At 40.2% G+C, this 288,358-nt stretch overlaps 4 protein-coding genes across 10 annotated transcripts; 3 read left to right on the top strand and 1 right to left on the bottom strand.

The window, feature by feature from the left end:
- Positions 1–2,190: 2,190 nt before the first annotated feature.
- POPDC3 (popeye domain cAMP effector 3) lies at positions 2,191–20,686 on the top strand. 2 transcript variants are annotated; one of them, XM_082302926.1, is made up of 4 exons: positions 2,191–2,286; positions 11,049–11,786; positions 13,546–13,654; positions 14,494–20,686. In XM_082302926.1, the coding sequence occupies exons 2-4, from the start codon at positions 11,296–11,298 to the stop codon at positions 14,821–14,823; spliced, it is 930 nt and encodes a 309-aa protein (XP_082159052.1). In that variant the 5' UTR covers positions 2,191–2,286; positions 11,049–11,295; the 3' UTR covers positions 14,824–20,686. The 2 variants fall into 2 exon arrangements, with proteins under 2 accessions (XP_082159052.1, XP_082159053.1); XM_082302927.1 differs by having other exon boundaries at positions 2,214–2,286; positions 11,054–11,786.
- A 5,304-nt stretch (positions 20,687–25,990) lies between these two features.
- On the top strand, positions 25,991–52,355 carry POPDC1 (popeye domain cAMP effector 1). The gene is made up of 8 exons (XM_082300539.1): positions 25,991–26,120; positions 30,746–30,979; positions 32,920–33,044; positions 38,749–38,936; positions 39,860–39,968; positions 41,962–42,129; positions 44,205–44,346; positions 52,042–52,355. Exons 2-8 carry the CDS (start codon positions 30,757–30,759, stop codon positions 52,164–52,166), a joined length of 1,080 nt encoding a protein of 359 aa, XP_082156665.1. The 5' UTR covers positions 25,991–26,120; positions 30,746–30,756; the 3' UTR covers positions 52,167–52,355.
- Positions 52,356–70,242: 17,887 nt separating this feature from the next.
- On the bottom strand, positions 70,243–157,735 carry LIN28B (lin-28 homolog B; the record flags this gene model as incomplete). Of its 3 annotated transcripts, none has more annotated exons than XM_082300590.1 (4): positions 70,243–70,612; positions 108,768–108,952; positions 150,918–151,102; positions 157,702–157,735. In XM_082300590.1, the coding sequence occupies 4 exons, from the start codon at positions 157,733–157,735 to the stop codon at positions 70,243–70,245; spliced, it is 774 nt and encodes a 257-aa protein (XP_082156716.1). The 3 variants fall into 3 exon arrangements, with proteins under 3 accessions (XP_082156716.1, XP_082156714.1, XP_082156715.1); XM_082300588.1 differs by having other exon boundaries at positions 150,918–151,105; XM_082300589.1 differs by lacking the exon at positions 157,702–157,735 and adding an exon at positions 151,510–151,540 and having other exon boundaries at positions 150,918–151,105.
- Positions 157,736–204,853: 47,118 nt separating this feature from the next.
- On the top strand, positions 204,854–255,169 carry HACE1 (HECT domain and ankyrin repeat containing E3 ubiquitin protein ligase 1; the record flags this gene model as incomplete). Of its 4 annotated transcripts, none has more annotated exons than XM_082302997.1 (24): positions 204,854–204,929; positions 209,355–209,409; positions 210,473–210,562; positions 212,352–212,456; positions 213,756–213,831; positions 214,132–214,263; positions 215,415–215,497; positions 217,789–217,885; positions 220,525–220,626; positions 222,238–222,344; positions 226,181–226,427; positions 231,374–231,711; positions 232,803–232,871; positions 233,513–233,600; positions 235,489–235,600; positions 235,683–235,780; positions 235,965–236,052; positions 237,150–237,299; positions 242,134–242,330; positions 247,050–247,181; positions 247,896–247,994; positions 248,299–248,369; positions 253,900–254,013; positions 254,464–255,169. In XM_082302997.1, the coding sequence occupies 24 exons, from the start codon at positions 204,854–204,856 to the stop codon at positions 254,564–254,566; spliced, it is 2,829 nt and encodes a 942-aa protein (XP_082159123.1). In that variant the 3' UTR covers positions 254,567–255,169. The 4 variants fall into 4 exon arrangements, with proteins under 4 accessions (XP_082159123.1, XP_082159124.1, XP_082159125.1 ...); XM_082302998.1 differs by having other exon boundaries at positions 253,906–254,013; XM_082302999.1 differs by having other exon boundaries at positions 226,181–226,331.
- Positions 255,170–288,358: the final 33,189 nt, after the last annotated feature.

The raw sequence follows: 288,358 nt of genomic DNA on the forward strand, positions 1-288,358 counted from the left end.
CTTGAGTCAGATATTGGATTTCTGAGTCTTACCACAGGCTCCCTTGTAAGTCTACCTTTAAGTATGACCTTTATATCTTGCCATACCGTTGCAAAAAATAGTATTGGTTATAATTTGGCTTTACATTTACTAGATTATCTGACCTTTTAGAAATGGACTTTTTATGTAAGTACAATGAGCAATTTAAAAAATATCAGAGTAATCTGATGACTCAAGTGGTTGGTTCAAAGCACACTGGGCAGAGCTAGTCTGTTTGTACCACACGGTGGCTTTGCCATCTTATTATTGCCTCCCTTGGATCTCTCATCCAGGTTTTATTTCCAAGGCTAGATTGAGAAGGTCAGTTATAGTCTCAGTCTTAGAGCACTAGATAATATTGATGTGGATTTAAAATCAATAATATAGTAGTGGTTCTGTTCCTTGGTTCTATATATATGTGGAGGATTATGACGGACATTGCTTCCAACCAAGTACAACTCAAAAAGTTGAGATATCTTACAGATATGCCACCAATATTTTCTTTCTTCTTTTATGATGATTAGGAGGAACAGTGGTTTATTGGAATAATGTAATCTCAGTAGATTTAGCACTCTTCTTTTATTATGTATTTCCTCATCCCTTTGTTATCATTCCAGTGAGGAGTAAATATAATGGGCAAATTTATGCCTGATGCAACTGGGGATAGATCTGAATAAGTGCTTTCAACTCCACCCACGTATAAAGAACAAAAAGGGAAAAAACATGAATCAGTACTGCCTCAGTTTTGCCCATATAGAAGTCTCTCAAATTATACGGCTAAAATTAAACCAGTTGTGAAATAGCATGAACTAGTTGTGAAAAAGCATGCCTGAAAGGTAAGTATTGGAGTTACACTGCAAACCCCTTTAAATGTTTCATTAACTACAAGAACCTTAATACATACTCTAGTAGATATATAAAACTACTTTTTCCCCTCAAAAATAATAAATATTAAAATAAGTGCTGTAATCAGATAACAAAGATTTGAGTATATGTAACTCAGGGTAGCTTAAAGTGCTCTGGCTCATCATTTTCTCGAGTTTTAAGAGAATCAATTATTCCAAAAAATTATGCATCTTCTTCCCTCGCAAACATAGAGCTAAAAAGTCTTTGAAAATAAAGAACCCCCTCGGGAAAGCAAGTTCACAGAAGTGTTGATCCTTTTACCTAGAGCAGGACAGGTTGCTTTGTCCTTCAACTTCCGGAGAAGTTTCTGTCAGTGCCCTGCCCTTCATCACCCTGCTGCACGACGAGCGTGCCAGCCTGCCATGGGACCTCAGAGCTGGCCACCCGCACACACACAAGTTTCTCCACACTTAAAACATATTATTGCTTATGCTCCAGTTACCGACAAATAGCTTCTGTAGTAACAGGAGTTGCACATTTAAAATACTGTGATTTGTTCTATCTTAACAACTTGTAGATCTGCCTCCTCCGCCGCCGTCAGTAAACTCTCTCTCCCCGCGACACAAAGTGGTGACCAGAACAAGTGCGTGGCTAGTACACTGAAAGGGTCATGCACGGACCCCTCTGTGCCCTTGGGGAGGCGTTTGCTTCTTCCGAAACGAAGTAGCTGAAAACCGGGCATGAATGGCATGCCAGCCTTGTGATGAAGGCGACCCTGAAGGCGTGCATCTCTCCTCTGAGGAAACACCTTGCTGGGGTGAGTAAGTGAAAGAGAGGAGAATTTCATTTATTCCAAACCAGCAGCTGCCGACAGTTTAACCCCAGACAGCCGTGCCAGGAGCGGCAGGTTTTGCGTGCCCGTCCAGCCCGGCACCTGCGCTGCACCCGCAGCGGGCTTTAGGGTGCCCAAGTTTAGGGCTCTGCCGTCCCCGAGGGCTCCCCGCCGCCGGCGGCACCGCCTCCCCCGTCCCTCCCCGACGCCTTCGGCGCCCACCGGCGGTGCGGGAGCCCCGGGGGAGCGCGGCCGGGCCGGGGGAGCGCGGCCGGGCCGGGGGAGCGCGGCCGCCGCCGCGGGAGGGGCTCTGCGGGACGGGGGGCAGCCCCCGCCGCCTCGGCTGCCCCGGCCCGGCCCCGCTCCCCCGGGGCTGCCCCGCGCCCGCAGCCCCGGGGCCGGCGGAGGCGCCTGCGCGCTGCGGCCGCTCGGTGCCGGCCCCGCTGGCGCCGCCCGCAGCTCCCGCGGCTCCTCTGCCTATTTTAGTCACAGCCGCGGCTCCGTGCCCGCCGCGGGACGCGGGGCCGGCGGCGACGAGCGGCAGCCCCGGGCCGTCCCGTCCGGACGGCCAGGAAACTTTCCCGGGGCAGGTAAGGGGCGCGGGCAGGGCGGGGGCCGAGCCGAACCGAGCCGGGGCGGGCAGAAGCCCGGGCGCTGCCTCCGCCCGCCCCCCGCCGGCGCTGTCCAGCCAGGCACCGCTCGGAGCGCTGCGCGCTCGGGCCGGGGGGAGCGCGGCCGGGGACGCCTCCAGCACCGCCGCGCTCCGGGACACCCGCACCGGGGCAGGGGCAGCGGCAGTCCAGGGAGGGCTGCCCGCCCTGAGGACTCGGCGGCGTCCTGAGCGGGGGTGACAGGTCACTGCCCCGGGAGGGAAGCCCTCCCTCCCTGCGTGCCCGGCGGGGGTAACCGGAGCTCCAGAGTCAGCCCTGCCTGGAAGTTGGAGAGCTCTGCTGTGTCCCCTTTAGAGAGGAGCGTGACACGCTGCCCAGCGCTTCCTCTCGCCAGGGCGCTGTTTGAAGTGGGACTCTTCGTTGTGTGTCTCGGGTTAGGATTTGTCCCTTAGGACAGCGGGGCTTCTGGTTCTGCCCGGGTGCAGCTGCTGCTGCTCACTGACAGAAGAGCTGGCTCGGGAATATCTCTACTGTCACAAAACCTCCTCGGGATCCGGGGATTTCTTCCTCCGGCTGGGGGTTTGCTTCGTAGGCTGGCGTTATTTGATTCTTCTCTCTCTCCATCAATTAATGGTAAGAGCAGATGAACCCTGAAATTGCATTTGCAGTTGCTCCTTTCCGAAGATAGAACGAGCGACACAAAGCACTGCTCTTCCCCAAACTATAATCTTTTTTGCCAAACACCTTCTTCCAAACTGTAATATTTTACCACATTTTCTTCATCTGTTCTGGAAAACTCTGTGTGCATTTAGACTGTCAATCATTTTATGGGCAAACATTTTATATAGCAGATATCTTGTAATATTGAATCACAGACCACCTGATCGTGTTACAGAGATGTCCCTGATGAAACCTGGGTTCCAGAACTAGGGCTTCTTGCTACTTTGTTGCTTAATGGGAATGTGATTGTATATGTACCACAGCAAAACAAGAAATGGTTTCCACTTCTGCAGAACTGGTCCTGTTCAGGCTTTCCACAAAGTTCTGTGTGGTGCCAAATAATAAAGTAGCTTAAAATGTCAAGTTTTAAAGAAATGCCTTGCCTGCAAAATAGTAAGTACCCTGCAAGTCCTCTAATGAGGAGATTAGATACTGAAACAGAAGAAAGTGGTAACTGTGGTCAGTTGTGGTCCCTGACACAAACTTTGCCTTCACAGATAACTGTGAAGGCAAAGTTTGTGTCAGGTAAAGCTTTTATGATGAAACTTGAGAGCAGACAGTTTATTAAGGATTCAAGAAAAGGGTTGTTAGCTGAAGCTACATGTGATCTTCTTACTAAGTGTGTGGGTTCTTCAGAGAGGAGAAGTTATCATTTTAGTGTGTTCCCCTGCTTTGCAAAGAAGAGCTCTGGTCAGTGTCTCCAGATAATGATAGGCAATCTGTGTTTATGTGTTTGGACACATGGCTCATGGTGCAATTCTGTAAGCCAGTTGTATGTGCAGGTATGGTGTTGTGAACCAAGCCTCTTTTTTGGGAAATTAAGTTCGTGTCAGGTCATTGGTTTCATGGGAGTGCATTCCCATTGAAAGGCATTACTGCACCATACAAACTCATTTAAGCAGAATTCTGCAGAGTTCAGCTGTAGTTCATTAAACCACTTTTAAAGCACTTGTGAAATGTGCATTGTGGCTGCTTTCTCCACTATTAATTTAAAAGTTGAACTGGAAAGAAGCTTGAAATTGTACTTCCTTTCAAGTTTTATTCTCAAACCCAATAAAACATACACCCTAAATTGTTTTTTGGCTAATGTTGTTCTATATATGAGAGCCTTGCTCAAATTTATCCAAGAGCTGGCAATCTATTGTTAGTTTAAAAAACGTCTGACTGCCATTCCATATTCATGTTTCTTAGAAGCAAAATACCTTAAAAAAAGGAGAAAGGGAATTATACTTCTCAGTTTGGCAGGAATACCACGTGTACTTATGGTTCATTAATTCTGATTCAAATTGAAAGAAATCTGTAAGTTTTATTTCTTTTCAGACACTGTCTAGATGATAAAATAGCGTCTTCAACATTGGCTTTGCAACCACAGAGGGTTGCATTGTGTATTTTACAATGATAAATGGGAATTGTTGAAGTACTGTAAATTGTGTATAGTTAGCTGGTCTTTAAAGACTAAATAACACCAGCTTCACTGTATGCAGTGCTCCTAATGAACCTTGTACTGTTCTTTCTGTATTACTGTGGGGTTTCTTTTTCTCTCAAGGCCTCCCCCATCCAGCTTTTTTCCACTTCTTAAAAAGATTAGTGGGAATTTAAGCAAATTGTAGGCAGAATCAGACTTTCCCAGCTGCACCCAAACAAGCTCAATGAGGGGAAAGTCCCATGAAACGTCTCCCGTTCAAGAGCTGTGCTTTGGAGACAGCAGCTCTGCATCTGCTGCACCAGGAAGATGGGAGACAGGCCCAGCTTGGCAAGGAGGACAACCAGTCACTGGTCTCGTGCCATTTGGTGGGTCATGTGGACCATTGACCTCAGTGTAGAGGTGGCATTGGGCTGTCTACAGGACTGGGCAGCAGCTGACTGAAGGGGCTGCTTGGTTGAACAACCTTAAGCATGGTAGCCTAAATTCTGCCTGACCAGAGCAGGGCTTTGGCCCTGGACAGTCCTGCTTGGCTGGTTCTTGTTTCTCAGAGCTGCCCTGAAGGCAGTGAAGCACCACTGATGGCTGGACAGGCCCCAGCTGCCTGTTTTGCAGCTCCGAGCATTACCAGAAGGATTGCTGTCTGGGAAGGTATCACATCAAATGGATGATCTCAGTGTCGTGGGTCCAGTTTGGGAATTAAAGACCAGGGGTACTGGAAGGACTAGGCAGAGACTTCTGAGAGACTTTACTTTCCATGTGACAGCCTCTGCTCAGAGCACTGATCCAGTGGGTGAGACAGTGATGAGACATGAATGGACACGAGATGCCTGCCTCAACCCGAGGGAGTGCTAATCCATCTTCTCTCCTCCCATGACCGTGCTCCCAGTGATTCATTTTGACTCGTGTGGGTGGGTCACTTGCTGCCCTTCTCATTGAAGCTGTGATGTTGTGCAGAAGGGACGCAGAACCGCACTGCAGTCCCTCTTCATTCTGCGATGATGCTCACCCAGGGACTGGGATCCTGAGGCTTGGTTGCTTGGGTTGCAGACAGGCTCCATGGCAAAGCATTCACATCCCTTTCTTTGAAAACCATTCTCAGGAAGGGATGCTGGCTCCACACAGATGAAGCTTTCATCTATAATGTCTATGGGAGGAGTAATTTCAGAGATATACCTGTCTTCAGTGTTTTCTGTTGCCTAAAGTAGCTCTTAGTTGGTATCTGAGATAGGCTTCTGGATTTCTCTGGGAAGACCAGCTCCAAAACTTTCTAGGTATATACAACTTCTTTATATCAAGTAACTTAAACAGAAGTCCAGGAGACATTGTTGAGATCATGTAATGTGATTTCATGTAGCACAGAAAATAGTATCATAGTAAATAATTTTTAAATTTATTTATACAAATATATAAATGTATAAATCTGGGTATACATATATAAATATATTTATATATGTATATCCAGATTTATTTTAGGGTCCAGACAGCATCTTAACTTCTTTAATTCCCAGCAAAGGAAGTCTTTAAAGACATCCTACTAATTAATTACCTTTGCTATGTATCCTTGTGTGTCTTTGAAATCTGAATAGACGTAGTTTTATAGTGACTGATTATCTTGACAGCGTTGCCTTTTAGATTGGGTAGTTCTTTTCTTCCTCATCTTCCTTCCACCTTTGTTCAGGCTGCATTTTGTTGGGGAAACCTTGTGTTTTCCAGTATTATAATTGCAGCTTTCTCTAGGATATAGTCTCAAGAAGTTTAAGGTACTGTAGCTTGTGTTGTTAGTTACTGTCCTAGTGGCTGCATGCATTTTCAGCCAGAAGTGGGTCCAGGGACAGTATGTCACTGAAAACAGCTTGTTTACCTGCCCATAGCTGCCTATAGGCACGCAGCCACAGCTCTCTGTAGGTGCACAGCTCTCCTATGTGCTGTGAGTTAGACACTGCATTCAATAAGGAGTTTGGTTCTATTGGTCCCTGTGGGTATCTCGCCCCACTGTGGAAGGAAAGTAGCTTGGGGAAAGTATTGGGAGCGGTAGGTGTCAGTAGGGGCCACAGAGGGGATTCCAGAGATGTAGGGACAATGGAAAGAAGGGGTATCTTAATTGATGTATGCATCTACATTGCATGTGAAACTACTTGAAGAAATTAAGGAGCAGTTGCTTTCTGTAATCTAAGTGATTGCTAGACCAGATGTAATTTGTGAGCCTAGAGGGGGTGCTTGGAACTCACCCCTCTGGAATGGGGGGGGGGGGGGGGGGGGTTGTCAAGGCCAGGAGGACCCCCCCCTGGCTGGAGGGACTGCCTTGCTCCTGGTGGAGTTGCTGGACTGTTGAGCCAGGCTATGACCCCTAGCTCATGTATAAACATACACAGTGTGGTGGCTAAAACCAGTGAGACAAATCCTACTAAATCCAGCATAATCTCATTTTGTGCGAAAAAGTGTATATGCTGTAAAGGAAAACGTTTCCTTTTGCTTCCAAACCTGTAGCAAACAATTCACCCAGGCTGGTTACACGATTAGCACGTGCAGCTCTATAGCCTGTCAACATGTACAGTGTGAAAGTGCTGGGGGCTTTCTTTCGGAGTACTTGGGATAAGGCAACTAAAGAATGGACTATTCAAACTCTGAATAGCTTTACTTTTGACTTAATTAAAAAGACCAAAGAAAGAACTGCTGGTGGCCTCAGGGCTCTTAGGGTTTCTTTTTTGCAGGAATTATTCTGATCCAGACACAGTAACTAACACTCAGAGCTTCTCAGAGTTGAATTTGAGCCATCAGTGACAAAAATGGGGTGAAGTACATAGTTCTCAAGCAAATTAAAAATATACATAATGGGTAATTCTTTATGTGAATACTGCAATGTGTGGGGGAAACACCCATTTGAGGAGGGGAAGGTTGTAATGTGCATTTATACAATACAAATTCATTCTGTTTTGACTGCTTTAGTGTACTGCTTATATGAAATTTTATGTTGCCAGCAGATATTTATTTGGTAGAGTGTTAGTGAAATACTCCATTTTCTGCTTTGAAACTCCAGCAAACTCAGTGATTTTACCACTTTCTGATAACAGCTTACCTTTCAGCACTGTTGTATGTTTTAAAGAAGTCCATGCCACTGTATATTGCTCACATCTCTTGCCTGGGCTGATTTTTCGCATCCCTTCGTCTGCTCCTGCTGGAGAAGGTGGGATGTGTGGTGGGGCAAGACACTCTGAAGCATGTCAGTAATTCAGCCTGTGCTGGCAGGGCACATCTCCTGAGCTGGGAGGACTCATCTTGCATGAAACTCGGGTTTTGGCAGCCTACAGATGTCAATGTGTGCCATTCTGATTATGGCAGTCCCATGGCAGGGAGCGTGCTGTGCATGGTGCTCCTTCTCCATAGGCAGGGATGAAGTAGAAAGTACTCAATGTTTGCTTGGAAAGACACAGTTCTTCAGCTTTATAAGCCAAGACACCTGCTTTAAATGCCGTTTCCTGCTTGCTGGATCATCACCATCAGATGAACCTGTAGCAATAACTGTTCGCCGCAGCCAGGGCAATCGAAGCAGGTCATCAAACAAAGCAGAAGACCAAAGCACCTCAGTGAGAGGATGATGTCCCCTCCAGGTGCTTACAAATGGTCATGTTGTGCTACTGTGAAGGATGGCTCAGTTGGTATCAGAGCTGCTTGGTTTTTTGGTTTGGGGGATTTTTCTCCCCCCCAGCCTCACTTGCAGTAGATGAATGGCTTAATTAGAATTACTGTTCTGAAATCCTCAAGAGTTTAAATTTTGGACTTGTAGAAACTATACAGAAAAATGTGAAAGGCCTTATCTAGCACTAAATACCATTCAAAACTGGAAATTTTACTGTTCTTAGGCCCATACCGATTATTATCTCTGCTCTGTTTACAATTACCAACAATTTTTAGCTCCCAAATATTAGCATAATTTTTTGACTGAGAAGAGCTGCATCTTCTCTTTCTGCCTGCAGTTCACTGGCAGCAAGCATACCTACTCTTCACCATAGCCCTGAGAAATCAGGCCCATTTAGGAGTAGCTTTTTTCAGTATTTCCAGACAGTTTGGTTTTGCCTGCACACCTTGTGTAGCTCAGGAGAGTGTTGTGTTGGTAAGGCTGTGCTTTGGGCTAGCACTGACCTCCCTCCTTTGCCTTTCCTCTTGCCCAGAAGGAGAAAGGTCCTCTCCAGTCTGGGAGATGCCACAGCACAGTAGAAGTTCTCATTGTGTAGAAATAGTGGAATAAATGGGAATTTTCCACACAGTGGTTTTGGAAGACAGGTCCCATTCTGAAAATGAACACTTAAAAATGCAGGACAGTTTCCTCAGGGCTTTGGTTTTGTGTATGATGACCGTGTATCTGTGTCCTAGTGACACACTGTTCTTTTCATATTATCTTGGCCCATCTTGTCATGAATAGATGCTTTACAGAAACACTGTGAGCTATAGTGTGGGCAGACTGAGAATGCAATAAGTGAATTAAAAATTGAACATATGTTTTGTGAAATTACTATAATGTCATGTGAAATTATTGCAATGTGTGACCTTACATGATGACAAGATGTTGGTCATGTAAAGTTTATTACTGATCCACTATGGTTTTGTTTGTGGCATGCATACAGTTTCCAGTGTAACTCCTCAGTCATGGTTCCCTTCAAAACACAGATTTTTATTATTTTCTTTTAGAAATTAGGGTCCTCAGTAAAACTGCTTAGAGCAAAATGTTGGCAGGAGAGTACAAGTATTAACAATAATCCAAAATCACTGTTATCAGTGATTCTGTTTTAAACAAACAGTCAAACAAAATACTTCTGCTACTGATTTTTGACCGTGTATTGGAAATGCTGAGTGGATTCAGAATACAAGGTCTGGGAACTGCATGTTCCAGTTTTATTTTCTTTTGATTCAGAAATCTTACCCCTTGATCACAGAAGTACCACCTTAATTTCCTCATGATCTTACCATACCTAGGTAACTTCCTCATAGCTGATGCAGTTTCCCAGTCTCCAAGGGATAAATCCTACATGTGCAGGAAATCCTGTACCAGAGGAGAGTATTTGGATAAAGAAACAAACTGAAAAGGTTATAGTTGCAAACTACCTTATTCTTGTAATGCTGGTTTTTACACTGTAGGAGGATATTGAACATTGTAATTTGGAGAGGTTCTGTGCTCTTTAGCTGTGGTATTTTTATGGGCCAGTGACTTTTCCTATCACCATTCCCAGAGAGGGAGAGTGTCCTCCTAACTTGTTCTTCTGAGCTCTGCTGCTCAGTTGTTTAGGATTTTATGTCTTTATTTAGCACTAGTGTTATTCAATCACATAATTAATGTTGGGGTTTGAATAAACTTTAAAGAAGTAATGCTGTGATGGCTAGGAAATATTATATAAATTTTCTTTATTAATTTCTTAGACCTGTCATTGTAAAAGAAGCACAACTGAAAGCCCTGATGAATGATGCTGGATCTTTCACTGCAACAGCAGTGCTTTTAAAGTATTGATTTCTGTGGCTCTTGTGAGGGGAAAAAAAACAAACTACTTTGATATTCTAGAGAATCTGATAATTTTGATAGCAAGATAGTTCTTAGTTTCCTTGCTGTTCTACCAGGAAAAGAACCAGACAGTAAGGCTTTGGAGGTTTCAGTCTGGATTACACCACTAATATATTCTGATTTTGCAGTTCTTACCATGTGTAATCTCACATTGAAGTATGTATTTTTATTTTAAAAGACAGGTATGGAAAGCTGGTTTTGACTTTTAAAAAAAAATTATTTTGGGGTTTCTTTATGCATGCTGTCTCTGTGTTCTCCTTTTAAAACTCTTAGAAATACATCACCATATGAAAACAAATAGCATGTTTCATATTTGAGAGTGTTGAGCAATAAAATTATGAGGTCCATGGTGTGAAATTTTATGATATAGAACTTTGAATGTTATAAAATTGCTTCGTAAATGTCCCTTGAGTAGTATTTTGCAGGACTACTTATTTCATGTTCTAATAGCATAATCTGTATCAAGATGCCTTTAAGCTTTGTAGTCTTCCTTATATATGACAGGTTTTTGCCTGTTATCCTTGGAGTAGAAAGGACCATCCCCTGGGACACTTGGGTTTCCCTTGTGGTGTTTGGGGATGGAGTTTGTTGTCTCCGGGAACAGAGAGCAGCTTTGCTCAACCATTAATGAGAATGATTTGACCAAAATCCAGAGTGAAATGGAGGAGGCGAACAAGGAGGAAGAGTTCACTGTCTCTTCTTCTTAAAGAGCTGGGTAGGAGATTAAAAAAGGCTCTCAGGGAGCAGGGTCTGGACCAACAAATCCAACTACCTTCTCAGCAGTGGGGCTGTGCAAAGGCTTGTCACAGGATGTTGCGAATGGAGCATACATGGATTCAGTGACAGTTCAGTGGTTGCTACAGGGACCACAGATATGGAATACATGATCTTCACTTGAATGAATATTGAAGTTTGATCCTGGAATCACAGAGCTGCAAGGGTAATTGGAAGATTGTAATGCAGTCTGTGGTTTTAGGCAATAAAACTTTGATAAAATTTAATTGATAATTTTATAAGTAATTCATCTTTTGTTCACTTGTCCAGATCAGAAGAAGCTACAGATGACATGACCAAAGTCAAAATAATGCATGAACTGATGAGAAACAGCACTGAGAATGTTAGCTGCCTAGTTTCTGGAAATCCTAAGTGTGACTTCACTACCAAAAGAGACCATGAAGTTATGTGATCATTGAGCAGAGTTTGCAAGAATGGAAAACAAAAGGACCTCACTAGCTGCATCTCATAAATAAAAATTTCCAAGATTCAGCTGAATCAAAAAATTATTCCAGCCATGGGAGAAAATGCAAGTTTTTGGGAAAGTTTGATATATGCACATCCTACGTGTACCACCTGGAAGCAAGAGGCAGAGGGATCTATCTACCACCTAGCCAGTATTCTCTTTGTTGTGGGCTTCATGGGTGGAAGTGGATTCTTTGGGCTCCTCTATGTCTTCAGCTTGCTTGGACTGGGCTTTCTCTGCTCTTCTGTTTGGGCTTGGCTGGATGTCTGTGCTGCTGATATATTCTCCTGGAATTTTGCGCTGTTCACTATATGCTTCGTCCAGTTCATTTACGTTACCTACCAAGTTCGGAGTGTTGCCTTTGACAGAGAATTCCAGGAACTCTACAGTGCTCTCTTCCAGCCTCTGGGAATTTCCTTGACTGTGTACAGGAAGATCGTCTTGTGCTGCGATGCAGAAGTGATTACCCTGGAGAAGGAACATTGTTATGCCATGCAGGGCAAAACACCTATTGACAAACTGTCCTTGCTTGTGTCAGGCAGGTTTGTATTGCCTTGTTCAGGTTTACTGCAAATATCTTTATTTTCCCCTCCCTATTGAAAATGAAAGAGGAAAAAAAAAAAGCCTGATTTGTGTATTGTTTGTTTATTTGCCAGTGCAATAGATTAACTATTAATGCAAGTAATATAAATATTAATAGGTTAAATACACTTGTCTAGGATAGCACTAGCACGAAAACACTAAGCACAGAATTTGTAATAACATGAAGAAAAGAATTTGAAGTAATTCTTTTCCAGGCTGCTGTATCATAGCATTTAACAGGTTAGGCAGATAAAGGGAATAAATTTTCAGTCTTTCAGCTGTTTTTCAGTCTTCAGGTCATGGCTTGCTATCTATCTACTGCCTAGCTGATGAGCACAGCATCTGTCCTATTTTTCTTTACTAGTATCATCTGAAATGGTACAAAAAGTTAGTTACAAAACTGAATATACTGAGATAAACTCTGCTTAATGGAGATCTTGACTTTGATACAGATTGCATTTGGTTGCTTTCAAGGCAGTGGGAGAAGAGTATTGGTAAGGAAGAGCAAAAGACTTGAAAGCGCCCTTTCATTACAAGGGAACATAGTTGAGCCTTGTCAAGCCTTGCAGAGCTGGGTCTACAGTTACTGTATACTGTGGCCCTGTATTAGACCCTGAGGCAGTAAATCTACCTGCTTGTGCTCCCTGCTTCCAGGAGAGCCTTCTGGCAGCTTTGCTGCTGCTTTCCTGGAGGGAAATACTAGCTTCTGTACTGTATGCAAAGCAGAGTGTGGTACCAGACCGCCACGAGAGTAGGTGGGACACCCAGAGGTGATGGACATGGACTGTCCTTGATGGGACACTTTGTGGGTGCTTTTTGATAGCTTGCTCCATGGATGGATGGAACTTGTAGGCAGCTTGACACTCAGCTGATTTAGGACTGCTTGCAATGAACAATATGGATTGTAGGCAGTTTTCCTTTGTGACACCCTGGTTCAGAGCATTCTTGGGAGCTGTCTAGGAAGTACTTAATGGAGATTGCTTTTGGTCTTACCAAAGGAGAGGTGTCCATCCTTCTACATGCCCAGCCAGTTAGTGATCACCCAGAGCTCCTGCTGCCCTTCATCCTGTGGTACAGGGCTGCTTGTGTGCCTTCAAACTCATATGTTATTTAAAAAGTAGAAAGGAAAGGAGACTTCTCTTTGGCATCTTCAGAAGGCCACAGCACTCACACAGAGATCCCATACCTCCAGGCTGTTCATCTGGCTCCAGACATAGTCCTGTGGCCATGTAATTCCTGTTAAACATGGAGAGAGACCTGCCTAGCACATGCCGTGGGGCACTCCTGCTTCCCACTCCCAGTTTTTGTCACTTTGTTCCCTTTAAAATGCTTATTTGCCAAAACTGGAAGTAAATCCCATGGTTTTCAGGGGAAGCAGGTAAATGCTGTTATGGGCTTTGGTCTTTCACCTCTCCAGTGTATGCTGGCCTTTTAATGGCAAAGCTTGTGCATCACTGCACAGACCTACCACAGAGAGAATAATGTGGTTTGAAAAAGGCCTGGAAAGATTTCCATTTCAGTTGCATGATTGTCTTGTATTCTCTTTCAACTGGCCTGAGCAAGCTGGGTTCAAAAATATAATTAGGATACTGTTGGCTGTTTTTTCATGTTTTCAAAGCTATATTTAAATTCCTCAGATAGTAGAAACAGCACATTCTTGTTGTAGTCATTGCTGGTGTACTGATAGTGCTAACAAATTAACATGTCTTATCTTGGTAGGATCAGAGTGACAGTTGATGGGGAGTTTCTGCATTATATTTTTCCTCTTCAGTTTCTGGACTCTCCTGAATGGGATTCACTGAGGCCCACAGAAGAGGGAATTTTCCAGGTAAAAGTTAAAGGGTTTCTTTTCTTTTGTTTTCAGTACTACAGGAAACTGTTCAAGTACTGTTTGATTTCAAAATAAATTTATTCAGTTGTGGGTTTCGTTTGTGATACTGTACTAACCAGTGGCATCCCATTAGTTTGGGGAGGGAAGTCCTCTTTATCCGTTGGACTGGTTTTGCTGTTTGTATCTTGTTACAACAAACAGGGGTTTTCTTAAAGCTAATCTGGGAGGTAGGCTCTGTTTGCATTCTTTGGCTGCACTGCTGTTCAGCCCTGAGAAGCCAGGTTTCCTCGGGGTGAGTAGAAGCTGGTGCTGAAGAAGTTTCCCAGTGGGAGATGAGCCAGGGGGAGACGTGCCTGTGACACAGCTTGGCACGGGTCACAGCATGAGACATGGTGTCAGCCAGGGCTGCCCCTGAGCTCTGTGAGCCCTCCCACTGCTGTCACTTGACTGACACGCTGGCTTCTGTCTGTGTTGGATCTGATGTCTGCTGTCACGAGGACAAATGGCATTTGTCGAGAGCTTTCTTTAGACCTGCCTTTCCAGCTGAGGCTGCCAGGATTGGAGCAGGGAGTGCGGGGCTGAGCCAGGGCATCCTGACCATGTGGGCGCAGGCATATTGTCATTGAGGCGGACTAGATGTGTTCATTTAGTCCATATCCAGTCACCGTTCTCACTTGTCTTTTGCATACAGTAACCTCCCAGAGCTCTCTGGCTCAATTAAAAGGCTCTAATTGCAGTAGACAGGTTCTGGTGGGAGAGGGGGGTGCCTTCTGAGCAAGGGCAGCAGCAGCAACACCGCTGCCTTGTCACTGGCTCTTCACTTCTCTCTTGTGTAGGTAACGCTTACAGCAGAGACAGATTGTCGGTACGTGGCCTGGAGGAGAAAGAAGCTCTACCTGCTGTTCGCTAAACACCGCTTCATCTCCCGCCTGTTCTCAATTCTAATTGGGAGCGACATTGCTGAAAAACTGTATGCCCTGAATGACAGGGTGCACGTGGGGCAGGGCTTTAGGTACGACATTCGCTTACCCAACTTCTACCACGTTGCACTGCCAGAGACCCCTCCCGTGCAGCCCTCCCACCACTCCCACCACCTCCAGAGAGGGTCCCCCTGCCGCAAGCCCACGGGGGTTACAAACTGCAGCTCCTTCCTCACACCCTCCTAGGAAGGAAAGTTCTGCTGCAGCCATTCCTCAAAGCGACGAGGGGAGATGGAAGGTGGCAGAGCAGAAGAGCAGAGAAGCAAAAGCAGATGAAGCCAAATTTGACTGATAAGTGCCATTTATGTTAATTGGAGTAGATTGAATTCTCTGTTTCAAGCCAACAGGTTGGCTTCTGCATTTTGACTGTCTGTGGAATATGTTTACTTTCTGTTGATTCTCCTGTTATCTTCATCTCTTTCCTTTTGGAAGAGAACAAATCATAACAGTCTGAGGTCTTATTGCAATTGTGATGGCCTCTGTGGTGGTGTGTTGTTTTGTTAGTTTTTTTTTTTTTTTTAAAGCAAGCCCATGGTATTTGTAATTATATTTTCCTCAAAAAATTTTGTCATAATGAAGTAAAGTCAGAATAGTCAATGAGAACAAGTAAGTTGTCTTCAAAATATAGCAACTTGCTTATCATGTTCATTTTTATGCCATGTGAACATTCTCTCAATTTACATGAATAATGTTGCAGAAAAAAGACTGAGGACCGATTGCATTGGGTTAATTTCTTAAAGAAATGAAAGATTTTGAAATGCACATCAAGATTGTTAAAAATCCAAACAAATCAACACAACAAATTCTGTCCCACTGAGTGATTGGTTTCTCTCTGACTGTCCTAGAGAGGTAGTATGTGAAAACAAACATAAATGTCGTTGCTGGCATTAGAAAAATAAAACAGCTGTAACTGCTGCAAATACAGCTTAGGGAAAAGGTTGTTCGGCATTTCTGATAGGATGTGATGCTGTAGCACCTGGGCTTCTGCAGTGTCAGTGCCATTTGTGACATGTATAATAAATAATGTTAATCAATCTACTGCCAAACCATTGGAGTTTGTTGTACAATGTTCTTTTTAGCTGTGTTTGTCAGGAAGAGACTCAAACAGCTGCAGCAATAAATACAATTTTTAACTGATACATTCTTGTTTAGCTTCTAGAGTCACTTTCCTGTGCCTATGAAATTCTTGATTTAAAAGATATTCTCTCCCTAATTCTGTGGTGTTTTAATGACATAAGGGAGCCTCAGATCACATTTAGCAGGAGAGAGCTGTTTTCGACCCTTGGGGTCACTGTGCCTTTGAAGAGAAGTGTCTGAATGTCTTTGCTAGCTCACCTTCCTGCTGCTCTGCCTGATGCCTGCCAGTAATCAAAAAATAAGAAGCATTACAATTTTATGAGAATGGATTGCTGCTTGATATGTCTGGAAGTAGATAATATTTTTAGTATTTTAAAATTGCTGGCCTGTTTGGTAGGATGGCCCTTGTGTGCTTCTCCATGTGTGGGTATACATATGAGTTTAGATGTTGTGAGTGGTTTCTGGAGGAGTTAAAATGATACAATGTTATGCTTGAGAGATAATCATGCAGTATGTATAAAAAAGCTATTAGAAGGGATGTGAAACACTACCTGTTTGAAGGACAATTAGTGTAGAACAGATAAGATTGTACAAGTTTTGCTTTTAGCTTTCTTTCTCAGAGAGGGAAACCTGCCAAACATAAATACCTCAGCATGCAATATGATAAACCCCAAATCATTCTCATAACCCTTCCATGCAATGTGTTCTGTATGTACTGCTTAATGCATGAAGTCCCTGTGTTACAGAGCTGCTTTGTTCTGGTCAAAAGAGAATTGGAAAAAATGCAAACCGTGCACTGATACCTTTTAAAGACCTGTACAGATGCTAACTAAGGCACAAAGTGCCAGAGGCTGGCAGCATGTATTAGGGATGTACATCTGTGTGTCCCCTCTTCCTATAACCTTTTCCTGGTTAAGGGACAGGACAGCAGACTACCTGACCCCTTGGTGTGGCTCAGCACAGGTGTTCCCATGTAACTTCAGTGCTGTGGTTGGTGTCATGTCCTGTTTGTCAGCAGTGTCTGAGGTGGGAAAAGTGCATCATCTCTCATGGATGTCACTTGGGCTGTGCCTCATCATCCCTCTCTGTGTCAGCCAGCTGAGCTGCTCTAAAAACCTTGTGCTGTTTTTGATGACCCCTTTAAAAATAGCCCCCCACCTCATTCTGATAACAAGAATTTCTAAGTTTGTCATGCTATGTGTGTTGAACCAACATGAAGTTTATACTTAACGTTTTATGTTTTAACAATCTGCAAACATAAAAATATTTTAAATGCATAAAAGAGATGTTATTTTAGACTTAGGTGTACTAATGTTCTCCTTGGTTTTCTTGAATACTTGGGTTTGGCCTACTGATTCAAGAAAGCTTGTCTTTACTAAATTCTGACTCTACTAAAGTCAATTCATTTGACTGCCTTCACCTTAAAATAAGACCAAGGCGTCTTACCCAATTTCTATATCAAGCTTATATGTTCTATTTAAACTATAGCATACTGCTTAGGAAGATACTGGGGAATGATGGGTGCTTCATATCACACTTGGATAATTTTTTCTTTTTTGTGACTGTGGTATGCCTTGGCTTCTGTCACACACTTTCCAAACACAAGCCTCTGTGATGCTTTTCTCTGCTGGAATTGGTTACTGTCAGAAATCTCTACCAGGACACATCTGAGTCAATATCTGAACATACTCTTAGCTAATCTTGTTTAGCTGTTGCTACTGTGCTTTTTGGGCTTTGAGTCATTTTTTAAAAATCATTTCTAGTTTTCCAGCATCTGTTTGAGACATGACTAGCAGAACATTTCAGCTGTAAAATTCAGCTGTAAAATATATATCTACAATAATATAAGTACACACAAAAGGACTGGAAGCATGACAGAAGTTCTCTCTACCTCTGTTTTTTTTTTTCATCTGGACAGTACTTCTAAAACTTACAGTGAAATATGGTCTGGCATGTGACTCATAAACCAGTATTTTGGGAGAGCTGTATAATCTACCTAAGTGAAGACCTACTCAGACTTATATCAGCGAAATTAGACAAGTTTTGTGAGATTACAAAACATTTTTCTTTTTTACCAGTTTCATAACCTTCTGTGGAGTTATGTCTACATTTGTAATGTGTGTATGCTACTATAGGTAAGAGTGGCAGAATCTGTTCACGTGATGATGTGGTCATTCATCAGTTATTTTCCTAAGTTTTTATAATTATATGGACATCATGTTGGAATTGCCCTCACAGCCTGCAGAAGGGTGCAAATTTGCTGCATAAGGTAAGAAACCGTATGGCCTAGGAGAGTCCAAAACAGAGGGGGAGGAGGAGAGAAAGACAGAACTAAGTTCATACAGATTTTATCCAAGAGAGGTTTATTTTAAATTGGACTTGTGGCAAATTAATTTGTTGGATGCAGCAATATGTAGTTAGAGGTTCAAAAGCAAGTTTTGCCTACTTAGGAGCATGGGTCTGACCCTGCAATTCTTTCATTATGTAGGGTTTTTTTTAACCACTACTAGTGCAAGTACATGTACCAGGTTCCATCAGGTAACTCCACTCGAAACTACAGAAACTATGGAATAACCAGAGAGGATGCATCCCAACATGCTGTTGTAGCTAATACGCTATGCAAGGCAAATTTTAAGCACTTAAAGAAAAAGGTTGTTTTATTCAGTTGCCTGTGATAGCAGAGGCTGAGCTTTGCAATTGAGGAAGGCCAGCCAGGGTCTATGTTTTCAAGAACTGTTTCCCTTGCAACAAAGCAAATTAGACATATAGAGATATGACCTCCCCTAGGATAAAACTGGGAAAGCTGAATACATGCTTGGATGATATTGCACCGATGTGCCATACCACAAAAAAGGCATATGCTTGTGGTAATTAAACAATATGTTGATACTACATTTTCAGGAAAGAAGTGCTCTACAGATTTTGCTTATTGTGAATGATAAATATAAGACATATTTGGTCTCAATGTACATGAAAATTTAAACCACAATATTGTGTTGCTCATATGAACAGATATTGCAAACCGTGTGTTAAAACTGAAACAAATCTGCAGTTATTTATATAGAAGAAAACTATTTAAGTAGGAAAGGAAAAATTAATATTGATTTGTTGAATTCAGACATGACAAGATTAATATTTTTCTTTCTATTCCTGTAATAATTGAATGCATATTTTTCCTCCCTAGTGTGTTATTGTATAACAGATTTTTTTACTATACAACAAAATAAATACCATATAAAACCGATTTGTTAATCCCTCTTGAAAATACTGGATTTCTTTACATTAATATGCATTAAAATATAATAGGTTCAGGGCTCCCAAGGAAAAACACCTTTTCTTTCTGTTTATCTAATTCACATTAACTTTCCTTTCTTGTAGATTTTCTTATCCCTTCAGTTTCTACTTGCTGTAATTCTGCTGCTGTGGGAATCAAAAGATGTATTGAACTTGACATGTAAATCAAGCCACCTCATGGTGATGAATCAAACCATGTAGGTGGAGCTTCATCAGCAGGAGTGTGTAGGAGAAAGGCAGCACAACCATGTCATCACTGAGCTCTAGATTTGGGGTTGTGTCCCAAACCATGGCTAGCAATGCCCTCCTAGAGAGTCACTTGGCAGAGGGTTCCACCAGCAGAGGGTTTAGACCCACATAATCTTTCTGCAAGCTATAAATGTTGTTAAACCTTGCTCTGGAGTGGGAAAAAAAAAAAAAGATGGGACATTCCCAAAAGCTTGTGAGAGCAGAAGGATTTTGTAGCAGTTATTCTTCTGCTGTGGATTCACAGGAAATATTTTTAAGTTGTCATTTGAACTGCAGCTCCTAATTTGAGGGATCAGTGGTATATTGGGACAGGACTATTTTGCTACCTGAGCCGGATTTTGAAGACAAATGATGATAAAAGATAGATGACCAAGAACTAAGATGTCATATAAATAAAAACTGCAATAAAATAATGGTCGTAAATAACTATTTCAGCAGTGAATCCCATAGTTTTTATTGTATCCACTAGTAACTCTCCACCTAAACTTGTGCAAATCTGGGGGTTATAATAATTTTCTGGGAGTAAGGGACATTAGGCCAAGAGAGACACTGAAGCCAAAAAGCCCATCTAATGGATGAGTGCTCTAACCATGTAATTGCATAGAAGTGGGCAGCAGTGTCCCCTTCTGTAGAAACTGCACATCATAGGCAAGCATTAAAGCATCTCATCTGTGAAAGGAGGTGAGCTGGTCCCTGTCCCCAGGCAGGGATTCTGGTGGGATGATCCCAAGCAGCCTGCAGGAGTCTTGGCTTGGTGAGGATGAAGCACACATACCTCTTTAATATTTCCCATGTGTGGGTTTTAGGAAGAGTGCAGGACAATCTAGATACCCAATGCTGGGCTTGCACTTCCATGTAGGACATGACTCAAGGGTGGGATACTGGCAGGTAAGATTTGGGATGAGTTTAAAACTCATTAGGTATGACCCTCTATCTTCCCATATGTGTTCTCTTACACTGGGTAAATGAAAAATAACTTGATCCATAACAAAAGTGAGGCAAGCCAGTTAACATCTGCTAGGATACCCAAGGATGGGTATCAGCAGTTCCTATAAAAAAAGCAGTTTGGATCTATGAAATGTTTGGAACAGCAGTTCCAAGTTGTTGTGCTGGAATTCCTTGCTGTGCTTTGTTCATCTAACTCTCTCACATTAAAATTTTTAAAGCTTTTATGGAACCCAGCTGTAGTAGCTATTCTGTTTTACTAAGAGATAAAATATTCTGAATACTTTTTTTGAATATGAAGCAAAACTGTCCTGTTTTCATTTACAGAAAAGCTGAGTCCTCTCAAATGATACTTTCAAGCAGATCTCCCCTAGTGAGGGGAATGAAGTGCTTCTCAAAAAGTCAGATATCCAGCACTATGCTCTGTTTATCACTAGGTCTTCATTTTATTGTTCAGTTACAGCTTTTCAAAAATATAATGTTCATGCTGGAAATATGTTCATTAAAGAAATAATGAGTAAGTATTAGTAGAAAAAAAAAGACAAGACATACTGATACATAAAGCATTTTTACATGGATTTTGATTTTACCAACTATTAGTATCTTTTTGTTAACTATAGTGGTTGCCATTTTAGTTCTGAAAGTGTTTTTTACAGTGGTATATGTACTTAAGCTACATGCAAAAGCAATAATCACATATATATGTATGTTTATTGCAGGCTGTATCCCTGTTTTTCACTCTATATAATAGGGGTTTGTTTGTTGCTCTTTTCTTTACAGAACAAAGAAGCATAATAAACATTACTTAGAAGACTGGTCTTATTTATTAATTGAAAAGAGAAGAAAATGTGTTTTTTTTAAATTCTGTATTTACTTTTACTCTTAAAAATCAAGGTAGCAAGAAGCAGTTGTGGCATGCTCTAACTCAGCACATGTTGACAGTCCTTTACAATATACACAGTTTATTAAATTTGAAAAAGTTATCTCTTTCCAGTTCAAAGTTTTTTCTGAGGTAATCTATTTACCTTTTCTTTCCCTTCATGGTGGACTATTATCACTATCAAATAATGTATGCTATCTTTGTCACTTGTTTAAATAATTTCTTAGACTTACCTTCAGCCTCCCCCTACTTCTTCTTTTGTCCTTGTTCCTCAAGTTTTTTAGTTAGGTTTTTTGATTTTTTTTTCAGTTCTGTCTGTCTGTCTGTAGCTGTTAAACTCTTGTTATTTATTGTGTTTTCATATCTTTGCATAAAATTCTAAATCTTTATCAATAATTTTTTTAATTCGTAGAAAATGGTTGATAATGGTGCACATACGCAACATCCTCAAGGCTCAGTCCCAGCCTTTGCTTCTCAAAAATAGCCACTGGTAAATATTAAAATGCACAGCTAAAAAAGACTAACACTGCAGCAAAACATTAATTGTCACTGTAGCAACACCCAAAAGCATGCATGCATTTGTACTCTGACAGTATCTGCAATTCCCTTTGGTTTATACGGACAGTCACACAGACTCACAGAAATCCGTGGGGATCTCTGCAGAGAGAACATTGAGAGCTGCTGCTGAAATGCGTTTACCCCAGGATTAGCGCAGACATCTGTCCATGAGCGTTTTGAACTTTATTTGTGCGTGGAAGTTGTCCAAAAAGGGGACAGAAAAATCACAGCCAGTTCACCCAGTGCTGCCAAATCTGCTGTAGTGGGGACCCCTAAAAATGGGCTGTCACCCAGTGAGGGGAGAGATGCAGCGCAAAAGCATGGCTCTATTACTTGTCTTCCAATTTTGTGTGAAGTAAGAGCTGCCTCACGTTAAACAAGAGCAATGTGTCGATAGCTATTTGAGTTCCAGGCAAGCAGTGCAGTCAAACTCCATATCTGGTATTCCTCTATTTGTAGAAAGAAGCAAAGCCCCTGGGACAGGTTCCCGTTATTCCCAAATGCCGTAAGAAAGCTGCCCTGGCAGGGCAGTGACAAGTGTGCCATGGCTCTGCTTTAGGAAATCCAACACATTTTATATCAGCTCTCCTGTTTTTTTGAGGGAGTCATGTGATTTAGGTAGAGCTAGAACAAGCATAGCAGGCCCTTCCATCAAGTCCCAGAAAAATCACTTGCAAGCAGTTCATAGAAACTGTTCACTGAGCAATTTCAAATAATGAACATACAAAATAAAGTGTCAGCAGGGAACTGCTCATGCATAATTTGGGAGCAGGGATAATTGTTCAGTGTGATTGAATAAATTGTTTACTGCACACAGTTTAGATAACTTTAATAGCAAACAATTTTACTCTGTCCTCATACCTCAGGATCATGTACCCTTTGGATAAACATCTACATCAACCATCTGTTAAACTCTGAATACCTTGACTGATTAGTTTAGAAGAAAGTTGGCTCCTGGCTCTAAGCTGGCAACAATCAGTTACTATACTATTAGTCAGATACCTGGAAGCCCTGGGATGTAGTGTTTTATATCTTGGTTTCAAACAAAAAGATAGCCCTTCTTGTATTAACAGGAGACACCATCCCTGCAGGTGTTGCATTGGAAGAATTGCCTGACTATACATCAGAAAGTGTCTGTCAGAGGGCCTGAGGTAAACATGCACTGGAATGCACATATTCCTGTTAAAAAAACTCCAGAATACTGAAGAGCTGAGAGAGTATTTGTCATTCACAATCTCTTCCATGCAAACTTCCTTCTAGTAAAACATAATTCTTGAGGATGCTTTCAGGCAAAACCCATATAAATAAATTTTCTGCAGAAAATGTGTGTGATTTTTCAGTTATACGGCCCATAATTTCAGCAAGTGGGATGGGATTTGCTAGTGTATTTCATCCCACTCCAGACAGTTGTCAAATACACACAGAATGAATTGCTTTCTAAAGCAGCCCACTTATAGTGCCTATGGAGGGAATTTAAAAGATTAGTTTAGAGTAGATGCTGAGTACACTTCCTGAAACTATAAATGGAAACATTTCATAGATCTTGCCATTGTCTGAAAATAGCCCTGTCAGCCTGGCACATCTGGGATCCTGAATACAAAGCATTTGTTCTCTTTAGTGAAAACTTTGCCTAAAAAAGGCTATGGCACTGGACTCTCATTTGGAAGAGGCAGAGCACTTGCAGTTTCATGAAAAGTTTCTTTCTCATCTGCATAATAAGGTCTTCCAATGCCTGGCTAGGCTAAACTGAGAGACAGGAGAAGGAGCTTCAGGTCTCAGCTGTGCTTTTGAACTCCTACCTGTCCTCTTCTGAGGTCCAACACCTCCCTGCATCATCAGCAGGATGATATTTTCCCTGGAATCCAGAAGAACAGGCAGGCACCAAGAGGTTAAGGTGTACTGTTGAGGATCACAAAGCTGTTTGCTGGAAATAAGGAACAAGACTGAGCAATTTGCCACATCCATGTGACAGTTTCTACTGTGGACTATTACTGTGGAAAATAACTGTATAATTGGAGAAAGTACTTAAGCTATCAAGATCTTAATAGCAGAAGAAAGAGACACAACAGAGAAGAAACCTGCATCAATGAACAGCTGAAACACCATTAGACCTGTCTCTGCTGACAAAATGCATCAATTCAACACAAATCTCCAAAAACTGATCTGTCTGTCCAAAGCCAATCCTCATTCTGTGTAAATGCAAACAGTTTTTATTTCTTGCTTCATTACAGATTAATTTACATTAGCAGACTTCAGAGAACATGTAGCTTATTGACAAAGATAGGAGGTTAAACCAGTCTTTAGAGTGATTTAACAGCAGGACAATAATTTAATTAAACCAGCCCATTCTCCTACAGTACATGAGACCTTGTTTTAAGAGGATAAATTCTACTTAGTACTTCTTACTTAGGGAATGTTTGTTATCTGTGTAAGTATAGTTAATGTTACCTAATATTATCTGTAAAACTAAAGGCCATTAGTATCTGCCTTGGACTATGTGCCATCATCTTATATAAAATTAATGCCAGTGATTCTATCAGAGAAAATTTTTCTTCTGTGCACAGGTGCACACCACAGCACAACACCAGAGTCCATCAGAGCCATGTCTACGTGTTCCACCTGTTTATAGCCCTCCTGGAGAGACAGGACAGAGGCACATCTCTCAGACCCTCTCTCACTTCCCTCTTTCTGCTGACAGCTGTACTGGCAGATACAACCATCTCCATTACCCACGTAGTCTTGGTTCTTACTGCCCTGCTGCAGACGGGAAATAGTGTTTAATCATGAATATACTGAAATATGAAGATCCCAAGAGACTAACTGCAATCAGGACAAACTTCTACACTGTTACATGGCTGCAAATATTATTAGTTTGTTGCCGAGCTTTCCTAACTAACATTTTTTTTTGCACTGGGCTAAGAACATGCTGTTTACCACCAAGGCTTCCCTCAAAACTAGAAGAGACCTGGAGGGTAATGACAGATACAAAGGCTTTACAGAAGACACAACCAGTACAACAAACTGCGCTTCTCCAGTGTTCGGTAATGTGCTAGAAAATGCTTACATGTCAGTTTGGACTGGGATAGGAACTCTCTGACGGGCTGCTTTGTGCAGCTTTTGGAAGCTACTTGGCTTTGCTCCAGCAAGCATAGCTGAATACTATCATTCTCAAACACATGCTAGATGCTATCACTCATGACCATTCCTGTAGTTATGTTATCCTGACTCGTTCTTCCTACCCTTTTTCCAGCTCACTTACTCTGCATGTCTCAGGAAAGAGAAGGTACATCCATAAAAACGGCTGGCCAGAGGAAACATAGTCCCAAGTCCTTCATAATTATTTCATAATATATTTTTGAAAATCAGATCTTACACGGGGCAGCAGGATTCATAAACCTCCTGTTCACATGGCACATGTTCCTGGAATGATCCTGATCTCTTCTCCAAGATGCAAAGCCAAGAACAACCATAACAAAGGCATGGCCTCCTGGGACATATGTTGATATGTACAGGTGTAAATTGTTACTTCAAAAATGACTTGGGATTCTGTATGCTTTCCAAAAATATTTAAGAATAATGCTGATCATATGCTCTCGGCTGCTGAAAAAACAACCCCACTTTGTAGCTAGTTCATCAGAATGTGTTGAAAGCGTTTTTCTGCCTTTTCAGTCCTCATTTATCACCAACAGTCAAGTTTTGAGATGGGCTGGAATGTCTTTCATTACTGGATGCTACTCGTCAGCCTCCTGGGGATGAAGGCAGGCTCGGTGACTACTTCGCCTGTCCTGCAAGACTGGTGGTGCCGGCGGGGGCTGGACAGGACACGGGCAGAACCGATGCCGACTTGCGGGGACACAAGCGTCCCGCTTTGGAAGCACGCCGTTTCTGCGAGCTGTCAAACTGCCGCACGAGCAAACTTGGTGGCATTTCTTAAACATCATGCTCGTGACAAAGCAACCACAGCAGGTGCCGAGTTGCGAAGAGCGGTTTTATAAAGGCTGTTGAGGCTCCTTGACACACCATGTAGGGGCAATACTGCTTGCGACTCGTTTAGGGGAGAATTCAGCCCTTCTAATTTTAACCACCCAACAGCTGGGCTGGCTGCCCGGGCGCGGGGCTCCGGCCGCACCTCTGCGCGGTGGCTCTCCCCACCTGTTTTAGGCGCCTCGATTGGGCACTGCCCACAGGCAGTGCCGACCCGGGTGCGGGTGCCCGGGTTGATGCTCGCAGGGGTCACAGGGGGCGCGGGGCCGGGGCCGCCCCCGCCCCTCCCGGCCCGCCCGCAGCCCCGGGGCCGGCGGAGGCGCCTGCGCGCTGCGGCCGCTCGGTGCCGGCCCCGCTGGCGCCGCCCGCAGCTCCCGCGGCTCCTCTGCCTATTTTAGTCACAGCCGCGGCTCCGTGCCCGCCGCGGGACGCGGGGCCGGCGGCGACGAGCGGCAGCCCCGGGCCGTCGGGAAACTTTTCCGCGGGCGCGGGGCAGGTGAGGGGCGGTCCTCCCGTGCGCCGGCGGCACCGCGGATGGGGGGACGGCGGCGGGCGCCAGCATCCTCGGGTCCTGCAGCCCCCGGGGTCTCGCTCCACCGGCGGCGGCAGGAGGGGTGGGCGCCAGGCTCCGCCGTGGAGCTGCCCGGCCAGCGGGGAGAACGCGCGGTCCCGTCCCTGGTCTCGATCCCCTCGGTCGCTCTCCGTGTCAGGCTGCGGGCGCAGCAGGGACCGGGGTCGCCGCCTGTGCCCTGCCTGCGGGGAGGATGGACGGGTTACAGCTTTGAAAGTGGCCCTTTGGGGGAAAAGGGACCAGTTGCTCGATTATTTTCAAATTTTTAAAAATATTTTCACGATTATTTTGCATAAATGGTGGGTTTGGTGTTCGCCCGTTGTGGGCTCAAAGGAAGCTTCGGAGCGCAGAGCGGGGCTGCGGGCGGGGGTTGCGGTTGTGCCCCCGGGCTCGGGCGCTCGGCGCATCTGTGAGCGCTGTAGGCAGAGGGGAGGGCGAGCGCCGAGGCACTCACACCCTCGGGGCCGCTCAGCTCGGGAGAAGCGGGGCTGCTGCGCTGCGGCGGCGCAAGTTTTTATCACGGTGTGGATACTTTGTTGACTATGCGGAATGAACGTGTTGTTCAATTTTCTCTAGATTAAAGTGGCTAAAGATAGTAATGAATTTCTGTAGTTACTGTCGCGTTTAATTGAATTGGACTTGCTGCAAGAGCGTATTGAAATACATCTTTTCTCACAGCACTTTCCTATTAATTCCTACTTCATTGTAAAAGAGGAAATTGTAACTTAAACTGTAATTAACTCAGCTATACTACCTCTAGTAGTTTGTCTTTAGCTTGCAAAAGAATTATTGCCTAAATCCTCTATGCAGCTTCTGTGCTATAAGACCATAGAAAAGCTGTTAAAAGTTCTGCAGGTATAATTTAAAAAAAAGTTGAGGGTTTGTTTTTTTTTTTTTAATTGCATTGACTGTAAAGTTGTAGAAACATACTCAAGCAGAGACTTAATAAGCTCACTTGAATAATGTTGACCAGTAAAGCTGTGGGATGTGAATAATCTCAATAGGTAATGCCTCGAGTGGGACATTCAGCACTGTCCCGTATCAGCTTGGCTGACCGGTTCTCATGCTTTACCATTTCTTGCTATGTCTGTCTTCTGTGAATGTTCTGTAGGTATCCATAAAATTCCCACATTTTTCAAAGTCATCTTTGTGACTGAATATTTGTGGACTAAACCTTTTGGAAATGCCTTTCAGAAGTTTGGTCTCTTGTACACAGCTGTTGTTGACTATAGCAAAATCCTAGAGTAAGCTCATCTCATTTTTATTCCAAGAATTTGTATTTTCTGACCTAAGACCACCATGTATTACCTTAACTTTCTATCAAGTTCATGCACAGAAAAAAAAAAAAAAATTAATAGGCTTTGTTGTTCACCATACTAATTTCTGTTAGGTTCATTAATAAAGAGTCAGTGAGTTTTCCTTTTTTTTTAATATCCTCTTTTTCCCCTCCCGTTTGAGTAACAAATCGGCTTGAGTTCTCAATCATCTGAATCTTCACATTCTTGGTTTGGCAAATCTAAATCCATATGATGGATATATACTGGATATTAAAAAATGCTCTTTTAATGATTTGTCTTATGCTCCATAAAGCTTTCATTTCAGTGGATGCTATTTTACCCCACCTTCCCAAAATTATTTGACGGTGTTGGTTGATTTTTTAACTCCTTATATTAATACATGTCTTTGCATTGAAGACTTAAGTGTATGACTAAATAGTCATGTGCTATATTAATCCTTAGTAGACATAATTAAAGTTTTAAAGGCCTGAATCGGTACTTAAAAAACTAATTTTTGACTTTCAGAGGTCACAGGAGGTAAAAAATTATAATTGCTTGTTCATTTGTGGAACTGCAGCCTTTTTCCTCATTCTTCAATATTATTTACTGCAACAGTAGATGCTAGGACTAAAGAACTGATCCAAAAATTACAGGTTTTTGACATTTTGGTTATTTGTCTTTCTGGTGTTACCTGTAGACAGACACTTTAGGTCACAGCTTGTAGCTCTGCCTGTCTGCCTTTTCTGTTGATCCTCAAGCGGTCTCCCTAGTTGAAATTCAGAGCCCATGTCAAAGTCTGTCCTTATGTCATTTTGCAGAGAGCATCAATCTATTTCTGTCAGCTTTTAAATACCATCATGATGGAGAAGTTCTGGTTTCTGCTGTTTCCAGTATGATAGGGGAGCTGTAATTATTGTTTGTGAGTAGTAAGTGAAGTATTCATATAAAGAGGTATTAATATAAAGACTTTGAGGTAGTAAAGACAAAGCTTGTAAAATCTGGAGGTGGGTAGATTTCGGTTCCTGGGTTCTAATTTAGGCAATCTAGTATGTAAGCCTGACCTTCAAAAGTATTGAACATCCTCTTACATCTGTGGACGCATTAAATAGCTTGATCATCACTTGTTGGAGAAACTCTTTCCCGTTATTTTTCAGTTTATGGCTAGTGATTTGTTGCATCAGTGTCTGTGGAGAGGAAGGGGAGACTAGGCTGTGAGGAGAACGAGATTGTCAGGTGCTGTATATTTAATTTGGTTCATTGGTTTTTCAGTCTTCTAATATACGATGCTTTAGAGCTGAGTCTTAAGAGTAAGGTAGCTTCTATTCCCACAGAGGAGCAATACAAAATTTTGCTATTAAAATTCAAGCATTTGGAAGGCTGATTTGATTTATGATCAGATGCAGCTGAAATTACTTCTTGAAGCCTGTTTTGATGTTGAGTTGAAGGACTTAGGGTTGGTTCTATATCTGTATGTGAGTTTGATTGTCTTTACTTGTTTTGTTGTCATTTTAAGTGGTGCTTTTACTGGCACATGACTGGGCAGTGAAAGGCTGAATATAGGTAATGATGATTTTTTGGAAAAATATCTAGAGATCCTGCTGCTCCAGTATAGGGAGTTTATATTGTTTGAAAACAACAGGAGCACCATGATGAGATGTGTGTAAGATGAGCACAGACATAGTTATCCAGTTAGCAATTCCCTTCTGTTCATGAGTGTGTTAAAATTCCAGTCCTGCAGCCTCACACAGGGGCCAGGCTTTGGCTCCCTGTGTGAGTGGCTTTGTCAGGACAGTGAAGCTGCTCTAATGACTCTCATGATAAACTCATGAAAGAGCTGAAAGAAAGTAGGAGTGTATTTGGATAGACCTGATGTTTTGTAACAGTTAAGCGTAGAGTTTATGACACCCCCCCACATTTAGATTAATCTTTGGGAATAATTAATATAGGAATGAAAAGAGGAAAGTGATCTTTTAAGGAATAGGTGAATTGTATATTTTGGTAAAGGATTAGATAATTTTTTTTCCTTGAGAATTGTTTCAATCCAGATATGGATGCGCTATGTCTGTGCTAGTGTTTGATCCTGTAGGATGCCTCTGCACATTCTGTGGCATACCTTAGCTGTGTCAGGCTCTGTCCATTGGAGACAAACTGTAAGGGAGGGTTGAGGATTTGTTTCTTCCCACTGCTGTAAGAAGGGATCTAAAACACTGATTAATTTTGAAAACTGTCCAGTTTGCTTACACCCTGTACACAGGTTGATTGGGAGAAAATAATAAAAGGAAGGGATGAAGCAACTGAAATTTACTTCACAGCCCAAGAAGCACTCTCAATTAACAGAGATGCTTCAGAGTATATTCAAGTCTGCAGGAAATAGAGTGCATTAACTGTGACTCAAAATTTTCTCATGAGCAGATGAATTACGTGGCAGTTAGCAATGACACACATCAGGGATGTGCACCGTCTCTACAGAATTTAATTGAATGCAAATCCCACCACATTGTATGTTATGGAGCTTGCTTGCTCACTGATGATGTGCATATATTTCATTAACGACACTCAAGCCCACCTCCCTGTAATTTCTACTCCTGTGGCAGTGAGAAACCATACATGCCTTGCTGGAAGCAGGGTTCTACTGTGTTTGACAGCAGACATATCTAGGACCAGTTGTGTTCCTTCAGCTGGAATCTGCTCTGGGTTGAGAGATCTTCTGGAGAGCTTGTAACACTAACTGCATTTCTCAGAGAGACTAGCTTTTAATATTCCAAAGATAGTGTCTTGTAATCTTCCAGTTTCTCCCTGTAGATTGTTTTTAATAGTAATTTTTTATTTTGCATTGGGATTTGCCCACAGATATTTTTTTTCCATTTAATTGATGCAAAAGGTATATATATTATATTTATTACTACAACAAAAAAATCCCATGTGTTAAGATTAGATTAGAAATAATATTTAACTGTCTCATTTTCTCCAGCAGTTCCACACACAGGCAACAGTCTTGCAAGCTTGTTCAAACTGTGTGTAGATCAAGTGATTTCCCTAAAAGACTGGCAGCAGACTTAGCAGCCTCTTTGGTTTGGTAGCTATGATTTAGGTGAAAGCGATAGCAAAGCATTGCTGAACTATAGATCTAGTTTACCCTTTTAAAGCATTTTTTTCCCCATTAATAATAATGGGAAGTATATATTGGGAAGAGAGAAAATAGGTATAAAATCCATGTGTATGTCTACTATGTTTCGGTTTAATGCATAGTAAACTTTTTTCCTCTCCTTGCAGGAGTCTCCAAGATGAATACTACAGCAATGAGCCCACTCACTGTTACTCCACTAGGTTTTGCTCCAGACTTAAAAAATGCCACCCTTGATCCTCTCAATGAGACTGCATGTGAAAACTGGAAAGAGATTCATCATCTTGTTTTCCACGTGGCAAACATTTGTTTTGCAGTCGGACTCGTAATTCCAACTACTTTGAATCTTCATATGATTCTTCTGCGAGGCCTGCTCACCATAGGTAGGAGGATTATTCTGTAGAAAGAAATATGACAGAAATGTCTGGGTTTGACCATTGTGGAGCTGGTCCCTGCACCTTATGGCAAAATTACCACCTCTATTGATGGCCGTTGTGCTCTGATGAAGCTGGTGTTGGTCTAAGACAGGATTTGTTTTGACCCTGACACACCTTTTCTAGAAAGATTATATAACCCTCTAGGCTCTTAAAACTTCCCAGAACTGTAACTTGCAATTTCAAACCTATGAAGATGTCAGCTTGAAAACAAGAGGACATAATTTACGTCAGGTGTAACTGGATGTTTGAAATTCACTTACCTCAAACCAGTTATGTCTGATCATTAAGACCTTTATTTTATATATCAAGTAAGTACTGGGAGTGTGTATTGGTGGGTGCTCTGCCTTAGTGTGTCTGAGGTAGGTGAGGTCTTCCTTGAGAAGCTTGCTGTGAGCCCATGTGTTCTTTTAGTGTGGGTTCAAACATGTGCACCAGCATTATTTTTGTTGCTGATTTGAAAGTGCAGCCTTTCGATAGGGAGTGTGTTCTGATATCAGTCATATTTCTCCTACCACTGTAGGAATCTTGTGACACCAGAATCTGACTTGAGAGGAAAACCTAAATTTGGCATGCCTGGGACTGAGCAAATGTGGTTCAATTTGTAACATTGCAGTCCCACAGCTATTTCAAAGCCTCTGTACCTTGTGTGGGACAAGATCCTTGTGATTGAAGAAGGAATAGTGAGTCATTGCAGTTTAAGAAAGATAAATCCAATCCAACAAGAGCATGCTTAAGTATTTTTAAGTGAGTGCTTATTGGCATAACAGGATGGGTCAGTTTTATGATAGAAGTGTTTTGAATTTACAATGATCTTGCATTTTCTATTTTATTATTATTATAGGGTAACATCTTAAAACAGACTGCACTGGTGACCAAGGGTCTGAACATTGCAGGACCTTTTATCTTGGCTTTAAAAGCAAAAGGAGCGCTGCACTTGCTGACCCTGCCACTTTGGTCTGTAGATCTTGTAGTATTTAGAGCAGATATGGAATCAGAGTTTGCAAGCTGAGGTGGAAGCAGGTTTACTGGTAGGTAGAATGAGTAATGAGGCCTGGTTCCTAGGGACCTGTTCCCTTTGCTTTGACTCTGCCCCACCTCAGTGCTGCTCTGCAATATTGCTGCTCTTCAGTATTTCCAGACATCCTATCCTCCTGTGCCTTGCAGTCTAATTAATAAGCAGATCAAGAGTCACTATATTTTGATTCTTCTGATTCCATATGTAAGTGCTGCCTTATCAGTTAGAAACCCAGACAGACTGGATAGTACTGAGTTCAGTGTCATCTTCAGGGAGAAAGAGGGTAAGAACACTCATTTAGAACTGTCTCCTTTTTGTCTTTGCATGAAACTTAAGGGAAAATAAGTCTGTGACCTCTCCAGCCACCTCTGTTGGATGGTAGGCTCACAGTTATCTGGGAGAGACTCACTGATGCATAATCCATCACTTGATAAATATTGTCTTTGTAGGCTGAAAATGGAATCCCTAATCATACAGGATGTCTTATCTTTTAAAACAAGTGTCATTATTCAAAGTAAGGCAACTAAAAAAAGAGTAAGCATTTGGAAATTTTGTCTTTGACGTTACACAGGAGAATTCAGGTTCCCGATGTGACCCTGTTGCATCAGCAATTACAGTTTCTTTTAATTTTCAAAAACATCTGCATATGACTTTAGGAAGTTTTTATGCAACTCTTCTTTGCTAATTCATTGTGAACGTTCATTTCTAGGCCTTTTAAAATTTAATTTTAATTGATGCAACACAAGAAATTCATAGAATATATTGTTTTTCAGTGTAATTATACTCAGTGGACATATTCTTGATGGTTTTCTAGGGATGTTTATTGGTTGGTGAAATTTAACTTCCTTTTTTTTTTTTTTTTTTTTTACAGGATGCGCATTGTTCATCATTTGGGCTACACTCTATCGTTGTGCCTTGGACATAATGATCTGGAATTCTGTGTTTTTAGTTGTCAACCTTTTACATTTCATATACCTAGTGTATAAAAGAAGACCGGTACGTATAACAGCTAAATTTCACAAGCAGCCTAGTAAGATGCAAGAAAAGGAAGTTTTGCCCATGTTTGCTGGGCAAACCAATGGATTAGTACTTGTTTTCAGCAGGATACTTTTATGTTTGGCCCAAAATCACACTCTGGACACACTCTGGAAGTGTGCAGAAACTGGTACCAAAAACAAAAGAGAAAACAAAACCTAGCTGGAAATAAGCTCTTCACCGAGTCAACACAGCCTGCGCAAGAAAGCAGCTAAGAAATTAGATATGTCTTCCTTTCCTGGTGAGGCAGCATGAAGCTTGACTTCTGTCTTGCCTAGGAAGTAGCTTAAAACTAACTAGACTGATCTGTTACTAGACAATTGTAGATGTGTAGTAAATATTTCCAGTTCAAATTGCTCTTGAAGAGTCATCGTACTACTTAAAGGGTAACTTCCTCTCTAGTTATTATTACTAATGCTATTTTTTCAGTCTATTCGATCCATTTATGTCACCATCAAGATGCAGCCTATGATGAAACTGCTTTGTGTTTCTGCTAGTGAGCCATGGCCATGCTGTCCAGCACACACACAAAGTAGCAGTTGTGATAACAGAGAGCCAGTGAGGCCAGATTCTACCTACTCTGTAGGCACCCACAATTAAATACCCATGCAAGTACTATGGTCTCTAATAGGGGACGAACTCGTGTTGCAGTCTTTTTGCTCAACCAATGTTCTGCTTTCCTTCAACCCACCTACCAATTAAGCCTTTTAATAAATCTTGAGGTTTCTGATCTTCTGTCAGATGGGACAGGAAGCGGCCAACGAAGTCAGAAATTATTGCAAAATGCAGGAGTGCACAGCTGATAGAAACCTATTTCCCTAGGAAACCAAGCCTTAAAACTTATTTGTATTTTAAAAATGAGTTGTGGCATCCTTAAACATAGGTAATGGTCCTTGGGCTTGTACCCATCCAACCCTTTCCAAAAATCTAAATAAAAGGTTACTGGAGAGTGAAAAAGCATCCTGGGAGGATGATGTGCTGGTTTGGGCTTGAGTAAAAAGACCAACCAAACAAAAAAACAAACAAAAAAATCACCTTGCAATGTGTAAATCAATACTGAATGAAGAAAGAAAAATATTCTTTTGTAATTGCAGTTGTCTACTAAAAGGTATGTTGTCATAGGTTGGGGTATTTTGTGCATTATGGAATAGGTTTCATCCTATTGAAGAGCCAGCTATTTTCACAAAATCCTCTAGTAAATTTGTTAGAATTATTTGTAGGAGTTAGGTTAAGTGGTAGAAGTGATTGAAGTACTCTGTAGGTGGATATAAAAAGAAGGAATTGTATAAGAACATGAAACTCAACTGATAAACTCAGTCACCAAAGTTGGTAAAAAATTGCTTCTAAGAGAGGAAGGCCTGGAGCGCCTACTTTAACTTTGCTTTCTCTTTCTGTAGCCCTTTCCCACTGGCAGTGTAACCACAGCAGAACTGAGGTGCTTGGCACTCCCATAAACTCTGCACTGCTCACACTCTGGCAGGCAACAACAGCATATAAAAAGAGGCTAAAGGTTAAATGGCATCTGTCTACAACAAGTTGATAAATTGAGTACATGTGTTAAAAAAGGAAGAGGCTCTACCTACAGCAGAGTTCCTCCAATATGGAGCACAGATTCACCCAAAGGTTACCATCAACAGGGCTATGTGACCTGTGCAACTTAAAAAGCTTAGCCAAAAATTAGATCTGCTAGACTAGCCAGGTAGTGCTGTTTCTTTGTATATTAAGATTTAATTTCAGTAGTCTTCTTTCCATTAAGAAATTACAGTATTTATGAACATTGCATGGAAAATGTTATGCTATTTAATTGCTGTAATACATAATAATTTCAGTAATTATTAAAAAATATATGAATCTTTGTTACAAACTAAGATCAACAAGCATACTCAAAGTGATGCCTGATAGTCATGTCTTTTTAGCTGTCTAACATGTTTATTATGAACCCAAAGGCTGTTTTAACTGTTTTTCCTAAAGGAAGATAAAGAAGAGGGGAAAAGAATTAAAACTCTTAGGAACTAATTTTGAATGATATTTTCTCTCTGCAGCTATTGTATTGCCCATCTCAATCAGTTTTGGTCATCTCACAAAAGATCTTTCCAAGGAAAGAAAGGAATGGCAGAATAATTACAAGTTAGTCGTATTACAAAATGAATAATTGATATGTTCAGTTGCTAAATATTTATTTTATTAAATGGAGGATGCAAAATCACAGTGAGTTTCTTTTCTGACCAGAAGATTATTTCTGTGGTTTTGATTCCTTGGAGCTTTACAAATTTTGCTTTTTTAGTCTGAGTGGAAGCTGAGCCTAATCAGTGTCTGATTCGGAGTTCTGGCAGCATCCCAGAATATTTCAACCCCTGCTGAACAAAACATTACACCTACCCATATGGCTTGTTTGGAATATGACCCACAAGCATGACTGGAGGAGCAGTCAGCTGTGCTTGGGAAGGAGGAATAGTCTGTTACAAGGGAGCCCATCTAAAACAGAGCTCCAGTCTGCAATCTGATCGGTCTTTGAGAAAGTGGCTACACCTGCTTTCTCCTCACAGTATTACACACAAGAGGAAGATCATGAAACATGAACCATGTGCTGGTTAAGGGATTGGATTAACACTCCAGGGCCAAAACTTGCCCTTGTGTCTGTGTGCATGGTTTTGGGCTCAGAAGTCTTGGGAGCCACTTAAATTCCTTTTTCAGATGAAAATGTATTTCTTTAAGTTGCAGTGGTGATGTATTGAAAGAGGTACAAATTAAATTGGTACAGCTGTTAAAAATGAAAGAGTTCCTGGAGAACATGTTCGTAAAACAAATAGTCATCTAGCTTTGTGGGTATATGGAATATGTTTTGAAATCAAACAGCTCAGGACAATCCTTAGCATAATACAATTTCTCTTGCAGGTTTGTTTTTAATCCTTGTTTTGTCTGTGTAGATGTCCTCTGAGGTATTAAAGATTGTGGCATAAGGAACATACAGGAAATTCTAAACCTGGATTCCATATGAATGTAGTTGCTGGTGGAATATATAACTAGTAATTGATTGTGTGAAACCAGTGTAACTTTAGGTCAGGTGATGCACTGGACACACTCAGTCCACGAGCCCTGATGTCACACACATTTCTGATATATCACATTTCTGATAGTCTTGGAATAATGTTGGTGACCGAGAGAAGTGCATGAGGAATGGAGGAAGCAAATGCCACTCCTTTCCTCAAAAAGGGCAAGAAGGAAAACCCAGGGACCTGCAGCCTGGTCAGTTTCAACTTAATCTCTGAAAAGAAGGAATAGATAGTCCTGGAAACCACTTCTATGCACATGAAGCACAAGAAGGTAAACGGGAGTGATCAGCAAGGATTTACCAGGGGGAAGTCATGCTTAGCCAGCCTGATAATAGATGGATAAGAAACTGATTGAATGGTTGCATCCAGAGGGTAATGGTCAAAGGTTCAGAGTCCTGATGGACATCAGTGACAAGTGATGTCCCTTTCAGGTCTGTATTGGAGCCAGTGCTACTTACTATCTTCATTAATGACATAGACAAAGGGATTGAGTACACCGTCAACAAGTTTACAGGTGACACCAAACTGAGTTGTTTGACACACCTGAAGGCTGGGATACCATCCAGAGGGATCGGGACAGGCTTAAGAAGTGGGCCAATGGAAATCTCATGAAATGTGACATGACCAAGTGCAAGGTGCTGCATCTGGGTTAGGGCAACCCCCAGTATCAACACAGGCTGAGGGATGGACACATTGAGAGCAGCCCTGCTGAGGAGAACTTGGGGGTGGATGAGAGGCTGGGCTTGACCCAGAAATGTGCACTCACAGCCACAGAAATCCAGTTGTATTCTGGGCTACATCCAAAGCAGTGTGTCCAGCAGGGTGAGGGAGGTGACTGCTCTGATGAGATCCCACTGGAGTGCTCTGGGATCCCAAGCACAGAGATAGAGCTGTGGGGAAAGGCTGGGAGAATTGTGGCCTTCCAGTACTTGAAGGGAGCCTACAAGAAGGATGGAGAGGGACATTTTACAAGGACATATAGTGACAGGACAAGGAGGAATGGCTTCAAACTGAGAGTAGGTTTAGATGAGATATTAGGAATAAATTCTTTACTGTGAGGGTGATGAGGCACTGGAACAGGTTGCCCAGAGAAGCCGTAGATGCACAATCCCTAGAAGTGTTCAAGGTCAGGTTGAAGCTCTGATGCTTGTGGAAGGTGTCCCTGCCCAGGGCAGAGGGGCTGGAACCAGGTGATCTTTAAGGTCCTTTCTAACCCAAGCCATTCTGTGATAACCTGCTATGATGAAATGACTGACCCAATAGCTGAGAATGGTGACTGTCCTCTACCTTGATTTCAGTAGGGTTTTCAACACTGTCTCATGTAAAATCCTGATAGAGAGTCTGTTAAAGTGTGGCCTGGATAAGGACACGGTGAGATGGATTGAAATCTGGCTGAATGGCTGGGCTGAGTGTAGTAATCAGAGGTAAGAAGTCCAGCTGGAGGTATGTACTACACAGACGCTAGTGTGTGGTGTGTAACCTCAGGGCCAGTGCTAGTCCCAGTGCTGTTTGACGTCTTCATTCATGATCTGAGTGGTGGGGAAGATGTGTACCCTGATGACACAAAACTGTGAGGAGTGGATGATAGGCCAGAAGGTTGGAAACCATCTGGAGGGGCCTCAGCAGGTTGGAGAAATGGGCCAACAGGAACCTCATGGAGTTCAACAGAAAGTGTGGAGTACTACACCAGGGGAGGAATAATCCTGTGCATCAGCACATGCCACAGACTGACCAGCTGGAAACCAGCTTTGTAGAAAAGGACCTGCAGGTCCTGGAGGAAGAGTTGAACATGAGTCAGAAACTTGCCTCTCTCTCTTACTTTCTGTCATTTTTTCTTTGCTGCTTTTCCTTATTCTCTGTTCTGTGTTTTATTTTATTTTATTCATTATCTGAAACTTATTGTTCTAATTTGTCTTCCTCATGGCAAATATGCAGGCTTTATTCAAGCTGCCTCTGCTTTCAGGAAGGCTGTAATATTGTCTCGTCCCCTGCTTCCTTCATTCAGGGAAGATTTCCAGGCTTGGGATTTCAGCCAACATCCTTTCTCTCATTGCTGCTGCCTGCATTTGGGTGGGCTCTTAGATGTGGGATGTTCAGCTGGCAATGTTTTTGGGTTTTTTTTCCCTCCCTCATCACATGTGGTTTCAATATATTTGGTTTGTTTTTCAGGACTTGCTTTTCTGCTGCAAGTAAGCCAAGAAGCTCAGGGATGAGAGAGGCTCCCAGGAGAGCCTGAGAGATAGCCAGAGTGACATGTGCATGCAGTGTGAAAGACAACCTCATTTTTTTTCTCTGTATAATTCTTGCCCAAGTTCTATTCACTATTGCATCAACAGAAATCTCAGAAGGCTCCTTGTGTGTGATTTAATGTGCCACTTGGATGGAACAGCATTCTAAAGCACCAGTATGCCAGCCTGGCTAATTTTAGATAAGGTTTTGGTCACCCTGTCATAGGCAGTGTTTGTGGATAGACATCACACATTTACCACTTCTTTCCTTACTTAAGCATAATGAAGCCAAAGATGTTCCTCAAGCTAAAGCATGTGTGCAGTCTTACCTGTTTTTAACTAATTCATCTGTGTTTATTGATGTCTCTTGTTTTCCCAATCTAGATCAAGATAGAGAAGGAGCTTAGCAGCCTCTACAAGAGGATGTTTGAACCTCTCCATGTGCCCCCAGAGCTCTTCCAAAGACTAACTGGACAATTCTGCAACATTCAGACTTTAAAGACAGGTCAAGCCTATGCAGCAGAAGATAAAACATCAGTTGATGAGAGGCTAAGCATCCTGCTGAAGGGGAAGTAGGTTCTATAAAAGCTTGGGGACAGTCTTACGCTTTGTGTGATAGTTGAATAAATTAGAAAATCATTGGGGTTGTAATTGTTTGTAGCATGTTATGGTCTATAGTCAAATAGTCTATACTTACAGACTCTTTTGTGACACCATTTTCAGATGATGGTGATATCTCTTATTGGGAGCACATTGTGTATCCACTTGCGTGTGCAGCTGCATGGATTTTAGTGGGAATTATACTTGTGTAATACCAAAGTCAGTGTCTTGCAAAAAAAGCAAGAGGTTTGTTTGGATCTTAGATATCTCAGTCATCTTCTCAGTCCATTCTCAGGTTTTAAGGTTAAAAGATGTGGTGCATGAGGGAAGGAAAAGTATCCCTCCGGTGGGCTTTAAAACAGCAGGCCTTTGGAATTGATTCATTGCACCTGTACATGCAAGTAGAGCGGGGCAGGTGCACTGCCCAGAGGCAGACAGAACCTGGGTGAGAATGGGTAAAATACATGCCCATGGCCAAGCTGTAATCTTGAAACTCATACTAAATTCTGGCCAAAATTTTAACCAGTTTCTGTTGGCAGCAACAGTGATGTCAAGCTTAACTGTTTTTTTACTCATTACCACAAAGCTACTTATCTAAGGGAAGCCTGACTCTGGTCTGGCTGTATAACACAACCTTTCTCATATTGAATAACAATGTTTTGTGGGTACATGCCATGTTTGTTAATTCTCTATTTATCTGGCAGCCTGTTCTGCTTGGAATCAGTGGAGGTTTAGGCAGAAAACAGGGTAGCTCTGGGAGTGATATTCCAGAAGATGAACATATTTTTTCCTGTTACCGGCTGCTTTGTCATTGTCAATAGTCCTACCCAAATTTAGATTAAATTAATCAGCCTCCATGATTTTAAAATGTTGTTTCATACATCTTTATTTCCAGAATGAAGGTGTCTTATCGAGGGCATTTTCTACACAATATTTACCCCTGTGCCTTTATAGATTCTCCTGAATTTCGATCAACACAGATGAACCGGGGTGAGAAATTCCAGGTACATTTTGTTTTAAATGTCACTGCATATGGGCTGGTGAGACCACAAAAAAAAAAAAAGAGGATAAATTTGATTAACAGTGAACTATTAGACTTGCATAGTTTTGCTAACCTTCTTGTACAGGTGTTTGAAAATGGACCATATCAAGAATAACTTTTAAAATTAAATGCTGTGAAGCAGTATTATGATGGTGTGTACCAAGCAGTCTGGCTTTTGCTATTCTGTTCTCTTTCACTGTTTCCAAGTTTATTTTGTGTTAAGAAATTGTTCAGGACAAATAATGGAATAGGTAGTTTTGCTGGAAAATGTGATGATATGAACAGGTCTCATCGCCAGTTAAAAAAAAAAAAGTGAGGAAAATCATTATTGTAATAATGAAAGTCTAGAAGTTCAGGCACTAGTAATTAGAAATTGGTATTTATAAAGGTGTATTAATACCTCTGTCATTTTGCAATTTGTTAAAGAAACATAAGCTGAACATTATCTCAGTATTTTGAATAAAAATATTCATATGGGGAACAATAAGGGTATATGTCTCTGGCAGTGTAATTATGCTGGTATATTAAATATATTTTATTATAGTTTGGGGGGATGGAATACTGTTAGAGACGGCTTTTTTCCCCATAGAAATGGCTATTTTGCTACCTCTTATGTGATGTTCTTTAGCTAGGTATGTGTAATGACCAGACTGACTGACTGATGCATCCACACTGATACCGTGGCAGAAGGGGAGGGAGGCAGAGCAGTGCAGAATCTAAAATCAGTGATTGATGTCATATGTTCCAGTCAAACATTAGGCTTAGTGCCAGGGGGAGAGACTTGTCCAGATGCATTCATTTTGCAGCAGTGAGGCCTCCCACAGCCTGGCTGCCCCCTTGGCACAGCCCCTTTCTCTTGGAAGCAACTGGATACGTATCAGTCCCTCTCAAGGGAAAAGGGTCATGCCTCATCTTCTGCCTGCCTTAGAAGTGACTGTAATCTGGAGCAGTGTACATCCTTTACTCGTGGGTTCTGCTTGTTGCTGCCATGTAAATACCAACAGCCTTGCTGTTTCAAGAGCACACCGATTCAGTCTTAAGGACCCCATCTGCTGGCAGTGCTGGCGAATTCTTCCTCAGACTGTGGGCTTATATTACAGTCTTTGGAGTTAAAAATCCATGGATATATGACAGTTTTCCGTTATTTCTAGGACCCAATAGGTTTTTAATTTTTTTTTCAGGATATAATGTTATCTTGTAAAAGCAGAGAGCACCTGATTTTGATTTATTCATAGATGCCTGACTTCCCCTTGCAAAACATGCCCCTGGGTATAACCAGTGTGGGTTTTGGTGTGTCATTGCCCTCTGCTGGCACAGGGGGATGAACCTGGCAGGTCCGGCCTCCCATGAGAGAGGGGGCAAGCTCCCCTGTAAATACCCATAACTGGGTTATCAATAACTGAGCAAACAAAGCCTTGGCTCAACTGCTACAAGGTAGTACTTGTGGGATCAGCAGGGCTGATGGTTATGAGAGGAAGATGGAAATTTTTTTTTTTTAATCACTAAAAACTTTTTGATTGAGACCCTTGGGTGACACCAGTTGTTCCTGTTTGGTGACAGTGATGTAAAATAAAACCAAGCTACATATAGGGCTATTGCAAGTACTGTTATCACTATAGGACTGCCTTCATATATAAATTTCCTCTTACATAAATGCCTTTATGCTTTGGGAACTCATGAGAGATTTTTCCCGTGTTATTGTCCCCTAGGTTTTCTGAAAAACAGACTGGCTACACATATTAGTTAAAAACACAATGATAAAAAATAGCTGAGAATTTTTACATTTGTAAATATCACATTCATAACAAAGGGATACCAAAAAGCTTGATGGCTTTAAAAGTTATTTTAATTGGAGGCAAAAATAAAATGGTATCACTTATTTAAAAGCATGTTTAAATGTGCTCATCTTAAAACATTTTTAAATGTGCTAATTCTGAGCATGTAATTTTTTTCAGGTCACTATTATTGCAGATGATAACTGCAAGTTCCTGTGCTGGTCCAGGGAAAGGCTGACTTACTTTCTGGAGTCTGAGCCATTTCTTTATGAGATCTTTAAGTACCTTATTGGCAAAGATATTACAAATAAACTTTATTCATTGAATGACCCAACCTTAAATGACAAGGTAAGCAGCTTAAGTTTTGTTTGGGAATTTTCCTCCCACACACAAATGTGGTTTTACTTCAATTTTAAATGCTCTTAAAGCACCTTATTTTAACCTGCTGCCACCAGCTGCTGAATGCACACTCATGGCCTTTGAGTGCCAAGGTGTGAGTCAGTGCCACATTTCTGCCAGAGCAATATTGGTTAAAGTTAACACAGTAATGTACAAGAAAGCTGAGTAACTGAGATTCAGAAGGGATCAGCTTGTGGAAATATTTCTAGCTAGCTATTAGACATGATGGACAGTAGCTAAAAAGATGCTTCTCCCTGGGTATCCTTTCTCACTAACAAATGAGTGCCTTTGTAAAAAGAAGCTTCAGAGTTTTTTTCTTAAAAATTTTTCTTACCAGGGGCAAACAATTATGTCATACTGATTACTAGTAAGAATAATTTCAACATGTTTTTGAGGGTTGCAAATGCAAGAAAAAAAGTAATCATTATGTTGATATGATGCAGTTAGTGGAAGGAATCATGAAATACGTGTAATTTTATTTATTTGTATTTTATATGTAAACCATTAAGTGGTCTAACTTGTTCTTTGCCTGTAGAGGGAGTGTGTTTTAGGTGTCCTGGTTAAGTGGTTTGGTGTACTCATGGATATATGAACCATCTTGGTTTACTTTCATTTTGTCTCCTTACTTATTCCTTATCATAATTTTGAAGAATTAAAAAATCCAACAAATTTTGCCCCTCCTTTGACTTAACATCTGCACACTTTAGCTTCACTGAGTCTTTGTTTTTAGTTGCAATAGTCACATAAATTTAAGATTATTGTAGCTGGTTGATTATAGTAAGTTTTGAAAATGTATGTTGTAAAAATTGAGTGAGCATTTGGGAAATTTGTAGTATCTTTTTATTCTTCCTAAAATAAAAATCCTGTTGCACGAGCTCTTCCTACATAACTTAGGATGAGAACTGTCAAAGAAATTCTTAATTTTCCCATTGCCAGCACTCTATGTTCATGTCACCTCTCACAAGCTTCACTGTCAAATATAAATATTATTGGTGTCTTTAATGCCTTTTAACTGGTGTCAATCTCATCATAAAATGTCGTGGTTGACTTCTGTACATAGAGGACAATGGAAATAAACTGAGTATTGATTATGCATATTTGAGATGGTAGTAAGAAGGTAAAACTATCAAATAATTATTTGTTGGAAAACAGAAAAGTATTAATTTATTTTGTAAGAAAGCTTGTGATTTTTCTCCTACCTAAGGAGACTTTCACTAGTGTTGAGCAAATAGTCATTCCTTTCGGCATGAAATAGGATTCTAGTTCCTGACTTTTAAAATTCAGTAAAGTGGAGTTATCCATTCTAGTCTTGTCATTGATTGCCACCTTTCACATATATCTAAAATAGCATTCTGACTTGCAGTAATACCTAACGAGGTACAATGTATGGCTTTGTATAAATGTTATAGTACAAAGGCTTCTCAGGAAGGCTACTCAAAGCAAAATGGAAGCTCCTCAGACCATTTGACAGGCAGAGGATAATGTTCACCTGATGCATTTAGTCTGCAGTAGAACCAAGAGCCAAATGGTCATCTACTGGGAAGGAATGACATTCACCACTTTTCTAATATGATGAAATAAAAAGCCAGGAAAATGAACATGTTTCTGTTAAGGTATAAATTGCCTCTATATATAGCATGCTGTTTTGTTTAGCAAGGAGGACCACGTTCATCATAAAGACTACATGTAATTGCAGAGCATCGTACTTAAATAATGAATTACCAGATAATAAACCCCAAGCTTTCTGTAAGAAAATGCATGAAAATTTCAGTATGAAAGCAAATTGAAATTGAATAATTAATGTGCAGTTTCATACTTGTCAATGTTCCAATTCCAGTATATTACTGGCATTTTCTATTGTCATTTAAATTGATTTACACTGCATAGAATCTTCTCCTATAACAATTTTCTTGTATAATTGCAGCTGAGACCAGAGCATCTATTACAAGGGAAATAGTAACTTTCCATTTTTATTTTAATTTGCTTGATATCTTTTTAAAAACAATAATTGTTTTCTTTGTTAGGCTTCAAAGAAGATTGATCGACAGCCCAGCCTTTGCTCTCAGCTCTCTGTGATGCAGATGAGGAACAGTATGGCCAGTACCAGTGACAGCGAGGATGGCTTGCAGATGTTCCTTCGTGGGACTTCCTCTGCATCCTCCCTACGTGAGTGCTCAGAATAGTTGGTGCCAGTTTTGAACACGGCTTGGGTTGACCATTAGAGACTACTGCAGAGCTCCTGTTGCCCTCTGTGGGCTCCCTCCTCTCTGGGAGCAGACTGTAGCTTTTTGGGTGCTGCTGTACATCAGCTAAATGAAGGGGCCTTACCACAGGGCAGTCATTAGCTGCATGAAGCTTTGTGTGCTAAATGAAGATACCTCATATACATATTGGAAAAAGAACCCAACATGTGTGGAAATAATCTTTGGCATAATATTTATGTTTAGACATAATATGGAATGTTTATAGTAATGGGGCAAAACTGAATGTACAGAGCCGGTCACAGTAGTATGTCCTTTGGTCTATGACTGGTGCTTATAGAAATTAAAAACCCAAACAAAACATTTCCCCTCAGCAACTTGGTGTTCTATTTTCCTCCTGAGACAGTTTGTATTAGCAGGGTCTGGAGAAATGTGGTATACATCAAATATTTTGATGTCACCTGGAAAATCTCCAAATATCCTCACAGGCTCTCCTCTCCAGTGCTTTGTATGACAGAAGTAGTAGAGAAGAGATGAAGTGAGAGAAGAAACCACATCTGACCATTTTGCTTCTATTCCTGTAATTTATTACTTTATGGAAACATTCTAAATTATTCTTTCTAGGCTTTTGCTGTCAGCTGTTTTTATTTCACCTGAATCTAAATGTCAACATTAGCCTGAATTCTGAAAGCAGCCTTTGAATAAAAAAGCCACAGACTATGCTAATTTTTTTCATTTGGCACAAGCTGTTAGTTTAACAGCATTTAAAAGGATCATACAGGATTATTTATTTTGATTTTGGCAATGTTACTTTTTAGTGATTAGAAGTCAAATATATGAGGAAAAAATCACTACCAGTTATTTGTTATGGTGAAAATCTCTGCTAAGAAGAGGAAATGTTTTCAAATATTTGCATTTTTCTGTTTAATTATCTGTTTTCCTTTGTGTTCCTCATAGTTCTCATCCAGGAACACCTTCAGACTTGGAGGGCCTATCTGGTCTTACTCCTTAACATTGGTGTAGTCTGCACGCCCAGATAGACAGAAGCAAAGGCCCTGCTAGTGCCTCACCCTACTAGAACATCAAGGGTGACACCTGGGATATAGTTTGATGAAAAATCCAGTATTGTTTTCTTTTTCTCCTCCATTCTCTGCAAGGACATTCAGAATCACAGTACAGTTGAGGCAGTAAAGGACCTCTGGAGATCATCAGGTCCAAGCTCATGTCCAAAGCAAGATCAGCTACAGCAGGGCTATGTCCAGTCAAGCTTTGAATATTTCCAAGCTGGAAGATTTCACAGCCTCCCTGGGCAACGTGCTCCAGGGACTTACCACCCTCACGGCGAAAAAATTTCCCTTATTGTAACACATGCTTGCTTTCCTTCTTTCTTTAGTGCGTGCCTCTGAGAAGAGTCTGGCTCTCTCTTCTGTGTTGCCTTCCATTAGGTAGCAAAAGACAAGAGTCACATCCCCTGGGAGTCTTCTGTTCCTGAGACTGAACACACCCAGCTCTTGCAGCCTTTCCCTCACTGCTCCAGCCTCTGCCCATCTTGGTTGCACTCCTCTGCTCTCACTCCAGTATGTCCATGTCTTTCTTGTACAGGGAGGCACAAAACTGGACACAGCACTCCAGATCCTGCCTCACAAATGCCAGATGGAGGGGGTTAATCCCTTTCATTGACCTGCTGGCTATGCTCTTGCTTATATGGCTCAATATATGCTGCTAATGTGGCCCAGTGTATGAATGGCATTCTTCACTGCAGGGGCAGTCTGCTGACTCACATTCCATCTGTGTCCACCAGGACTCCCAGGTCTGTTTCTGCAGCGCTGCTTTCCAAGCAGCGGGGGCCTAGGCTGTAATGCTGTGTAGGTGTGTCATGTCCCAGGTGCAGGGATTTGCCTTTCATGAACTTCTCCTTTCTGTCAGTTCTTTTCTCTTGTTTCCAATGGCCTGTCCAGACTCACTGCCCTACCCTGTCAGCAGTTTCCCTCACTACCTGGCTCTTGTCTGTGAACTTGGCTGGACTGCATTCCATCCCATCAATCAGGTCATTCATATCTTGAATATTATAGGCCTTGGCATTGGCCCTTGAGGACACTGCTGGTAACAAACCACCTGACAGCTGGATTTTGTACTGCTGTTCACCACCCTGCGAACTTGGCAGTACAGCAAATTTTCCACCTAAGCTGTAGTCCATCTATCCAGTCTGGTTTTTACCCATTTTTCCGGAAGGATTCAGTGGCAGCCTGGAGGGCTGTGCTACCGTCCTGGTAAACAACATCCACTGTACTCCATTCATCCACAGAGCCCATGATCTCACCACCAAAGGTTAGATGCAATCAGCATCCGTGATGGCTTTCCCAGCCACCCTCCCATCCCCCATGTGCTTGGACATGGCTTCCAGGAAGACCGGCTCCATAATCTTTCTGGGAAATGAATTTAGACTGATGGGTCAGTAGTTCCCTGGGTGTTCCATCTTGCCCTTCATTAAAATGGCTGTCATGTTGGCATTTTCATTTATCTCCCCTGACTGCAGTCATCTTTCCAAGCTGATAGAGAGGGGCCTTGTGATTTTATCAGCCCATGCTTGGCACCCTTGGATGCAACCCATGTGGTTCCACAATCTTGTGTTCATCCTGTCAACTTAGTTGTTCCTAACTCAGTCCAGTTTTCCTGTCAGTCAAGCATCACTCAGTCTCTAGCAGTGGATGCAGAGCCCTAGCAGGCCTCAGGACAGACCTCTAAAGCAAAAAAAAACCCCAAACCAAAAAAGTTATATAATATCTCAGACTTTTTCATGTCCCTGTGTCCTGTGCTGTGTCCTGAGCTGTGGTCTTGCAGTTTCCCTGGTCTTTCTTTTGTTGCTGATTTATTTGTAGATGCCTTTCTTGTTGCCTTTCACTAGATCCAGGTCTAGCTGAGCTTTGGCTTCCCTCATTTCATCATCGCATGCTTGGGCCATGGTTCTGTATTTCTTCCAGGGAGCTCATCCCCACTTACACTGTGTGTGTGTGTGTTTGAGATCTCTCAGAACTTTCCTGTTCATCTATGCCAGCCTTTTGCTGTGCTTGCTCAACTTTCTGTACACTGGAATGGACTGTCCTTGTGTTTTGAGGAAGGTGCCCTCGAAGATCAACCATCTGTCCTTGGGTCCCTTTGCAGCCCACGTCCTATAGGTTCCTGCCAAGTAAAACCCTGAGTAAGCCACAGTCCCCTGTCCTGTAAGGTTGTAATTCCCCTATTTGTCTTGCACACTGGTCAGTATCTTAAACTCCACCAGTTCCTGGATGCTGCAGCCAAGATTACCAGCAGCCTTCAGCTCCCTGATGAGTTCTTCCTTGTTCATCAGTGACAGGTCCAGCAGAGCGCCTTCCCTAGTTGACTCATCGATCACTTGTGTGAAGAAATGGTCTGCTACGTTCCAGAAATCTCCTGGACTGCCTGCTCCCAGCCCTGTTGCCTTTCCACCAAATACTGGGGTGGTTAAAATTCCCCACGACTACCAAGGCCTGTGATCCAGTTGTTGAAAGAAGGCTTCCTTCTACTTGGTCTTCTTGAATCTGCTCTTCCTGTAGCAGATTCCTGCCATGAAGTCTCCTGTGTTGGTCTGTTCTCTGATCTTTACCTTTAAACTCTCAAGTGGCTTTTTACCTGTTCCATGCACAACAAAGTTCCATGAAATTGAAGCCACTCCTTTGCATAGAGAGCCTTTGGCTGAATTTGCACGCTCAGATAGAAATTGTAAAACAAATGTGTTTGTGTGATTAGTTAGAATCAAAATGTCTCTTCCAGGCTTAACAGCAAAACTCTTACACCGGTATTTCAGCTTTGGGAGAAAGTAATTGAAGCACATGACAAGTTCAGTTGTAATTATGTAAATTCCCAAGATGCATTTGTGCTTAGCACATTATTGATAAATACACTTTGCTCTGTTGTACTTTTCCTTGGTTTGTGTACCCTTTTTTGGCATACAGGGTGTGCTTTCCCCAAGAGAGGAGTTTGTGTCTTTTATGTTCTGAAATTCCTTGGCCCAGCTGAGGCAGCAGCCTCCCAGGTCCAATACTTTCCCTTTTGGGGAGACAGAGGGATTGCCCCTACACCAGTGCAACATACACTTTGGGAAATATTTTTATTTATTTCTTCTTTGCATTTTGATTGTGAAATTTCTGACTTCTGTAAAAGGTTTATCTCCTTGAACTGTAATCCTTCATTCTTTGTTTTTGCCAAGATAGCTTGTTAGTTATTCCTGGGTACTGTCATTGTCAATGATGGGTTGCTACCAAGGTGAGCTCTGCTTAAAGATTTGTATTCAGTGTGGATCGTGGCCATGTATGCACTTCTTTTCAGAGCACAGGGAAAACTGAACAAAAAATCTGCCATTTACATTGCCACTGCTGTGTTTTCAAAAATCTCCTGGGTGCTCTCAGTACAACGGTTGGGGTATTTTTTTGTCTGTTTTTTTAAGATTTAGTATAAGGCACATGCTGAGGCTTACAGTCCCAGTGCTATTCCCTGGACCCTCCTTCTACAATCATACATTTGTTTATTTAGAACAAGCAAACACAATCCAAAATCCTCAGAAGATTTTATGAGAAACATATAGAAATGAAAAACTTACTTTTTTTTTGTTTAGTTAGAATAAAAAATGAGTGAAAGGAACTTATCTGTACAGGAACTCTATGGGAATACTGTCTTGCCAGTGCTAGGCTATTGCTGTGTGGACAGAAGCCTCCTGTTACAAATGTAATATTTGACTACTACAATATAAATAAGTTTTCTTCTATTTTCCACGTTTTTTGAAAAAATGATCATTTGTATTTTTGTATAATCACAGCTTTTGAAATTATGCTTTTATCAGTGCTATAAACAATAAGCTTTGGCTCTTTTTCTCAAGAAATTAATACTAAGCCTTTTTCAAAGTGTTTAGTAATAAAAGAGTTACAATTACTAATTAGTAGATCCCAAACTACAATTACTAACAAAAGTATGTTTTGAATTTAATTAACTACGAAACCCAACTAACTGTTTGCTTTTATATTAAGGAAATAACCAACAAGAGTTCTATAATGCTTACGGAGTGAGTCGTTTGCAGCATGATGTTTTCTGTTGATAACATCACATTAACTCAGCAAGCATCCTCAAAAAGGTACTAAAGTGGGGTTTGTTTATCATGTGACACTTGTGCTTGACATCCATGGTCCATCTATATGTAATTCATGAGTAAGTGAAATAGATGTATCTCTTTTTCCAAAATTTGAAATAAGTAAAAGTAGTTCAAGCCTAGTTTCACCTGACTTTCAGTCCTTTAAATAGTATTTTGGTATTAGTTTCTATTCTGTGATTCTATTGCTTGACAGCCATTTACATATTTACTAGAGATACAGTCTCTTTTTCTGTGGTGCTTGTTTAAGATAGCTCAGACTTTCTGGTCTATGTATCTGTATTTGTTAACTTCTAAGCTGAGCAGGAGTGTAGAAAGGTTTTGGTTTGGTAATGCTTTGAGTGGTATAATCAAGTTATGTTCTCCCAGTTTGTGGCTCATAAAAGCAGGATTTGGTTTCACAGGAATTTTAATATGTATTTTGGTTTAGGCCCTCAAGAAAGGGCAACAAAACGTAGAGAAAGGAAGGTCTGACTCAGTCACCTGAACATCCGTCCAGCATTGGATAGTGGCATCAGTAGACAAAATTTGTATTTGGGGCAAATAAGAGCGTGTCTTTGAAACAAGCAGGCTGAGAGAATTAGACCTTATATTGGATCCTGTTGTACAAATTCATGGCTGCTTACTTCTGTTTTCTGGAGAGAGTTAAGTACTTTTAAATAGAAGAAAACCATTTTAAAAATAGCAATAAATTACACTGAAACACAAACCCCTTAAAAAAATAAGCTGGAACTGTAACTCAGCATTTTCAGGCACCCTTTCACCTTTGGTCTCCCAGCAAAGTCAATTTTATATCCAAATGTACCCACAGACTTTGGATGGGGCATGTTAGCCAGTTAATTGATTTAGTTATCCTTTGTTCAGGCCATAAAACACACCTGTGGGAAAGAAATGTTTAACAATTTTGGTATCTAAAAATGTGTTTGAGTAACCCTGTATCATGGCAGTTTAAGTTGGTTTTGAATGTCAGAAGAAAATACTAATACATTTTTAACATAAAAAGTTCTAAAATACCAATTCCAAACTGTCTTTGTGAATGTGACTTAAAAATGCAGTATTATCATAAGTTGCTGGTGTTGCTGCAACTGTATTTTGTTCTGTGTGTAACACATACAGTGCAAATGAGTCTTTCCTCATAAGTGGGCTTCCTTAACACAGCATTTTACTGTATATCTGATAAACCTTTGTAAAAATAGGAGTGTGTTATGGCTATCAGTATTTTTTTCAAGAATACTTAGATTTTTAGCTTGTATGCAAACAGTCTGTTAGCAAGACCTTTATCTCTTGCTGTTTTCTTCTCAAATGCCTGCTGTTTTCTTCTCAGAATCTTTCATAATCTTTTTGGTCATCATGTATTAGCTGAGGTTTACAACCTCATACTGTTGTGGTGGTCTAACTCTAGAAGAGGGTACTGAGAGAAAAACACCTCCACATGGAGATGCAATTTCAGACTGAACAATGGAAAATCGAACTGTTCAACTGATGTCAAAGGAGTTCTCTGGTCTGGCCCTCATGCTGAACATTTAACTGCAATAGAGGTAGTTTGCAGTGGTAACTTGTACAAAAACTCCATTTAATGTCTTGCCAGTAATAGCTGTGGCGTGAGCTCTGCTCTGGCAGACAAGTTGCTGCTTTTCTAGAAGGCAGTTTTGTTGCAGTGAAATCACTGTAAGTCGAAAGTTATGTGGCTTTTGCCTGTAAATCTTGTTTTCTCAGTGGTTGTTTATCTTGTATAAGTTTTACATTATCATACTGTGTAAAACTTACGAAGATGTGTCAGAGAAGGTTTAGGTTGGATATTGGGATAAGGCTCTTTACCCAGAGGGTGGCTGGGCACTGGCACAGGCTCCCCAGGGAAGTGGTCACAGCACCAAGCCTGGCAGAGTTCAAGAGTGTTGTGTCTAAGCATTTGGACAATGCTCTCAGGCACATGGTGTGACTCTCAGCGTGTCCTGTGCAGGGCCAGTAGCTGGACTTGATCCTGATGAGTCCCTTCCAACTCAGCATATTCTATGCCTTTATGCTTTAAAGGCAGTTGTGGCTTTGATCATGTGCCCACCTGAGGTTTGCTCAGTGCACTGAGGAACTTTCCCCACAGCCAGGCAAGTGTGCAGATGTACACACCTTCATACTTGGGGCAGCCATTCATGTTGCTGTAATTGAATGGAGATGCATCTGTGGGTGAGTGTAATGGTGAGAAAATGACCTCCAGGGAACAAGCAGTGGGCACCTTGTACAGTCAGGGTTTGCACTGAACTTAGGGAGAATGCTGTGTCTGTGGTTAGCAACAGGCACTGCTGGTTCATAGCAGCTTGGCTGTCCCGTGTCTAGAATTTCCTGGTGCCTGTGGCCAGATAACAAATAAACCTTCACTTAGAAAATCCTCTCATGAAGAAACTAGGGCAGGATCATCAGATTGTGTCCACTTTGTCACAAACAGGTGTATGTAGAAGGTGTATGCTGTTAAATTAACTGGTAGTTTCTTTGTAACTGTGACAGGCCCAGGCCGGACATCTCCGTACCTGAGGACTTCGGCAAAGATGAAGCCGATAGAAGAAAGCGTTGAAGATGATGTCTTTGAAGCACTGTCTGCTGATAAGCTTGAACTCCAGCGGCTGCCTTAAACAGTTGTGTCCTCAGGTGTATCAGAGTTTGCACAAAGCTCCAGAGCAAAAGGAAGGAGTTGAATTTGGGAGCAATCCGAAAGCTAAACCCACCTCTCCATGTTTGAATTTACTGCAGCATATGCCAGTGGCTTCTAGATGGAAATGTCATGTTTTATTTTACTTCTAAATAAAATAAATAAAAACTTGTGTGGGTTTTTTGTTGCTTTTTTTGGTTGCTTTATTTCTACTTTGCCTTTTGCCATTATAAATTTAGTATTATGTTGCTGACTAGCCTGAAATTTCTAGACTTACTTGGCAGAGAATATCTCCAGTTTAATTTACCTACGTTTCTTTGAAGTTTGTATCTTAGTGTTTTCAGTGGAAGATTTTGCAAGTCTGTTTCCAAAGCCATGTTGCTGTTACCGACCATCATTGTTGTGACAGTCTCATGTGAAAAACACACACAATCTTCTGCCTCTAATTTTTTTTTTTTTTTAGGTATTTGCCTCTAGTGTTTCCCAATCTCACCACTTGACTCTACAGTTGTAATAATGAATTCAATTTTAGTTTTTCCTGGCCAAAGATTTTAAATTTAATGTGGCCTTTTCAACCTTAAATTTTTCTTCTATGGGCAACTGTATTATACTGAACTCCATGATTTTCCTTAGCCTTATTTATGGACTGACTGAGCTGTTCTGAATTAACCTTCCCCCAAAGTAACACACAAATGACACTTGATGTAGGAAATTCTGTTCAAACCCCAAAACTGGGTAGCTGCAAGTTTAGTAAAGCACAGTCTCATAAAGGAGACATTGGGAAGCTTTATAAGAGGCACTTGTATCAGTCCTGTTTGTGATATGTGGTGACGTACTTAGCTTTGACAACTCTTGAAAATTGTGGAACAAATAGTATATTTTAACTAAATATAACAGAAAATAGCTACTTTTCCATTAATTGAATTGCACAAAATTGATACATAGAATAACAGAAGTTTGGTCAATTCTCAAGCAAAATAATGATAAATAACTATGTTAGTTTACCAAAAATGATACATTTTACTACCTGAAACTGCATACCTGAAAATTTTTATAGAATCGATAGGAAATAAGATTACTTGATAAACACAGAAAATCAGCTGTAGCCCAGTGCTCAGGTGTCAGATGTGCAGTGGCAGAGCTGGTGAACCCCTAGACCTCAATTAATGTAAAGAAACATGCTAGCCATGATCCACATGATGTTTCTACAGGCTGAAAAACAGCTCCCTGGTTCTAGTCCGTGATGGACATTTCAGTAAATGGCAAGTGTAGAAAAGGTTAATTCAACAACCAAAACTCTTTCAATAATATGAATGTATTTTAGATAACCCTTGTTTTGAAATAGTCATTTTGCAAACAAGCCCAATGTATTTAAATTCAAAAAATATAATTGTTGAACTGGTATGCAAATACTAAATGCCTTCTTTTTTTTTTTCCTATACTATTTCCCTTCAAGAAATGAGGACAATTGAATTATAATCTCCTTATGGAAAATAGGCTACTTTACTTGATATATGCATTAGTAAGCAAAACAAAGATCTAACAAAAGAAGTGATTTAGTAAAAAAAAAAAAAGCAATACTGATACAATAAAAAGGCAAGGGCTTGGTTCTTCAGTAAATTTTTGGCATCTAGGTAGAGCCTAATTGCAAAAGTACAGGCTTGGAAGGTATCTTTGAAGCAATTTCTAGAGCAACATTGTGCATGACAGGCTATCACATATACATTCACAAATCGTTTGGATGGAGTTTCGGGAAGTCAAATTGTAAAGACACAATTTAACCTTATTACTGGAATTACAACAGTTACTCCAATTATTCTCTCAGAAATGTTGTAGCAAGTGCTTCTGAATAAACTGCTGGCTTTGCATCTCTGATCCCATGTTGGTCACAGCTGCTCCTGCTTAAAGGGGAATGGGTTTTCAGTACTTAGGGGATTAATAAGGGAAGACAAACCATCCTAGTTAATTAGCCCTGACATGTAAACTTCCTGAGAGCATGCCAATGATAATATGAAAGTCATTAGAGAGTGCAGAGATGAAATACAGAGCAAAAGTTGTGGGATCACTTGGTATTGATTGCAATATAGTCTCTGTACTCTTTTTTTCAGTAAGGAGAGCAATGTGGAGTGGCTCAACAACACTGCAAAAGTTGATGAACTCTTTTTGGGCCCTTTAACAGAACAAAGTACTTTTCAGTTGATAAAGTTATTATGACTACAGGTAGAACAAAGTATTTTCAGTGAGCTTAAATGTTAGCTGGATTTTAATTCACAAGAATATTTACTTAGCATTTAATGCACATAAAATAATTTACAAATCTAAGTTACAGCTGTGCCATGCCATGCCTGTGTGTTGGTTAAATACCTTTTTAAAGCCTTGAGAAATTTATTTTCCAGAAAACTCTTTAAGACCCCTAAGTCAAAGACGAAGTAGATATTAGGGCTTTGCATAGGGATGAGTGTAAGTATTGTTACAACCTCCAGTATTACACCTACTGTAGCTGACTACTGCTCAGTCACTGCAATTTACCATGCTTGAATTAATCCTTAGCTTTCCCCTGGGGGATTAATATCTGTTACAGCCACATCCTGATTTCCTGTGCAAAGTGCTTTTGGGATAACAGCTCCCTGTCATCCTTCATAGCAAAGAACAGATCAAAGGCAGTGCCTCTTGACATGCATCCACTTGTACGCTACTCCATCAACACTCTTGTGTTCGCTGTCACTCAGTGCTCCATCCTGTTCCAGAAAACTAAGGAATGTAATAATAGTATAGACATTGTCTGCCAAAATACTGTGAAGAAATATGAATCTTCTAAGATTTTAAATGTCTGTTCTCCTGCAGTTTTTTCCAAAATAATTACCCTGATCACACCACCTTCTGGAGTTTCACTTTGCACTTTTTTTTTACCTTTCCGTGTACTTGGGCTTCTCTCCAAATCTTTATGAAAATCTTTTTCTATAAAACCTTTTTGTGGCCAAAAATTTCCAGGGTTTCATCACTCATGTCTACAAGTACTTTGTCAGGCTTTCAAGGGACACTTCATGATGACTACAACTCACTTAGAAAACCAAACAGGGATCTATGTTTTTCTCGGCATTTCCTCGTTTAATTTTTCAAAAGCTGACATAGGTCCACAAAGAGACACGAGAGGAGGGAATCCATTTCAAAAAGCTGCAAATTTTATCTTCCAGTCAAGTCCATAACCTGGTTCCTTCGGCTACTTCTCTGTGCAGGTGTACTTAGGAAAGCTGGCAGTGACACAGTTCTTTGGCTGGGTTGCTGGCTTAAGCCTTACAGAGGGCAGCTAACACAGCTGCTCCAGCTAAACTGGACTTGGCCTGATCTCTAAGTGCTTTGGGATGAGTGTGGAGGCATGAGGCATGCAGTCACTCCCAGGAGAGACAAAAACCTGCTCAGAGGCAGGACTTCAAAGGCATCTTTTTAAACAGCATTACTGTTTTGTGGGCATTTTCCCATCACACCTCCACCATTTCCCTTTCCTGGAGCACATCGCCACTGACCTGTGCCCAAGCACAGTCAGGACTGAGCTCTGAGCTGGGCTGGGGAAAGCAGCTTTCTAGATCACCACTGGGAATGTACTAGGACCAGTAGCAACAGGGGAAACCCAGGCGAAGACAGCTGGTTCATTTGCCTGTGTGTGAGGAAAGAGGAGCGAGAGTCAGCAGGATAAAATCAGCATACAGGTGTGTAAGAGATGATTCCCACCAACCCCCCCCACCCCCCGGGATGATCCCCGGCAGCCACCTCACCACTCCTCCGGAGAAGAAAGAGAGCTTCCCGCGGTCTTTCCTTTCTTAAACAGGTAATCACAGAGAGCTTACAAAATTGTCTAATTGGGCTAGTAACCTGCCCATCGTCAGAGACCTCAGCGATTGGCTCTGTGCCAGACATAGACGCTTCGAGCAGCTTTTCTCCAGCCCACTAAAACCAGGCTGTGCTAAACCAGCACAATTAGCAACAGGCAAAAAGACTTGTACTGGCATAAATTATCGTTCTATTTGGAGGAATAAGTGCCTAACAGATTACTGCGTCTTTGACTTAGAGTGTATTAGATAGAAAATGTTTCTTTTGTGCACAGGGTATGTTGTAAAACATTCACAGAATGTGAAAGTTTAAATACAAATCCATACTTAAGTGTCAAAGGGGAAATTATATTACTTATACAGAAAAAGGGGAAAAAAAAGTAGAGTTTGTTAAAAAGCTGCGGGTTTGTTTTGTGGGAAAAAAGGCTCCTCTCCTGGTGTGTGTCTTGGACATCCTTTAATTGCTTAAACCTATTACTGTGATCTCTATTTGAAGAGTAAAAGACCAAGAAAATACACTTTTAATATGTGATTCCTGGAGAACTTGAGATTCTTAGCACTGCAGCAAATGTCTACTCCCTCTGCTTCCTTTTCCTAGCAAAGGGGATCTGAATTTTTGCAGGTGAAAAACCAACAGACAAATAAAGGCCCCTAAAATAGCAAATCTGTAACAAGATCAGTGGGATTTGTTTTCATGTTTTGTTTTAGTGGGCTGAGAACCCTGGTTTTCTTTGCAGAACATTTTGGGTTCAGCATATTTAGTTTGTACCCTAAATGTCACATGAACACACAGGTGGTATCTATCCGTGGGTTATTACCACAGAATTTTTCTGTGATATTCATTTAAATCAGACAGTTGGAGCTAATTACAGTTTGTCCACAAGTTGGTTTCGTTGCATTCAGCTCAAACCAGCTTCTTTTTACATTGACTATCTTAATGGATGGAGCCTGCTTTTAAATTGTATCTCCACTCATCGCAAACCTCTCAGAAAACTAATTGCTTTCTGAATGTTGCCTTAAAAGTGGAAGCAGCAAAGAGAACTGAATTGGTACCTTTTCTCTGTGGCAGGTACCTTGCCAGGGTCAGGGAAGGTGAAGTTGGGAGACTGTATTGTGGCCGAGCCTGTCCCTAAACTGATTCTAGAGTGCACTCAGCCAGCACAAGTGTTTCTTCCAGGGCAGCCCAATGGCATGAACGCAAATGAGCTCAGATTGTCTGTCGGTCACTGCAACAGAAATGAGTTGTGTGCAAGAGCACCCTGGAATTTGTGCTGTTTTGCTCATCAGAGGACAAATCTTAAAAATTGCTCTTGTTGGAAGACAAGAATGCAGACAAACAGCAGCCTCTGCTGGGGAGAAACTTCCCATGCTTTTTGCAATGCTGTCAAAATCAGTGGGGAAGCCAAAAGAAAAAAAACCGAACAATTGGAAAGATTTGGCATGGATTTGGCAGAGGCTGTGGTAGTGTGTGCAAGCTTCGGGCTTGGGGATGAGCCAGATGAGCGTAGAATATGTCTTCTGGTGCCAAAGTAAGCAGTGGAGGCAACATTGCTCTAGGCTGGGGTGCTTAAGTATGGTTGTGATCACAGACTTTTGGGGGAAACTACTGAAGTGAACAGAATTGTGCTGATACGTGGCACATCTGTAACTGCCCCTGCACAACTTTCCCAGACAGATGTTCCCATTAAAAAAACACAGAGACACAACAGTGCACCACAGGTAACAGTGCCACTTAAACCTCACATCTCTCGTCCTGATTCTTGTCTTCCTCTTGGAGATGCTGTCTCTGCCTCTCTGAGATAGGTGCAGTAGAGCCTACTGAGGAAAGACAAGGAGAAAAAAAATCAACTGTGCAGTAAACTAATCATGTCATGGAAAGAATGATTGCTCAGCTGTTTGTGTCTTAAAGCAGCTGATCTGAGTTCTGCTCTTGTCCAGCATCATATTTATCATGCTATACAGTACATTTAGAAGCACTAAAAAGTGCTGACTGCTGAAATGAATGGAAATCCCCAATAGAGCCAATCTGAATAAAAGGAGATGCTGCCTATAAATATCATGAGAAATATTTTAATGGCTCCTGCAGTGAGGAAAAAATTATTCTTCTTTTCCAAAGGGGGAATGTGTCACCTCTGATATTTGTGGACCATTTGGTAGCCTGGTTTTGATGCATCCAAACTTGTGGGCTACTGGCAATAGTTTATTACAAATACTTTCTATGGGTAATCTGATTTTCCTAGTTCTTCATAGCAGGTATCTAAACCCAGAGGTGGTGACTCAGTGCAGGAATAATAAATCACGTTCCTGTTGGCTGTGTGAGTGTAGTTTTGCTTTCTGGTGCAGGTACTGCTATGTGGGAACTCTAGACCACTTTTATAATTGTGGAAGTTAGTGGTTTCAGGAAATAGTTTTTGTGTAAAAAACTTAGAAGAACTCATATCATAAGAAGTTAAAGGGGCTGTTAGACATATCTGTACATGTCAAGTACTAGCTCTAATATGAAATGTACAGGTAAGATCTTCTCCCAGGACAAGAGAAAAAGTGCAATTGCCCTATGACTATTAATAACAACAACAGCAAAATTGTACATTGAATTAAAATTAAAGATACAAACAAGGCAGCTGAGTAGCTCTGAAAATTCACAAGGGAAGTACCTTGCTATATAATCTGGAGAAATAAAGCAGTGCACTATAAAGAAACTTGGGGTATATGAACTGTTTTCCTGAGACCCTGAGCAAACCAAGTGACAACCAGAGAACGAAGTGCAGGAGCAGAGATTTCCAGACCTGTGGTCTCCTTGCTGTGTCACTGCAGGTGTGGTTCACCAAGCCCACTTTTTCAGAAGGGATTGGCACGTTCTGGAAGTTGCTGAAGCTGCACTTAAGACATTTCAATCCTTTTCAGGGAAGCAGGGGCTTGTCCTCCATGCTGACCTGTGACCTGGCTGCAGGGGCCTTGCTGAGAGCCAGTGAATAGCAGACAGGGATGAGACGGAGTAATTACGGTGGGTGAATGGGGAAAATAAAGATGGACTCCTTTCTTCTTTTACCTCAAATAGAGGAGCTAATTTAGGGAACCTTTCTAACAAAAACTCACAGTGACCCAAATCCTTTCCCCTTTGACTCAGTGGGGACAAAGCCAGGCTCAGAAGCAATAGGTTAGATGGACACTTAAGAGGCATCGGGTGATGCATGCGGGTGGACCCTGGCAGTGCTGGCACGGGCCTGGGAAGCTCTACTGGGGGCTCTGGGTGACCCCAGGAGCCCTGTGGCTCTTGGGACCTGCCAGAGTCTCTCTGCAGCAAGAGGAAACCAATTGAAAGAGACTCTTGACCTTCTTTATTCTTCTACCAGCCCTTTCTTCTTGTATCCTGTCACTTCACTTAGGCTTTGTGCTGGTAGTGTTCCAGGAAATGGATGATTTTGTTTTGATTTTGAGTGAGTATAGCATGTCCCTGTGTGACTCATGAGGGTGACAAGGTTTTTCTGGTAACTGCTTGTAGCTCTTAGCTGCAAGCTAATAAATACCTTGTGCTACTTAGGGACTCAAGGTCTGTGCTGATTGGTGCATTTTCTTCCACTACCTTCCCTGCTCCTGCTGTGTCTATGTCTCACTGTAGTGCTTCAAATCCATGTAAAAAGAGGCAGGTAGGCTATTTTCTCTGAAAAAATTAATCTGTAAATTGGTCCTAATTCCTGCTGTGGAAAACACTGTTGATGCTGTTGATTTGAAAAATTTCTTGTTTGTAGAGAAAAATACCTGTTTAAAACCTCACAGATAGGTCAGCATATTGTCATTCCCAGTCCCAAAAACCTACGAGTTGCCAGAGTGCTCAGAAAATGTTCATCTTGCAGAAGAATTGTGAAGAACCCTAGGCCTACCTTTGCTGCTTTGTCAAGCTGAACAGCAAGAAATCAGGTGCAGACAAAATAGGGAGGCTTTACACCACTACCTGTAGAGACGCTGCTGTCTGGTCAAACAGCTGGAACAACAGCCCCTCCCTTGTTGTTTCTGGGAATCTGTGGGAGGTTTCTAGGAACAAGTTTTTACCTTCCTCTTTGCAATTCATGGCCCTCATGCAGCAGGACTGTGGTGACTCCCATGCAAAGTGCAGCACCCAAAGGAAGGGTGTTCTGCAGAGGTGGCTGTTTCTCAGCAGTACTGGCTCAAGATGAAATATCCTCAGCCGCTCGTGACTTAGGGCAGTGGGGTGTGTTGACCCAGCTAGACACCAGGTACCCACCAAAGCTGCTCTATTACTCCCTCTTCAGCTGGACAGGGGAGAGGAAATGTAATGAAAGACTCATAGGTTGAGATAAGGACAGGGAGAGATCAATCTCCAGTCACTGTCATGGGCAAAACAGATTCAACTTGGGGAAATTACCATAATTTATTACCAATCAAATCAGAGTAGGATAATGAGAAATGAAATCTAAAACCAACTCCCCTACAATCTGCCCCCCGTCCCCTCCTTCTTCTTCTGGGCTTAATTTCATTCCTGAAATCTTTGTCTTTCCTGCCAGCAGTGCAGGGGAACGGGGAATGGGCATTGTGGCTTGTGGTAGGTTCATCACAGGTTGTCTCTGCTCATCCTTTCTCCTCAGGGAGAGGACTCCTCACACTCTTCCCTTGCTCCAGGGTGGCGTCCCTCCCATGGAAGACAGTCCTTTATAAACTTCTCCAGTGAAGTGAGTCCTTCCCACAGGCTGCAGTTGTTCATGAACTGCTCCAATGTGGGTCCTTTCCACATGGTGCAGGCCTTCAGGAACAGAATGCTCCAGTGTGGGTCCTCCATGGGGTCCCAAGTCCTGCCAGCAAACCTGCTCCAGCATGGGCTTCTCTCTCTACAGGGCCACAGGTCCTGCCAGAAGCCTGCTCCAGTGTGGGGTTCTCATGGGGCCACAGCCCCCTCTCGGCATCCACCTGCTCCCCCATGGACTTCCATGGGCTGGAGGGGCACAGCTGCTTCGCCATGGTCTTCACCAAGGGCTGCAGGAGAATCTCTGCCCCAGGCCTGGAGAACCTCCCCCTCCTTCTTCACTGACACTGGTGTCTGCAGAGCTCTTTCTCTCACACGTTCTCACTCCTTTGTCCAACTGCAGCTGTGAACAGTACTTTTCCCCTTCTTAAATCTGTTATCCCAGAGGTACCACCATCACTGGGCTCAGCCTTGGCCAGCAGCAGTTCTGCCCTGGAGCTGGCTGGCATTGGCTCTGTCAGACATGGGGGAACCTTACAGCAGTTCCTCACAGAAGACACCCCTGTAACCCCCCTGCACCCCAGACCTTGCCAGCACACCCAATATGGGCAGGGGAACAAGGCTGTAGCTTTTAGTATTCAGGTCAATTCAGGACTATCACTTCTTCATGAGCCATCAGGAGAAACAACCCCAATCCCTGATCTGAAAATGGAGCATTACTGAAACAGATGGAAGGACACCTGAGCCTATTGCTGCTCTTTGAAGCCCCCTGATAGGCTGTCCCCAAACTCCAGGAGCTGCCACTAATCCTATTTTTTCCAGATTCTTTGGTCAGAGGGGCTAGCAAACCTTGCTCTTTTTCTCTTTTTCTTTTTCTCTTTTTTTTTCTTTTTCTTTTTCTTTTTCTTTTTCTTTTTCTTTTTCTTTTTCTTTTTCTTTTTCTTTTTCTTTTTCTTTTTCTTTTTCTTTTTCTTTTTCTTTTTCTTTTTCTTTTTCTTTTTCTTTTTCTTTCTTTTTCTTTTTCTTCTCTTTTCTCTCTTTTCTCTTTTCTCTTTTCTTTAATCACCTGATGCTGATGCTGAAACCCTGTGTCTGTTCCTGCAGTTCTTTTGCTTTAATTCCCCTTGGCTTTTGCTGACAGAAAAACAGATCCTAGGGCTCAGGGACTGCTGGTGTGGTGCTTGTGCCTGTCCCCTTCGCCCTCCCACACTGCTGCAGCCGAGCAGAGGGTCTCTGTGGGGGCAGCCTCTGCTCCTCTCTGCTCAGCTTTGTGCAAGACAGCTGCTTTTCAGAAACTCTCAGGCTTGAAACTCCAGAGAAGTTACGGTTCAGCAGGCTTGACTGTGACTTTTTGTCACAGCTGTCAGTGTAGGTCAAGGAGAGATGAAAGAAACAGGGGCTGAATGGAAAGGAACTTGCTGCGCTTCAAGCCCCCACCCTTCCTGTGCTGCCTTGGGGGAGAAACAGCATTGCTGCTTTCTTTCATAGGCAGCTCCCAAAATACTTCGAAATTCAACTTATTATACATTATTCTAGTAACTTTCAGCCAGTATTTCCCAAAATGTCTGATTAGTCTGATTACCTCAAATATTTTGGATGCTCCAACCGAAGTGGGTTTGGTTGTTTGTTATTTTTTTTATTATTTTGTTTGATTTGGTTTTGGTGGGGCATTTTTAGCTAATTGCTTTGAAGAACCCAGTGCATGATAATCCAGCACATTTCTAAAAGGGAAAGAAGACAAAAGAACTAGTTTTCTAGGACACTGAAGGCCAACACTGGCAGCTCAACAAAGCTGATTTTAAAGCCAGAGCTGATATGCTATCCCAGCATAGAAGTTAAAGGATTCTGAATGAGGCAAGTAGCAAGTTTCTCAACATGATGATAAAGGAGGAGGCAATTCTACATTAAAAAAAGAAAAGAAAAGAAAAAATATATTGGATCTTGTCCATAATTTTAAAAACTAAAAAAAAAAAAAGAGGGTTGAATTTCCTTATTGGTGCACATAGGACCTTTTACTATAGTGGACAAAGAGCTGGAAGTTGAAACCAGTGGAACTGGCAATGAGGCACTACTTGTTAGCAGCAGGTGATTAAAACAAGCTGTCATGGACCAGAGCATCTCTTTTTTTTTTTTTTTCTCAAAAGCATTCAGGCCTGATCTGAAGCCCAATTAGAAAATATGCTTAAAGCACCCAAGCAAACATGGCTCCAGTTAAAGCTGAGTGCTAAAATTCAGTGCCGTAGTAACTGCCCTGAATTTAATAGCCTGTGCCATCCAGCAGGTCAAACTAGATAAACAGCTGGTACTTCCTCGCTTGGAATCCTGGATTATTTGGAAGTAAATGGGTTGTAAGCATCTAAGCACGGATGGACACCTAAGCTCAGTGCTAATCATTCTTTCTGCCTTCTCCTGGCTGGCCCAACCTTAGTAACACCACCAGTCCATCTTTGTTGGTCTATGAACTGTTTGGCTGCTCCAGCCCTGAATATCTAGGCTAAGAGCTGCACAGCAAGTAACGCCTGGGGCCAAGTATTGAACAGCCAGCAAACAAAAATCGACCAGCTGCATGTTAACTGAGCATCAGCAGCCTGAAAAGGTGCCCGGGGCTCAATGGCAGCTACTCTGCAATCATGCTGTGGCCAATGACTGCAAAAAATAATAACTGGTGCAGAGTAACCTGCTCTTGAGGGGACTGGTCATCCTAGAGGTCAACAGCATTGCAGGCAGCAGATGACACTGGAAACAGCAGGGTGCTTTGCCAAAATGGTGTTTACGTTAATTAATCAGGACATCACCTAAATTATAATATCAGGAGGAGCACATCCACAGAATGAATTCCCTCCTGTCCACCACAGTGTGTCTTCCTGTGCAAATATACAGGAAGTGCGAGGGCTAATTATGTAAAAAACTTGAAAGTACGTGAAATTATTTGCATCTGGGATATTTTTGTTACCGGGGAAAAGTTGTGTGGTGTTGAGGGAAGGAGATAGGCTCAGCATAGCTATCATAAATTATGAGTGATTTTGAAATTAATAGCTTGTGTAAACAGCTCCTGGTCCCAACAGATTGCAAGAAAAATGCAATTCTTTCAAGAATGGCTACATTTGTTTTGGCACTTAGGGTTCCAGAAAGGCTGGAGATAGCTGGGAAGCATGTGTCCCAGGACCCACAGAACAAGGAATAAAATAAGCATGCTACTTTTATTGTTATTTCAAAAGGCTTCTGTGATTTTGATGTTACTCTATTGACTAATTTAGAAGTTTCAACCCAAGGATTTCTTCTTTGTTGGCACAGAGCAATGTTGCTGTTAATGCTGTGTGACCACTTCTCTGCAATGTTAGGAAAGGGGGTCTTGGCTTGCAGCAGTGGATTTAGGTACCACTGATGATCTGCCTTTGCCTAATGTACAAGACAAGGCTTCCTGTCTGTAACATGAAGCCAATAGTTCTAAACTGTCCTGGGGCAGCTGCTGAAAGGATAAAAATGCTGACTTTTAGTGGCTCTGGGAAGGAGGGCTGCACATTAGGGAGGCAAGGTGGGAATAAGGTGTTGTTCTTCCAGGTGCTTTGGTTTCATCCAACATTAGACACTGTTGGAGAGAAGGTTATCTCCATTTCACTTGTTCCAAGGGCTTCCTACATTTGTGCATGGCCAGAGCTGCTCACAGCTCCCCAAGGTGGCTTCCTCCTGCCTGTGTCACCTTGAAGGGTGTTCAGGAGTCAGATGGTGGCATGCCCAAGGTGTCTCCTCTCATTCCCTGAAACACTGGGGTCAGGCTGGCCAGGAGCACATGTAAGCCCCTGGTGTGAACCATGTTCTTCACAGAGCACTCGTCAGATGTTCGTAAGAAAGCCTCACTCCTCATGACTGGCACAAGAAGTGGGACACATGGGGGATCTTAGCCAAGAAGATGGAGAGTCACCTCTTCCACATTCCAGGAAATGAAACCATTTGGCTACAGGCTGGGAGTGAGGTGGGGACATGACTGGATGTGACTGGACATGTGATTGTGACACATCTTCATAGCTCACTCTTTTTTGAGGACATGTATTAGAGGTAAGGTGAGGCGAAGCAAATGGAAGTTTTCTGTGACTAGAAGAGTAGTAGATAGTAACCCTTTCATGCAGGTGTTTGCACAAATAGAAAAAAAAGTGTTTCCCCCCTTGTATTAGCAGAGATTGTTAAATTTTGCTATTAATCACCTGCATGTAGAGCCCTCTGTTGAAACAGAGGCACTGGAAGTGGCATATACAAGTCCTCAAATATTTTAATACAGAATGATGAGCTAATGCTATCCAAGTCGCTAACAATGCTTTATGTAATCTAGAGAAGGAATTTCCAGGTAATGAAAAATGACAGCACTTCCCTTTCTAGAGAGAAACCCCTCTTCAATTCAGCTTAAACTAGCATGAAATAGATATATACAAGCTTACAGATTATGGAAGAAGTAATAAAGATGGGATGAGGCTTAAAACACCAAAAGCTTTTCAGCCCAGAGAATAACCTACATGTCTAAATGTCTGGAAGTTTTAATGTCCAGTGTATTCTCACAGAGAGTAAGTACCAAAAGCTATAATACTGCAATTTAATTTCAATAGGTGAATAGGTTTTGGGGTACAATTTCTACAGCACTGCAAGTATGATCTAGCTATGAATTAATCATTTATTCGTCCCTCCCTCCCTCTCTCCTCCCAACAACAGCTTATATAACTAAAATAATTTTTTCTGAAGGTAATATCCCAAAACTAAGTGAGCATAGGTACAAAAGAAAACTCTCCAGTGATATGCAGTGTTTTTACCATGCAAATAAAGCAAATCTCAATGGCTCACTGTAAATGCCAACGTTATATGTTTTATTTTTAATCAAGTAATTATTTTAAACCTCACAATATCCATGACTGACAGGAAAAAAAAAGACATTAGGCATGAAATGAGAATATAAAATACATGATATGCAGAAAGGCAATCAGTGCTTTAGTCCCTCAAGACAGTAAACAGGTGAAATGACCTTCAAAACTTCAACTCACGGCTTTTTTCTTACAACATAAAATTCAAGTGATTTTTCATTTATTTCACCTTGTAAACAACATACAAGTCAAAATGGACAATGAGGTAATCTATACTACAGAAGATAATTTAAAAACACTAGATAAGACACAGTATTAAAGACATATAGAAATCAGTGTTCACTTTGGTCTCTAGTATGGTTATTGTTATTATTATCACAGGCAACACATACTAGTTTAAGCCAGTCTGGTGATGTTTGTCAGACAGTTGTTGCTTAACTTAGTAATCCAAGAGGTAGTCAAAACCATTGTCCTTTGTAAAGATGGTTGCTCATACATTTGGTTCAATGACAATGGTAGCAAATACCTTGCTACTTTTCAACATTCTCAGAAAAATGCTGCCACAGCTGCTGATACACAGCTCTGGTTTACATAAAAAAAAAGAAGCGTGTGTTCATAGATCAACCTCTTGTTATCAGTCAACAATTGTAACAGGGGTAACACAACCACTGGATCTTAAAGAGGCTGTTGATAAACTAAGCAAAATAAGATTGATGCATTTAACAAGGCTCTGCTTGTTTCTAAAACAACTCAAATCTCATTAAGACTTCTAGGAAATTAAAATCAGTGCATCTGCACATGTACATATCTTCCCAATTACTTTTATATCTAGCACAGGGGAATACATATATATTTTTTATGATAAACATTTCTTACAGATAAATTAATTAAATTAAATTTAAGACTCAATGTGATTTCCCATGTTCTTTTGTAATTCTTCTTACAAAGAATGGAACAAGATCTATAAGCACTTTTTCATGGGGTTCTATTAACAAAACTAAGTATGACCAAGCAGGAACTCCAGGATAACACTGGTGCAGAATAAAATGGCTGAAAAAGGTGGCCTGCAATGGGAAGAGGCAGGATCCAAATGTGGTGTTTGGCACTCCCTGAAAGCTGGCTAAAGGCAAAATATTGCAAATGGTATTACAATGCCAGATTTACCATTAACTGCAGCAAAAAGTTATTTGGCTCTTCCTCCAAATACAAGTCTTCCTCATGGAGTAGCTTTTGTAGCGTGTAATTAAATACCGCGACCTCTCCTTGGGAAGAGTAAAAAATATCTCACAATGTCCCTTACAATTAAATCACATTGAGTATTTTGGGGTGGGGGAAGGCGAGGGAGAGATTCTTGCTCCAGTTTAACCTTATCTCCACTATTGTTAGAAGAAAAATACATCTGTCTGAGCAGGTATTTGAACTATTTCTACTCAAACAAGTTTTATTGTGGAGCGCTCTGGCAAGGACAGGCTGGTGAATAGGGGGAAATCTAGCCTGAGTGGATGCTGCCGAATATTAATTTTGTCCTTAGACATGAAGGAAGAATCCCAAACTCTGTGCCTCCTCCTTTAAAAGGTTCTTTGCTTATTTGGAGCAGCCTATTGAAGTAGTATAACTAGATTTTTTTCCTACTGCAGCCCAGTGCTAAGTAGTTCCCTGCTGCAGCTTATGCTGCTATATGTTTATCCTAGGCATGTACATTTTTGTCTCTTCTGGAGCTGTATTTATTTCCGTGAACAGTGCCCATAATCCTTTGGACAGAAAAACAAAAACTTTCAAAGAAATGTTTGGAAAGGTCTCATAATTTCAAATGGATGCTTCATCTTAAACAATTATTTACCATAATGTCTGCAGTGGTGAACTAACAGTTACATATTTAGTACAGATAAAAGGTATGTACCATAGATCAACAGCCACCTTTAAGGCCAGAGCAGCACAAAGGTGTGTTCATGCAGTAGATATGAGGTAGCCTTTTGCTGTAAACAGAATAATAATTTTATTGTCACCTATGTAAACAAAGTGGGCTTGATGCTTTTGTGTTTTTATTCTTCCCCCTCCACCCCCCATCCCCCATCCCTCCCCTCCCAGAAAAGCTAAGCACCAGTAACTCCAACTGGAAGTCAGTGGGAGCTGTGGTAGCCCAGCATCTCTGAAAACTCAGACCCTGTGAATGTAAAGACACAAACGCTCACATAAGCAACCAGTACAGAATACCACTTCATCATTTCACAGGAACTTATGATACAAAACGCTGAGAGCTGATTATCAGAAACGTAGGTCTATGTCAACTCAGAGGTAGTTACTAATATCAGTACATAATACTTATATAGAGATAAAAAGGTCTAAGACTATTTGGTTTGTTCTGAGTAAGCAAGTCTGTAGACTATTCTGTAAAGAAAAAAAAACATTACATGGTATATTCCCTGAGCAAAGTTCTTTGTCCTGAGTATGTTATGTAACAGTGATAACATTCTAATATATAAAAATAAAACCTTAAGCTTTCAACAATAAGGGTTTGGTATGTGCTCTTAGCAGTTCAGTCTGACTTCGGTGCACACAGTGATTTCAAACAGCACCAATAAAAATCCGCATGTTGAAAGTATTTCCTTATCTCAGCTCTGAACTTCTTACATATAAACAGGGAATGACCAGTTTTCAAATCGACAATTGCCTATTTCTATAAGGAACTTTGGTTTAAATTTTCAAAGTGACCTAAGTTTTGCATCTTTGCTGTTTAACCTGGTTTTTACACCGACTAGAAGGTTAAGCAATGCCACTTTGATTTGTCTACATAATTTAAATAAGTTTACTATCCTTACATAAGGCAAGGAAGTTCTCTATAGATATATCACATTCAATATCGTCAAAGGTAAGCTTTGCATTAGCATACTGAGAACTTCAGTATAAACCTCGAGATTCTTGCAAACACTGGCAAGGAATTCACACAAAATAATTCTCTTGAAATTGTGCCCTTCACTGAGGAGTTTGATTACTACCTGTTCACTGAAGCAGCAGCAGCAGCACCAGTAAAAGTCTCATCTGGCAGGACAAGTGGGAAGGGGAAGGCCACGCAATGAGCCAGCTGCATACCTGTTGTAACTATTGGCTGCAGAGGAGCTACCATGGTAAGACTTTGGCTCGCTGCAGCCTTTCACACAGGCTGTTCCTTTAGTTTGATTATCCGAGCTTAAACCTACCCGACACTTTCAAGCTTTAACAGCCTGTGTTTATTGCCAATGTTAAGGATTATACAGGTTTCTCTAATTAACTTACATCCACAATGGGATTTGTCAGAGTACGTTATCTTACGTATGACTTGGTAATTCAAAAGTTACAAATGGAAAGCGACTCGAAGTTTTGATAGGCTCCAACTCTATTAACCCCGAGCAAGGCCTGCAGCCCAGGGAGCCTCACTCTGAGGCCACCAATCTTTCTCCTCTTTCACACAGAAGTGTGTGGTCCTAGGGAACTCTGGACCAAGGCTGATCAGCAGCAGCCCCCAGTTCACAAGAAGCAGATGATGTCCAGGGCTTCTGGCAAATTTGCAGGTCCCTTCACCCAAGCTGGTCTGCACACATGCTGTATCATCAGCGAGGGAGGCTAGCTGAGCAACCCCAAGTACCCATCAACCTTTATTCTTAAGAAACACTTTAGCCCAGGATCTCATTAGCTTTGCATTTTGTTTTCTTCAAAACCCAAACAAACAACAACAATAAAAATCCTTAGGGAGTTCTCTCCATGTATTTCAAGAGAAAATAAGGGGGAAGACCCTTCAAACTGAGGGACACTACTTGGGACCAAGAGAAATTGCTGCTGCTGTGGCTACTACTGCCACCAAGGTACCCTAAATGTTCACAGAATACAAATGACTAACCAGGATGGTATCCTGACACCACTCAAAAGGGTCTGTTTGGTAACAACTTATACATTCTCCCCTACACAACAGACATCTAAATTACAGTTACAATCATATTAATTTAACAAGATGTTTTGAGAAACCATCACAGAAACTACACATTCATTGTCTCTTCTGGAGCTCTAAACTCCTCACCAACAAAGGGTAATGGCAATGAGAGTCGTCTTGAGTCATGACACTGCCCTGCACCGGTGTGGGGAGGGGAGGGGTTTTGATACTTTGGGAAGATGAAAAAAGGAAGTAATTAAAATTGATGGTACGGGGGATGTCTTAGTATCTTTAGTACCATATGGCAGCTTTAAAATATGAAAGTATCCTTTGGTTCACAAGAGAAGTAACAGTCTTGATCTCAGTTCTGTGTGTGGTTTATCAGGTTTGGTTTGTTTCTGAGTGAAAGTTCTTGGGTTTTATTGTTTGCTTTTTGAACACATTTGGAAACAGGTTCTAGGAATGAGTTCAGGAACATTGGGTACTGTGACTATTGCTTCACAGTAATGTCTGGTGGGATCTGGAGAATGGTCTGATGGAAAAATATATATTTATAGATATGTACACATACACACACTCACATGCACACTCATACACACACGGAAGGTAAAACGTAATGCACCCTGCTCAAATGTATTTTGTTTGGAGTGATTTGTCTATTAAAGAAAGAACAAAAAAACATTCACAGTTCCTCAACAGTGATAATGAAATTATTTCCCCTGTACTTGCATGAGGTAGACATCCCAAGAGGGTAAAAAAAACGGAACATTATGACAAATGCATTAAGTTTTTTTCCTTTTCTGAACAGAAGGCCCCTTTCTGTTCGGTTCTTCAGGCGACGCAGACAACTTACTCGACGAAGCTTCCTGTGGTGACCTGCCCGAGCGCTCCGAGACCTCCGGCCTGCCTTCCTGAGAGTACGATGGAGACGAGAAGCCGTGTGTTCCTCCCCCTTCTCTCAGGAAGGCAGAAGTGGAAGGCTGCGGTTCGGCTTCGTGTCTTCCCTGAGAACTAGCGGGCTGCTGCGAGACAGTTTTATGGGGGCAGTTAGCCACCATGTGCATGATGCTCTGACAGTAATGGCACTTCTTTGGCTGCGGAGGTAGACTACATTCTTTAGCGTGGTGGTCGAGGCCGCCACAGTTGTAGCATCTAAAACCAAACAGAGACAGACATGGAGTTATGCAATGCAGCGTCAAACGGGAAGGTTTCCGGCGGGCCCGGGCGCCGGCCCCACTAGAGGGCACCAGATCTCCAGCCATCGCCCCGCGGTGTCCCTGCTCGCCCCGGGACTCGCGCGTCCCGCTGCTCCAGCGCCTGCCGCCGCCGCGGCTCGGCCGCTCCCGGAGCCAGGGCCCGCGGGACACGGTGCTTGCAGCCAGGGAAACCCAGGCCCGAGGAGGACGCGGTGCCCCGCACCAGCGGGCTCGGTCCCAGCGCCCGGCACCTCGGCTCCTCTGGCTCGGCCCAGGCACGGCGGGCCGAGGCGCTGGGCCAAACCTTTACGGTGGGGTCACAGGGTCTGGAATGGCATTTACGGGTTCGACTCACAATAAACTCAATAGAGCCCCGGCAAGAGTCATGAATCCGGGTTTGTTTGCTCTCAAAACTCCCAGCCCACGTGCACGGGGTTGTGCCCGGGGTGCCAGTTCCCATGGGATGCGCTGCCGGGAGCCGAGGGGGGCAGAGAGCCTCCTCCAGCCGCACGGACAAGGCTTCTCCCACACTTCTCGGAAATGGCTGAAGCCCAGAAACTCTTCTATTTAACCTTGTTAGCCAGGGGAGTCCTGAAGAACTCTCCAGCAATTCCTTACTGAATCCTTTGTAACACACACCAGGAACACCAGTTATTGGATTACATTATTCTAACACAGGATACAAAGAAATAATTACACGCCTTTGGCATGGTGACCTTATGTGCACCACTGAGTTTTCTATGTCGGCTGGTTTTGTATGGTTTCTGTTTCTTTGTCTTATAAAACTTGCACTGAATGCATAGACATTTCATTTATAATAATCTAACATGTTACTGGAAAGAACTAAACCAATATTTTTTTTCCCCCTTAACCACCAATTAAAAAAAATTATTTCACAAATACTTAGGTTTGTGGAGTCAACTGAAGGATTAAAAAAATGACTAACCATAACTATGAACAAAATACTGCAACGTGCTCTGGATCAAAGCCCACATAAAGATAATGTGTATTTTCAGATTCCTGGAAAGTAACAAGGCACCGTTTGACTATTTCACCTAGTATTTAGTAGTCACTACTAGTTTATTCAATATCAAGAACTTTAGTCTGTGCAAAGCTCTATGTACAGCTGCAGTCTCATCTCCCGAATTTGCTTTACCCTGCAAAGAAATGTTATTGATAAAACCTGAGTAATTTTAAAAAAGATTGCAAACACCAACATTTGTAAATCCACTCCATGAGACAATCCCTGGCACCTCCCACTTTACATCTTCATCAATAGTAGCAAGATACCAACCATATCTTCATTTCCACAGACAAAACAGCACAAGCTGCTCATGGCATGCTGCATGCCACCATGTCCTACAAGACTGACCTATAATTTAAAGAAGTTAAATAATGAACAGAACTTCATTATCCTTTCAGAAATTATTGGAATTTATTGTTGTATCTTCCTTTAAGATCGGTAAAAAGAAACCAAGCCCAGTACAATTAACTCTGCACTTCTAAAACAACTGCAGTAACATATTTTAGGGGAACTGCTTCCATTTTGATGTCACCACTGCACTGAAGTTTGATGTGATTTTTCAGTGGAATTTGAAGACTATGCTTACAACTACTCTGTCTGCATATACTACAGACTAACCAATGAAGAGACACAAAGTCTAACAAAGCTTCCCTTGAATCACAGAGAAAATAACATGTACAAGCCCCATTATCACTTAGTATTGATTTCCCTAGCACAGGAAGGGAAATGACATACTAAGTACATTGTTAAATCCAAACATCCTGATATAAGACCAAAACATCAAGCTTTTTTCTCCTATACTTAAAAAAAATCATTTGCAAGTTATTAAACAGTATCCCTCTGACTACTTTTCCCCACATCATTGCAGGTATTTTCAAACTAGTGACCCCCACTTAACAGTATCTTCAGCATTCAGTCTTCCTAACTGGCATTCAGCCGTGTTTCCACCACAAGATTTCTAAATACCTTCTGGAAAAAACAGTAAGGAAATAAGCCTTGCAATTAGAGAAACAAAACACCAGCAACAAATAAAAATCTTTAAGTGTTTTACTTTCTCCCCTTCCAATAAATACATCTAAGAATTCACAAATGTGGTATTGATTGTAATTTAGGTTATATTAGAGAATGGTATTTATTACTACCTTTGTCATCAGTTTCTAGCAGTGTACTTGTTCCTGGGATAAGTGCATTATAATACAGTATTGCATAGGAGTGTGCAGACATTCTGGAAACTGTGTGTTTTATCTTAATTCAGAATATGGAATTTTATAGCTGTGAATGCATCAGCACATTTCTTTTCTCCCTTAATATCACATCTGTTTAGAATGGTTGAAAAAAAGAAAAAGTTTGAAAATAGGGTAAAGGGCCTTAGTAGCAGGGTAGGCAGTAGTCACGGACAAATCACTTTAATCAGTCACTACGGTATGCACTGTGTTATCCAATTCAGTGGACCATTTCACGTCACCAATTGGCAAAGAACCTGCTCAAGGCCCCTGCTTCCACTCAAGCAGCCTCCATCACCCTTTGCATGTATACTTATCAATACATCCTATTTGCAAAAATATTGTAATACTTTGCATTTATTTCAATTGCCACTGAAATGTCACTGTAAAAGTAAAACTCTATCAGAAGCAGTTGTGATTAAACTCTGATTTGGCTTTTTGGGGATGTTTTTCATTACAAATCACCTCAAGCATCTGGGTGAAGTGTCACATTACAATATACATGTGCCAGCCTGGGTGTGCCTGGACTTACACAGGAGGGTGGTATTTATTCAGCTCTTTTAACTATTTATTCATTCTTTCTCAATCAACAAAGATCACACCTTGCTCTGAAATGCCTTCTCTTTCCAAGGGAACTGGTCAGCCACCTCAGAGCTCACAAATGATGCATGGCATCATCCCCAGGCATTAAGGTACGACATTAACCCTTTCGCCCTGAGCACTTCAGCCCTTTGCTCCTCTCTGCTGCGTGCACTTCTGTTACAACATCATGAAAGCTGATAGCACGATGTGCACATGGGAGCTTTCACATTCACATCTCTGTGTACATACATATACAGAACAGTACACAAGCTGACTCCTGCCATGAAAACTGACCAGTTCTCATTCGACTCTGTTCTCAGAAACTCTAGGTTAGTGCAACCACTAAGTGAGTATCTCTTCACTTCAGAAGCACCACGGAAATAATGTATGTTAGCTTAAATACAAGATACAAGTTTATATGTAAATTACATCATGAGATGAATAAAACTCAAATGTGTAATTATAATAGAATCAGCACTTACAAAGAACAAAAGTAAGAAGGATTTGTTAAAATGTGATTGTCTTTCTCACAGTAGGCTTCCATGATTTGCTAGGTAGCACCAGGCTCAAAAACATAAAGAGATGGCAATTATGCTAACGGGAAATCCTTTCTTCACTACATCACTGACAGGAAGGTGAATCAGGGCGATTTTTTTATATAAAGAAGATGAACATCTTAATAGAGGAACACCTTGAGGAACTTGTCTAGCATGATATTTCAATACTCTCAAAAGAACTGTAACATTAACACCTACTAATGAAGAAAGAAGAGAGCATACAGCAAGGTTAAAAAAACCTCCTAAATTCTCCTTCATTGTGGATTTGCGACTGCACAGAACTATACATATTAAAGGAAAAATGAAGAAGCAGAAGTGTACAGATTCCAACATAAACAATGCTATATTAATTGCAAGAAGCTGATGACTGAAATAGATTAGAAGTACTCAATTTCACAAACAAATAATACTATCTAGTCTTCAGCTTTTTTTTCCTTGTTCCAGCAATCAGGGACTCCTACTTAGGAAGCACACCCCAGCCCTAAACTTTTTAAAACAACAATACCCCTGCATTGCAAATACATTTTACACAGTTAACAGCTTAGATGGGTTAAGCAGCACTAAGCCATGTAAACACTACTGCTTGCTTCTTTGAGCTGTTTTATAATTTAGATGACAAAACCAATACATACAGATGATAAACCAAGACATATGACAAGTAGAGAATAGTAAGTTTAGCTCCAGACTGTTATCTGTTGAGAGAAGAAGCTGTAAAATTACCCATGTGACTGACTTGGGGGAGGGGGAGCAGGGAATAAGGGGTTAATGTCTAACAGGGATAGGAAAGGGAGGAAAAGGGGTACAGTTAGAGGAAGACTAAAATAATTCACCAGGATATACCCCACACCAATTCCTCTTTTGTTCTTCCTTTCTGAATGCTATCAGACAACAACAAAAAAAAAGATTCTTGGCTAACAATAGTCCATCTTTCAATGTTAATGCCTTGGAAAATGGCATAGAATTCTAACAGCATGTGCACATGAGATACTGTTACAACACACTGAATGCAACTGTGCAGTTAAAGCATAAAGGAAATGTTTAAAATCATACCTAAATGTGCTGTCCTTTTCAGCCATTTCTTTCACAACATACCTAAAGAAAGGCAGATGGAAAATGCAGTAGATCACTTCAACAACTCTATTTTGTAAATGGCTGTAAAGGGAGGTTAAACTATCCATGATCTAACACAAAAATGGCTCTTAGACATAACTAAGATTTTCACTGTTTAAGGCTTCAGTGACTTGTCTTGAAAATAAGGCCTCGAAACACTGCAAAGGGATGCTTCTCACCACCTGGATGTGACACTTAGAAAAGCTCAGGGCAGAGTGTGCTTGCTCAGGCACCACCTGGGATGAGTGAGAAAGACCTCCAACACCTCAGCAGGCCGAAAATATCTTCTGGACTATCGAGGATCTGCTAATTTCAAGTTGTGTTTGTTACAGCTTGAAAGGCCAGGTTGGATGGGGCTCTGAGCAACCTGGTCTACTGGAAGGTGTCCCTGCCCATGGTGGGGGAAGATGGAACTAGATGGTCTTTAAGGTTCCTCCCAACCCAAACCATTCTGTGATTATATGATAAACACAAGTATATTTTAATGGATTACTTAGATATTCCAGTAACCATATCTTGGATATCAAATTTGTCACAACAGTATCCAAAGGCTGACAGGAACACAACTGATTACTGCTAAACTGGCACTTCTTGTACATTACAGTATTATAAAAAGACTAAGCACTTTTACTTAATAATACCTAGTAATATGAAAATCCTCCTTGCTGAGAAGCCTGCACTTAGAAGTAAAAAATCTCAAAGCAGTTTGAAATTTTTTTCTAAAAAGGCCATTACCCTTCTGCCTTAACACCGTGCACACAGACATCATCCTTTTGGAGCAAGAAATGCTGAAACTAAGTATGAGGCTGCAGTCTCTGCAACCTAAAAACAGGCAACAACTGTCCCTGGAAAACAAAAGAGGTGCCAGGGCAGTAAGCTGCAGGAGAAGCAGGAATCCATGGCACGGGAAGAATAGGGGAGATGTTGGGACCCTTGCACTGGACACTGCTGGCAGTTCACTCCTTCATCTGCAACTTTTACTGGGAAATTCCCTTGCAGGCATTGTTTTGGAAGATTCACAAACACCCCCCTCCCCCCACCACCCCACCCCCATAACCCACTTTTAAGCAGCATTAAACCTCAGGAAATACAAAGTCAGCCTGTCATTTTTTAAAAATCATGGGGCACAGAAAGGAGCCTCGCTGCTGTGCAGGGCAGTGCTCTCTCACTGCCAAGCTGTGCCCTACAGCTGGACCGCTCTCTGCACCCAACAGGGAATTCACATGCAGAGAAGTGGCCCAGCTGTTTTGTTTTTAAAGGATGAAAACCACTGGTGAGCTAACAAGACATACAGAAGATGAGTGGAATGCACACACTCTGCTCGTGCCCTCTGAGAGGGAAATGGATGGAATGTTTCTGCTCACATGCACATTGCTGGGGTTTACACCATTCTGGTTATCGACCTTTAATTCTTAAGCTGTAGCTGAATGCAGGAGAGAATACAGGTAACTTTGAAAACACTCTAATAATAATATTAGAATTCAAAATAGTGAATACTAAAATACTTCTGAAATAATAATTTAAGGTCAAGTGAAATTATCTTGTTAAATAAACTAGAGTAAGGAATATTTACCCTCTTCATCAAAGCATTTATGGTTTGTCCATCAAGAAGGCTTACAATGAGGCAGAAAACCTCACTAGCACCCTCATTTACCAATCCATGGGAAAAAAAATCAGTTTAATTTTAAAACTGTAAGTATTTTTAATCAAAAATGTTGTAAAACAGCATACTAGCAATTCAGAAAATGGCACACTGGTGCCACATTTTGGTTTGTGTTGGTCCTGTGAGTATTTGCTACCATGAACTCCTCGTTCATGCAAACACTGTGCAGAGGCGACATGCTGGGACAGTTAATTGCAGGCTGGCATTCTTCAGTGAAATTCAGTTAGAAAATTTCCTGTGCTTTACTAGCTTTTTGAGATATGTAACAGAAATATAATTAAAAAAAAAAAGATAACCTCTTAAAGAAAAAAAAGATGAAATACAATAAACATGCTCACCTATCTATTTGTCCTGTGAATCGTACAACTCATGATAATGTACCAGATATCCAAGACACTCAATTTTGTGAGAAAAACAAGGTCCCTCCATTTTTTTAAGCTCGCCTTCTTTCATTTTACAGATAGCCCCAGCATGCTGACACAAACCCACACTGTCTGCAAGGCTTCCAATAACACAGGGTGGAATATTGATGATGTTTACTCTTGTTACAAATAAATAAATAAAAATGCTCTGTTGTAAACTCATCAGATCGACTAGTTTTCTGTGGTTAGTTCTAAATCAATCTATTTTCCCCAGTGTATCACAGAAGTAATATCAATAGGTTACGGTCTTTTGTTGCTCGGGTTTCCCCTCCCCCTTACCCCCAACAAAGAAGCTGACAAACAACGTGGGGTATTTGCCTGATAAATCCGGCCTGTCAGGATACAATTTAGCTTCAGTTCATGAGGAAATAAAATTGTTTAAAATCTGCTAATACAATTTTACTGGAAGGTGATGGGGCTTTTTTTGTTTTGTTTTGTTTTGTTTACAACCAAGAACAACAATGAAACAGAAAGGTGGTTCAAAATGCAGCCTTTTTTCCACAAAAATGGAAGGGACTACAGAGACAGCAGATCTTAAAAAATAACTTAATAACTTCAACAATGTGGTTTCCATTCTTCCTTTCCACGAAACCTTATCTCTACTATCCACTCAGCTCTCTTTACAGGCATGGAAGAAAATTACTTGTCACATAATCACACAAAAAACCTTTGGAAATTCATCCTCATGGAGGAATGATTTGGATGTATCTTCATTTATTACAACAAAAGGGTTTTCTTTATATTAAGAGTTAAAAGCTCCTGAAATAACAATTTTAAAAGTGAATTCTTTTTTCTAAATAACATGGAAGATGGTTTTGCTCCAATAGTATTAATATAGCATGGAAAGAATGTGTATATTTTAATGGCTTTAATCCATCCAGATGAAGCAGATACGAAATCAGCAATGGTTTAAGGAAGTTATGTTTTAAACAGTCATATATCACACATTTCAAACATGAAATGTTATACCATGATTTCAAGTAAGTCTACTACTGTTAATCTTTTTGCACTATGAAACCATGCACACAAATATTCTCAACCACAGATTTCCATTGTAAACTTTAATTTCTGTGGGAATAATAAAAGAAACCAGTTTATCAATGAAAACAGCTCTGCATGCAGTAATTTTTTAAGAAGTAAGTATGTTCCACAACTCATGTTGGTGGAAAGGCTGCCAGGGCTCTGCTCCGGGCATTACTGCTGCACGTACCCACATCTGCAGCCCTCTGCCAGAGCCAGCTGGGGTGCGGCGCTGGGCGGGCGTGGGGGTGGCCAGAGCTAAGCAGACCTCGGCTGCCTGTGTCTGAAAGCACTGCTCCGTGCCCCTGTTTACAGAAGCCTAGCTCGGTAACACTAGAAGCCTTTCACAGAGGTGGCTTGAGCCTCCTGGCCATGTGGATAAGGATGCACGCTGCATAAAACCGGCTCAACTCTTTCTGGGTCAGTGAGGTGCTGTTCATGAGCTAAGAGGCATGCCTGACCTTATCTGCCTCTCAGCAGAGCTGGTTCCAGGGTTTCTGCATCCACTGATCAGTTAATCCACAGAAGAGATAAAAAGGAGTAGGTAACTGGGAATCAGTTGTTAAAAATTGCCTTTTCCATTTTGTTCCTTATTTCATCACTAATATTAGCAGCAAATACAACAAATACAGCAAATACAAGTGACACCAACCCACAACAGCAGGAAACAGCAAATGGCATCCTGGCAGTAGGCTGGAGCTCTGAAGCAAGCAGTGGTAGAGAAAGAGGAGGAAGAAAGTTGCTCTGGAAGTTCATAACCTATTCTTCCTCCCCAAATACCAGTTTAGAGTGGTAGGACTTTAGGTATCTCATATAAATCAGTATCATGCACAAAGTTTCAGAAATATCTGCTGACAGGAGTATGGGCTGACTTAGAGCCTAGCCTTGAAATGGATTCTCCTATTACATACACCAAATTAGATGACTTGTACGAATAGAGGCTTCACGAGTGTTAAGGATTGCAGGATTTGACCAGCAGCTCACATTTTCACTTGTTTCTTCAGAAACAAACTGATAGTTACTGTCTGACACACTCTCTATGAGACCGTGCCATAGCTATCTCTATAGGGGTTCTTTCCAGAGCTCATGCCATTGATAAAGTCATGTCACATGAATCCCATGGAGAGCTTTCTATCCCAAATGTGGAACAAAAGGGCATCAAACATGGTGGTTTTCCTTGAAATAGAACCTGTAAGTTCACACGTTCAATACCCACAAGAACAATTAAATAATTCAGATGCTCTATAGCCACACTTTAATGGTAAGGAAAATCTGCATCACTCTGATTGCACTGACTGAGAACGGAAGCAGTCACCTTACTCACTTTTCTGAACTTGCACCTTAAGATGTTGACATATATTGACATTATTACTACATGGCTGGGCTGAGCATTTTCTGTAACACAGTTTTAAGAGGCTTTCAGTATCCTAAAGAAAAAACATTATTTTGAAACTTTTCACATCAAAATGCGGAAGCAACAGTAAAGCGTGAAAAGAGGATTTTGGCTGCAACAGGATTAAGCCTTATATGTTAAAGCTTTTAATTCCCACCTGAGGCAGGTATTCTTGTTGTCCCACACTGCCTGATCCTGGAGAATTAAAAGAGAAATAATACCATTTTCCACTATTCTGTCCTGTATCACCGCCAGATTGATCCTCATCGTTAATTCTCACTATAATTGTGTACATAAGAATAAAAAACACATTTATGAATACAAAAAATTATTGTTAATTCAGAATTCAGTGTTTCCATTTTCCTTGTTTGGCCTCAGGATGGTAAATCTCATGCACGTTTAATACTCATTTCTCTGAATTTTGTTAATTCTGTGTACAGTTAAAACCAATGGAATATAAATAGTTTCCCTATACGTGGTTAATTGGATCACTTTATCCCTCTTGGTTGGGATTATGCAGATTAAGTGATACCACTCCAGTAGAATTATAACAATGAAGTTAATAAAAATTTTCTTAAATATTGCTAGTTCCCACAAACAGAGCATCTTAATGGTCTTAGTTCTGATCTCAGTCACAAGGGTGTAGATCCAGAGCAATTTTTATGACTTCACTGATCTTATTTTCTGTTATCTTTAATAGCGTAACAGACAAAAGAATTTCCCACTGTGTATGAATTCTGAAAAGTCACACTGCAGTAGCCAAGGCTGGTTGCAGAGGTCAGGCTGATACAAGCTGTGAGGCCACAGAGCAATGTAGGCTGAAGCTCCTTCGTTCCACCTGTACATCTGTGTTTGCTGATTGATGTAACATTTGAAAGAAGAACACAGCATAAATCACAAACTTTAAAAAAGAAAACCAAAGAATTATGGCAAGAGTAGAGGAATGATGTGTCTTCTGCCCATTTTTGCTCATCCTTTCAGCCTAAGAAAGAATGAATGATTTCAAAATTAAGGATGTTTACAGGCCAAGGATCAATTTTTCTGGCAGGACTGATGAACTCTGAATTAGGAGATCTGATAAAACAGGAACGCTACACTTAAATAAAATGTTTGAAAGCAAAGAACAATTCACATAGGAGCACCCCAGTTGTGACAGAGGCAGAGGAAGAACAGACTACAAGCTGCACATCGAGTAAACCGGCCACAGGAAAACACAATGGATAGCTCACTGAACATAGCACAACCAACTTCCTGTAGTTTTGATCAGAAATTCATACCCAAGCCACAACTTCAATTATGGAAGCCTTGAATCTACAATTTTGAAAGCAGTCACAAACCAGAGGAGTGATTAATGCCAGCATCATGCTTGTGTCTTAACAATTCATCTGTACTCTGAACCAAATAGCCCTCCAGTTATCCAGTAGCACTCACTGTGCAAGGCAGGAACACTGTACATTAAGAGTGGAAGTGCATGGAGACAGACAGGGTGACTTATTTTTATGCAAGTCCACAAGTTGCTAGTGATAAATCAGACCACCGGTTGGCGTGGAAGAAGGCATATGTTTCTCTGCAGTCACTCAGTGAAGTGTGCACAGGCCAGCAAGGGGAATGGCTACAAGTTCTTCCAATTTGGAAGGAAAATCCTGACTTCCAGTAAAATAAAAGGATTGCTCAGTTATGCTGGTAGTCTGTCTGCTCTCCTCAGATCCCAGACTCTGGGGCGTGCTAGAAGACACAGAAAGGTGACTGAGACATACTGCAGGGGCTAGGAATGGAACATATAACATGTCAAATCCATAGGACTTCATTAGCCCTGACTGAAACTCAGTTCCTTCCTGCTTTAATGATTATTTACCATACTGCTACAAGGTTATAGAGACAATTCTTACTAGTCATTGAGCAGTTAATTATTCTAGCGACAGATCTTCTGCAGGAAAAATCAAGAGTATCCTTCTGCCACAAGACCTTAAAATACCACAGCTGAAACAGCTGGGGCAGTGGATTTGAACTCACAGCTAGACAGAGAACTGAATGTATTCTTTTTTTTTCATTCTGGATAAAAGCTCAATGCTAGAGGGAGGAGGGAGTTCACTGGCTTTGTGAGGGAGCATGGCTTCTCAGCATCAGGCTGGAGCAGGGCCCCTCCCATCCAGTCAGTGTTCTCCACAGACAGGAACCCTTTCCCACAGCTGCTCCTGAGGGGTGGCACATGGGTGTCACAATCCTCAGTGTGTGCAATAACAAACTCTACTGGGTGCCAGTGCTGGATATCTGTATTGCTGCACCATTGTAAAAACCAAACCACCAATGTAGGAGTGGCTTTGTAGCTGAACTCTTCACCCTCTCCACCTGATGGAGGCCCAGAGCCTCCTCATTGCCTGTCCTTGTCAGGTACAGTGTCCCCCATATCTGGTGCTGCTTCCATCATTGGGTGTAATCCTCTTGTAACTAGTCACTGACTCCAGTTCCCCAGACAGTGAAGCTGAGAAACCCAGGTGTCTTACCTACAATCTCCTAATCCTCCTTCAAAAGGCTGAACAACCACCTGAAGATTACAGCAACCTCCTGATGGAGGGAAGATTTGCATCCAAACTTGTCTTTCACACTGAGTGAGGTATGTGGTGAACTCAGGGCCCTTTTGAGTAGGTTAAAAGTGTGCTCGCTGGCTTGGGACATACACGGGGAGAACTCAGAAGCCAACCTGGTAATTCTTGAGGGGCTCAGCTGTAAAAGCTAGAGCACAGAGTTGCTGCTGTCCAGTAAAAATCCCAATCGACACAAGAAACAGACAGCAAGTAAAATTTGGCATTTGAGGTTCTTGGCAGCACCTAAACATCAAATCTAGGAACCAAATGCCTTTTGTAAGGTTGGAAATTGCCACACCTGAATAGTTTTAGCCATAGAAGAGAAGGGACCAGACCTTTAGAAGTCTGTTACTACCTTCAATATTCCTGGAAAAAATCAATTGTTCATTAAACTAACCTGACTCTTGAAAACCTAAAAAGACAGAAAGCTTTGCTCATAAATCAAGATCCCTTTGGCTCTCCTCCTTACAAACCTTCTATTCAAAATATCCAAAATTCCTGGAAATACACAATTCCACATAACCACAAAGTGAAGGGAGACTGTGTCCACTACCCAGGACTCTGGATTTCAAGCATAGCCCACAAACTTTCCTCATGAAAAGTCTTATCCTTCCCAGGCTCAGAAGCTGGTGATAGAACCTTCCTTCTCTGACACAGGTAGCCTGTGTGACACTGTTAGGTAAAATGAAACATTTGCAGGTATTTAAATGCCTAAGTCCCACTAACTTCAAAGATAAGCAAGGTCCTCATATAGCTTTGAAGATCTGAGTCTGTGCTGCTCAGGATTATATCTGGTAAACCAAGGAAAGTTATGATACAACTAAGTACAACATATGGTGATCAGGCCATTCATTAATTCAGGCCAAATTAATTGCCATTCACTGAACTAGCGCAGGAATCAAGCACATCCTGAACAATGCACAAAATACCTGATTTTGAAACTGTTCCCTTTGTTACAATTATTTCACCACTGTCCAACTATTATCATGAAAAGTCATAGACAAGTTGTGAAAAGTAATTTCAATTACATCAGAAACATTACACAGAAAATGAAGGCTACCATGAGCTTAACTGGACTTCTAATAAATGCCAAACCCACCCCCCCATCCCCCCATGCCTTTTTCATTCTCTGTTGGCAGGAAGCAAAAACTTGAGAATCAGATGAAGAAAGCACACATTTTCTAAATGATGAAAAAATCCAAACTAGAATGTCCTCAATAAACTACTGTGCTTAGATTTCATTTCAGTTTCCTGCAAACCTTTGCACAGCGAGTGCCACCGCTGCTTGGCAGCATCAGGAGCAGCTCCCAGGGTGCCCTTCTGTTTTCATACTTCGTACTGCAAAACAAGCCAGCAACAGTGTGCCGTGCCAGGCAGAATGCAGGAAGTATCAGGGATGCCACTCCAATGCTGCAAACCATCCAGAACCATAAGCAAGTGACCAGGACTCCAGCTCGACTATTTTGCATTTCATTCACAGCTTTTACTTGGGTAATGTAAAAATAAGTGGAAGATAATTACTGAGTAAACAGCCTCCTTTCCAAGAAGAATGCTTCCAAAGACATATGATCTGCTTTCAAAAACTGCTAAGGATTTTTTGTGTGTGTGTGTGTGTGATGATTGATGCAGTCACTTTAATGCTAGCCAATTCTCAAAGGAAAAATTTTCAGTTAATTCACTTACCTTTTTTTTTTTTTTTTCAAATTGTAGCATTTGTTTAGCTTGCTTCATATCACACCTCCAGTTTTGAGACAAAATCATAAATCATTGCACTGGCACAGTTGTGGGTGTGATAAACACTGTCAGGAGGTGGGAGGGAGTAGATAAAGCAATGAAATTCCCATTGTCCTCAGACGCTCTTGCAGAGGAGCTACAATGTGGAACAGGCACACTGTCTGGGATTTACCCCTGGTCACAGCACACACATGGCTTTCACACAAATCTATACTGGATTTCTTCCTGGATTCATGAATTTGTCAGTATCATAATATTCCATCTGATCTCCACCAGTAGGTGTGTGTTTGTGAAGAGTGGATGAAAGGATCATGCACTCCAAGTCCAGGCACAAGATGCAGATGTTCAACTTAGTTTTCTGTGGCTGCGTCTGAATTTCCTTTCTGTTAGAGACAATGAGCTGGAAAAGAACTTAACTGACAAAAAGTAGGTGAGCTGTGTGCTTTGAGTTAAATACACTCTAAATATAGTGCACAGAGATGCATAATATCCCTCCTCTAAGGAAATAGGTTTTTACACCATTCTTTTACATATTCCCCATAAATCAACAAGCCCTATTTCAGGTTAACTAATGCTTTTTTTATGAACTGTCCCTCCACTCAATGCAGAGCATGGCTGGACCATTTCCCACTTCCTGTTCAAGCAAGTTGCAGATGGACATATGCTTATACCTGCAGCTGGACTATTTTCCTTCTACCCCTTCACAGGTTCTGCCTTGCTGTGTTATTCTTTCTTCATTTTCTTACCACTGCAATGCTTCGTGTGGAAGCACTGCACCTGTCATGGCTCAGCAAGACTAGTTCTGCCTATTTTCTTTTTGAGGCTATTGTTAAGGTAGGGTTTGAGTCAAAAGCTGCTGCTCATGGACAGGCTAGCAGCTAAAAAGGGAGAGGAGAAGGGAATGTCAATGGTTTGTCAGCAATTAGTCGAGATGACTTCTCAGTTCAATTTATTTTGCCTGTGGTTACCTCAAATGCAGTGGGCAGGACACCTTTGAGAGGAACTTGGCAACTTTGACATGGCTGTCAAATTTACAGTATTGTAAATTTGTGAAGTTACTGCATTTTGCAATAATTACAGGACTACTGCATATAGTCAGAAACTCAAGTGTCATGTTTAAGGATATTCCTGTCTTTGCAAGACAGATGAAAAGTCAACACAGAGGGGCCATAAGGGTGGGTCAGAAAGCTGAACAACAGGGTCAGAAGAGGGATAAACAAGCACAGGGCCACCAACCCCCTTATTAAAGGCATGGGAGGCCATCACCAATGGCACTGGCTCACCTGCTGGAAAAGCCTGGAAGGCACAAAGCAACTGTTCAACCCTGGTGAGGCTGATGCCAACCTTGAGCAGCATGCTCAAGAGGAAGTGTGTGCCATCACAGCAGTGCTGCACAGCTCACAAGGAGGAAGCTCAGTACGGCATGAGCAAAAGGCCTTCCTACGCGAGACTACTGACATTGCCAGGATAACTGCGAGTCAGTGATGTCTGCTGGTTTTATGGTATGCAGGTTTAGTTTAACTTTAGGAGCAGTATGAAGTTCTGTTCCACTACTGAACTCCCCATTCATGGTCAAAGGCAGCCAAGATAGCCAGGGTTCTTGTAGTGTGTTCATTTGTCATCCAGGGCAATACTCGCTCCATTCCATGGAATGCCTTGAACACCTCTACTGTGACAACAGATGTATTCTCTTTCTGTAAATTACCTTAGCTCTTTGACACAAATTTAACTGCTCAAATGCTCATCTTACAGATCATAAAACAGCTGTGAAATTGAATTATCAACTCTGATACTCATTCAATAACAATTGATTTTTATTCAAGAATGGGACACCATAGAGGATGCTTGGGTTCCCTTAAATATGTCAGAGCTGAGACAAAGAACCTGATTTCTACAAAATGCTGGGATAATTCCTATGCCTTATTACACTCAATGGCATGTAAGTTAACAGGTCAACATACCTGTTGACATACCATTGCCTCTCTAGAGCAAAATTTTTTTAAAGGTTATTATCTGCCATGGTTAACTATGCTATTATCTAAGTACTTTGATGGCTCTGAAAGCAGAATGCTTTACAACAGAATACACTTATGTGTTTCAATATCCCTTTCAGCTTTAAAGTGTATTGAAGTTTTGAGGTTATCATACCAGAAATGCTGGTGGCAACATTTCTAGGGCCTCTAATAATTTCTGGTGTTACTGAATCCAGCCTCTAATATTACCGTGTCTGTAAATTATTTGGAGTAAAACATATTTGACTGCAATTCTAGTTTGTTGACAGGATTAAAAAAAAAAAAATCCAGGAAAGAAAATATGCACTTGGAAATAGTACTTAAAAATGATCTAAATGCTACTACTCTGTATCTTTGAAAGAGCATCAATACCAAATGTGCTTACCACACATCTTAGGCGACTCTTGCCGTGTGTGTTTAGAGTGGTGCTCCCTTCAGTCTGGCTCCAAAGTTACAGCATCTGAAGTGTAAATTGTGTGTGACACAGCCAAGGAAACCCACTTTACTTTAACCTTGTTAATGGTGAGCCAGATGGAACCGCTGAGGCCACCCATTGTTCAGGTTTGCATTTTTGTGTAATGCCATGGTGTAGGTCCATAGGGCCTCCTGAATTCCCCTCCTCTGAATATATACTGTGCTGTTAAAGGCACTGAAAGGATCAAGCTCTGCTCTGAGAGCAGCTGGCTTTGTATTTTTTTAATGGTTGTTAGCAGCAGCAGCAGGTCCATTCTACTCCCCCATTCTTCCTCTGCCCTTCTTAAAATCCTGATCTGTTGGTTCTTGAAGGAAACCAAACCCTAACTCTGACCTATATAGCACATCATACATTACCTCAGGGTCATTACCCCAAATATTCATCAAAAGTCTCAGATTCTCCCTCCCTTGCAGCCTCAGACCCTGCCCCAGCAGTTCTTAATCACACAAGTAATCATCGCTGACCTCATCAACAGTCAGGTTGTAATTTCTTTCCTTACAACCCAGGTAACCTGTGACTGCATAATTTTTGTTAATGACCATTGCCTTCTGAAAATTTGGTCAAATTTCCGCTCTTTTGTGCCTTTAGGATGAAAATGGAAGTAAGAGGAGTTTGAGCAAAGACAGCCCACAGCAGATGACTCAGCCCGAGAAATAAGGGGATGCTTGCAAATTGTTAACATTTGTGATGTAGAAGATGACACCTCATAATGCCTGTGCAATGATGCAGAATTGTCAAACATTTGCTGATGAAAAGCTGCAACACATGACTTAACAGAGGTAACAGAAAACCCACAAGACTACAGCTGGCTGCCTAGCAGGTTTCCAGTTGCTGTGCAAGATAACATAATTTTGGGAGAGGGGAGTACTGTTCTCCTGGTCTACTCCAGCTGTGGTGCATGCTGTTCTGTACAGGACAAGAAAAGCACAAAGCCATCTCTCCAGCCCTTCCTCCCCAATGGGCCTTCCATCAGGAAAGCAAACTGCACCTCAGGAAAAGGAGGCAGCAGCCAGAAATTACTGAATTGCACCACTGAGCACCAGACAATGTGTCTCCCTCTTTGCAGAGGACTTCAACAGTGCAGTTAGCACAACCTGTGAATGGCACTAGAGAGATGCTGCAAACAATTATCTGTTCTTACAGAAACTACACAAAGGCTTTGGCAACACTGAGGCTGACCAGGCTATTAAAAGAGCTGAGAAACCATAATCAATACTTTAGAGCAAATTCCCCGATCTGTTCAAAGTGGCTTGCTTTTGCACTACACTGGCAGAGTAATGAAAGGAAGGAAATCCTACTGCCTGATTCCCAGGTCAGTGCCTCATCTGGTGTAGGAGACACGCTACTCACTGGAATATATTATACCCCTGCCATTCTCAGTTAGTCTGTGTGCCTTTAGGAAAGGAGGCATCTGAAGCTCAGCAGTGCTTAGCCTGCTCTAGGCATGAACTGGAGCAAAGAATCAGGACCTGGTCATTTCTCTTCTTTCCCCAAACTGCTCCAGGTGCTGTAAGAAGAGCCACTTCCACCGTCCTACATGCTCCCCAAAACCAACAAAATTCCAGACAAACTCTTTCCTAGGGGTCCTGTAAACTGACACAAAAACTCTGGGGCAGCCATGGCTGGCAGGCAAACGGGAAGACCAATCTACCCCAATGTTCCCCAATGAACAAGGGCAACCACAGGAGACACACCAGTAGGAAAGGCAGGACATGGTAACTTCTGCTTTCCCCCACAAATGCCAAGTTTAAATTCTGTCCCTAACCCCTTTATCTTTTACATAAATAGTAGGGTGCAACTTAGGAAAGTTATTTTGACCTTGAAAATTTCTTTAATATGGTTGTCCTTAAAGGCTATCTATATCGTGGTGCTTGGCATCAGTGGGAGATGCTGCACAAGGCACAACACTCCTATATTCACTGTGTTGTTAAAACCATTTCTAATTCTAAATAATAAATTACAGGGGAGCATGGGAGGTTCAAAACCAAGTAAAGCTCAGTAAACTATTTTTCACCCATTTCAGAGTTCATGTATTGGACTTTCTTTCAACTAGTAACTTTCCCTTGCACATTGTAACAGATGATTTTTGAAGGCCAGACTACCTTTAGTACATTTCCATTGTCTAAGAAAATTATCTAGTTAACAAAATACAAGTACTAGATAAAGTAAATAATAAAAATAAGGCACAATTTGGAACTGATAAACTAACACTGCACTTCATCCACTTTTTCTAATTTTCCCATGTCTTCTCTATTAGCAGGAAGCAAAGCTATCATAAATATTTTGAGATTGGACAGGCTTGATTGCCATTGCCTGCAGTTCTTATGTCCTTTTTTCATGAACATTCTTTAGTCCTAAGTCCATATCTCTAAGCAAAAGCTGTTAATAACCCTGGACTGATGTGCTCAGTACTTTAGCACCCTAGGATGGAGATTATATGCCCCCCTTGATTTCAGCATGTTAAGCTTCCTTGAAGCTTTGTTTCTTTCAGAGGCAGCTGTCTGCATTTCCATACCTTACCCTGCCTCTTGCCACCAGAGCTTAAATCACATGCATATCAGTTAGAAAAAATAGCTGCAAAATTATTTTTCCTATGAAGTCTTGCAGAATTAATTAGTTCAGCTGGTAACTTTCCTCTGTTGATGATAATGATGACAAGAAGAAAACCATAAGCGGTCTTATAGAAAGGGAAGTCATCAATAAATCAGGATTTTAGTTGCCAGTAACACACTCTTTGTACAAAAGGAACTCTGAATAACATTAAGATCACTGTAGAGCTTTACCATAAATTAATTTTTTTTTTTTTAATGAACTGGTTGTTTGTTTGGGGTTTTTTTAAGACACCTGTTTAATTTTCTTAGTAACTCAGGGTGATTGAAAGATTTGCAATAATGCTAGCTTACTATCTCAACATCACAAAATAGCATTTTATAACTTACTTTTATACTTGAGCAGCATTTATGAATGCTTTGAAAACTCACTGATTCCTAGCAAAGACTAGGAAAATACACATATCTGGAAATACCAGGGAATATATATTTTCCTTTTTTTGGAAGCCTGGAAAACACAACATTGAGTGAATTGTAGACTGAGTTTCACAAACTTACTGACACTTTGGTCTGCCTTTCAGCATTACAGTACTACTTTAAGTGCTGATTCTACATAATCCTTCCCATTTGCTGAGAAAATTTCCTTTGAAGAACTGTCATTAAGAAACCTGAAACATTAACTTCTTCTGTATGACATACAAACACTCTATAATTGGTGCACGTGGTAAAATCAGATGGAAAGAATATGGTTTCTGATACTGTATGTAAAATTTATATTATTTTTTTTCCTTGTCATGAAGAAGGCAGGCTATAATTTTAGTACATTTAAGATCCTAAGTGAAACTGTGTAACTGGAACACACTTCAGATAATATGATTGATGTGAAATAGCAGAACACTACAACAGGAAATGCTAGTTTTAGCACAAATCTCCAATTGTCTTCACATCGTTCACAGCACTTCAAACTAATGCAACAGAAGCAGAAAAAAAATTAAACAGATTGTTTAGCGGAAGCTGGCAGGGAAGGAAGAGCCATGATGACACCACATGCTGACTCCTCCAAGCCTACTGCTTGCTTTTGGCAAGTTTTGAGGAGCAGCTGCTGAAAGGCAAGAAGGGCACTGAGAAATGACCACTGCATACATACTAAAACGTCAGACTAGAAGTTAATAGTGAATTAAGCCTGAGCACTGCAGCTTTTAAAGCCTGCTCTCCAGCCCCACAGGGATGTCAGGAATGCCGCTTACCTTCCCAGTCAGCTGCTAACTTCCTGGTACTGTACAGTTTCAGAGACAAGTTAATGGTGTGGTGGCACCAAAGCATCTTAAATAGGTAGGATTGCTTTTTGCATCCTGTTTTCATTCCCTGGCCATGAAAACCACAAGCTGCAGCCCTGCTAAAAAAGCACAGACCATCGCTCTTGTGGGGAACTGTGTGCAGTGGGATCTACTGGCAGTCTGACAGAGGAAGCTCAAATAGAAAAGACCTCGCCTGGGACACTCCCCAAACCCTCTGCAAGGTCTTGCTGATGCCTAATTATACCTCTGGCCTTTTGGAGGCCAAACCCAACTCCCTGCTGGGTTTTGTGTTCCTGACACTTTCCTCCCATGAACCCCGCTGGCTCTTAAATCACCACCTGCCACAGTGAGGGCAGACTTCCTATCGCTCCTACTACAGAGGCCAAAAAGCTGCTGCCAGCAGGGAATGTCTCTGCCACGTTGAGCAGAGAGCACAACATGTTTCACACCGAGCTGCCCGTAGGGTTTCTCACTCCAGATAAACCCACCGAACGCGGAGCTGTTACCGAGAGGCGTCCCCCACTCTGTCACCTCTCTATCCGTTTGCTGCTAGGTACCTTTTATTTTGGCAGGATTAGTTTTTTCTCAGTTACGCTCCCTGAAATGGCTCTCTGGGGAATTAGATCGGCCCGAGCGACCCTGAGGGGAGAGGACCACAAGAATGGCTGTGGGTGCAGGGGGGCCACGGCAGCTGGCCAGCCACAGTAATTTGAAACTGCACACTGGCAGAGACCTGGCTTCAGAGTCAGGGGCAGCATCCCTCTCTTTTAAAGTCACAGTTCTCCTACAGGAAAAAATAATAAATATTGATTCAATCTGTTAACGCAGTCCAGAACCTTGGAGATTCCCATTACTTCTGCTTGTACAGCGCAGGGCAGAAAAATCAACAACAGCTAAAAAACCTCATATGTTTTATACTTAAAATTAATGCAGTATTGCTTTCAGAAATTTAAATAATTTTCCACTTAATGGTGCCTCTCTAACAGTTCTGCCTGAAAAATTTTGCTGCAGTTGTTGGGGAGAGTTTTGGCAAACTTAGATCAGACATAATTAAACACCAGCTGTGTGTCCCCAAGGAATGTCAATATGTGACAAGGATAGTCCCAAAACCCAGCTATGTATTAATGGACACAGGCATGAGATACAAAAGCAGTGGATGAAAGTTTACACTCTAGATATTCCATATAAATGATTTATAAGTACATATAAAGGGAAAAAAAAAATCTCAGGGTGCTCGGTGCCTACACTGACAATAACCTAGATGTACTCAATTTACTGCATGTTTAAGAACACTTATGGATGAAAGAAATTTTAAGTTAACTCTCAAATCTGAGGGAATCTGTCTTGAATATCTCTGAGAAAGGGTATGGCGTAGGGTGGGGCCAAGGCTACCTGTGTACCTTCCCCATTTTCATCTTTCTTTCAGAGAGGCTCTTTTCCCTTGTGCAAAGAGACTGCAGCATATGCAGAATTATCTCACTGGGACATTCTGCCAAACAGGTCTCCAGGGCTGTGTCTGTTACAGCACCCTCAGAAGAACTCTCCTGGCCACACTGACCATCTCAGCAGTCTCAGCCTGTGTTTGGCAGTGTCACAAGTGCCGTCTGTCTGAAAACCAAGAGGGGAAATTTTACAAGTGCCAGTCTGGTCACAGAGAGCCCAGTGCAGTCCAACCACTTCCAGGAGGGAGCACCCTGGGACTCCAGCCACAGCACACCTCCAGGGAGTCTGGCTCCCCAAATCATTGCCCCTCCAGATTTCACACCAGCCACAGCTGTGCTACACATCTTCATTTGTGCTGGCTTTCAGAGGTACTGCACATCCCATACACAGAGCGCCTGGGGCCCCTGGGTGGCTACAAGGGGGTGAACCCCCAGCCTGCCCCAGCAAAGAGGTGTACCCCAGCCAAGCAGAGCCTTGGCCAGCCATGCACCCTGGACCATGAGTGCAAAGCACTCAGCTACAACCTGTGCCGTTTTCTCTCTTGATCAGCTTGCAGCTGACCCACGTTTGGTACTCCTCTTCCTCTGAATCATGTGAAATACACACTTTAAAGAAGCTTCTCTAGCTATTACTAACCTTTTCTGGGGGAAATGGGGCTAAAAGGAAAGTGAGCACTACAGACTGCCTGATTTGGGGCAGGAGTATGCTGAAGACCTGGTCTACAAGCACTGGAAGTCATCAGTCCACAAAAAGCACCAGATCAGAAGCAGCCCTGCCTCAATCTGTCATGAAGGGGTGAACACTGCCCACCCACCACTTCTCTTTATTCAGTCAGCCCCAGTCCCACAAACTACCTAGTTCATATCCAGTGATATGAACCCTTTTACCCTTTTCCGTCCCATCTCCAGCTCTTCACACCCCCACCTTCACTTCCATCCCGATTGTGCTCCTAATAGGCACATTTAGCTTTTACATACTGATTTGGCTTTTACATACTGATAGGAATGAACCATTTCAGAGGTCATGGCTGGCTGCTTCAAGGAAATAAGGATTTTTAAACTGACAAACTTGAACTATCATTTAATAAGGCAGTGCTTTTTTTTAAGAATCAGATTTAATTTTTAATTAATAATAATAATAGTAATAAACCTGTCTTTGTGAAATCCCCTTTTTTTTCTTTGACTAAATGAGAATCTGCTTGAAGAAAACATTTCCAAGCTAAACAAAAATGGATCTACATACCACACAAAAACTGTAGTACTCTACAATGTAAGAAAATATGCAAGCTTAAGCAAATTTACCACCTGCTCCCACAGAAAGGGAACATGGTGGAATCCTGTTCGTAACACAGCATCTCATTATTGCAGCTGGATGTTTCAGTACAGTGATTAGTGTGCATACAGCATCACAATTAATTTCCAGTTCTAATACCACCTTCGTAGTTTTTCACTTACAGTCTCAACCAGAATCTGTAATTCAAACATTTTTTGCAGGTTTTTGGAAACTCTCAATTGATCTTTTCACATAGGCAAGACCAGAGATGATAAAAGGGCATGTGATACTGTTACTCCTGTTGTTACCTGGCCTAATGAGAGCAAGCTAACACAGCTACATTATTATAGCTTCATTTTGTCTAATATCTTATAACTTGTTAAGTCTTCTTTCTTTTGGCACCCACTTTCTTCAATACAACTGAAGCAACTTTTCATAAACCTATGGCATATAGTATATGTGTGTACAACAGATTTAATATTTTTTTTTCCTCTTGACAATTAAAGTCAATCTTCTATAAAATGCATCTTAACATTGCACTGGTGTAAAGACTTACTATTCTGACAAATTCAAAAGCTTTCAGGTTTGTCTCATTCGTGTTTTATGCAAGGATTAAGCAAGAAATGTGGGTCATGAAGAAAATTTATATATAACAGCTTAGATTTATTACCATATACTTCTAAAGATTTTATGGATAGCTATCACCTGAAGTATCTCATAGACATTCATGTTCTCCTGGCAGTTGGAAACAACCACTACTTGGAAACAAAACCAACGAGCTTTTTTCTGCTGGCTTCTCATTCAAATTAGCAGCTACAAACAGATGAGGAACACAAACCTCAATAGTCCCTTAAAAAAAAAGACCACCAATAATCCAGTTTTCTGAAATCCTCTGAACTCGACTGCGTTTGTACAAAAGGTGTTTTCTGATGAGTTCTTATTTTGAAAAGGAGGGGGGCAGTGCAGGCTAAAGCCTAGAAAGCAAAGCAGAAGTAATAATCTCTTTATGGCAGTTCATGGTAAGGAAGTGACTCAGCTGAGGCAAATGACAGAGTCCATTTGGAGACACTGATTCCAAGAGCACTGGGGTCTGCAGTCAGGAATCTGGTGCAGCTTCACTGCCAGAAATTTCAACCTTCACAAACACATAAGCCTGAAAAATACTATTTCCAGTAATTCTAAACAGTTTTGTCTATCTCTACAGCATTTTTTTGTTGTGAAAAGAACATGTGAGGCAACTGAGGATATATTCTCTAGCTGTTTCTCACAAAGACCAAGCAAAAACAAAGCAGGATTTCATCATAAGTCGGTAAAATTAATTTCTAAGTAATTTAAAAATTGCATTATAATTTCTCTGAGTTTTGAATTACCTTTCCACAAACTTAGCAAGCAGTCTACTCTTTCCCGCAAGCTATTGCACATAAAACTTGGAGGCAGTTGTTAGCACATTTAGAACTAATGCCTCAATAACTAAGGGATGAAAAACCTCCAGCACCCTGAGAGCATCCACTAGAGTGGTTTTCGATCTGCAGATCTCAGGTATCTACTGACTACTTTTAAAGGGTGGGCAAAAGACATTAAGAAAAGTGTGCTTGTGGACAGGGTGCTTAAATAATCAAAAATCAACAATCATCAAGCAAGAGGATACACACATCCAGCAAAAATCCTGGGGAACAGGTCTTCCAGATTAAAAAATGTATAGTTATCACTGCTCTCTTATATTCAAATAGCCAAGAACCACAATTACTATTGTGGTTAAAAACTACAGTGATTTTAAGTATTATATGGACTAAGAAGGATTGCATTGAAGAGTTTACTGTTACTCATACAGAACAGAAGGAAGGTATAGAAATGGCTCAGGCAAACAAGAAAGTTATCTTAAGTCATGTCAGGCACACTATCTTTGTAGTTAACATTTTTTCTTTATTAATTAACACATCCTCTGTTCCTTCACAAGGACTCACAAGTTCTCACAAGTGGGTAACCAAAACTGGTCTGTAAACAGAATTAGCTCTCCAACCAGCGATTATTTAACCACAGAGAGTGCTGACAAGCAAGAATCCCAAAATGGCTGATCAGAAGCTACTCCATTTTATCCCAAGAATTCAAACAGGGAACAGATCTCCAAGATACAATAACCTTCAGGGTTGGTTCTGCCCCTTCAAATGCTCTCTGTTTCCCAGTGCCTGTGGCACTCCTAAGGGTGCAGGCCACAGCCAGTTGTGCCAGCACCAGCGAGGATGCAGGAAACATCCAGTGATGGCAGTGCACCCGGGATCATGGAGCACAGCCAGCCGTGGCCATCCCTGCAGCGGGCAGAGCTTCTCCAGCCAACCCAGTGAAACGGCAGAAAGGAAACAAAGCAGTGCCTGCATCCCTGGGAACAGTCCATGGGCTGCTGCAGTCCACAACAGCTCCTCCTGCTTTCCCTTCTTTTCCTTCCACAAAAGAACAAGAAAATATGGTGATAATTTTGTTCAATTTCCCCTCAGATGCAAATCAGGGCTAGAAGTTGCAAAAAGAAGGTTTTAATGTTTAGAGGAATAGTTTGTAAAGTTATAAGCTTGCAAAGGGGTTTAAATCTCATATCCTTCACTATCCAAAGAACAACAAAAACGTGGAGGTTACACTGAGGTTTATAGATGGCTGTCTGCTTGAGCTTAGCTGTACTGTAGTACCTTAGTTTAATTAGCAGCCATACCTATAGGAGAAGTACCAAACACTGTTAGTCAGAGCCTGGGCTGAGAGGTACCCATAACTTTTGTTTTCTTTTCTGCTAGGTGGGTTTGCATGCTGAAACACTAGTCTGGCTTTTGCCTATGATACTGACACCCCTTTCATTTGCACTTTAAACAAGCAAGACAAAAATGTGATTGCTTACACAAATCCTCGAACTTGCATAATTGTTCAGATGTGGGAAGGTGTCTTCTTCTAGATAATAACATTTTTGAAATCAATGCACAGATGAAAGATGAAGTTGTCACTCTTCCAGAAACACACACTAATGAATTTTGAACTATGTCAGACAAGAACAAAGAGACAATGGTGTCTTTTCTTGTAAGTCAATTTATAATCTATAAAAGAACATTTCTTGGTCACAAATTTGTATTGGAAAGGAGTTCACGTTTCGAAAACTGAAACAAGGAGAGATGCTTACAAATAATTTTAAGCATCAGCATTAGAAAATTTTCATATGAGAATAATTTTTCCCTTGTACTGAGAGCACCTGTATTCTCCAAAGACAGCAAGGGGTCTTCAGCAGACTACAATCAAGTTTCAGGTTCCACAACACTTACTGTTGCTGTTTGTAAGCAATAGAGCTAATTAAAGGCACACAGACTGTATGAGCAGATCCTGAATTATTATCTAAAAATGTTACACAAAAGCATTTAGTATACAAAATACATAATGCATTTATACTAAAGAGGCATTATGTTTCTCCAATTAAAAAAAAAATTATTCAGTGTTAATGTTCTCTAATAATATAAGTTGCTTGCGTCAACAAACACAGTACAATTAGCTTGTTACCCTTAAACTGAGTTTAAAATAAGCAAATTGTTTGATGACTTTGATGTTTTCCACCCAAAATGTGCTGGCTAATTTTTCCATTCCAGTTCCCATTCCAATCTTTTAACTGCCTTAATCTCCTGCCCTCAGATGTTGACCTCCTAAGAACAGAGGTCATAGGTTAGCACAGACAGACCTCAAAAGATCTGGACTATCAATTCATGCCTGAAAGATTTCTCTTCCACAAAAGAACTACTAAAAAAGCAAATTCCAAAATCCAACTCCATAGGCTGCATAAAATGTAAACTTGTTGATAAGTTGCATTCATAAATATTCTAAAAAGATTGGATCTAAACAGTCTGAATTAATTTCTGCAGGATATGAAAATAAACCAATGGCATAGACATGGAATAATGACTAAACTTCAAAGATAAAAAAGGAAAGCTCTAGACAGGGGAGAATTAAGAGTCGGCATCTTTAACCACAGATATGTATGTTTTAAATGTTTCTAATCTCTGCATTTGAAAGTACCATTTTTCCCCACCAGGCATTTTTGAACACAATTTGTTTTCTTGTAAGGGTGAAAGTATGAGATTAGCTGACTCAGAAAATGAAACAGCACCAGCTTATACAAATTTTACTGATTATTAGTGAGACTACTACCTCATTTTCTTGCAATAATCAACCATACAACAGATTCCTTGCTGCTTGTTTGGTCAATGAGCATACAGCTCTCATTAAAAAAAATGCCAGATGTTTCTTTTCTATGTAAAAGTGAAATGTATAAAATTGTAAAGGAGAAAGATAACTTCAGGAGGGTCCAGGGAGTTAGAAATACAGAGATAACAAGAAAGAACCATTTTATAAAATTATTTCTGGGATCCAAGTAAAATTTGTATTTTACACAAGGTACATAGGGACAAAAATTCTAGAATCTCTCACTAGTGAAGTAATGATAGTCCCACATTTAATAACATGAGATCACATTGAATTATTTACCAAGTAAATTGAATCCACTCTGAGGATTATTTTTTGACTCAGAAAACTAAAGTGCTTAACACATTTTAAGTAATTATTAAAAGGAGGTGTAGGCATGTATTTCTAACAATTATTTGACCAGCTAACCATGATTCCTCAAAAAAAAACTATCAAAACACAAGAACTTGAAAAAATTAGTCTGATAAACAGGAAAGTAAAGATTTTTCATTTCCTTACTCGAAAGAAGTGATTTATAAAACTAGGGAAAAAGAATGCAAATAAAATAAAACCCTTAAAAAGGCAAATTAATAGGCTTGCATCTGAGCTACACACAACTTCTAATCCTATTGCAACTATTGATGGTGTCTTCTCATTGATAGAAGAGGTAACACTGCATAATTCTGTAGTACAACTCATCTCACGCAGACACACACTGACACACACTATTGTTTTGTTTTACAGTATTAGTTTAGCACAAAGAAAAGGGAGAGACACTGATTTTAAACACTATCAAATCAGAAATTGAATTTGAAACACTAAACTATTTCAGCTTTTTATATATTTATATTTCATTTATCATCTAAAAAATCAAAGCGTTCTAGTTAAAGTTTGATGCAAAGGCTGTTGCAACATTAATTGAGCAGTCTGTAGTTTGCAGAGCTGTCTAAAGTAAATAAAAAATTTAGCATTTAAATTGTCCAAGAGCTAAAAGGGTAAAACTCCAAGTGACTTCTAGAGTAGAGACAGCCATTGAACACAAGACAAGTAAAATTTAAATCAAGTTTTGTACTTTCAGCTATTCATTGTAAAAGCTCTAGTACCAGGAGACTCAACACCAATAAGATTATAAATGAATGGAGATCAAAGAAAAGAAATTGTTTAGCTCACTCCCATATTTCACAGTGAACTTTCACAACTCTTTCCTCCTTAACCATTCCACTGTTACTGGGCAAACCCAGCTCCCTCTTCCCAGTCAATTACGCCAAGCTCAGCTCGCTGTTCCTCCAGCTTGGCCAGAGTCACCTCTGCTCTCTCTTGAGCAGTGTTCCATTTCTTCCCTGAAAGTCCCTTCATCCTTGTCCTGCCGTGCAAACAGAAACTAGTGCAAATCCCCTAGTGAGAGGAGTGTGCAGGCTAATTTCTACAAATCCCATTATCTACCAATTCAGTATTCAAAGGAGATGGAAACAATTTACACTGCAGTAACAGCCTGTGAACCCACATGTGAGTTCTCCTATACGGCCTTTTCTCATTTGTTGCATGAAATACAGATTATTGTATTCTTCTTCCTTAGCCTACTCAATTCAACTCTTGGAACTCACCACTAAATCCAGCTAAATCTTGAAAAATATTGGTTTGGGGACTCTCATGAAGATCTCTGCATGCATTACAAATATTAATTACTTTGCAATGTCTCTCCAAAACTGTGTGGTTTAACTGGTCTCAGAGAAATGCGCAGGATTCTGGAGCACAAGAAAAAAGCCAAAATAATTTTCCAGAGGAGCATTATTCTAAGTGCCCAATGTGAAATACTGGTGCCCATGGAACACTTACTATTTTATAGCACCTGATGCATTTAAGGCAAAGCTCAAACTGAGCAACTGTGAGGGCTGCATTTGATGGTTCTGCAAAACAAACTCCAGATGTGTTAGGTTTGTCACCTGGTAAATGAGGAACACACAGTAAGAAGAATACTGCAGAAAGTTCCAGATCCACTGGAATCACCATAGTAGGTTGCAGAGCAGGAGCTCACATACCACCTGTGCTTCAGCACCCTGTGCTTTAGCTCTTGACTTGCAGCAATCTTTCAAAATGGAGGAAAATTCAGTTGAATCCCTGATTGTGCTTGTGGGGAGATTCAGGTTTTTCTGCAGTTTCTGAAGAGTGGCAGAACTACCAGCATTGAGGTAACCATTTAGAGCCTGGAAAAGATCTGGACTTCTCATATTGCCACTATTTTTTTGCTCCCTTCCCTAAGTCCTTTTTCATCCCCCTCGTTCCTCATCTTCCCTGTGTTTGTTTTCCTATTCCTGCTTCTTCCTAATCTTTGCCCTACCTTTTATCCTTGAAATATCTTCCTGTGACCCTGCCTGACGGATCACAGACACTACAGGAGCATTTCTATTTGAGCTGTCTCTTCACTGAACAGCTTGTCATAACCAGAAGAAGCAACTGCAAAGTCCCACTCAGTCCTGCTACTTCTGGATTGCCGAGCAGGGGTGGCTTCAACCGCTATGTTTTTCCTGAAATAAACCTCCCTTTCCTTGTTTAAATATGCCCTTACAGACTCATGACTTCTTTCAGGACATAGCCTGTGTCTCATTACCTGCTGGATAAATGCTATAGCACATTGCAGGGGTGCACTTTTGGGGGTGGGGGATGCACAGTGGGAAGAGCAGCATCGTGCCTGCACCACCACTATGGAGATGACTACCTCCGTGACACATTCCTCTTATATAATGAGCTGCTGAGCTTCTTGGCAAAATAAGATATTGAAGAAAATTCACATTTTAAATTATTCATATTTAAGTAGGTTTGATCTTTAAGTGTCAAGGACAGAAACATGAAGCCACAGCTAATAAAAGAAACAGCTGTAGCGATTTGGAATTACATTACTGCACAGACTTTATTAATTTGAAGTTAAAGGGCTCCAGAACTTTTATTCCTTCTAAAGAGCTTCAGATTCATCCACAGTGGTAAATCAAGGCAATGTTTCAGGGATATCTGATTTAGCAGATATACTATAATTCATTTTTCTCCAGCTTTCAAGTTTTTGGTATCTTTTTCAACAGGCCAAACTATATGACAGTTTTTTCCATCATCTGGAATCACCATTATAATCTGTCCTCAGTGCTGTATATTTATTACATGTTTTGAGTATGTTTGCTAGGTGATGCTGGAATGAAATATATTAAAAAAAAAAAAGCAAGGAAATGCAATTGTTTTCCTAAAATAAAAGATGTGGGGTTTAATTATTTAATTGCACTGAATATTTTTGTCATAAAATACAGCACAGACAGTGTGCACCTTTTAAAAAGGTAGTTTATCCTGTGAGCAGGTCTGTTCCCAGTTCATTGATAGCTATAGCATGTCACATGAGCAGAAAGCAGCACAGTCTGTAGTCAGGATCAGTATCAACTTAATACTCTGTTCCCTGCTATTTTCAAAGCACAAGATTAAGTATTTACTGAGTTGGCTCCTGAAAATGTGTGCACTTTTTTGTTTATTTTTGTCTACTTGAAAATAGTATAGTAGTAAGAAATTAAACACTGAGAAACAAATTTGAATTAAAGAAGATAGGAAGACTTTTAGCAACAGAATGATTTTTTGAAAATTATTTACTGAAATACTTTTAACATATACTCTATTGGATTTATGCATAATGTCTGTTAAACTGAGCAAAGTTCTCAATTTGTTTGTGCTTCTAAATTCCTCCTGGTATGTGTGATCATTAGTTCAGGTAAGAATGCAGTGGGATCATTAGGTATATCAGTGCAGGCAGAGGCCTGAATATATGCTGAGAGTTTACTGTGAGAGAGAGCTCACCCCTTGACAAAAGAGAGTGGAAGAGTCAGAAAACATGAGGCCTAGAGAAGACATCCAATTAAAGAAAAATATTGTGCATTCCAAAAACAGTGCATGTACTTAAGAAACCCATCTGCTGTGCGGGGACAGCTTTACTCTACATGAGGCTGCATAAAAACGACACCTTCCTACTCACTTCATCTGTTCCTGGTACATTTTCAGAATTGAATCTCCTTACTTTAGCATCAAATTTGGATTTCTTTTTATAAACACTATGAAAAATTCGGGGCCTCTCTCCTCTTAATTGTACATGCATACAAACAAATACCAAAAAACTTTTTCCAGGCTCTACTCTTTTCTAAATACAAGCTTGCAATGATGCAAATCATGCTTGGATATTACTTAGTGGTATCACGGCTACCAGGTTCCAAGCTCTTCCCTTGGCACAGATATTTGCATTTACTTGAAGTACATGAAAAGCCCCACCAGAAGATGGAAAAGGCAGCACATATTTTTGCATGTTTTGATGATTTGTAGGCCTAAGTGCAAAGCCCAATTCCTGCCTGCACCTCAGTGAGCAGGCTGAAACACTGCATGGTCATGCAAGTTCACCAGCAATGGAGCATCTGAAAAGAGACCTTACTTTAAGTGGCCTTGTGATGAATTTGGTAGTTAAATTGTCTGAAACCAGAAAATGGCCTTTCAAATGAATGAGAAATTGCTTGTATAACCACATAGCACATTACAGTGTGCCAGGGTACCCCAAAATACCTAACTGACCTTGGGTCAAATTAAGCTTTGAGGCCTGCATCTAACTATGGGCAGTTGGCTTTGCAAATCTAACCACGTTCTCTCCATTTAAAATTTTGAATGGGATTTCTTCCATGTCTTCTGAAAGACAAAACCTTTTATTCAAATGTTACACATGCTGTTACGCATGACTGTAACCATTTCTACGCTTTGCTCCAACATGCAAGCACTGATCTTTCAGCTCTGCATCCTGGCTTCTGACTGAGCTACACAATTATGAAAGAGAAATCCAGTATCTTTAGAGAAAGGCAGCTCCCAGTGCTGTTGCTAGATCTAGGGGGTAGAAGCTAGCCTAGCTGTGGCTTGCTGTCTTCCAAGAGGTGAGGTTTTCCTGCTTCTGCTCTCACTTTGGAACATCTCCCCATAGTTCTACACCAGGCATTTCAGGAAGACTGGTTTAGCTACACCCTGTGCCAGAGAAATCATGACACACAGTGTGTGGTCCATAGAAACTGGGAGCTATACACAACAGGCAGTGGCAGTTGTTTTCTCTATTCTCCCTTAAGCCACTTTCTTTTCTTTTTTCCATGCCAAAAATACTTATTCTTGGAGATCTGACTCTGTTCTTATCAGACTGGACCGACCACGTCCTGGAAGCACATTGTGTGTTTGTTATGCAGGAGGGCTGTGGCTGCTGAGCTCCCTTTAAACACAGATGGATGATGTAGATTTTAACAAGGGCAGTCTAATGAATATATGCAGTAACACTTTTCAGAGGCTTCTGACTTAAGACTTGGATGGGTCTGCACAAAGACGAGCAAAGATTAACCTCCTGCCCTAGAGATCCATCTCCAATCCATAGCACCAAGTGGCAGCTATTTTTAAGTTACCTACTTTTTTAACCCTACCAACAAGGCCCTCTGGTTTTCTGGTTTTATCTCACTTCTGGAAAAACACAAAATGTTGCTAAAACTTCCAAAGAGTTGTCAGCCTGAGGAAAAGAGCAAGGATGAAAAACTTTGTCCCTCATGTTTGTAGTTCTGCAAAGATATAACCTTCCTAAAGTACTGGAGTATTGCAGAGCTCTCAGGGTTTTTTTGTTTTGGTTTGGTTTTTTTAATCCAGCATTCTGCTGTTCCTGTTACCAGCAGTTCATACCAGTTTAGTGGGTTATTATGGCACAGTCAGCAAATATCAATCCTAAAATTATGTAAGGAAGCATATCTTGGAGTGGCATTTATCCCCATTCCAGACTATTGTCTAAACGTGCAAATTGTTAACTCTTTAAAACTCTGCACAAATAATATCAAGCTTTGCTTGAGGATCCAAAAGGAAGTTGCATCCAGCAAATTCAGGTACTTAACACTTCATCAAATTGTCTTTTACAGATTAGTTGTCGATACTGAAGGAATGATGAAACCACTACTGCCAGAAATGGAAAGCTATACTGTACCTCCCTATTTTTTACAGGCCCTCCTTAAATACATTCCCTTGTTGGAAAGATGATAGTAAGCCAGAGGGACCTCATTTCAGATGGCAGTTTTCACATAAGAGAACAAAACGATGGCTGTCTTTCCATTCTAAGTTTAAAAGGTTGTCTCAGACATCACTGGAAAGAGCAACTAAACACCCAACAAAATCATTATGATGCAGGGAAAGAGCAAATAGGCAAGAAAATGCCCTATGCTTGACAAATGGGAAAAGCAAGAACGAAAATTGGAATGAAGAAATTCTCATATTAGGTGAAAGGGAGTCAGGGAGGTGTTCATGTTCTAATTGCTGAAACACCACCCTTGAGTACAGTCCTTTTGCAAGGCTGTATTTCTAAGAAACTGGTATAAGAGCCAAGCAATTTTTGCATGACTTGTGTGTCAGTTTCCTCTCTAGAAAATGGCAGAACTGTGAATGTGATCTACATTGAAGAGGAGTAGGAAAATTTCACCCTTTGACAGTAACATGCTGACACCATTTTGTGCCAAAGGCTACAACTCCCTGAACTTGTCATCCATTTCCCTGGTTGGATGACTCGGTTTGTCTGCTCCCCATTTCACCCCAGTGCTGTTCAGGACCTGCCCAAAGCGAGTCCCTGGGGCTGGCCAAGTGGACGTATCCTCTTTGTAGCTGTGTGCGGCGACCACCAGCCTGGTCTTGCGTCCTGTTAGGAAAGGGACTGACAGGCTTTCCCCACCCATCTGCTAAGCATGGGTTTTATGTGCTTCTCCCACGTTGGTACTAGCTCAGGGGTCTCCTTCCCAGCCCATACCACTCCCATTATTCACATCTCCTTCACAAGAATCTGCTTGGTTCAAGCTGCAGGAGGCTTTTCTATGAAAGTTAGATTATACACTTGAGTGTGATCCAGTCAGTGGAGATGGAATTGATATAGTATCAAGTTTGAAGTAACTTAGTATTGTGTAACTTTGCTGTCCTAAACTAGCTCTCCTGGTCCTGTTAACTTGAATTCAAATGTCCTCCATGGCATGCCACCATGTGTCATCTCTTCCTGCATCATACCAGCCTAGTGGCTGTTTGTGCACATCATGAGCTTTTAAAGACGACCTTTAAGGTTTTCTTAATATAGTTTGACTTCAGATCATCCACAGAATGCCTTCAGATATTAAAACTATTTTCTGTCTGACTCAGACACTAGTTTTAAGTGACAGTTCATCAGGGGAGAATTATATCATTTAATTACAACCCCCCCTTCCTTAAGTGGCTGTATTTCTACCCTGTCAGTGGTTTAGAACTATGTTTTTCTTCATTTGAAAAATTATTGTTTTGGTCACATTCAAAAGTTACTGGTGAACACCATTTATAACATCTTAACACAGAAACACTTCTATCCTAATTGTTCCTCCTTCATATATATCGACATTGGAAAAAAGTTTTCAAAGTGTTATATCCATGCTGCGGTACTCATTACTGTTTAGCCAGCTGAGCTAGATATACACGGCTGTTTCACCAGCTGCATCCCACAGTATAATTCAGCATCACCATTCATCCAGTGGCAATGGTTCGTTGAGCTCCATCATTTTAAGCAGCTCCCAAATCCCTCCCTCACCGTTTACTTGCAGGGCTGCACTATAAACCAAGCCCGTGAAATGTTTCATGTCAACCTCAATCTCACAATGTAGCACTTATTTACTACATGTTTAAATCTAGACCACTTACTGACACAGCTCACCTGTGCTAGAAAGTTTCCCTGCCACACATGTGATGTTAGCAGAGGGTATCAAAGGACTGAAATGACATAAATTAGAACTGGGAGATGAAGTTATACTCTTAATTATTTCTTCCTTGTTCCTTTCTTCTTGCTTTATTTTATTGCTTCCATTTTGGTGTAAAGATTTCAAAACAAACAACAACCAAAAAAAAAGCCAAAAAACAAAACAAAACAAAACAACAAACCCAAACAGCTGTCAACCTCCCCATCTCCCCCAAAACATTCCACATGAAGCAAGTGTCAAGCTAAGTAGATACAGCATAACAGACATTCTGCTGAAAAATTATCCAACTTTGAGCTCGTATTAGGAATATTTACAGATAATGGGTAATACCTCTAGGTCCCAAAGATAACTCTAGCTTCTAGTCCTGTGAGCATCATGCACCTTTATTAATATTGTGCCTAAAGTCTGTGGGTCAAATTATTTAAATGTACACTGCACTAAAGAATATTCTCCCATCTATATAAAGAATTACAACTCATAAACTGGTCCTTTACCCAGTTTCATTTTAGGCAACATAGAAACATTGGGAGTGCTTGTTCAAAAAAAGTAAAAAGAAAGTAGTGTCATATTTTTGCCTTCTTCCCTTTTTCCTCTCAACTTTACTCTGAGATGGTGGGTTAGGTTCTGATTTCATTTATTCTACTCTAAATCACAGACTTGTCTACAAGTTACTGAATACTTGATTAAGTGTGATTTCAGAGTACTTTATCTTTTCTGCATCAGATCCCCATGGTCATTCCTAGAGAGCAGCATAGCATGGTTTTATGACAGCTCACTGCCAAAACTGAGCAAAACACACTGTGTTTGGCAAGTGTTAAGAGCTCCTACAAAGTGAGCTGCAGCTGGTCATAATGCAACTCCTTGCAATTCATCCCCTGGTTTACTTAGGTAGGAAGAGACCAGCCCCTCCACTGTGCGTCTCTGCCATAAAGCACCACTTCTGAACCCAGAACCTGTCAGATGAAAATCCCAGCTGAGCTTCATTTAGAAACCTCCCCTCTAGCCCAGATTTCTCTTAATACTGTGAAAAAGTACATACATGTACTACAATAGATTAAAGTAAGGTCTGAGAACCTGAAGCCTGCAGGCTGCTCAGAGCCACAGCTTCATTTCACATGGACCACAAAGTTTCCCTTCCTCACACACGAATGCGCCAACACGCTGACTGAGAAAGAATGACCAAGTGGCTGATACCACTGGTGACAATTACGAAGAATTCCCATTTGTATTATAAAACTAACGTGGCCCACGGTAACGCTGAAGGGGAAATATTAGCACAGCAAGGTCCCCACAGCAACAATACTACAAATTACAGGGACCCTGAGTCTATCATGGAAGCCTCACTAAATCTACCAACATTGGCAACCTCAGTGTCATGACTTTTTTTTTTCCCCTCCCTGTCTGCACATATTGGTGCTTTTCCCTTTTTTTCTCCCTCATCTTTGCTATCTCTAACTCCTCTCAGTAATTAGAGTAACAGAGTCCATTCAAATGGGATCCAGACAAAAAGATGCACTGAAGCTGGGCTCTCACACTCTTACATTGGTGACATAAAAAGAGATGAACAGAAAAAGTTGGAAATAGCTTTCATAAATGGAGGCAGTTCTCACACTACAACAGCAATCATCAAGAAACTTTTCACTACACGTTGGAGGTGCACCTTTTTTATTGTCTAGGCATTCAAAACTAATTTTCCTTCAAGCAAAGACACTGCTTTTCACTGAGTGATAATGTCAATGCTACTTCAAACATTTCAATTTTCAGCCTTTTTTGGTGTCTTATGACTTAAGTGTAAGAATTCTGAGACAGAAGTGGGTAGATGTTTTTGCCCACATTTTCACATTCAAATTAATTCAAAATAATTTTGAATTTTCCCTTTTTTTAAATGCAAGTGAACAAGAGAGTACACTGTCTCATAGACCACCCCCCCCCCCCGCACTGTTTTTCAGAGTATATCTGTTCAATTTTTTCTATGTTTCTGCTATGAAAAAAAAAGATTCAAAGCAGAATTCATCTCACTTCATTTAGAGACTTGTAAGGGAAGCATCTCCAGGATTGGATCTAGGATCCCTGTGTAGTCCCCGAAGAGGAACAGCAGTAAGGCAAGATTCAACCCCAACATTTCAGATGCTTCCCTAGGATGAGATGAAAAGTCCTGCTTCCCCCTTCATTGACTACACTGTGCACTATAGATTGTTCAAATCCCTGCCTCTTTCATTATATTGTCTTCCCTGACTACTTACAACCTGCCCATTTAGTTTCAAGGTTTTTGAAGCAAGGACTGTCTTCCTTCATATACATGTGCAACAAGTAAGTCAACAGGATCATGCTAGCATGACTGTGGCCTTTATTTGCTGCCAAGTATGAAACATCAAGAATAGTGGTAATGCTAATGCCCTAAACAGATTAGCTATTACAATTCATGGAAAAAATAATGATTTAGATAAGAATAATACTGAAAGCCTATAGCAAAATAAAAAAATAATTTAAAAAACCCAACAAAAAAACAGCCATTGCATGCAACATGACTCTAAAAGGCCAGATATGGAGAGCAATCAAAAAGAAAGCTTTGTCTGGCTTACAAAGTCTCTCCTTGTTGTGGTTATGGACTCTGATCTGTTACAGCAGCAATAAATTTTGTTTATGGCCTTTAGCTTTTACAAAGAAGGTGAAAGAAGGACAAATATCATGTTGTCTCCAGTCCTTAACTAAAAAAAATTAAAAAAAAAAAAAGGGGAACAAAAAAGGGCCTTTTAACAGAGCTGAGGACAAGTGGAGTTCATCTGTAGCTAGTAAAGGTTTCTGATCCCAAATTTCTCAAACCTGGGCTACATCGCCTTTCCAGGTGACTCTATCTTTCCTAAGCTACTTTTTACTTCCAAATGTGCAATGCAGAGAGCCACCACCTCTCAGTCATGCCATACATTAAATACTGCAGGCAAAACATGGCTGTTTAGATGTTCTTACTAGGATCCTCACAAAGTATGTATTCCACTTGGCCTCAGTCATTATAGCTACTGGGCTGGGCAACAGCATGAGGAAAAAAGGGTGAATTCATCTAAATAAAAAGATGAGCTTTTTGGCAGGAAGGCTGTCCTTGGTGAACTAGATGCAGGTGGCTTTGTGGTGAAGAAGGTTCAGAATTTCTTCAAGCCACCAGAAGTGGAAAGTAAAGTGTAAGAGTGCAGTTCAAGTCAGACTGCTGCACATGTGCGGAGAGAAGTGCAGCAATCAAAATTAACCTGAAATTTGTAAAGTATTATTACAACAGTCCCTCAGAGCACCAGGAATTAAAACCTTTGGAAACACCTTATACTGTGTTCACTAAGTAAAAATATACTTAACCAAATGATATACATCTCAACCCTTACTGCAGCACCTACATTTTTTTCTATATAAAACTACTGATGCACAATTTAAAACCCCACTGCACATGATAGTCTCTTTAGCATGCACAATTCTCACCTAAACATGACATTATTTCACCTGTATTCAGACTGACCTCTCTCTCCAGTCTAATAGCAATATCTTCAAAATAATATTATATTCCTTTGCAGGCTCCCTCTAATTTAATAAAACCTTCTCAAGTGAAACTAATCAGTGGGTGACTGATGTACTTGTATAGATACAGCTTTAATTAAATTACTAAGCCGAATTTCCATAGAAGGGTTTCCTTTCACAAACAAATAAATGCTGAAAACATAATTTGAAGAAAAACTTGCAAAGGAAAAAACGGGGGAATAGCAAAAGTAAGGTAATTACCTATCTCCCTTTGGTTTTCTTTTTTGTACTGTCTTCCCTTTGGGTCGTCTTTCACTTCCTAAACAGGGGCTCCCACCAGGGCCTGTTACCCGTATTGATTCAAGGCCTTTGGAAGATTTCTTAAAAGTAAATTCCACAGGTTCTCCTTCTTTTAGGCTTCTAAATCCTTCCATGAAAAGCTTGCTCTGTAAATAGGAAAAATACTCTTGGTTACCGTTGCCTTAAAAACAGTATTTACATTTATAATCAATAGGACAAATTACCCCATCTACCACCCTACAACACATGCAAGTTGAGTAACAGTTTCCTCTGCATGAGCTGTAGCAGAGGATAGTACACATTACAGTACTGGATACACTGAATACCCTATTCAGTGCTAAACACGTAACAAGAACCTGTTTTCAGTATCAGCAAAACTGAAATAACATTTTCCTTTTCCATGCTGAATGCTATAGATGAAGCAGAAGAAATGCTGCCATTCTTAAAACCCTTAAGAATTCTTAACAGGTCTCAGGAAGTGAAAAGGTCTGGAAAGAGAGCAAATGTTCACTTCAGAGCGAATTAATTTATGATCAAAGTTTTAATAATTTGCATTCTTTATATCTGAGATATGGGTCTGCTGCTCTGAAAATGAATCAAAGATACAGCAAGCACGAGAGGCATGAGGAAGGCACTCTGAACGAAGTCCGCTGACATGGGCAATTCAAATATCCCTAGTGAGCTGCTGAATTTCTCTTCACTACACCAAAAATCTTATCTACCTAGCATGATTTATGTATGGGTTTCTATTTTCATTCACAGAAAAGGAAATTTTCATCATCAGGGCAAGCAAAATAAATACTGATAAATATTTTAACATTACACTGCAGTAGCAAAATCTTGGACAAGCTGAAGTCAACAGAAGCTTACCACTAATTCTGATACAATGAAAATTTTCATCACGATCCCAAACAAATTATGTACAATTGTAAGTCTGCATTTCAGGACAAATCTGATTAATCAAACTCTTAAATAAAATGATCATTGAGTTAAGTGATAGGGAGGCTTTTGGGGGCGGTGGAGATAAAGTAGTTGTAGTACACTTTTATTTTAGAAGTTACACAGTACATAATTTAGATCAGTTGGAATCACGGAGAATATGATAAAATTCCTCAACTTACACAGATTTAAGAGTTTTTTCAGGAGAGTTATAACACATATTTTCTTCCTTTGCTCATGAATTCCTCAGAGGAAAGAGAAAAAAATGTATCCTGACTGATTCTTAATCCATTCTCTAGCATTCACTCGGCTGAACCATGGAGTCAAGAAGGAAATCTTCACTGCAGGTGCCATCCCAAATCAGTCCAATGTCAACAAAAGCCAAGTGACACATGACTCTAGACTGCATCTGTTACCCAACAAGTACAACCAGGAACATGTACAAATCAGATGGCAATCCCTGACACGGGCTCCCTGTAACCATTTACGGGAGGTCTGCAGCACCAAGACACTGTTTTAACACCTACACAGTTCATAGCACACAAAGGGGCAGCTGGTCTCTTCACAAGGACGCACAGAGAACAGGACCAAAAGCAAGAGCAGTTCCCCCTGAGCTGCTACAGAGCACACTAGTTTCAGCCACAAGGAGAAATTGCTCACTACAAAAAGAATTAAACAGAGAAGCCCAAAGTATTCCCTTTGCCAGAAATAGTTAAGATTCATCTTACCAGGGCTCTGAATAACCTAATCCAAGGCCCTGCTTTCAGCAAGAGGTTGAACCAGATGAAATCAAGAAGAGCCTTCCAACCTAGGCTTTTCTGTGATTCTGATATCCTAACCCAGTGCCGAATCACACCTGGTGAGACTAGAGAACAGGCTCCAGTTCCTGGTTCTGCAGCAGAGCTACCTTGGGGGACCTGTGTCACTTAACTTCTCCCTGTTTTTCTGAAGAGGGGTGCCACTGCAAAGTCTATTTTTCACAGCACTAATAGACTAAACTATAAATTATAAAGTAATTTGGAATATTTATTTTAATGAAACCATGTGAAAGCATACATGCCTCAGCTTCCTGAAACCCCAGGTTCTCAGTGTACCCAGCACAAGACACTACCAATGCTGGTCTGAGTGGCTTAGGTGCTTATAATTTTTCCAACAGCCAAAAGTAACCAAGAACACGGCTCCACTTGTTAGGACAAAGGCTGGTTTTGCTTATCCAGTTGTGCAGTTCTAGTAGGTTTGGCTCTCCCATCAAATGTTGTAACAATGTGAAACACAAGACAAATCGCTGATTTTAGAGGCTAGAGGTTGAGCACTATTTAAAAGGTGGGGGGAATAGCATGGGAGGGCTGTGGGATGCATGAAAGAAGAAATATATAAGATCTGTTCCCTGAACCATTAGCTTGGCTTTTTTAAAAAATGAAAATTTAAGGCATGAAAAAATAAATACGCAAGTGTTCTTACTAATACAACTGGAGGACAGTAATTGTACATAAACCAATGAAACAAACCATCCAGGAAGGCAGGATTATTTCAAACAAGCCCTCCACTTTGAAATGTCTGTATAGCAATAAGGGGATCTTTGTCACAATGAAGAAACATCCAAGTTCAGAATATGCCCGAAGAAGACACCACCACTCATCAACTAAACAATAAATACTGCCTGCGGCATGAGCCCATTTCTAGGTCCATCCACACCTCTTCAGTCTTCAGTGGCCACCAGGGAATCTTGCTGAAAGGAAAGAACTGAACAATGTGTATTCTGTCCCAAAATAAGTACACAGTTGAATGCTCCAAAACAAGACAATCAGCACAACACAGATGGGTGCTAATCACAAGGGAACCTCAAAGGCATAAGCCCGTATTTTCCTGCAGTACTGAACACAGCATGGATGCTTGTCTACTTGTTTAATTACAACATAATGAAGATACAATTAAGTCCCAGTAAGAGTTATGCATTTTTTCCTGAGTTCCACCGTTATTAAAAAATGCCAAGAGGTTAACATCTGATACACATAACATTGTCTTCTACTTTACCTCAAAATAAATACTTGCTTAAAACGTAAGTTAAAGTGGGGTGTTATTAGTATCCTAGAATGTTTTTATTTTTCTCGTTTCACTGTTAGCAGCAGAACTTGATTTCTGAACAAAACACTCTATTTACAAGAGATTTTTAAACACATTTAAAAGCCTAAGTAAAGCAACAATCATGCTGTCATGAATCACATGTTACGCAAGTGTACATTTTTTGCATGTGTGGGTTTTTTTGAGCACTTTTAACAACAAAAAATGTTGAAAAAACCCCACTTCAAGTGACTTGCACAGTTCTTCCCTTGAATAGACCTCAACAGCTTTTCAATGTTAGAGATGGATTTGGTGCTGACTTACTGTGCAGATGTATATAGCTCATGGCGAGATTCTCCGAGGGTGCAGCAACAATTCAAAGCCATTGTGAAAAAATGGCATTTGGAAACCAGCAAAACAAATCTAAAACCTGAATCCCTCTTAATTTGTCTAAAGAGTTGAACAAAAAATGTCTATAAAGTTGATAATTTAATGTTGAGAGACCTAGCTCAATATTTTCCTCACATTACTTAAACAAATAAAATGGACACAATTCAAAGAAGCCAGAGTTTCAAGTCAGTGAACCATTTCTAGAGCCCTGAATGGGGTGTATGGGCACACTGCCAACCAACAAAGAAAAACTTAAAAGCAACGTGCTTTTCCTTGTTTCTCTCTTTCAGCTGTCAGAGACTTTACTGTTATTTTTACCAGTGGTTTCAGACTAGAGCTTTTTATTAATTTTCTCTTTTTAATTTGACAGGACCATTTATGGTAGGTTTTTTGTGGGTTTTTGTTTGTTTGTTTCAATTTAATTTTTTTAATAGATATTCTTATGTAAAATCTCACACATCTCTGTTACAAGCAACGGCTTGGTCCAAAATGCTGGCAATCTTATAGTACTATTGGCAACAACAGATATGAACAGAAAACTCCATGATCACAAGTTCATGGAAAGCATTTCCTACTGCAAAACAAAAATCAAAACTTAACAAATATAAACTGTATTAGCAAAATGGTCCCCAAAGAAACACACCAATTCCTGGGCAGTGTCAGCGAGTGCTTACAGCTCTCACCAGGCTCTACAAAAGAAAGGAAGTTTGGGATTAAGGATCATTACAGGGGGCCCGATTGCCTCAGATATGTGTGCATTACTTTTAGTAAGTGTGGGGAGTAAGTGCCTCATCACAACTTTGCCATTTCTAGTCAGGGCTGTGAACAACCACTGTTGCAGACATTAAACCCTTTAAAGGGACGAGGGGGAAAAGTTATTTGGTGGCATTCTGCTTACGTTGTTTATTTTCTGTATCTCTCATTTCTGCCCCTTTTTATCTAGTGATTGATTGATTGCTTAGTACAATGACCAGACGCCACCAGTATGCTGAGTTTCCCAAAGTAAGAAAACTGTTTTCCCTCCAAAATTATCTACAATTAAATCCAGACATGAAGGAAAGCATAGCCTAAAGCCCAACCACAATAAAGATTGTAAGAAAATCTCTCCAAAACAACCTCATACAGTTCCATCAAGAGCCAGCAACCTCTGAGTAAAGCAAGAGCACACAGTGAGAGGACCCAGAAGTAAAACAATTTACACTGGATGCATACTAGGGCTCTTCCCTGCATTAAGGCAAAACCTATGCAGAATAGTATCAGTCGCATGATACAAGTCCTGCTACATGGACTTTTACTGTTGACCATAAGTTCATTACAGGAGGTTTGTGAAGACCATGTGTTTTTGCAGGCAGAATGCTAAAACAAACAAAAAATTCACTACCCTGAACAACAGCCCCTCCAAGGGACACGTGCACTAACACAGGATTTGAAGACTGGGCACTCACAAAACACCCCAACACTGCTCCTGCTGACCCTCAAGGGCTTGTTCCTGCTCCTAGAGGCTTATCTTGCACCAAATCTGGCACTTCTTTTGGTCCTCTCCCCATAAGCCAATTTAACTCACTAATCTGACAGGAAACAAACTCAGTTTAAAAAGAAGGGGGGAGGATAAGAGGAAGAGGAAACAGAGATACATTTTTGTTTTTCCAGTGAGCTAAATCTATTCACAGAAAAGTTCAATGAGCTCCAGGGCATACACAGTGGAAACGGCAACTTTTGAGATGAGAATGTGTTCCTTAATATTTTATGTAAAAAAAAAAAAAAGCTACAGCATTATGGATTTTTTTTAAAGCTCAACATAACACAAAGTAGCTTTAAAAATAAAGTTACAAAACACTATTTCTGAAACATTTGCACTTCGGCTCTTAGACAAGGAAAAGCCATGTACACTACATGTATAAAACATTTATGAGAAAGGGTGAGCTACTGCAAGTAACTTTACAGTAGGGAAAGAACTGGTACGCAGGCAGTAACCACAATGCAGCTGGTACACTGCAATTTCACACCTTTATTTACTTGGAATTTGTTTCTGTCTTGAATTTCCACCATGACCATAGTCATGTTCATAACCTTGTTTCCATTCATCATCCTGTCGCTGTCCCCACACTGTTATTTTTCTTACTGAGAAGTGTTCAAAGGTATTTATTTAACTTCTGAACAAAAGGCTCTCTCTAATTCAAAACCACCCTCCCTATACAACAGAAGGATTTCTTCTTTCTCAATTTATGTATCTAAAGAAACTTTTATTAATTGCTTTAACTTTTAAGAAGTTTAAATGAATTCTAATTCAGCTTAATACTTTCAGTTCTTGTTCCATCACAACTTCCAAGAAGTTACCTCCTTTGATAATCTATTCCTTTTTTTGCATTATCTTTTCTCAACCAATATCCCTCCCAGGAAAAGGTTCTCTGCTAGAAGGATTACCTAATTTGCCACAATTTTCCTTTACTTGGGATTCAAGTTGAACCTTTTCTGTATTTAAGTCTCTGTACTTCAGCTCACCTATGGTCACTAACCAGTTCTCTTAATTTAACACATATTCATCTTTAAGAAATTGTTACCAACTTTTTGTCATCCCACTTAAACCAAGTAAACACAGTTCATGTTTTATCTTCATTTTTTGAACAATCATGTTTTCTGTAGGGTAAGCAATTCCTTTCAAGCCCAAAATAACACAACTTCTATTCCAAATTACTCTTTTGTTAAGAAAACTATTGCTGGTAACACATCATTACATCATAGTATTACACACATTGCCTGTATATAAATCTAAGCTAGAGATCTACAACAGGTCTCCCATAATTCCTTCCCAAAGTGATTTTGGCCAAATAGATTCTACTGTGTCCATGCTACTCTTTATTCCTTTACAAGGTGCCAACTTCTTTGACAACGCCTTACTAATTTTCTGCATAATTTTAAGTATTTGTGTTCAGTCCATGAATGCTATTTGACCATGTTTTTGCTGTCTCTGTATCTGGTTACATATTCAGCAGTGGCTGTTCTAATTTTGCATACTAATAAAAAGAGCCTGGATAATAAACATATCTTTTGCTTTTCCTCCCTGACCTAATCCTCTTTTCTTGCTATAGTAAGTGTATTTTTTGTTAGTGTAGCACCTGCACAACTAGTGTTCTGCTAGTAGTTTTCACCCTTTTCTCCTTTGCATAGACCATTTATGTGACTGCATATGCAATTCTCCTTTACCCAATGTTCCTTGTTCTGTGCTTTAATACCAGGTACGAAAATCAAACCAATCTTTTCTCTCATTTCTTAGTTTAAGTATTTTCTCGTCACACTAGGCACAAGAGAGAACTGACTCACTTCAGTCAGTTTCAAAAGGGCAGTTCCTCTTTTCCCACCAAAGCCTCATACTGACTCAGGAAGAAAACCCTTTAGCTCTTCTTGTCAATGCCAGATTTCTGCTGTTTCTGCTCCCTGAATCAGTTCTAGGCAGTCAAAAAACTCACCAGCACACCTCAAAAGAAGCCTTGTGAATGTGCAGCCATGGCAGGTAAGGCTGTCCTGTGCAGCACCTTGCCAACACTTACATTGCCTCACTGATCTCCTGAAACCACACTATTAGTCCCAGACAGTTTAATCTCACACTATTAATCCCATATGCTCAGAAGCTCCCTCACTGAGAAGCATCTTCTTCTCTTGATGGTCTCCCAATGGTCCAATACCTCCAAGCTCCCTCCCCACAAGTGTTCCCTTGCTACCAGCTGACCACACTGCCTTTGGGAGCCCCACAGATCCCCCAGGATGGGGGCCCTTTCCTTCCTTCGCTCACCACTGAGTTATTGCACCCTCAGGCAAGTGCAGTCACTTCATGCAACTGAAACCACCTCATTCTCTGTTCCAAATACTCATCTGCTGTAACACAGTTTTGCAGAAACCGGAAGGCTCTTTCTGCAAAGATTAGGAACAAACAAGCATGACCTTTTATGCAATCAATAAACACGGCAGATTACCCTCTTTCTATTTTCATTAGGATAAGGCTCTTTTTCCCCCCACCTTTTCTCCCCCTGATGTCCAGCTGACCAGACTCTCCAGGGCATCCTGGTATTCAATCCATTTTAGTGATGCTTCCAAGTGGAAAACTTCCCAAGAGGAAAGAAAACCATCATGACTGTTTGGTGTACCTCTTCCCCTGACAATGTGCAACAAACTGAAAAATTCATGAGCTGCATACTTTTGTAGTGTTCACCTAGGCATAGTATTTTTCAAACCTCCTCTCTGTTAAAAATACAAACTTCCAATGTAGAGGTCAAAACAACCCATTCCTGCAGCTCATCTATTACATGAAGAAAGGCAATATCATACAGAATCCTAGACCTTTTCTCTTTCCCTTCTGGGAGAAAAAAAAAAAAAAGAAAGAAGAAAAACAAAGAGTAGGCCACCAGAAAAGCCATGAATACCAACAAGTCCAGTTCACCCATTTCTTCAGAAAGGATACAAATACAGTGAAATCTGCAAGATGGATTTGGCTAAGCTGTCTCCTGTCAGGCATCTCTCCTCTAAGTTTAATGATGAGGACAGAACACAGCATGGCTATGCTTGATTCATGTTAAAAAGCATGCTGAATATACTGAAACACAGTTCTCTTCTAGCAGATCTAAAAATTAGCCAACCTCAATGTACATCATTCCACAGAGCTGGAAATCAAAAGCACAGGAAGGCGCAATGTACAGTCTGCTGCATTTTTCGAGTACTGAAAATCTACGCTGGTAGAAAGCACAGAGTCAATGGTAGAGTTATGTCACCTAAACCACAGTTTCCTCCAGATACATTACACCTTTCTGGTGTCGTTAACCACGTTTTCAGAAACAACTGCAGCACCTCTATTTTCCATGCCTGCCCTATGATGTCTGTGAGTTTCATTTCTGTGCTCCTCTGTACACCCCCATGCACGAGAATGACAATCCCCTGTGTCAAGAGATGTTTAATCTATATAAAGGTTTCTTATCTACGTCCCTCAACACCTCCCACCATCCCAAGACACTGCATAGAATTAAAAATAAATTAGGCCCAGATTGTGATCTACTAATTCAGATGTAGCAGGATGTCTCTCTGCACATGCACCTTTCCCTTCCTCTGCATAAAAGTGGCCTGAGAGTAATCTTTTCTTACTATAGACCCTTAATATCCATCTCTGAGGAAGCTGTTCTTAACTTTTAAATTGTTTACCAGCTGAAAAACAGTACCAGGAAAAATCTGAGAAAGCAGTTCATCCACCTTTCTGTAACCCCTCACATGAGAAAACAAAGCGGTTCACGTTTCACTGGTAAACAGAAGAATGGCTAACACTGTGGGCAGCTACAGGAGCCACAGGCTGACGCTAAAAACACCCTAGATTTTACACAAATGATTCAGCAAATCAGCATACATATGGAGTCCTGAACCTGTTCATCTTGCCCTACTGTCATGGCAAAACATATCCCGATTATCCCGACCTGCCTCTTTCTTCCTGAAGAGTAGTGTATCAGATAGCCACCAACAACTCTGCAGTCCAAAAGGGTAACAGAAGGTTAGGGTGAGGGTAGCAGGGCTGTGTTGGTAGATACAGGCTAATACATAACCAGGGCAAAAAGAATCTTACTTGTGAGCTGTAAGTTGAGGTAGGACTCTGGGGTGGGAAGGATGGAGGTAAGAGAAAGGATGGTTGTTGGATCCTGATGGAACTTAGCAAGCGGACTTTCTCAACAGGCCAGGGACAAGGTGGTGGAAGGGCTGGGTAATGCCAAAAGACATGGGTTGGTACCTTTCAAGGTATGGGCTAGCTCAATGGCCTGGCTGACGACTGAAGCTAAAAGCAAGCTGTGAAAAAGAAGTGGCCGATAGTTACAGAATCTACAGGCTCTCAAAGCCCCAGACAGGCCAACTCCGCCCTCTTCCCAGTCAAGTACTGGGAACAGAAAGAAGGTTTACAGGCCAATCACGACTTGGGCCATGCTGGCAGTCCACCCCTGCCCCTATCTCCTTTTTTCTCATCCTCTCCAGCTACCTATGGGCTGGAGTCTGAAAAACAGTCCTCATATCACTTCCACCCTCTCCAGGCCCTGGGCTGAGAACTGGAGCCTGCCAGCCCAGAACAGCACCATGAGTGCAACTTCACCTCAAAAACCCGAGGTCATGCTGCAGAGAATGCTTTCTGAAAACTACTTGCTCCTTTAGTGCAAAGCCCCTCCATGCTTCAATGACCTTTTTTAATTCTTCAGAGAAAAATGTTGTCTGCTTGAAAGCTACTGTGAGCCAGGGAGCGAGGGAGTAAGTGAACATGCATGGTACTTTAGCAAACTGAGAGTAACCATGCCCTAAGCAATTCCAAGACAAAAATCCATTATCTTGTAAACAGACACCTCTCTCAAACTATTCACCAGCTTTTGGGCAAATACAGTTTTTACTTTTATGGTACAGGTGTCCTTGCTTCCCATCAAGGACTCACGTTGCATTGTGCAAGGTTCTACACAAGTGACAAAAGAAGCCATCCGCAGGCAACACATCAATGCTGCTAAATCATTTGGAGGGTCAGAACCCATATTTACAATCTGTTTTTTAATTCCATTTACTTAATATGCCGATATACAAGCAAAACACAAAAATAAAATACTGGTTAGAGTATTTGTTTACTAAAATCAAAGCCGCCACACACACAAGAATAAAACAGGAATATCTGACAAAATTGGTGGGGGTTCAAATGTTGTTGCTTATAAAACAAGTAATAAATAGGCTGAAATTTTTATTGGGGATGGTTAGTTCTTTCCACAACACTATCTGTACTGTAAAATGAAAACCCTTTTCCCTTTACAATAAAAGCAAAATTAACAGCAACATTTATACTATATTAACAATTCCTAACTTATGATTCAAAGTCTCTAGCACTTTTATGATTCCTTAATTATGGCTTCCTTAGCTATTCTTGTACAGCAGATTATACACATTTACTCAATTTTTTTTTTTAGAACTAGATAATCTAGCATGACATCGGTTCTACCAACTTAGAGGCAGTTATATTTTTATTTGATACAATTTTATCAGAATTACAAGCATCTATTAGGTATGCAGATATCTGAACAAAAGAACACATTTGGTTTGGATGAAGAATGAGTACAAGGTTATTTTATACTTCAAACCTTAATCACTTTTTTTTTTTGAGGCAAGAGAGTGGCAGATGATCCAAATACATGACAGTCAAGGTACTAGATAGCAGTGAAACTAGTAATAAATGTCTAGCTGGACATAACAGGAAATGAGTGGGTGACTTCAAATTAAACTATTTTTTAGAAATACACAGCAGGGGGAGGAGGTAGCACTGAGGATTCAAAAAGTGACTTTACCTTAGCAGCACCTTTAACTTTGTATTTGGGAGAATATTCAAGTTTTAATTTTACCATGAACTAATTCCATAAACAGCTGCATTTTTAAAACTGACAGAAATTGTTGGTTTGGAGCTACTTCTGTTATCAAACCTATATTCTGTTAGAGAAGACACAACCTGTATTTCAACGAAACTTCTGAATTTACAGTGATAAAAATGAGAAAACAGCATTTAAGGCAAAACCATTCTCAAGCAAATGGAAGGCAGATTAAAGTGATTTTTATGGAAGAGTACTAAGGATTTTAATTATAAAAGATAAATTGTTTAATGTTAGCATAGGTATTGGAGAGGTACTAAGAAATGCTTGAAAAACTTTGCTTTTAAAATACTGTTTTATTACTGTGGTTATGATTATGCTCATTTAGGTAGGAAGTAATTGTGAAATTGGAACATCATGCATACAGCTGCATCCATCAAATCACAGTAATGTTGCCTTTAGCTCATATTGCAGAAAATACAAGACTACTTAAATATTATTTAAGACTCCATTATTGAATCTGTCATTTTTATGTCCTAATTTTAGCATGCTCTGGCAAAGAATGTAAATGTTTTCTGAGGCCTCCTGAAAGAAGGTCAGACCAGCTGCAGCAGGAAGACACAAATGGGTTCCTTAAGGACAAGTCCTTTCTCTTGCAATGTGCTGACACAGCTCCCATCAACACTCATGGAGGAGAGCAGACCCAGAAGTATCAGCCTGCTAATTCTGAATGTGTTTGCTTTGTGGGTTGATTACACCTCAGACACGCCAGACACATCTCATTATGAAACCCAGGCAGATGACTAGTTCTGATGCAGTTGTAAGGCAAACAATCCATGGGAGAAATCCTTCCAAACACACATTTATGGTTTATTTGCCACACCTAGTAACATCCTTCCAATATCTGTCCTTCTTTCAATACCAGAAGCCTGCTGTTTCACAGGGCACTGGTGGCATGTATGGTACACTCAGGTTTCCCCTCCCTGTCAGGGACACAGAGCCTGGCTGACAAAAGAAGCACAAACAATGAGTATATTCTCTTCCAGGTACCCTTTCCAGGCCAAGGGATCACAAGACCAGGCTTTGCAATAGTTACATTTTCTTAATTTCCAAGAAGTTTATTTCTATTGTACCCATCTGTAATAAGATTAAATCAGTCATAATTCTATTATTCCTCCTAGTTCTGGCTGAAGACTTTTCTTCCTCGTAACATTACACCTCATATGGGAGAAAAAACAAGAACTATATAAAATTTTTCACTACAACATATTGATGCTTCCATTCAGTCTTTTTGCTGCATTAATGTAATGGTCTGTTCTCACAGACATCCATAACACCAGTGTATGTTTCCAGCCCTCCCCTTCCCTACCCACACCAACAGCTCAGCACCCCCAAAAACCTGAAATCCATAATAAACAAAACACAGCCTGAAATCTCTACCATCTATATTACTCCTTTACAGGTCCAATAAAAGTGGCCTGCTCCTCGAGCTGTTTGCTTTTAATACCAGAAGTAAACAAACTCCAGGCTTCATTTTTATTGGACTGTTTGAAAGAAAAAGCTCTGAAGGCTAAAAATCAGAGCTACATCATATAGTAACTATAATGCAAGAAACCCAGCTGAGTTGTGGGAAACAATAAATTCTGTGTACTATTTATTTTTCTAGACTCCTTTCAGTGACATATGACCATCCTCACAACATTTATTTTCTGGCTGCTATGTAAGATGCAGCCATTTGCAGCTGAAAGGACAACACATTATGGAATGGAAGGGGGCAAGTAGTAGGTGATCATAAAAATCAAGTGAGTACAAATTAAAGTGAGAGAAATGAAAAAGGGTTAGACTTGTCAGGTGTGTGGCTTCAGCTTCAGTATCATCTACGTGTTCCTCCTTGAGTGTACAAACCCAGTATTCCCTCATCACAGCTCATATACATGTGTATGAGCATGTGAAAACACACATGTAATTTAAAGCCAACTCCATAGCCTAACTTCATCAAATTGATAAATCAAACAGCACCCAAATTAAACACCAGGCCACACAAAGTGGCCATTACAAAGTATAATAAAGGTTAGCTACAAAGCTCCTGCTGGCAGAAAACATGACTTGTCAGTAACTTGAGTTCTGCACATGTCTCTTGTACATACTATGCTATGGCAGAACAGGTATGTTGCAGTATTTAACCACAAAGGCTTTTTTAAATCCAGGCAGTACCTACACTGGATGCATGTGCCCAGCAGTTCTTGCAGCAGCAGCTCCCACAGAGGTACCCATTGAGAGAGGAAGCAAGCAGGATCAGGAAGAAAGCTACAGGAGAAGGAAGACTTCTGAGCCATTAGTCAAGCACTGGTTAAATTAACTCTAATGGCCATCAATAGATTCACCTGAGCATGGGCCAACATCCATTTGTGCAGTCTTTGACTCTCGGTTACAGCTATAAATAGCTGTGAAGATTCAGGGAAGCAAATGAGGAACAGTCACCTATGTGTGGGGATGACTCAGGCTTTGGTAGAAGATGTTAGATGAAATTGTTATGTGAAATAGCTGTGCTCTATTTCCACCAGGTGTGGATAGCTGGAGAACACACTTTTTAATCCTAGCCAGATTTTGCACACTCAGTCAAAAAACTATCCCCACCTTCAGGTGGGGACTCAAAGCTGCTACAGATAAGAACGTGGATGATCAGGATCTAACAGTTCTTGGGTCATCCCGGCTCCATGCAAATAAGAGGGAGGAAATACAGACTCTGACTGTAGGTTCCTCTCCTGAGGTGCAAGAGGAGGCCCAAGAGCCATGGGGTTGTACAGGGGGTACACAGGGATAAGCTGGCGAGCAGACCTGCCTGCCTTGGCCACATGGGAATGTGAACAACGGAGAGTCTCATTTTCTCTTACAGAACAGATATAGCACAAAAGGCATAAATAGATAAGCAGTTAAAAATGTCACTGATCAAAGACAATGAAGGTATCAATGTGATACTAAGATCTCCTCTGGAAAAATGTTTCAGCAATTTTGGATAAAGCAATAAATATGTCTAATTAGAGAGGCACAGTCTAAGAAAATGTTCTGTAGCAGAGCTCTTGCAATTCTGTTCACAATGCTGACAAATTTAACCCAATAAATCTGCTTTTTGGGCGCTTTAAAGGCTAACAAATACACTACTAATGTCTTTATCCACAAAGAAGTAGTGCATTAATTGCAGAAGCTGACAACCACCTTACACAGCAGGAAGAAGATGACAAAGCTTTGCACTACCTCTTCAGTGTCAGAGAACACAATGATTATCCAAGAGTGGATATGAGGTACTGCATGAAGTACTGCATGAAGAGCTGGCAGGCTGTGCAGCAACATACCCACAGGCACTGTGACACAGCACAGCTCGTCAGGAGACTGGACACCATGGGCGTGAAGTGTACTCAGAATACATTTCCACACCCTGGAGAAAAACTAGCACAGAGAAATAACCACAGACAAAACAACCACCTCTCCCAAGAACAGTAAGTATCATGGGCTACAGGAGTGAGTAGGCTTGGTAAACACTCTGATGATGAGCAAAATGTGCTCATGGACAGAGACATGGGAGAAGAAAACTAAACCAACCAAACAAAACAACACAAAACTTAGGATAATGACTAATTTTGAGACTAGTCTGACATAATTTACCTCACTTTCCTGAACAATTCAATTCAATAGATCTTAAGGACAAATTAGCAAAACAGCTTTTTTTCTTTATAGCTACATGGTACTTTTGCACATCCCAGACCACTTAGCTGTGTGAAAAGTTATTTTAAGAAAGCAAGGAAATCATAAGATTATGTTCATGATTAGTCACCTGTCAGGTTTCTGCAGTTCATATCGCACGTGGGATTTCTTATGGCTGGCTTTGTTCTGTAAACATGGGAATATTTTTCAGAGTATCCAGGTGCATAAACGTCTGTTATATAGATAGGCAAGATATTTTTAAGATAAGAAATTGAAAACAGATATTTACAAGAAAATACAAAGTCAAGACTGCAAAAATTTAAAGCCTTGATTGTTAGGTTTTTTTTTTGAAGTTAATACATATTAACTTGATTAATCACACTCAAGTGTTTCCAGAGAAATAAGCCCCTGAAGCTAACAACAAACATGGGAAACTTAAAAGTGAGAGAGGGGACAGCTCCTGACAGTTAGGACGTTTAAATACATAGAGAAGAGACAACAGATGCAGAGCTGGAAGATACATGATTTCCACGGACTCAAGGCCCCCGGTTTCCCTCCTGTAAGCAACTAAAACTAGGAATACCTGAAGATGCAAGAATTAGTCTCATATCAGTAAAATGTTTGTATTTTCAACTCAGCTGTTCATTTAGCAGAGAGCTAAAGAAGTAAAAATCATTAAAGTGATACCACAGCACGGCTTCGAAACCTTGTATTTTTTTCTCAAATGACATAACCTAATGTGAATGAGAAGCTTTCTTAGAGAGTAAAAATGGGGATTGACTGCTTTCCCATCGATGCAGCTTTCAAAACCTAAAAATCTTGCTGTCCTGTCTTACAAAGGGCACAGAAGAAAAATGGGCATCTAAAAACTTTTCTTTCTTGTCAAAGAAAACATACTGTGAGTGTACTCACAGATAATTAAGTCACAGGTATCTCTCCTGGGAAATAACACTCTTATCCAATCCATTTTTCATTACCTGATATGATAGAGAATGAGGGCTTATCACATATAAAATCAAAACCAGGAGCAAAGCCATTTGTTGTCGGGAAAAAGGACACAGAACTGGCTATATACGATCAGTCAAGTAAGCACATGGCCAGGGCAGTGACAGACTGGGACAAATCCTAGGATCCAGGATAAAGTAACATGGATCTTCTAGTTGGAAAAAGTAAAAATTAACAGTGGAGAATGAAAAAGGTCATTCTCAAAGGAAAGGGCAGGGTCACTGCTCAGAAACTAGAGAGGTGGACAGGCCAAAGAGACTTCATCACAGCCATCTAGAGAAAATGGGTGTTACTTAGCCCAGGAAATTACATAGCACTGCCCTTCAGTCACATGCTCTCTGGCTTGTGGATTTTAAGATGCTTTTCCCTCTGTTGCTTTTAGTTCTATAAAAACTATACTTCTGTTTTAAGGTCATTTCTGGTCACTGATTAACACACCACTGCTCTTAAGGGGAAAAAAATGGCAGTTGTGAGCCCAGTTGCACTTGCTGAGCAGGAACATCACGGGATCCTTTTACAAGAGACAGGATGACTCAGGGCCAGGAAGCAGCTGGGTCATGGATTCAGCCTGGGAGAGGCTGGCCAGGTTACCAATGCAACCTGCCTCAGTGTTTGCTAACACATGATGCTCCCCTGTTCAGGGAGTAAAAATTTTGCTGAGGGGACAGGCTTTTGAGTATTGCTAGAAGTTTCTGTAAATACAGAGCCCAGAGCTTGCCTGCTGAAGGTCTGGATTGCTTGCACTTCGAATGCCACAAGTTCATTCCAACACACCGAGTCTCTTTCCTTGCACTGGTGCCTTTGGTTTTCTGCCTTCCTGCTCCAGTAAGGCTTTGTTTATACAAAGATTCACACAGGGCTTGGTCTCAATTACAGCTGGTCATGTTTGAACAACTATCCAAGTCCTTTTTCATAGAAAAAGGTATCTTTTTTGGCTGGTCAGAATGGCTCCATGCTTCAAACCAGGATAAAACTCAGAGGAGCCAACAGGAGCTTCACTCATCAAATCTCAGAGTGTAAACTGTCACTACTAGATAGATAGCCACCAATGGTGTTTTTCTGAAATCTGAAGAACTCTCACCCACCAGAATGTTTTATTAATGACCTGATATATATATATAAACATTTGCTGCACCTGTTTTGTGTTTTTCTACCTCAAATAGTAGCACTGTATCATTTCTGATACAGCCTACTCCCAAGTCTTGAAAACCTTCTGACTCAATCATCTAAACACCAAGACTATTTTTAGCTTCCTTAACATGCTTCAACTTCAGGGCTTAACTGGAATTTCTAATAAAGAAATGGTAATATGCTTAGTAATGTGCTTAGATTTATAAGATATACTAACTGTATTTTATGCTGTAACAACCTGTAATCACAACTGTATGGAATATTGTGGGTTTGTCCCTGATATTTTTCTGCTCCATTACAGTTAATATAAGAAGCTATCCAGGCAAGTTTTTTGGCCAAATATGACATTTCAGTTCTTAAAACAAACCAACCAAGCCACTGCAAATGAACTGTTCAAAAAATAAAAATAGCTGGCTCTTTAAAAAGCAGCCTGAATCTACAATATCTTAAGAAATTCCATCAGTATGTGTAGACAAAGACAGGGATATGGATACCTATGTGTAGATACAAACGGAGTATCCTATTATCAGAATATCCTGTTTTCAGAAACTGAGTATTTCTGAAATGACAACACAACTAAAACGATATAAACTCATTAACCTAATTTTTAATTTAAACAATGGCCTTGTCAGGAAAAGGGAGAAACTCCCTTCTGGTCTTCCCTGCTGGAGATGAAGATTCTTTCCTTTACCCAGTGTACCAGGTTTGGCATTCATCCGAGTCATCACTAATTTAGGTAGCAATGTCCACACAAATTTAATTAAAAATTTTGGTTTTAGAACAAGTTTAGCTTGCTGAACTGCTTGATGCTGCTGGAGCCTGGGCCAGCACAGAAAGAGCAAAGAAGGTAAGACTGCTCCTTCTGATGCAGCGAATCTGAATGTGCTAAACTATGTCAAATCAAACCCTAAAAGTATCACTTAAATTTAGCTTTAAAAGATAAATAAAGTTTAGTAATTAAAAACAATTTCAAAATATTTTTCTTAGTGGAATGTTTTATTTAGGTATTCACATGCTGTGGTCAGAACTCAGAGGGACACAGATGAACTCTTCAAGGAAAATTTGGAATTTGTCACAAAACCTTTCTATCAAGAATTTCAAAGACCAGTTCAGACCTCTAAAACAAAAAATTCAAAGTTTACTTTGCACTTCACTGGGAAGTAAATTTGTTTGTATTAACATAATATACCCAATCTGTTACCGTGGGGAATCTGCAACACGCAGATCAATCAACGAGGCCCGTGGAAAGAATATCTATGGACCGATTCTTGGTAGATGTTTCAGAGATGTTTATTTCTCCAGCCGCATGGCCGGGATCTGCCCAGGAACTGATGCAATCACGGGACCTGAAGGTCCTTGCCCGCGCAGGGAACACAAAACAACCAGTGGGGAATGAGGCTGACCAGGGGCAGGGAAACCCCGTGTCTGTCCCCTCAGGGCCCCTCTCCCAGGGCTCCATGGCAGGGGGGAAGGGACCCCGACATTTCACCTGTTTATTTTTAACAAAAAGAGATTTAACACTTAACATTGAAAACAACTGGATAAACATAACAAGAACAGTTTCAAAACAAAACAAGCCACCCTGCTGAGTCTTTAAATGTCCATACAGATTCTCTGGAACATCTTAAGGCTGACAGAAGGGAGACAGGACTCTCTGAGCATGCTTTGTGGGGAAACTGAGGCAGGAGAGGGTTTAATTTCTTCCCTCTCCCTCTTCATCCCCCACTCAGCATTGGAAAGGGATTTTTGGGGAAACAACTGGCAAAGGCATGGTTTTGTGAGGGAAACCATGGGTGAAAAAACAGATTGGGAATACACTGGGGGTAATAGGATATAGGATAAAATAGGATATAGGATAAAAGGGAAAGGTGGGAAAGGGAGACTGTAGGGGGGGCTTATAATGGAGATATTGTCTAACATGACTACGATTTTTAGCATATATACTGCCTTTTGCAGAAACACCATCAGGCCCAGTGACCTCTGCTGCTTGTAACCCTTTTCTACCTTGCACAATTTTGAACTCTACTACTTCTCCATCTCCCAAGCTTGGGATGTATTTTTCAGGGTTATTCTTTTTGATAGCAGTTCTGTGAATGAATATTTCTTCCTGGTTGTCACATCTTGTTATAAAACCATAATTTTGTTTAACTATTAATTTTACTATTCCTAAAGCCTTAGCTACGATGATTTTTTCCTTTTTCCGAGTGGCTGCTGTTTTCTGTCTCGCTGCGTTTTTGCTTTCTGTTTCGCTCACTCCTGTGTTGGAACTCCCAGGGTTGTCAGTGCTGTCGGGGCTGCTCGTGCCTGCGCGCTCTTCCCGGGGTCGCGTTCGGGGCCGTGCGGGCCGGGCCGCGCCGCTCAGCTCCCAGCGCGCCGCCGCCTCCTCTGGTCGCAGCTGCGCTGCCGCTGCCTGGGGCTGCGCCCACGTCTCGGCCGGGCCCCCGAGCGACGACCCCCCCGCGCCCTGCTCCAGCGCGCGTCTCGGCTGGGCACGGCTCTGTTCCACTGCCACCGCTGCTGCCCGCCGCCCACGCGCTGCTCCTCTCACGGGGCTCGCTCCACCACGCGCTGCGCGGGGCCGGGCGGGCTCTGGCCGCGCCTCGCTCTGCTGCCGACGCTGCAGCTCGCGTCGCTCTGCCCGCGCGCGGGAACTGCCTCGCTGCTGCTCGGAGAATGCTCGGTCCACATGGTGTGGGTTGCACGGTCCCTGCGCCAGGCTTCCCTTCGCCAAGACACAGCTGACATTGCTCAACAGTCTCGGTAATTAAATAATATTCACGAAAATATTCTTCCATCGGCATATATTTTGACTCAGAAATTAACTGTGTCCAAATGGTCTTCCAAAAGTCTTTGGTAAGAATCAAATCCCAAGAAATGTAGAAAAAGTTCTTAAACAACCCTGACAGGAAATGTTTCAGTTCCTTTTGAGCTTGAATTAAGCTAAAATTTACAAATCATTCAAGAACCTTTTCAAGTTTAAGACAAATGTCCGTATGTGGCTCTGAGAGCCAAGAGTCTTTCCACGGTTCCTCCATAGTTTAGAGATGGAACCACAAAACGAAACAAGAAGAGAAATTCAGAGTTTACTCACAAATCAGTCACTGTCCTTTGGGATCAGGGATCGTTCTGTTCGCATTATCCACCATTTGTTACAGTGGGGAAACTGCAACACGCGAATCAATCAACGAGGCCCGTGGAAAAGAAATATCTATGGACTGATTCTTGATAGATGTTTCAGAGATGTTTATTTCTCCAGCCGCATGGCTGAGGATGCTGAGGAACTGCTCAATCACGGGACCCAAGGGTCCTTGCCCGCGCAGGGGAACACAAAACAACCAATGGGGAACGAGGCTGACCAGGGGCAGGGAAACCCCGTGTCTCCCCTCAGGGCCCCTCTCCCAGGGCCACATGGCAAGCAGGGAGGGCCCCAACTCCAATCTATACAATTAAGATCTGGTAAGCTTAGTAACTGATGAGCCAATCAAGACACTAATTTTTTTCAACCCCTTTCTCATGTCATCTTCACACTTCTATTGCCTCTAAAATCATGGATTACTAAGTGCTAACATACTGAATTAGAGATGGCAAGTACTGTTGGATTAAGTCTGAGTAAATAGTTGAGCTTCTTAGCAGCTAGGAACTAATATAAAGCAGGAATGAAAAACATTTCTGAAAAAAGATCAAGTTTGTGGAGCAGTGAACCACAGGGCTTTAAAAATTATTGACATCAGATCCCCCAAAGAGCAATTAAGTGACAAGAAAAGACAGTTCTACGTCAGTACCAGAATTCAGCCTACAGAGCAGCTGATATATAAAATGGTGCTGAGCACACCATGCCGATTCCTCCTGCTCTGCAAAAAGTGTATTATTGATAGCTCACACAGTATTTGGAAAATACATGCAAGAAAACAAAAACTACCATCCTCAGTTCCACTCAGACTGTGGATGGGGCTAAAGTTAAGCACATTCTTTATGCACCATTTTATGAAGAAAAAATTTCAGCCTCCTGCAAGAAACAGTAAACCTGACAATCAAATGTACTCACATTTTAGACTGTAACTGTGGGCTCATCTTCACTACCACTAAATCAATTGTACTTAACTCAATTACAGTGAGGTAATTACATTAACATGAGTCAGTGCATCCACACATGGCATTTGCACGTGTGCTGAGCAAATTGCTGTTACCTCCCACATGGCACAAGTGCTTTGCTCAATCACATTAAACAGGACACAGCTCAGGACACCTTCACCTGCACTTCAAGGCGCCACACTGCTGTCCAATGCCTCTATCCCACTAGCACAGAGGAGACCTATTGCACAACTGCCTTTAGCCAGGTACAGACTAACCCCTGTGTGGGTTTACCTACCCACTGTAGTGCCTCTCATGTTCTAAACTTTACTATGTCCTAGTCCTTTTGGAAAGGGAACAAAAATACCCATCTTTGCAATCTGTTATTATTAAACTTAAAGGTAAGGAGAACATTAACAGTAATAAATAATTTTTAACAAATCAACAAACCTCTGTGAGTTACAAAGATTTTACCATTACCATAAACATGGTGATTCATTGGCTCCTGACTGCATCTGCTGGCAGACACATGTGCACCCATTTCAAGTCTCTGCGGTCACAGGCTACATACATGCTTCCAATTAACAGCTTCAGCATCATTCCCTGGCTCTGAAGCAAGGTGGCACAGCGTAATTTAACATTCATCTGGCAACATTCTTTCCTTCTCCACTTCTGCTCCATACCCAAAAGACAGGGTGGCTCTGCTCTGACTGCTGGTGGGAGCAATGCCCTCCTCTGTGTGCCAAATGCAGTAGCAGTGGCTATGGGGAGGGGAAAAAACCAACATAGAGAACAACATGCAACCTCTTGCATGATGGAGGATCATACTCCACTGCCTCAGCCTGCTCCTGACCCAGGGTTATTTATCACCAGATGTAGTCTTAAAGCCCAGAGAGTGAGCAATACTGGTTTGTTAACTGGAGAGTTTCTGTTACTGGTCAGGCAGGTGTTTGCAGAAATTACGTATAGCTGGCCCATGCCTTAATTTAAGCAAGAACCCACATCCCGGTATCTGTGAGTAAAGCCCAGCAGAGCTTCTCGCCCATCTCTGGATCCTGAGAGAAATCTCTGCACTACTTTTTAATACAGCCAACAATCAGTTGCCCAGAAACTGAATCCATAGTCAGACATGTAAAAATCAGACCTATAGGTCCAGCAAAATAAAGTAATGCAACATGTACTTTCTCTTAAAAGGCTTGCCTGAAGCCACTGAACATGGTATTAAGGAGATTCTTTTATCAGATACTGTACCTAATTCACAAAACTTGCAAATGCCTCTCCTCATTGTACTCTCTCCTCATGTGGAGAACCATGACTGATAAACATGGAAATGAAATACCAACTGCAGAAGACATTCCCTGGTGTTCAGGTGCATGACAACGTTAACAAATGGTAGTGTTAAAATCCTATCAAAGGGAAGATCAAAATCAAACTAAAGATGGATATGACTTTAGAGACATAAGGACAAGTGGAATGAAAGTTTCTTATACTTGTCTCAAGAAGCACTTTCTAAAACACTTTTGAAGAGTTTCATCATGTACTCACTAGACAGGAATAAGCATATTTTATCACAAAAGTACAAGTACCTTCTGCTTAACATTCTGTATTTGAATACACTATTCTACAGAACATGGAACCTAGAATACTAATGCCAAGAAATAGGTTAAATATATTAATATAAGGTTCTAAAATATCATTATTACAAAACACAAAGTTAAGATCCACTTCTGAATAAAAAATTATATTTATACACACATCAGAAACGTAATTTCTTAGGAATAAATAAAAGGCATTAATTTTCAAGGACAAATTAATATTTAAATTGTGTCACATGGTTTTCAAAGGCTTATCTTGGGACAACTTGCTTGAAATGCAAAAAAAACCCACAAAGAAAATAATCCTTCTGTTTGGTTCTTGCTTGTCTTTTTAGACTGAAAGTGCTTATTCTTATTTCTCTAGTCTTATTTTTTCTGAATTGTAATAACAAATCACAAGAGAAAAAAAGATCTTAACGAAATCCATTTAGGGATTTTTCACAAATAGCTGTGCTATCTTTCAAAATTAAATGTCAAACAATCTGTACAAAACTCAAGCCCTGCTTTAAGAGTACTGCATTATTTTACAGAAAAAATCTGCAGACCTCCACTTTCCTTCTGCTGCCTTTGCAGACTCTTTCCTGACTTGTGCACTCGTAATCCAGCAGTAGTATTTTCTGATCTTGCCAGTGTCCTGTGTGGCTACGAGCTCACACAGTGAGGTCAAGAGAGAGCACAACCAGAAAACTTGTGAAAAAAGAAAACAAAATGGAGGAGGGGCGCCCGCAGGAGATGAAGGAAAGCCAGCAGAAATGCCTACAGTGTACAACAACATTTTTCTCAGCTCTCATGAAACAGCATGTCCTCATCGCTACCTGAGAACTTAAAAAAAAAAAAAAAAAAAAAAAAAATTAAAGAAAAACTCTTCCTTTGCCAACCTCCAGAACTTTCCAGCGACAATTTGGAAATTATTTATTTATTGTTGCTTATATCCTATTTGTAAGACATCTAGATTTTATTGTAAAATGCTGACTCACAAATGCTAAGCTGATGGGACAGAAAATAAGAAATAAAATTTATACAGCTTCCTCTTGAAATTAGTGATTTATATATGCTTGCTCAGAAAGGGTAGACATTGTTTCATTTTGTTAAATAAAAAAAAAATCTGTGCTATGCAAATACCTTTAAATGGAAATTAAATTCACATTTAATAGTAGTTCTTCAAACATTATTTTCACAACTGACACTCCCTTTAAAAACGTTTTCTCACATGCAGCTTTTTCTTTCTTACATTAAATTTTCCATTTGTTTGCAACATACACTCCCCCAAGCCCTGAAAAAAAAAAGACAAATTGCTTACTGTTCATGTCACTGATATAACTTATTAAAACTATCTGAAATTCAGAAATCGATAATAATTCGAAGAACAGCCTACAAATAAAGACAAATGGTATTTTGTTCACTTAACTCTGTCTTTGCTAGAATAATTTGCCAAATAATTTAATTTGTTACAATATGGCAAATATTGATATTCTCCTGATTCTTATCTGTGTGCCAGAAACATCCATACCTACTCTGGTCAGCCTTCTATTAAGGCAACTTGTGATCAGCTTTGACTGCACATGTAATATCAGTACACGTGGCACACAGATTATTATCTGCAAGAGAAAGTGCCAAATTACTTTAATCAACCATTAATCCACACAACAAATGCAGGTTACTGAAAAGCGTAAGGATCTTCTCAGTTACACTTGCACTTGAACAGAATTTTTTTAGTTTAGCAGGTTTTCTTTCTAAAATAAATACCTAGTGCTTTTATAAGAAAAGTAGCTACAACTCCAAACCATCTGAAATTTTATATATGAAAGACAACTTCATTGTGAGGATCCTGATCAAATGCTATTAAACACCGAGATTTGCTACTGGACAGGCTCCATTCATCAGTGGCAATCTCTCTGCATAAGGGAAATATTTCCCGAAATGTCAGGACATGCATTTCGCTCAATTAAAAACAGCGCCTACGCTGCCCACCCCAGCTGCCTGAGGCCACTCACTTTGATAGAAATTACATACATACATATATATATGTACATATAATAGAGAATATATGTATATAAATAAAGGCTCCTTCAATTTATTTACATCTCTATTACCTCCTCAGCAGTCTCCTTGGGGACAGGGGTGAACACTAACATACAGTAAGTAGAATTATGCTGTATCCGTAGTACAGTGCACCCTAGCCAGTCACAGCACAACTTGTGTCAATAAACAATCTCAAGACAACCATTCCTGCTTTTTATTAAATACAACATCCTTCTGACTTCATGTTAAATTAGCAGCAACCAGAACTCAAATGTTCTAATGTATCTACTAAATTTGCCCACGTTATGTATATGCAGCACCAGGCATAATTTCGTTGTCCCTGTACAGACAGAACTCAGTCCCAGTTGCTCTCAGACAAACTGAGGACCCATCCTACAACTTGTCACAGATTGGAAGCTGTGTAGAGCTCAGTTCCACACTTCACCCATCAGCAGCCAAATCCAGTGAAATCCAAGTAACTTTTTAAGTGTGGCACGGTGTTTTGCTGCACTGAACTTATACCATGAATGACAAACGTGCATGCACATGAGAAGTATTTATTTTAAAACATTTTTAAGTTCATTCAGGACAATTCAGGGGTTTATTTCAGTGAAAATATTTTTCAAATGTCCTTCCAAGAAAAATGAAAATTACTGCAACAGCTTGCTTTGAAGCAGTTTGGACATCAGGAGAGAAGCTATTCATGGCTGAACCTTAGCTGAAGTAGCCACTGAGATCAGCTAATAAACATTACATTGAGTCTACTAAGAAAGTTCAAATCATGGAGACACTTCCAGGGAACTTAATATTATCCTCCTGTACTATTTAGGAGAAGGTGTGCCCAGTAAAGCAGACAGCTCATTATACCTGCCAGTTACACACCAGAAGGGCAGTCACAAATTAAATGTTGCCAACCAGAAACTCACTGTATTTTTTTTAAAGTTACTGAAATAGACACATCCACTATTTCCAGGACTGGAGTCTTAACATCTGTTTCTGAGAAAATGAATGCCAGACCAAGCCCAGCACTGATATAAGGTGCAGTCACAGTGAGCACATGCCAACAGAGATGGCAGCTCTGTGAAATGCAATTGTGCAAAGTCTCACCCTGCCATTTTCCTCCTAGCTAGCAAGTTAAATCTATGAGAGCAACAAGAAGTTTGGGGAACAAGACCTCCCATTTTATTTTGGCTCAGTTCCTCAAAAATTACACCCCACCACTGCGCTGATACCAAATGGAATGGTGTTTTCTGCATTTCCTCAGGCTGCACACCTCTACTGCTTTCTTCAAGTTAGCTCAATTTTTCATGCAGCAAAGCTGAAGTCTTGTGAGTTTCCTGATACAAATGAAACCCAAACATGAAAAATAAATTACTAGTTTTCATCTTAAAGAGCAAAGTATTGTAACTCCTGCAGCTACAAAGCAGTGGAATTGACACCGGAGTCCGGGTGGGAATATGAGGGCAGCGTGGAGGAAGGGGTGGGAAGGATTGCATCTTCTAGCAGAAGCCTACAGTTACGTGCTTAAGGCAATAATGAAACTTCAGGGTTGTAACAAGCAAGAATTTCATCCAGGAGAAGAAAAAACAAAAACTAAACCCCAAACCGAACAAGCCAGCACAAAACCAACAACAACCAAAGAAACTAAACCAAACCAAACAACCCCAAAAGCCTACCATGGATCACATCTTCAGCAAACAATTTTTTCAAGATTAATAAAGATGCTTGCCTAATTTAAAAATAACCATGAAGAATAATTCAGGGCTCACAGCAACAGCAATGAAAAGTTTAATGTGTATCAACTAAATGTACTTAGGCACTGGTGTATGGAATGACGGTTACTGGGCTCTCCAAGATTTGAGATTTGTGAAAAGCATTTTTCCCACTTGGCATTATAAAAGCAATACTTAGCATTAACCTTAAAAACAGACAAAGAATTTTACATAGAAAGGTTAAAATAAGTAGCTAATTCCAAACAAAACATCATTTTAATATTCCAATTATCTAACATGTATACTAGAAAAAAACTACATTTTGTAAAACAACCCTATGTTTAGCTGAAAATATGTAAATACAAGGCACACATGGATTAATTAAAACTACAGAATACCAACATACTTTGTATTGGAAACATTAAATACTTCTGCTTGAAAAACACTTCCAAAAAGCACGTGCCACCTATTTGAAGGCAGCAATAAAAGTAAAGCAGCCTTTAACCCCTGTACTATTTGAAAACCAAAGCAACCTTAGGGTTCTGTCTGTAAAAACTCCTTTCATAACATATGCATCTAAAAAAATCGTTTGCAAGTAAAAATGTTATCAGAAAAACCCATGAGATTCCAGCAAGCTGGATGCTGATGAGGGAGGAAAGAACAACTGACACAAATAGATCATAGTCAATGGCATTACACCAAACTCATCCCTTAGGAGAGACTGTCCCAGAGGGGTGAATCATTACACGCTGCTGACAGCCTAGAAGTACATTTTCTATTTAGGAATGTAAAAAATACTGGGTTTAATTATGCTGTTATAAACTACAGCAAGAAAACTTGTAAAAGCTTTACACAACTCACCCACAGAGCCCAAGAAATCAACATATTGTGACCTGCATTGGGAAAGATTGCTTGACTTTATTTCCATTAGAGCAAAACTGTTGTTGTGAAGAAACACATATCTGTAGTATATAAAGTATGTATATGCACCACTTTTTGTGTTTTTATAAAGAAAAAAAATCAATAGACTATCAATTCTTTTTTCAAAAAATTATTTTAAATAGTAAAGCTATAGTCCTAACACAAGGAAAAAATATCCCCTGAAGTCCATGTGGAACTTCACCCAAGGACAGACTAAAGCAGAAGACCATTTAGTTATAAAAGATGTACATTTAAGTTCCAAATCTTGAAACCTTTATTTACATGAAGAGGTTTTACTTTAAAGATAAGTGTTTGCAAGATTGGAATCCAGCAATCATTAATCTTGTTAAAAGACTTTTTAGCATGAAGGACTTTGCTATCCTTCCAAATAAACAAAAGTAGATAATTCTGCCAAATATTTTTCAAAAGTTCTGTCTTGTCACATTACAGCATTCAGAAGTTAAAAACAAAATGTAAGATGCGAGGTAAAACATCACTGAAAAGTTCTAACAATTCAAGAAAAATAACTTGCAATTAAAAATGTATTCCCTTTCAAATATTTCTGTAAATATGAGTGCTTCGAGGTGGTGTGTTATTTAGCAGTATGATTTGCTTGATCATTAGGAGGGCAAGCCCAAGAGGTCACAGAAAATTGTGATGTGCCCAATTTTTTATCATCTTAGCTGAGCTGGTCAGAGCAGGGTGATAGTAAGACCAAAGGCTGTGGGCCTGATCCCCATATGGGCCACTCACTGAAGAGTTGGACTCGATGACCCTGTGGGTCCCTTCTGACTTGGGATACTCAGTGATTCTGTGACTACTGAAGTTTAATTCTTCCTCTGAGCACCCATGAAGCAAATTAACAGCTCCTTAAAGGGAGGCCGCATTTCTCTTCTAAGTTGTTCTTGATGTCGTCCCCGCTGCCATCTTGGTGTGTGGCATCTCCTGCGGGCCGGGGAGAGAAGCGCAGGGTGCTGGGCATGGTGAACCCCAGCTCGGCCTCTTCCATAATCCAGTATGGACAGTGCTGCCACAAGTGGTGGCAAAGCTCCAGGGAAAAGTGTTTGCTTCACAGTTCTTTTATTCGCATTGCCCGGGTATCAGTGTGCCCTGTGGCTGATGGCGGATTGGCCGTGGCTGATGTAATACCCATCTCTGATCCAGAGATCAGTGGCACTGATCTCTTCTCTCTGGCAACCAGGGACAGGACTCGAGGGAATGGGCTGAAGCTGTTTCAGAGGAGGTTTAGCTTGGATATCAGCAAAAGGTTTTTCACCCAGAAGGTGGTTGGGCACTGGAACAGGCTCCCCAGGGAAGTGGTCACAGCACCAGATTGACAGAGTTCAAGAAGCGTTTGAACAAGGCTCTCAGGCACATGGCATTACTCTTGGGGATGGTCCCGTGCAAGGCTAAAAGTTGGACTCAATGATCCTTGTGGGTCTCTTCCAACTCAGAATATTCTGTGATTCTGGTCCTTCAGCACAGGGAGCTGTGGCTGTCCCTGCTTACCCCATGCCAGCACCCCAGTGGAGGGCACGGATGTGTGTTACTGCGGGGGAGAAGGGGCACACACAGCACTAAACCCATTAATTCCAGCAGTGCTGCCCTTCAGACAGTTTTCATCTATCATTATTTTGATCCTCAAAGATATTAATCAGCATTGCCAGTTCTGCACCGTGTGCCGAATTAGCTTTTTTTTTTTTAATAAACAAAACAAACAAGCCGAATATTTAAACCGTATTTATAGAGCAATAAAATCTTTGAATCTCTCACATCAATCACTTGCTTGGACCACAGTCAGCTGCCCGGGGAGGACCAGGTTATAAATGGCCCGAGGAAGCGATAGGCAATGAATAGCCCTGACCCTCGCTTCCCTGCTTCGGTCGGGGCTTGCAACCTGAGCCGGGAGGGGGCAAATTCCTGCCGCTCCCGCTCCAGCCGGGCAGGGGAGGGGAGCGGAGGGCGCCGTAAAGGAGGCCCCCGGCCCCTCCTCGGCGCCGCCGTGGCACCCGCGCCCCCAAACACTCCCTGCCCACCCAAATTCTCAGCTCCATCCTACAGTTCCTCCATCACCCGAGCAGCTCCAGACAGCTTCTGTAGCAGAAGCAACCTGCCCTGCAGCATTACCAAGTGATCGCGCAATAAAACACAGCATCCATGCGAGAGAAAAAGCAGTTTCATCCCTCGCCAGACCACAGGTTTGCCGCCACCCGCGGCAACTGCAGCGCAGCAGAGAAGTCAACAGCTGACTGGCAAATCTTGCCAGCAAGCAGAAAAATTAAGGCCCAGAATCTTTTCCTTTGGCCCCTTCCAGATGCCAGTTACATGGGCTGGTTTCCACTGCACTGATCAGAAGGGAACTGGCAAATATAAAAACCACGGTTACAGTCTGCATCACTCTCTGCCATTCCTCCGTGCAGCAGAATCCAAACTGACCTACATTGTTAAACCTGTTTCCTGAAACACGCAGGAATGCGGTAGAAGATGAAAACAAGGCTTGTACGCAGATATCTAAGAGACCTTGTATTTCCTATATTAGCATCTATTCATAATGAATATTTCATTGCGGTTTTTTTCATAATTTCTAAATTAATTTTTCTGATTTAATGTCTTAATACTTGAATGTAGCTTTTTAATGGTAACATTTTAATAGCAACATTGCTACCAGAAAGCTTTTTATAAAATTTGTCAAATTAATGGAAACTTGACATTTCAAATAATTCAATAATTCAATAATTCAATAATTTTGACACAAAATTATTTTGTTTAGTAAATGTGTAAAAATTATGTTTAAAAAATGTAATCAGTATTTTTCAACAAACCAATTATTAAAATAAGCAAGGATTAACGTCTTTCTCCTGTATTTAGCATGTCTCTTATTGTTTGATAATTTACTTCCATACAGATTTAATAAAAGGAAGCAATTTGCTTTTTGTCCATCGTCTTTAAAAATTTGGCAGTGAAATGTTAGTGTGCCCAGAACAATATGCTCATAAGACATACAAATTCAGATTAACTTTGTTAAATCACTGGAATTAAACAGTAACAAAAAACTTGTACTGAATTTTTTATATGTTCACTTAAGTGGAGAAAATCGTAGATCAGTACACATTTTTAGTTTCTTACATACTATCAATAAATAATTATCTGCCAAGTCCTCTTTTAGACCTGAAATGCCAGGAATTTCAAACTTGTCCACAAAATGGTACAGCTATGCTTAAACTAATGAAGACCCTGCTGAATGTGCTGCAAGAAATTCAGATGAACATTCATGTATGATAAGTTCATACAAAAAATACTGTTATAGAATTTGTTTTGAGGGCCTTTTAAAGACTGCAAAGCTCTCACAAAGATAGTAAAAACAAGTCCACTGAATGATAGTTTATACACACAAACCCCCCTTTCATTTATTTAATCAAGCTTTTCTGGTTTAAGTATCTAAGCTCCCAAATGAAATGATCAGAAAAAAATCCTTGAGACAAACTGTGCATATGCACTGAAACTCCTTGACAACTATTGCACTGATTCCCCCTGGCTCAACATTTCATCTCTTAGTAACATGTGATCCTTGAAATTTAGTTAAAACATACTGTACTTTCAAAATGCACATCAGATGGAGAGAGAAAACAGAAACTAAGCTAAGGTTTGCTAATTTTTAAGAATTTAACAAATAGATTATATTTGTCATCCTAAAACCAGAAATACTGCAACAAGATCAATAATTTTGTGCCATTAACTCACTTAAGACAATATAATATACTATAGGTGCATTTCATGACACCTATTGTGGCCAGTGCTGGCTTAGATCCCTTGTAATGGACATACAGAAAAAAAGAAATCAAATTATAACTATAAAAACATGTCAGTGTTATATATATAATTAAAAAAAATATACTGATTCCCATTAAAAAGATATTAATATGTAGATCACAGGAAATCTTAAACATTGATTATACTATCTAATAATGAACACAAAAAAAAAATCATCTTTCACCAAATGCTCCAACTGCAGCCACTTCAACAGCCTAATCTTAGTCCATTTACAGCTGTCACCAGTTAAAGAATGATCATCCAAAGAAGTACTGTGTGAAGATTAACAATAAACCCACATAAGCATGGAATGGGCCATCATTTCCCAATAAACTACTGATGATTATTGTCAGTAAAAAAGGAACCATATTACAAAAATAAATTAATCTGCCATTTAAAAAAATATGTAATTGCACAATAAAAATAAATTAATGAAGATTGATGTAAAAATTCTTTGGGGAATCTGGATCTCTCTATTACATTATTAAAGATAACGAGATGTTGCTCAAAGCAGACTCCAGATTAATTTTAAAAGCATCTGTGTTCTTGAAAAAGGTAGTTACTAAATGTAAATACATATACAATGGAATATGCATTTTTATTTTTTATGTAAGTCTTTAATAATTTCTGCTGAAGACAATGTAGGCACAGATCAAATTTAAAGGAACCTTCTCAATCAGTGTCATGAATTTATATAATTTTAAACATTTTCAAATCCAATAGATCGTATTTTGGAATGTGGTAAACTTTCTTTTTTAATTCTTGAGGAGGAGAAGGCATAGCTAAGAGGAGAATCTGATAACCTACTAATAGTCCAGGATAATTAAGCACTTCTTAGTGAAAGATGTGGTAATTACTGCTCCATTAAGTGTTCCCAAAAGCAGGAACTAACACTAACAAAATCCTAATCCTCCAAATCTAAGGAAAAATTTTATCTTCAGATGTACTATATTTCTGCCTAAAAATCTTGAATATTGTTTTCATCTTAACAATACACCTTAAAAATGCTCTCTCATTCTCTACAGTTCAATCCCACAGTCCTCTGTGACTAGTCCTGCAAAGTTAATGGTGACATATAAAATTCCCTACAGTACCAGAAATTAGGAGTTTCTTTGTTTATTAATGCATCTGCTTCACATCCAGATCAATCACCCTCAAGTAATGTCTGTCTTTAACAATTTTCACTAATTCCTGAATCCAGTTAAACACACTTGTAAAAATTATTTTATCTTTTTTTTTTTTTTTTTTTCCAGGTTGCAATAGTTTCTAAACCAGAATCACACACAACAAACAGGAGGCTCTGTTAGCTAAGACCGGCCAGCATGCTAGAGCCACACAGACCCCTGCAGAAGAAACCATCCATTCCTTGCAGGGTTCACTTCTACCCTACACTTCCCACCCATTAAAACAGTTCTGCAAATCATGCTACATGAAAACATTGAACAAATGTGATTTTGACTCATACAAAACAGCTATTACAAATGTAATGTGCTTTCTTTAATTAACACACACAGGCACACAAACCTCTAAAACCAAACAACCAAGCAGGCAAACAAAGCAGATTTAGCACAGCCAAATGAGAATTATTCACTGTATTGGAGACCTGTTGAGCACTGTGGTGAAATGGAAATTTTTTTACAAATATTTGAGGACTATACTATGTCTCCAAATCTGTGAACTGTCCACCTGCTCCTGTCTGAGCAGGAGTTCACTACTTCCTCCTCCCCACCAGTCAATGCTCTCCCGTGACTCTGAGTGGTATCTTACATCCCTAACATCAGGGCCCGGGAAGAAGACAGATCATGAAGGATCCAGCCAGCAGGACTCCCATCCTCCCCCTCGTCAACACAGATATGCAATACTGCAAGTTACAAGGTTTTTAAAAAAAAATTCCCAGTACCTACTGCATCCCATCAGCCCTACTAGAAATCAAAGGCCCTGCACAGGGCTCAGTAAATGTTCAACACCCCATAGGCACTTTCACTGCAAGGGTGAACCACATTCACCTTCAACAGAACCTGCCTGTGGCCACAGTGAGGGGTCTTTGCCACACTGGGGGCATTTCACATACTTCTTCTACCGCTTTTTCCTACTGTGAGGAACTTACTTGGGACTGAGCAATTTTTCAACAGGAAGATGGAAAAACCCACATTATCAGCCTGAGACCTTAGCATTAGAGCAGACTGGTAGTTGAGCGGTCAGGTGAATTTGGGTAAGGCATTAAATATTACACATTCACAGTAGAAAAAAGTAGCATATTGTGAAAAGTATATACAAATTACATACATAACATAATATGTATGCACGAACTTGAGAAGTTGTACCACTTTTAGTCAACTTTTAATTAAACAACAGTGACCCAAACCCTGTTTACTATTCTACATTTTAGGTGCTGTACAGGGAACAGCTCAGATCACAGTATGGCACTCACATTTTTGAGCACAAAATGCACACTTACAGCCTTATGAAAACAAAAGCCTGTAAACCACATACTTCCAGTAAAAGCATTCATGTAAGAGACTTAAAATCCACTTCTAATGCTGTCCATTTTATTGAACAAGTTTCATAGGTCAGTAGGACCACTTCACTTGATAATACTGAGCAGAATTTGGCCATCAGGTCTGTAATATCAACAAGAAGAAAAGAGATGTTATAGTTCCATTACATTAAGGAAAAGGAATTTTGTTCACAGTTGAAACAATTCTCAAATTTCCATTCACCTGATGTACTACTATATTTAATATCTGGGAAAGAGGGCAGCAAACAAGTTCGTGGATAATTCTTGGATCTAATCCTACTTTAGTGTCAAAAATGGCTGACTCTCAGGATGTACAATCTGCATGCCTTAGACCAGGTAATTAAACTGGGTGAGATAACAATATATATGTTAAATAGAGGAGGCAGTTGGGGGTCTAATTCAACATCTACAGAAGTCAGCTTGGGTCTATTAGGTACATTCCATACTACTACTTTTATATATTTCTAGTATTTCCAGTACAAGGAGTCTAAAAATATTCAGAAATTACTACATGTAGTCAGCAGAGGCTTTTTAAATCCCCTTATTTCCCCTAAGATTGTATTATTACAAATAGCTCATAAAACCAACCAAGATTTTGACTATTACCTTGCAAAACACAGCTGTAAAATGAAAGAAAACATTTTTTAAACTATAGCACATGTGCACAATTAAGAGATTTTAAAGACACCTGTACTTTAAAAAAAAATACAGAATGATGCTTATTCTAATCTCCTTAAAGTACACAGTGGCCATCACTTTTAGTCTCAGTTTCAGACCAGGGTTTATTTTGGTGCATATATTTATATGACCATAAACAGAGAGTTGTAACACAAATGTTAAAGTAGCCTCACGTGGCACTATTATAAAAACAATCAAGAAAAAAAAAATTCTCTCAACACTGCATACCTTAAAATTACCATGAAAAATTAAAAGAAGGCCTCTCTGGGAACAGATTATCTCTGATGGGAAAGCCACTATCAGCTAAATTGATGAGAATTACACATTCGTGAATGCAACAACAACATTTGTGTTTTCTGACAGAGCATAAGACCTGTTGTAGTAATGAAATACTACTTTGATTTTGTAGATAAATTCATACACTCCAAATATTGATTACATGTGCCTTTACTCAGATTTTATGTGTTAAACAATTTTAACTAGTGAAAATACTGACTTATGATGCTAAAAAATGAATCCAAACTTTTCAGCCTTCCTCCTGCCAAAAAATGCAATTCTAGCACCAGATCAGAACTTTGGAATGGAAACTGTGTGATTTTCTTGGTTCCTGCACTGATAATAGAACAAGAATATTCTACAAACTCTCACACAAATAATCTCAAACGTTTGGATGCATTTAATTTTCAAAGTTGAAATTCCATACATACCGAATAATTAAAGAGCTGTACTTTCCAGATTATCAACTCATTTCACTAAGATCTCACCTATCTGCTAAAAGGATCTATCCAAATTATTATGAACATGCCCTGTAAATATGCTTATTTCTGTTCTGTAGAAGAAAAAGCCCACATAATATTTATATGAATCAAAAATTCCCTGATTTTTTTTGACTTATAAATAGTGCTTTTTGTAAAACTGCAATCAATATATTCCAGTGCCACCACTGAACTGTAATCACTAAACAAGAAAAAGAGAAACTTGAAGACTGAAGTGTGACACAAAGATTCCTGAAACATTTCACTTCCAGAGAGAGCTCAGATGCTTGTACTCATTCCACTACCCTCAAGTGCCCTTTTTCTTGGAAAGTCATTATCACTTTTGTCATCTCTCCATCCCCAGCTGAAGGTGGCAACCCGAGAACTCTGCTATTTTACACCAGGAGACTGCAGTTTCATTCACATTTCTGTGTCAGTAGCTTCCAGCTCTTTCCTCCAGTACCTTCACCTCACCTGGATGCTGCTTGCTTGCACCCTTGGCCACCCTTCCATGGTGCCAACACTGCCCACCCTTATTTGTGGGGATCATGGGGATTCTCTGATATGAAAAATGGTACAAAAATCAGATACAAGCATTTCCCCAGCTGAGTCTGCAATGCAGTCCCACAAGCACTTATCCTAGACCAACGTGAAGAGTGACAGAAAAGGTCTTGAGGCTTACTGAGGCAGCTGCACTGCTGTCAAATGTAAAAGTCAAGTCATGTCCGTAGGATACCCACTGAGAAGGGTGGCTGTAGGAGTTTAAGCCTCCACCTATTCACCTCACACATCTACTGCAAAGCCTTATTTGGCTGCTTGCAGAGCAGCTGCTGAACTGCTGCATGTTACAGCTTTGCATGTTAGGAAAAAATCAAATTCAGTGCCAGTTTTCCATAGTACAGCAGACTGTGAAGCTTGCAGCAAGTTCCACAGCTGCTCCACAAGCAGCCAAGCCACCTCTGGAGAGGGGATCTGGAATTCCCTTTAGCTATCTCGCAAGCAGTTAACCCCTCCTCCATTTTAAGTCAGAACCAGCCAAATTAATCTGAGGAAAAGCCTGGACACCAGTTTCTCCAACTAAATAGGCTCAAGCAATCAGAAGCACTTCCCCACCTTCCATGCAGAGTTGTTTAGGGATACTCTGCTGATGTAAAAGCAATTTAAGGATTTACTGCTTTCGCCCGTGATATCCATCTAGCAAAAGCCAGTCCAAATCTGTCCTGAAGAACTGTCCTTTAAAAAGAGCCATGCATCACATAATATCTCTCTAACAGTCCTGGTTACTTGCAGTTGATTTTAAAAAAGGCAAAAAACCAGCACCCCTACATACAGGGAATTAAAAATGTAAACAGTATGTCCTTATTTATTTGTGTTGGTTTTAACAAACATCATAAATGGTCTTTACCCTCTAGTTTGTAGTTCCTAGAATCTTTCTTAAATGACATCTTTACAGTCACTTGTATATACCTTTGTAGAAACTGGTGGGCCTTATTTTGCTTCTGTTGATTAGTGGGGAAATATGGCCGGCCTTTACTGCAATGAAGGCCTGTACTGCAATTACTTTACTTAAGGCAGATGAATTAAACAATATTTACATGGGAGTATATTTTGTAAAGAGCATGAAACAAAACTCTGGATGTCTCTAAATATACCTACTACCTCAGTAAGGTAGTTGCAAACCAGAACAAGCAACAATAACAACATTTTTCCCAATTTGACAATTCATTTCCTTTTAGCTTCGGTTCATGTATCTGCTTTGATATCTTATGTTTGTGTCCCAGACAAAATATCCTCTTCCTTCCAGTATCCCAACCCCTGTGCACAACTTCCTCAGTCTTGGAGAAAAGGAGGATAGCGTGCTCTGGAAAGGGTGCACTTACTGCTCTGCCAAAGAGGGAAACACCTCTTAAGACAAAGTTGTCCCACTGCAACCCTCTGCCTTTGGGCCACTTGTGACTTCTGCTTGTTAATGTGCAAGGTTCAAAACTCTTCAGCAAAATCTGATCTGATTCAACATCACTTAGGTTTAATGGTGCTGCCATTCACCTAAATACTACATAGATTTACTAATAAAAATTTACTACAGTGTTTGGGTTAGAGGTAAATAGATGAACTCTGGAAGGTTCAGAAGATGGCAGCTCTGTAATTCAAACAACCAAATTGCTAGTTTCTTCAGACAACCATCCTAAACCATCAAGCTGTCAGGGAAGTATTTTGCCATCTATGTGTCCATACACGATACTAACTTGTACAGTAATTAGTAGACAGAATAAATTATTAAAAAAAAAATCCCAGTGCTGTAGCACTCCACACCACAAATCAGTGGTCCCCATCACTTCTCTGCATGCTGCAGCCCAGCTGGTGTGTGCCAGAGCTTGGCTCCGGGTCTCCAGCAGCTCCATCCCGTTACGGACACTACATGCGCTGAGGCTGCTGAGCAGACTTTGCCACCCGCGTCTGATCCCTGTCGGATCTCCCGTACACATGCTCACTGCAGACACACGTTTACTCCCCGTTCGCTTCCTTCCTCAGCCTCCCTCCCTAAATCCTGCTAGCCACTTCTGTTTTGATTAGGACTGGGCCTGCCTGGTCCCCAGCAGAAGTCAAAGATGACAAGTCTGTAATAGCATACTCTGCATGGAGACTTCTACAGTCCAAATAGACATTCCTATGTCATATTAAACATAAGGAGCAATGAAATACTGATCCCACTTGCTTGCCCAGGACTTCCAGTTATCCTGAGCAATTAAATAGTTTTTAAAGGCTCCCAATAAAACAAAAATGAAAAAGAATGAATGCATCCTTGAAAAAGCACGGGATCACATGTGCTCACAATATAAGAAAGTCAGCATTGAGTGTATAATCCCATGCCCTACTCTGTCCTAGAAAAAGTAGTTCAACTATGCCTAAAAACTAGGAATTCAAAGAACAGGCATCTGATTCATCATTGAAAAGGACAGTTGGTCACATTAAGGGAAAAGACTGTTCAGATGCTGCTTATGTGTCTCATTTTCCATTTATTCTTCTGTTTATAGTCAAAATAGTCTCAGTAATTTTTCCTCCTTCTTTTGATATAGGTACTTGAAACAATAAGAGCAATATTTATAATACACAAATGATAGTGCAGTACAGAAGCACTCAATGAAAGAAAAAAGGGTGTTTTCCATTTTTATCAAAATTTGTAGTAACAGTAACTTGTATCAACAGCAAGAAAGTTCAGATGAAAGTGAAAATTTTCAAGCCAACTATGTTCCTTTTAATGAGAAAACAAAATACACCAGCTCCTATATGCTGCTCCTCCCTTCCTTCCTCTCCCCATCTCATAAAAGAGGATCCCAAAGAAGGATCGTGTTTAAGGTCTCAGTTCAGAAATCCTGTATCAATCCCTTATTGTGGTAAGAATTTTGGACCACAGAGCCATGTCCCAACAAACTCCATCTAAACTGAACAATCCACCCCATCCTGAAAAACTACATTACTGAGAAACAGACATAAATTTATAACCCTTGATACTCACAAATGCATATTTAATTGCATCTGTTTACGTTCAGCACCCTACAGTCCATTATCATCTTTAACATCTGGGCTTCATGCTAGGCAAAGGAAAAGAGACTTGTTTCTAACTTGATCTGTACAAAGTGTGTGCAAAAAAGAATATGCAGCATTTTTGCCTTACTGCCATCCAAAAAAAAAAAAAGTAGTACATATTTAAGTTGGGTACAATTTTGAATGTGCAAAAGAAGTTTTAACAAACATTATCCTTTTCTGATTCTATGAGAACTTCAGCTCTTCTTAGTTCTTCGCATTGAAAACCTTTTTTCTTGTGCACCACAAAAGGTTTCCCTCACTTCACCTCTCCAGTCTGCTTTACCCTTTGACAAATAGATCTTTTTCTAAAATTTAATAAGAGTCACTCACACATAACTAGGTCCAGAATTCACATCACAAAAGGGAAAGAAGCTATTTTATTCATTCCATGGTAACCTACTAAGAGCACGTATGACAACATTCAGCTAAATTCAGTAAGGTGCACATTCCATGGATTTAAAAATGTTACAAAGGACTATCACTGCTACTCTTCCTTTTTTTTTTTTTTTTTTCAAAAGAAACACAGGACTTGGCACATTGCTGCATTGAGCATGGCTTCTGTTGAAAAAATCAAATTGTTTTTAGAGCTTGTAATTTTGATATGACCCTGAATGACTCAAACAAACAACTTAAAGATATAAGCTGTATCAGAATAAAGTTAAAAAGGAAAAGAGTGTGGGTATGTGTAAGTGTACCAAATTACACTGTAGACACACAGATGCACATATATAATGGCTGACGTGTTTCTGCCTTAAATAATGCATCCAGCTCTAGGTACCTCATTACCAGAAGGGTAACAACAGTCTGAAGGTAGTTCAGAGAAGATCAATCAAAATTATTAACACCAAAGGAGGGACTTAAAAGGCAGGGTTGAAAACTCAATACTGCAGCTTTTTTGTGAACAGGTCTTTCATTGGGTGAAGGGGAAGAGAAGTCCAAACAAAAGCATGGTCCTCTAAAAATGTACCAATATATACAATTAACAAAGCACTCACTTTAGAAAAATGTGAGTATAATCCACACACAGCTAAAGGGGAACTCCAAGAAGAAAGCAAAATTACTTACTGCAAGCTCAAAAGTCTAGGTATAATGAGCTTAAACTATTACAGGAATTTTGACTTGACATACAGTAAGTTTTTATAGCAAGATCTCATAAACTGGGCATAACCTCACCAAAAAAGGTAAGATAGGAAAGTAAAAATATTGTTGTAGGGTTCAAGCTAGCTTTGACAGGACTTTGACTAAGTAAACTAGAAGCTTCTCTCCTCTGCTCAGACTGCCTAATTCTATAAAATTATACTAGTAGCTACAAACACTGCAGAATGAGTGGATGAATGCATGCAACACTATCTGCGCACACATAAATGATGAAGTGTTTTCAAGGCAGTTTTGAACAGTAGTATTTTGTTTCAACAGATTAATAAACTAACATCTTTGCCTTAAAAAGGACCCTTTACATGACAAATTTTCTCAGATTAATGAAACCAATAGGAATAGGGTCCAATCAGTGTGCAGGCAACAGTTGTACAAGCAGCACTGTTAAATAACATTACAGATTTAAAGACATTTTTATGCTCTGGCTGTTACTGCTAGAACTGGTCAGCTAGTTAGCTAACACAAAGCATTCTGTGTAGCAATATCAATTATCTAAAACGTACTCTGAAACACAATAGATTCCCCCATTATATTACACAGAAATCCGATGGAAAGAAGATTCATGTCACCATGAAGTTAGATATATACACCTTAGACTTCACCAGAAAGAAAATGATGAGAAACATTATTTTCTTTGCTGTAAGAAATATTAATAATAACTTCACTCAGTAAGACCTATCTCTAAGTAAACTCAAAATGACTGAGGCACACAGTTAACATGAAATGAAACAAGGTATTTTTCACTGCATTACACTGTGGTATGTCTTAGAAACCCAAAGGTATGGATAAGTTGTAGATTATTAAACTGTAATAAACAAACTTGTCTAACATTTCCTTCTTTTCCCCTCCTTCAGGGGACACAACTCAATAGAGACTTCCAAATTTACTACTACTTTATTATTTTCTATGACTACTTTCCATTATGAAACCGAAAACCTTGTCTAGTATTACTTAAATGTATCAGGTTATCATGCAGTTCAATACTTCTCTATTTCCACAACTCTAAGAATATCTTTGTTTCCAAATGTGTTTTTTATTAACAGCACTGCTATGTTTCAAATATTTGTCTTCTACAATTCAAGAAGCAAAAGAATGACATACATTAGCACAAAGTTACTTTAAAAAAAAGGGGGTGTTTATCTCTAAAGTAAATTTATAAAACTGTAAAGAGCAACTTCATGACTTAAAAAGATACAAAGAAAGGAAGAAAAGGTGAAAAAGGGGGAAGACTGCTCCTTATTTGATAAGTGTTTCATTCATTCAGTTCTAATGAGAAAAAGCAGCAGCTTAAAGAGGGGGCAGCTTATATATGCCAGTACAAAGCAGGAAGTGTAGGAATTTAGTGAGTTCACTATCGGATTCTACACCTTGTACGTAATTCCAAATGCAAGCAACTATACCGAAGTGCAGGCCCTTAGGTGCAAGGGCACATGTAAGGCAGCAAGACCAGAAATCCACCCCACCACACACTGCAAGGCAACAGGCCACAGCAGCAGTTTCTTTAGAAGTTTCAGCCACCTTTTTGCTAATCTAATCAGAGGTGTATGCTTTAAAAAAGCCTGACAAATTTACTGCAGAATAAAGCCAGACCACCAAATGCATCATTAAAAGAGAGTCACTATATAATCATGGAACACCCCCTTCACCGTCATTGCAAACGTCATAGAAAATGGACAACCACGTAAAAAGATGCCTTTTGCCTCCCTAACATGGCCCTAGCCAACCCCAAAATGGTCTCTTTACCTGATTCCTCTCTTCTCTTCTCTGATCACAGAGAAGATAGGTGAAATTCAAAATAGCCTTGTTGCAATGGGAGACTTACAGAAGGAGCAGGGAAGGTCTACACATGCTCCTTCTTCAAAAAACACAGTACAGATCTCGAAAAAAGTTCCCTTATCATTTTGTACGTATTTTGCATCTGAAACTCTTTTACATGAAAGTAAAAGTTTCCACATTCAAAACACGAAACCATCCATGCTGTTGTGCTTAAAAATAAAACCATGGACCATACACCCCTTGTCTCCCCAACAGCCTTACAGAGACACTGCTTTTGGTCTGAATACTTAAATAATTACTTTTTTTTTTCTCCCTAGAAAGGAATAATTAAAAATCAACCGGCGAAACCACATACACGCTTCAGAGTATCACCACAGGGACACTCACAGGTCTGAATTACTGCAAAATAACACTATAATTATGTCTTAATTTCACTAACTAATCTCAGATGAGCTTTTAAAAAGTAATTCGAGGTTTACAAGTAAACCGTTTAAAACTGTACTCAAATGTTATCTGAATGAAACCCGACATTTATTTATCCTTTTCCCAGCTTGATTTTAAACAGTTTCCAAGGAAAGGCATATCTGCTCTTGATCAGTCTGGTGACAAATGATAAACCTTGTTAAAAAGTGTGACATTTGAAAATAAATAAAAACCACAGGAGACTTTTCTAACCTAGGAGGAAGATATGAAGAAACATTATCCCCTTGCACAAATCACCAGCGACAGAGACTAAGCACAATCTAACGACCTTATTTACTCAAATTGTACACTGCCAACAAAACCACTACCTAGGGCAACTCTTTAACTACAGATACACTTAAATACCTAGAAAAAAATAGGTTACTTCTCTTCACATAAAACCGGAGTCCCTGTGAGCTCAACCAAATGTGTCAGGCTGAGATAGAAGACAAAAACGGGTCTTACTTGGTGTACAAAGACATCAACTGGAGACTCCAAGGGGCTTCCCTCTCGGTTGCTCATGGAGATGAACCCGAATCCCATTCTCACATTGAACCATTTGCAATGGCCGGTTCCGTGCAAAACCTGGGATTCCTCCTCTTCTTCCTGCTCCGGCAACTTCCCGGGTTCGTCTCCACCTTTACTCGCCCCTGCTGAGGAAGAGGGAAAGGCGGGGGGTGGGGGGGGGAAGGGGGGAGAAAAAGAAGGAAGAGAGGAACAAGATGCAAAGCAAAGAGTTAAATTCTGGTAACATCCTTTTGCCGCTGTATAGAGGAGTTACTACAAACGGAACAGGGGGAAAAAAGGGGGACAAACAAAACAAAATCAAAAAGCAAACAGCGAAGAGTGCGTATCTTTCCTAAATCGTAAAATAAACAACCTTCTCCCCAAAATACGTAAAAAAATTAAATCACCGGAGGTTACAGAGAGGAAACACTGCGCACGGAGGCTCTCCCTCTCTCTGAGCCCAGGGCAGCCCACGTTTCTGTACATACGTGTATTTTTCCATTTAACTCCATCTTTCAGCCACATTACAGCACGGAACGCGATACTTTACTTGAATATTGCTGGTTTAAGACCGATCCCATTTCTCAACAGAAATTCTCAGCCCAATTAGTCTCTCCTCCCAAGGCGCAGGACCGGGGGGGCGAGGGGGGAGGCCGGCCGAGGAGGGGTGGAGGAGAGAGAATAAGCAAAATTGGGTAGATTGCACAACTGGTTATTGCACATGCAGCGCCGAAACCACTATTTTCCAAAGTGTATCCATCCCTCCTTGGAATAAACTTTCGATTAAAGTTGGGACAGGTGTACGGCCGTTTTCTCATCCCACCACTGCAACTGTGCTTAATCAAACAGGAACAATTCAAACAATAGCCCCCTGAAAGCTTTTCAAGTTGTGAATCGGTGTGGGCGGTACGGAACAGTTTCTGAGCTGGGTAACAATGGGTTTGGAGAAAGCCCCCTTGCGCGAGCTGCTAAAAAAGGGTAATGCATAGTTGGGTTAAAAAGGGGTGGGGGGAGGGAGGAGAGGGGGAGAGAGCGAGCGAGCGAGCGAAAATCATAGTAAAACAATAGAAAAAGAAAATTAACCTTCGGCCATGTTGCCCCACGGGCCCTCTGCTCCAAACTCGTGAGATGAAAACTTTCCCTGTGGATCGAAGTGGTCTTCTGCATTAATCTAACATCCTGATTTTGAACGATCGCAAATTTAGCTCGCATGGTCTAATGTGCTTTCCCTCTTTTGATTTTTTCCCGTCTCTCTCGCTCCGTTTCTGGCCCCCTGCGCACACGTGACTCGGTCAATTACATGCTTTCTTGCTACTAATTTCGCATCGGATCCTTAAGGGGTTGGCAGGAGGCAGGAGCAGCCAATCGCCATTTCAAGTAGCCTGACACACCAAAATAATTTATGAATGAACAAGAAATTTCCAACACGGCGCTTTTTTTTTTTCTTCCCCCCCTTCCTTTTCGGACAGCTAATCTGCACGCTTCTTTACGGGAAATCGAGATGACGTATTATTCTGGGGTTTCTGCCCTCCCGTGCATGCACAAATCCGTAGGAAGATCCGTGTGTTTCTAGATACAGCCCACTGAACAACAGCTGCGCGCAAGGGCGGCCGTGCGGAGGAGATTATGGGGGTATCTGTGCCCACCGCAGGCGGGCTCCGCGCACGCACAGCAGGGCGAGATGCTCGCGGACCAGGGACACACGTGTGTGCAGACACGCACGGGGAGCGCCGGCAGGCATCTGTGGCACCCTCTGCGCATAACGCGGGCAGATGCGCAACTGGATCGTTACTAATTTCGCATTCAAATTAAAAGCGCGCCGGAAACGCGATATCACCTTAATATGCCCCAGAATGTGCGGAGATCTAGCGTTTCACAACATTTCTGGAGGGGGGATGGGGCGAGGGATTGTACTTCACAGGTTTCTCCGCCATCTCTTTCCGGGGGAGGGGATGTGATTAATGACTTCCTAAATAAGAGCCCAGTTTTCAAGCCGAGAATTGGAGTGAACCTCAGTCAGCAGTTGGGAGAGGACTGACAGAGAGAGGGATTTACTGGAGAAGAGGGCGGAAAAAAAAAAAAAAAAAAAAAAAAAGCCTCGGGGGAAGAGGACAAAGAGGGGAGAAATAACGCTGACCGGGGACTGCTGTTTTAAGTCTTCACTGCCAGCGGGAGTTGGGAATCCAATTCGGAAAAGAAATGTGTGATGTGTAACGGGCTTAGTAGCAGCCCCTTTGCAAAGGCACTCCCCTTCCGCGCTCACAGGTACACAGCTATGGCCCTGCCCTCCAGCCCTTCTCGTTGCTGGACGCATGGCCAAATGCTTTTAATGTTTTATAAACGTGAAAAATAAACAAGCAATTAGGGAGAATTAGTTTTATTTTCCATCTGTCCATCTCCTTTAGTGTAAAGATACAGATGAAAGTATTTTGTCCTCATCACCATCTACTCGCATTAACCTCGCTTTCCATCCGGTATTTTTTATATGTATCTATGTGTGTGTGTGTATGTGTATAATATATCTCCTTTAAACATTGCCCATATCTTGTTAAATCTTGGACTCTGACTTTCTTATTAGTCCCCTCCCTCCTCCCCCCAGCATCCTCTCTTATCCCAAGGACACACAAACAAAAGCCAAGGCAACAAACTGATCCGTGCAGAACCTGAATGCAAGGGGCTTATGCATTTGCAAAGCACTTGCTGTTGTTTGCGAAGTGGCGTCGATCAGTCTGCCCAATTAAGGGGAACGCCTTTGCCCCCATGGGCCTGTTTACTCCCTTTGTTGCCTTTCAGGAAAGCGTCAATTCCCCCGCTAGTGCCTCATTTCTGTGTGAAACACCAAGGTGGAGGCTCCGTGTGATCGTTTGCAAGAAAGAAGCGAGGGTGGGCAAGAGTGTACAAATACAAGCACCCTGGCAAGTGGAGCAGAAGCTTTAAATCCTGAAATTCCTTTGCAGTCTTCAACCGTAAATTTCCTATAGGTTATTTCAACAGTGAGGTCGACTTCCTACACTGACCTGCCTTACGCATTCGTGCAACATACCACCGCTTTTGGCTCATAACCTCCCTTCCCCCCTTACAGTAGCGATTATTTTACAATATTAAATCTCCAGTAATTTTATATGCTTGGATCTTATGACCCGGACGATATCTAATTTATAATAAATGTACGAGATTTTAATACACGTGACACCTCCGTTATGAACAAGAAATTAAGATACCGGAAGAAAACAATCCTTACACCTCTTACTTGAAGTGCCCGAGACTACGTTTCTTGTGGCAGAAAGGCACATTTATAAAATTCAAGATCTCTCTGCCCCTCCCCTCGAAAAGACAGAAAGTACCCGTTTAATATAAAGTTTTAAGAGTCTTTATTTTTTAAAGATTTATTTATTTTACCGGCATTTGTTATAAAAACCCCCTTGGAGCCTAGAATATTGGTTAAACAGACACAAACGAGTTGATTGAGTTCATTACATGGACAAAATGTCTTGTTAGCAAATTTCAGTGAAAAGAAAATTCAGTATAATATGTTCTTCGATGAAGAAATGAAAGGCTACAAAACCACGTAAATAAATGAATGTAAATATATTGGTTGCAAAATTTTTCTTATGTTGCAAAATTAGTGCAGATTTTGTAAAATGGAGGGAGGTGGGATTTGCAATGTGTCTTTACTGAGATTTTCAGGCCTCCAGTATTAGTGGAATTAAGGTTGGGGTCACTGGACTGGTCACCGGTGTCAGATGTTATCGACTCATTCATTTCCTGCAAGGGACATCAGCCTTTCAAGTTTTGTGGAAGGTAGAGAGCTGTTGCCAGCTGGGAACTCTCCGGGAAAAAGAAGAAAAAAAAGGAACCCCAACCCCAACCAACACCCTTCCCAAAATTCATTCTGAAAGAAGGGGAGGGGGGAAGAGGGAAAAAAACCCCTACGGAACAAGCCAGTTCGTGGAAAAAAAATAGTTAAATGGTAATGGTTTAGATATTAAAAAAAAAACCCCACCAACTATTTCTATCCTTGTATTTCGCTACAGAGATGCTAATTTTGGTGAAGACAATTATAGGAAGCTGGAATCATTGTCTTCCTACATGCACAGCAAGAGCTCGCTTGAAACTATGTAACCAAAACCAGTGGTGTTGGATTTCCCATTTGTCACCTTCCTAAAACTTTTAAAGTCCTAACTTCGGTTTCTTCTATTCCCTTAAACAAAACCAAAATAAGTCAAAAACCCCACAACCTCCCCCCCCCAAAAAAAAAAAACAAACCCAAAACCACTACTCGCCCTCTCAAAACAGACTCCCACCTCAAAAAAAAAAAAAAAAAAAAAGGAAAAAACCCTCACTACAAAAATCCAAACAAACGACGGAGCCATGTGCATTTGAAACAAAACGCGTGTTTTACACTTGAAAGCAGAGCTCGGGGTGCTGCCACCACTTCCCATTTCAAAGCACAGCCAGCGCTCCTCGCCGACGGGCAGGCAGGAGGGGCAGGGACGGCGCCGGGGCGCCCCTGCCCCCTCTCCTCCGCTGCCCGGGCCTGGCTGCTCGGCGCCGCCCCGCCGATGTTGGACCGAATAGGATGCTCGTCGTGTTTTTCTACACGGTCTCTACCGAAACCGGCTCTTCCTAGATTTGCGGTCGGAGGGGGGCCTTTCCCGCCGCTCCTACGGGCGGGAGGCTGTGCCGGTGCGGAGCTGTTCCCGCCAAAACCCTCTCACCTACATTTTGGGCGCCAAAGCCGCTTTCCCTTTCCGCCGCCGCGCAGCGCCCGGGTCGAGGGCGGGGGTGGCCACCAGCCCGGCGGGCCCCGCTCCCGGCGCGGCTGTGCCGCTCGCGGGGAGAAGAGGCCGCTTCCCACCGCTGCGCGCCCCCCGGGCGCAGGGCAGGGCGAGAGTCGAGCTTTGCCACCGGGCTTCTGTTCAACACTGGCTTCTTCCCAGCGGGGACGTGGCGGCGTGCCTTCCCGCGCCTTTGGGACAGCAGGGTCGGACGCGCTCAGGACACCGCCAGCTCCCCTGGTCGGGCTTATTACCCTCCCTTTTAATCGCGTGCATTAATAGTAGAAAATACGTAATTTTAAATTTGTTGTTGTTAACAAAACACAGCGCCGGCCCAACTGCGCGCTGCCACGGCTCGGATCGAGCAGGGACGGGGTTTGCCCGACGTGCGACTGCGGGGTATGAAGTTACAGGCTTTATAGAGGCGCCTTCGCACCGCGCCCGTCCCGAACCGCGGCTCTTTTCGGGAAATGCAGTTTCAGGGCGCAGAAAGCGCCTCTCTCCCCTCACTCCCGCCCGCCGCAGGAGCTCGGTTTTTCAGCTTTCCCGGCGCTCCTCAGCCGTCACACCCAAGACGGGCGCTCCTGGGTGCCCGGAGTCCGCCTCTGCTCCCTCACGGGGAGGGGGCGGCCCTCGCCGAGGTTCGCAGGCACCACTGCTCGAACTGGGGGCCGGAGCGCGGTTTCAAGCACGAGCTTTACGGGCACTTTCAGTCGAAACGAGAAGCGGCGGCCGTGGGTGCGGCGCGGTCTCGCTCTGCCGTCCGTGCATCTGCTGGCCGTGCCGGCGGTTTGCGGGGGAGTCCTAAAAATACTGTCAATTACTGTGATCCCGCGCATGACCCGCGGGCAGGAGGACGCGGGAGGCACTCACTCGGAGAGCTCGGATGCAGGATGTGGTCTCACGTACATTAACCGTCTCTCAGCTGCGGATTTGCAACTGATAGCGGCCGCTTCCCCGGGGGATTTAAGGAGGCTCTGGAAGCAGTCGCGGGAGACCGTCTGAGAGTGCTAACGCCCCGCAGGGAAGACTGGCCCTCGCGGAGGGACCGGCCCGGTGTCACCGCTTCGTCCCCCGCTCGGCAGGCAAGGACCATGAGCGGGCGAGTCCGCGCCTCGGGAGCTTTCGCTCCTGCCCGTCTCCTCAGGCGGGACTGCTGCACCGGGGCTTGGTGTGCGTGTCCCAGCGGGGAGCGCATCCTCCCCCGACGGGCAACTGCCCAGGCGCTCTCGCCTGCGCCAGCCCGGCGGTGGCACGGACAGCTCCTCCCGCCCCAGCACACAGGCAACACCCGGCGCCTGCCATCGCCCGCCTCAGGCCGCCCACCGCTGTAGGGAGCGCGTCCCGCGGTGCGGGAGGCTCACGGGTATCCCCGGGATGCGCGCTCCTCCCTCGGGCGCGCAGCGCCGCTCCGCGGGGAGCTCCGCGCCCCGGCCCGCGCATGCGGGCGCCCGGGCAAGGGGGCTGGACGGGCGGGCAAAGGGGCTGGACGGGCGGGAAGGGGGCTGGACGGACGGACAGGAGGGCTGGACGGGCGGGCAAGGGGGCTGGACGGGCGGCCCTGGTGAGGCGTCGCGATCGGAGGAGGTGCGTGGCGGTAATGTGACAGCAGCACGAAAATAACTCCACGAGTATAAATTTTAGTCAGCGACTGAGGTGTGTGCGCCCATCGGGTGGTGGTCCCGCAGCGCTCATACAAACCCGTGGGCTCCCATTTGCGACAGATATGTGACATGGGGTTACTGTAAATAAACTTTCCTTATGTAATTGTTTATTTTTCTTACAGAAGCAGAGCACTCAGACTGCATCCAACAAGAACTCTGAAGCCTGTGCACAAAATTAGCGATTCTTCCCCCTCCCACCCAGTAATGACGTTCATCAGAGTCAGCGGGACAGAAGTGCTGCAGTCCCTCAGTTTTACAGATACACAGTCAGCCACACAAGACGCTGTAGAGAAGACTGACCTGAGCCTGAGGAGACCTTCTTGAATGACCTCATCGTCTTCTGAGGAACCTAAAATCAGAGAGCTGGAGTCAGTACCGCGTACACTGTCCCAGAGTTACCGTATTTAATTATCTCATCTCCAGTTTAACGGCTCATTAGGACGCCATAAAATGCCAGGGCACTGACTCTATGAAGTGACCTGTAAACCTACTGTTTGAGACTTACCTAGCTCATCAGAACCACCATGAGATAACCAAGGCATAAGATAAAAAAATCAAGTGCTGCTTTCCCCCCACTCCCCCCCGCATTGTAAAGGCATTGCCCCTTTCATTGGTCTCTTATGAAAACTACACAGTTGATGACAGTGGGAAAAGACACAGATTTGCAGAGTATTGGAAGGTGTTTTTTTCCTTTATCAATATTTAATTGCAATAGGTAACCTAAGAACTAGTGAGTTGTCTTTACTATGCTTAAACTGTACATATTAAACAATGAAGTCATACCGTGTGATTTAAGAAAAGCCAATAAAAAGAATTCTCCAAGATTCTTTCATGGTCAAAATTGCCAGTGCCACTCAATGCCAACTTATGAATATCAACAGAAAAATGCTTTTAGTTATGATTGGTAAAACTGCAGAGCATAGTGTGTAATGATATTAAATTCTAGGTCTCAATCTAAACAAAGTCTGTCATACAAATACAATGTGTGACTTGACTGAAACTTCATGAAAGGTGTACTTTTGCCCTAGCTGAAAAAGACCTGGCTTATTTTTTTTTAATGTCAACAAAAATATCACCCAGGAAAAAAAAAAAAAAACGCTGCAGATGGCATGAAGCATTAAGGAAAATATCTTGGTTTTGGAGTATTCTTGTTACTTAGGTTGTCCAGTTTGTTTAACAAATAAGAGTTGAATAGATAGGAGCATGCACAAACTCACCTGCCACAAGCCTGTCCTCTTGTCACGCTTTTATGTCTTTTTGAACAATCTACGTTAACTAAAACCCATCAAAAAGGAACAAGGAATTGCAGTATCAACCTGTTTGGATATAAGCCCAGACCTCTTCTGTTTTAGAGAAATCTTGAGTTTTGTCTTTTTTCCAATTTAAGAGAACATCTGGACAGCTATCCTGCTCTCTTACTAAAAAAAAAAATTGGATATCCTACTAGGAGTGAGCAAAGTCAGAAGAAGAATGAACAAAGACAAATGAGAACCAATTTTCTCTAATTTCTTTTCCCTTACAGTCAAATACCCTGAATCTTTTCGAACACCAGAAATTGGAAAAGGGGGTGGTACAATCTTTCTTTTCAGTGCAACAACACTGGCAAGCTGATTCAGTTCCTCTTCTTTTGTAGTAACTAGGTTTTCCACTGGAATTGTGTGGGCTTTTGTCTTGTATTAAACCTAACTCTGCTTTTACACCTTCAAGCACTGAAGCCTAATCTCTTGTATCTGCTTCTTTGTTCTGCCAACCTGTGGCTATGTGGCTTTTGTGTCTTTCAGATTTACTTGCATTATTTATGCAACATAATGAAATATGCAAGCATAGAGTAAAGGATCCGTTCTTGGCTTTGGAACATAGCCTGCTTCAGTTTATGAAGAGATTAAAAATAAGTATTTGGGGGAGTGGTGTCGGGATTCAAAGCAGGAAAGTATAGTTCTCAAACACTGTAGCAGAAAACAGCACAAGTTCAAGTTATTCTCATTTCCAGTACTGTCATTTCATAACACATTTTTAAGCATCACATATTCTAGAGGGTCACTTAACAGATTATTAAGCAGAAAAATGGATATCTAATTTTTTATAGTTACTACAAAAAGCTTCCTGATACGATACTCAAAGCTTGGCATAAGAGATGTTAGTGCAGAAAAGCCTGGGGATTACAATTCTATGAACTCATTTAAATAGGTAGTTTAAATGAGAAGCTATTCTGACATGTATTTTACTCTATCCTACTGAAAGACATACAAAATCAGCCCCTAATATAAATGAAAGCAGGTTTGGGCTCTGAAATGACTCACAGTGAGCTCTCCTGTGCCCACTTATGCTGTACAAACCAAAAAAGTATCTTGCCATTTACATGAACTTTGTCACTGCAAGTAAATAAATGCTGTTTAGGAATTGTGTACTAGATAGCAAGATGTTTTAAGATAAAAAGTCACTTGCTTTGAAAGCAATCCTTATTTTAACTAGGCATTCACAGCACGTGGAAGGATACTGTAAGAGTAAGCACAAAAAATAATGCAAGAGAACACTATATGTAATTATTGCTGGATAGGAAATACAATGAAAAGTGCAGTATCAGTTAAAGGTACACTGACAGACACCCAACAAAGGTGTCCACTTTCCCCTACAAGTAGCACATTCTGTAATTCAATTTACTTAACAGCTTATGTAGTCTATTTTTTGACAACTTATTGATCAGTAAAAAATAATAGCAAGTTTATATCTATTTGAAAGGAATTCTCTTAGATTTGGATTGTTTTGAATTAATTACCTTAAGCAAGTTTGCTGCCAAAGGATTTAGAAACATCATTTGTTTGGAAGAAAGTAAAGCAGACGTAAATAGTTACTCCACTTAAGAAAGACACATGCTTTCCTCCAAAAGTAAGTTGAAAAGAAAAATTAATATGTTAAACTTCTTTCTTTCACAGTGGTAGGCAGGGGACTGTTTTCTTCCAGAGTAAAGCCGGCAGTAATTTTTTAAAGATTGCAGGGTACTATAAGTATGATTAGAGCATAGAAGAACTAGAAAACAAAACCCACCAATCCTTTATTATATAACAAACAAGGAAAATAGTGATGCAAAGGAATAGGGGAAAACATTGCAATGTTGAAAGGATCTTCTTTTAGTTAACTCATCAGGAGTGAAGACTCAAATGGATGAATGCTGCAAAGTATACATAAAATTTTAAAACTCTGTGTACAGAACCCAAGCATAGTGAGAGCATAAAACATAAGCTTTTAAAATATATCTGTATACACTACACACACACACCAGTCAGCTATATTAACAAACTTTGCGGTCTATCATTTGAACCAGTCAGTAAAAATTAACCTTATTTACTGTTCTTGCCTGCTGGTAGAAGCATTATGCGAACAGTATTTTGATTTCAAACATCACAAATGAGTGTTGTCCGACACTCTGAATTGACTTGTTTTACACAGATTCCTCAATGTGCAATTCTAAATAATGGATTTCCTCTTGAGATGTTTTCATTGTTTAAACTCTTTTTTTTTCCTTTTCATTTCATTCAGTTCAATATAGTTACTCTGAAATGCACAAATAAGAAAAATTAGGGTTTCCTGAAAATGTACACTCAAGTGTTAATGTTCTTATGTAATTACAGGGTAGATAAGTTGAAAGCTCTCACAATTTAAATTCTTTGTTTAGCCATAATTTTCTTTGCTTTTCTTCCATACTTCTGTTTTTATACCATTACAGTATTTTTCTAGCATGTAAAGATGAAAGCAAGCGTTCAGATATTTTAAAATATTTTTACAATGCTGATTTATGAAAACTAATTGAACAACTAGCAAATTAAAACTTAGTCTTTCTTTGCTAATTTCACCCACTTTACTCACTGATCTGAAGGAGGGTAACTACAGCTTCAAGTGAGTAACACAGCTAGGTAATAGCCCAGTTATGCTTTTTTCCTGATATAAAAGAGGCTAAGCATATCTTAGTTTTTAGGAAATGAAGTTTTCGAAGATCGAACATCCAGTTATGCACCTTCTAATTATGTGCAAGAATGTTATTTGACTACAGTGAGAATAGGAACAAAGAAAGGTAAAATGTGCTTCCACCATTGTTATGAATCTGATTCTTTTGGGCAATAAAAAGGAGTAATAAACTCCACAATATCAGAATGGGAGCCAATGAAAGCCTGGCAACCCTAGGATCAGAGTTTCTCCTCAAAATTAAATGGTACTACTACAACTGACAATTTTTTTAGCAATAAAAACTATTTCACATTTATTTAGTTTAAAACATTAATAATACGAAATAATACGAAAGGAATATGCTGAACAAGGTTATTTTTGTTTTAAGGACTGAAATTACTTATATACAATTCTTATATTTGGTGTATTTGGTTTAGTAAAATCTGCAATTTCTTATGGTCTGCATTTGAATATACATATGCTAAACAACTATCATAATTATTTAATTAAAAACCAATGTAAACCAGGTATGTTTCAAACAATACTTTGTGATTCAAAGATGAATTTTTTAAACACACAATTTTAAAATGGAATGCTACTGTTCTACTTCCTATATATTTAAAGTATTTTGTTCCCAGTTTGCTGTTAGCAAGGGCATTTGAAATTGCCACACGTTCATTTGCTATACAGCAAATGAAACAATGAGAAAACTACCTGGTGATCTTATTACATATTTTCAGATGGAATTTTCTTTGTACTTCTTAAATTACTTCATACCAGTTCTGTGTAAGGAAAAGAACTTTAAAAGCCCTAATTCTCAAATCATACATAGGTAATATTTTTCAGAGCTTGATCACTGATTTGTTATTTTTTTCTGTGAGAAACTACATATAGAGAGTAAGATTTTATTTCCCCACTTAATAACTATTTGCAAACAAAACAATGCCAGAAGAAGTTCTGAAAAAAAATACCTGCTAAAGGTCAAATTAAGAATGAATATTATGACAAGCTGAATTCAATATTTGTATAACTTACAACTTTTACTTAGGTTACAAAAATACTGCAGCCAATTAGGATTTTAATATTATCCCCTCAAAAGTGATGGCACTACAAGTTTTATTTTTTAAAATGAGTAATTTTAATTTACTTTTGTAACAACTTTATTATTGTTTGTTCAGACCTCCTTTCTGAGATGTTTTACATTAATACTCGTTTTGATGGAATTTACACACCCTTTACCTATCTTTTCCTTTGCACAGAACTTTTGTCTTATTTGCATGTCGTATTCACCTACAAAACACAGAATCTTCTTAATTTTGTTGCATTTTTTTAATCACTGAATTATTACTTGAGAGGACTACTAAAGATGGATTTTATCATCATTTGTATTTTGTAATATGCTTATCAAATACTGGTATGGATATTATTGTCCATTAAAATAATCAAATCAAACACTGTAGAAGTTAAAAAGCAGATGAGTATCTGTATTTTAAACAATATTCACTTTCCTAGAAGAGTGGGTAGTACAGGGCACATCTTTCCCATTTCAACTGGAGTGGACATCAGTCCTGTACGTCAGTGCCTTCTGACTGAGTCACTGTTTAAAACAACTGAACAAATAAAGTAATGCAAGTAAAGTAATTGTCTCTTTTTATAAACTTTAGTGGAGATGGGTCATTAATTCAAAACAGGGAAAAAAAAAGTAAACAAGAACATCAGTGATATATAACTAAAAATTCACAATCTCTAAAAGAAAATATGAAAACCTTTAAAAACAACGTTCACATCAGTAGCTGAAGTAGGCACAGGACATACAGTATCTGAAAGAAAAGCAAAAACCTAATATGTAATACAAAATTATTAGTGAGTGAATGTACAGATTTTAACAGTTGAATATCTAGTAGTTATCCTTAGGTGTCGCATTACTGCATGTGGTCTACCTATATATTTGTTAAATATTTTCAGAATATTGATGAAAGCTTGGTTTAGTCTAAATGTGATATTACTGATATAAACACTGAACCAATACCTTCAAATTGTTAGAAGACTGAATCTTAGACACTGTATATAATAAAATAATAATCACATAGACATACAAGTTAAACAGTCAGGTATTAGGTCTGTCTAATTACTGCACTTTGACATATAGAATGTTGCAGACTGGAAGTAGGATTTTGGGGAAGTGGTTTGCTAGAAATAATAAGTATATGTATGAATGCCAAAATAAATGTATCTGCAAATTTAACTTTATTGAAACAATAGTATGTATGAGCAGGATTTTTTTTTTCTAAAATCACTGAAAAAGCAGCAAAAGACTACACAATCCTCTCATATCTGAAGTAATATTAAGTACACATGGTAAATTATTACATGTAAACTTAAGAAATGTATTTAAATATTTTAAGACAGACCCATTTTTGCAGCAGTAACAGAAGAAATAATTCCCTAATAAAGCTACATTCAAGAAAATAGGGAACTGTGTAACACCACCTTTATTTCTCTGTTAGAATTGACTAGTTAAATATTACAGTCCTAACTCTTTTGTATAATTAAGCTTTTGTTCAACTATGAAAAAACTAGAAAAACTGATTGCTTGAAAATGAGCTACATGACCTCTGTCCTGGTTTGTCACCTCTGACCTTTAATTTGAAGGTCAATTCATTCTGCATATCAATTCATTCTATTTTTAGAAGCAGAATGTATATTTTTAAAATTGTTATCCTCCCATATGAAACACATCATGTTGTTTTTGTCTTTTGTTTTTTCAGCCTCTACACATCACACCAGAAGAGCATATTTGCTTTTTATGGTGCAACTGCATTCAAAACACCCAGTGTGCAACTACAGAAAATGAACACTTGTCTCTGCGATGAAACAAAGCTTTTTAATTTTTTTCACGTAGTAGAGATGTTGCAGCACATTAAAAGTGAATTTGGAAAAAAAGATTTGTTAGACAGCACACCTTTCTAAATTTGTCTTTTTTAAACAGAGGAAGAAAGGATAAAACCCCATGCCTGTGTTTGCATTGCTGCTAATGGATACCTGCTTTTTTCCTGAACCTTCCCTGTGCCATGAGTGGCTATTTTGTTCTCACTGATGACATGCTGTTTTGATATTCACTTTCAGAATGTCCTTTCATAAACTGAACCGGTGGTTAAAAATAGCGAATGCCAAGTTCCTGTCTAGTTGCTGGTTTCATCCGCACTTCCATTCCATATAGGTAACGTTAAGCTTCCCAAGTTGGGTACAAAAAAATCTGCGTTGCTGGGAGAGCTCGTGTTCTGAAGGAGAAAGCGCTGTAGTATTTGTCATTGATTTTGCTGTCAGCATCCGATACCGGCGCGATACAGTGTATTACATAAAGGCTGTGGGTAAGAGCACTCCCCTGCCGTGACCCCTGCGCTGAAGCGCCCGAGAGCCGCACAGGGCAGCTCGCCCACGGCACGGCGCGGGCCGGCGGGCAGGGCTCCGCCGGGAATAACATGGCCGCGCGGTTCAGCACCGCGGACAGCGCCGCGCCCACGGAGGAGGGGCCGCGCCCGCCCCGGCCCTCGGTGCGCCCGCGGGTCAGCGCGCTGGGCGCCGGGCACGCCTCGGGCCGCGCTCCGCTGGAGAAGGGGGATGCGCGGCTCCCCGCCCAGGGGAAACCGGTTCCTTTGGAAACCGGGTCCCGGCCCAGCGCCCTGCTCCGAGCGACGCGTGGTGCCTCGCCTCTCCGCCCGAGGATCGCGCTGCGCGCCGCGGGCTTCAGCTGCCGCTCAAACAAAACGCTGCCACGGGGTTACAAAGCAGAAAAAGAGGAGGAACAAACGGCTTAACCGCTTGGGCTTTAAAATGCACTTCTGTGCTCGGGGATGCAATATGAAACACTGCGTGTGACCTACCACTGCATCCTGCAAACGGCCTAGACTGCAGCTGTTCAGGCCTAGGAGGGAGAGAATGTGGGGTTTCCTTCTTCATTTACGTATCACCATCTTCCCCTCTCATGAAATTCTCAGTACATGCCAGCTAACACATTTTCAGATTAATTATAATTTTAAAAAAAATTTATAAAATTGGGACAGTAGCACACGTCCTTTAAAGAATGCATTTTAAAATAATCAGAGTAGAAGACAGTTACTTTTGTCATCCACACATATGCAGAGTTTTTAGTACAGCTGTGTTTTTGTAACTACTGCAAGGGACAAACATCAGATATAATCACTACTTTTGCCATTACATACATGATTCATTTGACTACAGCAAAAGAAACTTGACTTCCTGGAGTATTAATAATTTAGATCATAATTTAATTCAATATTGATTCTGACTACTCATACCAAAGGGGAAAAAAAAATCATCATCCTTTGAAGAACTATAGCTTAGTTGCATATCTTACAAATAATTTTCGAAACAAGTTTGTCAGTATTATCTCCTCTGAAGCTTTAAGATTTTTTTTTTTAATAGTGTGTTTTAAAAAACACATGACTTGTAGTTTTGCAAAGCAAATCATACAGGTATCAATCTAAGAGTAAACATGCACTATTGCACTTCAGTACAATGTTACGTCCAGATACCACTAAAAGTATACACAACTACATTTAAATTAACTATGACCAAATTTAGGTGTTAACTGTTTTCTTAGTGTCTAATGACTTGTCCATGACAGGACACTTCTCCATACTTGCAGGTTCCATGCAAGATGGGAAATTCCAAAACAGGTGAGGAAAAAACCACAGCCCTGTGAACGGCCTCTTTAAAAAGAACAGCAAGACCAGTTACATAAGAAAAAAGAGTCAAGTCTGTAAACAAGTCAATGTAGCATGCACTACTGTTTTGTCCCATCACTGTAAGACCACCGCACATCATTTACTCACCATCACTAACAAGCTAACGACTGGTAAGAGAGAAACAAGTAAATGACTCAAAGCACTTTAGGTAATATGTTTATCAGATTAAAATGGATAATTCCCTCATGTTAAAGCTAAAAGAGACTTGAAATTAACCTAGAGTTTTCAAATTTATTTAGATACGCCAATTACGTATTTTATTATAGCTTGGACAAAATGCATACATTGCTGATGTTTACTTATTTTTAGACTAATGTTCTCATTTGATAGCGGGTTATCTGACCCGCTGTATGGTGTACTACAATGACACAACAGCCGAGTGGAGCTGCCGGCGCTCAGATACGGTCGCTGCCCGCGGAGCCCGAAGATGCCGCGGCCGTACCCTCACGGCGGCGGCAGGCGGCCAGCGGCCACGCCGCCGCTGCCCGCGGGCGCGCAACCCGACAAGGAGGAGCAAGGCGCGTCGGAAGCATTTCGGCACTTTATTTGTTCTGCCCCGCACCGCGTCCCGCACCGTGCCTGGCTGGCACCTCAGAGCCGGCCGCGGGGCTACGTGTCACAGCGACCCGGCGAGCCCGCCCGCCCCCCCGCCGGCGGCGACGCGGCCCCGGCACTGCCGCGCCGCAGCCCCGGAGCTGTCCCCGCAGCCCCGCCGGGGGCGGGCAGCGCCCGGACGCGACCCCGCGCCGCGGCGGGAGCCATCCAAGATGGCGGCCCCGCCGCCACTCGCGTTAAACCCCCCGCACCGCGCACGCAGCGCCGCGCGTGAGACGCGGCCCCCGCCCGCCCCGCCACTGGTTACCGCAGGGCGGCCGAGCCCCGCGCCCTTCGGGGCGCGCCGCCTCCGCCCCATCCTCCGCGCCCCGGCCGCCTCCGAGCGGACGCGTCGCCCGGCGGGTCCCGTCCCGCCGTCAGTCCGCTCTTCTCCCCTGGCCTTCCCTGCCGCCGAGCCGCGGGCGCTCCACGCCGGTTCTCGCCCGCTCCGCCCGGCCGCGGCGGCTCGCCGGGCGGTCACCGCCATCCGGCGGCGGCTGTCGGCGGGGCGCGGGCCGCCCCCTGGCGTCGGGCTGCCGCACTGTCCCCGCGGCCGGTCCCTCGGCCCCGGCCGCCACCGGCTCTCGGCGGGGCGCTGCGCCCCGCGCCCCGCACGGCGCGGGGGGAGGCTTCGTCCCTTCACCCTTTCCTCTACCGCGGCTGCCGTCGTCGTTCGCGCTTGACGGGCAGCGCGGCCCGGTGCCCCCTTCCCCCGTCCCGGCGGCTCAGGCGCGGACAGCCGGGGCCGGAGCGGGCGGGCTCGGGGGCAGCGGCGGCCGGCGGAGGAGGGGGCGCGGCGGCGAAGGGAGAAAGGTGAGAACCCGGAAGTACACCCGCCCCGCCGCCGCCCGCAGGGAACACCCGCGCCCGCACACACAACAATGCGGCGCCGCTCCGCCTCCGCGCAGCGCAACTTTTCCTCCGGCACTGGAGAAACCCGCCGGCCGTCCCCTTTCCGCGGCCGCCCACCAGCGCCCCGGCAGGTGCGGCGCCGGCAGGAGGGCAAGACCCGCGAAGGGAGAGGTGAAGGGAGCTCGCTTACCTCCCGCACGCCATGGTGGCCGGGCTGAGCGGGGCTGCGCCGGCGGCTGCCGCGGTGGCGAGGCGAGCGCGGGGGCTGGGGGGCACGCACCCACCGACGGGCGCCCCCGGCGGGGGGCTTTGCCTTCCCGAGCCACTGGGAGGACGGAACGGAGGAGGAGGAGGAGAAAGCGAGCTGCGGCGGCAGAGAGAACCGGCGCTCCCGCCGGGAAGGCGTCGGCAGCAGCAGCCAGCGAGGAGGGGCGGCGGCGGCGGGCGGACACGGCCCCGGCGCTGGCTCACGCCGCCGCAGCCGCCGCGCACCTGCCCCGCCGCCCTCCCCGCGGGCGGGCGGGCGGCACCAGCGGCTGCGCGTGGGGGCGCTCCAGGGCAGCGGGAGCCCGCGGGCGGGGCGGGGCGGGGCGGGCCGGCCGCGCCCCCGGGAGCCGCCCGACGGCGCCGCCGGAGCCGACTCTTGCCGAGGGCCTCTTCCTCTCGGGACCAGGCCGGAGGGCCCCGCTCACCACATTCAGCCAACAGCCTCCTCCCCCAGGCAGCTCCTTGGCTGCACATCATGGATGCCATTTGGCACCTGTGGTTGCGTCCGGCTCCGCCGCCCGAGGACTGGACTCCCCAGCTGCGGTGTCCTCTTGCGCTGCTGCTCACCCCTAAACCTGCCGCTGACAGGTGGCGTATAGCTCCTGTGTGGACGATCCTGCGTGTCTTAACAGCGCCTTAACCAGCTGCAGCCATGACCTGCAGGTGGTGGGTCTCCTGATGTGCAGTCCACATCCACTGGCTTGTCCAGAACTTGTTGTTTCCCAGTGGTCTTGCCCATTATTGGTTTCCTTTTCTGGCATATGAGACTTTATTAATCCCAAAGTTTTGTTTTTCTAGCTTGTCCTAACTCATCCATTGAATACCCCAATGGTAGTTTACATACTGTCGTACAGCCAGCATGAACTTTACCCAAGGGTATGTTGTTCATTGGTTTAAAAATAGCAGGGTTAACAAAGTTTGGCTACCTATGGACCAGTGTTCCACATCCTTTTCCTACCAATCCACTCTACATAGGCTCCAGTAATCACCATTGTCCACATGCACTAGCAAAATGGAGATGGTTCTCAGCGATGTGGTTCCTCACCAGGCACACGTGCTGAGGATTAGCCAACTGGTGAGTCCAACAGCAGGTAACTGGTGAAGTCACACCATCATCCATCTGGAGAGGACACTGATTAGCAGTCTCATTTTTCTGACTGCTGGTTTTTGTCATGACACATAGTATTTTTGGGTCCTTTATATTGAGTTTGGCAGAAACAGTGAAAAGGGTTCACAATTTGCTTGAGAACAGAGATGGATAGCAAATGCAATTCCGTTTCCTTAAGAGAACAAGATAAAAAAATGTGGTCTGTAGTGAGCCCAGTTCACATGTATTTTCTATCATTAGGCATTTGTATGCTTGCCTTGAACTTCCCACTCTTGGGCTTTCCTTTGTAGATTTAATTTTTGAGGATACAGTAAGGCTTTCAAGAATTTATTAGCACTTTTTGGTGTAAATAAGCGCTAAAATACTTACCATACAGAGCTTTTTATCTTTTAACAGAAAAACTTTACACAGAATTTTGCTATGTGATCTTAGCCTGTGATTAAAGCAGCTGTGGAACCTCTCAAGACTTCAAATACTGTGCCTTACTTAGATCAGAAAGGTTTTGTGTTGAACAGAGATATTTCAAAGGCTCAGGAGGGAGTCTTCCAAAGACCAAAAGACACTGTTTCACTTGGAATTATCTAGGCGCAGCCATAGAAAGCTGCTTCGTGTTTCACAGATGAGATTTAAGTACCCACATTTATCTAGAGTCCTAATATTTTACTCTATTACCCAAAATTTGGAGCACACTCTGTATGTATATCTATAAATCTAGCCCAGCATAGATCTATACTACCTTAGCACAAGTTTAGCTGTATTTGGCTACTAGTTTGAGACTACATGATCTTTTCTGAAAAACGAACAAACAAAGCCAAATCATAGTCAGAACTTGGTTTTTCACTTAATTTTTATTTATTTTTAACAGATGGGGAAGAGTTCCTTCCTGGTACCCGCTATTTCTGCTGAGGTATTTATTTTTGCAGAAGAACAGACTTCCCCACCTGCTTTGTTTTGCTGTGCCCTCAGAATATAATGTAACCTAATTTTATAGCAAGCTTGTATAGAACAAATTATATACGGAAAATAAGCAGAATTGAACCCCTTCAATAAGTCACTGAACTGCAAACAGGCTGTGAAAACACTGCACTTTTTTTTCCTATTACTTTCTTTTTTTTGGCTTTATTCCACTGGTCTTGTTCATAGGGTTTCCCCTGAGAACTTACAGAAAAATTTGTTTCTTCCTATGCATATTAAACAGTCCTAGGCCTTTTCATGAGCCGTGGCATTTCTTCCTAAGGTGACCTGTTAAAGTGGCCTGCCATCCCAATCCACATTTTGCAGACATGCTTCTAAGTAATTTTTTTTCCTTCTCCACTGCATTCACAGACCCTTTTCCTCTTCCTTCTTTTAGCCTATCCTGTTTGCCCACTAACTTCCCAGGCTTTCCTCTAATTGGAATGGTTTTCTAATCAGTCTCCCCTGTCCTTGCCCCTCACAACTAATAGGAGTAATGCTGCTGCTTCCTGAAGATGTGTATGACTGCTCTTCCAGCCAACAGTAACACTAATCTTCATTAACTCATCTTCACATATTGTGGACTAAGCTATGCTGGCAAATAGATACACTGATATGACTGAGATGCTCTTGGCAGCGAGTCTCTGCCTCTGCCTCCCAGCTGCCAGATGTAGCTTTTTGCCCCTTGAGCTCTGATCTCAGAAGACTTTTCCTCTTAATCTATTTTTTTTTCTCATTCTGGTCTTGCATTTGTCTTTTTTCCGTTTAACTAACAGATTTATTTTTTAAAGCCACATCAAATCTACTATAAAGCTCAATCAGAAGAAATTACTGCAGTTCTAAAGCTAAATGTTCCCTCCATGCTAGCAGAAAAACTGATATGAAATGTGCTATAGAAGGATCCTGGTGAGGGTCTTGGTTTTTTTCCCCCAGAAATACTCATGGTCCAAACAGTTTCTTAGCTGTCAATGGCTGTGTGTAGTTACAGAACGATCTCTGTCCTCCTTTTAGCCATTAGTCTCCTTCTTTCCCTTTGGGTTTGTTATAATTTTTTTAATGACCCAATGAAAATGTTAGTAACAGAGGAGTTTCCTATTTTCTGTGTGTCTTCCTCCTATTTTATTTGCATTTGCCAGTGGGACCAAAGAAAGGAAGTGATTTCTTTAGAAGTTTGTTTGAAAAAGCTGTGTCAAAATATGCTGTTCTGCTTTATTTTGTGGCCTTGTGAAAATTATGCAGCATTTTATGAAGCTTTAAATTTTAATGTAAGATTCTCAAGAATGTTCCATTTGCAAACCTAGGCAGCTATCTAAGCACATGAACATTCAATATGCTAATCAGAGAATTATTTCATCAAAAATGGCTTTTTAGGCATTTATTTAGTTGCAGCAAAGTCAACTTATTACACAGGCACACTCAGAGTGCTCTGCCAACCCAAGCCTTAACTGTTCCTTATCCACACCTTTTCCAAGCCAGTATTTACCACCTTTACAAGACTGCACTTAATTCCGCGCCAGTAGATATTTGGCCTTCTTCAAATGCTCAATAATTTCTGTCCTTGTTGAGGGGGTCAAATACACTAATTTGAAAGCTTATGTTATGCTTCTTGTTTAAATTGGTGCAGAAACTGAACTGTGTCCATCCAGAAACTTGCCACGACATCAACTGGAGAGGGGTTCATCAGGAAAACCAAAACAAAACGGAAGCTGTGAACCCCCCTGGTGAACGCAGATTCTGCTTTCTGCTTTTTAGCCCAAGGCCACACATGCATCTCCAGAAAAAGTGTTGGCTTTAGCTTTCCTATTAATGGGAATGAGCATGCCATATATGTGTCACATAGGTATTGGTTTTACATCAAGGAAGAAGACAAATATTTTGCTCCTGCCAAACCAAGTATAAGGAACTACTGTTCTCAGTTTATCTGTGCCCCCCATCAAGTTTTGTTTCATGGATGGAAAATCCTGTGCCCTGGTCCTCACTGCTGGCTTGCTTGCTCAGGGATATGGAGACACTCTGGCCACCTCTGAATTAGCAAAATGAACAGGGCCAGGGCAAATACCAGAGCACTGGTTGTGCACAGTCCATGAAGCGGTTTAGTGCCAACCAGGCTTCACAAAAACAACAGGTGCCAGGCTGTGGTTGAGGAACTAGCACAGGAGAAACCCAAATCCTAATATGCACATTGTGCCTATTGGCCTGGTTTCAGGAACAACTGGTTAAAACTCTTGTATGGTTGTGAGATGTGCCAGGCTGGTTAGCCACAGGGTAGCAGAAAATGAGCCCTGCACTGTTTTATTCACTGGTACAGACATGGCCTTGATCCCACAATGAGTTTGGTGGGAGGAGGGGAAGCAGAGAAGGGGGGGAGCAGGGGAGTGTCTACTAGGAGGGCCCCCTTTTTAAGAGCCAGCTCTAGAAATGAGACTCATAATTGAGTGGTTGCTAGTCTGAATTTCTTCTATATTTTACATTATGCCACCATTAAAGAAAAAAGTTAGTAGGGAGGAAATAAGGACTCAGGTCTCCTTGTGTCCAGCTGATTACCCAAAGTGGTAGTTTGTGGCCAAGTTTTTAAATGTTTGTTCTATTTCTGATGCCAGGATTCAGGATCAGTTCAAACAGAAAGGTTTCAGCATGCTCCTCTTCAGAATCATTAACAGAGTGGAGGTTATGGCACTTTTTAAAAAGGAGAAGTAATATGGAGCTTTTCATATAATGCTCATCAACAGCAAACAGTCTGAGACAGGATGATGGATTTACATTGAAGCTGAATTAGTGCACAAGATCTTCACACTTAAACAATTACTTCAAAATTACTACAGTCATGTTCAAATACTGTTTTAGGAATTCAGGGACATACACTTGGTTAACCATTAATATTTAATGCTTTTTAAATCAATATATGTAGCCTTTAAGAGTAATGACCGTAAGAAAATGTTAGCTTAACATTAGGAATAAATTTTATTTTATAACTGAGACTGGTCTGTGGGTTTTATTGCATTACACTGGATGTGGTTTTCACCAGCTGAAACTGTCTGGCTCCTTATAGCAGCTTGATTTAAGGGGTTTGAACTAGTTTCCTTTGGGAACTGCAGGCTCAAAAAATTGAATTGTTATCTGGTAGAAAAAATTACAGAACATTTTTCAAAGTGTACAGCGGTGAAGAAAGGAAATGATTACTTGGAGTTGGGGGCGTATAGTGAGAAAGTGCCTGCCTCATGTGTCTGTGGGTGGAAAGCCACAGTTGGCTTATACATTTACTTTGTTTCTTCATCTACCATTGCTCCAATCACAAGAACTAATTACAGTCAGGTCAGCATTTCCGTATTCTATTGAATATTGAAAAACCAAGCAGAGAAATGATTTAGAAAGAGCTTCTCTGCATTTCCACTGGACTAGAATAATATGCAACTAGAATAATAATGTCCAAGCCTTCATTTGCAGCATCACTTTTATTGTTACTCACAAATTTTAAGAATGAAACATTAATTGATAAGCAAGGCTTAAACTACTCAAAAATATTTTCTCAAAAGATTTTGTTTCACTCCTGGCTTACCTCTGCCACTTCAGTTTGAATCAATCAGGATTCACTCATAAGTTAATTGCAGAAATAAACCAATTGCTAAAGGGTGAACTGATTGAAAGTGACACTGATTCAAATGGAGACTGCTTTGATACAGGAGAGTCTTCTTTCATATTTCCCATACCCTTTAAAATAAATAAATAAGAATGACAGTGGAAATAGAAACATGGTTTTAAATGGATTTTGAGTTCTTTTCTGACTAAAAGCCAGTATAGTTTCAGTTTCATTGTACTTGCTATCAGAAGAAATTTGGAAAATTTCAATTAGGCAGACAGAGTCCAAGTTAAAATGTGAGTGGGGAAGGAAGCATTGAAGGGAGACCTTTGCAAAAGCTACTTATTTATTCTTGTAGATATGCAAAAAAAAAAGAGTGACAGATAGCAGACAGAAATAAAAATCACAGAATGTAAGGAGAAAAAGAGCTCCTTGGCTAAAGTAAAAGCTGAGCTAGGAAGTGGAGAACCAGCTTTCTGTGGAAACAGAAAGATATCACCACTTTTTCCAACAGATTCTGCAGTATAAATAACAAAGGCATGTCCGAGGTTCAAAATAAAGGGAACAAAATGGTTAGCTACAGAATGGCGACAGAAGCAAAGGTTCTCCATGCAATCAAGGAAGAAATACTGCTGATGAGAAGGAGGGCAGAGAAACTGGAGCGTCAAAAATTTGACAATCACTGAAGGATCAAGTATGTGAGTAGCAGTAATATTTGGCTGGTTAATGAAGTCACTGAAGAGAGGACTCCATGCCAGAGCCAGGTGGACATGGGGGAAGAAGGAAGGCAGGACTGACACTCAGCAGCTGAAAAGTTCAGTGATGAACTGTAAATATATTAAAAACATCGAGGTGTCTGACATTTTTCTCTCTCAGGAACAGAACACTGGCATAAGGTGACTGAGACTCTGAAGTTATTAGGCTTAGTGATGTTGGATAAATCCATTGGTAGAAAAACTCCATTGCAGGCGCTGGAAGTATCAAAGAACTGGACCTCCAGTGCAACAATTAATATAGACCAATATGTAATTAAGTAGCCAAGCATGTAACTTCTGGTTTTAAATATTGTCCTTTTCCCAAGCAGTTCATCTGTACTTCAGCAACATATCCTTAATGTAGGGAGCTGAAAGTCGCCATTTTTGTGGGTTTCTTTAAGTACCATGCTTCAGTTTTCATGTGATAAAATATCCCTTCCTAATCCTAGCTCTACTGTTTTTTCAAAACACCCAAGTGTCCCGTTCCTCTCTTATTACCAAGAGATGAAAATGGAAGTGATGCAAATCGGTGGGGAGAATTTTCCACCCTTACACATAAGATTGATTTTCATACTGGGAAATTTTACCCAATGAGTAAATGTGGAAGAATCAAAATGTTGGTGAGTCATTTTGATGAAAGCACATTTATATATAATTTTCAGGGTATTTGTTAGCAGTGTCTTCTTGTTACCCTAATTAAAGTAACAGTTGCAGGTGACCTAACAGAAACAGAAGAATGATCATTTCCTGTGGCCCAGTTTAATGAATGCATTATCTTTAAACCTAGATTTCTGCGTTGGGAACAATAACATACCAATGCTGTCTAATGAAATCAGCCTCAATTGTCATGACCTTTCATTTACTTAACCTTTTGCTTCCATTGTTAATTATATGTGTTTTATAGTTAGTGTAGAGGGCACGATCGTTAGCAAAACCTATCAAGCTTGCTTTCTTCAGAAGAAAGAGGAAAAGCTAACAAACAAGCCTGGAAAGAAGTAAAAGGATAAAGCATTCATGAGAGAGATGAAAACTGAATGCTCTTCAGTGGCAACAGACAAAGCAAGTAGTGGGTAAGACATTCATGGAAAAAGCAGAAGATATTCGCTGGTATGCGCATGGTTTGTACTTGTTTTGGTTTTTGCCTTGCATAATCAAGGGTTACACCAATAAAAGATTATAAAATGACAATCCTCTGAAATTAGGAATCAGTTACATGGTAGATGCAACATGGGAAGTAGCTGGATTCTTTCAAGATGCAAACATCTTTTTGGTTCAGACCTAGAGAACCTGTTTTCACAAACAAGAGTGCAATTTGGAGGAGGGTGTAGTCTATATGACATGATGCCTGTCTCAGAGGTAGATGTTTGGTTTTCTCCCAGGTCTGGTCTCTTTTCATAGGAACAGCTTCTCATGCATCAAAATTGGAGCCATTCAGTAAACTGGAAGTGGCACTGAAAAATGTATTCTGCCTCAAGCCGATTCTGGCACAAATGGTGCCTTCCTTCACTGGGAACTGGCCTGGGGAATGGGCATGGCTGAAGTGTATTTTTTTTAGCTAGATGTTTTTTACAGGGAAGTGGGGTGTCTTTCAGCTAGAAAAGTTGTAGTTCACTGTGCAAATGAATGAGAATGAGTTGGGTGGGAAGAAGGGGAAAACAACCCCACCTGTCATGTCTGATTTAGTCCCTGACTTTCTGTGTTGAAGGCTGCTGTGGACATAGCTGACTCTGAGCTGTGACAATGGCATGATGAGACAAAGACTTGGGTGAGAGAGTGTCAAAAATCTCTTACTTCATTCTGTGATTATGCAGTTTCCCTGTCAAGTAAGACAGTGTAGCTGAGTAGCTTGGAGAGTAGAGGTCTTTAGGATACTTTAAAACTGTTCTTCAGTGCTCCTTCAACAAGAAGTCCACAAACATGTTCACAGAATGGTTGAGTTTGGAAGTGACCTTTGGAGATCACCTATTTCAGCTTCTCGGCTCACAGCAGTGTCACTTCTGCAGGTTGCTGAGGGCTGTGTCCAGTCAGGTTTTAATATCTCCAAGAATGAAAACTTTCCAAACTCACCAGGCAACCTGTGTCAGCATTCAACCACCTTCACAGTAAAATAATTTTTGTGTTTAAATGTAATTTGCTATATTTCAATCTGTGCTCATTGCTTTTTGTCCTGTCACTGGACACTAGTGAGAAGGGCCTTCTCCAAGCTAAACAATCTCAGCTGTCAGCCTCTCTCTGTATGGTAGGTGCTGCAATCCCTTAATCATCTTCGTGACCCTTTGCTGGACATGCTCAACTTATTGTATATGCATCCAGGGCTATAACATCACAGCAAACAGTCACAGCTGACCAGTACTTTTTAGAAACATATGCCTTTCCCAAGTGTTGCAGTGGGGATACTGCAACATGCATGTATCAAACCAGGAGTCCCGTGGAAAGGAAATATATATGGACAGACAGATTCTTGGTAGCTGTTTCAGAGATGTTTATTTCTCCAGCCGCACGGCCGGGGCTCTGCCCAGGAACTGTTCCAGTCACGGCACCAAGGGTCCTTCTGCCCGCGCAGGGAACACAAACCAACCCATGGGAACGAGGCTGAGCAGGGGCAGGGAAACCCCGTGCCTGTGCCCTCAGGGCCCCTCTGCCAGGGCTACACGGCGGGGGAGGGACCCCAACACCCAAGTGACACTTATCTGGTCTAACTGCATATTTAAAATATGTGACCAGGTTTAGAGCTTGCAGTGCCCTTCTTACCCTCTCAAACATACTGATATCCTTCATTGCTTCAGAACCTTCCATATATAGAAATTAAGGATGTTCCCTTTTCCAGCTTCTCTTCAAGCATCAATTGTTCCTAGAAAAACTAAAAAACACTGCAAATACCTCTTCCAAAATCTTGGTCTCTACCAAGTTCCTTTGAACCTGCAGGACTTTATTTAAAGATTCAGTTTTACTTTTGAAACAGGATTTACTAGGACAAAGATTTTATTTCCTTGCCTCAGTTAGCTTTCCTGGGCAATGAAAGACCCTTGAAGGCAGATTTCTACCTTGCAACAATCTTGTTTGCAGAACAGTCCATTCTAGGAGTGTGTCCCAGGATTGACAGGAATTGTAAACTTGAGATGAACTCTACAAAAAGCGACAGACATAAAGAAAAAAACCCAACAAAAATATCCCTTTTTTCCAGAAGGGTAAGGGGGAACGTGATCAATGAGTGTAACAAATACCTAATGGGGAGAAGGAGACAGAGCCAAGTTCTTCTCAGTGGTGCTCAGAGGCAATGAATACAAGCAGATTTATTGGAAATTCCATTTAAAGACACTTTGAAGATGATCAAATGCTGACATAGGTTGTCCGGAGAGGTTGTGGAATCTCCATCCTTAAAGATAACCAAACTTTGACTGGACCCAGCCCTGAACACCCTGCTATAGGTGACCTTATTTTGAGCAGAGGAGGACTGGATGATCTCCAGAGGTTCGTTCATTCCTCAGTGACTTTCGGATTCTGTGATCTGTGAAATAAGGCAAGCCATGTAAAAGATATCACAGTAGTTATGGTAAAAAATGCTAACCTAATGTGAAACCTGTGTCTGCAGTTCAGCTGGAGCTGTATGGAGCTGCATGGGCTCACTTGGGTGGAACAGCTTGCAAGATCAGTGCTCAGGTAAGGCCATATCAAAATTAAGGAAATTGAAAAAACTCTAGTTTTTCTTAACTTAGGACATGAACTCATCTGGTCAAGTACTTGGGTAATTCCAAGTAGAGTTTGTTGTGGTGGAATATGATACAGAGTTAGTGCAATTAAAGTGCATTGTGCAAATTGGAGCTGATCAGCTATGAAATAAATTGCCTGCTGAATCCAGACAGTGGTTTTAGACAAGTCTCTTAAATGTATTTTTGGGAGCAGAGGCAACCAGTGTGGTATCTTGTTCTCTGTCTCTCAGCTACAAAATTAAGGAAAATTGGAAAGTCCTTTTTTTTCTGAGCATCTGCAAAGTGCAGACCAGAGAGCTTTCCAAAAAGTGATTGTTGTGGAATGGGAAATGTTTCCTTCCTCAAATCTGCTCACATAGAACAGTAATGCACTGTATATTGTGGTATGCAGATCTGATGTTATCACCAGGAAATGCACTCATCAGCTAAGTCCTATGAGCACAGAGGAAACAGTGCATCTCAGGACTAATTGGCTCCATGTCTTTCTCTGCCTCTTGGCCAATTGACTTGGGGTAGCCAAGGTCTGTATTATTAAACTCTCTAAATTTCAAATAGTGGCCAGGTACAACCTCATAACTGGAAATGGTGCCTCTTCTTTCTAACTTGTGAATTGTGCCCTACATTGCTGAGAAAAAAACCTAATTGTTTTATTTTTCATGCAGATGAATAAGTTCCTGTGTTCTGACCTATCTTCTGCCACTGTTTAGTTTACTACAGTGTGTGCATCCATATGTTTTTCATCCCAGGATCTGAAAGCCTCATAGCCATTAATGAGTTTTATTTCTTATGACAACCATGAAAGAAATAGAAGTGTTCTCCTAATTTTACAGATAGGTGACATAGACTAAAATAATTTATTTTCTCATTATTGCTGTCAGCTATATGATTGAGTTGAAAAGCGAGCTGTTATCACTTTCATTTCAACTTAGTAGCCTATTCATTAGACTATTCTTCTTATAAAGTAAAACCTTAAAAATTTAAGTAAATTGAATTTGATTATACAAATATAGAGGTTAATTAGGCCATTAGCAAAGCTGAAACAACTGAACTTTTAAAGATTTACTATAAATCATAGAGATCTGAGTAAATAAAACATCAACTTTGAAAGCTTCTCTGAGAAAACATCTGAGCATGTCGTGTAGAATTTTACATTTAAGGAAGTGTTCAGCTTTGCGTTAAGTCAAAGGGAATCACAGATCTGACCTGATAAATAAGCATAAGTTTCCGCAGCTTTCATCATCTTTCAGTTAAAAAAAAATGTGTGCACATATGTTTACGTATTTTTTTGTAACTTCTACACTACTGATTTACTAAGTCAACATGCAGTAGCTATTTGAGGTTCTCTATAGGGATATTGTAACAACAGATTATGATCTGATTTGAGGTAAATCCCCCTAGTAATATGTTCTAAATTTAAAAGAATTGTAAAATTTACAATGCACTAAACACAAACATATCAAACACAAGATGTCTTACTAGAACAGGAATGAACACCACTGTAATCACATGAAATAAATATCCTACATCAAGGAAATTAGGGCAAATATTCAACCAGTTTTGAAGTAAAATGTCATTTTGAAAAAAGGAAGATATTCCAAAGCTATAGATTAGGTGTAATATAATAGATACATATACATTTACTTACTAATAAATTCACTAAAGTGAATTCACTGCCCTAAGTTCATCTCAAATAAGTGATCATATGGAGTGTTTCATGACAGCAATATAAGAGTCTTTGAATGACTAAAGATTTTTTGATGGTTTAAGAAGTTCTTTTCTATTTATTGGATACTGGTCCAAGATTATAATCAGGTAAGATCAGTGCTCTCCTAATTGTATGTGTTACACAATGTATCAGTGCTACTTGTCACTTAGCATACTTCCAGTGAGTTATTTTTGGTACTTACAAAAGTATTAACCTCACTCTAAGGATACAGAAATTAAGACTAAATTGTACAGTGGAATTTGGGGGATCTAACCTGCCTACTAAAAATTCTTTTTCTGATGGGAATAAGGTTCCCTCACTTTTCCTTTTTACAGCACAAGAATGAAAACATCTCTTAATGAAAGACTTTAGAGAAAAGAATTTTCCACAAAGTTTTCTACCCACAACTCTCACTGTCTTTCTAAAAGAAATAGAACTGTCTCCCTCAGCATGCCTTTTTCTTAGTGTAGGTGAGAAATGCTGGGATTCACACACTTCAGCTTGGTGACATGCTGTATATGTTACTTAAAAGTTAATAGCGGAACCCTCAGAGGAAAATTAAATGGAAACCAAACCACAACAAGGAATCTTCTGTAACTCCTTATTACAAATATAGATGATACAGATATAGACATAGATATACATATACATACAGAACACTTTCTTATAGCCTTCATTATAGCCTTTTCTGGGTGTGGGTAACTAATTCTCCTTAAAAATCCCTGTGCCATTCAACCATAAACTGACACTAAATGAGGGGAGACAGGCCTCATTCAGCTCCGTAGAGCCATCCTATTGTGCTTAGCCTGACCTGAGAACATGTAAATAAACAGATATGCTAACACAGCTGGAAGTCTGAAGTAAAAAGGATTCCCTTTTTTCTTTCTTTTGTTTAAATAACCAGTCAGCAACTATGAGGGGGTAAATAGCAAGAATAAGGAAGGGAGGAGATAAGGCATTTACCCCTTCATTATCTCCATGGTCTGACTCTGTGAAAAAAGAGTCTGTTAAAAACAGAAGGGAATTTCAACTGAACCTGCATCATCCCACAGTTATTAATCCTCCAGGCTCTGTCTGTGAAAGCCAAACTGTAGCCATGCAAGTATACAACTTTTGTTTATTGAAAGGGACCTAGAGTTTAAAAAGTGAGTGGAGCAAGCAGAGAATAGGTGAATTAGATTATGTGGGGTGAACTCTTTTTCTTGCTTGCTTTTTTCTCACCTGACATATATTTGTGTAAGGATTCACGCAAATAGAGAGAAAAAAAAATCTTCAATAAAGAGCTTGCAATTCAAAATAAGAACGAAGATTGATGAGAAGGTATCAGAAATCAATGCATTAACAGTAGTTACAGCATACCAGTAATCTAACCATTGTCATATTTTCGGCAGGTATTACAGAAGAAATATAAAGAGCCTACTGGAAAAAGGATAATGGAATTGCCTGGCAGTTGAGAGCTTTTAATAAATGCAAGGAATAGCACAGGAAGAACCACAAAGTCGTGGTTTTGTTTTAATGATTTTAACAAATAGACTGATGGGAGACAGGAACTGACATCTTGCTAACAAATGACTTCATCACCACAAATTGAGTTCAGTGGGAAGCGGTATGTGGAATGTTGGTCGGAGATGTGGCAGCACTGCCCCCTCCCAGAGCTGGCTGTCCTGTCGCCTGCTCTCTCCTGCATGAATGCTCCTGCTGAATCCCTGTTGACACAGAAGAAAGTAGACTGGGAGCAAATAAAAATCCTATAACTGAAGCTGCTCTCTCGTTTCTCATTTCTCCCCCATTCCAAGGCACTCCTGACATTATCCAAACTTTATCCAAATAAAGCTCATTCTCCCTTCTCTTGAGAGACTCCATTGAACAACGCTGCTATTCTCTCCACCTTCCAACATGACTATACCAGGACTCAGCCAGGCAAGTGAAGAGCTGTCCTTCAATATACTTTGAAGAAACTAAATAATCTTTTATCCCTTTCCTACTTATATTTGGTGCTAAATGAAGTTGGACAGTCCTTCTACCAACTTTCACTGGTACTAAGCAAATAAGTCGGTTCTTTGAAAAACCAGCAGGCCACTATGTAAATGATATGCAAACTACATAGAGGCTGCTAATAAATTATTTTTTGTCCAAAACATTTTACGTAACCAGGAGAGACCTAGCAGCAGACCAATTCTGTCCTTTTGGAACCTCAAACAAAATCATAATAGAGCACAAAGTAAATGAAACTTGAGACAGACACATTTACTGTGTGTATGAAAGAAAACAAAGTAGTTAGAGGCAAACTTTCATGGAGCAAAGTACCATTGTTCTGCTGACTTCATGTGTCAAATGTGACCTACATTGCAGATTATGTCCTGACCTTTAGAGTACCACCACAGCTGAACTCTTGGACAATTCAGAGCTCTGGCTAAAGTAAGTAAGAAAGGGCTGGGGACTGTACTTTCTCCATCACAGAAAGACAGAGATAGAGCAAGCTTCCAGAGAAGAGGATGATCTGGAGTAAAAAATGCCATCAGCCCTTCTCTCTAAAGACAACATTCCATGACACTGATCAAAGTGAACTTCAATGATATTTTCTTCAAAGGGAGTGGTAAAGAATTTTTTGTTCTGCTGTTGCCTAATAACTGTTTCACCAATCCATAAAATACTACAGGAATTATGTTTTCCAACTACCAAACTGTCAGTGTCAACAGGAAAGGAATTGGTGACCAGTAATCTGTTTCATAACTGTGAAATTGCTTTCCTGTCCTTTCCTACAGCATTACATTTTTGCATACTCTTGGAGCTGGTCATCAGCTCCTCTTCATAAAAAACAAACAAAATAGCCCTCCTCAAAATTTTCTTCGACTTAGAAGAGAAGGTTGGAGATTTGGTGAAATTTACGAGTTTTTTTTCATTTGGTGTTGAAGGTCACTTTCAAATTCACACCATCATAACTCCCAAGTTTTCTGCTTCCATCTTTCCCTGCATTACACCAGAGTCTAGGCTTGTGCAGCTGGTCAGTGCAACTTTCGTTAATGGAATTGCCTGAAGAGTAAATTTAAAAAAAATCAGCCAGAAAAGAAAGAAAAAGAAAAAAAAAATCAACCTGTGTTATTATCTCTGGACTTAAACCTATCAATTATCTGTACTTATGTGGGAAAGTGTTGAAAAACTTGTCTTATATACCATGTATAGGATGAGTTTTCTTCCTCAGCTGAATTGTGTCTCACCTCAATCCCCCTCCAAGAAACTCATATATCTACAAGGCACCACTTGGAAGGCTTCTTGCTTTGGTCTTTGAGGTACAAAAAGGACATGAAAAACTATTCACACACAGGTCTTTCCTGACCATGTGTTTGGGAGGATTTGGCTGTGCTGTTGAGCTCATCACAAGCCTGTAGTGATGGCTACTGATCTATACATCATGGACCATAAATGGAGGAGGAAACAGCATATGCTCAAGGGAAATGCAAAGGAATTGAAAGTTTAAGATGTTTAGGATGTCAAAGTAATATGCTCAGAACTCTGCACATTTGCAAGACAGTGCTCATCTTGCTGCCCTCTTGTAACTCTGTTAGTTGTCCTCTCAGGCAGTAATACCAGTTGCACTGTTTTCCACTGATCTCTGAATCACACAGCATTTCCACCTCACTGATGGTAAATTGCATTGTCCTCAGCACCAGTGGGCACATAATTTGGCACATACATATACTTCTAATATGATTATTTAAGGTATTAATATATAAATGAGCTCAAGGATGGAATACACTGCAGGATTAGCTTCCAGCATTCTAAGGACAGGTTTAGTGTGGTATTTGGAAATCAAAATTTTGTAGGAGTACATATAAGATGCTCTATTTCCTTTTAACAAGATTACTTTTTCCATCTTCTACTTATATACTCGTAATACAGTATACCAGGATGCTCCACTGTGGGCTGAGGGATCAGCAATTGTACATATTTTTTCAAAAGACAGTTGAGGCCATAAATCCTAGCTGACCAAGAGCTGGTGTAGACCTTTAACTAAGTCCATGGTTGTGCTGACAGCAATATTAATTCAAACTTATATCCTACAGAGACAAAAATATGTAGAAAATACAGATTTTCACAAGCTCATTTGCCAAATTCTCAGGAGGTTAGGAAGCTAAAATCCACGCCTTTCACATGTATAGCTTTTCATAGTGTAGTGTTTTTCTTGTCAGGCTGAAAAACATATATACTTTGCCAGAGTTTGAAGGAAGAAAGGAAATATATGAAAAAAAAGAAGATGATGAACAGATAGAAAGAAACAGGGCAATTTTTTTTCTCACAGCTCAGCTTAAAGATCTGTCAGGATATTAAGTAAACTGTGTGTGACTTCGTGTACCCAGAACTTGCTATATTGATGCCCATTTTTCCATAATTCACTTGTTAAGGGTCTCATTCAGCAGAAATTTGATCCAGAGCTACATAATGTCAACCTTTGTCAGTGTTGTTGCTGAAGAGAATCATGAGCTTAGCTGGCCTGACTTCATTAATTCCTGAGACGTGGTTGTGAGTAGAGACTTCATTAGAGTATCTCTTCTTCCTGTGAGACAGTAATCTCCAGAGTCAAAACTCACCTTGCACAGCTGCTGAAGCTATTTTTGTATGTACAAAGTTAATCCAGCTCCGAGCTACAGTAATGATAATATATCTGTTTAACAACAGGCATGGAAACTTTGTTCTTTTAAAACTATCCCTACCACGTGCTCAATTGCACATCTTGGATATCTGGCAGCCAGTATCCGAGGAGTTGATATCATTCTTCCTCAAAGTTATTTCACTTTAAATAGGCCAAATATCTAAAACAAAGGGTTTTTCACATAAGACCAATTTGGGTTTTCATTAATGCTTAAACTCTAGTTAATGAACATTAACATTAGGATGGTTATATTATAGACTGGACAAAAATAAGAAAGATTTTAGTAATTTGAATGCAAAGCCCAACATCCTAGTCTCAAGCAATGATCAACATAATTTGCTAAAGCAAATGTAAAACATGTAGTGATGCTTGGTACACTGTCCTGGTCTACTGGCATTTTAGAGACAAAGTTGTATCCAGGACTTGGTGTTTAAAAGCCTTTGGTGAACCTTTTTTTCTAGGAACTTATCTAGCTGCCCTTCTAACCTCATCTATACTTTGGGCTACTACAGTGTCCTGTGTCAATGAGTTCTGATTTCCGTTGTGCTGTCTGCAGTAATTTTTCCTTTTGTTGATATTGAAAATGCTGCCTGAAAATGCTCCCTGATTCTCCATAATCACTTGGTGTGCACCTTTTCTGTGCTATTCTGACTTTACAGAGATCTATTATACTTTCCTCCTCACCCCCAGGTCTGTCTTTGGGTGTTTAGAAACTCCTCAGACAGGAGCAGTTTCATAACTTTGACTGTCCCTGACATACATTTTCACTCTTTCTGATCTGGGGGAGAAGGCAGAACTGCCTACAGTGTTCAGTGGTGCAATGGCATTTTCTATTTGTTCTTTCTTCTCCATTGATTTACCAAAGTAAATGGATCATTCTTCCATGTGAATACCATGAAAGAGATGATGCCTGCATGGAGGTAACATCTTATGGGAGGCTTGACATTCCTTCTACCATACCTAGTGTGGGACATCTTCTAGGAGCCATCATCAGCTCTTCAAAATAAAATGAACTCACATTTAAAGGAATTGGCTTATGAGTGAATTAATTAACAAAGTAGTTAACTGGCACAACAGCCAGTAATGGCCCTTGTTTCTAAATGAGGGTGGCCATATACATGCCCTATTGGAGATGGTTCCTGGCTTTGGACAGTTCCTTAGCTATGACTGGGAATTGCTTGGGAGAGGTGTGCCTGGGCAAGATTTTCCAGGGACTCCTTTAACAATTTAGCAGTACAGACACTTCAGTTCCAATGCCCAGCAACAGTCCTAGGCACAGATTTACTTGTAGAGAGAGAAGCACAGGGGTGGATAAGATTGGCACTGTGGTGTACGTGCTGAGTGGGTGCAAGCCCTCTCAAATCTCTGACGTTGTCTCCCCGTGCATTTGTGCTGTATTTGGAGCAGAAGAAAAGTGTTCAAAAATTAGTTGAGTCCAGCTCTTTTCTTCTACAGCATACCTAGAATACCTAGGAGACATAATAGCATAAGAGAGTGACGCTTAGGAGTGAGCAGTGCTGGGGTCCTATTTACGTAAAATATATATTTAAAACAGGAAATGATTCATGTTAATAAGCAATTAAGTATTTATAAGGTAATCCAGGAATCAAGATCAGGTGTTGCAGAGGGGAGTAGAGGATTTTCTCTGATTTAAGATTAGGAATAATCAGGATTAGATTTGGACATTAAACCTTCGGAGCACACAAGTTCTACAGAGTTAGCATATCCAGAAATCAGATTTGCTTAATAGCAAGTTAAATAATTTTTAACATACACACCCATATGTAAATCAGGCCTTGCATGGGGATAGATACCTCCCCAAAACTTTATTTAAATATTACATAAGGGTATAATTTGTATGTAAGTAGATCGATATTAATTCCTTTATGGTTGGATTTTGATTCTCTTATTCACAAGGAATCTGATGCCCTTGCTATAAATAGAAAACTTACCAAAAACATTATTCAGCCCTTGTTCCAGTCTTATTGAGGGCATTGTTTTGAAAGACAGAGACAAAAATATAATATTTCTCTTGTATGTATATAGCTGCATGTAATTTTGTAGATTAATATGTTTAGATAATAATTGTTGTTCCTTGATTAATTATTTAGGTGCAGTACAAAAATCAAAGTTTCAGGTTAAAATAGCTATTGTCTGCTTTATGAATAGTCAGAAACTAGGTCATTTTGAGAACTGGAAACATCCCAGTGGTCTGTCATATTCTATATTTTTATGTGTAGGTAATACGGTATATCGTTAATGTGAGATCTGGCATGTCTTATTCTAGAACACCCTAATTTAAGTTGTGTCAGCTGTGAAACTTGCCAAGGGAGGTAGAAGCCAAGCACAGTCTGTGAGTGCTAGGCTGTCTTAGCAACTTTTATGTGACAGCTCAGAAGTCTCTTGACCTCATGACCTAAACATCCTTGCATATGAACATGAAAATTTTAAAACTCTAGGTTTCTGCTTTGTAGGTCTGGGTGAGCTCCACAGCACATGATCTTGGTGTTCCATGCAGCCCTGCAATTCATCCAGGACGGGTGGCCTGAATATGGGGCTCTGCTAGTAGAGTCCTGTTCATGGGAAACTCGTTCCAGCCCCTGGAAGATGGTGGTAGGCAATAAATTAAACTCCTCTGTAGTATTTATCTCCCTGTAGCCTTCTGCTGCTGCTGTTTCCTGTGCATTCCTGTCTGCTTGTCCCCCACAGCCACCAACACCATGGGTATGGTGCCCTTGCCCTGTGCTGCCAGGTGCACCCCCCACGTTACAGGCAGCAGTGTGCTGCAGGGTGTCACTTTCCCTTGCTCCTCTAACTCAAGGTACAAAGAACCAATGTACAAATAAACTTTGCCAAACAGTCAGTGGCTGTGTGCCACTTTTTGGCTATGGCTATGTTTTCTAGCACTTTGTAATAGCTGTTTTTATCATGGCTTCATTTGCCATAAGTTAATCTTTTTATACATACACTGTCTGCAGAAAAGCTGAGCTATAATTAGGGAGGGTTTGTCCAAAGCATACGAAATAGACAATTCATCTCACTGATTTTTCTGAGGTGGCCCTGAAGAGGTCAGAGAGGGAAGTGAGTAACAGCCTAAGATAATAGCTCAGAGTGATGTAAACCATTCTGCTTCTTGTCCTGCATATCCCTTCCTTTCTTCCCAGGCTTCACACCCCCTTCTAGCTCTGAGGAAGTTATGGAGATGATGATATAAGCAAGTGTGACAAGACTGGGTATTCTATGCAGTTATTTTTTCCAACTGCATATATGCTTTAGATGATTAACCCTTCATTTAAAAAGTTGCTTTCAGTCATAGAGCTGAATTCTTTGGCAACAGGCACAACCCAATGACAAACTTCTCTGAAAAATAATAGATACTGTAAGAAAGAAAAAACACTATAATAAGAAAAAGTAATACTGTTGCTATTTATTATGATTATATACTTGTGTCCTAGTGTGCTCAAGGTTTTTGAAAATAGCAGAGCAGGAATGACCTTTCCTCTCATATGTAGATATGTCAAATCATCCTTTAAAACTGACATTTTTTTAAACTATCCCCTGGTCCATGTTCCCAAGCCATGGTATCAAACAAACAGCTACCTCCAGGATATATCCCCAGACTAACCTGCATCTGTTTTCTGGATCCAGAATCCCACAGGTCAGGTGCAGATGCAAACCCAAGTGATCAGTTGCATGTGGCAGGGAGGACAAGTGAGGCCACAAGGTTCAGGAGCACCCAGAGGTACGTGCTGTAAAACAGACTGCCCAGCTACAGTTTTGCCCCTCAGAAGGTCCCTTGTTGCACAGGAACCTTGCCATATGTCCAAATTCAAGGAGAAAAAAGGTGGGTGAAAAAGATGCTGAGAGGTCTGAAAATTTCAAAATCCAAACATGGATTTCATGCGGTACAGGAAAACATACACAAAAAAAAAGAAATCTGGAAAATCATCTTTTTATTATTCTTATTTGGAAGCTAAACCTAGGATAACACCCAGAATCCTATCCTTCCATAGCCTTGCCACGAGCTTTTAAAAAGACACCTTATCTTAAGGTACACGACATCCTCATTTGCTTGGCTAGCTCTTCAGGCACACTCCTTAGCCACATCCTGCTCTCTGGAAAATGCTCTAGTGCAAGGAGAAAAATGAGACAGAAGACTGGTAACAGTCATTGGGTTTGGGTTGGTGTGTTTTCTGCCTGTGCGTTTGGGAGGTCCCAAGAGATAGTGGAAGCTGATGCAGAGTAGGAGGATGATGGCAGTGGTTATGGGTTAGCAAGTTTTTAAAATAAAAGTGGCAGAACAGAAGATGAGGGATGCGATGGGCAATCTTAGGAATGCAGGGCAGGAAATGCATTGTGAATTAGTGTCTTGCCATGGGGGAAGGTATACATCATCTATCATCATCACTGTCAATGGTTAAAACTGATGTTGAAAGAAACATCAATCTATGACTGTCGTGATTTAACCCCAGCCAGCAGCCAAGCCCCACGCAGATGCCTGCTCACTCCCCCACCAGTGAGACTGAGGAGAGAATTAAAAGGGTGAAAGCCAGAGAACTCGGGGGTTGAGATAAAGACAGTTTAATAGGGTAAGCAAAAGCCAAGCACACAAGTGAAGACAAGCAAGGAATTAATTCATTGCTACTCATGATCAGGCAGATGTTCAGCCAACTCCAGAAGAGCAGGGCTCTATCATGTGTAACGATGACTTAGGAAGATAAAAATGCCACCACTTCAAATGTCTTCCCCCACTTCCCATTTCTTCCCTCCACTTTATATACTGAGCATGATGTCATAGGGTCTGGAATATCCCTTTCGTCAGCTGGGTCACCTGTCCTGGCTGTGTCTCCTCCCAATCTCCTATGCATCCCCCAACTTTCTTTCCAGCGTGGCAGCATGAAAAGCAGCAAAGGCCTTGGTTCTTTAAGCAAACCCTGCTCACCAATAACAAAACCTTCTCTATATTATCAACCCTGTGTTCAGCACAAATCCAAAACACAGCCTCATACCAGCCACTGTGAAGAAAATTAACTCTACCTGTGCTGAAACCAGCATATTCCATACCATTTACATCATGTTCAGGTCCCACATTATTCAATACAACCTCATTAACCATCACCCCCTTTCCAATTCTTTGATATAGCACACAGATATTTTTCCCTTAGCCTATGGACCACCCCTGCAGAATGTCCACACAATGTCCACAATTGTCTGTTGGATTTATGTAGTCCATGACTTTGGGCTCCATCTGTCCTGGTCACTCAGGACAGGAGAGGTGGTGTGTGGGGGGAGTTACTGGGCACCAAAGCCAGCTCAGGTCAGGTCACTGCTCCACTGCAACTGCCTCTTGTAAGGCTTCTCCTCCACTGGGTTGGGTGGTTCCTGTTACAGTAATTCCTGAAACATACAAGTCAAATCATAGTTTACAACAGTTTAAAGGCACATCCATTACAATCTCCACCCCTTGTCTCCTGTGGGGTCACAAGTCCTGCCAGAAATCCTGCTGCAGCATGGGCTTCCCACAGGGTCACGTCACATCCTCCTTCAGGCATCCACCTGCTCCAGCATGGGGTTCTCCACAGACTGCAGGTGTATCTCTGCTCTCTCGTGGACTCACTCACCTGTCACAGTCCCTTCAACTCAAGTTCACACTGGAGTTCCAGCCTGTCCAGTACAGCAGCACAGAACACAGCAGCAGTGCCTGGCCACCTGCCAGCCCAGGCGCATCGCCATGGTTGTTATCAAAATGTTCCCAGGCACAACACAGTGAAGCGATAAGCAGTACAGCAGCAGGAAAAGTGAAAAGCAGCCAATAACGAGCACAAGATTCTAATATACAGTCAGGCAGGCAAGCCCATGGAAGCAAAGGAGCCTGCCCATTACTAGCTAAACAGCACTGACAGATGTAAATTCAGTCTGGCACATCCCAATCAAATCTATCATTATCTCAAGGTCTTTGAACCCCACACTGGGTGCCAAAATAGGACTGACATGGTTTTACCCCAGCCAGCAGCCAAGCCCCACACAGCCACTCACTCACTCCCCCACCAGAGAGATCAGGGAGAGAATTTGAAGGGTAAAAGCCAGAGAATTTGGGGGTTGAGATAAAGATATTTTAATAGAGAAAGCAAAAGTCAAGCACACAAGCAAAGACAAACAAGGAATTAATTCACTGCTACCCATGGACAGGCAGTGTTCAGCCATTTCCAGGAGAGCAGGGCCCCATCTCACCTAACAGTGACTTGGGAAGACAAATGCCATCACTTCAAATACCCCCTTCCTCCTTCTTCCTTCCACTTTATATACAGAGCATGATGTCATAGGGTCTGGAATATCCCTTTGGTCAGCTGTTGGAGTCACCTGTCCCAGCTGTGTCTCCTCCCAGTCTCCCAAGCACCCCCAACTTACTTGCCAGTGTGGCAGCATGAAAAGCAGAAAATGTCATGGCTCTGCGCATGCCCTGCTCAGCAGTAACAAGAACATCTCTGTACCAACCCTGTGTTCAGCACATATCCAAAACACAGCCCCATAAGAGCTACTGTGGAAAAAACTGACTCTGCCCCACCTGGAACCGACACGATAACTTTGTCTTAAAACGGTAAAACTAGAAAAGCACATACTGAGAAGAGGTGAGCAAGTGAATAACATTTAAGAAGCCAATTAAGCATCAGGCAAGGAAAGAAAACTCTTTTTTAATGGAATACAGTAACTCTATTAGCTGTCTTCAATGAAATTTGAGCTTGGGTTGTACTGACTAACATAAAGATACCCATGAAACCAAGTGCTTCAGGAGCTTCTAGTGTAAGAGCTGGGGTGCTACACTACTCAGTTCTGTGACGTGAACAAGCTCTTTGAATGGCAAATTCTAATAGAGTGTGTTTATAGATGTTGAAAAATATAGATACTGTTATCTGACTGATCTGAAAATTGATTTTTTTATGTTGGAAGTGTTGGACTTTCTGCAGAAATTATCTATGTCAGATAATTTTTTTAGGTAAGTTCTGGAATTTCATTGTCTTGCTGACATTTTGCATTGCTCCAGTGGTACTCATTATAAAATAATTGATGAGCACTAAATCAATGTTAACTTCTGAGTCTATGATTCTACATCTCTCACGGTTGTGTTAGTGGCCAATATGTCTAGTTGCTTTCCAGAAGATAAAGTACACAGGAATAAATTGATTATGTACCAAAAACCAGACAAGATTCCAGGCAAATTACAAGACAGAAGTTTAGAGAAACAAGAAAAAAACAGCTTTTCATTCTTTACCTTTTTACTTTTAATATTTGCAAAGGATTATTGTAAGTAAAGGTTACCATTATAATAAACTATGTATAAGAAAAACACTTTAACATCCCAAAACATTTTCCCTCCTAAATTTTGAAACATCCTACCACAGCTCATTCATTTTACAAAGCACAGAACAGATCTTAGCAGAACGAGTCATCTTTCAACCAGGCACACAAATAACCCACATTTGCAGCCATGCTTGTCCCAGATGGCAGGAGACCTTTCAGCCATGGGATGCATATTCAGACTACTGGATGCTCCACATGAGTGCATCATCTCCCTTCTTTCCCTGTATGAGTGCATTTTGTGTGTCCCTGTTTTGGGATTAGTATTAGGCAGTTGCAGAGTGGTGTCTCTGCTCTCTGTCATCTTCTTACCACTGAGAAGACCAGAGCCAAGCCCCACAGCACCTTTAATCTGCATATTAGGATGCCTGTTCTCATCAGAAAGCAGAAGAAAATGCCCCAAGGGAAACTTGCAATCATCAAACAGTGCATTATGAAACCAGAAGATACAGAGGGTGAATTAAATTTCAATAAAGTAACTTTAGTAAAATTGCTTTCAGTTAATAGATGAATGCCAAGAGTTGGTCAACTTCAGTTAAGTGGTTTGTAAGGCTGGAGGTGTGATGTGCAGGAGAGGCTGACAGCCTGTGTGAGGATCCTGTAAGATAGCCTGCTTGCAGTGAGCCAGTGAAGGAACCAAAGATTCAGAGTTTAATTTCCTGATAAGTGTTGTGGTGCCTCGGGATATTTCAGCTACAAGATGATTTGTAAGGGGTTTAATTGTGTTATGGGCAACCTGTCTGCGATTGCTGAGGAAGCAAATGCTGCAGCTTGTCATTGGATCTCACAGTAAAGGAACTGAAAGCAAATCAGGGTCAAAGCACATTTTGGTGTTTTGTCTGTGTTTTTCAGAATCTGGGTAAGATCCGGCTGGAAAATTGCCTATTTTCACAAGGTGTCTTTACAGATTCTAGATATAATTTCAACTTTTTGAGCACAACTAAAAGATTGTATGGACTGCAGAAATAAAGGGCTGAGCAGAGGGACAGAAGCAAACAGCAGTTTTGCAGCAGATCAGAGCAGAGCAAAACAGCACAGTGTGAACAACCAGCAGAAACAACAACAGGAGGCTGTGACTGCTGGCAGTAGCTAATGGTAAACCTGGTGAGCAAACTGGTAGCAAATACAAGTGCTATGTGTGAGTAGCACATAGTGCAACTATGTGCCAACCCAAATGCAGTGCTTGTGTGAGTAGCAAGAGGTAAATAGAATGTCCCTCAAAAAAAGCAATGCAGAGCATAGCTCCTTTGTCAGGGCTCAAATGGTGAACTATGAGGGAATGGATTGCAAAGTATTCCAGGAACAATGATCAATACCTGTCACTTGGATGTGTCCAAACCTGGACTGGAAATGGAAATTGGACTTTCTTATTATCTTACAAATATTCAGAACTGTAGGATTAGAACACGGTCAAGACTACTAGGGAAATAAAAATAGCTTTACAGAAAAAAGCCCAAAGTCTATGTAGTCTGATACTCCATCTCTGATGGAAGACGCTTAGAGAAATTGTGTGGGAAAGGGCAAGTGGGGAGGGACAAATCCCTGCTATGTCCTTCCTGTGAGTCCCTGGCAGAAGGGTTAAATCTTCTAGCAGAAACAAATATGCACAGGGGCTCTATTTGGATCTGATAGTTCATTTTTTTCTGAATATGTTTAGGACTAATAATTTATTCCTAGATTACTTTCTCCACAAATATTTCAACATAATGAATAGATTTTCCCTGCCTAGTTACTTATCGGAAAGGAGCCAATCAGAATAATCTACTGTAATTATTAAGACTGACATCTTGTGGTTGCTTTTTGTATGACGCCTTCTGCCCAAACTTCTTAGGAAAGACTGAACTTAACCCTTGGCTTAAACAGCTACTGTACATCCTCTCTGTTATTGAGGATGTATTGGCTACATGATTCTGAAAATTATTCAGTAACCTCACCAGGGATCTGAGAAAAGAATTAATGCTGTATCAAAATTTAATTCTCTTTTTTATTTCCCCCGCATAGCTTTATGTTGTTGAATTGTTAATGCACAAAAGCAGTCTTACCACTGCAATCAGTGCAGTCTCTTTAATTGTGTCTTTGCTTACATGATAATATTTATCATCTTGAATATTTTAAAAACTGTTAGTAATCCTATTCTAGAACACTAGACAAACTTCAAGGTGATATCTAGAGTAAAAAGGCAGTCTCCTTTGGTTTGAAATTCTCTCTAATGATGTTCTGTCTTTTGTGAGTTAAAAGTTAACATGTCCAGCAGAATGTGAATAGTGAGACCTGCCTTTTGCATGTATTGAATCAAGGCAGTTACTGGGACTCAGCCCTGCTCCCCAAGGTTTCATTGTGTATTTTACTGTGGTGCAAGCATAAAAGATGCACCTCCTGTCTCTACAAAATAGAATCCATTTCAGAGAATACTATTATTGCAGTCCAAAGACTATAGAAATTGCCATATTATTTTTTTAATCTCAGGGATTGTGTTAGGAGGCTCTATATTCACATTCTTCTGAATTTTAAAGTAGAAGTTTCTTTCTTAGACAGCCATTTGCAACTGGCAATGTGGTGATACAAAGTTAGAAAGTAATTGGGACGTTTATCTGAAGCTCTGCAATCTTCTGTTGGTACTTGATTAGCTTGTTCATAGGCATCAACAACTTCTGCAGGAATGCTTTACATGAGGTCTGGGATATCAAGGGGAGTCCTCCTGTGTAACATCAGCAGCAAGAAATAGAGAAACGGCAGAACAAATATCTCCAGTTATTTTATCAAGTAAGGATGGATCAACCCTGTGTATGTAATTAATTCATTTATTTATTTGCTTGAGAAAAGAAAGGAGATTGCCTTCCTTTGAACTTTTCTGACTGACAGAATGCTTCCTTGTCTCCCAACAACTAAAAATAGCTGAGTTTTAATACACTCCCAAGATGAAAATGAGTTGATCAGGACCAAGTTAATAGATTTTGCTCGTCCTTCAAAATAGAATCAGTTCTAGAATGACAGAAAATAGTGGCATCCTGAATGCAATTTTTACAGAGTTAACAAGGACCTGAAACAGGGAGAGCGAAAATCTCAGTACATTATACACTCAGAATTTGCAGCAAATACAACAAAATAATTGGTTCCACTGTTCATTCAATATTTTTAGATTGTTGTTCAGATATAACATAGTATTTCAGCATTTTTCACCCTGCAAGTTTCCTTACTCTGATCTCTGCTTGATTGTAGTGATGATGAGTTACAGGACCTTAAGTCATGATAATTGTTGCAGAATTGCAAATATGCATGTTCTAGAAACATGAGAGAATATAAAGAAATGGCCATCATTATCTGGAGAAAAAACTCCCTTAACATCTGTAGAGAGCTCCTGCTGGACAGAATAAAGTTGCAAACACAACTAACCAGAGAAGTGGTAGGAAAAATATGACAGCCAGAAATAATCTTGCAAGAAAAACATCACCAGTGTTAGAGAGACAAGGACAGAATAGTTACTGATTTCTTCTTGGCCAAGCAGATGTTTAAATAGTTGGCTCTTCCCTGATTCCACCTAGACTAATACTGAGAGAAGCATAATGATTAGCAGGAAAAAGCCTCATGTTTATATCTTACTTGCCCTTTGGTATTTTTTTTCTTAAAAACACTTTGTGCAGAAGATGGGTTTTACTAAAAGAAGAGTGATGATATTTTTAAAATATGAGACATAGTTGTAATCTTTTCAAGCTCCAGTAAAGACAATGCAAACTTAAGGGCTATGACATTATGAAAACAGTTCAAAGTATCTTCACTCTAATTCTTGAGCACTGTGGATTTGTTTAGAGACACATTAAAGCTTCCTTTTGAAAAATTAATGCAGGGGAGATGTAGCACAAATATAGCAGAGACAGAACTGGCAAGAGCTGCTTCAGACCAGGTGTAGTGGTTTGAACCTGCGTTGATGGACAGTCTTTTAGACTAATGACGCTTCTCACAATTTACATATTTAAACCGCATGGAAAGGCAGGAATTGCCTTTTGCTCGAGTTCGCCTGCTGGAAGGTGGGGGGAGCGGGGGGCTCCGAGCCTCCAGGACCCGCCGGGCCGGGCCAGGGCCAGGGCCAGGGCCACTGCCCCTTTCCCAACGCTGCGGCACGGACCCTGGGTCGCTGCAGGGGGACTGTCCCAGAGCCGCAGGCAGCTCAAACCAGACTGCTCACAGCTAAACCCAGCCATGGACTGCTCACAGCTAAACTCATCCAGCGCGGCTTCTGGGGACCGGCGGGTCCCTCTCCTCTCCATGCGGAGCCGGCGGAGCCAGCGGGAGCCGGCAGAGCCTCCTGTCTGCAGCCAGCACACTTCGTGCTGAACTGAAGAAGACACCACGCAGCCAGCAGCACAGAGGGAGCGAGGCTTTCCCCACCGTAAAGCCCGAACAAGAACAGCCTTCAACATGGCGGCGTCAGAGTCAGAGAGAAAGAGAAGTGAGTCCCGTGGGACGGAGCTGGAAATGGCGACGGGAGAAAAGAGGGCGGTGCCGCGATTCTGGCGGGCAGCTTAAAAGAAACCTTCTTGCATGCTGTGGTAAGAAACTGTAATACCACAAACTGTTTGTCTCTTTAATCCATTTGAAGAACATGGGGGGATGGAGAATCCTCGTGTGGCCTGTGAAGATTGTGAAGAGTGCCTATGCCAGGCTATACAGAAGTAGTAAGAGGCTGTTAGAGACTTGTGGCAAAGAAGAGCCTTTGTGTGCAGGCCAAAAGAACTTATCCTTAAAAAGATTAATAACCCCATGTGATGGCCCATGTTTTGCAGTGTGAAGGAACTGTGAGATTTTTCATGGGAGAGATGTTTTACACACAGCAGATTGTTTGTTTCCGGGCGGATCTGCTGTTGGTGGCAGTTTGGGAACCACGTGCAACTGAAGGAAAACCCTTTTTTCCTTAAGCATAAGAGAGAGACTTTTCAAGAACTGGAACACTGACTAACATCCCATGTTCTGTTATCCTTTGTGCGAGCTGGGTAAAAGGAGAGAAGTGCTGGAAAGGGGGGGGGGGGTGCTTTAATTTCTTGTTATTTCTCTTTACTTTTAATTCTATTAGTAATAAAACTCTTTCATTGTACTGCAACTGTTTAAGGTTTGTGCCTGCTTTGCTTTCTCCTAATTCTTATCTCACAGAAGGAAAATAAGTAAGTAATGAATATTTTGAACCAAAACCACTACACTTAATTGGCGTTTCTGCCCGGTTTACGAACTCAACCCGCTACACCAGGAGCATGGATGAATGAGAAAGTTTAAAAATGTATCTTCAAGCCTGGACATATTATTTTTGAGAAATTTCAGCAACCCAGCTTTAAGGAAATGTAGGTAGGCATCGAGTAGCATTAACTGCTCCACAGAGAATAGAAATGGATGCTGCACAAGCTGTAATTGGTGGTCCTTTAGTTTAGAAATTTTGACAGTCAGTGTAAATCATGTGGGTCATAAAAATAGACAATAACATTTTAAACCTTATGTTAAAAAAATTTTGTACCTCTTTTGCAGCAGTGCCATAATCTCAGAAAGAGAAACTAGGACTTAGTATAGTTCACACAGCAAAGCAGCAAAGAAATAAAAGGCAAGATAGTTCGACAAGGCAGATAAAATAAAACCAGAAAAAGTGATGGGGAGTTTTTGTGGTGTCCTGACCCATAGCTGCTGACCTGTCAGTTGGCAGAACCAAATCAGCTGCAGTGCTTTCAGGGCCCTCTCTGAGCAATTTTCCCTCCTTGATGAAATTTCTTCATCATAAAATGAAATGGAACCCAGTCAAAGCATACACAGTTCGTACTTTTCTAGAACATGGTTTTCAATGTTATCTAGGGAACTAAGTATGTCCATTAAAATAATATATTTGAAGGACTCAAATCCCATTAAGTGATTATAAAGCCAGCATCTTTTTACATAGGATCATATTACTCAAAAATAAGACGAGGCATAGGAACAATATATCTTATTTTTTGAGGTTTTTTATTATTATAGCTCATTATTGTTATTATAACAATCAAATTATTATTATTACTGTAACAATATAAAGCCTCTATTAGTATTGCTTTGGCATCTATAGCACAAAAAAATGAGGAGCAGAAATCAAATCTGAAATCAGCCAGATTCACATTTCTTTGGACAGTAGAAATAAATATAGAGATAATCCATATTATTATTATTGACTCATAAACCCCATTGACAAGAAAGTGGGGTTGCATTGATTGTTTTTCAGCTAGATATGTAAATTAAAACTTGATTTCCAGTACAAATAACACATAAAAGTGAAAGGGTTTAAAGGTACATTTTCCTGCCCTCAATACTAATGATAACAAGGCAAAAAATAGATTTTGGAATCCAAAAAATCTCTGGAAAAACAAGGATTCATGTATACATGTATAAAGCTTATCTATCCAATGACAAAAAATATTGCTTGAAGTTTCACTGTGGTAGCATTTTACATGGCCAGATATACTAAAACACAGCTGCATGAATTAGTGTATAGGACAGACATGCAGCTGTGTTAGCACTGGAATTCCCGGAGATATGTATAGATCCTCTATGTGTTTGCAGACAATTATGCACAGTTCTCTGACTGCAGTGCCTTGATCTAATCTCCTCAATCCCAAAGCACATACAGCAGCAATAAGGCTGGATCATTTCTGGGATCACTGAACGGATCACAGGGCTGGAACACCTCTCCTATGAACATAGACTGAGAGAGTTGGGCCTGTTGTCCCGGAGAAGAGAAGGCTCAAGGGAGATCTTCTGTGGCCTTGCAGTACCTAAAAGGTGCTTGCAAGAAGGCTGGAGAGGGACTTTTCACAAGGGCATGTAGTAATAGGACAAGGGGGAATGGCCTTAAGCTGAAAGAGGGCAGGTTTAGATAAGATACAGGAAAAAATTCTTTACTGTGAGGGTAGTGAGGCACTGGAACAGGCTGCCCAGAGAAGTTGTGGATGTCCCATCCCTGGAGGTGTTCAAGAGCAGGCTGGATGGGGCTCTAAGAACCTTGGCCTATTGGAAGGTGTCCCTGCCCACAGCAGGGCGTTGGAGCTAGATGACCTTTATGGTCTCATCTAATCCAAATCACTCTTTGATTCTATGAAGATAAGCCCCCTCAAGAGCAGAGGGAAAGCACCATGCACATGTTGCATGTGAATATCTTATGCTCTTTGATGGTAACATGGGGAGGAGGAAGGTAGTTGAAGAAGATCTCTGTGAATTAAGTTGAACTCTACTACAATTCTGCAAAGGTCCTCTGTTATATAGCTTCATCTTTATCACAGACAAGTCCCAGCACAGGATATGCAGGCTGTTTTCAACATTAGTCTGCTGGCATGTCCAGAGGAAGCTGAGTCAGCCCACAAGGAGCACATGGCTGTTGGGAAAAATGGCTCCAAGCCACAGTCCAAAGATGTGCTGACTCCTGACACTGCAATGCAGTGGAGAATAAAATCTCTGCTGGCAGAGCTGCTTCCAGGAAGAACTCAAATTGCACTTAGAGTTCACTGCTAGGGAATGGAATCAAGGTAAATGTAATTGCAGGAGGAAGAACATTGGATCCTGCCTGTCTATCTGGGTTAGCCCATAAAAATATCATACACTTTTCAGATTTTAGTTCATTCCTTGATGAAACATAGACTACCATGCTATCTTGGTTTGTATCAGGAACAGTGTGGCCAGCAGGACCAGGGCAATGATCACACCCTTGTACTCAGCAATGGTAAGGCTGCACCTTGGGCAGTTTTGGGCCCCTCACTACAAGAAGGACATCAGGGTGCTGGAATGAGTCCAGAGAGGGGCAACAAAGCAGGTTAAGGGTCTGGAGAAGAGTCTTATGAGGAATGGCTGAGGGACCTGGGTTTTTTAGCCTGGAGAAAAGGAGGCTTGAGGGGACCTTATCACTCTCTGCAACCACCTGAAAGGAGGGTGTAGCTAGGCGGGGGTTGGTCTCATCTCCCAAGTAACAAGAGACAGGACAAGAGCAAACAGACTCAAGCTGAATCAGAGGAGGTTTAGATTGGATATTAGGAGAAACTTCTTCACCAAAAGAGTTGTCAACCACTGGAACAGGCTGCCTAGGGAAGTTGTTGAGTCACCATCCCTGGACGTATTTAAAAGTTGTGCAGTAGTGGCATTTAGGGACACGGTTTAGTGCTGGACATGGCAGTGCTGGATTAATGGTTGGACTTGGTCTTTGCTGGCAAAATAAAAGATGATGCTCTTTTGTCTATTTCTAAGTATTTAGTGATATTTTTCCTTTCTGCAAAGATTTGATCTTTTTTCAAAGTAGTCCTGTCTCATAGTTTTCCCGTAAATGAATAGGGCCTGTTGAACTGAATCTGAGCAGAAACCCTTTTTTGTTTTTGCTGAAAGGAGACAACAGACTATATATGAAATGCAGTTTCCCACACTTTGAATTTGTTCCTATATTTTGGTGTTCTGTGATGACCAAAGGTCCAGTTTAAGACTGGATGCTCAGGCTCCACTCTGTTCAGTGAAGACTCTTTGTGAATAACAGCAATCTAATGACAGAAAAGATGTGAAAAACCCCGAGATCCAAAGTTTGCTAAGTCTTTATGCCACAAATTTCTCTTGGGATTTAAACATGGAAAAATCACCATCAATTCCTCACTTCTATGCTGTAGGCTAATGAAAGTAAAGTTCTAATTTTGTATGTCTTTGCAAAGAATGTACAGAGGAAAAAACAGAGTAAAAGAGCTGAATGTTTTTCGTTTTACAGCGTACTACATTCCATTTCTGACAACAATCTGTATTCCTCCTAATGCTGAAAACAAAATAATTTTTATCTCTGAAGAAAGCCTTTGGTGTAGAAAAATAAATGCCATGAGCACCAGTTTTGACTGTTAAGGATGGTATTATCTTTTTTGAAAAGAAACAGTCTACCTCTGGTCCCCCCTGAGACTGCTCACAGGAATGAACTTCCTCTACGAGTCAAGGACAGTGTTTCTTTCACAGGACTGATAATTGGTTTAATTTAATTCACTGTGAAAGGCAAGTTTGACCAATTGCTCGTAGGCATTTGAACATGACATCTTCAGATATGGAAGTGCAAGGGACAGATATATTGAAGTCCTCTTATCTCAGTGTTGAAGGGAACTCTGCTGACTGCATTCAATGAGCAACTGACTTAAAGCTTAGGTGGTAACTTGGAATCTTAATTTTTCCTTGAGATGTCACTTTTTTCCCTGACATCAAGAAAATTAACAAAATTTGGAGGTATTGATATACCTGTCATAGCGTAAAAGAATTTAGCTAATTTTACTACTTTCAGCTAATTTTACACTTAGAAGTTTTCCATTTAAGACTTAGTCTTACTACAGGTGTCTTAAAAACATCTCCGAAGATGTTTAATTCTAGTGCAATACCCACTTCTAAACTAGATGGAATTCATTACCATGCAGAGTGCCTAATTCTCCACAGCAGTCAGTATAAGCATGGACAGCTGCAATATCACTGGAAAAGCACATTGTTCAAGTAGGAATTTCCTGGGACATATTAAAAGCTCACAGGGTCAAGCTAAGATTTTTTTGGAATGATGAAGTCTACTATAAAGTAGTCTACTAAAAAGAGAAACCTTGGCTATTTATGCAGCCCTCAAAGCAGCTGGGTGGATCTGGAATTAAATCAGCCTCTGAAAGGGATACTGAACGTTGTGACCATTGACCCTGACCACTGAGATTATGTCACCCCTACCTGGATTGCTTTCTGGCCTCCACTGGATTTTCCTTCCTTGAAGTTTTATACAGTCATCAAATAAAGTAGTTGTTGAACATCAGGAGATGCTTTTCGTTGTAGACTTCTTCATGCTGTAGTGGAAAGAATAAGGCTACAAAGCTGCAAATGCCCATCCATATGTCCTATCTGTTTGGGAATGTCTTGGCAAGTAGAATGAGTTTGTGCAAGAAAGCCTGAAATAGGGTCAAAAATGGAGGGAGGAAGGCGGGGATGTTCGGAGTGATAGCGTTTGTCTTCCCTAGTCATCACTTTGTGTGGTGGAGCCCTGCTTTCCTTGGCATGGCTGAACACCTGCCTGCCTATGGGAAATGGTGAACGAACTCCTTGTTTTGTGTTGCTTGTGTGTGCAGCTTTTGTTTTACCTGTTAAACTGTCTTTGTCTCAACCCATGACTTTTCTCACTTCTACCCATTCGATTCCCTTCCTCATCCCACCGTGAGGGAGTTAATGAGGGGCTGAGTTGCTGGCTGTGGTTAAACCACAACAAAGACCCCATGAGAGACAGAGTAGAAGAACCTTATGTAGATCAAGGAAGACCTTGTGTTTAGGGTTGGGAGACAGTGTAGCTTATTGCTATGAAAATGAGTCAGTTAGTATGTATTGTCATCCCCTTCTTTCCTGAGCAGTTTGTGCTGCTAAGGAATTTTATCCACTCTGTGTCCCAAGAAGAACTAAGAAAAATTTAAACCACAGTGAAATCAACCAATGCTGGCTAAGTAAGAGTAAGAACTTGCATTATCTCTTCACTGTTTACCCGCTTCCTAACAGCATTTCCGCCCTGCTGATTGCAGATCACAGTAAAACACTATATTTAAAACAAAATTTAATAAGGATTTTATACCACTGCTGTATCAATCCTTTAACTTTTGAGGATGCATCCCTGAATATATTGTGTTTAGCACTGAATTAGAAACTAAATACACACAAAATTATTACATTTTGTGATTAATTTCATACTCCTAATGTTTTCATTTTAGCCCATTATTTTGGTGTTTTTAAAAGATGTCACCAAATATGTCTTTTGGCAGTGTTGTACCAAAGGAATATCACTGCACTTACAGAGGGTCTCAGAAAACATTAATTTAGAAAAAAACATACATTCTCCAGTTTCCTTACTTTTCTCTTCTTTGATTGCTATGAACAGTTGTTCATCCATATTGTGGTTCTAATATTAGGTATATCCAGAATCATTCTCACAGAAAAGGAAAGGGACCTCAAGCGGTCACTTAATCCATCCTCTACACTAGCGAGGACATTTAAAAATCGGAATAAGCTCTAACCTCAGCCCCTAGAAACTTGGAAAAAAAGGAAATAGCTCTCTAAGACCCTGTGGAGGGAGGAGCCTGTGCTGCAGAGGTTTGCTAGCAGGAGTTGTGACCCCATGGGGACCCACACTGGAGCAATCTGTTCCTCAAGGCCTGCACTGCATGGAAGGGACTCATGCTGGAGCAGTTCATGAAGAACTGCAGCCTGTGTAAAGGACTCACGTTGGAGAAGTTTGTGGAGGACTGACTCCTGTGGGAGTGACTCCCCACTGGAACAGAGAAAAAGTGTGAGATGTCCTCCTTCTGGAGAAGAAGGAACAGCATAGAGAGCATGTGATGAACTTAGCACAGCTCCCATTTCCTGTCCCCCTATGCTGCTGGTGAGGAGCAGGTGGAGAATTTAGGCATGAAGTTGAAGAAGAAGGGAGTCGTGGGGAGAAGGTGTTTTTTAAAATTTAGTTTTTGTTTCTTATTAACCTACTCTTATTTGAAATTAATTTTTTCCCCCCTGGTCGTATCTTCATGACATTCATTATTTTTCTACTTCTACTTTGTCCTGTACAGCATTTCTTTTCCAGATAGCAGAGTTCCAACTCAGTTCTCACTTACATGGAAGCCAATTCACAGGGCCTTTTGCAATAGGACAAGGGGTCATGGTTTTAAACTGAAGGAAGGTTGATTTAGATTAGATATAAGAAAGAAGTTTTTTACAATGAGGATGTTGAAATCCTGGAACAGGTTGCCCAGAGAGGTGGATGCCCCAAACCTGCAAACATGCAAGGTCAGTTTGGACAGGGCTTTGAGCAATTTGATCTAGTTGAAGATGTCCCTGTTCATTGCAGAGGGGTTGGAACGGGTGACCTTTAAAAGTCTATTGGAATTTAAACCATTCCACAATTCTATGATTCTTGATTCTCCTTGTTGTCCTTTCTGAACCTTTTTCAAATCTTAGATAGCTTTCCTTCATTTTTCCAAGTCAGAGTCACTGGAGTATTTTACAGAATGAAACAATGAAAGCATTACACAGAACCAGATCACAACATATCCCCATGGATACCCACATACTTTCTTGCATTTGGAAGGTGATCATTAATAAAATCTTGTTGTAGTATGATTTCTTTACATTCCATTTTTACTTAATTTTTTCATTCTCACTTTACAGCATTGTCATGTAGCCCATACACTCCTGGCTCGTCAAGACTGCATCAACACCTGAAGCATCATTAAAGCCAAAATACTCAACACTGAATGCTCCTTTATGCTTCACAACATGTATTATACTGACAGAGGAAGCAATGGATTGACAGGCTCATGCTGGCAGTTGTTTCCTTGCACAGTTCCAAGTGTCTACAGCTTTTGTGCTGGCACTAGAAGGGCAATGCAGCTGGCGAAGGGTCTGCAGCACAAGTCCTGTGAGGAGTGGCTGAAGGAGCTGGGGTTGTTCAGCCTGGAGAAAAGGAGGCTCAGGGGTGACCTTATCACTCTCTACACTGCCTGAAAGGAGGTTTGTAGGCGGGTGGGGTCAGTCTCTTCTTCCAGGCAACCAGCGACAGGATGAGAGGACGTAGTGTTAAACTGCACCGGGGGAGGTTTAGGCTGGACATTAGGAAGAAGTTCTTCACAAAAAGGATGATAAGACACTTGGAATGCCCAAGGAGGTGGTGGAGTCACCATCCCTGGAGGGGGATGAAAAGTCTTTTCTTCTTTAAGAAAAGACTGGGTGTGGCACTTGGTGCCATGGTGTACTTGACATGGTGGTGTTCAGTCATAGCTTGGACTCGATGATTTCAGAGGTGTTTTGCAACCTGATCGATTCTGTGATTCTGTCCTGCTCAGCTGCATTTGCAGCCCCATTCGCTCCCGTGGCTCCGGGGAAATGAGCCACGGGCAGGATCACCCAGCAGAGGCGGCTTCAAAGGAAAGCACTTTTTTTATTTTTATGTGTAACAAGCAGATATTTTAAGACTCTTTTTCTGCGGGCTTTGAAAATTGATCCCCCGCATCCCTTTCCTTCCTTCGGGAAAAACGCGAACTGAGGGAGACCGCCACCGCCCCCGGCTCCGCCCCGCGCATGCGCGCACCGTCCCGGGGTGGTGGCGGCCTGGGAGGCCTCGGCGCCGCCAGCGCCGGGATGGGCTGAGGGCAGGCGGCGGCGGCGGGGGGTGTCCGCGGCTCCGGGCTGGGCGCTCCGAGGATGGAGAGAGCCATGGAGCAGCTCAACCGGCTGACGAGGTCCCTGCGCCGCGCCCGCACCGTGGAGCTGCCGGACGGTAGGAGCGGGGCCCTGATGTAGCGGTCGGTCCCGGCGGCCTCCGCGCCCGGGCCAGCGGGCATGAGTTGAGGCGACTGGGGAGAAGGGGAAGGGGCTTCCTCTCTCTGCCTTTGACAAGCTCTGTTTATTTGTCGTGGTGACAGCGAGAGCGGTGTCCCCTTCCTTCCCTCGCCGCCTCCATCGCGGGGCGCGGGGGATCCCTGCCGGCTGCTGCCGCCCCTGAGCCCGGGCGAGCGGGTGCCCGGGGGTGCCGAACACCGTCTGTATTCGCTTTTAAATCCTTCGTTAACTGTTTCGTCGATGACAGAGTAGTGATGACAGATCTTTGTGGGTTTTGGGGTGTTTTTTGTTCGTTTGTTTTTTTAATAGCGCTGAATTTTGTTTGAAAAGGTATTGTAAGTCACTGTCACCAGTCACAGCCTAATTTTTGTCTCTAAACCAGTTCACGTGGATGCTGGTCCCCTGTATCAGGATGGATTTGAAAAGAGAGCTTCAGGCTCTTATGGCAAGTGGTTTGGTGTTCCAGCCAGGTCCAGTTTTTGGGAGGACTAACTGTAAAACTCTTGGATACGCAAAATTTCTGCTCTTGTGAGTCATGTGGTGAGAATTCACATTCTCCAGGGCTTACTTTTATGGATGAGTCTTTGGCTGCCTGTCTCCCAGCTTTCATCTCCACTGGTGGAGGAGAGGGAGTAATAATCTGTTTTTTCTGTACATTCCCTGTTTGGACTTCCTGGTGTCCTCCTGAACTGAGCTGCTACACCCTTCGCTTAAGTCACCTGTCACAGTTCTGCTATCTTCCAGTGCAGTTGCTCATAAATTTCACTTGACAGGCAAGTTTCAGGAGGATTTTGCTGCTGCTTATAAGCCTTTGAATGGCAGCAGTTAAAATTCAGGTAATACTATTTACTTAAGCTTAAACTTACAGAAATAATGGAGTAACACCAGTTTAACTAATTGAAGATGCCAGTATGATTAACGCTGTGCACAACCTGTGTCAGTTGGAGCTGCTTTAAATTTACTCCTGTACTAATGTAGGCAGATTGATTCTGAATTTCATGGTTTTTTCACATCTTGGGCATTTTTGTGTTGCACTTCAGAGGTAGTTATGTGTTATGGAATGGCAGTGCAGGTGCGACCCCTGAGACCTTTGGAACAAGTACTTCTATCTCTCTGTAATGCAGAGGGAATGTGAGTTCTATGCATTCCCTAGGAATTGCATGAAACAAATCAGTGGGACTGATATAAGGAGATAAATGGGCTTAACACACTGAAGTCTCAGATTGCATTCCAAGAAGGTCTCCATTCAATGGCCATCAAACTTTGGGTCCATCTTAGCTCATTACATACCTTCTTTCTTGAGCTTGGTGTTCCTTAGGTTCATGCAGGTCTGCCCAAACTCTTCTTGAGAAGCAGGTTTGGCTTGTAGTATATTGCTCCAAACATGTACTGACAGGATCAGCTTGGAATATTCCACACCGGTCTAGCATTGTGTGTGGTTTGGTGGCTTCTTGTATGCTGTGTCTGGCCTCTTGAATTATGATTCCCCCCGCATTGTGTTTGAATAACTTTACTTTGAAATTTAATTTGAAGGATACATAGTTTGCCCCTCCATCCTTAAAGTGAGAGTCATAATACTCTCATAGGAAATGGAGATGTATGTTTGAATTTACTTATGCTGAAGAAGGCATTAAATCCAGGTATTGAACTTCCATTGCATGTGCCGCAGCCATTAGGGTATGATATGGACAGTGATCTCTGTCCAAGTTCATGATAGTATCTCTGAGGAAATAAAGTAATAAGTGTATCTTGCCAGGGCAGGATTCTAAATGATGAATTTTAAGTGTTTTTTTTTTTTAAGAAAGTATTAACACCTGAGTCCAGTGCCAGTGAATACCCTGAGCTTGCAAATAGAACTTTTTTTTTTTTTATCACTCTCCCAAAGTTTCCTTCAGCAGTTGTTTCCTGGACACTTGAGAGCTTGACACAAATTTCTGGATTCTACTGTTATGGCTCAGTGCCTGAAAACTAGGTCTTGTAGCCCAAAGCTCTGACAGTGCATTTTGTGTGCCTTTTTTTTGTCTTTATATATTCAAGACTTGAAATGCAAGCAAGTTAGATAGCAAATAAGTTTGGTGAGTCCATGAGGTGTATAATGCTTTTTCTCTACCTGCTGTCATGTAGTCTATGTAAATTGGAGTTCTTTTATGACTAGAGAAAATAATCACCGAAGATAAGCATAAAAGCTCCTTAGTCCCACACCCTTTTAATTACTTCTGTAAAGAAAAGCTCTGGGAAAATCTGCATGTGCTCCACAGTGTAATTTCTGTTAATAGAATAGCAAAAGGCTTAGTTTTGTAACTGTGCCATAAATGCCTTTTATGGCCCAGCTACACTTGTATTTAACTGTTGTCTTTTTCTAGATTGCTAAACTTGCAATATAGTTAAATTTAATTAGAATCATTATTAAACACTTCAGTTAAGTGTGCTGATATATTTAAAAGTTTTTTTCACCTTTTTTTGGTGTCTTTTATAGGGCCTGATTGTGGAAATATAGGAGGATGTCATATTTAAATTTAGTTCTTGTTCTTAAGTTTGGTTTTTTGTTTTATTTGGAAAGTTTTATCTTCCTGCCAAGAGCTCTGTGAAACAGAGCTCAAACTAGATTTTTTTAAAATTTGTGTGTACTGGAAGCTAATCACAGATAGATTTTTAAAAACTGCTCAAATACTTTACACTATTGATATCTTTATTTAGCATCTATTTAATTTTATTTCAGGACTTTTTCTCTCTGTGTTTCCTTCCAGCTGGTTCTTCCTCCAGCAATCAAATTCTAGGGGTGTGTGTTGGAGATGGAGTTATCTGATGCTCACAGAACTCTCCCATAGGGAACATTTTGTAGAGAGTTCAAACTCTTGAACTTGATGATGTTCGGTGACTCTCTGCAGTGTTTAATCATAATTTGGTGTTTTGAGAGACTTGTGTTTCTTGCACCACGTGTTTGCTGTAAGCAACGCTGATTTTTTAAAAATTTATTTTAAAATTTTTATAGCTGATGAATTTGTGTGATTTGAATTTGACTTACCTCTGTTCAGTGTTCAAAGGTAATAATAGATTAACATTGCTGCTTTATTTTGTTAGCTAGGGACACACAACTTCAGATAGCTGATAGCAGCAGTAATCTTGGAGCATGGTAGAACAGTATTAACAAATAGCATAGCTGCAGTATGATAACAGTTTCTTGGATTCCACTTTATAACTCTGAAGAATCTTTATTTAATGTTCAGCAAATGTCACCTTTCCTATCTAGTGGAAGGAATGAATGTATAGAGGCATGGTCTGTAAAAGACATGAAATGCTATACTTGTTTGGGACTGTTTTAATTCTTCCTGTTCTGATTGCTTTGTAACTTTGGATCAATGAAGGTGATGAGGAAAAACTTGAAAATAAAAATTTTGTGAGAACAGTCCTGTATTTCCGTATCCTGAAACTGTATACCTGGGTTCTCAGAAAGCATAGCCCCTCCTGTCATAAGTTGGCACCTATATGAGCAATCTGTGGAGATTGTACTCTCAAAAATGGGTAAATTGTTGAAGGGAAAAATGGTAATAATTGTCCATAATAAAAAAAAAATATTATTACACATTAGTACTATTTATAATTATTATATGTTAAAAAATTTTAAGTGTTATCGAATTAATCATCTAAAAATAATATTTTACTTCAAGAAGCATGTAAGTGACCAAACAGGCTCATCACACCGATGCAGTGTGCTGGTCTGTGCAGCAGTAGTGATGGCAGAGACTGTGTAGCTGAATGTCAGTCTGTTCCCACCACTGACATGGATCTTCGTGTTCCAGCCTTTTTTCATTGCCTTCAAGTGTGAAATATGAAACTGATTACAGATTAAAAATTAAAATGAAACTTACTGCACTGAGGTATTCAAGTACAGAGACAAAATGGAATGGTTATGACTTAATTTAAAGAAGTCACTACTACAAAATCATAGTCTCAGAACTATGGAAGTCTCTGTGGAAGACAGGAAATTTCCTTCTTTTTAAAATTAAATAGTTAACTGTTTCTGTTTTGTTTGGGTTTTTTAATGCACATTTCTTAAAAACTTTGATTTAATTAACAGAATCATCAATTCAAAGAAATTGATGCTCCACTGAAAATTCTGTAATTTTTACTTTGTAAAATAAAGAAGCCACGTTGAAATTTCATGTATCACAGTTCTGTTAATTCTTTTATCTAAGTATGATGGCTTTTTCTTTATAATGAAACTTTGTGTGTGTAGAATCTGTATAAAAAGAATCATCTGTTAAACAGTGGACACTTGAAAAGGTAAATAAGCGTTGCTAGATACATTTATTTTATGTAAAAGGTATCTTTATGCTAATGGAGTAATTAAATTTCTTCCCAGATAATGAAACTGCTGTCTATACACTGATGCCGATGGTTATGGCTGACCAGCACAGGTGGGAGCTTCTTCAAATTTACCTTTTCTTTCTTTTTTAAGGTCTGAAAAACCCAGCATGTTTGCTAAAGTTGTAGCTCCTAAAGCACTCTCAGAAGTTCTGCTGCTGAATTGCTGAGTTATCTTCTAATTTGAAGTTAGTCACTGACTGTGTGCATCCCAGCATACTTTCACCTGAGAAACCTGTTTTGGTTTATGCCATAGACTGGAATTGGGATTTGTTCTGTTTGAAGCACGTAGGGAAATTTGTCCTAGGATAAGAACAAAAGTGTTGTTTTGTAACTGTGTCTTAGTGCTGAGTATGTATTTATGGATGGCACAGAAGCTCTTAGTCTCATTGGACATCTCAGAAGTAAGAGTTGGACAATGAGATTGATACTTCTGGACTTCCTTAGATGAGCAGCTGTTTCTCTTACTCAGTTGTCCTCAAAGTGCTTGGAACCTGGAGGCTGTATAATGCCAGCTAAGTGGTGCTTCCTTCACATGAATTTTGTAGGGAAGCAGGCATTTGTTCTGCTACATAATATTTTGAGATTGCATGCAAGGGTTTTAAATTATGTGATCAGCCCATTACTGAAAGTTGAAAGGTGCTGTTTAAATTTTTTATATTTATCGTGTATCCTTCTACTTCATCATTATGATTTCACATCCCAGTCTTCCCTCTGAACTTTGCCAGTGTTTGGGAAAACTGTTGGATATGTGGTTGGGGTGATTGTGATAAGGAGGAAAATGGGAATTTATGTCTTGTTCAAACCAAAGCTATTGAAATGCTTGTTTTTCGTATTTGTAAAGAAGTGATTTGGTTGTTTGGTCTAACTCTTACTAGTTTACATTTTAAACACTTTCCCAGTGTCACAGCTCATTTTTTACATACAGTAAGAAGTGGAGAGGTATTATTAATCAGCAAATGCTTAAAAACTGTTTGATCTCTTAGTGATTAGTTGGAGGGAAAAGAAACAGTGATTAAGTAAGAAATAGAGTACTTGTGTACAACTTACAGTATAAACTTTGCTTGAATACTGTGAGCTATTTTTAAAATTTAAAAATTATCTTTCTGTTTGAAGGTCTGTCTCAGAGCTGCTGTCAAATTCAAAATTTGATGTGAATTATGCCTTTGGACGTGTGAAGAGAAGTTTGCTTCATATTGCAGCAAAGTAAGACTTACTTGAGTCCAGTCCAGAAGTTAACAATGAAAATATTGCCACAAATCTAAGGCAGCAATGTAAGCTGGAAAACTCTGTAGTATCAGTTAACATTTTGTTTTCACAATTCCTTTCTGTATCTCGTTTGTTTTTCCTAGTAATGTGCCTGCCTCATAAAGAGGACAGATTTTACACATGATATCAAATGGCTTTCCAAATTCCATTGAAGGAAGTATGGCTAGACACTTTTTTTACCGTTCTGTGAAATCTCAAGTCTTTGAAGAAATGCAGCCATGGTGTGCATCCTGTATAGCTGGGTTACTCTTGCCTTTGTAGAGGTAGAGAACTCTCGTCTGCAAGTGCTGATTGTTTTTGAGGTATTCTAAAACAGTGGGAAGCATTTGGATGTTTGTTGGGAAGCAGCTGTTCCACAGTAGTTCATGTGACCATAACTGAAGGGAATATAACTTGGGCACTCACTTCTAGTAAGTTTTGTATCCTGGATAGAGGGCTTAAGTGCAAATATTAAATCTTGATCTATATTATTTATTGTTTGTATAGCTCTTCAGTGGGGATAACTCTATTTTATATGTAACTCTGCCAAGAAACAGACAGGTTAACATAACATAAATAGAAATGAACCAGATAGTTTAAACTGATGAATGAATGCTCTATATTTGGCTCCCCTTTTATATATCTTGAAAGTTCTTACATTTAAACTGTTAAAAAAAAGCAAAAATAAAAGAAATAGTACTAGTATTGCATATATATAGCAGGGATTTGGTTGCAGTAAAGGTGGAAATCCCAGCTTCTTAAACAGACTGTTTTAGAAATAGCTGTTTCCCAATTATTTAATCTCAGAATTACATACTGCTTATATAAAATTTACTTAAGGAAGTACTTACAACAATGCAAGCAAATTTTTAGCATGTGCTTTAGAAGTATATTTGAAAATATACTGTATTTATTGATTCTAAAAGACAAGAAATTGTGTTACACTTAGTTTCTGGATTGTCTATTATCTTTACTTAGTTATTGGGTCACGAAGGAGTCATCAAGGTGCTGGTTTTGCAACACACTGTACAGTTAGTCTTCAGTTTCTTTGGGTTGTTGTGTAGCAGTTCTGACATTGGGAAGATCTGTAAAAATGGATTAGCTGGTGGCAACAGATAGGAAAATACTCTGTTTATCTTTTCAATCAGCTTTTCCTCTTGAAGAGTTCAGGAGCAAGATAAACATGTAGTGCAGAGTTTGTCTTGTTGATGTCATTGGTTATCCTGAAGAGCTGCTATATTATGTAAAGTAAAAGAGAGTTAGAGGTTCAAAATCAATAGCAAAGAAGTATTTGTATGAATTTTAGAATTTTCATGATATTCAATCTTTAAACATCACTTCTGGACACTGAAGCATAACAAACCCCAAAATATTTAATGGAGAATTTGGTCCTGTTAATAGATTAGGGATGAGAGAGGTGAGAGGAAATCAAAAGCAAAACTTTTTAAACAGTTTATGGTTTAAAGAATTACCAGTCTTAAAGATTTACTGTTGTGTTTTAAAGTCATTAAAATCACGGAGAAGGCTGCCATCTATTCATTGCTACAAGTTATATTTGGTCACTTCTCGCTGTATTAAGTGACTTTCCTTTAGCTTTGTGTAGCTTGAACTATGAGAGTATAAAACAATTTTATGTAAAGCTGTTCTAGTGAGTGTGATTTGTGCATAATATTGCTGTTGTCTTTATGCCAATACAGATTTGTAAATATCCTTTTTACAGTTTTTCCCTTTTTTATTTTCTTCTTAGCTGTGGATCAGTTGAATGCCTTGTTCTGTTATTAAAAAAAGGAGCAAATCCTAACTATCAGGACATCTCAGGATGTACTCCTCTTCATTTAGCAGCAAGGAATGGGTAAGTTTTTAAAATACTTAAACTCTTAAAAAATTTTGTGCATAGTGTGCTTGAGCTGGCATATTCTGTAATATTTTTGCATAGTTCAAAAAAACCCCTTTGGTTTTCACTTTTGAAATTAGAGAACACGGAGCTTAAAATCCTTACTTTGAGTATTCATAGAATAATTTTTTATAAATAGTAAGTTGTATCTGGAATACCAATTCCAGTGCCAGTCATTTTAGTGTTTTCTGTTAATCAGGGGCATAATAATTCTTACAACAGTAGTTGAACAAGGAATGCATTCATCTTCCCAGTTAGCTGAGTAAGAAAAGATTTGGGAGTGCTTGGAGGGGTTCAGAGACTTCAGTTTTTCCTCAGATAGTGTTTCCAAGAAAATCTTTACTGCAAGGAAAAGAATACAGAGTTGGCCTGCACAATGTTAGGAGAGGAGGAGAGAAAAAAAACCCAAACCAGTGAGCAAGTATCTTTTTAAGATCTTACTTGAACTGTATTATGTGAAAGCATGCAGCTGTATAGGTAATGTTGTCTTTGTCTTTTTAGAACATGTATGTGATACAATAACTGAATTGTATCACAGCTGGTACTTCACATGGGGAGGAGATAGTATTTAGTGGCTTCTAGGTGTGTGTGAGATCTATTTGTAGGGGAGGAAAGAAGCAGCCAAGTGGTGCATAATGAAATGCAGAAATACACACAGGAGACAGTTATGTGGAAATGAGGTATAAGAAAGGTGTGAGAGGTACCAAATAAAAAGGAAGAGCAAAATAAATCTGTAAAGGTAAAGGACTGTGAGCATTAAAAGACAAAACAAAACATGAATTAGGAAAAAATACCTCTACTTTTATTGAGACAGTAATTGTACTTACCAAAGATTTGCACAGTGTTACAATGACTGTCTCATTAAATAACGATTTAGTGGTGTATTGCGAACATGTTCACTGACATGTACAGGCAATGGTGAACTTCATGGACTTCTGTTAGCTGAACTCTGGCTTTTTGTCTTGAAAGTATAGCTCATGCAGAGCTGAAACTGTTTAGAGTAGTGAAGTGCTTCTGTACTTTCTCCAAAAACAGCTGTGATTTTAGCCCTGTGTTGTTGTTTGCTACTCTTGCACTGTCTGAGTCTCTGTAAAGATCACTTCTCTTTTTCACATGCTCAGTACTGTACTCCTTATTAAATTGGAACTGCCTGCTATGCTTGGAACAATGACAAATTAGAGTGGAGCTCTAAGAAGATATTTAGTCTTAGTAAGTGATTTTCCCTGACTGGATTTTAATGTATTCTTTTGCCTGTAGCCAGAAAAAATGTATGAGCAAGCTGCTGGAATACAGTGCAGATGTCAACATCTGTAATAATGAAGGCTTGACTGCAGTAAGTGCTATTAATTATCATGATGTTCTTAAAATAAATGAAGAATTTGGAGATTCTTGGTTTTTGGGCTTTTGCCATCTTACATGCAAAACAAAACTGCTGTGTGTCCAGTGCCATCAAGAATCAAAAGATGTGATCAAAATACGTAAGCATATGATTGTATTGTTCAAAGCTTCTCTTAATATATTCAAAGCTTCTTTCTGTGAAAGTGTTGACAATAATACAGCCAGGTTTAAAACAGTTTTTATGGAATATGTGTATCATTGCTAAAGGAAACGTATATCATCATTTTGTACTTAGATTCATTGGTTGGCTGTCAACGGACGGACAGAATTGCTTCACGATCTTGTTCAGCATGTCAGTAATGTAGATGTTGAAGATGCCATGGGACAGACAGCCCTTCATGTAGCTTGTCAAAATGGACACAAGACAGTAAGTTTCAAAGTTTTATGAACACAATGGATTTGTGAAGAACTTAGTAATGCCTCAAAGTTGTGGTGTTTTTATAAACTTCAGCCTAGTGATGCACATGATAATGGCTAGAAGTGTGAAGAGTGCAGTTGTGTGTCTTAGTATTGACTGCATGCACTTCCATGGGAACAACTTACTTATTCTTGTGGAGGTGATTGTTCTCAGTGCTCATGGGAGTTTAGGTGACTTACTATATACTGTTCAGCTCTTCTGTAGTGCTATTATTGGCTTGTTAATAATAAGTTTTTATATAATGTTAAAGGTTTGAAAATGTTTTTCCTTATTTTTCAGAATATGTTTACTTCATAATTGTGCCAGTTATTATATGATTTTGAAATCTGAAATATTAATTTACCATGAGTGAAAAATGAAAACAGAGTTGGTCAGTTACATTTTTAACCCTAGAAGTAAACAAGTTCAAATAAACTGTTCTATTATTGATTGTGTGAATAATTTTTATGCCTGACCTTGCGTTAGGGCTGACTATTTATATTCAGAGTACAAGTCTGGATGCTTTACTTGAACTGCATTAGAGCCCTTTAGAGTTATACAGATTGCCACCAGAATTATGTACCGCTAAAAAAAAAAAAAAATTATAATTCTACCCAGATCCTTTCTGTTGTCCTTGTCAGTGCTGGATTTTGGAAGACCAAATTCTGAAAAACTGTTACCTGTAAATGTAGCAAATTTATGTGACTGAAATGTAACAAAAGTTGTTTGAGAGTCTGCTCAGTGTTTTCGTATTTTAGGATTTGCTTAGCTATTTCTTCTAGTCTAGTTTGAGTTTGAAACTTCAGCTTATGATAAGGCTGTATATGGCTGTACCTAACTTGAAGTAATTTTGTAATTTGTAATTTTTAAATGGCTTGTATCTCCAGGAATCTTTGGGATTAGATAAGATACTGTTACTGAAATGAGAATTTCAAAGGAAGCTTTATGAGCTCTGATAGCCATGATTTTCCATTTAACGTTTAGGAATTTTGATCCCGAGATTCATTATTGAAAATCAAATCCTTCAGTGTAATTAGACATGCATGGCACTAAATAGTTGCAAGCCAGTAGGGTTTTTCACTGCTCCTTTTTTTTAATGCTGATGTTTTGTTCTCTTGTAGACGGTGCAGTGTTTGCTGGACAGCGGTGCAGATATAAACAGGCCGAACGTTTCTGGGGCAACTCCGCTTTATTTTGCTTGCAGGTAATACACTTTTAACTTTTGAATACTGGCCTAAAAATGAAATATTTTTTTCCCTTTTTGCAATAACACTGATTAGAAATTACAAAATTTAGGAAATATAAAAGCTGACTGGTATTTAATCTTGTCTCATTTTTGAGTGTAGTTTGGTGTCTTATGTAAATACTTAGGTTAGTACTGCAAGCTTATGTACCTCTCTCTAACAGACATGTTAAACACGTACATGTGCATGTTCTAGCATGAGTCATAAATTGATGACTGCTGAACCCTTTTCTGAAAAAATGAATTCTGCCAACTTAGGTTATTTTGAGTATAGTAAAACCAGAGCCTTCTTTAAGGCAAGTTTGGCTATTGCTTCATGTACATTATGGTATTACAGTATACATGAAATGTGCATATATGCATTAAAGTTACAATGTTGAATTAAAATTCCATTGTTGCTTTGATCAGTTCTGTTTTCTTCGAAGTTTAGTTATATTTCAAAATTAATCACATACGATAAATGATCTTCAGTTTTAATTAGAGCGTTTCTGCAATTTGTTAGAACGTTTACAATTTTTACAGTCCCTGTGCTTTGGTTACAGGTTAAATAGTTATGATAATATTAACTGTAACTACTATAAGCAAAAGGAGAGATGGACTGACCTGCTGGCCTGCTAAGAGTTATGTTCTGGGAGCCGTGGTCTTTGGAGACAGTGTATGTTGACTTGTGGCAGTTGAGAAGAAGGGAAGTGGAGAATAAATAGCTGCTAGCCTTTGTTCTTGATTTAGGGACTGGTATTTGCACACACTTTAAAAGAAATAAGCAGTTTGTCTTGGCTTGGAGGTTTTTCCTAAGAAGGGAATGTTGCAAGTACAGCAGTCCTATTCCTTAGAAATTAACAACTGGAGCAGTTGGCAGGGTAGAATGTACATGGTGAATATTACAGCAAGCCTGGAAAGAAAGGTTGTAGGTCCCTGTTGACAGGGAAGGCAGGATGTGGTAGCAGTGGCAGGTGACAGCTGCAGAAGGGGTATCAGTATTCAATGTCTGAGTCTGAAACACGTGTTTTGTCAATGTGTTGGGTTGTGCACTTAGTCTAGAGAATTACAGTGAAGATGCTGCAAGTAAATCGTTAGTCTTAGCTGCTTTCCGACCCTGAATGTTTGTTTGCATTGGGACAAAGTCTGGTAAATCAGGTTAACCTGTTGGCTTCCTGGGCTGGAAGGACAGGACTGAGGAGAACTCATCTGGGAGCTCTTGAGAGATCAGTGAAGCTACCTCTTGTCCCTCAGCTGTTAATTTTCACTTTACTTGTGCCCTTTCTGAACTGATAGGTTCAGCCTATCAGGCTGAGGATGCAGGCAGCCTCTATATGTTCCAGGATGCCAAATACTCATATGCATTTGTGTAAAGGGTGTACTGCAAACTAGCTTGAGAAGTAACACGTCACTGAAAAAACTTGTATCTGTAACCTTAATTGCTGTGTCTTTATCAGTTTTTCACCCTTTAGATGCTTCTGTATTATGTTTGGTGGTATATGCACTTAATGCTGGTGAAAGCAATAGTCAAGTAATCTTTCCATGTGTTTTTAGTGAAGTAAACCTCTGATCACTGGTACTCAATTTCTCTTTTTTTTTCAGAAGAAAGGGTTTGGGAAAGTGTTGAGAGGTATAAATAATCTTTGGTTTTACTGTTTTCTAGGCAATGCTGGCGTGTTGGAATAGTTGGGAAATTTTTGACTCAAGGGAACTAAGGGTCCTATACAACCTATAAGCAGATTAGTGAATACACTGTGAAATAGACTTTGAATGCAAAAGTAAAACTCACCACTTTTAAAGGCTAGGCAATACATTTATATATACCAGATAAAAGAAATTGGAGCCATTTGAGTGATGTATTTATCTCTTGTGCAAAAAAGAAAAAAATTAAAAAATCTTACTAATATTTTATTGATGGTTAAAGTACAATTAGGTTACTTTTTCTCCAAATATGGTAGAAGCGAGAAAAGAACTTGGTAAAGATAACTTCCTCTGTAAAGTAAATTGGAATATGAATTTAGAAAGAGCTCTCTTTTTGCAGGAAATGCAGCTCTTAGATATTTATGAGGCGAGGCTAAGATGAGTCATTTCTGAATGATGAGGGTGACTCTGACTTCATAAATGGGCCTTACCTAATTTTGCACTGTTCTTTTGCAGTAACTGTTTTCTTCTATCTTATGTTGGTTTTGTTTGTTAGATGCAGTAAAGACAGATTTATGACTCACAGTAGAGCATAAATGCTGTATTAACTGTTTTTCTTCTCTTTTGAATAGCCATGGTCAGAGAGACACTGCACAAATTCTTTTGATGAGAGGAGCCAAATATTTACCAGACAAGAATGGTGTTACTCCACTGGATCTCTGTGTACAGGTATTAAGTTAGCAATACTTTTTCTGTCAGCTTCTGTGACTTACTGCAGTGTCACCTGATCATTATTACCTTTTTCGTTCTTAAGGCCTCTGAATGATGGTAGTCCTTTGGCAAAACAAATGCAAAGCGTAATGTTTTTACCATTCAATTGATCCAACAGGCAGGTTCATAATTTCTACCCTTTGCGTAAGTCAGATGCAAGAATTGACCTCATGAGAAAGCATTTACAGAACTCCAGTTGACTAGAAAGTTTGAGAATCCTTGATATAATGGTAATAGACAATTTAGGTGCTTACCTCTTAACAAGTAAGAGGTAAAGGCATGCAGAAAAGTGTGATCATTTTTTTTCTCTCAAATAATAGATTTTCTTTTCTCTTGAAGAGATATTGCTATTAAAACCAAACAAAACTTACATGGTGCTGACTCTTACTTTTCAAAGGTATTTCCATATCTGGATGAGGAGCAAAATTCTTACATGTTTTCAACTAACACAGCATTTTCAACTGCAAAACAGTCTGTCTTGTTTGCTGCCAAGTACTGCTTGTACTGCTTGCTGAAGTGACTTTTTTTGATTTGTGAACACTTAAGCTTTTTTCTGTCGGATCAGTTGAAGGTCAGTGTGTAAATAACACAAATGAATGGAAGCTTTTGAACCTCTGCTGGTAATCAGACTAGAAATCTGAACTGGAAGCTGAAAAAACCAAATCACTGGACTGACTGGACATGACACTACCTTGATGCATATCATTAGTCTGTCAGGATAAAGTTGAAATTTTCTAATCTTTTTTTGTGTATTTTCAGATTATTTCAACCTCAAGTGACTTAATTTCTTGAGGTGTCCTTATGTGCCTAAGACTTGAAATAGTTGTGTGTATGTGCAAGAATGCTGTCTCCAGTACCTGTGGGATATTTTCGGAATGTTTAATTTTGACAGCCTTATTCCATAGACTGTCTGTGGAAGACCTTGATCAAGTTAGGTTACTTACGGTATTTCTTTTTGGATATAAGAAACCAAGTAAGTCCTCAGCTCTGGTTACTGAGGAGTGCCAGATCACTGTACAGTCTCACTGCTGACTTCATTGTGAAACTCAGATTTTTTTTTTTCTTTGTTATGACGGAATGACTTTATCATTACATAAAGCCACGTGGAGTCTGATCAGTTCCAAGGTTTTCTGCAGCCACAGACCTGTAAGACGGTATATGGCAAGAGAGGTTTAGATTAGATATTAGGAATAATTTCTTCATGGAAAGGGTTGTAAAGCATTGGAAAAGACTGCCCAGGGAAGTGGTGGAGTCTCCATCCCTGAAAGTGTTCAAAAAATTATGGTTATGGCACTTGAGGACATGGTTTAGTAGCATACATAGGGGTAGTGCTAAGCTGATGTTTGGACTTGATGATCTTAAAGGTATTTTCCAACCTAAATGATTCTGTGATTCTGTACCATTGTGTACTTAGTGGTACAGTTCTTATTTTTTATGATTACTGTTTTGAGTTTCTGCTTCAGTCTCCAGTTTTGCAATCCCTGGGGCACCTCTTTACACATAAAACTTCTGTTAACTTTTTTTAGGTGTGAGTAGTGACACCTGGTGTTTGTTTTGTAGTGATGATCTTACTGTGTTCAAGATCATGCAGTATACAAGTTCATGATGCCAAGTAAGAATGGAGAAAACAATAATGTTTTCTTTCTTTTTATACCGAGGGTCTTATTCTGTGCTTGCAGGTTTGTTTTTCAAAGTCGATACGTATTTTTAGAAGACTGAAATTATAGATTCATATACTTCTTGCCAACATTGCCTTGTTCTGGAAGATTTGACTTTTATTTCTTACTGATTCTGGGTGGGTTTATTTTTAATACTTAATTTCTTGGTACCAGAAACAAATTAATCTTTTTAAAGTATGGTTATCACTGAGGTAATGTCAACTGTCATTCAAAGAGGAGTTGCTGGAGTTGCAGCAGTTGATACATTATATGGTCACCTTTCCAGAGTAGAAGCTGATGCATATTCAGGTGTTCCGTGTCTGCTTAAAAATGCAACTGTATTAAATAAGATTTGATACAAATAAACCACAAAATCAAGTTCCGTTTTTTCCAGAAAACATTTTTTTCTCAGAAGGGTGTGAAGTTAGTCTAAGGCACAAGTGGAATCATACTTGTGTATTGATTTTAAAGTTAAATCACCCTTTCATGGGTTTATCATATTTCTTCCTGGAGCAAGTCAGATATGTGTCTTATGAACCTTTAGAAAATGTTTGTTTTGAAAGATTAGATTCTGGGTGTAATTAAGTACATGTCAGCAAGAGGAGGAGAAGTGAGATACTGCCCTCTTTTTAATCTTTGGTAATTGCTTGCTGAAGTGTTGTGCAGCTGTAGCTTTAGTTTGTTAAGTAGGAAAATGTTTCCGAAACCAGAAAAACAGGAGTGGATATATGTGAGCCAGTGTACTCAAAAAATTTGATTCTGTCTTCTCCCACAAATTTTGGGATACCTAACTTTGCTACATTTTTGAGTTTCAATTTATTTTAGAATATGATTTCTCCATTCAGCATTAAAAAATACTGTAATCCTCAATAGATTTTATTGCCTGTAATGGTCTAACTCTCAATTCTAATGTTTCTTTTAATGAAAATGTTTTCTTAGGGTGGTTATGGAGAGACTTGTGAAGTCTTAATACAGTACCATCCTCGACTTTTCCAGACAATAATTCAAATGACACAGAATGAAGATCTGCGGGAAAACATGGTAATATGGGATGATGTGTTTTATAGCCAGGGATCTGTCTGTGTGTGGTGGAGAGCTGAGTGCTTAATATGAGTGGCAGTTGACTGTCAGTGCCACAGCAGTTGACCACTAGGTATCTTTCTTTCCTCATGGAAAATGTACAGTCTTCAAATAATTGTAAACACAAGAATTTGGAATTAAATGTAGGATCTGTTTTCATTTAGTGTTCTAACTTTGCACGTTTGGCAAAGTGATCTCGACAGTTGAAAGAGCAGACATTGCAAGCTTCAGTACAAAGGTGCTGGTAGAGCATACTTAGAGCATTCTATATATCTAATTACTTTGTTTAACAGGGCCTATTTTCCTTTATTTAGTTGTTACCTTCAGACATCCATTCTAGGATGTGTCTTGAGGCTGAATCATCCGGAATTAACTTAAAAATTTGTAGTATGAGCACTCATCTGTATGAAGATGCCTTGTACAATTAGAGTGTAAAAGATTGCATCCACAATTTCATTTGATTATTATTTCTGTAGATGAAACTACTATGTTTCTTTTTTAATGGTTCTCTTATACCTTGCTTCTTTTATTATTGTAGGGTAGTACAATCTAAAGCAAAGAAAAAGCAAGGAAAAAATTTTTGTTTCTTGATTGTGTAGGGGAAAGGAAGCATGGGGTACCTCTTTCCCCTTCCAAATCTAGCTCGCTGTGGATTTTTAATACATTATTTGTTTTAAAATGACTGCAAACAACCTTACAGACTGTAAAAAAAAAAAGAAGATTTAGTAATGTGTTGGCTGGCAATTCACTTAATTTAGTTTTCTTGATTCTTGACATTTTCATTTTCTCTGTAACTCCATTACTTCCACTATAACATTAAGGATTTCCAAGTCTGTGTAGAAACAGTGTTTAAATTTCTGAGACAGGTTGAGTTTTATAGAGGAAAATGACACAGGTGAGAATTCTCAAAGTGTACGTTAGATACAAGGGGAGATGCTATAGATGATTTAAATTAAAAGAGAGAGAACTAAAACAATGGAACAAAAAGACCTTTTGTATATTGTAGAATTGAAGAAAATAAGTGAGAAAAATAAATTTTTCATCTGTCTGAGTAATGGTGGAGGTGTGAGCAAAAACAAGATCTTAATGAGAAGGCATGAAAAATGTGTTAGATAATACGTGGTATAGTTCTGCTTCATTGCCGAAGTGTAATCATGTACTGAAAATGGTTTTTTATGGCCAAGTCTGAGCTGTTTGCTCAGTCTTGGATAATGACCAGTTTATATTCTGTGGAAGTGATAAGGAAACTGGGTATGCATTACCACAGTCAGGACTCATATTTTAAATGTCATAGGTTGTTCTTCTGAATACAGGTTTAAGTGTTTGTAGCAATCTGTAATGTTAAATATGCTGCAGTACATGCATCAACACTAGGATGTGTAACCTTTGCAGTAATCTTTGTAAATCATAATGAAGCCTTAACTGAGGTTAACTTAGAGGTTGTACAGTAGAGATGTATGTTATTATTGCTAGATATTAATACTTGGGTGATAGCGTTCTACATAATTGATAAATTATGGTTGATCTGATGCTCCTTGACACTATGCAATTGCTTTTGTTTTAATCCTTCAGTTGCGGCAAGTTCTGGAACACTTGTCTCAGCAGAGTGAAAGCCAGTATCTTAAAATCCTGACAAGTCTTGCTGAAGTTGCTACAACAAATGGTCACAAATTGCTTAGGTAAGTGTGAGGTCACAAGTTGAAAAACTACCTGGTAGTTAGTGCCACTTAAGAGTTTTAATAGTCCAGACTATCTGATGCTCAGCACATGCTGGAGTAGATGGATCTCAAATCTGATTTATATGATAATGTCTGTTTAGATTACTGTCTTCACAAAGACTTGAAGAGAAAAAGTTGGTGTCCTTGTATAGCTGCTGACACCTAGAAGCTTGAGTTGCAGAGAAGCGTTTTTTTTTGTATGATTAGTTTGGCTATGTTAGCCCTAGGAAGGGAAGCTTTTTAGACAACATCAAATAGTTCTTTCTTTTTCTTCACCCTTCTCACTTTTTCTTCCCTTCCACATTTTTACTCTTCTACATGTTTCCTTAGTATGGTTGAGGAGAGTTTTGTAACTTCAGACACTTGTCTCATGTTTGCTGGCTCTGGTTGCCTTCCATGGCTACTAATACATATGAGATAAAAAATTTCATCTCCCAGTGTGCTATCTCAGCAGCACAGGCAGCAGTTACTTGGGGAGATGCATGATATAGGCAAGCAAATGGTATGTTTTCCTAGTTTTTGTGGCATCTGTTTGAGGGAGTTTGTGCAGAACACCTTGTCTTTGTTGGAACTCCAGTAACATTTTACTGTTTTCAAAAGCTAAGAGGTTTTAGTGTAACCTTTATGCTTTACTAGAAGCTAAGAAAATCTTTACTGGAAGAGTCAAGAGTCTGAAAACATGAGTGAAGTTCCTTACTAACATGTTTTGGATGACGTTTGGAAAAGAGAGGTTTAAGAGTGTTCTGTAATCAGAGAAACCAAACCTGTCAGCATTAGGTTGTAGAGGATTATGACTTGGGGAGCTTCTTTTTGACTGGGTGCAAAGAGCCCATCAGTGAGATGGAAAATAAATAGTGTATTCTTATTCCTAGGTGCCTTTCTTTTCTTCCCTGTCAGTCATGTTACATTTGAATGGAGCTTGTAGCTAGCAGGTCAGAACTCCTGGATGATGGTAGGAAATTCATTACACCATTAATAAGTCTTATTCTGGAGGGTGTTCACTTTGGTGAATTAGTATAAAGGTCTGAAACCCTTTAAACGTTTGGGGTTAAGGTGTGTAGACATTAAAGAAATTTTGTTTCTGCAAAGATAACTTTTTAAAGAATTTTAGCTGTTGCTGAGCTTCAGCGTGTATCAGCTTAACTTGTAACACATTCCTTTTTGTCTCCAGACTTCCTTAGAGCCAGTAGATCTCCCACAAATAAATTGTGATAAAGTGTAAAACCACTGTGCAGGAAAGGGTTTCAAACTTGCTCTGTACAGGGATGTTGTTGGAAGTTGTGGTAGCAGGATTACATCATACAAGGTAGCATTTGTTTCTGTTTCAGTATCTTCAGAGGCAAATTAAAGTGATTGTTGTTTAGATTTGATTTATTAGTGTTACTGCTCGTCAGATTTGAGCAGTGCTCCCTCAGTATGCAGAAGCATTAGCTCTGTGCCTGCGCTGTCTCTGCGTTTGAGCCGCTGTGTGCTCCTGTACTGCTGTATATCGGTGGGCTAGTGGAGGCTGAAGGCAGATGGAAGGAGATTGAAGGGTTGCATTACACTGGGTGAGGACTTATTTCTAGGGATGCCTGTACTTGGAGTGTCCTGTGGACTCTTACTGGCCCTCTTCTCTTTGGTATTTTGTAGTATGTCACAACAGAAATGACAGAAAAAACAATTCCAAGACAGCTTCACATACACAGTTTTGCAAAAACTCTGTCACTCTTCTCTCCAACTCTGTTTCCTGGCAGAAACAGTGAATTTCTACTTCAAGAAATATTTTTCAGTTGCTTTGTTAGAAGGAGGATTAAGGTAGTACTTAACATTGGTGAATACAGAATTGGTGAGTACAGAATATTGGTGAATATTCTGAGCTTGGGCCTCTTTCCTCTCTCTCCTTCTTCCAACAAAAGTATGTAAAATGTACTTTGTACATGAAAACCTCCAGTAATGATGTTCTTGCATGGCTAAACTAGTATCATTCCTGTTAGTTTCCTGGCTACTAACCCACAATCCATTGCATTTGGGTTTGTCTGTTGTTTAGTTCAAAAGTGTCTAAAATTGTTTCTTGTAATGCTTTTAACAAGTATCCAGGAGTGCCACTAAGCTTCTGCCTGAAGACTTTTGCCTTGAGTATGAGCAAGGACCCTGTTTCAGTTAGAATTACCTTCATCATGTATTTGTTTTTTCCAAAAAAATAATTGAAATGTGACATGATTTGGTCTTGCTGGTGCAAGTTAGGCCTAGCTGAGTGTTTACAAACATGCCAGTAGAAGTTTCAGGAAACTTTTACAAGCTCTCTATGGTTTTTCTATATATGTGGGTCCCTATCCTGGAGACCAGGAAATTTCACCACGAAAACACCGCTGCTGAGACATGATAAACCTCAGCTGAAATGTTAGTTTTTTTTTTCTTTTTTCAATAGTTAAGTTAGCTTCTTGAGTTAGCTTCTTGTATTCATAGATTCTTTTGGTATATAAGCTAACATTTTACAAATGCTAATTTTTAGCTGTGTCCAGAGCTTCTGGTAACAGTTGCAGACTGCCAGTCAGGGGATTTTCTTTACCTGGTTAAAACTTAATGTTCCTATTGTAGCACTGTTTACTCATTCTGTGCCTTTCTTACACTGATTGACTGAAAACATACCTGGTTAAAGTATAAATTGTCACAAGAAAGTCTTACTTTGTATGTTAGTTTGGTAAAATTGTTAGTACATTGCTTTTTAAAGTTAACAAGTCACTGACAGTCATTAAAATGCAGTGCTGAAAACAAATAGGTGATTTGCTGATGACATAGGGTGAATGAGATCATAATAAAGCTACTCTAGCTGTTACAACTGATTATGTTTCTGGTTTGTGAATTAACAGATTCTTAATTGCAACAAAGGTTTACAGCACCCTATAAGATGTCAGTTTTCTGGTGTTTACTGATCTTCTGTCTAGGAATCATGCTTTTAAGTTGCAAGTACTTTAGGGATAGAATTAAGTATGTGCTCGTTTCTATAATATTTAAGTTAATAGGTTTTCGTAGAAAAAAGGTTAATTTCTTGCAGTTTGTTATGCATTCAAGACAGAAGAATTCTTACTACTTGGGGTTTAAGAAAGAAAACCAAGTTGCATTTAGTGGAGAGTGTTTTGCTTGTGCATGAAGTCATGAGTATCTCATATTCTGCACTGTTTTGGTAGAGAGTTCAGTGTTTGCCAGTTCAATTAAGGACACTTAAAACTTTTAGTATATTTGTTGGATAAATAAATAACATTGTGGTTTTGTTTAGTATCTTTTAGATTACATTTTTCTTCAATAGAAATAATGGCATCCTTGCCATCCTGATCCCTTGTCTGGTTAAGGCAGTTATGGGCATTTAGAATAATAGCTGGTGAGGATGAGCTGTGGCAGCATATCTGATCAGTCGGTATGATTTTACCTTTGGATGCTCTCTTTTCTTGGCTGAAAAACATTTTCATCTGGGTATCCCAATTTGCTTCATGCACTGAGATTCTTACTGTAGTAAGTTGAATTTCCTCCCAGGGGTTCATAAGAAGTGCATTAAAAAAAAGGGAAGTATTTTGAAAGATCTGGAATTTGCTGTTCTTCTAGTTAAAATTACATGTACATGTTAGTAAAATCCTAATGCTTATATTTGACTTCTGGGGCTGGTGCAGGAAATGAAAGTTCAAATTCAATAGGGTTTGAAGTTTAGGGGTTTGCTTCAGCATGTGTATCAGACCCTACCATTAGATTGCTTACTCCTTATTATACTAAATTGTTTCATCTAGGAAAAGAAACTTAAACATTCCATTTTTTTCCCCCAGCTTGTCAAGTAATTATGAAGCTCAAATGAAGAGTCTCTTAAGGATCGTGAGGATATTTTGCCATGTCTTTCGCATTGGCCCATCCTCCCCCAGTAATGGAAATGACATGGGCTACAATGGAAATAAAACTCCAAGAAGTCAGGTGTTCAAGGTCAGAAAAGTATATGATGTTGTTAGGAAGATAGACGTTAAAGAGATGAATTTCACAAAGCATGCATTCATTAATCAGACATCTCATGAACAGGAAGTAAGTTTGGTTGATGTCCCTATCCCTTCTTAAGTTAAACCTACCTCTCTCCTTCTGTATTATTTTTTCCCACTGAACTAATTTACCCACTGATGCACATCTCATGTTATGATTTCTGTTTATTTCTTATTTAATAGATTGTTTATTAGATGTTGAAGGTTTAGTTACCCAGGTGACTTTGGTAAATTTTATTTCTGTTAAGAGTGTAGTAATCTCAAAATATGGTATATTAATGTAATTTTAAAATAGTAGTTGGAGATTCACTGGGAGTTCTGATCAACAAGCTTTATCTAGCTTCACAAGACAATAAAACAATTGAATTCTTGATCTGTTTGTTGTTTTCACTATGATCATGAAATCTTTTCCGAAGTTGTTCTTGGATTTTATTATTATGTACTTTGAAACACATCAGCTCACTACTACCCTTGCAAGGTTATTGATTTATAACTGCTTTCAAACACATGCTTTAGGTGGTTGCCATTTAGAAGTTTAATTCCTGAAGGTGTTTGGATTTTTTATGTTTGTTTGTTAAGGAATCCCTCTGTAGAAAGTCATAGATTGCCTTTTTGTAAAGAAGTCCCAGTTTCCTGTGTGCCAGTCTTCACTGCATGTACAACTGCCATACTTTACAGAACACCTAATAAATAAGAGCTGCAGGGTAGTCTTTCTTCTCCCATCTTACTCCATACTCTTACACAGCACATCTTATATCAAGAAACTTAGATGCCAGTAATTACTTGAGTATTTTTCTTTACCTTTGCATTTCTTCCACTGTGTTGTAAAAACAGTATTTTGAAATAACTGCAATTATTTGATGATATATGTTCATTAGGTTACTTCTAAGGGCTTTTAAGACAGAGCTGTATTGGTAAGATTGTGAAAGATGATACTCTTAATTCCAGTTTATTTAGTGAAGTATCTCAGTTTTTGTTTAAATTTCTACTCTTGGAAAGACGAAAAGCATTAGACTGTTAAAAAAAAAACTTCAAGCACAAATGTTTATTCTTCTGGCAGCAAAATAGTTTTAAGAACAAATTGATTTATATAATGAATATAAAACTAGTGCTTGAGTCTGAAAAATACTGTGTGCAAAATGTAATGCATTGTACAGTGTGCAATGTAATAATTGTCCTTTGGAGTTGTTCACCAAAATAGGGCAAGATTGGCATAATGTGGGTTTAACCAGAATTCTGTTTTGAAGAAACATAGTCCTACCCAAATCACAAGAATTATTTTATTAAAGGCAGCACTATCTAACAGTTTTAATGAAAATTGCTCTAAGTATAAGATTAAATAACAAGCAGATGTTGACACACTTCATACAAGAACTATCTTTAGGGAGGTATTCTGCTGCTAACCCCAAAAAGGGAAAAAAAGGGAAGGTTTCCTGCTTTTCAGCTCCACATAATTTCAGAACTCAATATAAAATAAGCAAAAACATTCAATTGCAATTTGCAAAGGAAGTGGTATTTCAGTAGAATCACTTATCTGTGTGCCCAAACTACTTTGTATAATAAAAGAATTTTTTCTTAATTTACTGTGGATTTAAGTCTTGTGCACTAAACTTATATTAAACTACTGCCACAGTTGTCCCAGAAAATATCAGTGATTCTTACTTGTGTGAAAACAACATGTATGTTTTTATTAAATAAGCAAAATGTATACTACTGTTGCATTTCCTAACAAAACAAAAGTTTCAGGATGATTTAAAAATTATTATTGCAATCATTGTGATTTATTTAGAAGTTTTATGAGTGAGGCAGCCCTGCAGTAGGGCCACTGTTGTGCCCACTGTACTTTAAAGATTGTTTTAAATTTCAAACTTAGAAGTATAAAACTGCTGATGAGAACTTACTGTTGTTTGGGAATGGGCACACAGGTCTGGCAATTCTAAGTTAATGTACAGTTATGGTTGGTTTAGTCTGTTCTTCCCTGAATTTACAGTGACTGGGTAGTGGGAGATTAGATAATAGTGCTGAGTGAATTGGGTGACTTCCAGTTCTCTCTTATTCCTACCTTTCCTTCAGCTTTTTTGTCCTTTCTTTGAAAATGTGCTTGTGATGGTCTCTTTCACCTTTTGGGAAGAGGTAAAAAAGGCTTGACTTTTCTTAATGCTTTGTTAATTTTTTCTGTATCGGTGTACTGATTGAACATATTTTGAAAAGTCGTCACTGTGTTGTAGCTGGGAAGGGATTAAAAATGTGAGTATTCTTGATCTGAGTCTACTGAGGAATGTTATTGCTTGACAAGGTCAAGAAAATCACAGGGCTGTCTGTGCTTTAGTGGAATTCCCTGTATGTGATTCAGGCCTATCCAGATGTTTTAAAGTGGAAACACTAGCTAATGATACACATTCTTGTACTGATCCTGTAAGATACAAAAGAATCGTTGAATTTTGTATCCCAAGCTTGAAACAAGCTGCTAACTCAAATGAGATCTTACCAGTGAGAAACTCTGGGTAGTAATCTTGACCAGGTTTACATTCATTACTTTTCCATGTATTGCTCTTCCAATTGCTTTTCAGTGTGATCTCATATTAGGGAAATGTGCTGCAAAATTTCTCTGTAATTGAACAAGGTTGGGAAGTGCTTAAATGTTTTTTCCTTGTTTCAGATACTGTTCTTTTCTAGAATTGAGGTAACTTCTCTTCTGTGACAAAGTCACTTCATGGATTAGTGATCTCCTGCACCCTCTGTCTTAAAAAGCTATCTGGCATCTGGCAAAAGATTTTGCTCCAGTGTTGCAGTTTGAATATGGATTTGGTTACTGGTCTTGCTTTCTAGATGAGTAAAGAGGAAAGCATTGCATAGGTCAATTCTTGCATTTGGGAGGTAAGGTGTGCAGCTGTAAAGGCTTGGTACTCCATCAGACTCAGCTGTATAATTCCAGAGAAACTTTTCCGTGCTGGGAAATATGACTGAAGTTTGAGTGGATGTCTTTGTTTAATATGAGGTTCATGGTAAGAACTGACTGAAGAATGCTGACTAGTAGTTTGAAAAAAGCATTGCTAGTGGTTTGATTGAATATATCCATATGCCACTTGAAAAGGTCTGGTCATGGATGCCAACATAAAATGCTGACAGTCATGGATATGGAGGTGATGGGAAATATTTAGAAGTGTTTTATATCCTGAAGTTGGACTAGAAAGAAAGAAAATGAAATGTTAAAATTGCTATGCTTGACTAGACTTTTAAATGAGTTTATGATCAGAAGCTGTGAAGAACTAGCTTTGGAAAAACAAATTGGGTGGAAAAGTTCTGCTGAGTCTTTGGGAAGTAAAAGATAAATCACAAGATATTGGGGGGAAATGGTGTCTGGCAAGCTAAACATTGAAAAGTTTGGGGGAAGAAAAGTATATTTTAGTACTCTAGTAAGTAACGACCTAGTTTCTTGTGAGTTATGGGTTGAGTACAGCTGCATTTTAATTCTTCTCTGTATTCAGTTAATCCTATTTTCCATGAGAAAGTTTTTTTACATTATGTTTTATGGTAAAGGTCTGCCAGGTGGGTCTTGGAGGGAGGATAACTTGGTCCTGTATGGCAGACAATTATATAGAAAATGCTACCTCTGCTGGAGGTATTCAGATCACCATCTAGAGAAATGTGTGGTCACTAGGAGCACAAGGGTTAAGTGAGTGACATGCAAAATATTGAGCAAAACCTACCAGTATTAGAGATCAAGCGGGCTTTCCCCCACACTCTTTACTGGAAAAAATGGAAGCATAGTGGTAAATTTTTAAATGGTGAATTTCAGCAGTTTTTTTAAATGCACAGCTCTTATGGGAAGTAATTTATTGTGTATTGGGAGCGTGCACTGACAGTGCTCCAGATAGTGTAAACTTCTGGTACAGCATGCTGTAAGCGGCTCTTTATTTTCAAAAGCAACCTGAGAATATGAGAATATAACTTGCAGTGTTTGCTAAGTCTTTGAATGTTTTCATCAGTGAAAAATGTTGATGCAACAGTAATATATGGAAAAAGGAATGCATTTAAAAGTTCACTCTTACTCTTGGAATGCTGTGAAGTACTTGAGTTGATTACCTCCCTGTAGGATTCATATTGCTCTGCTCACTAGGCTGTAGGCTTGTGAAACAAGCCTCTAAACACCATTAAGGGACAACACAGTTAGCCCTTGTGGGTTTTTTTATGCTCATGAGAAAGCTGCAGGTCTTATCCCTTTTTCTCCTCTGTAGTAGGCCTGCACCTCAGAGTAAATGTGTAATGATGGAACTGTATCGGATTTCAATTATATTGGTTTTAAGCAGGTGGTAGTGAATAAAGAGTGTCTTTGTTAAATAAAATGTATAGCCTTAAAATTTGATATGTGATTCTGCTGATACTTGTTTCTATTTCATAAAGCTGAATGTTAGTGCCCCTTACTCTGAAACATCTGAGGTACTATCAGAATGAGCTGCATGAGCTCAGATTATGCATAAAGCACATTCTTACTAGACATGTACATGAAGCTGAATCTCAGTGATGTTGTCTGGGATTTCCTCCATGTCCTTCGTAGAGGAAGCTCCTTTGATCAGGTTCTTCTAAAAGAACTGACACTCACTCCAGAAACTCAACCTGGGTGTTACTGTTTCTCTGCGTGGCTGCAGTGGTCAGGCAGTAGTGTGCTCTGTGACCACTGTGAAGCCAAACTCTGTTCTATAGTTCAGTTCTATAGTTCTTCTGTAGTTCTTTATAAATTAGTTTATCTTTCTTCCATCCGCTGCTTGATTATTTTCCTTCTATATGAAATTTTTTCTTTGTGCTGTTTGGCTACAAATGCAGAATTTTTTGTGTGTATTTGCCTCTTATCTCTAACATGACCTCTAAAGGATCATTTAAAACTTTAAAATGTGCATGATATTTGTTTGCCTTAAGAGGATTATCACATTATTAATATTATCTAATGTCAGCATGTTCCTTTTTGTCTGTTTTTTCACGTGTTTATTGCAGCCACTGGAACTACTCTGGCATTCTCTGGATGAATGGCTTGTTCTGATAGCCACGGAGCTGATGAAAAACAAAAGGGACTCTGCCAACATTACTTCTATTTTATTGAAGCAAAAAGGACCAGATCACCAGGATGCTACTCCCACACCTTCTTTTGCCACTGCAGGAACTGAGAGAAGAAAAGAGTTGTCCACTGATGCTGTCGAGTTAAAAACATATGATGTTGCTGGGAAGCAGGAAGCTTGTGCTGATTGTCAGGATGTTATCTCCATGACAGCAAACAGGCTGAGTGCTGTCATTCAAGCCTTCTATATGTGCTGCTCCTGTCAGATGCCTCAGGGGTAAGGAGAGGATTCGTTCTTCTTACCCAAACTAGTACCATTTTAAAATCATTCATACTTACTTGGAAGAATGTTGGTGCTGATGACATTGTATTAGTGATAGTCAAGGCTATGCTGTTTATTGCTTTCACTAGTTCAGTTATTTGAATGTTTTTTTTTTTTTTCTGGTTCTGAAGGCACCAAACAGCACTGCAAATTTCCCATAGTGCTGCTGCCTATGAATGTAGCTGCAGTGGGGCAGACTTTGTATTGAATGTCTCATGGCTCTTTGTAATCATTTAGTATACTTTTAGGTAGTAGGATTTTGATATTTTGAAACTTAGCTGTATTTGCTGTTTGTTTTTAATGTGAAATTAACCCTGAATTTAATGTGGTTATCCAACAGGAAGAGCTATAAACTCAGAAGAAAAAAAGAAAAGTGAATTAACTTAGTGTATGAAAGTGATGGGTGGGGCAAAACTTATTTGATTATATTGTATATAGAAAGGGGAGTTCAGTCTCAAAGTAAGGCTCACCTGGAATCTTGTCCCAGGCTGACAAACGTAGTTTTGTGTGGAACATGCAGTTCAACTTAGGTAAACTTAATATCATTGAGGTCTGGTTTAAAAAGGAAATAATTGTGACCACTATAACTGAGGTCCTAGTCTGTCCAAGACTGCTGTGGATTGTATTTGTGGCTTTGGCCCTTGTGAATAGAAGATTAGGGCAGGTGTGATGGTATTACAAGCTCGCTGAGGAATCTAGAAGCAAGGGTGCTACTACATGACAACTTGGTTATTCCTAGTCACCATAGGGGTTATTTCTTTCTTTGCCAAACTGAGTGGAATAAAAGCTTTCAAGTTGGCCAGTAATATTTGTCTGGGGCATAGTTCTCTGTGGATGTTCTGGAATATGATTGGTTATTGATATTTTTGTCTTTTCTATTAGTTTGTTATGAGATCTTAATGCTGTTGAATATTTAGTTTCATGATGACTAGTTAAACAACATCAGTGTCTATTTGTGTAATACTTTATTAAAAAAAAGTAACAATTTATGTAATTCAGATTTTTTTGATTGCACTAATCGAAAACATCTTATGATTTTTGAACAGGATGACGTCACCTCGTTTTATAGAATTTGTTTGTAAACATGATGATGTCCTTAAGTGTTTTGTTAACCGGTAAGCTTCAACAAATAGGGACATTGTAATCCACCCCTCTGTTCCTCCCCAGCAATAATTCATTTTTTTCTTCTTACTGAGTTGTATTTTTAGATTGTTGCTATGATATATGAACAATATGCAATTTAATGGTCTTGCTGAACTCAAGGGAGTGTAGATTAATGATTCAGAGCTCAGACTTAAATGAGCTTTTCTACATATTTAAGTGATCTATTTGTAAGATTCTTGAACAAAATCTGTTTCACAGAGCAACAGAGTAATTTGTTGAATGGATTCTTTCCTTATATTTGTTTCAAGTAAAGCCTTCCCTTTTAAGGTAGATGAAAACTTCCATTCTTCCTCAAATGTGTGACAACGTAAAGGAGTCTAAACCATCTCTGTACAGTTGGCTGTTTCCAGAGTTTTTCTGGGACTGTCAGGTTTATAACTTCTGTGTGAGGAGCTGCTTCTAATCCTCCCATGTTTAACAGATGAGGTAGTATAAGTTGTTTGGAAACAAGAGTTAGGAAGAAATTATAAAATAGAAGAATCTGTTGAGACTTCTCTATATGGTTAATTGCATTGTTCTTTATGTAGACTTTTTGCATCACAAAGCGTTATTATTAAATCTCTAACAGGCTTCTAACCTATTTTTCTTTCAGAAATCCCAAAATAATTTTTGATCACTTTCATTTTCTTCTGGAGTGTCCTGAACTAATGTCCAGATTTATGCATATCATAAAAGCTCAGGTAAATGTCAGGAGGTGCTTAGTTACAACTTCTGTGAATACAAAAGATGTTTTGTTTAAAAATAGTATTTAAAGAAAATCCATTTGGGGAGGATGTAAGAACTAAACATGGCCTCTAGTGCTTCTGAATCTGTGATGTTGAAAGATCATATTAAAAAGACATGGCAGCCAGATTACTGTATAATAATTCTTTAAAATACATGGGTGAGTCCATCTGAGATAACCAATGTTTGATGTCTTACAAGTCCAACTTTCAGTTAAAGAGTGAAATTTCTATTTTTAAATCTGTATATGCACATCTAATAGACTGAGCTTTAAAATGCTGTACTTTTCCCCTAAATGACTTTAATTTTGAGACAAACCAGAGGATAAATACATCACTATTACTTGATTTGGTTGTAGTTAGTGGCAGCTCCTTTAGTGAAACATTATGTTGTCTTGTTGTCTGTTCCTAAAGCTTTATTTCCTTAGTTGTAAACCATACAGTGCTTTTAAAGATAAATTGTTTTTATTAATCCAGTTTCATTTTTGGGACATGGTGTAGGTGTATTGTTTATTCATTCTTTTGCTGAAATGCTGTCATTTTTGTTGTAATGTCCTCACATGGGGCACCACTTGACACTGATCATGCCGTAATCAAATCTCTCCTGATGGGAGAAATCTTTTAAAGTCCTTGCCAGGAGTTCCAGAGACAAACGGGACTCTCAGCCTTCACTGCTTCTAGATAGTTGTTTATTAAGTCTTATCAGAGAAACAGAGTCACTAGCATGACCCAGACACAGCACAAAGCAGAGAATTCAGGAGAAAGCCGAATTATCAAGATTAAATGGCCTTTATAAAGGTAAATCAACCAATGGTTACTAAAAACGAACATTATTTTTACTTTTCTACCAATTATTTAGTAACACAGCCAGGAACTGTGGAATTCTTTGTCCAATCATCCCAAACTATTTTTACTGCAGAATATGGAGTAGTAGAAGAAGAAGGTTTGGAGAACAACAACAATCCTCCATTTTGATGTTTTTTGCTTTTATCTATTTAATACATTAACAAACCCAAAACCTCTAAATTTTTCACCCTGTGACAATCTTACATGGTAGTCTATCACCTAATTTACACCAGTGTAGTTTCTAATTATTTTCTAATAGTAGGCAGTTTTTTCCAAGGACGGAGGTCAAAAACAGTGTTGTTCAGGGGGGTAAAACCCTTCAAAACAGGCAGAGAAATATTCTCTGCACTCTGGGTTCCCACAGGTGTTTTTGAAACTCATGAGTAATGAGGAGACCCCCAAGAAATGATACCCTGTTTGTTAAATCAACTCATGTACGTGCTGTGAATTGCAGGGGATGAGAAAGGCCATACTTGTGTCATACCTGTCTCAAAAGAGCTGCAAAATATCAATATAAACACTGGCTCAAGTTAGAACCTTCTCACCTAGGAATTGCTTTGTAAAGTTTCTGGTTCCTTTGGGGTGTTTTATATTGCCAGTGAACGTAACTACAGCTAGGGCTGGTTCATATCACTTGTGTTTCTGTGCTCAGCTGTGGTTGATTATTAGTAGTTTTACAGAAGCCAGTGACTTATTTCTTATCCAAGTTCCTTCATGCCCCCTGAACTGTAAGATGTTTTGTGCTGGTTTTCTCTTCTATGGAAAACTTTGATAGCTATTTCTGGATAGCTGGTGGTCCAGTCTTTCTGCAGACCCAACTTCAGCAAGCACTCAAAGTCATGTCTGGTCCTTTCCTCTTGCCAAAATAGTGTATAGCTTATTGGGGTAACTCTGCACATGTCAAAAATTAACTGAGAACTATGCATAACCATTTGCTTACAGGAGAGGAATTATTCAGGGGAATGCATGTGTATAATATGGTTTGCTCCTTGTTTTGTAGCCATTTAAAGATCGCTGTGAATGGTTCTATGAACATCTGCATGCCGGGCAGCCAGATTCAGACATGGTGCACAGGCCTGTCAATGAAAATGACATACTTCTGGTTCACAGAGGTATTGTGTTCCAAATGGTATTAGTGTATCTTGGAAAGATAATGAATGAAGATGAAAAAATTAATTGGTATTTTGTATTTAGATTCTATTTTTAGGAGTAGCTGTGAAGTTGTGTCTAAAGCAAACTGTGCAAAACTAAAGCAGGGGATTGCTGTGAGATTTCATGGAGAAGAAGGCATGGTGGGTAAAACTGCATGGTTTTCTTTTATAGCATTTTCATGTGGAAATAATAATTCTCATTCACAAGCATGGTTTTGAACTAAACCTTACTTTAAAATTCCTTTAAAAGAAATATGTGGTTACTCAGCATAACTATGCAGTGAAAGTTTTGTGTACTAATATGTTTCATTCTTTTGACATGCAGGGACAGGGTGTGGTGCGTGAATGGTTTGATATCTTATCCAGTGAAATAGTTAACCCAGATTATGCCTTATTTACCCAGTCAGCTGATGGTATGTCTTTGCCTTTTTTTTTTTTTCCTAAATTTAGGGTGTCATTTTTTATAAAAGCATTTTTGTAATCCAAAAAACAAAGGTCACTTAACTGGGTTCAGAATATAAGATTGTTACTTTTGAAAAACAGGACTGACAGAATTGATCTCATATATAGAGAAATCATCTATTCATTGTACACTTTTATAACAATAGGTGAAATATTTCTCTTGCTTTGAAGTTTCCTTCTCCTCTGTAAGAGGAGAGCAAGTTGTTGGTTTTAATGAGGCCATGCTGTTTCTGCCTGGTAGTCGAAGGACATAACACTGAGAGGAGTATATAAAGTGCTTTCCTTTCTTCCACATCTGCAAGGGATATGTGGAGGTATTCCTTCATCTCCTTTTAGAAATCCATAAATTCAATCAGCTCATTTTTATTGTAAACCCGGATGTTGATCTCCACAGGCCTCCTTTGTATTTGACTTTTTGTCTTTTGGGTTCTTCATATAAAGCAAGCCTTTATAAATAAAAGATTTCACATCATCATGAGTGATAAATGTTTTGTTTTCTACCTTACAAAGTCTTGGAAGTGGCAAGGGTCAACAGTACAGGCACAGATTATTTCATGACAGTTAAAAGGAGAGGTTCAGGTGTGCCTGTTTGAAGTAGTCTTCTCCAAGGAGACCAGGACTGGACTGTCTCCTGCCTGCATCTGGCTGGAGACAGATGAAAGGAAGTAGATACGTTCTCATCCTTCCTTTGAGCATGTTCACAAGCTGATAGAAGCAAAGCCTGTTAGAGTGAATAAAACGTGTATATAGCAATATAGTAAGATGGAGGACCAAATTAAGCAGTTGATAATTACCCTTTTGTTGATGATAATTATTTCAGAACAGTGCCTTGGAGAGTGGCTAAGCAGTATCATTGTAATAAGATGTCATTACATTCTAAGACATTGCTTTCTGACATCTTTTCTGTGTAAACAAAAAACCCTAAACAGACTTCCAAAACCCCAAGAAAAAGCTCTTGCAGTGTTTTCAGATGCTTAGTGTGTTTGATAAATAAGAACTTAATTTAAAAAAAAATGTAATGGAGCATGATAATATTTTGGTTTTATAGGAACAACTTTCCAGCCAAACAGCAACTCTTCTGTAAATCCAGATCATTTGAACTACTTCCGTTTCGCAGGCCAGATCCTGGGGCTGGCACTGAATCACAGGCAGCTGGTGAACATCTACTTCACAAGGTCATTCTACAAACATATTCTTGGTATGGTTTTATTAAAATCCTGTTTATTAGTCGTAACAGTTGTCTGAGTAGTAAACCTTTTCCTTTTTTACTTTTGTGTGTATGGTAAAAGTGAAAAAGCCTTGGAAATTAATGTCTTGGTAGTTTTTTATGTACATCAGAGTCACAACAATTCTTTGCATCACAGTTGTGAAATTCATCTCTTCTTCTGTGTAGTGTCATTCTTGAGAAATGATTGTTCTGTAGTTAACTTAAAACAAAGTTGAGAATGTTTATGAACTCTGGCAAAAATCTGTCAGGCATTCTTGATTATACCTGAAGTTCTTCACTTGTGCAATGGTTTTTGAAAAGGTGAAGCCCTGCTGTTGAAAACCTCTCTGTCTACCCGCTCCAACAAATACTACTTATTTCCTGAAATAGGGTTTCAGAGCTAATGCAGGTTCATCCTGTCTCCTTAATGAGAGAAGTTAACTCATATGCTTTTACTGTGGCATTCAAGATGATTGGACAGACGTTTTTATGGAAATGTTACTTTTTTAGTAGAGGAGAACCTCTGTTAGCTGGTGGTATCTTCTCTGCTCTTCTTTAAGAACCTTTGTGCATCTCGATTGTTGAACAAGATGCCTCTCTTCTACATTGTCATGAAAAAACTTCTCTTGAAAGATGATGTGATTTCATGTGCATTCTTGTTATTCCTCCAAGTACATAAATTTATTTGCTGTTGCATGCAGAATTTCCTTTGTGTTCAATCACTAATCTTCTTTGGAAGTATAAGATAGCTTGATGGTTTTCTGTAATCATTTTGTCTCCCTACAGTCTTCCTGTGATGTTTGCTGGGTCCAGGACAGATAAACTCTTAACTACAAGTTTATTGTTTATCTTCCCTGAAAGTGTTCAGAGAACACTGTTGCAGTTCATTGAAGGTGCAGGCTCAGTCATCTTTGTCAAGATCTTCTTCAAAGAGGAGCGTATTTTACTTCTCTCCCTCAGTACTGCTTTCTGTGGCAGGAGAGGGACTGTGCTGGGCAAGAGCCAGTGGAGCACAGCCAGTCTGCAGCAGCACCATGTTGGCAGTGCTTCATCAGGATTCCCTAGTTGTTGATCTTCACACAGGAAAGTGGTTCTAAAGTAGAAGTATCATTGCATGGCACAGTTTGGTGCTGATTTAAGGCTTGGCCTCTCACATCGCAAGTGAGTAGAAAAATGGTGAATGATTTGGGTTTGAAGGGATCTTAGATACTTTGGGCAGGAATACCTTCCTCTAAACCAGGTTGCTCAAAGCCCTTTACAGCTTGGTCTTGGAACACTTCCAGGGATGGGGCATCCACAACTTCTCTGGGCAACCTGTTCCAGTACCTCATCACCCTGGCAGTAAAGAAATTCTTCCTGATACCCAATCTAAATCTATTCTCTTTCAGATTAAAACCATTCCCCTTTGTCCTGTCACTACTTGCCTGTGTAAGAAGTCCCTCTCCACCTCTTTTGTAGACCTTCTTCTGGTACTGGAAGGCTGCTTGAAGGTCTCCCTGGACCTTTCTCTTCTCCAGGCTGAAACACCTCCAACTGTCTCAGCCTTCAGTCTTCATAGGAGAGGTGCTTCAGCCATTTGATCATCATTGTAGCCTTGTCTGGACTTGCTCCAACAGGTCTATGTCCTTCCTATGTCGGGGCCCCAGAGCTGGATGCAGTACTCCAGATGGGGTCTCATGAGTATGAGGTAGAGGGGCAGAATCATCTTCTTTGACCTGCTGGCCACACTGCTTTTCATTGTTAAGAATAACACAGGCTAATTTCCTTGGGATGTATTCACAGAAAAGAAAATCTTACTTTTCTACTCTTCAGTGTCACCTTGAGAGCAAGCAAATGTTGTTCTCGTCACCTTTTTCAGAAATAACTACTAATGATTTTGGGTTCCTTACTGGTTTTGACTTGTGATGATATGCTGATTTGTTGGTTTCTGAATTGACAAGATGACCTGTTACTTACTTTTTTCTTTTTTTTTCACTTTGCTAGAATAACTATTGCAAACCAAGCAGCAGTCATTAGTCTCTGTTAATAAGGTCTAACTGATCTTAATAAGGTCTTGTCACGCTGTTTTACAGGCATCCTGGAATTTTCTAGAGGTTTATACACATTCAGCTTGTTTAAGGTCAAAAGGTTCACAATTCTTTATAACTTCTTGTTACTTATCAGAGAACTGGAAAAATTACACCTCCACTTCTCAAAGTAGATGCTTTTTCTGCCTCAGTCACTGTGATTTATTTAAACCTTTCTGAGGCCTTCTCCATCAGCTTTGTGCATCTCCTATCTTCTTGCTTAAGGAATCAGAGTTGCGTAGCAGTGGATGCTCCTGAGGGGGTTTTATTTTTGCCAACTGTTGTTCATGCCAAATACAAATTATCTGATTACAGACATAGAAATTCCCTTCAGCTACTTGTCAGGCCTTAAGTAAAGGAGTATGAAATCTCTTGCAGTCTGTTTCCGTTCCTTTGGTTTCTCACCTTGCACTGAGATCCTTGTTTTCTGCAGTGACAATATAGCCATCTGTTGACGGCACTGCAACCTCCAGTTGTGTGCTAAGACCTTCTGTATCTGAGGAACAGTGTGAATCTCATTCAAAGGAACTCCTCTTTTTAGTCAACAGATAAGAAGTGAAAGTGCCTTAATTTGAAGCTGAAACCTTTATGAACAAATGTTCATACATTTTTTTGAGACTCAGGTGGGTGCATTACCTTTTTCCACTGTGGCGGATTGAGATCTTTCTGCAACAATATCTGGTAGGCAAGGAAAGATCAACTTAAGTGATAACCCAGCTAATACACAACTGATGTGCTTTATAAGGTGTTAGATATATAGTGTGCATTACTTTTTTGCATGTTTGCTGTGAAATCAAGCATTCTGCCATAGGTCTGCATGTTTATTAGGGCTGCACTCTATTCCAGATGTAGCACAGGGAGAAATACAGTCAGAAATTAAGAAATTGTATTTCTTTAAGGATCCAATTACTCTTCTGTTTGTAGAAGGAAGCTTCCACTTCCAGCTTACAAAGACAAGATAGAGGATAAATTCATAACTGTTCTATCTACTCTTACGTTCCACTCCGTAATAGAAAGTAGTCCTTGAAATGGCATAAACAAAAGTGAGAATTAATTTCTGGGTCAGTGTATTTTGAACTGGAGGCCTTAAAATTTTGAATAATTAATGAGCTTGTCTCAGAGCTTACCTGTAGCTTTCTCTTTTAAGTTCTGTGTTGCACAGAAATATCTGCTTCTCACAATTACGCTAAGATAGATTTCTCTTCCTTTTCAAACTACAGGGGCATTAAGGGTATACAAGAGAAAGATACATAGTATTTTGTGGGATTCAAATTTTGTCCTGATAAATCTGATGAAGTTTTTTTATAACTGCCTGATTGAGTGTGTTTATTGGTAAAATATCTGTCAACCAAATGACTGACCTTAGTGCTTTGGTCTCACAACATGCTGACTATGAGTGTACTCTTATCACAACACTCCAGTTAAGTTTCTTCTCTAAAGGAGTCTCTGATTCCTACTTTTCAATCTTCTTTTCCCACATTTTGTTTATATCCCTCAGAGACATCATTATTTCCACATTTCATATTTCAAATGCCCATATGCTTGCTAGTTGGCAAAAGTGAAAGTCCTCTGGAAACTACTAGACAGCTATTAGATTTTTTGTTTTCAGAGAGATGACAGTGATATTTAATTAGTAAGTTACCTACCCCTCTCTTAAACTGGAGTGTTGCTTGATTTTATTTGAAAAGCAATGCCTTACAGCTTGTGTACACACCATCAGCTCTTCCAGGGAAATACTCTAACATTTTTTACAGTTGGATGTTTTGCAGTGGCTGCTAACCTTTGAATTTTGTGTTACTCTGGGGTACTGCATCCACAATCTATAGTGTGCTAAGGCTTCTACTAATGGGCACTCTTATGGCACTGCACGGTGAAGCAAAGACAGTACTTACCAATAACTTGCTTTTCTCTAAACCTACTGCTACCCTCACCCCCTACCCCGTTTCCCAGGTAATTGTATCTGTCTTGGTAGAGTTAAAATATCGAACATGACAGAGTTAAAATAATCGAGGTCTGCTTTCTTGGGTAGTGAAGAGGGTAGCTCTCTTGCATAAACTAAGGTCACGTAGTTCTGGGCCCATTTGCTCAAATGTGCTTGAGTGCCATGTCTGGGAAGGGATTTGTAATTAGTCAATTTCTGTACCTAGATAAAAGTCAGACTTCTAGCAACTCTCCTTTTCATGCTTCTAAAGTATTTGCAAGTTCAGTTTGAAATACAAAATTCCTATAATAATTGTTTTTAACTCTATAATAGATCTCATTTCAAATACAGTTCAAAAGAAGAACACTGAAGAGTAATAGAGTTTTCTGGGTACAGGGAGGTCATCTCCTCCTGCAAGTAATGCTCTGGGGGAAAAGATACTGTTATAGAGAAATACAGTGTTTGGGTTTCTAAAAGTTAGGTAGAGAACTTTAAGAGTTTGTAGGAAACATTTAACATTGTATGTTCAGAATGGGTAGATGCTTTTACTGAAATCCATTAGTGAACTAAAACTGTGTTTTTTCCTGAGTGGTATGTAATTTTCTTCACTAGGAGGAAAAACATAGGGAGGAGACTTGATTCTGTAGTATTTTAAAAACTGAGTGAGTGCAGTTCTGCTATAGTTAGTAACAGTACATCCCTTTTTCCCTTTTCCTATTACTGCATTATTCTGGTTTCTCTCTAGAGGGCAGTCTTCTACCACGTATCAAGTTAGAACTCTTTTTGCTTTATCCTATTTATTTGAGCAGTTTTGTCTCTCTGGGTTTTTTTTTCCTAGGCATACCTGTAAATTATCAGGATGTAGCATCTATTGATCCAGAGTATGCAAAGAACTTGCAGTGGATTTTAGATAATGACATCAGTGATCTGGGTTTAGAGCTGACCTTCTCTGTTGAGACTGATGTGTTTGGAGCAATGGAAGAAGTGCCACTGAAGCCAGGGGGTGCAAGTATACTTGTTACACAGGAAAACAAGGTGAGTATACAGGTTTATTCAGAAGATGGTAGTATAGGAAAAGCCACTAGACTGACTTTCTGAATAACTGGAAGAATAAATGGTATACCTGTTTTGAAGAAAATACAAAAAAATTACAGTTGCCAGCACTCTTTCCCCTTTTTCTAGCTTTGCATGTTGTAGAAATAGTAGTATTTAAAATCTTTAAAACTGTTCAGGTTTGAGGTTCTTTCTGACAGAACTGTGGAAGGGAAATAGGATCAAGTTCAAATGAAGGATTTATTTTAAAAGTTACAAATATTCCTAAAGTTGTGTCTTGGGTATGTATACCAAGAAAGTGGAACAGTAGCAATTGCTAAACATAGAATTATAGGTAATGTTGCCAAGTGTGCTGCTTGCTAGGCCAGTCTATAGCATTGGTTTGCTCTAATTAACATGCAGATAATGGACTGAGTAAAAGCCTGAAGGAAACTTTTTCATCCATTTGCAAGTCACTTGGTGTTTATGGAAATAACCTACCTTTTAAATTTACTTTAATAGTAACAGGTTGAAAAGGCCCCGATTTCTTTGCAGCATTAGTTCAAAAAAAGAAATTTGGGAAAACACAGCCAGATTTTGAAAATGGTCTAGCAATTAGGATAAACCCAAGTCTGATTGAATCCTGCAGTTCCTGACTAAACAGGTTTGAGTAACTGCAGGAGTGTCACGGGTAGACGTGCAGTTTTTTGTAGCACTGACTTTTGGTCCTGATGTCTGCTTTGTGTTTTGATTTTCATTTGTGTTGGGCTGGCCGAGCCCGTTCTCTGTCCTCGGTAAGCGTTTGGCTTCAGCAGCGGTGTCGGCAGCTGCCGCACTGGGGAACGGCCGCGTGGTGTCAGCCTTTGTTGCAAGGACTTTGCAGTTTGTGTTGGAGCAATTGGCGCTGGATTCTTGAAGCCTTAATCCTCATTTTCATTAAGGCAGACTGTCATTCCAATAGCAGGAATACGTATTGTTAGCCTGATTCTGCACTGATTCCTGCAATAATTTGTGGATTTTCTTTCATTTGTGAAAGAATACAGATGGTAAAACAAGTCTAGTTGTGAAGGTAGTGGATGTTTAATTTCCCTATTACCCGCTGGAGATAGCAAGGATGATGACTGTTCTATCTGGTCAGTCTTAGCTTCCCAGTATATAAAAAAAGACCTATTTAACTTAAATTTTAGTTTCATAAGAACTATTTAATACCTCTTATAAATTAGCATAAAATTAGAAGTTTGTCCACATGAGGGTACTACTCATTAGTAGCTTAATTTGCTCTGTTAACTTCAGAGCTGGGGCACATTATAAAAAGGGTGGTTGAAAATGGGTAGAGGAGATGCCTTCATTCTGTCTCATCAAGCCTTCCTCAGCATGGCAGGAGGGGAGGAGAGTTCATGTAGCTTTAATTTGAAAGGTGGTAAGAAACAGGTGACTCTGGTGGTAGCTTTGAAACTGTTAATGTTAGTGGATTTTTTGAATTTGAAGTTGTAAAATGTGAAGTCAAAAACCATCTGTAGTATGGCACTGGTTTGTTCACTGGCAAAGTTGTTGACAGTGGCCAAGTTGTTGAAAATTGTAGATGTGTATTTTAGTGGTTTTTGGGGATTTTTCTCAGTTCCTGTAATGCGACATAGTTTTGCAGTATGTTTTAGCTTAGCTGCTCTATCAGTTTAAATAGCAATGTGTCTGTGTTACTTTATAAAAAAAAATACTTTTTTTCCTGAAAGTGATATATTTTCTTTTTCTGCCTTAACCCAAGGAATAATAGATCACTGTTTAAAACTGACTGTATTTGTTACACCTCTGGGAGAAGAAAATTCAGCTTCTAAAAGAATTTGCTGTGTATGCACACTAGCAAATTACCTGTTAAAATTAAATTATGAATGAATTTTTATCCCTTAAAAAATGTAAACAACAAAGACATACACAAGAAATCCCCCATGCCAAAACCAAAATAAAACACATGCTTGCCCCTTCCTGCACAGAAACCACCACAGTCCCCTTCTCTCATTGAAAACTGAAACAGAGTAAATGCACCAGTAGTAAGAGCTATTTGTAAAATGTTATTTTCTTTGAATGGGGTGATTTTCTTTTTTTACATCAACTGTGTGATAGGTGAATGGTTGTGGGACAACTCGATGATGCAAATATTCACGTCTTGCAGTTGCTGTGTCCATGTAGCCCAGCTGAAATACAGTTACAGCTGTGGTTCAACTGCCTTTTGTCATGGTAATGGAGGGACTTCAAAGGGAAAAGTCAGCCTTTGTCCTGAATTTATCTTTGTTCTTTGCTGTGTATCGTTTTGTAGCTTTCTACTTTTTAGGAAAAAAATAAAATTAGGGCTAGTCAAAGTTTGACTATATGTTATATTAAAAAATGGTGCAGATTTCCACAATCCTATGGCTTTCTCTGTCCTCCCAGAACCTGTCTGTGAGCTGGCCATTCTGTTTGGCAGTAAAATACTAGTTTGTTTTTTTTTTTCCAGGCAGCTTTAAAATGGAGCTGCTCTTTGAATCTGAGAATTGTCATAACCACTGATCCTTGTCTCACAGTATATGGGATTGTGAAATCGAGGAAGCATGATCTCTGCTTTATTTACCTCAAAGGAAAATACAGAACAACCCCTCACCCAAACTAGACTTTGTAATTTTGTTTATGATGCCTATCTAATGTGTCTTCAATCAAATCTCCCTTCCTTAAAGAAGACTGGATCATAACTTTTTGTACTATGTAGGAATGCATGTGTAGATCTGAAATGATGTAGCTATTTCTGTTTTGTGATGTGCTCCTAAGGCTTCAGAGGGGAATAAAATGCAAATGAAGTGCACAGAAAGCAAAACAAATTGACCAGGTTGTTTATTGACTTGTATTATGTAAATTCTGCACTACAGGTCTTTCATCATGCGCCACTGCTGATAGCCAGGATGCTCGGCTGTTCCAGGCTGTTTTAAACATTTCTTGTTGCACCTAAAGTACAGCAACTGCTTTTTCTCATAATTAAAGTGTTCAATGTGGTATTTTTGTCATGCAAAAAATAACTAATTTTTTTTAAAATAGATTTTTTGAAATAAGATTGTGAATATTTCTTTCCACAACCCTGTTTTTTTGGGTAGCCTAATTTACATAAGAGCAGTTTAAGAGATGTAAAATACGCATTTCTGATCATTGCAGACAACCAGTGTTAACATTATTTTGAATCCTGATACTGCAAAAATTTCTGATTCCTTCTGTATTCACAGAGACTGACTTTTGTCTAGTGCAGTTAATCTCCTTTGGCTCCCCCTCAGTCCTTAGAGAAGGGAGATGTCTTCAGCTTCACTGATAGTAGAAGCAGCCTGGGGAGATTACTAGGCTGAAAGTAGATTTTTGGGAGCAGTGCTGCAGTTGAAGATATTATTAGGTCATGTTCCTCTTCTTCAGAGCACTTCACAAATTAATTGTTCTCTCACTCTAATAAAATGGTGATAATGCATTTAAAAGTATATTTCAACTGCAAAGCAGATGACAACCCCTCTGTACATCTGTGAATGTAAGGAGCTGCCTTTGAAAAATATACTGTTTTGAAATGTTTCGTACTTCATTCTGTTTTTCTGAAAGGAAGGAAAGAAAAAATGCTGGGTTGCTTTTGTGCATGTTCAGAGCCTAAAAGTTTAGGCTGAAGTTTTCTAAAATTAAAAATAAAAGTAGTATTTTTGTAAGATTATTTTGTTGGAGGAAGCTGATAGTTGAGATGGTTTAATTGGGAGATACATTTCATGATTTTCTTATTAAAAGTCATGATTACAAAGTCAAAGCATTTCTTTAAACTGAGTACCTTAAATAATCTAGGAATAAATTTTGTTTTCAAGTAGAAAACTATTTTCTTGAGTAAAGAAACTTTATTAATTTTGTGTAATTTTGTCAGGGTAGATGAGACATGTTTATAGAGTTTTAATGTAGGCACTTTTCCCTTCTAGAAGGCACTTGTTTCTAAAAGCCTTCTTCCATTAACACCTCATAGGCTTTTGTGTTCTTAACAAAAGCAAAATTCTAGTGGATTCCTTCTATGGCTGGCATCTCTTAAAGGGAACAGAGCCCCCAGACCTCTAAAGCATTATATAGTCTATTCCCTGGCTATGGCAGAAGTTGTTTTCTCGTGTTTTTATTTTTTAAAAACTAAGGAGATTTTTTCCAGACTTTCTTTAAAAAAATTGAAATTCTTATTAAGACTGATTACTTCTGCAAGCTTTGTTATGTACTCTGTTAGACTTCCAGAGATGGGGGGGAAAGCAAGAAGCTTTTTGGCTCACAAATATTCCTTCAGAAGTTAACCCTTTTTCCTGAGTAATGTTAGTTTGCTTAAATAGAGTATTTTTGCTTACAAACATTGGTGTGTTTATGCCCTTAGCTGAGCTTAATGGTGTTTGTATTAGATGTGGGCATGACAAATTAAGTTTTATTTACTTCCTTTATCTTGGTCTGAGTCCCTGTTTTCTGACTGCTTTATGTAACAATTCAAACAATTCTGTTTTGAAATTGCCTTAGGAAAGAAGGTGGAAGAGCAGAAGGGGCTTATTTTGGGTTGCTTCCATGTGAAAAGTGCAAAGGGACTATTACTACCTTACAGTGGAAGAGATTTGTAATGCATTGAGGACTGCATTTATGTGTGTGAGTTTGTTCCAGCACTGTGTGGTTTTGCTGAGGTCTATCTTAATCTTAATATTGTTTTCTACATTGCAGGCTGAGTATGTCCAGCTTGTGACAGAGCTCAGAATGACAAGAGCCATTCAGCCTCAGATAAATGCCTTTTTACAGGGCTTCCATATGTTCATTCCACCATCTTTGATCCAACTTTTTGATGAATATGAACTGGTAAGCAGAAATGCCGATGTATTTTTAAACACTTTGTTCAGCATACTTCATCATCAGTGTAAATGATGTAGAAGTAAAGCTCAGTAACCACAAAATAAAGATTTTGTAGCTTTCACATTGGTTTTGCTTCCTGGCCATCTATCAGTGAGGATCTCATTATGTGTATTCCTGCTTTTTCTAATTACCTAGAATTACCATCTTCCTGAAACTTCACATGGCAGTGATAAATGCCTTAAATTGTAATTTCAGTATGGAATCAGCATGTTGTGGCCTTTAAGCCTTGGCATATTTTCCTTGAGGAGGACAGAAGTCCTTTGAAAGTAAGGAGATGCTGTCTATTGCCTTTACTTTTTCTGAGTCACAGAATCAAATTCCAGTAAGTCTTTGTTGGTGGTTTGATCTTCTGTAACCAACACATCTCACATTTTCTCTGAAGTCATGGCAAGACTCAGAGGTTTTCTCTTTTGGGTTCTTTGGCAATAATTTTTCTCTCTTGATACTGCATATGTAAGCTAAACAGATCACATGAAGTTACCCAAATTCAAGAATCTTCATGTATTAAAATTTAGTTGTGGGTTCCATAAGGTTGCGGTAAACTGAAAAAACACTGTAAGCTTTCTACTGCTTAAAACATTACTTTTTAATATAGCATAACCTCTTGAAATTAGTGGTTAGTCAGGAGGACTAATCACAATCTATATTCTTGTCCTGAAGGAGCTTTTGTTGTCTGGTATGCCAGAAATTGATGTAAATGACTGGTTAAAAAATACAGAATACACCAGTGGCTATGAGAGAGGAGACCAAGTTATTCAGGTAAAATTATTTATTTGTTTATTTGTTTTTTAATAATGTAGACTATTTAATTTTAATAAAAAAATGTGGGTTTGTTGTTGTCATTATCTGTGTGTGTTTGTGGAAGCTTATTTTAGCTGAAATGTGGAGGGTTTTTTTATACTATATTTCTGCATTAAGTAACTTAATTATGTATGAATTTGATCCAAGCATTTCCATAATTTATTAGCAAACTCACATATATTCCATTTATTGTTTTACCAGTATATTTTCAAGTACTACAAGTATTTAATGGAAAATACAAACTAACTTTTTTGTCATTTAGTGGTTCTGGGAAGTGGTGGAAGAACTAACTCAGGAAGAGAGAGTGTTACTATTACAGTTTGTTACTGGCAGGTGAGAGACTCTTCTGTAAAACAAATACATTTTCTAGATACTCCGAAATAATACAAGAGACTTGAGAGACCATAAATATCATCTAGAAACTGTTTTGCATACTGGGTGTTCTATACATTGATAAAGTAGACAAAGTGTGTGTTAATACTTTTGCTTTTTGTGTTGCCAGCAAAATGATTGATTACATATTTATTGTACTTGACCACTTTGCAAGAGGCCTTTGTTTCTGTCCATGCAGTTCTTGACCAGGCCGTAGTGAATTTAACTGAGCTTTATATTCTTGTTCCTGTTGCATATTTATGTCACTCTTGGCTTTTCCAGTAATCATCTGAGGCTATAATATATGAGATAATGAGGTATCACTTCAGTCAGCATACACAGAATATCCTTCTCCTCAAGCTGAGTTGAATTTAACATTAGTGCCGTGTGTCAAGATAAATAAAGACGTAACCTTATGCAACCTGTGTAATGTAACCTGTTTGCTTTATATAGGTTTTCTGTCCTAAATTCTATTTGTTCTCTAGGGAAAGCCACTTTTATTTCCCTTATGGTTTGGGGGCAGTGAAGGAATGTTTTAGCAATAAATGCCCGTGTGAGCTGGGTGAGCTGCTGAGCTTGTGGGTACGGACATTTCACGAAGTGGATCTATGGACGTAAATGTGACACCTGAACTGTGTGATCCAGTCTTTTTCTGGTAGCAGGCAGAGATCACGCCATCTTCTTAGTTTGATATGACCTTAATATTCTAGGATCAGTAGAGTAGTTGACCTTTTGTGTATAAGTTTTGTGGTTAAGCAATGATAAAATACAAATTAAGATCATCAAAACTACCTTTTATATTAAGGAATTTCAGAGTCGCAGTCACGGACGTATCATCAAATGGCCTGATCTACAACTTCTATTAGTTTCACTTGATTTATTATGAATTTTCTTGGTTTTAGGGATCATGGACAATTTAAGAAGCTAGTTGTATGCATGTTGATCTTTTTGTCCTCTGAAGAAATGATTCCTGCAGTTGTAACTGCACGTATGTGGCATGCCAGCTGCTGGTCTTTCATTTTTAGTGGACTAGTCCATTTCTAAAACTAGACAGCAAATAAGGATCTTTAAGTTGTAAGGTCATGTTTCAAATGATTCTTAAAACATTCCAAATTATACTGAAGTGGCATTCACTATTTTCACGGCATTTGGGATAATCTACTGGATTCTAAGGGGCACTTTCTATCAGGTAAACAGTTACACTGCCTGATTAATACGTGCGTCAGCATCATTCGTTTTGGTCACAAATCACCATCACCTACTGTCTTGTTCTTACCCATTTTCTTGTTAGTAAGAAAGAAGTTGTTGGTGTGGCTTTAAGAACTCCGGGCTGGAATTTAAAAACAATCTGCTTAGGATTATTTTTTCTGTATCAGCTAGGAGGAACCCTTTGTTTTTGTTCAGTGTTTGAAATGCAATAGATGTATTTTTCCATACATATTTAACTTTTGAAAGTTACCTCTAACAGTGATATGCAGCTGGCATTTTCGCACATAAATCCCCAGACAGTCCTACTTTCTTTTAAATGGAAGATTTAGATGCTGACTTTTCTGTGAGCTAAAACACGAGTTAGCCTAGTACAGTAGTTGGGCCATAGTAGTTGGGTATCTTAAGTAAAATTTTACATTAAAAGTATACCTAATTTCAAACTATGTTTTTTTTCTGGCCTTAGTGAACAATTTGTTTCTATGCGTACTGGTTGGCAGTCTACATTAAAAGTTCTTTTTTTTTTTTTTCTTTCTCTATTTCCCTTTAATCTCTTCTGTACTTTCACTTACTTGATTTTTTTTGTGTGTGTGTGAAGTGGAACTGTTCTTTCTTTCCAATCAAAGACTATGAAATTAATCTAGTGAATTAAACAGATTAATGACTATGTCTTCAGTGTTTCTCTGACATCTCTAAATATTTCTTAAACTTTGCCTCTTGTCTTCTTCCCCCATTTTTACATCTCTTTCCCCTTTTCTCTTATGAAGTCTTGCTTTGGTAGTTTCAGTAGAAATAACATTGCATTTGTCATTAATACCAATTTTGAGATGTCTTTTAACACTGAAGTAATTGTCGTGAGCAAAGTTTGAACATATTTGGAGGTCTTAGCACACTCAAGGAAAAGCCTAAATGTTCTTGTGGCTCAGGTTGGGGATCTGAAAGTTCACTTATGATGCCATTTAGTCTTTCTCAGCTGACAGCTGCTTGAGATGATATTGCCAATTCTACAAGCTTTTCTTATTTTTCCCCCTCTTGGTCTGTTTGGCATTTATAATAGAATTTGGCTAATTTATTGTTAATTCTCCACTGGCAACTTCTGATGGGGTTTTTAGTGAACAGCTGGAAGCTTAATAGATTCTATATGATAAATTCTACTTTATTTATATTCTACAGCTGTAAAGATTGTATACAACTTCTTTGGGGACTGTAGTTTTTGTTGAGCGATAAGCAATATGCTTATGTTCTTTTAAGGAAAATTCAGCATAGTTGTTAAATGTGGAAGATATATATGGCTGCTGTTACAGAAGTATAAGAAAACATAAGGAAATAAGCTTAAAATCTCCTCTACAGTGTTTTCATTCCAAGCAAATTTATGCAAAACCTGTCAGTGAAAAAATAGGTAGAAAAGTCATGATTCAGATGTAAACATAGAAATTTCCACAGCTATGAAATTGTATTGTTGCTCGTGTTCACAGCTATTGTGGTATTTTTTGCATCTATTTGGAAGGTTTTCATTGCTATATTGGCAGTGTTTTGCTTGGAGAAAAAACTCATTCTTGGAGGCTTAAGTTGGCAGCAATCTCTTCCTTTTAAATGTTCAAAGCCTTGACCCTACTTTACAATTTTGTTCTGTTGTATAGGAAGTATTATAATAAGTTACGTTGAAAAAACTTTTAGATAATACTGGACTGAAAGAAATTTTTAGCAGTTAGGTCTCTGTTTCATTGCTGATTTGAATGTGGGATGTTTATCAGAGGGGAAAAAAAAAGTCATTGCAGGGGAGGCAGCACTGTATTGGAATGTGAGCCAAAACTGTGGTATAAGACTACTGATGCACAATCTTTACAGCTGTTCTGAATTGTTGCTGTAAGCATAATTCCATTTGTGTCAGAAATAATATGCTGCAAACCACTTCTCTCCATAGTGGTTACTTTGTGTAGCAATGTTAGAACTATATGCTCAACAATGCTGTTAAGCTAGGTAATACAGATTTATGTGTTGGATACTACAGCTAGTTCTAAAAGGTGTGTTTAAAAGGTATTACTGTGAGTTGTGTCCCAGCTCCTTCACATTCAGCAGTAGCAACCATTACGCTTTTGCATTTTTGCTGAGTAGTTTTACTGTGAGTGGAAACATTACTTCTTCTGTTCCACTTGTTCCAAAAGCTCCTGTCTTTTACAGTCATTTGATTTGGGGTATATGGGAGCATTGTTGTTAGTATAGCTACCTGTAATCCAGAATTCTAACAGCTGTTACATTTTTTTGGAAGGTTTATTCTGTTTTATCAGATTCTTTCTTCGCTAGCTACAAAATCACAGAACAGCTGAGATTGAAAGGGACTTCTGGAGATTAAGACTTTCACAGAATATTCTGAGCTGGAAGGGGTGCACAAGGATCATCAAGTCAAACTCTTAAGTGAATGGCCTGTACAGGGATCAACCTTGGCATTATTAGTACCGTGCTCTAACCAGCTGATGTAATCTCAGATTGTCTAGACCAGCATGGTATTCAGAGCAGGGTAAGCTGCAGCTGGATACTCAAGACCTTGTCCAGATAGGTTTTGACTGTCTCCTGGAATGCTGACCTCTCAACTTCTCTGGGCAACTTGTACCAGTGTTGGACCACCTCACAGTAAAAAAGTGTTTCTTATGTTTAAATGGAAATTTCTTAGACTTCAATTTGTGCCCATTGCCTCCTATCCTGTAACTGGGAACCACTGCTTCATCTTATTTATCCCTTCCCTCAAGTAGTTAAACAGATTGATCAGATTACTCTGAGCTTCCACTTCTCCAGGCTGAACAGTCCCAGCTTGCTTTTGTCTTGTGTCAGGTGTTCCAATCCCTTACAATCTTTGTGGCTCTTACTCAGCTTGCTGCATTATGTCCTTGTCCCTCCTACAGTGGGGAGCTTGGAGCTGGATATTTCTCCCCAGGTGCAGAGAAAGGATGATCACTCTCTCCCTAATGGTGGCATTGTTCCAAATGCATCCAACTTCCTTTGTCCTTTCATTATAGTGGGGTTTGGGAGGGGGTTGAGGGTTTTTTGGTGCAAGGGCTGTGCTAGGAAGATGTTACCTTGTAGTGTATGTCAGCTAAGTTGTTGTTATGAAAATATTTGAATATCTGAATTTTATTCTGTTTGTTAGTTTAGAATGACAGAAAGGGAGTCTGCACAATGGGCTATTGCCCATTTGCACCTGGAGTAATCTTTGAATAGTATGTTGGTAAAGAAAAAAAATTGAGTAATATGATTAAGTGAGATTGCATTCCTGAAGATGCTAGTGATTTTTTTAGTGTGTTCTGGTTTTGCCATAGATTGTCACTGGTCTATAGTGTGACTGATGTAATGGTTTTATTAGTTACTTGAAATATTCGGTCTGAAGTAGTAAATGTACAGGCATGTCAAGGACACTTCAGTCATTTGTCCCACAGATAGTAGTCAGAGAATAAACTGTTTTGGGATGTAGTATTTCTTAAACTTTAAACATAAATAGACATGTTTGTCTTAACTGAGATAATGCCACAATATAAGAAGGATATAAATCTGTTAGAAAGTGTCCAGAGAGGCCATGAAGATGGTGAAGGGTCTAGAGGGGAAGCTGTATGAGGAGTGGCTGAGGACACTTGGTCTGCTCAGTCTGGAGGAGACTGAGGGGGGACCTCGGAGACCTCATTGCAGTCTACAGCTTCCTCAGGAGGGGAAGTGGAGGAGCAGGCTCTGATCTCTTCTCTAGTGACCAGAGACAGGACTCAAATGAATTACTTGAAGCTGTGTCAGGGAGGTTTTAGGTTGGATGTTAAGGAAAGGCTCTTTCCCCAGAAGGCTGGGCACTGGAACAGGCTCCTCGGGGAAGTGGTCAGAGCAGCAGCCTGACTGAGTTCAATAAGGGTTTTCAATGCTCTCAGGCACAGGGTGTGATCCCTGCAGAGTTAGGAGTCAGATTTCTATCCTTGTGGGTCCTTTCCATCTCAGAATATTCTATGATTCTATGAACATTCTGCTACAAAAACTGGTTATAGAAATGAGTCCCTCTTGCAGGCAGAATTGTCTTAAATGTCAGTCAAACAATATGATGCCTAATGTAAGTAGACAAATACATTATTCAGTCTTGTAATTAAAAGCTTTTAAACAATGAGAATTTTGACATCAGTAAGAAAAAGGGAACTTTAGTAAAGTATTAGTAACTGTCTAATTATTCTAAGTAAGAGATATTTTCAGTGTAAGAATTACAATTTGTTGCCTTACAACATTATTGCACTGCTCTAATTTCTGTACATTTTATTAGTTCCAGGGTGCCTCATGGTGGCTTTGCTCATATAATGGGTGGCAGTGGATTGCAAAATTTTACTATTGCTGCTGTACCATATACTGCAAATCTTTTACCAACATCAAGCACATGGTATGTTAACTATTCTAATTAAAATATCTTAAAATCAGGGCTTTTTCATGTCAGTCACAGTCAAAAGTACAGGTCTTTTGAATATTAAAAGGTCCAAAGGAAATTTAAACAGTTCCTGCAGTATTCACTCTCCAACGTGAAAGTGATGGGTTTTGTCCCAAATGATGTTACATTATGTTTGCTCATTGTTTGTGACTTGAGTTTGTGTAATTAAAGGTAACAAAATTAATAAAGGAATATTAAAGTTAAATTATTGTATTACAACTTACTGAAGTGAAAAAACAACTTAATTTCCTGCAATATATTCAAACGCTCAGTGGTACTGTAAGTTAGCACAGGCTTGTTTTCTTCCATAAATGTGATCTCTTCAGGAGTTTTAATCAGAAATCTTTACTGTTGATTTTTTTTGCTGAACTGCGGTGTCCTTTTTTTTTTTTTTTTTCTTTTCAGTATCAACATGCTCAAGTTACCTGAATATCCAAGTAAAGAAATCCTGAAAGACAGGCTTCTTGTGGCATTGCACTGTGGAAGCTATGGTTACACAATGGCGTAATGACGTCTAGAAAACTCATCTGACTGTTAATGTGCAATTTTGAGTGGCAGAAGTAATTTTGAAAACTGTCAATAGAAAAACAGATGCTGCAGCCCACTGGCAGGGCTGGGCTTCAGAATTGGCACAGGATCATCAGCTTTCCCTCCATTATTGTGTTGTCAAGGTAGCTTTGATACTGTCATAACAAACTTCATAGTATGCTGTATTTTCATTTTTTAAAATTACCGATCTGTATGGACATCAGTTTACATGCTTTTTGTTTTTTTTTTACTTCAATCTGAGAAAGTTTGTCAGAATCTCTTTCCACAGTTTACATTTGATTTCCAGCTACTTGGCTGAATAACATTTGCATTTCAGTTTACTTTGCACTCAGAGGGAATACTGCAAATGAAAAGAGTTGTACTTTATGCCTTGTTGCATGTGAAAGTGCCATTTATTTTTGCAGACCACTACTGAAAGTTCAATTGGAATATTGTACAGTAAGACAGAGCTGATGTATTTTCCATTTCTTTGCATTGTAACAGAAAGAAAATTTTATAACTTTTTAGTATTCTAATGTATATAGTATGTAAAGATTAGACTGTTATGACTGAAAAAAATAGCAGATGGAATTTATCTAGTTTATATTAGAATTTACACTATATTCTACTAAATATTTAAAGTATTTGTGACTTTATAGTCAACTTGCAGTTTAAAATTTGTAAATATTGTTTAAGATCTATATCCATTGTTTGAATGGCTTTACTCTTTCCTTGACATAATTGTATGTTCAAAAGGTATTAATTAAATTTTAATATTTTAACCAGAATCGGAATGTGACAAGTTTGTGTGTTTTTGTGGGCGGATTATTCTTTTTTCTATCAGGATTTTATTAATCTTTCTATAATTTAAGTTGTCATGGAAGCAGTATTTGAGAACTCATTGTCAGTCCATGGATGGACATAAATAGATGCACTAGAAAGGAAATTAAGCTTATGAGGTTAACTGACAAAACTATGATACAATCTCATGTCAAATTTTATATAGAATTAGAATATGATACACTAATAATATCCAAAATTAACAGCAAGAGCTCAGCAGCATTTGGTAAGCAGCTGCACGTTTTGGGGTCTGTGATGCTGTTGCATAACTGTTTGTCTAGGGACCCTGGGGTAGGACTACGTTACTGTTTTGATTCAGGCTAGGAATGTTTTTTTGTGTGTGGTATGTTTTTTCAATTGAGGGTGTGTTTTTTCTTTGTAAATTAATCTGGTCATCCCTGCTTGTCATGCGTTTGCTTCAGAGAATGCAAACTGGATTCTGTCCAGATGAAACTAATTAGAAAAAATTGATCCAAAAATGTACCAAATGCTAATGGATGAACATCAAATTTATGTCTGCAAGGCTTAAATGATCTGAAGAGGTGATCTGAAATTAATTTGGTCATAGGAAACCCACCAAACATGCAAATTTTAAGATTCAGGTCCACAGCAGAAACTGTTTCCTACTGATCCCTTCATGTTTTCCTACACTAAGTGCTAATATATGTGTAGCCTAAGTTCACCAGCTGATTCGTCTAGGCTGCTTATTTAGTGCTGGTTTTTTTTCAGATTTTATTTATTTTAATCTAAAGCATACATAACATCTCTGGGGAAGTGAGAGAGAAATCCCTGGATCATCTGATTCAGTCTTGCCACAGTAATTTTCCTCTGGACTAAGCTTTATGCATGAACTTATTAGCTTCATTTCCTTTTTGGTTCTGTTGGTGCACATGTTGTATAAATGTTGGTTTAAATTCTGAGGCAGAGTCTGTGGCTGCAACATGAGGAGAATACCAGTTCTTAGTTAGTGGAAGGAGCAGACTTCCAGCAGGACAGTCCAGGGAAAGCTGCTTGACTGTTGCTTCAGTCAGTGAGGAGATGCTGTTTCTCTCTGGCAGGCGGCTTAGGCTACTTACATAGGTTAGATGTTTGAAGCTGTGTGGGGTGTTAACATTAAATCTCAGTTACCTTGGATCCTTCAGTTTAGCAAAAGTACTTTGCTTTCCTGCACAGCTGGGCTGTGCTTCGTTCCCTGGTTCTATTGCTTATTTTATTACAAGCTTCTGCAAGGTAGGTCAATAGGAGGACAGTGTTTTGAGCAGTACGAGGTATTTGTCAGGCATTGGGTATTTGTTTTCTTTATGTAAACTGGGATTTTTACCTTTAAGGTTTTACTGTGAATAATGTTGTTCGTTAACTGCTATGCAATCTGTGATTTTTTTTTTCCATTTCACATGTTTTATTTACAGTAACATACAGCAGTTTCCAGGATGCCAAAACCTTGCATGCTCCTGCAGTGTTCAAAATAAGTCATACTGCAAGGCTGAATGAAGACAAAAAAGAATTGGTTTGGTTTTTTTCCACTTCTCTATTTTACTATAGGTGACAACAAGCTGAATTTGGTCTCAAACAGTTCACCTAAAATGCTTGGCAGCTGGTTTTGAAATGTAAAGGAGAGCAGAGTTTTAATTTTCTCAACCATTTGCTATGACAGATCTCCCTGTTTCAGCCTCACAATGGCAAAGCAGATTATTCTTGCCGCCTCCGTGCCCATGTTACTCGTGTCCCCTATGACGTGTCTTGTAGGATTTCTTGCAACATTTACACTCCTTACCCTCATAATGGATCAGAATGAAATTCCTCTAAAATCCTCCTGTAATAAGAAAACATGAGGTAAATATGTAGATAATGGGAAGAGAGCTCTTGATACTGGACTCTTGGTAAAACATCAACCTTGTTATTGCTTGTTTTGAACAGGGGTTTTTTCTGCTGAAACTGAACAGTGCTGTTGTCTGCAGCTGACCATGGGAAGTTAGCGGGATATAATTACTGTGTTGAAAGAGTGTTTTTAGGACACCTGTGCCCTGTTAGCAACAGGGTATGAAAAGCCTGTTGAGAAACTATAACTTAATATAGCATATAGTTTAAAATGATTAATTGGTTTATATTTGTTCTCTCCCACTGTGCCAGAACAAGGCGGGGTGAGTGTTTATCTCAGAAAGAACAGAACAGATGTCTTGTCACATCATAGATCATGAATGCTCATTAGCTTTTATTATCTTTATGAAATGTTAGATAGCAAAGTCTATAGTTTTTGATGCTTGAAAATGTGTTGTGCATCTAATGTTGCGAAACCATTAAAACCATAAACTGTGAAATGCAGCTTAATGACTTCTACTGTATATTCCATAGTCAAATAAGATTGAAAATGGAATGAGAGGAAGAAGGTGGTTGGCCTGAATTTTCCAGAGACTTGGAGACTTTCATGTGTAGAGTAGAAAAAAATATTAGGATCACCTCTGCTTTAGAATTTATGGGCAAATCAGTAGTTTGTATATGCAGCTATTATTACTGAGAATTTTTAGCATGTCCATGGAAGAGCATTTGTCTAGTTAAGAAGTAAAATCAGCCAACTACTAAACTGATGCTAAGAACCAAAGCTTTAAATCAACTAGATTAAACCTCCTCAGGGATTCTGGAGTTGTAAAGATAAGTGCTTTTCAAGTCAGAACATCTGTTTTTATCCCGACTTACTATAGATAGTCATATAGCTGATAGACTAGAGACTGTGATACATGTTTTATAGACACACTTGTCAATTCAACAACAGTTTTGCACTCTAAGGATGGTAAGAGAACTAATGTACTTCTGTGGGACTAGATGTTGTTTAGCGGCAGTAGGAATCACCACATAAGGAAGCCCAGTACAAGGTTACTGACTTAGGTTAATTCTAAGGCTAATCTAAGGTTACTGGCTAGTTTAATTTGAAAGTAGCTCTATGCAGTTAGATAGATTGAAGCATTTCTAATTATGTGTGTAAAGCAGTATTTCTAGTTTGTCTTAAAAATCTGCAGGTAATCCAAACTAATAGAATATATTAATAAAAACTGAATTAAGATAGAATGCACCTTTAATTTGGGTTTAAAAGTGGCATTGTTATTGCATGTCTTTCCATATGTGGCATATAATTTAGTGGAGAACATTATTTTTTAAATGCATACTTAATATGTTTGAAATGCTCCAAATTAGGCTCGAAACACTAAGGAGGGCTACACTGGTCCATTTAAATATTTCCTCTGAAATCAGTGTCATTTGTGTGTCAATCAGTGTTAAAAAGTCTCTCATCAGAAACACTGGTCTCCTTATTTTATTAATTACCTTATATCAATAGATTTTCTCATATATCAGAGCCCTCCCAGTTTTGTAGCCAGAATTTTCCTGCTCTTTTTCTCTGACTATAACATATAACTATTGGTAGGAATAGCAAATAACATCCCTAAATGTGTATCAGGTTTTTTCCATGGGAAATAGTTTAAAAAAAATAAAATACACTAATATGGTTAGAAACTGGTTAATGCCAGAAGTGCAGAAGTTGAGCAGGAGTGCAAACACTATGAAGGGAAGTGTCTCTGAGCTCACTGTTTGTAGCTGTATATGCTTGCTGCTTTAAGTGCTTGTGACATTCTGCACCAAGAGTTCAACTATTCAGTTTCATACAACGCCAAGTGATTCATTGGGATTATTAGGATACTCCTGGGATAGCTTTGCCATACTGATTGCCTCTGACATACCAGTTTGCTTAGATTAAAAAGCAATTGCTGCTGTCTAGTCAAATTTATAACCCCTGGTAAAAGGAAACTGAACCCTAGTGCTGTCCAGTATATAAAAACACCTTTGGTCTACAAATTACATGGATTGGAAAGAAAACTGAATACTTGAAGAGTGATACTAGTTAACATGCACAGGGCAAAGATTTCACAGGTATCTAATAGACATCTTGTGCTGGTAAGTTTATTCTGACATATTTAAGTGACTGTATAAGCACTATTTTAGATTAATTCTTCTAATTGCTGTCTTTATTTCTACAAAGTGATGCAGCTATTGATTGGTATTTGGATGCCTGTGGATGTGCCAACAGTATGGCTTTTTGGTGTATGTCAGCTAGAAGATGGAATTGTACTATGGGGTATCTAAATTTTGTATTAGATTAGGTCTGGAGAGGTGGCCTGGAGACAATTACTGTGCTTTACCCCTGATTTGTGGGACATATTAGTGATGCTCTTAGGTGTAGGACCATAAGCAAGAGAAAAGAGAAAATAAATGGTAGAGGCACACTTCTGAAAGTGAAGAGTATCTTCAGGAAAGAGGTGAGTCGTGTCCTGAGTATAAATGTGGAATAACAGGAGTGTTTTGAGAACAGATATGTCATTCAGCTGGCGGATGGGAAAAGTGCCTGGGCCTCCTGGAGCTGTGATCTATCTTTCTTCCCTGCCTGGTCTGAAGGCTGCAGTCTGCTGCCACTGAGACTGGGAAGACTGGTTGGGCTCAGCCAGGAGGGTTGCTGGAGAATGGTGGATTTTCTTTTTTATGTTTGATGCTAGCTCAGAATGAGCCTACTGCTGAATTGTCATTTTGGTATATCCCCCTGCCCCCATGCCTTAAGGTAGATTTTTTTGGAAGTGTTTGCTAAAGCAAGTTAAGCTTCTGCTGAAAGGGCACCACTTCAAATTGAGTGTGAGAAGGGGCTCCCTTCTGTGCAGTTGAGATGTTCCCCATTGAGCACAGTGGCATGAATAGCTGCTGAAATGTGTCTCCAGTTTAGGAAAACTCCAAATGTAAACTCCATGGGCAGGACATGGAGTTGATAGTCATATCTGTGGTCCTTAGCACCTTGACATAATTTTGAAATGCACCTTATTTATGTTGCATGTTTGTTTTGGAAATAGTCTCTGTATGTCTTTGTTTAGGTTGTGATTGTTTGTGGAAGTGTTTTTTTTGTACCGTATTTAGAATCACCATCTTCAGTATTGACTGGATTGTGGCAATTTAAGAACTGTCTTAGACCAGGCAAACATGCTTTCAGTCTTTGCCATTCATTACAGTTTCTGTGTATTGTGTGACAATTTCCTGTATCTTCACTGGTAACGCTACCAGAGAAATGGACTGAAATTACAGAAATGTATGAGTGAACAACTGTGATAAACTTTAATGTAAAGCTATGCTTTCTGTAAGGTGCATTAATACTTTGGTTAAAACTGTCTAAAAGTCCAGCAGTGTATAATTACAGCTCATATCATTGTGCACTTTGTGTGTGTGAAGAAAAGGTTTTCCTTACTGTCTTTCACAGAACAAAAAAACCCAAACCTTTGGCCGTGTCTTGTCCTGCTGGCCTGTGAGTTTTGTTTCTGCTTCTTTCTCTCGTTTCCAGTACCAAGCTTCTCGGTTACTCAGTCTTGACTGGTTTGATGTGAGTTCACCAGGGGCTTTTGCTCTGTCATGTATCTTTGTACTTAACAGACAGCAAAGTTCAATGGACAGGCAGATGACAGGGAGACTGCCGTGGCTCATGTTTGATGTCTGCATCTGCCACTGACCCCCTTTGTAACCTTAGTGAATCCCTTCATGTCTCTCTACGTAGGCCGTGCTATTGCAGTTAGACTGCAAACTTCTGAGGGAAGGAGACAGCCTTTGTGTGTCTCTGTGATGCCGTGCAGAGCAGATGAGTTTGGCAGGGATATGTGGAAGTGTCCAGATGTAGTGTTTGTATTTTTACCCAGAGTTTAGTTCTGTTCCTTGGGGACCGTCCTTGAGTGGGGTCTCAGGAGTGTGCTTGCTCTTCTTTCTCGCCCATCCTGCTGAGCCCTTCTGGCAGCTGGAGCAAACTGGAGCAGATGGCTGTCATAAACTTGTGTTTAGGAAACCTTGCTATCTTGAAAATGCTGTTTAGTCCTCACCAGTCGCTAATTTTGAAAATGGTAAGAGAAGGGCTTGGGATCAACCAGATTCTCTCCAAGGCTTGCTTCTGCTTCAGTGTCTTGTCCTCCCGTCACCTTGACAATACGCTTGGTAAAGTGTGGGGGAATATGTTCATTCCTGCGGTCTGTCTGGAAAGCAGTCATGTCTGATAACCAGTGAACTGGTGGGGATGCTCCATACAAGTGTGACTCAGGTGCTTGCCCTAGAAGCACCATCTTGTCAGCCTTCGTAGCCTTGATGCTGGAGGCTTTTACACCCAGACACTGATGGTCTGAATGGAGAGGTGCTTCTGATAAGGTGGGAAATCCCCATGGTTTAATGGTGATTCCTTGACTTTCAGATAAATAAGGATCTAAGCGTTGCTTTCCAGTTTCTGACAAAGTTGAAAAGTTGCTTTAAACAGTAGGAGTTACCCTATGGCAAATCTTACTTTCTCCTTGAAGCAGAAGTGAATTTAATTTTCAGAAGCCTTGATGGTGAGTGTCATACTCCTCTTATTTGAGTCTTTTTCTGTATCCATTCAACATCGCCTGGCAACTTCTGTCCCAAGACTAACCACCTAAAGTTGAACTCATCCCAAAAGTCCATCTTGTGTCAATCCTACCTTTTTCCTATACGTACAAGCTCTCACTAGTGCAATCTATACTTAGAGTCTGCATTTTTTTGTCTGATGTAGATAGAGACTCTGACTCTAAATCTAATCTGGACCTTCAATATGTATTTTCTATGAATATGATTTTTGGTTTAATAAAATAAAGCCCTGTGCATTTGTATCTTTGTCAGATGAGCAGTTGCGTACATGAAAAGACTTTAGGTCTGTGTTCAAAGTAGGTGGCACTTAAAGAAAAACCCAGCAGTTGGGGGAACAAGGAACATGAATTCCTTGATTTTTCCAGAAATGTGCTGGTCTCTTCATCCAGAGTGTTATCCTCCAGCTCTACAGAGATGCTACTTTTTAAAAACATACCTCATTTTCCCTGTGCCTGTGGAATATTAGATCTTTAAATTTCATGCAATTATCCTCCCCTTCAGTCAAATCAAACTTCACAGCATCAGGAAGGCTTCTGAGCAAGTGGAAGGCAGGATAGAAAGCAGTAAACCAGTGAAGAATCTGCAGGGTCTGAAGGTCTCCAATTTTGAAGGTGACACATGTGGTGATTTATGCCAAACATCAACTTCTACCATCCCTAAAAAAAAAAGGAGTGCCAAGTATCTAAAATATTTCCATTGATTTTGCTGCCTTAGGACAGCTACTTGCTCTGATCCTGGACCATAAAGCTGTACTAGTTCAGTATGTCTGAACCTGCTTAAGTAAGGGAACTTAATTATTTTGACATTTTTATCTGATTTCCATCTGTGTAGAATACTACCAGGTCTTCCAGCTGCCAAAGGCCAAATGTGGGATAACCTGTTCATTATACTCATGTAACTTGGTGAGTAAGGGGAGGTCTTTATTCAGAAATCTTTGCTGAGATTCCAAAGGCTTTTAACTTTTGGGCAAAAGCATAATTTTTATCAATGACTTGTTCAAGAAAATGGTCTCGCTTGTATATTGGTATAAGTTACTGGAATGGGAGGATCATACAATATGCCTCTAATGAATAGTATTTAATACAGAGTTAATTAGTTTAATTCCTCTTTCCTCTAATGAAATTAGTATTTGTATGTTAGCCTTTTTCTCGTAGACAGCTGTCGATGGGAGTTTGACCTTTGAATAACATGCTTTGTCATTTCCTCCCATTTTTGACTTCTTTTTATTGCCAAACTGCTAAATTTATGTTGTGAGCAGTGGTTTATCTAAATCTTTACTGAATTCAGGTAACACAAATGAGGACACTTACCTTTAAGGAACCTTTTACTCTCTTTAGATTCTCTTTCTCCATGTATAAGACCATCTTGAAATACAAAAGTTAACATCTGTCCTGCACTATGTATTTTCACATATAGTCTTGAGAAGTTCTTAAAATTCTGAATTTTAGAGGAGCATGTGTTTCTGCTTATGTTGTCCTAAGACCGTATTTCCTCTTTATTGCTGGATCTCAGTTGTGGTAGGAAAAGGCTCTGATCAGCAGTCTCCAGGGAAAACATCAGTGTCTTGATAAGACATTTTTTCTGCTACTTATCACAGGGTACCTAGGGCAAACTGGGGAAGAAGTTTCCACAGAAATGTGGTGTGCAGAGGCTGCTAAATGCATAATTTCTTTGTTTCAGAGCTGGGACTGCAAACATCACTCAAATGTGTCAGTAAAACAGCTTTACTTAAAACAGGATAAAATTAATGTCTTGAGGGAGAAGCCTGATGGGCAAACAAAGGGACTGTAAGAACTGTCGAGGCCCCTTTGGATGCATCGACAAGAACCGGCTCCTTTCATTTCTAATTGTTTGCAGAAACTGCAGGAGGGCTGCTGCAATCCTCACCTGAGGCTTGCCAGCTCTGGGATGTGCTCCCTCTTTCCAGCCTCGGTGGCTGCAGCTGCCCTTCTCCCTCTGTTGCTTTTTCTTTTCTCTCTCCTCCTTCCTCCCTCTCTCATCTTTCCCTGCTTTTCTATTGACAGAATTATCTTTCCATTTGTTACAAAGAAAACAGGTCAAAAAGAAAGAGCTCTGTTTTGTGGAAACATTTTAGTTATATTTTTTGCTCTGCATCAAATCTTATTTACTTCATGCCACCAAAGGAACCAGTAGTCTGAGATGGGCTCCACCATAGCCCCCTCAGCTGGCTCCTATTGCTTGTTTTGTGTGTGTATGAGACTGCTCTCCCTGCACATACACCAAGCAAATGCCTGTATCAGCCTTGAAAAATGTTTAAAATTAATTCTCCTTTAGCTTTCACAGCTATTTCCAGTTTTCATGAACAGCTCTTGATTATTAGGACAGATGTTTTAAAGGTTGGCACATATTAGAAAATGCAGCCAGGAAGATCCTGGTGATGTCGAAGGAGACTCCAAGACCCTTGTCATAGGATTGAAAACAGGAAAGTTTAATTCTCTGAACAGTTAATAAAGTACCGCTAAAATTAAACTCGAAGCAACAGTCACTTATAATGCTTCTTGCTCCAATCTTGCTGTGGTCTTAGTAGTATTCAGTCATTACACCATGTTTCCCAGCTGAACTTAAAAGGTAACACCATCCGTCCCACCCCACAGCCTCTCCCAAAGAAAAAGCTTTGTGGTAAGTGTTTTGACTTTCATTTTGTGAGAAAAATCTAATTACTACAGAGAGAGAATAAATCCATAGCAAGCACAGGTGGTTTTTTGGTTTGGTGTTCTTGTGGTTTTATTTTTTTAACATAAATTGCATGTAAGTGCAATTGAATTGCCTTGAATCCATCTTACCTCAAAGCTGGTAAGTCAAGGTGATTCCTTGTACTACCTGGATTTGGGTTTGACTGCAAAGCTGATATGAATTCAGTGGTGGTCATGTGGCTTTGAACACTCTGCCTAATACAACTCCTAATATGTTGATGTGTAACAGTTCTCTGTATTTACTGCAGGCATTAAAAAAATTTAATGCAGGCAGTATTTCTGATCTAAGCACTGACCAGTGCTGTTTGTTGCACTCGGTGAGATGGTAATGGTCAGCAGTAGGTAAGAGTCAAATAAGCCTGTGGGGCAAGTATATCTAAACCTTATGGAGACTGTGGGATTGTTCTTGGAAAGCAAAGGCCATAAACTTTATTGATGCTGCAGTTACATTCTGCTGCCTCCTACCACTACCCACCCTGCAGCTCTATTGCTGACCATAAAATTAATTTATTTTGTCACCTGTGGTTATTAATTTTAACTTAAGCATAGTAAGTTTAATGCAGAGATATTTACTTACTGTAAATTTGTCTCCCGTGAAACAAAGGGGCACTAACTTATGGAAAGGGTATCTGTTTCTGTTAAAAATAATGGAAACTGTGGGTTAGGACATCTTGTAGAGTAAGTGTATATACTAAGAATCAATAAGCGTTTTATTAGCGCCTGGAGATTGTTTGACTATGAAAAATTTTTTAAAGAAAAATCCAATTGCTATAAAAAGATAAAAAAGTTAACCATCTGCTTCACTTTAATTTAAAATCTTGTGTTTAGTTTCTTTGTAGGTAACCAATTTCTGTTATTTTGCTGTGATGTTGGGGCTTGGAAGAAAGTGGCTTTAAATTATGGCTTTTATTTATTCAAACGTATTGTTGGCATCGTAGGTTTTACAGTTCCTATTAGAAGTCTGAAAAATATTTCTTGCTACACTGAAAGAGAACAAAATTCAATTTAGAAATATAATTTCCTACCACTAAGACACTCTATAACTTGGGAGAGATTAATAGAGCCTTATGACAGAGCCGTGATTTAAAACAGGAGATTAACACTGCTTTATTGGCCCATACCACAAGTGAATTAGCTCAAGAAATCTGTTTGAAGTTGCTGAGTTGTCTGTTAGAAAAAGGTCTCTGGATATTTATTTGATCACTGCTGAGTACTTGCTGTAGGTTTGTGTCTCTGACAGCACAGGAACAAAATTCACACCAGCCATGCTTATTTTACAGTAGAATGTTTTATATTATTCCTTGTTATCCCACAGGAAGCTGGAATGCTTTGGAGGTCAGCTATTGGTTCAGGGGGATACTTTCTAACAAACTAAGTTAAAATCATCAAACAGAATTACAGTGATGTTCTGATTTCATTGATACTGAAAACAAAATTTAAAAAAAGCTTAAGCAGTGTTTTAATTGGAATGGTTCTTTCCCTACACTTGTTGTAAATTGTATTTTTATCAGCAAAAGAAGCCTCATTTCCTGTCCTACATATAGAAGTGTTTATCTTTGTAGCACATTAAAGGTGTTCAGAAGCTGGGCCTGACAGGTTGATAGATACAGAGATGTACATAACTAACAGGGAACTGGGAGCTGATGTGCCAGGGCTGCAGCTGTCCGCTGGTCCAGGCTGGCATTCCAGCTCTGCTTCTGGAATAAATTATATTGGCGCCAAATGAGAACAACAACAAAAAAAAGTCTGAGGCACTCAATCCACTTCTGTCATTTGGCAGCTGTGCTCTGTATCTGAAGATACAGACATGGAATTAACTGGTAGTTCTTAAGATCCTGTATTCTTTATTTGGAGTAAAGGAGAAATCACATCAGGTGCATAAATAAATATAATGTATGTGCCTGTGTGTATGCACAAGATATGCATGTGTGCACACAAATGCTTTTTCCTCCAAAACCTTTCAATTCTCTTGGAAAAATACCTGAAGCAACTGTGCTTGTAAGTTCAGCTAGTCAAAAATGAAGTCTGTATGATTTTGTGTAACTTTTAGTTTTTATTTATCCTACATTTGTGGCATCCAGAGTTTTATTTATAAAGCTCTTTCTTCTAATCATTTTTGCTATGCTGACTATGCAAATGAGTCTGCAGAATTTTCCTTCTACCATATAGATTGGATGATTGTCACAATGATATGATTTTGACCCCAAGCTTGTGTTTGTTGCCCACAATAAGGTAATAAAGGTACATTCTCAAATGCTGCACTGCAGAGGTAAATGCAAATTGTAGCATTTTGTATGCACTAGGTATGCAATTGACAAATGCTTAAAAAGTGCCTTTTCTGGGTATCTCAAACAGCATCCTGTTTCTTTGGTATGGATAAGAATTAATAAGGCTGGTAAGGTGCATACATTTTGCTGGTGTGAATATCTGCATTTCATAAAGCCAAAAGAGTGTACCTGTGGTGTCCAGACTGAAGTGTGGATGGGAGAGCAGCATTTATGTGCAAACAGCTCAAAGCCTGTTTGTGAGAGTCATCTTAGGGAAGAGGGAAGGGGAAAGTCCTCTCTGCTTCCAGGCAGGAGCAGCAGGCTTTGCCCCATGCCTGCAGCATGGGCATGAAGTTCTGCTCATCACAGAGAAGTACCAAACCAATATCATAACCTGAAGCTTGGGGGTCAGGACAGCAAGTTGGTTAAAAGGGGCTGACTCAGCAATAGAAGAGAACTAAAAAAGGCTCTAAAAGGTTTGCTGAGTGTGAGCAAATGATCAGAGACATAAGACCTGAACAGTAAAGGACAGGTACCTGAGAAAATATTGTCCTTATTTGTTTTCACTTTAGGATTTCTCCAGACTTTTTGATTCACTTCAACAAAGGCTTGAATTACCTTCATAAGCTTGGTTGAAGCAGGCCACAGTCTCTGAATGCTGCAAGCAGCAGGTGACAGCTCTGTCCATCTTGACAAGTTTTCCACATCTGTTTCGCTTGATGAGCTCACGCACAGCCACAAAGCTCACACGCAGCCAGGTTTACCCCCATGTAAAGGGCAAAGAGACAAAGCCCTATTACCTCGGGAAAGCTACAGTCAGTGGAGGTGTTACCTTGTGAACTTCTGAGGTTTCCTCTGTGCTCAGTTTCGAGGGGCTTCCCTTCCCCTGTGTGCCGTCAAGGAAACCGGTCGCCATCTGGTCCAAAGTGTTTGTGAAGCTCATTGCTGCAATAAATGTCATTCTATAGGAATACAAACAGGCTGTTGCTCTACTGCATTACTGAAGTATTCACACCAGTATGCCAAAAACTTGGAATTTATTAATGTGAGTAAAATTAAAATGCATATTTTCCAGCAGAAATTGCCTTGGCAGAACACTGTGATGCTATTGGGGACATCTCTGACTTGCCAGGGTGTCCACTGAGCCATTTGTTTGCTTGTAGGCAGAATCAAGAAACTGCCTGCTTTATCCTAGTTTCAGTCAGAACATACAGGTCTATGCCTATGTCCTCTTCCGACCTTTTGTATGGGAGGCCACAACATATATGCTTTTTTTCAGGAGTTAATTATTTCTGAGCTATTAAAATACATTTTCCAGAAAGACTGTTGGCAAAGAGAATTTAAGACCTGGAGGTTCTGCCTTTTTCTTTACAAATATGTTTTAATAGTTAGCTGACACTCTGTATTAAAATCTTACAACTTACATATAACTTAAATTTACTTGGCTTCAACTGCTGTTGGAAACTTGACCATTCAATTAAATATTCCTTCTGTAAGGTGTGCTTTCCGTGGCCATGGCACTTGGACACTGGCCAAAATCCTCCTTGCCTCTCATTAATTCTTGAGACTTTTAAATAATTTGAACTCTGTGCTCAGTGTTGGGGAATACCCTTCAATATTGGGGAGGAGTATCAGTTTCCAAGTTTCCAATTGTACATCCCTTCTCTCTTCCTATCTGTCCCATAAGTCTCCTCAGATTTTTTTTCACCCTTTGCAGTTCACCTGGGTTTGGGGTTTTTTTTTTGTTTTTTGTTTTCAGACTGTGGACGTGGGAATTATAGCTAGTGTCTGAATTTATGCAATCTATATATAGGAAGCTTTTAACTTACTATTCCAATTTTTAAATAGCCAAGAACTCTGATAGCATTGATATGAATATAGATAAACAGAAATTCCAATGAGAAGTATGGAAGAAGGAGAATTTGTTTACTTATTTTCTCTAAAGCCAGACTCTCAATCAAGTGTTTGTGCAGGTACATACACAGCATGGGAAAAATTAGAAGGAATTTGAAGTCCACATGCAGCTGCAGACCTATGTCACTGGAATTGCAGATGTGCTGAGGCAGTTTGCATGAGTGGATCTAGTGAAGGGCTCTGCATCCAGTCATAGACTGGGAGAGTGATGCTTGACTGACAGGAAAGCTGGACTGAGTTAGGAACAACTGAAGCTGACAGGGCAAACACCAGACTGTGAAATCACATGGGCTGCATCCAAGGGTGCCAAGCATTGGCTGATAAAATTTCAAAATCCCTCTCTATCATCTTGGAAATGTGATGGCAGTCAGGGAACAGGACAAAGACCAATCCTTTTTAATGCCATTTTAGTGAAAGGTAAGGAGGAGAATCTGGGGAACTGTTGACCTATCAGTTCTCAGGAAGGTTATGGAGCTTGTCTTTCTGGAAGCCATATCCAAGCACACGAAGGATGGGAAGGTGTCTGGGAACAGCCAGCATGGATGTGCCATGGGCAAATTGTGCCTGACGAGTCTGCCATGTTCATGCAGCAGTGAGTAGATGAAGGGATTGCAATGGGGGGTGTTTATGCTTGAATACTGTTCTGTGAGGTGCATAGGGAAAGAATGGCAGAGAAAAAAGGCTAGCTGCAACAAGGGAAATTCTGAGTAGATATTAGAAAATTTTTTCTACCACAAGGGTGGTCAAACACTGTAACAGCCTGCCCAGAGAGGTTTTGGTGTCTCTGTTCTTGCAGATATTCAGGGCTAGAACATGGCTATGAACTAATAGATCTAGTTGATCTACTTTGAAAAGGAGGTCAAACTACTTGACATGCTGAGGTCCTTTCCATGCATACCTGGGATTTGAGAAAGACTTAAGTCTCTGGTTTGCCTGTGTAATGGTAACATCTTGAATGTGGATCTCCCACTTTCCAAGTGACTGTCCTAATTAGTGGAAATGATGACATTTTCTTAACGAGAAACATTGGAAAAACCTAGGTTTGTTTTCATACTAGCAAGTTCTGGAGGAGGTCGAAATGACAGTTCTTGGGAGTTACCTTTTCCTATGCCCTGTTTCATCTAAAACCAGTTTACTCTTGAACAGATAAAACAGATAAAACCAGTTAACAGCACTACATAATTTATTCTTTGTTAATATATTTTTTGTACTGTAGTGGGAACAAATCTTTTTTGGGAGATTTTCTTTTACAGCCTTTTGTTTCAGACATATTTGATATTAGCCAGAAAAGCAATTTTCATGACAGAAAACAAGAAACAAATAGGGCTTGCTTTGTGATTAAAGAGCCTGTGATTTTGCTATTCATATTGTAAACTGCATGAAAGCACCTCTGATAGAACAAGAAAATCTTCAAGGTTAAGTGTGACAAGAAGGCGTCATTTTGTTTAAGCCATTCTGTTTTCATTTGTCTTGGAGAATATGTTTTCAGTAAGAGGCTGAGGTCTGCTGGTTCTTGCAGAGGTTCTGGCGTGTTGCTGTGGTCATCTGGACAGAAAAAATTCTGCTTTTCCCCTCAGCTGTTTGAAAATATGGTCCAGTGTGGTGAAAGTCACCACCCTCTTCCCTCTGTGTTTCTCCTACCCCAAGACAAGGTATTCCTCTGGCAAGAGCAGTCTCTTCCAGTGCAAAGGACTAAGAGAAGGTCTTTGAGCAGGATTGAGTGGGTGACTGCATTGCTCCCTCTCTTGTGGTACTGGGCAGGCTCCTGCAGTGCCTCCCAGTCTGGCAGCAGGGAAAAACATCAGGTTGTTGCTCCTCCTGCTGGAATGCACTTTGTTCCTAAAGCCTAGAGAGATGTTACAAACTCCATGTTGTTGAAATTTTGCTTGGGGAATATTTTACAGGTGATTCCAAGTGTGTTTCTGCAGCCTGTCTTCCCCTGTCCGTCTGGGATTTGGAAGGGCCTGGAACACCTCCAGAAATGAAGGGAAGACCATCTTCTCCTGACTTCCTGGGCAGCAGAATAGGTTTGTGTGACTGGGACCAGAGACACTGTCCCTGCACACCCAACCAGTTGTCAGAGACTTAATGTTGCTCACAGCCACAAATTTTAAAAGGTGACAAAAAAAAAAAAAAAAAAAAAAAAAAAAAAAAAAAAGTAGAAGAGCTTCAGAACTAGGTTAAGGTGTCTCATCTTTTGAGATACTAACTTAAAAGGTTGAGATAGAGATGAGATTTTTGTCACTCACCCTCTTTTTTTTTTAATGTAAAAACTGAATGGAAGGTACCAAGGTTTGTTTGTGAGGTCCCCTAGAACAGGGGCTGCCTACATGAAGCCGAGTGCTTGAGGAATTTAGAGGCTTCTGAAACAGGATTCCTCAATATGGAGTCATTCACTCAAATGGGGATATTCAAAACTGGGAATGAAGCTTTTAATTTTGGGGGCCAATTAATTTCTTTAGAGGTGGTGATCCGTACCTTCAGGCAAAAGTTCAGGGATCAAAAACTGCATCATCCTATTGTAAAAAAGGGGCTGTTGTTCAGCACAAGCAGCAGGTTTATGTGAGTCATATTTCAACTATTTTTTTTGTCATTTTGTTCTTAGATCTCTGAGCCGTCTCTAAGAGTAAAAAAGTTATTGCTAGAGAAATTGAAAACTGGTAGTTGATAAATAGGGCTACATCAGTCTGCAAAGAACAGTTGATGAATGTTACCATTGTATGTGAAATGTTCCTTTTTTCCCCCTCTTTAATAGCAACACTTTAAACTACATTGTCCCACACAGGGGACTGCTAAGTAAACCAGAACTGACACATGATAAATGTAAAGCTGTGGTTACAGCTCCAGAAATCAATGAATTGCATGTTTCACATGTGGAAGGGCAGTCGTGCTGTTGCTGCTTCCAGAGTGATAAATGTAATTCAATCCATGAGAGGTAAAACATGAGTGTAACTTGCTAATGCAAGTGCTTGCCTCCAAGAGGAAAGAAAAGTTTGTGAGGAACTGTACTGCTCTGCTGTGAAACCTCCTGCAAAATAATTAGTTCTAAACTTTGCAAGGAATGTAACAGAGAACTGTGTTCGTGTATAAGTCAATAACCCAGAAAATGTTTCTCTAACAAATGTGGTTTAGTACTTCTGAGTATTGTTAATCCATCTCAGGCACAGGAGCACCCAACAAAATGTCACTTTGAGAGATACTGGAACAGGAAAGATAATAATGCTGTAGATGAAGGCCATTATTTATGGCACTATGAATGCAATGATGGACCTCTAAGAATGACCCCCTACAACTCAGCAAGCTGGAAAGCTGTTCTGTCTTCTAAGCTGTTCTGTAGCAAGTGATTAAATAAATTCTAGAATAAAGGGGAAAATAAAAGGTTGATATAGATTTCAGGGACTGGAGACGAAGGTGACATGCTCCAGTTCTTTCTGGGGACCCTGACTTTGACATGTGCCCAGTGGGCTGCTAATCATGAATGGTTTCTGATAAAGAACATAGAAGAGCTTCCTGCAAAAGCTGCTTGATTTTAGTTTTAATTCCATTTTGAATTCATATTTAATAACGGATTTTTTTTTTCAGAGTGATAAAAGGAAATTCAGGCAGTGTCACAGATCACTGAGCTTGTGCCAGGACACTGCAGTATTTCTGTAAGGATCAAAAAGATAATGTTTCATGTTAATACGCTGTTAAACAAGTGAACCCCAGCTGTCAGGTCTGCCAGAGCAAGACCTTATTGGGAGGTTGTTGTCAACAGGCCAGGAGACCATTATTGAATGGGCATGCAGGAGCTGATAAATTCCTTATGTAGTTCTGACGTATGGAAGGTTTAATAACAGCAATGTCTTAAAGCATATTGAAGTGCTCTAGGAAAAGTCTAGCCTTCCTGTCCCATGAGAAGGAGCTTGGGAAGTTTGCTTCAACCATTGCTTTTCTCACAAGTTAAGATAATGACATGAGATATATCCATTTTGAACAGAAGAAAGTCAGAGGTGTTTAATTTGAAAACACAACTCTTCTGGCTTTTGCATTTTAGCTGAAATGCCTTCCTACCCACAGAGCTTTTTCCTAGACCCCAGTTTTACACAGGGCAGGTGCACAGACAAATGCCTGCTTGGCATCACGTGGGCTCCTCTTTACATTTCTAGAATTTACTGCAAATTTAACATTGTTTTGATAGACTGAAAAGCAGATGTAAGACAAAAAAGACCACATAACTGAACAGATAAAGTGCAGCAGACTTGCTGTCGGTTTTTTTTTTCTTCTTCTTCATTTCTGTTTAACACACTCCACCTTAATGCTTTGTATGGAAAATCTTCCACTGCCCTTTGGCACTGAACTTCACACCCTACTGGTGTCAACAGCATGCAATGCTGATTTCATGCTGCTCATCAAGACACGCTGTCTATGCAAATAAGATGGAGATGATTATTGCAAGTACTCGTACCACAGAAGTGCTTGGAGATCCAGATGGAAGAGGTGAGTGGAGATCAAAAGAAAGTGCTGCCCAATGTTACTGATTGCTAATGGTGTAAAGCAAGAGCATTATCTGTATAGCTCCAAAAGTCTAGTAACTTTCAGGCAATAATTAAATACAGGGCACCTAGCTGGCAGTATATTTTTAAGCTTCTTGAATGGGAGGCAGGGTTGGATGCAAATGAACAAGCAAAGGCTCATCTGGTCCGTGTCATGGAATAGAAAAATTAGAAAGATGCATTTGTGATAAACAAGATTGAAATGCCTTGGGAGAGTGCATGGGTATTTAATATCTTAACATGGATGTATTTGTTTTTTGTCAGAATAAATTGCTAAAACCAGTCATGAGATACTGAAGCAAGGAAATATGAGGAAGAGCTCTGGATTACGGTGCAAGTAAATTCATAATCCCCAAAACTTTCTCTAAAAATGCTGATCAGAAGTAAACATCATCAAATATGGTGTCACTTAATAGTGGGTGAGAGATTCCAAACAGATATTCTTATCAAGAAATGAATTATGAATTCTTCCCCACGTTCTAATAGATTGTTTTAAGAGGTGTTTTATTTAGAAGTTGATGTTTTTTATCTCTGTTTGTTTTCTTTTTTTAAAATATTTTATAACAGCATGGAACATTTCAGTATATAATACCCAGGCTTACTCACAATAAATCTCTTCTCTACACTTGCTACGTTCCCAGATGTTTATGTGCTTTTCTGTCAGTCTGATCTGTCTCTGGGGTATGATAGTGATACCCCCACACCTTTTCCTGCCAGCCCAGTTTCTGCTTGTTTCACCTCTCAGACAATTTCACAACAGACCCAGGGGTATGCCTGGCACCTCTCAGCCCCAGTGTGGTTTAAAGGTAGATATGCTGTCTTAAAAAATTAAACCACAGTCCAGGTGAGTGTTAATATGGTGAGTGTTAATATGGTTAACCCAGGTATGTTAACAGTAGTTAAGGAACCAAATGCTTCCTTACGTTAAGCTTCATTCTCTTGTTTTTAAGAGCTGACCCCAAACCCTTACTAACTCAGTGAAAGAGAGCAGTAACAGTTCCCCCAAGCTACGAGAACTTTAAATCTTTTTTCTCTGCATTTTCTTTTCAGAATGACTGAAGAGTTGCTCATGCACTGTACCAGGTACCTTCCCTTCCTTCCTCCCTCTCTCCCTCCCCAAGGCAAGTTGAGGTGAGCACACTGGATGAAAAAACCACCTGTGTAGTTATGCCTCCCTTTTCTTCTGCTGGTACTAGACCCCTTGCTTGCAGTTCTTCTTCCTCTAGCACAGCAGTAACTAGACTTCAAGACCTTTATCTGACAGGTTTTTTTTGTTTCTATCTCTTTACAGACATGCTGTCAAGCTTTTTGAGAAATGTTGGTAGGCTGTAGAGAGCTTAAAGCAAAATGTGGGGGAGCACTTCACGTGGCATTGCCTTCTGAACACTACTGGACATGCTGTTTGAAAACAGGTATTCAGGTAAAGTGTCCAGGTCTCTGTTTATCCCTCAATCATATTTTATCTGTTCCAACTGGGGAAAATATTCAATGAATCTGAAAACCCAGCTTGCAGGATTTCAGAAGAAGAAAACTGAAACACTTGTTGAAAGATCCTGGGTCTAAGAACCTCTTGTACTTTACCCAGTAAGACATTATTGATGGGACTTGCTTAAAATCTGCCTTCTTCCCCCCTGCAGCCCCCAGAACTTGTGGCATGGGGTTCAATGTTTTGCCAAGCAGGGGACCACTGAGACTTTCTGGCAGAAAGACCATGATTGTCCTGAGTGACTGAGGTGCAAGTATTTCTGTTGCTTGTTTGTTTAGGCTTTTTTTGTTTGTCAAAATTCATTTGAGAAGGTTTTACTCTGAGGTTTTTTATTTTGTCAGATAGGTGAAATGAAATCTTGGTAGAGTGTGAAAGCTGCTGTGCTTTAATTGGGCCAGGATAACAGTGGAGGCACAAAGTTCCCTCCTAGTAACCAGGACAGACCCATGGGTACCACTAGGAATGCGTCTGATGGTGGTTACCCACGACTTTCATGTGGCCAGCCCTTGACTCCTGAGCCGTGCGCAGCCTGTCACTACAAGACCCCATTGCTAGATGATGTTTGGCTGAATGTGGCTTGGATCTGGCTGGATATTTTCCTGAGTGCCATCCTGCCCAGAGCTCTGGAGTCTGAGAAGTTGTTATCCCATACCCTTTCTTGTGACTTTCCCACTACTCCCACCTTGCCTTTCTGACATAAAAAATGTTTTTAATGGCTCTTGGTCATAGGGTTTTGTACACTGCTTACAAGGTCAGGAAGGCTGGTTGTCTAACTGGATAGGGAGAAAGAGAAATAATGTTCGTATATGATACCATCATGAAGCAGTTGGTGTCTACATTAATTATGCTGATAATTAATCAAAAGTCATATCTGTATCTGGTACAGTTCTATTTTTATATTGGGGTCTGCCCTGGGTCTGTACAAGAGCTCTTAGAAACTGTTGTAAGAGATGAAAGATCTGAAAAATTCCCAAATGTCGCCTAAATAATAGGCTGCAGGGGCAGAGAGGTGTGAATGGAGGCTCCTCTGTTCATGTTTGAGGCTAAATGTTCAGCATATCAGCTTTGCAGCATCAGTGAAGTGATGGGGATCTGTTTCTCTGACCTCTTTCAAGACAGCATTTTGCTTTCTGTATCTGACATCATTCCTGGCTCACCTTCTGAGGACCTTTCTAGTTCAATCTACAAAGCTTTTTGCAACTCGCTGTTCCTCAGTGAAAAGCCATTTGGAGAGGCAATGAATTGTGAAGGGGTCTGATAAATAGTTGGCAGAGGAAAGATGCTCCAGTTCTTGGGAGGCTAGTCTGGGATTTGGATGATCATGTTGGCTTTTCTTTGCTTTTTCTTTTTTTTTTCTCTCTACATCAGACTTCCTAAAGAAGCTCGGGCATGTCATTTAGCCTCACTTTGCAGCTCATGAAAGTGTTGTGGGTATCGCCTCTGAGGTGATTGGTCATCACAGCAGGATGGTATCAAAAGAAAGATTAGAGTCTATTCTATTGGTTTTTCTTCTAACTTTTTGCTAAATACCCTGCCAAGTTCTGTTCCTTTCATACCTCTTCCTGAAATATATTAAAACAGGATCAACTTTTACAGGAGAAGGCCTCCTCCTGTACTCATGTCTGGGGTGCAGCTGTAGATTGGAACTGGAAGAGTCCTTTAGACATTTTCCTTTCTGTTGCATTCATGTTAGCTTCACATGGCAAGGTTTCACCAAGGATATGATTGTGTTAATCCTTGCAGTCTGATGGAACAGACCAATTATTTCTATTTATTAATCTCCAATGTCTTCAAAGAGCATTTGAATCTGTGGAAAATGATAATAATAAAGAAATGATGCTTGACAACTGATTCCCCTCAGTGCTATAGGTGGTGAATGGTACAATCAGATATCATGCATGACAACTTGAAGAGGTCAGTTGTTGACAGAGAGCTTTTGGTGTACCACATGTAATTGCAGAAGTACTGTTTGTCTTCCTGCTGATTCATAACTATCATTTTCTGTGCCATTTCAATGTAACTTTTCTCATCCTGATTTCACTTCGTGATCCAGAAAGGCATTTGCTATTAGCACAGGTAAGAGGATCTTCCATAGCACTTATCTGCTGAAAGTCACCCTGAAACAAAACACATACCTGAAAGCAAATATGCCTTCAGACAGCATTTAGCACAGGCAGCCAGGCTCCCATGAGGTGAAGAGCAGAATCTGCAGCAGATTCATGCAATCCACAGTAGTGCACATAATAAGGCATCTCTTTCCCTCTAAGTTTCTGAGGCGGATCTCCCTGCTTTCTTTGCTTCCCAAGATGCAAACACTTCTTCCAGGATACACTTCTCAGCAAAACTGAGAGCTTCATAACAGCATCTGGCAAGCAGCCATTTGTTGAAGTCCTGAGGTCCCTCTGTCTTGGCCTGTCCCTGCTGGATTCAGGGAGACTCTGACAAAGAGGTGTCACCTCTTTTCTACTACTCCTTTTCCTCTTATCTGAACTTTTTTTCCTGCACTCCTGAAACACAGTGAAACTTGAGGACAACTGGCCAAATTATCTGGGGGCAGGTAACCTGTTTGTACAAACTGTCTTGTGGCATCACGTGGTGAAGATCTGGAGGATGTGATCATCAAAACAAAAAGTTTGTGATGTAAGAAACCAACAGTGTAGGCTGTGCATAATATCTTTCAGCTGAGCTCATGGTAAAGGTTACCTCCCCCGTTTGTCAGGGTATGGAGAATTGTGTGCAAGCTTTTGCTCTTGCTTCTTCAGGAACAAACCATAACCAGGTGTTATGCTAGCTAATTCACATGGCGTGGCTTGGAACACAATGACAGTGTTTGGACAGGTTTCTCCACTTACAGACTAGCAGGGACAGTGGCCTCCAGCAAGAGAGAAGGGCAATCAGCAGATATGATGGTTGCCCTTTTTCCTGGCATAGCTGAGCCTGGAAGAAGATGACTATTTGAAGCTAGTAAGAATTAACTTCAGTCTGTGCTTTTTAACATAATGCTGGTGCTAGAGAGCAACTCAGGGCATGAAAAGCAGTGGAGTATTTCCACTGCCCCACAATGTGTGGGCACGTTTAGTCAGGAGTCATCCTGGCCCTGTCTCAGCCTCACACCCGCTCCGTCTCTGGCCCTGACAGGCAGGCAGCTCTGCTCCTTGTTACGTAGCAAAGCCAGAAGGTGGCCCTCAGGGCAGACAGCTTTAGAATGACACTTGACAACCGTGAGTCAAACTGAGGCTGATCACAGACTTGACACTGAGAGAGCAGACAAAAGTAATGGGTTCACAGCAAAACTGCTCAGAGCTTTTTTGGTGATGCTAACGGATTACCTCTTTTTTGTCCTGTGAGATTTTAGCACCAACATCTCTAAATCTGCCCCTCATCCTAAATGAAAGTTGGTCACTTTCTCCTTAGGGATACAGGTGAGCACACTCTGGGCTTGATACTCAATCTTGCTCTCAGTGTGGAAGGAAGACAACTGGACCAAGGATCCTGGATGTTTGTTTCATTAAGGCAGCAGTCTCAGGCTTTCTTGAAAAACCCATTTGCTATCTAGAAAATTAAACCCTTGTTAATATGTGCTAGAATAACTTTTTGGTTTAGATGCTGCAGCTTCACATTGGTGATATAACTAAGGCTGGTTTTCCTCTACCCTACTGAGCTCCCAACAAACTCCACTCTCTAGGGTGGAAATGAATCAACAAAATAAGAGCTTTAACTGTTGGATGGGAGAACTGTTCACCTGCAAGATTCATCCACCTCTGCTCACTGAAGCATGGTAACTCCAAATATAATTACGAGGAAAAAACCCTGAGACTAGTTTGTAGCTCACCCAAGTTAATTAAAACAAAACCATAATTAATTGTGTATCCTTTTAATATGGCAAGCTCTCAAAAAGCTGCCTTGCTAAGACATGTTTTTTATCACTTTACTTATCTGATGAAGATGGCTATTTTCACGAAAGCATTCAGAGAAATAGATTAGTACCTAATAGCACCAAAGCACTTGAAATCTTCTGGTTCAGATGTCAATCTTATTAGTGCCTGAGCCTTTTCAAGTTGCACAAAAGCTATTTATTTACAGACTGACACATAATAGCTTACTTTATTCCTTCTTCCTCCCTTAAAAAGAGATACTGTTTACTCAAAATCAGCTCTCTTCTTTGGTATAAATATTAAAGAACACTTTCTCTCTTCAAAGCACTAGAGACATTCTTTTAAGCATTGACTGCTGTTATTAGCTATTACTCTAGGCTTAAATGGTATTGAATTAAAATAATTTCTTAATGATAATCTCCTTCTCACAGGACTTAATGGTTTTTAAATTGGATTTTGGCAAATACGAGAGTAGGCAAGGATGCAAGCCTGGATCTTTTCCAGAGGCCATTTAAATCAATGAAGTCATCAGGTCCTACAAACGCATCATGCCACAGCACGACAATTAACATTTACTGGAATGTTTGCAGAATATTACAAAGTCTATCAAATATGGATTAAATGTACCTGAGACACAGCCAGTTTTCTGACAAATAGAAAATGAAAGCTTTTTTTTTTCTTTTAGATTTACTCTACCGATCTAACTTGCTGCAAACTGTAGAAAATGCCAGCAGGCAGTTCAACAAGTTTCTTTAAAATGGACTTTTCTATACAGATGGGTTTTGTTTGATAAATGCTAGAAGCTGTAAAGAACTCCAGTGACTACCATGCCCCTCTCCTCCGTATGAGTGGAAGATGGTACACACCTTCCTATTCATACTACTGTCCACCCTTGAGTGCTGTGTAAACTGTTACATCTTGTCAAGGAGTGTTCTTTATGTTTATTTTATGAGTTTTGTCATTTCTAATGACTTCATATTTCTTTTGACACTTCTCAAGATTTTGAAATTCAAATGAATAAGGTGCCTTCAGATGTCTAGGCCTCAAATCAAAGTGTAGTCTCAACTACCAGCAGCTGGTATTTGTTTCTCCTGCAGATATATGACTGTTATGTCAATGGGTACATGCCTTAGTTGTACTAAGCTGAAGATGTTTTGGATAATCTTAAAAATAAATGGAACCAAACCAATCAACTCATTCAAGTCCCATGTCCTTTGTTTTCAAACTCTGAATCAACAAAAAGAATTCAGCACATTGCTGGGAAAACAACTCTAAGGGTTGTTTGATGACAGGGTACGAAGACATCAGAAAGGACTTCCACTTGATGTTCTGAGGTGCTAAGGAGAAGGGAGTTGCTCTTGAAGACAGTTCTGAGCTCACTAGTTTTATAGAAAAATTTTAGATCCACCCTTGCTCTTCTCTTTTGCTGTATGCACCAGGCAGTCCTTGACACAGAAAACAGTGAATTTTGCATGAATAACATGTGATTTCAGAAAATGATGATGTTTATGTGGAGGGTGAGATTTGCTACTCCCCTTCTCTGTAGTGCTCTGAAGCAGCCATATTTTGTGGGAAAACATGAAAGCCTTGTCCCAGAAGAAAGTAACTGCCCTCTGCAGGAGCTGATAATTAGAGACAACAAAGCTGTACTGCAGAATCTGAGCAGGAAATACCTGAGTATATCATACTTGGGTTTTTTGTGGACCCTCGAGCTATGGAGTGAGAGTTTCTAGGACTTTTGGTTCCTTTGTCTTGGAACAAAATGCGCCCTCTGAAATGGCAATTGCAGTAGCAGGAGATGAATTGTGTGGTTGTTCCTGGGATGTATTGCTGTTCTGTAAGCAAAGGCAGGGTTCCTGTTGGATCCAGAGAAGGAGGGAGGACTGCCACCCAAAAAAGCTGTAAATAGCCTAATTCCCCACGGGCATTGTGAAGGAGACTGTTTTAGAAAGATTCCTTCTTTATCTTCCTTTCTCACTCTGTTTTTTCAGACCAAGTTAATTATATTTGCATATAAAGTCAGTGTTTACTTCTGTGACAAGACCATAGGGAGCGATGGTTTTGGCTGAAAGGACGCTGTATTTGTGGGGGAAGGAGGGTGGGATAATCGGGCGGAGCTGATGTTCCCTTTTCCCTTGCTCCCTGATGCTATATTAAAGCTTGTTGTTGAGTGTTCCTGTATCCTCTGTAACTTCTCACAGAGATTTCTTGGCTGCTTCAAGGCTAACTTTGTCCGTGCTTTATTGGTTACTGCCATTTTGTAACCTTCCTCTACCTCAGATAATTACATTCTGTCTATTGAAGATCTCTATTGCTAGATCAATAGAAGTTTATTCTTCATTTCCTTTATAAGAGCCATTGTATAGTGCTGCAAAGTGGCTGTTGTAGCCAGCTGTAATTCGTCAGTGAATGAGCAATCCTGCAGTCTGAAAAGCATCCAAAGATCTTACGGGATGAAAAGTGATATAATCATTATTGGTAGCTCAATTGCTCCTTTGACATCTCCTATAAGTATTAGTTGAGAACTGGAGGGTTATCTGGGCCCAAATGTTGTTCCAATCAATTATCTGTGCATTTTCCCCATCCCATTTGATGATTGCTTCTGTTGCTAACCGCTGGTATCCTATGGTGTCCCTTGATTGAACTTCAGTCTGCAGACTTTTGTCTGTAGTTCCCTGCTGCTTCCCAGTACTCTAGTGCCCCTGTGCAGAACTGGGCCCTTGAGGTTAGGATTGCTGGTTTCCTATCTCTCTCAAACAGCTGCTGTATTATTGCAGTGGCATCTAGACATAGAGCAAGCTGGCTTCCAACAAGCCTGATGGCAGCATCTGGTGTGTAAAGTTACGTGCCTGGTGACAAAGAACTGTTGAAGCAATCTAATGATTCAGGCCTGATGATATCAGTTCTGCCTTTTGTTCCTGAAATAGGAGACCTTCTCAGGATCTTGGGTTACAGATCACAGAGTGCTTTGTAGTTAAGAATGCTTGGGTCAAATAACAGAAAAGAAAGCTCTTTTATTGTTGCATGGCTTTGTGAAGCCAAGTATGTGCTTGATTTTCTAGTAGCATTGAGTTGGCACCTGTGTTGGTTCTGTCTCCTTAAAGGGTTTGGCAGATTGAGAGACAGTAATCACATCTTGAGCAGAGAATGATGCCTGAGCCACTGCAAAAAGCAGGTGGAAATGTTTCTGGGCTGTAACACTGGTGTTTAATACCTGACTTCTAACGCCTGAAAAGACTGCTCATATTTTGGGTAGTAAGTGTAGCTGGGTCCTGTGATTTTAATGTTTTTAAACACCACCTCAAAATTGCACATCCCTTGGTGGAAGCCAGTGTGACATTCTAGCTAACAGAAAATGAGGACTGACAGGACAGGTAGCTTGCAGTGGTGATGTCCCAAAGAAAAGCATAAAGGGATATATTGTTTTGCTTCAAGTTTTGTGAGGGATATGAAATAAATTAATTTTTACTTAGGAAATAAGCAAGTGTTATATTGTGAGGAGAGGTAAGAAAAGAGCAGAACCAAAATTTGGAAGCCTAAGTGAGGCACATTCTCCACAGTCATTAAAAGACCTGAACTTGTCTTGTGCATTTTTGTGTGAATGAGCAAAGAACCCACCAGTCTTTAAAAGAGCGTGGAAAATTGATGGAAAGCATGTTTATAAAGCGATCTTCTTATTCTATCTGCATCACCATAAAACCTTTTGGCATAGCCTTTTTATAACTCCTGTCTACATATGCATCTCAAGCAAACTATTTGCTTTTGAGTATGATAGTGAGGTCTATTGAAAATATTAAATAATAAATTATGCAACTTTCTCATTCCCTTTCAGTGAAATGCTTAATAGACAAAACTCAAACACAGAGTTAATTCACCTGTAAAGTACTTGAGCATCTGAATTACGCTTTTAATCTGCAGCAGCTGAGTTATGTCCCACTCCTACTATATATCCAGAGGGAAGGCTGCACAGGTAGAATCTACTTCTTTTACAGATTGTAGGGATAACTTATGCAGACAGCTATCAGCCTGTTCTTACTATGTGGAGAGAATTTATTGGAAGGGCTCAGGATCTGCTTTTCCTGTCACTTGTGGGTTATTAGCTCGTCCTTCCCCCTCAAGAACTGATCCATTTGAGTTCAGCCCTGAGCTGACTACAAGTGCTGCCTTCTGGAGAAATGGGCTTGCAATGAGAGGGGAGGGTTGTGCCTACTTGTGCTCCTGACCAGAAGGGATGGTCAAGTGAGTTTGCTTATTTTTCATTTCTGCTGTTGACTAACACATGAAGAGAGTTGGCAGAATATGTGCCAATTTATATAAGCATGAAGACTGTCATGGTCTGATGTTTGTAAGGCTTGAATTTACAAACTTTTCTCTGAATACTCAAGAGAGTACTTAGCTGGAATGTAAGCTGGCAACTTAGCCTCCTGAGGACAACAGGTATCTGCCCAAACTGTTGGATATTCTGATCTAAATTACCATGAGCTGAGTGTCAGTCAAGCACATTGTTAATCTCACAGGGTGAATAACAGTACTTCTCTTTTCCTTGGGGCAGCCAGAGAGATAAAAAGCTTGCTGCTTGATCCGATGCCCACATCAGCTACCATGACTCTCAGGGTAAGCAGGTGTCTCCCTTGACCTCTGCTTCCCATGCCGACCACTTGCTCTCTGACAGACAGAAGCCAGAAGCTCGAGATATAACCAACTACCAGGTACTTTTGTCTACGAATTTTCTCCAGCGCCTCCAAACTCCTGAGGAAAAGTATGAGGGGTGGTAATCAGAAAGGGATTCACTCTGTAAATATCAACACACCATGAAGGTCATTATGTCTGTTAGCAGCTCAAAACTAGTTGGGGGAACAATCCTCTAAACAGACATTTGTAAACCCCCCCATGTCTGGATTCCAGCCATACAGGGAACAGAAACCCAAATGGATTAAGATCAGAGAAAAAAAACTCCTCATTTCATAGCACGTTAACCAAGTTTTAATACCTTAATACCTGAAAAGTCACTTGAGATTGTCAGATGAAAGACAATATGGAAAAAAGGCATTAATTCACATTCTGTAGTGTGTAAGAGAGTTACACAGTTAAATCTTACTTGGAAAAATGGCTTCACTGAAATTTCTCCATTTTATTGTACAGCTGGCGCAGCATCCAGGTTTTGTGTTGGATCCATGTAATTCTGTGTAGTATTTATCTTCACTTATATTTACTAAAGATGATCTGCATAATTACCAGTTGCTTTCTTAGTTAAACTTAACCTCAGATTAGGCTGGGTGATTTTGATAAGACAAATTACATCTTGTCCTCAGGACAAGTGAACAAGATATGAATAGAGAAATACAAAGCTGGAAAAAAAAATTGTACCTAATGGAGCAGCGTAAAAGGGGTGCTTTTTATGGTCTTTGAGAAATATTTTCAGCTTGAAATAATTTATTTCCACAGCTCACAGAAGCTACAGGAATAACTAATATTCTCTGATAGAGGCTCTATTCCATTAAGAAGTCAACTTTGCAGTAAAGGCAAAGAAGAATAAAAAATGTTGCAAAGACAAGGTAAAGCTATTAGCAAATCCCATTCCAAAGTTGTTTCCTACTTGTAAACCATTTCTATCAAGGGAGCAATTTCCTGTGTGCTGCCATTAGTGGATAATATTTTCCTTCAAATAATGGGCTATGGATGGTGACTAACCACAAATGGTAATATTCTCTCTTTTAAAAGCCTGCACAGCATACTTTAATGTTCTGCCATGGTGCATTAGAACATAGACTATTTCCAATGTGAAAACTCATTTGTTTAGAAAAATCTCTCTTCTTCTCTCATTACCTCTCTCAAAACAGCTGAATGAGAGTTGAGGTTCTCGTAAAGTTCCAGTTGTCCTGGATTTCAAATGTATGTTCTATAGTTAGCAAGCCTTGGAAGAACACTTTACATGCAGCTTAAGAAAAAAGACAATAAAGTGTGATGAACAAGGCAACAGGATGTGTGCACATGCCATGAGATTTGTTACTGCTCACGTTGCTGGGCTGTGCAGACACGCACACAAGATAAACTGGGCTAGGATTAACCAGGTGCAGGAAAACAGCGTTCTGTTATCTGTCCCTGACAAATTACAGGCTGCTGGCTGGAATTGCCACTTGTAGATAGTAGTCATTTAGCAGTAAACTGCTCTTGTTTTTTTCCACTAAAAGCCTGAAACAAGGGCATGTTTATATAAGTACATTGAAATATGAAATGCTTTGAGTACATGTAAAGGAAATGCAAACCTTCCTAGCCTTTCATTTCCTATCAAACATTTACTGCATTGCAGGTTTCTCCAGCTCAGTAACAATGTCAGTGTAGCATACCTCATACACACTGTGCTTTATAGTGCCATGGCAATGTATATTTGAGGCCTTCTTTAAACCTGTATTCTGCTTTTATAGAACTGATTTTGATTAAAGAGAATACAGAAGCATTTTTTTATGTTTTGAAGTGTGACAATTTATGAGGGAAAGTAAATGCTTTACGCTTGAGTGTTATTGCAGGATTCATTGCTCTGGAGGAAATGTTCCTGCTCACAACTGATCTTGTGAGGTGGTACAAGCGCAGCCGCAAATACTGAATTTCCTGGATTAGTTTTAAATTATTCTGTTTTCAAATAATTTTATTTTTATATTTTGAAAACTGAAACTGCAAAACCAAGGCTACCGTTTTGCACTTCGTTGCCACGATACTTTCTTTTCTAGAATTGTCTTAAATGAAACCACCTAAAATCTCATGTCCTACCATTAGGGCATATATTAGAGGATAATTTTACTCTCCATCAAGTAAGAAAAACAAAACCTTTACAGCTGTAGGAGACAGGTAGTGAGACTACTACATCTAAAAAGCATTTACATATACATGTAAAGAGGAAATATAACCAAATGACAGAAAATGAATTTCACTTTTTAAAAGCAGTGTAAGTTATTGGTTTAATGGATTATCAGAAAGCTGCACCTTTGTTAACATCCTTTTCCCTATTTCCTTGCTTATCACAGAACAGACTGGGGAAGTTTAATAGTGAATTTTTTGAAATTCATAATGAAATAGGTGGCTCAGCAGTTACCAACATGTTGGTTTATGAACCACCTTAAAAAGAAAATTGTGTCACTTCCATTTTTCCACCTCCTTGTTCAATTGTTTTAGGCCTCAATAAGCTAAATGTTTTCTAGAATATATAGCAAAATAATGCCAAGGAAAATCTAAAATATTAGATTACTCTCATTTAAAAATATGTCAGGTTTTTCAGGCAATGTGTTGAAAAGAAACACAATGAAACAGTCAATTTTTTTTCTCTTTTTATAATTTGCAAGAAACAATAAGGCCATAAACAGTGTCCTGACCCATTTTTGGTTTGCGACATTTTGGGTTGCTTCAGTGATCTAACTTCTGAGTTTGTCTAATTTAAGTGTGTAGTTCCTACTTGTCTTGTTTGGATCTTCCACACATGTGAGGCAAAGTCTATATTGCAGTGTTACAGAACGCAACTCTAGTAAAGTACTGACTTTTTGCCATGGCTCTTGAAATAGCTGAAAGGCTGTTTCACTGCATGTTTTATGGTGTGACACAGCCTCAGTTTCCCCTTTCATCTCAGTGCTTGGGGTATCTTTCAAATACATGGATGCTAAATACATGCAAAGGTGTACTCTCTGTTGTGAGGTGGCACAAACCATAGTTAATTATGTTAATGAAATTATCTACCAAGGAGCTAATACAACTTTGGGAACTGCTGGCTCAGTCTACTTATGTCTGCCTGGACCGAGGAGTACATGGGCTGCTGCCTAGGGAGAGCAGCAGACGGACTGGGTTGTGGCAGTGGCAGGGCGATGACACTGACAGGCAAAAAACCCGTGCACTCAGCCCACTGCAGAGTTTGGGTTCTGCCTGCTTCTGCCGAGCTGAGGCACGAGATCTGCAGTGCAGCACTGTACACTTACTTACCCGTTTAAGAGCGAGGCACTAAAGGAGACCAGCGGTTCGTTCTGGCCTTGAACAGCTGAGCAGCAGGTCTCCTGTGCTACCCACCCTGACTTACCAGCAGGATGCTGGTAAAGTAAAAGATGCTACTGCTGGTGATTTCCTTTTCTGAATACAGAAGGCATCAAGTGGGTTATAAAATGATGCAAGATATGTCCAACAGCCAATGTAGGAATATGTTTTTTAGGTCCTTTGGTAGCAGAGTCTTCTTCCTTTTTGCTGCAAACTAGATTTTTAAGACTTTTACACCTGTTTGTTTCAAGAGTTAGGGGTGTGGGCTCAGGCAATAATGAAGGAAAGCAGAGGTGGGCTTTCTTTGCTTTGAGACACCTACAGCCCCCTCTGGAATGTCTTGGGTACTGGTGTGTGGCAGATTTTACTTCTCAGCAAAATTGAATTGACTTTATTACTGCTACCTGTAACACTACAGTAGGCTCAGAACACATGCAGAAAACTGCCTTATGTGGGTGTGGGGACAGTTTTTTAGCAGCTGTATTTCTAAGGGATCGGCCACCATGTCCTTTACTTCTCAAAAGCTGTTACCTTTTGGATGCAGTGCCAGCTTTGCTAGCATGCCATTTTACTGTTGTCTGTTCCTGGTGACGTGGTATTGGCTCCTTTGGTCATGCCTTGTAACCCCTTGTGTCATAACTACAAAACCCAAAATTGTTCCCTGATACCACATATCACAGGCAAAATTCTCTATTCCTCCTATATTCCCCTCCAGCAACTTTATTGCAAGTGGAATACATTGAGTTTTTGCTATATTTAAAAAAGGTAGATGCCCAAGAGATGAAACCTGAGAAAAACATATTTTGCCTTTCAAATAAATGATTCTAGGATTAAAATCTGGAATAGTTCATTTTCCCCTTGGTTTCAATCATTTCTGTTTTTCAAGTACACTTCCTAGCTCTTAAAAGTGTAAATTTTAGTGTTTTTATGGGTCTGTAAATCAAAAACTGCAGAACACATTTTAACCTCTTAAAAAAAAAAAAAAAATCCACAACTGGACTAAGGACTTTATATGCCAAGCTACAGCATCATGCACATACGGAGATGAGTTAAACTCTTTGAAAAAGGGAGGAGGTTTATAATGAGAATGCATTTTGGAGTGGAAGTGTGAGAGGGCACCACTACAATAAATCTAGAGAAGAGAGATGAAATGAGATCTTATGATGCTTTCATGCAGTTTGGAAAAAAGTAGTTTTGCATCTGAGTTCAGTTGATTCTGCCCAGGAGAGGCTATTAAAAGTGTACTTTTCAAACGCTTGTGTTTCTCCATGTCCTTCTTTTATTTTTTTTTCTTTCGGTGCAAAGAAAGTCACGAAGTCCATGCCCCAAAGGCAGAAGTAAGCTCAGGAGATGCTAAAGATGAGATATTAGCTCCTCCAACAATCCCCACTTTGCTCTGACACATCAGCTCCCCTTGGGGCTGCTGAGACACAGCTGGCCCTGAGCCAGGCACATTTTACAGGTGCTGGGTGGTTTGGTGGTGAAGGCTTTTCTCTGCTCTCTGTGAGCTGCCCCCTCAAGGCATCAAAGGGATAAAGGAAGCAGCTCTGTACCACTGTGTTGGGAGCATCTAGGCAAAGTGCTAGCGTGGTTTATGGAGACTTTTGCCCTCTACAAATGCCCAGGTGGCAATTACGCCAGGTTTTGGGCTCTGTTGTGCCAGCAGAAGAGTGTAAAGTGG

Source organism: Coloeus monedula, assembly GCF_965178545.1.
Source record: "Coloeus monedula genome assembly, chromosome: 2".
NCBI classification, from domain to species: domain Eukaryota; kingdom Metazoa; phylum Chordata; class Aves; order Passeriformes; family Corvidae; genus Coloeus; species Coloeus monedula.

Excerpts from the sequence above, each read along its gene's own strand:
- POPDC3 (XM_082302926.1), top strand. The coding sequence starts at position 11,296 with ATGGGAGAAAATGCAAGTTTTTGGGAAAGTTTGATATATGCACATCCT. Across the intron at positions 11,787-13,545 it reads TCCTTGCTTGTGTCAGGCAG|GATCAGAGTGACAGTTGATG; the intron begins GTTTGTATTGCC and ends TTATCTTGGTAG. Across the intron at positions 13,655-14,493 it reads CAGAAGAGGGAATTTTCCAG|GTAACGCTTACAGCAGAGAC; the intron begins GTAAAAGTTAAA and ends TCTCTTGTGTAG.
- POPDC1 (XM_082300539.1), top strand. The coding sequence starts at position 30,757 with ATGAATACTACAGCAATGAGCCCACTCACTGTTACTCCACTAGGTTTT. Across the intron at positions 38,937-39,859 it reads AGCATCCTGCTGAAGGGGAA|AATGAAGGTGTCTTATCGAG; the intron begins GTAGGTTCTATA and ends CTTTATTTCCAG. Across the intron at positions 42,130-44,204 it reads ACCCAACCTTAAATGACAAG|GCTTCAAAGAAGATTGATCG; the intron begins GTAAGCAGCTTA and ends TTTCTTTGTTAG.